The sequence below is a fragment of the Gobius niger genome, assembly GCF_951799975.1.
Source record: "Gobius niger genome assembly, chromosome: 4".
Taxonomy (NCBI): domain Eukaryota; kingdom Metazoa; phylum Chordata; class Actinopteri; order Gobiiformes; family Gobiidae; genus Gobius; species Gobius niger.
This window is the reverse complement of record NC_136855.1, coordinates 19,219,272-19,461,777: the sequence shown is the minus strand read 5'-3', so window position 1 is coordinate 19,461,777 and position 242,506 is coordinate 19,219,272. Positions and strand designations below refer to the sequence as shown.

At 40.9% G+C, this 242,506-nt stretch overlaps 8 protein-coding genes and 1 long non-coding RNA gene across 15 annotated transcripts; 4 read left to right on the top strand and 5 right to left on the bottom strand.

Annotated features, from left to right (window-relative positions):
- Positions 1-1,666: 1,666 nt before the first annotated feature.
- On the bottom strand, positions 1,667-15,023 carry ext2 (exostosin glycosyltransferase 2). Its single transcript, XM_079554582.1, has 15 exons — positions 14,910-15,023; positions 14,199-14,527; positions 13,605-13,828; positions 13,433-13,522; positions 12,610-12,726; positions 9,885-10,080; positions 9,636-9,775; positions 9,458-9,551; positions 6,282-6,413; positions 4,826-5,015; positions 3,711-3,877; positions 3,177-3,320; positions 2,928-3,056; positions 2,477-2,559; positions 1,667-2,396 (listed from the first exon to the last, which is right to left on the bottom strand). The coding sequence occupies exons 2-15, from the start codon at positions 14,511-14,513 to the stop codon at positions 2,258-2,260; spliced, it is 2,160 nt and encodes a 719-aa protein (XP_079410708.1). The 5' UTR covers positions 14,514-14,527; positions 14,910-15,023; the 3' UTR covers positions 1,667-2,257.
- Positions 15,024-15,191: 168 nt separating this feature from the next.
- dagla (diacylglycerol lipase, alpha) lies at positions 15,192-28,728 on the bottom strand. Of its 2 annotated transcripts, XM_079555397.1 has the most exons (20): positions 28,600-28,728; positions 28,304-28,515; positions 28,115-28,216; positions 27,899-28,037; positions 27,702-27,789; positions 27,245-27,379; positions 27,088-27,165; positions 26,849-26,973; positions 25,913-26,063; positions 25,330-25,413; positions 25,134-25,211; positions 24,507-24,587; positions 24,244-24,386; positions 23,107-23,175; positions 22,951-23,023; positions 22,496-22,704; positions 21,444-21,570; positions 19,128-19,294; positions 18,908-18,925; positions 15,192-18,468 (listed from the first exon to the last, which is right to left on the bottom strand). In XM_079555397.1, the coding sequence occupies exons 1-20, from the start codon at positions 28,692-28,694 to the stop codon at positions 17,379-17,381; spliced, it is 3,264 nt and encodes a 1,087-aa protein (XP_079411523.1). In that variant the 5' UTR covers positions 28,695-28,728; the 3' UTR covers positions 15,192-17,378. The 2 variants fall into 2 exon arrangements, with proteins under 2 accessions (XP_079411523.1, XP_079411524.1); XM_079555398.1 differs by lacking the exon at positions 18,908-18,925.
- A 13,041-nt stretch (positions 28,729-41,769) lies between these two features.
- Positions 41,770-43,911, top strand: LOC306962556. Its single transcript, XR_013792825.1, has 2 exons — positions 41,770-41,952; positions 42,595-43,911. It is a non-coding gene; the product is annotated as an uncharacterized lncRNA (long non-coding RNA).
- Positions 43,912-44,381: 470 nt separating this feature from the next.
- Positions 44,382-45,190, top strand: polr2l (RNA polymerase II, I and III subunit L). Its single transcript, XM_079555561.1, has 3 exons — positions 44,382-44,511; positions 44,681-44,786; positions 44,950-45,190. The coding sequence occupies exons 2-3, from the start codon at positions 44,692-44,694 to the stop codon at positions 45,056-45,058; spliced, it is 204 nt and encodes a 67-aa protein (XP_079411687.1). The 5' UTR covers positions 44,382-44,511; positions 44,681-44,691; the 3' UTR covers positions 45,059-45,190.
- Positions 45,191-47,217: 2,027 nt separating this feature from the next.
- LOC306962279 (cleavage and polyadenylation specificity factor subunit 7-like) lies at positions 47,218-57,660 on the bottom strand. The gene is made up of 8 exons (XM_079555387.1): positions 57,340-57,660; positions 57,038-57,226; positions 56,748-56,851; positions 56,521-56,666; positions 56,113-56,449; positions 55,815-55,903; positions 47,891-48,038; positions 47,218-47,808 (listed from the first exon to the last, which is right to left on the bottom strand). The coding sequence occupies exons 1-8, from the start codon at positions 57,391-57,393 to the stop codon at positions 47,538-47,540; spliced, it is 1,338 nt and encodes a 445-aa protein (XP_079411513.1). The 5' UTR covers positions 57,394-57,660; the 3' UTR covers positions 47,218-47,537.
- A 351-nt stretch (positions 57,661-58,011) lies between these two features.
- On the top strand, positions 58,012-59,681 carry sdhaf2 (succinate dehydrogenase complex assembly factor 2; the record flags this gene model as incomplete). Its single annotated transcript, XM_079555539.1, has 4 exons — positions 58,012-58,035; positions 58,476-58,699; positions 58,812-58,921; positions 59,538-59,681. The coding sequence occupies 4 exons, from the start codon at positions 58,012-58,014 to the stop codon at positions 59,666-59,668; spliced, it is 489 nt and encodes a 162-aa protein (XP_079411665.1). The 3' UTR covers positions 59,669-59,681.
- Positions 59,682-64,710: 5,029 nt separating this feature from the next.
- On the bottom strand, positions 64,711-160,239 carry syt7b (synaptotagmin VIIb). Of its 3 annotated transcripts, XM_079555683.1 has the most exons (13): positions 159,894-160,239; positions 114,455-114,558; positions 109,513-109,595; positions 107,743-107,877; positions 103,314-103,505; positions 99,049-99,396; positions 94,788-94,916; positions 73,133-73,259; positions 68,336-68,603; positions 67,824-67,993; positions 67,448-67,562; positions 66,797-66,996; positions 64,711-65,354 (listed from the first exon to the last, which is right to left on the bottom strand). In XM_079555683.1, the coding sequence occupies exons 1-13, from the start codon at positions 159,925-159,927 to the stop codon at positions 65,250-65,252; spliced, it is 2,010 nt and encodes a 669-aa protein (XP_079411809.1). In that variant the 5' UTR covers positions 159,928-160,239; the 3' UTR covers positions 64,711-65,249. The 3 variants fall into 3 exon arrangements, with proteins under 3 accessions (XP_079411809.1, XP_079411810.1, XP_079411811.1); XM_079555684.1 differs by lacking the exon at positions 94,788-94,916; XM_079555685.1 differs by lacking the exon at positions 103,314-103,505.
- A 5,202-nt stretch (positions 160,240-165,441) lies between these two features.
- On the top strand, positions 165,442-226,026 carry apba2b (amyloid beta (A4) precursor protein-binding, family A, member 2b). Of its 4 annotated transcripts, XM_079555671.1 has the most exons (16): positions 165,442-165,624; positions 179,223-179,273; positions 198,297-198,907; positions 200,331-201,442; positions 205,853-205,930; positions 207,583-207,622; positions 209,556-209,624; positions 210,107-210,252; positions 215,667-215,702; positions 217,171-217,257; positions 221,245-221,430; positions 222,632-222,811; positions 223,620-223,832; positions 224,111-224,230; positions 224,325-224,465; positions 224,819-226,026. In XM_079555671.1, exons 3-16 carry the CDS (start codon positions 198,316-198,318, stop codon positions 224,888-224,890), a joined length of 3,072 nt encoding a protein of 1,023 aa, XP_079411797.1. In that variant the 5' UTR covers positions 165,442-165,624; positions 179,223-179,273; positions 198,297-198,315; the 3' UTR covers positions 224,891-226,026. The 4 variants fall into 4 exon arrangements, with proteins under 4 accessions (XP_079411797.1, XP_079411798.1, XP_079411799.1 ...); XM_079555672.1 differs by lacking the exon at positions 215,667-215,702 and having other exon boundaries at positions 165,444-165,624; XM_079555673.1 differs by lacking the exon at positions 209,556-209,624 and having other exon boundaries at positions 165,445-165,624.
- A 638-nt stretch (positions 226,027-226,664) lies between these two features.
- Positions 226,665-229,697, bottom strand: sord (sorbitol dehydrogenase). The gene is made up of 9 exons (XM_079555900.1): positions 229,524-229,697; positions 229,413-229,446; positions 229,161-229,325; positions 228,566-228,725; positions 228,330-228,448; positions 227,897-227,962; positions 227,636-227,814; positions 227,420-227,541; positions 226,665-227,029 (listed from the first exon to the last, which is right to left on the bottom strand). Exons 1-9 carry the CDS (start codon positions 229,581-229,583, stop codon positions 226,864-226,866), a joined length of 1,071 nt encoding a protein of 356 aa, XP_079412026.1. The 5' UTR covers positions 229,584-229,697; the 3' UTR covers positions 226,665-226,863.
- Between the last annotated feature and the right edge of the window lie 12,809 nt (positions 229,698-242,506).

Sequence of the window (242,506 nt, the reverse complement as noted above, 5' to 3'; positions counted from 1 at the left end):
AAAGGGGGTCAGACCAGGGGCTGCGTCTGCTGTGTCCGCTGTTCTGGGAAAAGGACAGTGCACACAGCTGCGCTCGGGGGGTAAATGCAAAACAAACATGCCTCACATATACTTCCCCTCTCAGCTGTCACGGCTCTGCTTTCAAAGATCCAAAAGCCCCTCCTCGACAAATCCTCGTCCACCTTTAGGACACATAGAAACATAGACACATATCATCACGCCTCATCCCGTATCCGGACACTGGTCATTGGTCCATAAGGCAGCAGCAGCAGCAGCAACAGTGTCCCGATCTGGTGCTGGGGGCTTTGAAACAGGCCGAGCAGCGCTGCAGTCCCAGAAAGGCTTTTAATTAACTTTGAGCCGTGTGAGTATTGTGTGTCAGGGGCAGAGATGGTGATGAAGAAGTCCTCCCCAGTATAACTTTACTCTCAGGTTCATTCACTAGACGTGGTTTACTTTATACGTAGAATTTCTGATTTCATATAGCTTACCAATTTTAAACTCCCCATTTTAGATTTGTGTTCTCGATACTGCACTTGGGGGTGAGAGCTTTCCAGAGCACTGGTTCTCAAGGGACCCAATTCATTCGTCGTTATTATGTCACTATAACCCAGCCAGAGACGGTCAGAAAGTGGATTTCATTTGTTTACAAACTTACCTACTCACATTTGGGCCCTGACGCCCCATATGGGAATCATTGCTCTAAAGACACAAAATGCAAGGACTGGAAGGACATCAAAATGCTTGTGCTCCTGTGTGCTGAATAACTTGGAGTGGCATATTCAACTTTATGTTCTTGTACTACTGAAGCCATACAATCAGTTAATGAGCAATGTTATGTTAAGAATATATTGTGTGGCTGAGTATAATTTGTGCATGCGTAAACTGGATGTGTTAACATGTTTTCATTTTCTCAGTGTTTTTATTTGATGGGTTTTGAGTTGCCATTTGTGTTATTTCTCTGTATGTAATTCATCCAAGAGTTTTTGTGGCTTTAAGCTTCTGTTGACATATCCTCGTTTTGTGTGTAAATAAAGGACAATAAGTTATTGCACTTACAGTTGTATTTCTTGAGAGTGTGTGTATTCCCATCAAGATAAAAGGCTCTTTGCAGTGATTCTTCCAAAGCCTGCACACTGAGCCGCGTTAACAGGCCAGTAAAGAAAAACATTTGTATTAGCATTATGAGACCACTTCCCACTTTGAAGATGTGACTTTCATGAAGTGAAGACACTCCACTTGTGAACAACTATTTTACTGGTGCAAAAATTCTGTAATGCATGAAGTCGCAGTCATCTTTATTGGTTTATTTAAAAGATGTGGGTACAAAAACATGAATATGAACTGACTGATCTGCATTGACTGATCTGAGTAGCTGGACTTTGTGTCTCAAGTGGAATGTAGGCCTATTAAACACCACACAACTGTTTCATATTTTAAAATTTATTTATCATGTACACAATATAAAATAATAAATATGTACACTATTAATGCTCCCAAGTTCAGGAGACACACCGCGTTAAACATGTTAATGAAAGGGAAAAACAAAAACTCAAGCCAAACCTAAGAAGTAAATGTATCAACACAGATGTAGAAACAAATAAAAAAAAAACACACACACACAAAGAAAGGCAAATTAATTTACATATGAAATGACAAAAACAAACAAAACAAATGATTACGGTTGGATCAATGTAGTGTTTAACCAAAGCTGCCCCTCTACAGAAAAAAACATCCTTTACACATAAAAAAAAATCCTGTTGATTAGCAAAAGTAGTTCAAGCCTAATTTACAATTCATGGACCCAGGTTTGTATGTAGTGTGACCTAGTTTGTTGCAGATCAATATGGGTAGGGTAAGGTTGTAAAAAGAATTCACTTGAGAACCGTGACTTTTGCATTCGGTGTAGAACAGCTAAAAACCCAGAGTTTGTAAATAAATGCTTCACCAGTAAAGGAACAACATAATAAATTATCTTTTTACAGCAACTTTTTTAATACTCTATATTCTGTATATACACTATACACTGTCTTGATAGCAGAATTCCCCAGTGTTTTATCCATTTACTTTCAATACAATTCTGAAGATAGTGCTGTGAAAGTGATAGTGACCTTTTGAGCCGCTCTGTAGAAAACAACAGACTGCGAACTGAAATATTGCAATCTGTAAATAATGTAAAATGCATGGAACGTTTCTGTGTGAGGTAAAATAACTCGAATTTATGAACGAGGTGCAGAGGCGCTGCAGGCCGTTCTGTTCAGAGGCTGCCAATGTTGGGAAAGCTCTTGAGCTTCTCTGGGAAGTCGTCTTTGTAGAGGACTGGGTCAGCGCGATGCTCCACCACCTTCAGGGGCATCGTGCCAAAAACGGAGGCAAACTTGTTGATGCATTCAGATCTGTGACAAAAGGACAGCCCGAAACGTCACTTGGCGTGTTAGTCCCAACATTTGAGATACACTTCACTTCTAAACCTTACCTCTCGACCATGTGAGTTTGATCCAGTGACAACCCGTCAATGGCAGTGCATTCCGGACACTTGAATTTCTTTCTGGGGGTCACCTGCACGCAAAAACATTGTGTAAGTGGTCATATTTTTTTTTTTAGAGGATATCAACAGCAACCTTAAAGTCTCAAGGGGTACTCATGTCCTTCAACACAAGCGCCAATGAAACCAGAGGGAAGAGTGTGGCTTGTGATTTGATGGCAAGGTGTGAGTGCATGCGAGCTTAGAAAAACACTGTTGGAGGGGAGTGCCAGTGAGTGACATGCAGATAAGGAAGGTTAAGGCCAGGCCCGGGCCCCTGCACCTGGGTGAAGGGGCCGATGGGAGGGGGTCCAGTCAAGGCAAAGGGTGCGATCTGATCTGGGCCAGAGATTCTGCTCTGTCAGCCTGTGAACCTAAAACAGTCACAACACCAGACGAGTACCTTTATGGGGGCTTTCCCGGTGATGTTTGCCACCAAGAAATTCATGGCAATGTCTTCGCAGTTCATATGCGCATCCACCCAGTTCTTTATGTCTCCTGGCATCTTGTACGTGTACAAGTAATTGAAGTACTGAAACAAAAATGTGAAGTGTTATCAAACAGGCTGAATTTCAATTTAACAATGTATAACAAAAAATCAAAAAAAAAAAATCACGTAAAAGTTCAACAATCTCAGCAAACTTGAATTTACCTTGTGATAGAACGCTGCTCCTGTCAACACCATGGAAACTTCATTGGTCCACTCAGATTCATACTTCCACTTTCCCATTTCATGGTCCCAGAGGTGTAAGCGGCCTGGATAGCCCACCAGTCTGTCAGGGAACTCCCTCCAAACCTAGAGATGAAACGCTGCATTAAAACATGATAGTGAAACTGCACCTGCATGATTGGTTACTGTTCCGACACCACTGCAGAAGCCTGTCATCCGTACAGGCGGACAGCTCCTTTAAATTGGTGTAATTATCTTTAAACTGAACCCAATTTTATTAAATGGTTTCTAAACACATTCAGGTGAGCGGTCTTGGCCAAAGTGGAACATGGCAGGTATGCGGACATGGAAAACCTCAGGCCTTGTCATCAGTTATCACACATCAAACAGAAAATAAGAACAGGCTGTAATCCTTTGAATGGCTTTTAAATTCAGGATCAACTAACATTTGCTGCCACTGGATGTAGAATGGGAAGAAAACAGACACATTTTTATGTTTAGGAATGGTTGTTTCACCTCATATCCAAACTGCAGTTCATCAGATGTTAGCATGATGATGTCATCGTCGATGGCCAGCACCGCCTCGGTCTCAATCTCATCGTAGGGAAAGAAGCGGTTGCTTAGCTTGTTCTCTTTGGTGCGCACCACTTTCAGAGGAACACCAATCTTTGGCCACAGCGTCTCTAGAGCGATCAACACAAGGATTAGGAAGATTTTGGTATTGTGGCTTTACGTTTATGAACTCGGGTCAAAAGATAGGATTAGGATCACATTCAACTTGGACAGTTGTAGCAGCCCTGGCAGTAAACTACACTCCCGGAGTTCATATCGTTGAACAAACCTCAAGCACGTGCAAATTTAACCACACGACAATTCTTCACAAAGGGACATCAACACAGTGTTTTTCAGGGGAACATTTCAAAGATGTTGGGTAGTGTCCATGGCACGGACTACGGTACAGATAGATCATACACAAATGTGTCTCCTCATTAATAGTGTAAAAGCCCTTGGCACACCATGAGAGGAGCTCCTAGTCATCCAAACCATGTCTGAGGCCTGCTGTCAAAACCTATTGTCAGGAAAACTGCAATGTTAAACGCTCAGTCTCTCCTTTCACTCACTGCAGCTGTCAACTCTTTTATTATGTCGAATTTCCATAGCGACAAAAGAAAAGACGAATACCATTTTAGGAGAATAAAATATTTGTCATTATGCACAGGTACAAGTAAACTTGTTTAGCTCTCAGTCAGTGCTCAATAGCACTCTCACTCAATGGTAGATCTACATGTTAAATATGTCCAAGTATAACTTGTAGAAACACTAGCACTATGATCATTTTGGGTAAGTGGCAACTGACTGACCTGACAGTGGCCTCTTGTTAATTCTAATGGGTCACAAAGCTCCAGCCAGGCGCCGCTGATGCCTCTAATGAAAAGGCAAATCACAACCACAAGGGACCACTTCAAAGTTTTCTCACTACTTCATTACACAACTGACACCACAGTGAGACTCAGCTCCTGCTGATAGATAGTCTGAGGCCAAATACTGAAACTACGTACACGTCTTTGGACTAATTAAACAGTTTAGTTCTATGACATTAATGAAAACCCTGACCGTTCTACCTGACTCACCTTCAGGGGGGCTCTTGTTCTGGTTGTTCCACACCACGAGCAGTTTGGCCAAACTGGGCACTTTGGAGATTTCAGTGATGACCCGGAAGAGACTCTCCACGCGGTCATAGGTCAACACGACTGCAGTGAAGCCAGGAGCGCGGGGCGGGATGAGGGGCAGGAACAGAGGGCTGTTCACACTGGCCCACTTCTGCACAGCAGAAAACACTGGTTAGACTAAATTCAGTTAATTTTATACACATCACTATCTACTGCTATGTCTCTCACACAGACTGGGCCTGAGGATTTCTCAATGCACATTTAACAGTGTCTTGTTCTCTAGGTGGCCACAGACTCAGTGAAGTTTGTTTGTGGCCACCTGTCAACAGACAGAAGCACTGTGTTTAAAACATCAGTCACTGCTTTGCTCCAATAAAACATTTACTGTCAAGTGGAAACTTCCAGGAGATTGTGGTCACATGGTTATTAAAGAGGAAATGATTTGAGTAAAGCTACATCAAAACAACACTTTATAAATCAATCTGACTCACAAATACTATGAGAAAAATACACAATTGCAAATGTAATTTTTAATGAGGAAAAAATAATTTGTGTGATGAACATCAAGCAGCATAAGAAAGATTAATTCTTTTATTTTTACTTTTACATCTCCCCAAAATGTCATGTAAACCTGGAGCAGACACTAGAGCCAATATTGGATAATTTATCCATAATTTATTATTACTCATCTGCAACACTGGTCATTATTATAATTTTTATTTCAACAAAAGCCTGAGATGCCTCAAGCTCCACCACTAAAAAACAAAACAAAAAACAACATGCCAAAAAGAAAAAAAGGAGCTGTCCCTTTCTGAACCCCCTCCTAAAGCAACAATCCCCAAAAGTCTGTTTCCAATTACCAGCCAACAGACAACACACTACAGAGAGGGGGCTCTGCCTGATTTATTTGGTGCTCTTGTAAGTTCTTCTCACCATCCATTCATGCAGCCCATCCACCAAACACTTCATCCTCATTCAGGCACCAACAGCCAAAGGTCTAAGTCCTGACCCACTTAACCTCTGCCAGTGCTGGACAGACCTGAGACGGATTGCTCCAAGAGGTTTCTAATGTGATCAAAATCTAAGCCCTAAATGTTTTGTTCAAAAGTGACTTTGCCCAATCAAAAGTAAAGAAATGCTGCACATTTTCCCACAAACGGGTCTTTTTATAAACACAGTGACTCAGACATGAAGGAACCCATTTCACCACATGCAGGGATCCTCTGTTCACAAACGCTGACACAGACCACTGCCTCAGAACTCTCAGCATAAACCACAGTGAGGAGCTGTCAGTGTCAAGATTTAGGGCAAGAGCAATCTCCACTAAATGTGTTTTTAAAACAATTACAGAGGGCACAGGGCTAATAAATTAGACAAATGAGTGTTTTAAAGACGACACTTGTGTCAAGGTACATACCACAACAGGTGGGTTGTTCCATTGCTCATATGAGCGTGCAGCGTATGGATATATCCGGTCGTTGATGATCTGTAGAGTGGTCAAACCAATTGCCTTCATGGAGCTGAAGTAGGCCTCCCAGAACCATCGAGCCTGTGGTCAGACAAACAGGAAAGATGCTTTAAATACCACAGGAGTCATTAACAGACAACTTCAGCTGCAGACATAATGTCCCTAAAATAATTCATGACAACCAGTTTTTATTTATATTTAGGTAAACATACTGCAGTAATGCGTAATTGTCTCATTAATGGAAAACTGGAAGCATAACAATGACATGGATGAAGCTTTAACCTCTTTCCTACTCCATTGGACAGTCCAGAGGAGAGAGCCTATAACAGCTACTGAAGCATCAAACAACAGCGCCTGCTGTCAAAAGTCTTCCAGCCATACTGCAAAAACTCCTTAAATGCCAAACCGGCATCCTGGGAGATAGTTAAGTATTGTGCTACATTTTCATAACCAAACATTTGTCTGTTCAACTTCTCAAAAAGCCTTTTGTAATCCCAAACAAAAAGGCATTGTCTGCGGACAATACACAATACAATGTACCAGAGTTACAACAAAAAGCAAAATAGCATTTATTTTATTGGGGCGGATAACTCAAATCCTAAAAGATTTGGGTCTCAAGGGGATTCCCAGCGGCCCATAAATCAGGCAGTGATGAAAGTTCCTTATCCGCCCGAGAGTTCACTAAAGAAAAACTTTGCTGGCCTGAGGGGTTATTCTGCACCATCCGCAGTCTCCCAGTGCCTACAGGAATTTTTATGACCAGGGAAGTGGAGACACTTCCGTCAGCGAGGATGGACCTCATGTTTAAGTCATCCATCAGTCAGTAATAGAATTTTCACAATGTAAAATGGTGTTGTTACATGCATGCATGTGTTTGTAAGGATTGCAAAAAAACAATACTCTGTATAATCCATCTGCCCTGTCAGTTTAAATGTTGTTCTGTCAAACAGACGTTAGTAAGTGCTGAGCTATGGACAGAAGCTATTATGGATGGCTACACACAATAAAAAATTAAGAGCCAATACTATTTTTTGTTGTTGATGTCTTTCAAACAAACAAAAATATAATATGTATTTGAAATGTATTTAAAATAATAACAACAAATATCTTTGATGGGCAACACTGAAAAAAATGAGAACTTCTTTAATTCATTTGTAAAGGTGCTGAGCACAAGCAAAACTTTCTGTTTCTGCAGGGACACAATCAAGTTAAAGACTGTTGAGCCCTCTAGTGGTCACCCCAAAGTTTAAACTAACTAAATAAAAAAAAGAAAAAGATAAATAAATTCTTCTATGGTTGATAAAATGTTTTAAATGCGTCTGTGCTTTTAGGGCGTAATGGAATCCCTGAACTGACCCTCAGTGTAATTGGTAAATGGGTTCAGAGTTGACACAAGGCAACAAGGAGCAGCTGTACAGGGGCTCTTCCTTCCTGCTTGTACTATACACTGCGTTCCAAATTATTATGCAAATTGGATTTTTGTGTCAAAAAGGTAAAAAAAAAAAGCAATAATAATGAAACTCATGGATGGTATTGTGTCTCGGGGCTCTATGAATCACTGACATAAATCTCAGAGACCTGGGATTATTAGTTGTCAGGTTAAGCCCAGTTAAGGGAAAAACTGCTGAAAAGGGTGTTCCACTTTATTATGCAGATCATCATTTTCAAGCAATATGGGAAAGAAAAAGGGACTTTCTGCTGATGAAAAGTGTGAAATAGTTGAATGCCTTGGTCTAGGTATGAAAACCTTTGATATTTCATGAAAGATTAAGCTTAATCATCATACAGATAAGAGATCTGTGGATGATTCAGAGCACACTCCGTTTTGTGCCGATAAAGGCACAATATGGACGGTTTCTGCCAGACAAACACATCAGATTTTGAGAACAGATGCTACAAAGCAGCATACAGGTATTTGAAGCTGCTGGTGCCTCTGGAGTCCCCCAAACATCAAGGTGTAGGACCCTCCAGAGGCTGCAGTTGTGCATAAACCTTCTATCCGGGCCTCCCCTAAATGGTTAATTGAATGCTGATGAACAGAAACGGCTGCAGTGGCTCAGAAATACATGAAGACTCATTTTCAAACAGTCTTGTTCACTGATGAGCACCGTGTAGCCCTGGATGGTCAACTCAATGGAGTAGTGGATGGTTGGTGAATGACCACAATGTCCCAACAAGGCTGTGACGTCAGTAAAGAGGTGGCGGAGTCATGTTTTGGGCCAGAATCATGGTGAGAGAGCTGGTCGGCCCCATTAGGCCCTTTTAGGCTCTGTGAAGGTGTGAAAATGACCTTTGAAAAATATGTGGAGTTTCTGACTGACCACTGTCTTCTATGCTACAAAAAGAAGACAAACAAGATCCTCTTCATGCATGACAACGCACCATGTCATACTGCAAAGAAAACCTCTGCATCACTGGCTGCTATGAGCATAAAAGGAGAGAAACTCATGATGTGGACCCCCTCCTCCCCTGACCTCAACCCTATTGAGAACCTTTGGAGCCTCAACAAAAAACACTTCTATGAGGGTGGGAGGCAGTTTTCATCCAAACGGCAGCTCTGGGAGGCTATTCTAACATCCTGCAAAGAAATCCAAGCAGAAACTCTACAAAAACTCACAAGTTGAATGGATTTAAGAATGTTAAAGCTGCTATCACACAAGGGCTCCTATGTTAAAATATAACTTGACCTGTTAATATTTTTTTGATTGAAATAGCTTTTGATTTCAGTAAGTATGACCTCCTAATGCTACAAATACAACAAATGACCATTTTCAGTTAATTACGAGCTTTAAAATGTATTGAAACGATGAGTTGCATAATAACTTGGAACAGTGGATTTTGAGGTTTTTACTATATTTATTTTTGAAAAGAATACTGTTATCACTAGGAAATTTTTTCCACCACATTTAAATGATCCTCTACCAGTTAAAGACTTAAAAAATATGCTGACTCTCATTTGAGTTGACAATTTAGAAAATCTTAGAAAAATGTCATTTGCATAATAATTTGGAAAGCAGTGTAGAGGGCTTGTCCAGAGGAAAAGTGAGACAAGATTAACGACTAAATTAACTACAGACAATATATAAATAAATAAATGACATGCTCTAATGTTAAAAGTGTAGTACCTGTCTCTGCATCTCCTCCACCTGTCTGTGAGGTATACTTTTTAAGATGGTGTACATTTCTGAGAGCTTCTCCTCTGGAATAACCACGGACGCCCTAAAGCAAATATACACAAATAAGAAAGGATGGAGCAAGAATATTATGGATTTCTTAAAACTAACTAATTGACCAAAGTAGTACCTTTTCCAGTCGAGAACTTCAGAGAATGGCAAAATGTAGGAGTCTGCGAGGATGACAGGGACGCATCCTGCCTGGAGGACATCGCTCAGAGCGGCTTGTCCCAGCCGTGCGCCTCGCAGGACAACACAAAACGAAGACTCCTGTGGGGTAAACACAACCAGGACTTTCATACAAACGTCTGAATTCAACTGAAGTATACATTATTCTCAAGACATAAATCAGGGTTCTAAAAATGCGTCTTCTCCTCACCTGTAGGATTTGCGGGTAGTCGTACACTTGGCCTTTGCAACAACGTTTTCTGACAGAAGCTGCTCCTTGTGAGAGGTTGCTACATTTGTCCAGCAGAAGCAAAGCCTCTCCGTTTTCCTCTTTCAGACGTTCAAGTTCAGCACGATACTCTCTGTGAATGGCCGTCTGGGAGGACAGAATAAAGTAGCGCCGTGGTCTGAGAGAGAGAGAGACAGAGACAACTGTTTATAATGACATTGGAATATTGTGTACAGCCAGCTAACACAGTCAGACAGTCTGACAAAGATGTTCAACATCAGTTATAGGGACTGATAAAAGCGGCTCAGCTCTAATCCAACACCTGAACGCAATTTTTTGTGGTCATACCGCCTTTGTGATGCCCAATCCCGTCAGACCTTGGAAGCTAAGCAGGGAAGGGCCTGGTCGGTACTTGGATGGGAGACCGTTTAGTAACACCAGGAAGCCTAGCGAATGTAGTGTGTGAGTAAGTGGTTGGTGGTGGTCGGAGGGGCCGATGGCGCAGACTGGTTGCCTCGCTTCCGTCAGTCTACCCCAGGGCAGCTGTGGCTACAATAGAAGCTTACTACCACCAAGTATGGAGTGAATGAATAATGCAATGTAAGTGTCCAGAAAAGCGCTATATAAAACCGATGCATTATTATTATTATTAATTTTGTTGTACGGTTGTATAATGACAAATAAAAGCACTTACTTACTTGATTTCGCTCTATACGTAGACTAAACTCTATGCATTTTAAGATAAGATAAGATAAACCCTTATTGATCTCACAAAGGAGAAATTCACTTGTTACAGTCGGCGTTCAAGAAGAAGAGTTAATAAAGTGCAGCTGATACGGAGATTATTGCACATGTTACTTTACAGTCTTATTGTACAGTCTGACAGCAGTGGGGATGAAGGCTTTGCGGTAGCGCTCCGTCCTGCACTGAGGGTGTCTCAGTCTGCCACTGAGAGAGCTGCTCAGCTCTTCTACAGTCCCGTGCAGTGGGTGGGAGGTATTGTCTATGATGGAGGTGAGCTTGGCTAATACCCTCCTGTCCCTCACCTCCTCCACAGAGTCCAGGGGGCAGCCCAGGACGGAGCTGGCCCTCCTGACCAGCTTGTTCAGTCTGTTCTTGTCCCGCTCTGTGCTGCTCGGGGCCCAGCACACGGCAGTGTAGTGGAGAGCAGAGGCTACCACAGAGTCATAAAAAGTCCTCAGCAGAGGCCTGCTCACTCCGAAGGACCTCAGTCTCCTCAGAAGGTGCAGGCGACTTTGGCCCTTCTTGTACAGGGAGTTGGTGTTGTGGGACCAGTCCAGTTTATTGTTGAGGTGAACACCCAAGTACTTGAAACTGTCCACCTCCTCAATGTCCTCCCCCTGGATGTTCAGCGGTGTGTGCGGTAGTGGCTTCCTCGTGAAGTCGATCACCATCTCCTTCGTCTTACTGATGTTCAAGCACAGGTGGTTGCGCTCACACCAGTCCACAAAGTCTATGATGACTCTAGTGGTATATTGCTTTCACTTTGTTTTCACACATGTTGGAGCACCTTATGGGCCGACCCGAGACCGCTCGGGTGTCAGCTGATTTTATTTCTGTGTTAGTTCAGTTCGTGTTCACATGCTCTCGCTCCAAAAGCAACGTAACAACGATCAGCTGTTTAGTGAACGAACTCCAATGAGGGCATAAAGCATCAATGCACTTAAAACGCCAGACTAACCATATAAATGTTTGTGTCGATAGAATAGAATAATTTTTGGAATAAAACTGACCTTACGTCACATGAATGATCGCATTTTGAGGGACTATTTTCTAGCAGATCACTCCACCGCCGTGTAGCTTATACAACCATGAAGCTGATGCTGCTCAACTGCTTGAATTACAAAAAAAATATCTCCAGAAATCAGCAACACTCTGGATAACTAGGAAATGAGGCCCTATGTCAAAAATCCTGAAATATCCCTTTAAGACGACTGTCTGCAATATGAATCATATTATGAACAATTTTAACCCAGAAGTAGCAATGCTGCTGTGTTAGTAGCAGGCAATTTGCTGATGTTGTTAGTAGCAGGCAATTTGCTGATGTTGTTAGCATTGTTGTGGTGGTACGGCTCCCAAAATGTATTACCAGGAAGCGTGAGGATGTTAGGGATTAAGAACGTTTTGATCGCCACAAACCGTGTAATACAAGAGCTGAGCCCAGGTGTGCGGAAGCGTCCTGGTCTCACTTGCGTATGTGTTGATTTTTTTTGCTGGCATCACATTATTTCAAGATGATTTCATGTTTGTACAATAAACAGATCACGTTTTTTCATGATATGAAATTATCATGTATCACGTTAGCCAGAACTGGCTCAGACATGACTGCTACCTGGGTTGGTAATGATCTCATGAAATAACCAGATATTTTAAAATTATTAAAATACATGATAATTTCATATCATGAAAAAACGTGATCTGTATATTGTACGAACATATACAACAATATTGTATGAAATTATCTTGAAATAACGTGATACCAGGGAAAAAAAAACACATACGCAAGTGAGACCAGGACGCTTCCGTACAGGTGAGACTTAAAGAACAATAAAGTTTATTATATTCTAAATTGTATGAAGGTAATTTCAACTACTACCATATTTTCTGTGAGATTTATTTTATTTCAATGCTATAATCCTAGAACGTCTCCGTTCAACATCTGTATATCAGAGCATAAGGTTCTCACCCAGGTTGTCTCTCTGGTAGTTCCACATCAGCTGAAAGTGGGCTGTAGACTGGAATACTGACATCGTAGCCCTGTCTGTAGGTCCAAGTGGAGAAACCACCACCAGCAAGCAAAGCCCTGACAAGGGAAAAAGAAAGGTGTGGAATGCCAATAATTGAACATACTGAAAAGGTGTGACGTACAAGGCTCAACATACCACGCATTAACTACCCAGGACTTTTTACCTACAAAGTGAGGCCTGTGATGATCAACTTTACGCCCCGAACAGTTGAAGAGGCTACATACAAAACGAGTCTAATAAACTGTAAGTGATAAAATGAATATGGATTTCCCTGAGAGAGCCTGGCAGTGTTAACGCAAAAAGAAAACGCAAGCACCTGTTTTTGATAAGACCATAAAAAACCAAGGCCAGCTGGAGGAATTTCTTAAATCTAAAGATAAAGTATTCAGAATTCAGACTTCCAAGAGGTAACAGAAAACTGTCAGTTTGCAATGTCAATAGAGCCTCAGTCTGAGTCAGTGTTTAAGCTGCTCAAGACGTTAGCATGCTACTACACTTATCCGTGCATTGCTGTTTAATTGCACTCTGCGGCGTGCATTAAACCTGTGTAATCCACGGCTCCTTGTTGTTTAATCCTTACTAATGACTGCACCTTCAGGTTACAGATCATTTATAAATTCATTTTGTCATCTTGCTCAAAACTTTTGTTTTGGTGGTCTGGTTTGGTGGAGACCGCTGACACACGTAAATGCAATACAAACCTGATTAATGTTGCACATAACGAAACCACAACGTAAAAGGCTATATATAAAATGCATTTACCTATCTCTAGGCACATCCAAAGCCGTGTTATAATCTGGGGGCCCTCCAGGCAACATGTTAAAAAGCAGATGATTCATGCCTTTGTCCCATCTGTGCAAAAGAAAAAATTAATATAGAACAAGGTAGCATGGACGTGTAAGGTAATCTTTTGGCTAGTGGTAAAGTTCATCACCTGGGTAGCATTGCCAGAGCCTGTGCCGTCTCCCTGACTCGTAATGAATTCTGATTGAGAACGTCAGTGGAAGGAATAAACAGACAAGCTCTACTGACATCATCAGTGTAAAAGTCACTGTCTGAGATGGCACTCAACAGGTCATTATATTCTCGGGACAGTCCTGTGCTGCTGATGGGAACCCCGACTTCATCTACAAACCTCTGGAGTGGGTAGATGTATACCTAAAAAATATTGCAAGATTATTAGTTCAACAAATGAATCATCTTTTTATTTGATCAGTATGAACACAGGTGGTGCATTTTGAAAAACATATCACATAAGGTTGACCATTAGTGAAGCAGTTGCATCAATTCAATTTAACACCTTGAGACTAAGCGACACTGTGACAACATTTGGTTCAGTGCATGTTTGAGCTCATGGACCGTGCATATGAACCATATTATGATGATTTAATAAAAGGCAAGATACTCTTAATGATAGTTAGAACAACTTGCATTTTTCAACTAATGGATTGAGTCATCGTACTCAGTGTCATTACAGTACGCATATATCTAAATAATAAAAGTTTGTAAGGAGGAGGCCGGTGTTTACCTTTATTCTGTTTTTAGGATTGTAGCCACATCTGTACACATCAAAGCAGGTGTGCATGCGGCAGCTGAGGTCGCCCCTCTCAGGGATAGGGCTGGAGACAGGCAGCCTGACCAGCGGAGCATCATGAACACTGCGTTTATCCATTGTCCAATCCGCAGAGGACTCAATGGAGTGGGGCCAGAATTGAAACATCCCGGTGGCTATGAGTCCCAGCAGCACCACAGAGAAAAGGGTGATGTAGTATATACGATGCTTGATCTTCATCCGCGGGATGAGGGCAGGCCCCCGAGAGCTGTATTTGCTGGAGGGATACATGGCTCACACCCAGCCTGTGAAATACAAAACGGTATTAGGCAACACAAAAAAATAACGAAAGTAAAACTCTTCAAACCTGTAACAGAAATGGCACATTTAGCTAGGATTCAGTCAAAGCTATATGCTAATAAACTCTGGAATGAAAACAATTAATTATAATCGCTCACACTTGTATTGTAATTATCTCATCAAAATGACGGACATTTCTAGTTGGTCAAGTTATTCTTATTTTAGCCTCGATGCAAGGCGAAAGAAATATATATCTTTAGCATAAGGTAAATCAGCTGTGAAAACAACTGGACTCGGCTAGCTTGTCGGCAGCACACACAAATTACAATATAAACAAGACAACAGAAATGACCCAAGAGGTAGAGTCTGTCACTATATATAACTTACCGTGTTTTAAGACTGAGTTGGCGACAACAGCCAGGAAAATCAATTCATGTCAACAAATCAAACAAGGCAGCTACATTCCTCTGACGTTAGCTGCTACTTAGCTAGCGTTAGCAATCAGAACACTTCTTCTTTGTGTAAAGCTATGTTTGTGGTGTTTTCTCTCCCTCTAGTGGAATATCACAGTACTGACTCAAAGGCACACGAAAACATCCCCTCAAATTAAAAAAAAGAAAAATTGAAGCACAAAAGAAGAAAAGAAAAAGCGAACAGCAAACGTATACATTATTTTTTATTTTATTACAGGCAGGGTAATGGGGGGCAGGGATCAAATACGTTCTCTTTGTGGAGCAGGAAAGAAGGGAAGCAAACCAGGTAAACATGGACAAGACATACTTGAATTATTTTTTACCCCCCAAATATAGACCAATTAAATATATCTGCAGATAGTTGTATAAATAACTCTCAGATGATTTATCTAAAGATTGTTACCTTTATCTTTTATTATAGCAATCTTCTTACTGTTTACATAGTTGTTTTCTATACGTATCTATTCTTTAAACATTTGCATAAATAATTACACATAGAGGATGGTGCTGTACACATGGTGAAAATATTTTAGTGCTTTCTTATAGCAGTATTTCATATGCTTGCAAGAAAAACTTCTTAAAGTAAGAAACTAGTGGTCCTAGCCTTAATGAATATAGTGACTGAGACTACAGGTACAGGTAACTCTAGGCAATAAGCAGCTGGTGCCTAACCACAGCAAATCTCATTCAACATTAGGAGACTGTGTTGATTACTTATGGTTTCAGCTTGAAGGTGACACTGCACCACAGGTCGTTGTGAATTGGCTATGTACTGTAGTCTCATCAATATAGTATGACATATTATTGAATAGCCTAAAAGGTTTAGGTATTGTCACCATGCTATTGCAAAATGTTGAAGACTTTTGTTCAAAGTGGGAAATAAGTATTACTGCCCAAATGGTGTCCATCAGGTGAAATAATAATCACTGACATCAAATCAATCTGTTCCAAGCGCATTAATAATAATATTAATAAAACCACCAAATATAGCAACATATGTGAAAATATTATAAACAGTAATAAATAATTCAAAGTCAGCCATTTGAAATGTCCAGGGTGATGTGCAGGATTGTATGTCACATGCTTAAAACTGGCATGCCATCGATAAGGTTTAGGTCTGTAGTCCTTCCTGAATGTTAGACATGAACCAGATTAAAGGGAAGCAAATACTTTGTCATCCAGAGCACCATATGAACTAGAGAAATGATCTCCTATGATGATTTTGATGCCGTTCAAAGCTTACAATTTAACTGCTTGATTATTGTGGCTGAAGAAAAAGGCCAGCCATGCTACTGAAATGCATAACTCGTGTGGACCAGGCCCTGGGTACATCGTGTATAGCTACCTACTTTCAAAAGTCTGGTCAGGTATTTTCTATTTCTCTTCTTTTGGCCAAGCAGCAAAGATCCCACATCAAGGAAGTGTGGTTTGAAGTTTTCTGGTTGGATGCAAATAATCAGCAGTGTACAAAGGAACAAAGGAACAGACAGAATGATTATGGGAAAAGAAATATGAAAGTTTCATAATCAGTGCTGCAGCACTTAAATAAAGCAATATTCATATACATTTACAAAAATTACATCTTATAAATACATTTGGCAATACATGTATTATTTTTGGCAAAATAAAAAAAAGTTAGCAAGATGAAAAGTGCAAGAGCATTTAATGTCAATCTAAGTGTCTTAGTGACAACTTCTCTTGGAAATAAAAAATAAACTTTCATGCACCACCAAGAGTAACCAAAATATTCAAATAAACATCCACTGGTGTCAGTAAAACTGGTCACAATCACTAAATTTTTAAGACACATGAACTCTCACCAATAAAACACATTTACTCTCTTGTTTGTCAAAGTCAAGACCTGAGGATCCTTTTGCAAAGTCTTCTGTTTGTGACAAACATGTCTTTCATCACATTCCTGATATTGACAACAAAATAAAAGCTGGAGAAGTCCTGTAGCTGCTAAGGGCAGAGGAAGTTGATGTGCCAATGATGACCTCTTCTAAGAGTTTATTTCCTAAGTAGATAAATAACTATTATCCCTTTTATGATTTAGAAACATGATAATTAATTTTGACACTGTCCCTTTATGGGCGACATCTCATTCTTTTGGAATGGTGCTGAGAAGCTACAGTTATTTATATTCACCCAAAAGCAGCACAGCCCCCTGGCATGCAGAGAGAGGTATCATTTTCCAGTCATTGCAATAGTGACAAAATGCTATCAACAACGTCCATTGTATATACCTGAACAATGTGTCAAGTTCTTGAGTTGTAAAGTTCAGCATTGTATTTCCGACAGATGACTGCATTCCAAAGCATGCATGTGATATGTTGTCAATGTTTAAATGACTGCATTAGTCGGAAAAGTCTTAGGCATTCCACTACACCATAGACGACAGTGTGTTATCTTCAGGACAGTGGCAGGGTGAGGATATTTGCAGAGGATGTATGGCTGTTGGAGCGCCTTCTCCAGGAGACAAGTCATTTAGCTCCTCTGATGATGACAGAGGGAAGGAGGGAGACAGTGAGATGCCCGATGAGGGGTCGGCTGACCCTGCAAAAGTGCGTGGGGGTTTGGGGACCAGGTTGGGCTCAAGTGTGGCTCTGGCCAACAACTGTTTGTCATCCAATGACTGTCCATCTCCAATACATTCGCTCTGGCCATATGAGCCCCTGCCTGACTCTGATTCCCCATCAGACAGGTCTAAAGGAGGTGAACTGCTGCCATCCAGTCTGAACAGAGAGTCCAAGTACTGGGCAAACTCCAGCACTGCCTGACTTGTGTTTCCATTAGAGAGCTGAGGCGGAGGAGTAGAAGCTGCTGGATTGGTCTTATTTGTCCTTTCAAAGTCCCACCCTGCTTTTACTCCATCCACAGGTCGTGAATGACCTTGTGGACTCATGGGAGGAGGAGTACTCCCTGGACTGTAGACACCGGGGATCTGTTGATACTCTCCATCAGGAAGCATGTTGGAGTTGGTATGTGGCTCTGTCTTATGCGGCTGAGCGCGGGCACTCTGGTTTCGCAAAGTGGGAGAGTGATGCCCGCTGTAGCGAGGAGTAGCAGGGGATAGTCGCATGGGGTAATCTGGAGTCAATGAAGATTCACGACTAGGTGTAAAGAAGGGTCCAACCTCACCAAGGTGCTCAGGTGTAACCGGGCAAAGGGAGTCAGCAGCAAGTAGTTCAGTCCGCGAGCTCAGGGACGGGTTCTCTTCTGGGATAGGGGCGTCTAAAGGAAACGGCAAGCTGCCCAACATGGGTGACCCCCTAAATGCAGCTGAGGAGCGCCTCGAGTCCAGGCTGTACAGAGATTCCGCATCAGATAAACTCTCCATTACTGCCAGAGGTGCTTTACGATCCCTCAGCTCTACCGTGAGCCGCTCCCGAGCCCCTCGCAACACGACAGGCACCGGAGGGGGAGGGCACTCAGAGAAACCATCCAGCGAAATTTCTGACTGCGCACAGGAACTAGATGAGAGGAAAAGAAAGGAACAGCAATAGTGACCAGGAAAATGGGCTAATGGGTCTTAAGACACAATTAAAACAACAGAGTAAGAAAACTTACAAAGGTTTAAAGAGGAGAAATAATGAATAGTGTTAGTATGAATAATTACCTAAAACATAAAGAACCACCACAGGTAAACACAGTAGAAAACACAGACTACGACCCAGGGGTGAGATAGACGTGTAAATTGCTGAAATAGTGCTTAAACAGAGAGGGGTCTATTCTACGTCAATCATGACTTTGAGGAGTTTACACTGACTTTGGACAAAGGCTAAACCATTGAGGACGAAGAGGGAACTCAATAGTACCATATGTAGTAACCATTCTGTGGCCAGACAGCGTGCATGCGTGCATGAAAGAGGAGTACATTATGCAAAATTAGTAATGACATGCTTTGCTTACCGTAACATGATTTTTTGTCTTTTTTTTTGTAACCATAAGGAACAGACATAACAATGATTTTGAAAAAAACAATAGAGTAGTAATTAGTAGCAATTGGAGTTAAGCAGTTAGTGTAGTTTTAATAACTGAGACCTGCTGCGGTTAAATGTTTTTAATTTGAAGAAAAGCTGAACACATCCTTTAGACTTCAATGCAGAAACTCAGCGTCTGCTGTACTGACCGGACGCTGCTGTTCCTGCGGTGGTGCGGCACAGGTGTGGGCTGGTCTGAGGTGGCCATGGCGTCCATGAAGACAGTCTCTGGGTTCAGGTCCACCTCTGTGGGGCTCACCATGATCTTAGCCGCTGACAGCAGCGCAGTTTTCCCTTTGTTGTAGTTTTCCAGCACCTGTTTTAAAGAATAAAGAATATAGCAATGCATAAAGTGAATTGTAAAATGACTCTGCACAACTCAACTAAAAAATCAACTCACAACTTTGGCAACATTTTTCTCAGCCAAATAGATATATTTATTTTTTGCCCCTTTTGTTTGAAGACAGTGAGGGGAACATAGGTAGAGATTTACAGCACTATCCCAATAATTACACACAATAAAATTTACTTTAATACATAATTCAGACATAAAATGTTAGTCAAACAGAACAACACAAAATGCATGATAATGGTATGAAATGTAAACAAAAGGTTAGTATACAGTATACACACATGGTGTTGGAGTAGAATGAGGTTACAGGCAACAAATAATAATAACAAACAAAATGCACTTATGAGAAAATCTGCAAATGACGAATATTTGGCAAAAGCACAATCAGTTACACACAGGGAACACTTTGTACTTTAAAAGTGTCTCCGCACAGTCACAGATTCAAGCAGCAAAATGAAAACAAACATAAATGTACAACATGCAGAGAAGACATGACAGTGTAGTTTTCAATTCTGTGTTCAAATATACTTATGCTGGTGAAACCTTGTGCTATTAAACTTAAACTCCAAAGACAGGACACGGTAGATGAGTTTCATTAAATTCAATAGATACTTATAGATGTAGATGTAAGCATATTTTTTATAAATCATTAAAGAAATGATAGGGAAAAAAGAGAAAGGCAGTGAGCAGAGAGGACTGTGACCACAGCAAAGTTCTATAACGGCGCAGAATGAAGGAAAAGAGACGTTCGCTGGAACTTTGGAAGAAACAGGGTTACTATGGAAACATTGTGCATACAAAGAAAATGTGTGAGCACAAAGCGTGGGGTACATCCACATCTGAGAAAACCCAAAGCTGTAAAAGAAGAATGGAAAGAGTGCTTAAGGAGAGCCACGGGATAAATGTATGTGGAAAAACACTACTTGATTAACGCCTTATTCTTGCACACACCAATTATGTCATTTTATACACAATGTGGTTACTTGCACCAGCCTTTTACATAATTATTTCACACTCACAGACACCTCAACTGTTTTGCCTTCTCAACTCTTAATCATCTCACTTTAGTTTTCCTTCCAAGAAAGTAGTGTGTAATGTTTTCTTGAGAAGCATTATGTCCATTGCTGCACTAATCTTGTTTCAAAGGCCTCGGAGATGGCGCGATTTCATTACAGTGTTCATTGATCGATTCAACAGATACAGTTTCAGACAGATGAACTGTGGACAAACCACTGTCCGGGGCAGGAGTACTCTGTGGCTGCTCCGAATGGAGAGGATCAGTACAAGTATTATTTGACAGCTGTGGTAAAGACGTCAGGCCCTCAAGAGGATCTGAATCTGCTTCAGAATTCATTGTAACAGAGGAGAGGTCAACCTCTTTGAGAGAGGCATTACAACACTCGTTAGTTTTGGTGGGAGAGGCGGCATCACTGGAAAGAGAGTTTATCGCAGTTTGAGAGAGTACAAGCACAGCTGTACTGTAGGCTGGCTCTGTTTCTTCTGAGTCCTGGGTTTCCTGCTCTGACAAGGGACTATACGGTTCCAGTACCTGCAGAAACATCACATCAATCACACAACAGCTCAAAGTGTAAAGTACTATGTCATGTTTCATTATGCTTTACAATCGAGTTATTATAAACACAGATTGAGAAAGCACTTACTCCCGAGCCACATGAAAGTGCACTCCCCAAAGAAGCTCCATGACATGCAAACATACACATTGAAAGATCCGTTATGTGAACACAAATATCAAAAAATAGGAACAAAAATCACCAGGAATCAACCAAAAATCACATATCCATGCCTTCAACGAGAGCAATAAGAGAAGGTGTAGTTAAGTTTCGTGTTATCACTGGACCGCGTGCGTATAAAACCATTTGCAAGAAAAACTCCCAGAACACTTGTGGAAGATGTTACCCCAAGATTTGTGCAAATACATGATTGAACAGTATTTATACCACTGATAGTATCACGGACACAACATGTAAACACAAATGACACTTAGTAGCATGATGCAATTTGGTTAGGAATAAAGAAAAGAGAATGAGGTGACAGTGACCCAATATGGGCACAAATTGAGAGAGAAAAGCTCAACTTCATGCAGGACACAAACCTTATTGAGTCCCTCCATCACCATGTGGGGCATATGTTCATTGAGCATGGCAGGTGATATGATAACCTCATCGAACGCTTTGTTGTCCCCCCACAGTGCGGAGTACGTGGGGTCCTCCTGGCCACAGCTACAGGGAGAAGGGGAAACCAGACGTCAATAACAACGTTTTACAATTACGATCCAAAATTTACACCTTGAACTCTTAATCCCCACATTAACCAAGCACATTTTCTCCAGTTCAACTTGACCCAAATCTAAATGCTTCTTGAAAAGAGCGGCAAAATAGCAGCAAAAAACTAAATGTAAATGAGGATGAAAATACAGCCAAAATAGCATCAAAAGAGCGACAAAGATGCAACAAAGAAAGTGACAAAGGAGTGAGAAAAAAGCATCAAAACAGTTGACAAAAAAGAGAAACAAAAAAGTGATAAAAACACAGGCGGCAAAAGTGATGAAAGAGCAACAAAACAATTATAAAAGTGAGGATGAAAATGCAGCAAAAGCATCAAAAAAAGCAACAAAAACGCAGCAAAACAGGCATAAAAAAAGCTACAAAAAAGTGATGAAAAACCAACAAAACAGTTACACAAATCAACGGAAAACAGACGCAAGTGGGGATGAAAATGAAGCAAAAAGAGCCTAAGAAATGCACCAACGAAAAATCAATGAATTCAAATGAGGCGTTACACTGGCCTGTAGGTTGTAAGCTCCAGTCGAGAGGCTTCAAGATTTAGGTCAAGCCGAATTGGAGAAAACGTGCTCGGTCCATGCGGGAGTTAAGAGGTTAAACTTCGAGGCTACTTTGTGAAGGAATCCATGAACACAAGCATTCTAAATGTGTGTACTCTGTGTGCTTATTCTGCAAACTGAACACTTTTAAATTGTCACAGCTGAGACAATAAAAGGAATTGCTTTCGCTATCAGTTTCCCAGCAACTTCGCTATTTGCGAGCTCAAACACACAAGCTAATCCTATATCCAAACCAACTCTGGAAATGCATGATTGATTTCGCTTGTGGAATCCGGCATAAACAAATGTTTGGACCTGCTCACCACGTCTCTGGGGGATGGTTGTGCACAACATGGATGATCCTGCCGGGAGGGTAGAGGGGGGTGGAGGCTGAAAGGGCAATGCTGAGGTCACTGGGGTGGAGCCACAGGCGACTGCTCGGAGGCGCTGTGGGCTGGGTCTGGGGATCTTCGTCCTCCAGGGGAAGCTCTGATTTAGGGATGCATTTGGTGCCTCCTGCAATAATCCTCCACTGTAGGTGCAAAAAATATATATAATGAGGTATAATGTAGAAAACGGGTTGCACTTTACTTGACAGCACAGTAACATGGTATTGGAATAGAAATAGCATGGTAACTAAATGTTTCCCTCCTATTACAATGCCATTACTATGCTGTAAAGTATTTTTTAATACACACATGAAGGTACAACATTCATTGCTAAAAATTCCACCATCAATTTTTAAAGGATTTCTAATAAAATGCATCAATCCTTTTACCTTTGGCTTGTTACTCTTCTGTAGTACTTCCAGGAGATGGCGCCGAAAACCCTCCAGCTGAGAGAGTCCAAGCCTGCAGAAAAGTACAGCACATTTACATTTAGCACTAGTGAGCATCAAAAATCAACAGGATTATAAAACAGGATTAAAACATACCTTGGTACCAAGTCTTTTCCCAAAACCACAGAAGTGACAAACTGTTTCGAGTACTCCATGGCGTCCTCACTGAAAATAGAATATAAATGCATTGAAGCAATGAAATAACATCTTTCCAAACAATTTATGTTCAATCAAGGGAACATGAGATTGAAAATTCAACAAATTCCACCACTTTACTAGAGTTTATATATCATTGTCACTCTTATTGGTCCACTGGGCTACAACAAAATATTTTAGAAGGCTGTGACTTTTTGTCTTTTTTATTATGATTTCATATAAGGGACAAGAAATCATTTTGAATGACGATTTCAAGGTTTCTACGGACAGAAGCAAGTCAAATGTAATGCTTTTTAATGCCATTTTCAATGCCACAAACACAGAAAAAAACACCACATATTTAATTTCTTAGGATTTTCAAGCATTTCATCAAACAGAGGAAAGAATTGGACATAACGGGAAACTTTTGAGCAAAAATGCTGGTCAATTTGAGTAAAAACTGCAACTTAGAAGATGCAATAAGCAACTTTTGTAGTGAAAAAAAAAACTTAATATTTGTGTTTGACCTTTTAATGACTAAGTGGCGCTATGTGAGCAGCATGGCACCTTTGCGTTCCCTCAAAGTAGCGTCTATGATGCTCCAGAATCAATTGTTTTGGGGTTTCTGGCCAGTTTCTGGTAAAAACAACTGATCCTGGAGCATCATATTCATAAAGGCGACTGTGAGGGAAAGCATAGGTGCCATGCTGCACCTATAACGCCATTGAGTCACTAAAAGGTGAAATATACACAGATATAACTATTTTTTTTTTTACTGCAAAAGTTGCATCTTTAATATGTTTTAGACCATAATGTTGGTATTTTTGATGAATAATTTTCCAATAAATTTAGATTTAATGCCAGTTTGAATTCAATTCCATGCTTTTAAGGCCTATATTTTGGCATAATGCATAATGCTTGTTAATTCCCAGCTGGATTTGCTCACGAGTGGTGCAATATCTTCAAAAAGAATATTATTTTTCCATCACATTATGAAATGTAATCCTCTTGGAGAGTAAAGGTGTGTACTCTTGTAAACAAAGTATCTCCTATCCAACTCGTAACATTAACACTACTAATGAACTTCGTTAGACAGACCTCAGAAGACCACCGGGCGGGGAATAGGAGAAGCACTGAAGAGTAGGATACTTGGGTCTCAACAGGAAGGAGAGTATGGCGGCGGTCCCTGCGCCGAGAGAGTGGCCAACAATAACCAGCCCGTAGTGCATGGTGCCCTTACCCTGTAACAAAAAGAAAATGCAAAATGGCGCATAATATTTGTATGCCACCAACGATTAACAATAAAACACAAAAACATTGATCTGTCTGCCAATCTAAAAACAGCCTGTTGAGTCACGTACCAAGTCTCTTCCAAAAGCTTGTGACAGGATCATTTCCTGTTCCAGTTTCTTCTTAATGTACTCAGCTGAGTAAACCATCCCCTGTGAAAAGTGAAGAGGGAGATGAGAAATTACTGTAGACAGGAAGTCAAAACCATTCATCACGAGTTCAAATATCCACAGCTTGACAGCATCATTAAACTGTCACAAAGCTTGGTGTTCTGGTTAATATGACTTTTGACTATGAACCTCTCACCCCCGCCTTAACCGAGCGCATTATCTCCAGTTCAGCTTTACCCAAATCTAAAAGCTTCTCAACTGGAGAACAGTGTAATACCTCATTTGAAACCTAAGGCCTACAAATTGATCGTAACTTTTTGTTGTTTGTTTTTGTTGCTGCATTTTTGTCTGTTTTTTTTTTCTTTTCATGTTTTTGTCGCATTTTTTTGTTTTTAATTGGGGGTTTTTTCATTGCTTTTTCTGTCTTCATTTAACCACATTTTTGCAGCGCTTTTGTCGCTCTTTTGTGTCACATTTTTGTTACGCTTTCATCCTTGTTTTCGACCCTTTTCTCAAGAAACTTTGATTTGGGTAAAGCCAAACTAAAGAAAATGTGCTCGGTTCAGGCGGGATAAGAGTCTGTCTAACCTTGTGGCCGAGCCAATTCCCATGTTGCTCCTCTACGGGCAGGCGCTCCGAGTCCCCAGTCAGATCGGTCAAGGCATCCTTAACAGAGTAAAAACATAGTAAACAATACTTTTAATGAGATTGTATTAGTTTCTATGTCCTTACGAGAAATGGGAAGTTAAACAATGAACTTCTAAATGTAAAAATCCTAATATACCTTGGGTGAGAGGGTTCCTCGGATGCTGATGACTACCTTCTTTTTTGCATGATCCACTGCCACAAAGAACGGAGTCTCGTAAACCTGCAAACAGGGAACAGTGGAAAGAAAAGGTGGAGAGGAATTACAATACAAAGTGCTAAACTGTTGAGTCAGGAATCCGATTGTGTTAACATGTGGAAAATCTTGCTCTTCTATAGATGTTATCATGCAAACTTGTAAAGGATTTTTTACTTCCACATGCAAACGTGATTTACTGGTTGTATTTTCATTATGCATCTGTGCCAGTCATGCCAAGGCATGCACCGATATCATTACATCATCGACTTTACCTGCAGTACATTGACAAGAATGTCACTGAACTTACTTCTACTGTTAAATAAATCATATGCGGTACATCAGCAGCATCAGTTTTGCTTACGCTTGTTGTGCATTGTCAAATACTTACATTTTCATCTTCTCTTTTCAAGTATTAATAACTAAGTAATGACTCAACCTTCACACCAACTAATTGCCAGTTTTCCAGAGCGAGTTCAGCCCTAACACCTCTGGGTGCTCATTAACTGGCTGTCAGAACACTCACAGCATCGTGGCAGGAAGTGTAGACAATGTGGACCTGCTTGAGATCCCTGTCCAGGAAGTGTCTGCGGATGGCCAGGACATTACAGCCGCAACAATTATCTTCTTCCACGGTCACGGACTGAGACAAGCGAGAGCCAGAGACCGACGTGCAGCTGCGATCAGGACACAAACAAATAAAAAACTCACTAAAAATAATGTGAACGATTCTGCAGTAATAATTAAGCTGTGTTAATTATTTAATAAGGCCCTGTACAATGAAAGAGGAAGCAAGTTTGTGGTCCAAACTCCTTTCTAATTTAAGTTCTAAACGAAATTCTGACATCCCATTCGTCACTGAAATGAGTTTATAACGTAAAACACTTTTTTATTTCAACACTTTCAAGCAGCAAAGAGGAGCTTCACTGTCAAGGTAAAGCTAACAACAACTTGCCTTTTAGTTCATGTTCAATAAAAAATACTTTAAATTACGGTAGATGCACAAATCTCTGCTTTTACAATAGACTAAACCACTGTAATCTTCCATCTAAATAAATGTGTACATTTATGTGTACAATGTGTACCCGGACGCATACAGAAGATACAATGTTATTACAATCAGAAACAAAACAAAAACTAAAGGAATTATATGTGTTACTGTACTCATTACGTATTACTACTGTATGAGTTAAATTAAATATTCCAATGAACTATTTTCAAATAACCTTGAAAATACAGTTATGAAATTACACCACCCAGCAAGTGCAAGTGATTGCATAGCTATTGTAAACACGGAGATGCAGGATCTAAGTGGTGATTGATACCATCTCTGGGGATATTATATGTCTACTTGGCAAGTGGAAGTGCATGTGAAATGTGATCTGTATTGGAGAACCTACATAGATGGATCGAAAAGGGAAGCTAAACAACTACAAAGTGTGTGGGGTGTGTTGTTGCTTACGGGCAGGAGCTGGCGAGGCGGCACAGCCCACAGGCTGGCTTCCTCATCAGGTACATGGGCCAACCGTACGCAGCAAGTGCAAAAAGCATGTAATAGCACACCTCCTTGTACATGTTCATCTCACCCTACAGCAAAGAAATAGAAACATCAACAAACGCATCGAAACATTCACTGTTGCGCTGCTTTGATTGCGTGCCAAGTAAAAACAAACATTAACATTGTATGCGACGTAAACATACCGAGTGTTTAAGGTCTAGGTATCGCGTATTACGAGTCACAGGCATTCCAGATAAAAAGGCTATAATGTCATTGTTGGCCTGCAAAAGAAACAACAGAACATATACTACAATGCACTTTGTTTTAGAGGCAGTAAATCACACAACTGAAGTACCATACCTGATCCAGTATGGCAGACCTCTTGGATCTTTGTCTCTGGCGAAGCAGAACCAGGCCAGCAATAATATCACTAGGCACAATGTCTAGATCTCTGAAAAACTCTGCGAAAAGGCTGGCCACTTCCGAATAAGCATCCTGATGGGAACATAATCACATATCACTCACATACCAGCACTTGAAGTATTATATTGTATTTTTTTTTTTTAAACTTTGTAAACTAAACAGAATATACAGTTTGCCATGATTTAAACTCAAAACTGTATAACTTTTGTGGCACTTTAAGTCTGAACACCAAGTTCTCATCAAATTTACTGATTTTAGGGACAAGTGGTTTCACAATTCAGAACATTGTGTTGCACTCAAATTAGGAAGAATACATCATTTTTTATTCTTTTCATTGTAATAGCAGACTTTTCGGATAGCTCAAATAAGAAGCACGATTATCTTAAATACTCACTGATTGTGTGTCCTGGGCTCTTGTACAGCACATAAAAAACTTTAATCTCCTGCTCCAGCTGCTGGCTTGGCCTTCTTCTAGTCGGTGTCTTAAAAAAAGGACAGAAGATTAATGGTATTGCATCACAAGGGGGGCAAATACAATTTTATTGACTGTACAACGTAAGTCTGTGTCATCTCATTTTTGCAGAAAGGCACCTGAGCGTGTATGTTTTGAGGTTGCGCTGGCGTCTTCGTGTTGCTTTGAGTTTGACAAATGTCCGACCCGTGGGATCAAAGGTGCACATAAGAGTGATGCAGACACTGAGTATCACAAGCCAATTGCAAGCAACGATGCCTGTAAATGAAATATAGAGCAAAGTAATGTAAGCAAAAGCTGTCAGATTCCAACAAATTGTGTGACAACTTTCTCACCTAAAGCAAGGTTTTTGGCCGTGACATCTGAACATGGCTGGTAATACTGAACAAGCCAGGCAATTCCAACTACAGCATACACTAGCTCCACCAACAGAATGGCTGGAAGTAGAAAATAATTGAGAAATGATTTTGTTTTCCACACATATAAACTACAATAACAAGGCATAAATAATGCTTTAACCTTACCAAGACGTATATAGATGACATACTGCACAGCTTCCCTGGGCTGCGTGTACAGTATGCTGCCTCTCATACTAAGCCACATGATGGCGCTCTCACAGATAAGGCAGCTGACGAGGATGCCCAAGTATCCCCGGCCATGGTCCACCAGTGTCACAGAGCAGGACTGGTCTGAGCCATAGGGGAGGCCAAACAGAACCACCGACAGAACCACCAACCTACACACAAACGGAAAGGAAAGCACTTAACGGAGTGATAACATTAAATATGTAAAATCAATAATGTGTCAAAACATGACTCACCAGATGCAGTGTAGAAGAAACAGGAAGAGGGCGGGCAGCACCAGGTCATCACTGCCGACTGACCAGCGCCGCCGAAACATCACCATCCCAGGCATCACTGCCCTGTGGGAGCAAGCATAAGAGCAGACTGATTTAACAGCGCTGTTAAAGTATTTTCACTAAACTGCACAATAATCTGAGGATTATTATTAAGCAGAATACAACCTCCACAGTGAACAAGCAACAACAGGTCATAGTGTATGACGAAGCGGGTAACAGGGCGTGAAGAAATGCAGCTTTAAAATAGCCCCACAATTGCTATGAGGGATTAGAAAAAGGCTTCTTTATTTCATATGTTCATTCAGCCTGAGTTCATAAGGAGCCTCTGGGCTGAAGTGAAATTAACTGAACAGAGTAGCAGGACAGTGGGGCAGAGCCATGGCACATCTGTTTGGGCTGAGACAGCCTTTGTTGGACGCGGCTACTCCTTAGTGCCAGGACATTTTAGGGTTTGTAGTAAATCAAATCATTTTTCATCAGACTGTACAAAAGTTACAAATATCGCATGTGGTTGAACTCGACATAAACCAAACTTGTGAACCTGGTAAAATAAAGGTTGAACATTATAGCAGCTCACACTGTGCCCTCACTCAGATTAGTTTGGTTGAGTACAGCAAAGTAAAACAAAGAACAAAAGAAGTCCAAATGATTATTTTTCTTTTGGCATTGGCTTACACTACTCACACTTCTGTTTCCAAACACTTGACTTGTTAACATAGCACACTTAGCTGTTGAGAAATCAAGAGGTGTGATTGCTATAGTGGATACATTACTGCTATAGCCTGCATAATACCTTCTGAGGCCTGGGTAAAGGTACCAACGTCCACCAGCTGCACGTGGTAATGAACAGATGAAATGGGAACAGTCGCTCATTGTGGCTGTCAGACTTATTTTTAAAACATTTATTTTTAGCAGAATTTTCAGAGTACAGTAAATAATGAGAAGATGTGGGTTGCCTTACACCCAGCTACAAAAGATACAAGACAGAATTAAATGATGTCCTCTTTTGTGCTCAAGCAACAGCTTTACCTTGTTAGGTCACTGTCACCACAATCTGACAAACACATTGAGATGTTGCTGCAAACCATGTAGCACATACACATCATCGGAATTGCAGGTTAAACTGCATGTTTAAATTGTGCCTCTGACTAAAGTTTACATAACATGTGCAGATGTTAAGAATGTAACTCAGTGGTGAAACATTTGAGCGCCCAGTGCAACAGCCTGAAGGATGCCTCATCACAGAGACTTCACAAATCAGGCATGGCAACCACCAGCATATAGGCCTAGTGTAAATATTTGGGAAGAAGCTTGTAACACTTGAGAGCAAATTATGAAGTGACCTGCTGAGCTGGTTTAACACAGACTTTATATTTAAAAGTAGGTTATACAAAGTACTAGTGAAGTGAAGCAGGCGTCTTGTAGCCTTGGCTTCCATAATACTCTCCTCTGTATATCCTGAACTTTAAAAAACAAGTAAACAAGCAGCGACCTCCCTCTCTCTGGGTACAGCTGCTTTTTTTTGCCTTTTTCTGCAAGCTGCGTTTGGGGTTTCTGCTCCGCACTGTTTTGCTGGATGCTTTTGTACGTCTTTGCCGTGTTTTTGTGGGGATTGGTGGATTTTATTACTGCATAGAGTCCAGAATGGTCCTAAAGAAAGCAGCTTTTTAAAAGTCAACAAACAGCTAATTTATGAGCAAAACACATTTGAGAAATACATATTTGGCGCTACAGGAAACAAGGTAGGGACAAAGGAGGAGGTATCCGGGCAAGACTTAAAGCTAAGCCACACATGCCTTCTATCCCTACTATTGTTACAGCTAATAGACGTTCACTGGAGGATAAAACAGATTAACTGCTAAACTCTTCCCATAAGATGGTGAAAGACTGTTGTGGAGCGGAGGGAGCTGCGCAGGAGGAAGAGGAAGGAGTAGGTGGAGCTGACCAGTGCAGGACACCACGCTCTGAAACAGGGACAAACCCAGGAGGTGGTGCACCGTTTCAAAGGATCAGAGGAGAGTGAAGGCTGGTGGCTCAGTGGCAGCGCGGCTCAGTGGCAGCTGAACACTATTTCGTTGTACGGTTGTACAATGACAAATAAAGCACTTACTTACGTGTAATCAGACAGGACATTTGCCAGGATGGGCATCTTGGCAAAATATGTAAACGTAGATTATTGCACTTTTAAAGCAAATTCATCAGTTAAATGTCTTATTTTCTGAGAGCTAATAAATTCTCTGCATAGAAGGTGCTTTACCATTAAATGTGATGCCCCTCCTGATACATCCTGGAACAATTTATCTGGGCTTCTCTTGCTGCTAACTCATAATTCAGACATCTCACCTTCATAATAAAAATAAAAAAATCAGCGGAATGCAGCAAATAACTTTAAAATAGTACGGTTACTTGTGATGCATGCAAACCACTGTTCTGGCACTTTGCAAACTGCATTAATGGGGTTTAGAGCAGGCTAGACTTCTGCCTTTCATGGGAAACCAAATCTTTTACACTCAAAGCTTTGACAATTTCACTTAACACAGTATTATAACATACACTTTCTCAAACATCACACCTTGAATACTGTACTGCAGATATAACACTGCAATGTCAGACGGGGTCAGTTAATTTTCAATGCAGTGACAGTTTTCCTTCATCCACTGCAACAGTAGCAGGTGGTTTCCGTCGCTTTCACACCTTCAGCCGAAGCAGCACGAACAAAGCCATAAAAATGAGTCGCTGCACTGTTTATTTGGACGATGGACTGGTTTGCTTACACCCCTCCAACTGTGGTTTGTTTGACACCCCATAAAAGAGCGTGTTTATACATGAACACAAGTCTAAAAATGGGAGAAAAAAAATATCAAACAAATAAGACGAAAAGCCAAAGTGAAAATACTGTAATTTTGCTTTGTCTGAGAAATATTCAGCTCTGTTCAGAACACAGCAGCATCACATCACGTAAGTAACTGTGAAATGTTATATTGATTAAATTTATGGAAATATTTTACACTGCTCTTGTTGCTGAAAAACATCCAATAAAAATAGGCAACATAGTGTATGTTTGTGGTCAAAGTTCTTCAATGACAATGTTTGGTTTCCGTCTGTCTTTCTGACTAATTTTTGTGGTAATGTAACAAGGCAGAGACAAACAGGGACATGTGAAAGGCTGCATGTGACTCACAGCGACTTGTAAAACTCTTTCTGGGTAGAAGGAAAGAGGGCAGTGAAAAAGAGGGAGGAGATACAAACCACTACCCCGTAAAATCTCATTTGGGCTGCAGCAATCAGGCCACTCAAATCAACCATAATTCTACAATGAAAAGCGCAGCCGACTCCACCGCTGGGGACTCTATCAGCAGCACTCAGCTGCTCCAGGCCTGTTGGTACGATATGGCTCATCTCCCAAAAGAGATGGCAAGAGTGGAACAAAATATTAAGCTGCTAATATGCAACTGAATCTACTATCTACTCTGTTGATAACCTGCAAACTGTGGGTGTATTTAGCTCTACAATTTAAAAAGAAGCAAAGTGGTCCCAATTTTTTATCAAGATTTAATATCCAAGACTGTTTATTAGTGGGTTGCTAAAACATGTCGTACCACCTTTGCTGTGCTCAATCCCATCAGACCTCAAAAGCTCAGCAGGGAGAGACCTACTGTAGAGAACTACTGTCGTAGCTTACCACCACCAAGTATGGAGTGAATGAATAATAAAGCGTCTTTGAATTTCCAGAAAAGTGCTATATAAAACAAATGCATCATTATCATAATTATTATTAATGCAGCTTCTGTGCAAATTCAACGTGGAAGACCTACCAGCTGCATTCATTTATCGCCTCATCACCGGCAGCTCTTCACCAATCATCCAATCACAGTCCCAGCTCAAGCCGCACCTTCACAACAGCCAATCACTGCAGCTGTTCATCCAGCCACTCATCACTCAGGACCCACTTCTTAAGCTCCCCGGCCAATCACTCAGCCGTCCCCAGCCGTGCTACAACCCTCCTCCACCCCTTTCTCCGCCTGGCCTCTGCTTGGTGTCACCCACGGGTCTCCTCTTCTACCAGTGTCCAGGCTCCGGGGGAAGATTCTGGAAATCATTAATTGCCATGCATTTCATATCGTTTCAATCTTCCACCGGGGTCTGAGCCCCAAATCATGATACACAATAAAACTCTCTTAACGCCATTCTTGTAGAAGTTGAATTATTATTATTGTCATCCTTATGGTTATGTGAACATCAACATCAACATCAAGGTAAAGAAACATCCCTTATCTATAGTCTGACTAAAAGAAAGTAATTTCACATCTAAGTACTATGCATTGTTAACTCTAAAACATATAAAAAATATAACACGTGTGTTTGCTGTGAACAGCTCACCTCTCCTAATACCTGCTTGTAACTTTACTGGGAGCGGGACGTCTCCAGCTCGTCTCCATGGAGATGTCAACTAAAGGCAGCCACATATGAGATTTATCTATTTTTCAGACTATAAGTCACACTTTTTTTTATAGTTTAGCAGGGGATGCGTCTTATACTCCGGAGCGACTGTTATATGATTTTTTTAATTTTTTTTTATTCAAATATATCATTTCACATACCACTAGAAGGCAATGCAGGCTAATCGACCGGCAGAAAGAATGTTGAGCGAGCGAGAAAGTGGAGGTTGCTCGCGATGAAGGAAACAAAACAAAGCTAATCACGGGTTAGATGGCCACAGCTAGAGGAACAAGTTCGCAAATCAGAGGTTGAAAAACATGCTGTTGGGAGAGGCTTGTCAACGGTGCAGTGGTATGTTCTTTATGCTATAGTTATCTGAACTGTTTATGTGACGTTAACATACCACACACCTATTCAGCCTGTTGCCTTTTTCTTTATTAGGCATTTTATGGCTAGTGCGTCTTAAGCGCCAGAGCGATTTATGGTCCGGAAAATACTGTGACTGGGTAAGGGTCTCATCCCAAGCTGGTCATAAGGAGCATGTTTTGTATCGCTGGCAACAGTATAGTACAAAATGTAACGCAGTGTGCCTTAAAGTATAACAGGTCACCTCTTACACTTCATGGTAAAGTCCATTATCCACTAAAAGGTTACATGCTGTTGTAGTTATTTAATTTCTGTAAGTCTTGCAGCCATAACATAAGTCAAACACCATAATTAAGAAGTGGTGTGGCTGTGTAATATGCACTTGTGTGGTGAATTGCCTTGAATGTGATACTATCATTTACCAACAATCAATTTTATGTCACAATATGCCTCTATGCCAGTCCCAAGCTTAGATAAATGGATTGTAGCAGTGGCTCTTATAGTAACACCATAACTCTATGCATATATATACACAATATCACCATACATTACTATTTGACATGTGTAGCTTAAAGTTAAATAAGTACAATATAGCGTATTAGTATAACAGTGGCGTAGATGTGATAATACGAGAATACACAAGTGCTCAAACCAGAAGCTCTAATAGTCTCCAATAATTAGAATGAGACCAATTGTTTGAGATCACATTATGGAATTTATTATTGACAAAATCTTATATCAAAACAATAATATTAAATAAGTCACTAATAACGTGAATAGTCAAGAAGTTAATAGACCATAAACCATCCCACGACTGTGCAGCTAATTAGGCCTGACGCCATGGATTATTGTTTTATCCTTTTCAACAGAGCAGACTCTGGTCATCGTGACTAGTGTCGCCCTGCATCCTTGCTCGCTAATAGCAGTGTCCTCCTCGAGGGCTTTCCCATCCATCACTCCAGGGAGGTCACTTATTAGAGCCGCTGTGCTTGCTGCTGGCCTCTGCTTGACACACACTCACAAGATTCAAGATTCAGATTCAACTCAGAGTCTGCATGCAACAGTTTACTGAGTGTTTATGAGGAAAACCTGCGTGACCAAAGAGATATTTTTGTTTTTGATCAACAGGCAACTGTTATAAGCAGAAAAAAATGTCTCCTATTTTTCAATTTTTAACACGACACTCTGAAATCAGCTTTCCTTTCCATGACATTTGTGAAAAAAGTATCAGGAAAGTCTACAGTCACAAGAAAAAAATCTTTTGTGTCATTGTCACAACATATTTATACCAGAACTGGATGACAATAAGCCTACCTACAAACAGCTGTAAGTCGTTGCCAGAGAGAAAATGGTTCAAAAAATAACAACAATCGCATCTTCTGTGGCATCATAACCCTTGCAGATAACTGAGAATGGGCTGTCTGCTGAGTGACTGTGCGTTCTGACTAAAGACGGACTGTGTGCAGGATGACTCTGGTCCACAGTGACGGACAGAGTCACTTCTGAATTGCTGTGACATCGCACTGACACTGATGCGAGGGACGCTTTTGTGCTCCACACTGTGTACAACTTTGTACCAGGCCCAAGCCACGTGAGGCAATAACAATGACAGGGCTCCCTTCGACATTATGGCTTTGTCTTTGACTTGGGCTAAACAGCCGGAGAGCGAGCGCACTCTAAACTCACTTCATTTCATAATGGCTTTGGGCTCACGCAATTCCAGATAAGTGAACAAGTGATGGAATCAGGACTAGGTACACATGAATAGGTCTGTACCATTGACAGCTCCTTTATCAGGCAGAACTCCTGGGTAAATTATAACAACCGGTCTTAATCATTACGAAGAACGATGATATGTTTGCTGAAATTCTGTACTTGACAGAGTTGATAAAAGTTTAGTTGAAGCCCAAACCACAAGATTTCGCAAATGTTGATCACGGAAGAATCAAACAGGATCAGAAACTGATACTGTTCACTTTTATGGAGAAGCGGCAGAGTGTCACACAAATGAGTATCATGCCTGTTAAAGACCAGGCCCTGTGCACAATCTTCAATCTCAAAATCAATTTGACTGATTGGCGAAACACATTGCTAAAGGGTGCAAAAAAAAAAAAAAAAAAAACGACGGTTCATAATAGATATCATTCAACATAAAGTGACAGCTTTACAAGCCAACCCCTTATTGAAGAAACTATGTAATTGAAGAGTGACACAAGTGTAACACAAGTACAACTACTCGCTGTCCTTAACACTGGCTTAATAGCTCACACCTGTGGTAAACATTGCTATGTAAATACTAGAGTTTTGGAAAGTATGGTTGAGGCTTCCTTAAAGGAGCTATCCTTGATTTTTTTTATTTTCTGTTATTGGAATAACATTTGTTTTGTCCTTTAGTATATGGTAAAAGCAGACATTTATCCAAAAAACACTGGCTTTAAAACAGTCATACAATGTCAGGCTAGTAGGCATTTTTTACAGTGAAGTGACAGTTCCTCCCTGAAAGTTGTGAAACCTGGTTTAAACTCAGTCCCTGTGAAAAATGTTGATGTTGTAAATACATTAGGACAGTTTGAGATGAGTTTGGCCCAAAAAATAGCAATTTTAAATTTGAGTGACCCTGTTTCTTTGTACAATCAGGTATAGCTCCTTTAAGACTAGTTCAAGTTCTGGGACTAAATCCACTGCCGTTTGTACAACAAAGATCTCTGCGGCCCCAGCGCTCCTCAGTCATCGCTCCATCTGCTCCAGTCTCTCTCCATCTCTCCCTTTGCCTGGGTCGTTGGTACAGCTCTCAGATCAGGTCCTTGGCTGGTGCCACATGTTCAAGTCTCCACCAGCTCTTTGAGTTTCTGTCACACTACACCGGATACTGTCCATCCGAAATAAAGAAAGCCACTCTTCCTCTTTATCTTCACACCGTGTTCTTATTCTCCCACTACCCACACACTCATTCAGTATTCATGCTTTAGCAGACATTTAGGAGATTTATGAGCATGAAGCAGAGCATGTGCATCTATGTTTTTGGTGCAGAGGAAACCTACATTTTCTCCTCAAGGCTCCTCTTTTACCTCTCTGTCCCTCCTCTTTTCTTATCGAGCCAATCCAGATTCTGCTTTGGTTTCGTGTTGCCGTCTTTTTTTAGACTGAAAGCCATGTGCCACTCACTCCTACTCTCCCTCTGCCTCTTTCTCCATCTTTTTCTCCCACTGCCACCCACTCAATCCTTTCACCTCATCCCACTCCGCTTCTCTTCTTTTCCTTCATATGATAGTATGTGCGTGTGTACACATGGGTGCTCCCTGTGTTGGGGTGGTAACATATGCGCATCTGCCAACCTGTCTGAGGCTTACTGCCACAAACCATGTACAGATTTGTCAATTTATCAGCTCCGATACTGAAAATAACTGCTGGACTTTTGCCCACACACAGACACTGGTGCAGCATGTGTTCATGCATTGCAGCTACCACTCCCGTATGATGATTGGTTATCTATGAATTTACGTTCAACACAAAGTATTTTCAGACTTACAGATCTGTAACAAAACATGTAGGCTATTACTCTTGAACACATTCTAATGCGATAACAATATATCACTAAAGTCTTCATGTGACTGACATTGACACATTTTTGCAAACTAAGAGAACAAAAAAACAATGAACAGAACTTAAAAATGTGTAAAAGTTCAGTTTCATTTCCTAATTTAGACACAATTTGGTGGAAAAAACTAGTTGCTGTCAATTTGTGTTAGATTAGGAAAATATTATGTTGACATGGTTTAGTGAAATATCAGAAAAATATTATTGAGATATTGCACAGCGGAATCACATATATCGCAAGTTACTTCAGTCCGGCTACCAAATGCAACTTCGATGATAAAACATTTCATAACATATCTTTAATTATTTCTAAAACTTCTCTATAATTCCAGACTCTGGAACAACCACCTGCCACCTGACATGCCCACCATCACTGACTTTAAAAGGGACTAGACAGTGTTTAAAAATGTGAAAATTATGTATTTTCCACCCCCTTCTTGCTCCAGTCATGTCCTAATATGTAGAATAAGCACAGACCTGTTCACCACAACTGCCTCTAAAATCCTGCACTGTCACTCAGAAAGGTGTTACTTTGGCCCAAAGTGCCATCAGGCAAGAGCTTAATATAGAAGCTGCTGTTACACGTTAGACCTGAGGTGGCAGTAGTGAGTATAGAACTGACAACTTCCAGCTCGTCCCATTAATATTTAGTAATGCAGTGACATTTTATTTCATTTTATTTTAGTATTGATTAGAGCTGAAATGACTAATCGATTAATCGACGACTAATCGATTATTGAAATAGTCGACAACTATTTTAGTAATCGATTAATCGTTTTCTGGTTCACACAGACTCAAATAGAGCAAAAATGACATGAAAATGTAGTATTTTTGATGAAAACCTACTTTTTCATAGTAAGGGTCTGTAGTGTTTTGTACTTTGTAAATTTCATAAATATCCGTCTGTGTCTCATCCAATCAGAATCAGAATTAGGGCCAAGAGCCTCCAAAAAACATTTACTTTAAGTTTCCTCCATCAACCACTTTAGCTTTATGTGATTTTTTTTTTTTTTTTTTAATCCAATTTTCCTACACCATTCACAGCCAAGCGATTAATCGATTAATCGTAAAAATATTCGATAGATTAATCGATGACAAAATAATCGTTAGTTGCAGCCCTAGTATTGATGCACGATTTATTATTGCTCACTTAATTGTTTTTATTGTCATTTTGTTTTTCTGGTAAAGTACTTTTGTCACCTTGAGTGTTGTAGGGCGTGATCAATTGATTGATTGATATTTTTTGAGTTACAAGCTCATCTCTAAATGCCGATACTAACAGTATTATCAACATAATTGACAATAACCTGGTCCTTATTTAGAAAACGTTGAGTGCACAACCTGCTCTATTTTGCTCCTGTAAGTTGTGTAAATCCATATGTTATTCCTATGTTAACAGGTAAAGGGAGTGTTAAACAAGAAATGGGTAGCAGTTATTTCTAGTTTCTAGTTTTTCATTGAAAATCACAATTTTTACTACCTAATAGTAAATTAAGTGATCATCAACGAGGTATTGCCTCAATCATCACATTTTTGACATTCAATCAGCAAAGTCTTCGTCAAATGTTGCTAACACATTACCAAACAAGATAAAGGATCAACACATGCCAGGACTCCCAGGAGGCAGTGCTTTCCACCCCAGTGCTACTCTATAGGGATAACAATGAACCAAATGTAAACACTCCTGTTGACAAGGTATGCAGGCTGCCTGAGCATGGACGAGCAGTCACAACTCACTGTGAGAAATGTAACAATCCTATCTGCATATCTTTGTCCAGTTATGTAATGAAGTGGAAAAAAGAGGGCGCCAATTTTATGGACAGTTCTTTCTTTGTGACTTTCTGTGACTCAAGTGTCCAGAAAATGTACTCTTAAGCTACAAAAACAAACAGAATAAAGATGGATGTTTTTGTGTTTCAATGTGGATACGTATTTAATGTACAGTAATTTCACACATGGAAAAAGAAAAGAAACAGTGTTGTTTCTGGTAGGATCATCCACTATGCAGTATGCACCGACAAGGCTTGTAATACAAAAAAATATATGACACATTTTTTTCATTATCTCAAATATGTTACTGCATGTGCAATCGTTACAGCCACATCTCTTTGGCTATCTAGTGGTGACTAGGGATGGAACAATGCAAATATTATATTAAATCATTCAGTAAAGTTATGGTTAATGTGTACTTTATTATCTCTATTGGGAAATTTGTCCTCTGCATTTGACCCATCCTTCGATGCCGTTGGGGCACTCGTAAGGAGCAGCAGTCGCCCACTGCTGATGGTCAGTATCACCTATTGTACATGTTTTAGTGGAATGGGAAACCGTTGTACCTGGAGAAATCCTATGCAGACACGGGGAGAACATAGAAATTCCACCCAGTAAGGCTCCGTCCCGGGGATCGAAGCCAGGACCTTTTAGCTGAAGCACGAGTGCTAACCGCTGCGCGGCACAGTGGCACTAACAGATACTTCAACTCAATACGCAAAAATGTTCATTAAGAAGGGAATGATTATAGATGTGACGCTAATAGTATTATCAGATATTTCCCTTTTCAAAGGTCTCTGAGAATATTTTGCACTGTATTTTGATTGTCTGATTAAAAGTTTTAATTGAATCGAAATCATGACCTTCCTATTGGAATACAAATAGAATCGTGACTTAAGTGAATCACTGCATTCCTAGCGACCTGGCAAAATCTTGGTATAGATCTGGCTTATGGAGTCATTCCTTGTTGAGACCTCATTTAGTCCTGGTTTAGCCCTAGTTCAATCCTCACATTTACATGAGCTACAAATAAAGTTTGGTGGTGGCTTTTTGCAAATAAGAATTTTGTATGGTAGGGACTGTTGTATAGAATAAAAAGAAAAAGCATTAATATGTCATATTTGTCCTATAAAAAATAAAAATGTGAAGTCCATTAGGGGCTCGACCTGTCTGGACAAGTATTTACATTTTAAGTAAATGCTGAATCTTTTATCAGTGATATCAGTGTTGTATAGTTTGGTTTGACAATAAAATTACTATTTTTGAATGGGTGTAAATAGTCATTCATGGATTTGAGAGGTGTAAAAGTGATGTGTAGGCCTATATCAGCAACATTACAGTGCCTTTACTAGCCTATAGTCTACTTGAAGCAGTTGTTGACAGCAAGCGCCTGAATACAGGTTAAGTCATTGCCTACAGACTGACAGTCTCAAAATCAAGGGCTGTGATTAATTTGGGAATCCAGATTCACATGTCTGGAGCTCTGGCTCTTGGGTCTGTCTCAAAGAGGTGGCAACACTTCTTCGGGCAGCTCCTAACACGAGGTAAAAGCCGGGTCACCGCTACCTGTCCTGTAAATGGGTGATAGCAACCAGCGTCATTCACTCGCCGGCCACACTTACCTGTGTTTTGACTATGCCTTTCCAAGACCCACTGCATCGGTTCCGCTGGCTGTCCCATATCCCCCGGATACTGGCTGAGGGCAGGGTGGACGCGCAAACGCTTCGCGGACAGAATTATAATATCCGTGCCGTCGTCATTACAAGCGGATAGATGGCCCCGCAGACATCAAACAACTGATGCTCCCGACTGTCAGGCTGGCACGACACATCCCTCCAAACGCTGCTCGGTTTCGGGGTTGGTTCCTGTCCACCGGGGATCGGCACCTTGGGTTTTCTGTTGAATTTGCAACACGTCGTCGTCGGCTGTGGCACCTCACTCACTCTCACTCACTCCCGGGTCTTTTCCCCTGGTCTCTGTTTTCGTTCGAAGCAAAGCATGAGCAAAAATATCCACGGATACGGTTCAAAAATCAACACCGCCTGTTTGTTTCACGCATTCAGTCAGCCATCCACATTTCAGACCTCAAGCGCGGACAGTAGCTAAATGGCAACAGCGTTTTCCCGAGAAAGTAGCCCATCCCCTCAGACATTCCCCATCGAAATGTACGTACGCGCGTATTTGCTATTCCCTTCCGTATTCGGCTGCGCAAAAAAAAAATCTCCTGGTTCGCCGGGTTTACGCCATAGATCGCTTACGACATTCACCTGATTCGTTTTTTTTTGTCAAAGCCACACACTGTGGTTCCTGTGGCTAAAGAGCGCCACTGGTGGTTTGTAAAAATCAAGGAGTAGTGGAGTGATCCAGAGAGTGCTGCAGCCTGCCACACAGGGCAGCCTTCTCCAATGTTGGGCTATGTGTTTTTATTCATAATATTTAATAACTCCTAAGGACGTGCACGTTATTGTTGCCTTAACGATTTTTTTTTTTTTATGCTGGAGGAATATTTGCGCATGCGTACAACATGTTTGTAACGCGCTGTGATGCAAATTAGCAGAAAGATTGGAAATTTGAATATTTTTTGCTCTGATGAATTCTGAACGGTGGGCGAAAAATAGTCTAGTATTGTCTAGCAGAGTATTTTCAATATAGTGTATAGGCCTATTCCATGACGCAGCACTGTGCTTTTCATCCTTACGCATTATAGATCCATGAATTCTCTCAAATATCCAGCTGGTCATATGGGAGCTGCTTTTGACTTGAGTTGTTAACTTGCGTCTCAATCTTAATAGCCTACAAAAGATTAAAATGATTTTGTCTTGATTTCATTTCTGCATGGCCTATGTTTAGGCCTCCTGTTTGTCACTGTCATTTTTACCCACGCCAAAAAAATATATATTTATGAATTCATGCTATGCTTCATTTTTATTCGGGGAAATGTTACACTGGTCCCCCACCCGTCCCAACAGATGGTACGTCCCAGTCTCTCCTCCTCTTATTCTCCTCCCTTCTGCTCCCAGTGTCCTCCATCTCTAACGCCTTGTGTCATTTTCTTGAATTGAAGACGTTCTGATTTCCTGCGACTGCAGATATTTTCCCTGCATCTGTTGAGCTGCTGTAGCCCTCACAGTTGCTAGAGAGGTATGTAAAAACCTTTATTTTCCTTAATGGCATCCCTGCAACATTTAGCAAGAGCCATATTCTAATGGCATATTCACTCTTTTTCAGACTCTTGTCTGTCATGCTGCACTAATTCCAGTTAGTCATCTGCACATAATTCTTATGTGCTCTCAGAGGTTGTAATGTCCTGTCTGTTTTTAGTCAGTCATGGTGCAGTTCTTTCCTCCATCTTGTTATCTGTTTACATGACTCATACAATTTTGCTGTTATGCTGTAGAGCCAATAAGAGACATTTCTGACATTGCTCATTATTGGAAAATGATTGTCTATTGAAGCAAAAACAAACAATAAAATACCATCAATGAAGTGGGCTCCACACATCTTTCATACATATTAGTATGTAGAGGAAATGTCTACGCTGTTACATAATAACATCCTCTGTAAAATAAATAAATAAATAAAAAGCCACAGCTGCTGTGACTAAATAAATTCATATTCCTTTGGGGACTGGACAGTTCCCATTTCTCTCATCTTTGTTCCAAGGTCACACAAGGCCCAACCACTTGCTGTGAGTGAATACATGCACATCTGATGCTGCAGAGAAGATACGACGTACGTGCCTAATTTAGATACTACTTTTGTTTGTTTGATATTTCCTTTCAGTGAAGCAGCACAGAGCTGACCTTACAGAGTCCTACAGGCAGGGCCACACCTCTGTCTCCAAGTTCATGGAATCCAAGGCCAAGTCTGGGGCTCCAGTGCCCAAAGCAGCATCTAAAGCTGAGAAGAAAGAGGTCCCTAAGAAGGCAGAACCTGCCCCTGCCACCCCAGAGCCCGAGATCGCCCCTCCTCAGGATGGAGCAGAAGCTGAGACAGCTGCGGGAGAGGCCTCTGGCACAGACTCTTTTGAACAACTCAAACCTTATCTCATCGGAGGTGCAATCATCGCTGCAGGAGCAATCGTACTGGGAATGTTACTAATGGCAAGAAAAAAGTAAAGCAAATACCTAAAGATAAAATCCTTGCGGATTCATATCATGTATCACATTGTTCACAGACATTTATTGTACAGATGGGGAGCTGTTGTACATGTCCTGTAATCTTTCACATATGCAATATTGAATAATGGATCATAATTTCTCATATTGTTTGCATGAACCTACTCAGTATAATACTTAATCTCAACTCTTTCACAAGTTTTGAGGAAATATGTGACTCATAACATACTTGGTTCACTATACTAATATATCCTAAATTTATAAACGGCACTTTAAAAAAGAAAAAGAAAAATTCCCATCCAGTAAGAAAGCAGGGGGAGGCATGTGGTCTTGATTTTTTTTTTTTTTTTTTTTTTTTATTATTTAGTAGGCTGTAGATGTAAAACACTTTACTGTAAAATATAATACAACGATCAATAGCCTTCAAGACTGTACACAAAACTTATTTTTGCTTGTCTTAGTTCACTCTGTTTACAACTTTAAGTAGCAGGCTGGTCAGCCATTTGTGCTATCAGCTTATAAAATCCTCATTTGGATTTTTTCTTTTTTTTTAAAGGAAGAAAAAAACATTTGTGTGTATATGTTGTTTGAGAAAAAGACTAATTATATTCAAATTTCTGGTTTGTATGCAACTTAAGCAAAGCAAATTCATCTCTTGTTTACCAAGTATTGACAGATGTAAAGCCTGATGTAAAGGTTGTGAGAACACTGTTATGTAGGTAGTTCAAGCCACAGACATTACACAAGTTTTACTTACATTTGTGAAGGAAGCAAAATATATCCAAAATAGTTTTAGTATGTTTTATTGTAACACCCCTTAGGTACTTAAAAGACATTATGTCATCTCTATAAAAAAAAAAAAAAAAATGTTTGCATTGTATAATACAGTGTTCCAAAAATATTTATGTTCCTAATTTCAACAGCGTATGAATGCAATAATTCAGATAGGATCTCTCATTTTAGCACAAGAGCTGTAGCAAGTCCAAGACCTTGAAGATGATGTCATAGGTTGTGAGACTGTAGCAGTCAAGATGTAACTAACAAGTGGGTTTTAATGCTGTATATGTTGAGGTTTAGGGAAAGCAGTTTCAATTATTTAATATTAGTGTTTATTTAGTCATTAACAATAGCCTAATGTTTTCCCATAAATGTATAATACAATTATAATTCAGCATTTATTAAAAACAGTGAACCAACTAAATAATGTCTAGTGTATTTTTCAGACACTGAATCAACAGGCTGTTGGCACCATGTACAGTATTCATTTGACTCTCACCATTATCTCAGCGCGTGGTTTTCCTACTGGAATATATATACAAAAAAATCGAGTACACATACAATACAATCAAAGGCTGGATAATAGTAAGATAAATAAATGTCCCCTCCAGTTCGGCAGGTGGCGATAATCAACCACTGGTTGACACATATTTAAGCAACACCGGAAGTGTGTGTTGTTGATGCCGAACGACCGCACAGCGTGTTTCATTCTTTAAATGTATGAGTCTTAATTTGGACTAAAAGTGCAAAACTTACGAAGATACATAAACATAAAAGACCAAAGTCTTTAACGTCGAATTTGATCGTAAGTACAGACGTAACGTCATTTATCACTGAAAATTAGCAGCGAAGCTACCATTTGGCGCATTCTTTGTTGAATACTAACCATTGACAATAATCCACTGTCAATTGTACTAACTAGTCATCTGAGATCGAGTTACTGAAATATACAAGCAGTGTGCGTTTGTTTTTAGGAACCGCGGCTATGATTATCCCAATCCGCTGCTTCACATGTGGGAAGATCGTGGGAAACAAATGGGAGGGTTACCTCGGTCTTCTCCAAGCCGAGTACACCGAGGGGTAAGTTGAAAATATGACACTAAATTTTAAGAGGTACACATTACTTCTGTAATTGTTTATACCGTGTATACTAAAAAGTATGTTTCCGTCTTTACACTTGGTCTGAAATCATATTATTTTACTATACTTACGTCTGACAGTTGCCGTTTCGTTTGCTTTTCAGTGATGCCCTCGATGCCCTGGGCTTGAAGAGATACTGCTGTCGAAGAATGCTTCTTTCACACGTAGATCTTATCGAGAAGCTGCTGAATTATGCTCCACTGGAAAAATGATGATGGAGAAATACATGGCCTAATTTACAGATGGACACATTTTAGCGTCTTATAGCTGAAACTCATTGAAGATATTTCAGCAGGGTTACGTATGGCTGTTTTATAAATAAAGGACTTATAAATTCCATGGTGTGCTTGTCCATCTTTTGCATCGTATTTTACAGAATAATGAAAAGGTTCTGTACCCTTTCTAATACTTGCAATGAAATTACATGTATTTGGTCCTGCATCTTATCAATAGGTTGCATTCACGTGACATCACAACATACTAAAGAGCCCATAGTTTAAAATTGAGGTGGAGGTCAACTAAAGGTGGTAACTGCGATAATTGACAAAATGCATATTTTTATGTCTTTGTTTTTTGGCTCATATCTCAGTCATTACTGGAGGAATCCACATGAAACAAAAACAGTCACAAAGTTCATTGTCTCCTGCCAGCACAGAATGTCCAATTATTTTCTCAGAAAAACGTGAAAGTGGTGACAATATGTGAAAACATGAGCGTGATGTTGTCCAATAGAAAGGACATACATTTTTGTTTTGGAGATTTCTTAAAAATATTTCTCCTATAGAGTTGTATTGGCCCCTGGCCTCCACCTGACATTATGACATCACATTCTAATCAGGGGTAGGCAACGTCAGGCCCGGGGGCCAAATCCGGCCCTCCAGCATAGAAGCTCTGGCCCTCAAGACCATTTTGAGTAAAGGTATTTCTAAAAATGGTCTTGAGGGAGATCGAAGGCCTGTTAATCTCTTAACCCCACCAGAACCAAGCACATTTTCCCCAGTTTGTCTTTACCCAAATGTAACGGGTTGTCTCCCTTACTGCCACTTTAAGTTGGGTGTGATTTTCTTTTGTGTGTGTTTCTTTATTTGCAGTGGGCCAATGGCCATGTCTTAAGTTAAGTGGGCAGTTAGTAGGGGTGGGACCTTAATCATAAAAACATCTGTGCACCTTTTGTTCTCCCTCATTGTTTTGTTTGGTCTTGTCCACCAGGTCAGTAGCCTCACTCATGCTTGTTCATAAATTAAGATGTACTAGTTGAATGTTTTATTTCTTAACATAGCCCTCATTGTTTTGTTTGGTCTTGTCCACCAGGGGTCCAGGCCAGTCTGAGGGCAAGTCGGCTGCTCCGCTGGGACGGCGTGTGGTTGCTGGGGTCATAGCACCTTACCAGCACAGAGACCAGGAGCCATGTTGCGGAGTATGCCGACCGTTCAGCCTGGACCCCTGGAAAAGAGACCTTCACTAAGCCCATTCAAGTTCCTTCCAACCATGTCATTACCAAGCTCCTCCTACTCCTAAGGGCATCAGCTAAACCCCATCTGCCTAACCTGCTCCTCAATCAATTTTAGTAGTGATTTTACGAAATAAACGAACCTAAAACTTTCTCCTGGTCTTGGTCTCCTTGTACCCTGGTGATCGTTACACAAATCTAAACACTTGAGGGGGAAAAACGGTCAATATAGCAACGAAAACGAGGATGAAAACGCAAGAAATAGTATTAAAAGAAGTAGCGACGTTAACGTGACGAAACCAAGACAAAAAAGCAAGGAAAATAAACACGATAAAAATGTGGAAAATCGCCTATAGGCTGTGAACTCAAGTCCAGAAGTTCTAAGATTTGGGTAAATCCAAATTGGAGAAAATTCACTCAGTTAAGGCTCAAAATGTGAAACATAGTCAATTCCTTAACATAAGTCATATATGATGTACAAGTGGCAATTGTTAAAAGTGATGCTTTACTTCAGGCAACAATTAGGGGGGGGTTGGCCCTCTGTCTTTTGACAATGAAGAAAATGCAAACCATGCAAACTTGCCTACCCCTGTTCTAAATCGTGAACGCCACCTATTATACGGCGTTTGATTGTGCAAGCTAGTTTTTTTTACTATGCCAAATAATATTAAACCCTAATAGTTATGTGCCAACAAACTTATTTCTGTGATTAAGTTTGATGTTGCATTGGTTGTAGTCCAAACATATTCCCTAACAGTTAATTGAGACTGAGTGAATGCCACACAAAAAAAGTATATAGGGCCTTTAAAATAAAATATTCCTCCTAAATTGCCCAGTCTCATGCCTTTTTAAGAATATTAAAAAGAACTTACAATTCTGGCAAAACTGTTCCAGCTTAGAACTCAAAGAATGACATTTAACTTTTTTTTTTTTTTTTTTACATTTAATACAAATGTGCATCTTGCAGTATTTTTATGATAAATGTGTGTAACATGCAAGTACTGAAACCTGATGCATATGACTGATGGATAAAAGTGACTTGAGAACCGATGCTTAAACCAAAGTGTGCATCTTTTTCGTGGGCCGTCAATCATTCTCACCTTTTATGTAGATTAAGATGCGAGTTGAAGAAATGAAAGTCTCGTCTTCATGTTCATTCTGACCCACTGGATCAGTGTGTCATTGACAAAGGGGCAATGATGCCGTTTACGGTTTACTTACATCGCTGCCTTAATCTCATATCAGTATGAGTAATATCGGTCTCGATATCGGTCTCGATCTCTGTTTCGATCTCTGTCTCGATCTCTGTCTCGATCTCTGTCTCGATCTCTGTCTCGATCTCTGTCTCGATCTCTGTCTCTATCCCTTTGTCTGTCCCAGTCCCGCAATCGTTCTTTTGAGCATCCTCCACTTCTTTCTTTACTCCGGGTTCGGTCTCTATCCCCTCGAGATGAACGTCTTCTTTCACTACTTGAAGATTTTCTTCTATCACGCTCTCTGTCTTCACTGTACCTTTAAATATTAAACATTTAGATGTATTTCTTTAAAATGTGCAAATCCTTGAATGCACCTGTAGTATATAGTTAATACACACCTGTTGTATCCATAACTTCCTTGAATGGATATTAAGCAGTCTTTCAGAGAGGTGACTAAAGCCTGACATCGATCATCTTGATACACTTTGGACTGTTTAATGATTGAAATTGCTGTTAGAAGCGTTTCCATGGCCACCTCCAAGTCTCCTGAAAAAAAAAAAACAGAGTAGGGGGTGACATTCAGGAAATTGTAGGAGCCAGGGCTTGAACCTATAAAAATGGCAGCACTTGACCACCAGCTGCACCAACAACATTTAGATTGACATCAGATTATATTGATAATTATCATATTGTTATTTCCCTTGTAACATAATGTTCAAGCTCAAGTTAAGTTATGCTATAGATGGATTAGTTGGATTAACCCCTTCATGGGTTCACAGGTCGACAGTATACACGTGACTCTTGTACATTTCTATTTTCTTAAAGGAACGTGCCACCGTTTTCACATACTGAATTATGTTCTTACCTGAGCTTAAACGAGTTGATGCGTACCTGTCTGGTCTTTATGCGTGCGCTCAGTCACACAAAACGACCAAAGATGATGTTAGCATTTGGCCTCTCCCAATGTATTTATTCTGTCCCTCTGGTTTTTTGATATTCTATTAGTTTTTATTTCTGGTGCATTTCTGCGTTTGCCCACAAGGTGTCGGTATTATCCCTTAGTTTTCGGGGGTCTTCTTCGTTTATTGTGTGTGCGCTACACTGCCCCCGGTGGTCTTTTATCGTAAGCAGCAGGCATAAAGTAGTCTGAGAAAAATGTCCGAAGCTGTTGACATCCTACAGTCTCCTACATCTTTGGGAAGCTATACATGCCATAATCTGTAAGTAACAATGTGTAACTTCGTTTTTCTTATGTTGTGTTACGTTTTTGATTACTTATAAGGTTATTTCAACTAACAAGAAAACACGTTTTTGTATTAGACAAGCTTTGTTGCTAGCTTTCTTATGTTACACAATAATTGTAACTGTATTTTTGTCGCTGTATTTACAGTTTTACAAAGCCAAAATGAGAGGAAAACTGGTCTTCAGTAAAGAACCTCAGAAGAAACACTGTGTCCTGTTGTTCCTGGAGCCATCTTCTCCTAGGCTATGTTTAAGCTCGCTGCATAGGTTGAGTAACCTCACGCTCAACTGAGGGCAGAAGAGTAAAAAGATTATCTACCTATCAAGCAACCAAGATGTCTCAGCATGAAGCTACACCACCTATCTCCCAGGTGGTCCAGCCGGAGTGCCACTCACGTTCTTCACGCCATTCGTCGTGCTGCAGTCAAGCTGCGGCACGAGCCCGAGCAGACGCAGAAGCCGCCCGCACAAGAGCACAGTACGCCAAACGCCAGATCGACATGGAGATTGAGAAGGCACGCATCGAGGCAACACTAAACGCTCTGAAGAAGGAGGGTGAGGCTGAAGCAGCGCTTGCTGCAGCTAATGTCCTGGAAGCGGCAGCTGACGAGGAGCACCACGCCATCGACCTCACTAAGCATGGCATCTCCCCTAAGACGCCTCCTTCCGTCAGACGAGCTCAAGACTATGTGAATGCTCACTTCAACCACAGTTTGCGAGTTAACGAAGAAGAAAAGCCTGACGCAGAACAACTGGTCTGTCATTACGACTCTCACCATCAACAACAGAGCAAAACACCAGTTGCCTCCTTTGCGGGTGAGAATCCCACTGATTGTGTAGACAGGAAGCAGTCAAAGTCCCCTCCTACACACATAAAATTGGACATGTCACCCCAGCCCAGACGTTCAGTGACTCCACAGACTGAACTGTCAGACCTAGCAACCTACCTAGCACGCCGTGATCTGCTGACGGCAGGATTCAAGGTTTTCGACAACCGTCCTGAGTCTTACTTGTCCTGGAAGTCCATCTTCTGCAACGCCATAGAAGGCCTCAACCTCAGGCCCGACGAAGAGCTCGACCTCCTCACCAAGTGGCTCGGCGGGGAGTCACTTCAACACGCTCTGAGGATCAGGGCAGTCCATGTGAACAACCCACAAGCAGGCCTCCAACGTTTGTGGCAGCGTCTAGACAAGAGTTATGGCTCTCCAGAGGTAGTCGAAGCGTCACTTTTCCAACGTTTACAGACTTTTCCAAAGATATCCAATAAAGACACTCACCTACTACAGGAGCTTGCAGATCTTCTGCTAGAGTTACAGTATGCACAAAGCGAAAGTTATCTGCCAGGCCTTAGCTTTCTTGACACCCCAAGGGGGATAAACCCGATAGTTGAAAAGCTCCCTTACGGACTCCAGGAGTCATGGGTGAAACAAGGGACAAAATACAAAAGAGACAATGGTGCAGTTTACCCACCTTTCTCATATTTTGTTCAGTTTGTAAATGACTATGCTGAAATGAAAACAGATCCTAGCTTTATGTTACAAAGTTCAAACATAGTAGCTCCAAGAGTCGACAAGCCACTAGTAAAACCAACCAAATACAGAATTCCGGTTGAAGTGAACAAAACCGAAATCGGTCAAACAAACGGCACATCTCAATCATCTGTTCTCAATCCGGACAAGCAATGTCCTATTCACCACAAGCCCCATTCACTCGCTAAATGCAGGGGATTTAGGTCAAAAACACTGGACGAAAGAAAAGGTATTCTCAAAGAACACGCTATTTGTTATAAGTGTTGTTCTTCCACAAGTCACAGAGCCAAAGACTGTAAAGCCATTGTCCAATGCTCAGAATGTAATAGTGATGCGCACGTGTCTGCCATGCACGCTGGTCCACCTCCATGGACACCTAAAGATACTACCCCTCTGCCTCAGAGTCACGGCGGGGAGTCCGATTCCCCAAGCCCTGTAACCACAAGCAGTTGTACAAAAGTGTGTGGCCAAGGCCTAAAAGGTAAATCCTGCTCTAAGATTTGCTTAGTCAACGTGTATCCCCGCACATGCCCTGAAGAGAAAAGGAGGATGTACACCATGTTAGACGATCAAAGCAATTCATCCTTAGCCAGGTCTGCCTTCTTTGACATGTTTAATGTGAAAGGTACCGTATTCGCATACACCATGAAAACATGCGCTGGTTTATCAGAGACTGGAGGACGCAGAGCTAGCGACTTTGTTATTGAGGATGTGAATGGAAAAGTGTCCATGTTGCTGCCCATACTAACAGAATGTGATCAGATTCCAGATAACAGAGACGAGATTCCCACCCCTGAGGCTGCGTTGGCTCACCCTCATCTACAGGCAATTGCTTCGGAGATTCCTCCTCTGGACCCATCAGCAGACATTCTTCTCCTCTTGGGCAGAGACATCATCCAGGCTCACAAGGTCCGCAGTCAGGTGAATGGTCCAAACAGTGCGCCTTATGCTCAACACCTCGATTTGGGATGGGTAGTTATAGGGGATGTCTGCCTCTCAGGTGCTCACAAATCCACTGTGAACTCTTTTAAGACAAACATTCTTACCAATGGGCGCCCTACCTTCCTCACCCCCTGTGAAAACAACATCTATATCAAAGGCAAATACACAGAAAGCTGCCCTACACTTGGAAAGACACAAGCTGAATTGGGCAGACACATTTTCCAGCAAACAGCAGATGATGACAAAATGGCACTCTCAGCAGAAGATGCTTTGTTCTTGGACATTATGCACAAAGACTTTGCAAAAGATGATGAGAATAATTGGATAGCTCCGCTCCCATTCCGCACCCCCAGACAGCGTTTGCCCAACAACAGGGACCAGGCCCTCAGTCGTTTAATGTCGCTCCGCAAAACGCTAAAAAGGAAACCTGAAATGAGGGAGCATTATGTTGAGTTTTTGGATAAAATCTTCCATAAGGGCCATGCTGAACCAGCTCCTGCTCTCACTCCAGACCAAGAATGCTGGTATCTCCCTAGTTTTGGAGTTTACCACCCTCAAAAGCCAGGAAAAATTAGGGTCGTCTTTGATTCGAGTGCACAATGCAACAATGTTTCTCTCAATGATGTGCTACTAAAAGGGCCAGATCTCAATAACACTCTTGTGGGAGTTCTGATGCGTTTCAGGTCTGACCCATATGCAGCCATGGCAGACGTGGAGCAAATGTTTCACAACTTTCTGGTCAGAGAGGACCACCGCAATTATCTTCGCTTCTTGTGGTTCAAAAACCATGATCTGGACGGAGAAGTGCAGGAATTCAGGATGAGAGTACACGTATTTGGGAACTGCCCCTCCCCATCAGTGGCTATCTATGGACTGAAACGGTCTGCAATGGAGGGAGAAAGGGAATACGGCAGTGATGCAAGAGAGTTCATTGAACGTCACTTTTATGTAGATGATGGACTAAAATCATTCTCTTCCACAGATGAGGCCATTAATGTTCTCTGTAGGGCTCAGAAGATGCTGGCTCAGTGCAACATACGCTTGCATAAAATCTCATCCAACTGTCCTATCATCACAAGTGCCTTTCCAAGTGAGGACCTTGCAACGGACATGCAGGGCCTTGACCTCGGGCAGACTTCCCCACCCATGCAGCGCAGCTTAGGCCTGGGCTGGGACCTGTCCACAGACCTGTTCAAGTTTCAGGTAACAGTCAATGATAAGCCCTTCACTAAACGGGGAGTACTGTCAGTCATTAATAGTGTGTACGACCCGCTTGGCTTTGCTGTCCCAGTCATTGTAGAAGGCAGGGCCATACTGAGAGACATTTCCACTAACATTTGTGAATGGGACACCGAACTGCCTAAAGACAAATTACAACAGTGGCAACAATGGAAAGGCTCCCTCAAACATCTACAACAACTTGAAATCCCCAGAATGTACACATCAATACCACTGTCTGCAGCACCAATTAAGGGGATCCATGTCTTTTGTGATGCCTCCACTAAGGCAGTGGGCGCTGTTGCTTACCTCAAACTCACAGATGGGGATGGACACAGTGAAGTAGGATTCATTCTCGGCAAAGCACGGCTCGCCCCTAAACCAGACATCACCATACCCAGACTTGAACTCTGCGGAGCAGTCCTGGCTGTTGAGGTGGCCGAGTTAGTCCTGGAGGAGCTAGACATCTCAGTTGAACAGGTGAGCTTCTACACAGACTCTAAAGTAGTGCTCGGTTACATCTTTAACAAAAAGAGACGCTTTCATGTTTATGTGCACAACAGAGTGGAACGTATTAGGCGCTCTACACAAGCTCACCAGTGGCATTACGTGCCCACTCACTTAAATCCTGCCGATCATGCCACACGGGCATTACCTGCTGAGCAGCTCTCTAACTCCACATGGCTCAGTGGACCCACGTTCCTTACCAAATCAGAAAAAGGGCAAGCACAGGCAGAGTCGTTTGATCTTGTAGACCCAGACACTGACAATGAACTGCGACCTGAAGTCACTACTTGTGCCACCATTCTCTCAAAGGATAAACTCAATAGTGCCAGATTTGAAAAGTTTTCAAGTTGGAATGTACTACTTAAAGCTATGTCCAAACTCCAACACATTGCTCAGTCATTTAAGCAGAACACAGAGAGCTCCTGTCATGGCTGGCACAACTGTAATGAACATTTAACTGAAAAGCAACTCAATCAAGCTCAGACCACTATCATTCACACCGTACAAAGAGAAGTCTATGCAGAGGACATAAGACAAGTTGAAAAAGGTGCACCCCTAAAAAACTCATGCCCACTTAGCAAACTGAACCCATTTATCGACACAAATGGAATCCTCAGAGTGGGTGGGAGACTAAAACGAGCACAGTTGACATCAGATGAAACAAATCCCATACTCATCCCTGGAAAGCACCACATTGCCCAACTCATCATAAGGCACTTCCACATGAAAGTATGCCACCAGGGAAGACATTTTACGGAAGGGGCAGTCAGAGCTGCAGGTTTTTGGATTGTGGGAGGTAAAAGAACAATAAGCAGAGTGATATTCAACTGTGTCACATGCCGCAAACTAAGGGGCAGACAACAGGAGCAGATCATGGCTGAGCTACCAGAAGACAGGCTGTCCACAGACCCTCCTTTCACACATGTAGGCCTTGATGTGTTCGGTCCCTGGCCTGTCACAGTCAGAAAAACACGTGGTGGGCAATCAGATGCAAAACGATGGGCAGTCATATTTACGTGTATGAGCACACGCGCCATTCACATTGAAATTATAGAATCAATGGACACGTCGTCGTTCATCAACGCACTGCGTCGTTTCTTCGCCATTAGGGGTGCAGTCAAACTTCTTAGATCTGATTGTGGGACAAATTTTGTGAGTGCCTGCAAAGAACTGCAAATAGACAAACAAGGCTGTAACAACAGCAAACTACACAGCTTTCTCAAAGACTCTGGCTGCAAATGGCATTTTAACCCCCCACATGCGTCACATATGGCTGGCTCCTGGGAGCGCATGATTGGGGTCACACGCAAAATCCTTGACGCAATGCTTCTAGAACATAGAAATGCAAAACTTACTCATGAGATATTAGTGACATTAATGGCTGAAGTCACTGCAATAGTAAATGCTCGACCACTGACAGCAGTTTCTACAGATCCGGAAAATCCTGTCATTCTTACCCCTGCCATGTTGCTCACGCAAAAAGTTGCGACCCCGCCAGTCCCACCGGGCCAGTTTGAAAGCAGTGATCTTTTCAGAGCTCAATGGAAGCGTGTACAATACCTCTCCGAAGTCTTCTGGAGCCGATGGAAAAAAGAATACATCTCAGGACTTCAGAACCGACGCAAATGGAAAACAGTAAAACCAAATCTACAAACAGGAGATGTTGTTCTGCTAAAGGAGACACTTGAACATAGAAACAACTGGCCACTTGGACTAATCACCAAAACCTTCCCAAGTGCGGACGGACTTGTCAGGAAAATAGAGGTGAAGATTTTCCGCAAGGGTGAACTCAGAGTCTACACCAGACCTATTAGTGAGGTTGTGTTGTTGGTATCTAAGGACAGTACTTGAAATCCAGTACTTTGTTTCGTTGCCTTTATCTGTATTTACATGTTTGATATGGGTGACATTCTACCAATGTCAGGCGGGGAGTATTCTGTCCCTCTGGTTTTTTGATATTCTATTAGTTTTTATTTCTGGTGCATTTCTGCGTTTGCCCACAAGGTGTCGGTATTATCCCTTAGTTTTCGGGGGTCTTCTTCGTTTATTGTGTGTGCGCTACACTGCCCCCGGTGGTCTTTTATCGTAAGCAGCAGGCATAAAGTAGTCTGAGAAAAATGTCCGAAGCTGTTGACATCCTACAGTCTCCTACATCTTTGGGAAGCTATACATGCCATAATCTGTAAGTAACAATGTGTAACTTCGTTTTTCTTATGTTGTGTTACGTTTTTGATTACTTATAAGGTTATTTCAACTAACAAGAAAACACGTTTTTGTATTAGACAAGCTTTGTTGCTAGCTTTCTTATGTTACACAATAATTGTAACTGTATTTTTGTCGCTGTATTTACAGTTTTACAAAGCCAAAATGAGAGGAAAACTGGTCTTCAGTAAAGAACCTCAGAAGAAACACTGTGTCCTGTTGTTCCTGGAGCCATCTTCTCCTAGGCTATGTTTAAGCTCGCTGCATAGGTTGAGTAACCTCACGCTCAACTGAGGGCAGAAGAGTATTCCTATAGCTCCAAACGGGGGTGAAGTTGGAAGCTACCACGCTCTTCCACGGGCATGCACAAAGACCAGAGAGGTATGTATCAACTCGTCTAAGCTCAGATAAGAACATATGACAGTATGGAAGAACTGTGTGCCCTCAGTCAGGCAAAAAGACCAAAGATATTGTTAGCATTTGGCCTGTCTGAGTATATTCCTATAGCTCCAAACGGGGTAAAGTTAGAAGCGACCGAGCTCTTCCACAGGCATGCACGAAGACAGGTACGTATCGACTCATCTAAGCTCAGGTATGAACATATCTAAGTATGGGAAAAACAATGGCCTATTCCTTTAATTTCAATGCCACTTTACCTCCTTGATTTAACTACTGCATTTACCTGTTGTTGCCCCAGTCACAGCCTTGTTGATGGCAGCACTTGCAACTGCTCTATTCCTGTTTATAAGGTCCTCAAAGTCTTTATTTGTTCTAAAAAAATTAATTAAAAAAAGTTCAGTCAGTAACATTTATTTTGACAACACAATTTAGTATTAGTATTCGATCTTAATTGAGTTGTGATGCCCTTTTATCTGATGTGATGTTTCACATATACTCATCAGAATGGACATGTGCAGTAACAAACATTGTACCCTATACTATATTTGCATACAGTTAGGAGGCTAATAGTTGGTGCTTACTTTTCATCACCGTGTGATGTACTGCTGCTGCTTCTATGCCCCTCTTGCGATGTGCCAGCTATTGCAGAATCAGAGTGTTGATCTTGAGTTTGTAGGTGGGATGCAGACTTCATAAAGTTCCAAAAAATAGGGAGCAGAGGTGGGGGTGGCATGTGGGGTAAAGGAGGAGCTGGGTAGCTCAAAAATGAGTTTGGTATTGAAGGAAATGTATTGTGCAAATTGGCAAATTGGTTCAAAAATTGAGGCATAGTAGTATCGAAGGGGTTCTGTGATAAAAATGAAGAGTCTGACTCATTCGTATCAGAAGAAGCAGCACGTGGTGGGAAACCTGGGACACCTGTAGAGAAGGTACTGTTTTTACTAAACAAAATAACAGTTTATTATCATATTCCATTTTAGAGCTCTTACTTTGTTTAGTCATGTCCTCAAACAAAGAGCGGTTGACTTGAGTGGCATGACGACAAGCTATGTTTTCTCCACCAAGTTTACATTTTGGTATTTTATCCAATAGTAGCTTAATTGACCCCTCACAGCTCACCACAACTTTAACGTATCTGAAATAAAAGATAAAAATGAGAAGATGAGAGTGACATAAACAAACTGTCCACCAAAAGCAGTCCTTCGTCTTTGCTTACCCTTTTGACAGCCCATTGACTTTATTTTCAGCAAATTGTATTTCAGTAATATCTCGCACACCAATTTTATGGAGCAAGTGCGTTATGTCTTCTTGCGTTATCCACTGCAAGAATGTATTATTATTATCATGATGCAATAATCTATGCACCGTGGATGTAAATGAACACATAAAAGTATGTGAATGGTGGCTCTACTATAACAACATTGAAAGTGCCATAACATTTTTAAGCATCCTCACCAGCTTTTTGCAATATGCATAAACAATGTCTTCAATAAAAATGCTTCTCACCCAGGGGAATTTTCCAATATATACTCCTAGTGTTTTTGATGATGTGGAAATCTTTGATGTCTCTGTCTCTGGTGATGCATTGGACTTTCCATTATCCTCTGTTTTAACTTCTTCCGTTTTCGTTTGTTTGGATGGTAAGCTCTTTTCTTTATCGACCGACCCAGTCAGTACAGCGTCAAAAAGATCGTCCTACATATGAGAAAGTAAACTTACTTCCAATGTGAATTTACCAGCAAAGTATTCACAATAACATCACCAATTATAGCAACGTTAAAGTCATGGGATTTATTTGCGACACCAACCTCATCCTTTCGCGTTAAATCCAGTTCCTTGGCTGCAGATTGTGCAGCCGTCATTCCGTATGTAGGTCTTATACAGGTTTTTCAATAGTTTAATTTTGCGTTGCGTTTTTTGCTGTAATCTTACATTTACAACGCCTTTATTTTCTTTCAGTTAGCGTACGTTGGCAAGTGGTTCCCTATGCAAACTAGCATAAGTTACCCGTAACAGGGTGCAGACAATCCGGAAAATACAATAAAGTTTGCATTTAGAAATTGCAAGTTGTTTGGGATCTTTAGATGTTCGCATTGCAAGAGAAAATGCTAAGGATGCTATTTTTCCATATATTTTTCTCCCGTACGTAAACGTTTCGTCCGTCAATGATTTCTTACCGGAGTAGAATTACAGCAACAGTAGTTCCTAGGTAAAATATTTGGTTTCATATATTTCATTTTGTGGTTGATTTTAGTACTAAAATATATATATGAAATTCAAACAAAATACTTTTAGAAAATAAGACATAATCGTCAATTTTGTGTCGTTTTTTCTATGGGTTTACCGATGTTACAAGCTAAAAGTTCCGCCCATGGTTCCGCCCATTTTTATGGTTCCGCCCCCCGTGCGCTTACGCAAAAATTACTTAACCGTCTGACATTCAGCAGTATCGCCTGAATCACAAAGAGAAGGAGACTAAAATGCTTTCCCTCGCAGCAAAACGAGTAAGTTATTTTGTGTTTTATCTACGTTCATTTCTTGGCTTTTATATGGTATAACACGAAACTTTGCACGTGTACCGTGTCGCTAGCATAGCTTTATGTGTTATAGTCATAGCGTCAATTAGTCAATTTATAACAAATGACGTAATTGCCAGTCCAGATGTGTGTTTGTCTAGCGTTAGTTGTTATAACCGCTTCGTTCATAAACCAGGAACAACGATTTCCTACACCACTGAACGTCTTCTACTAGAGGGCACTTGCACAACCTCTTGGTATAAACAGTGCAGTTGTACAACAGGATGGTGTTTGTGATCTTCTTCTGAATTGATATACACATTACAAGCCCCTTCGAATACATAGGATATATTGTGATTAATGATTCTCGTCATTTACGTTATGTGTCGTCTTTTACTCAACTTTTGTTTTTGTTTTTTGCTCTTTAGCTATTGCCTGGGCTTCTCCACGCAGTACGGAGACCAGCACTGACAGGGGTTGTATCATCTCGTGGATACCGTGGGTCAGCACCTGAAGACAGCAAAGGGGACCTGATTGAGATCCCCTTGCCGCCATGGGAGGAAAAACCCCACGAACCCCTGGACATAAAGAGGCGGAGATTGCTTTATGAAAGTCGCAAGAGGGGTATGCTCGAGAATTGCATTTTGCTTAGGTATGTTGAGTAGAGGTGCTTTTTCCTTTTGAGTGCCTAATTACTACAGAACTTTACAACTTGAGCAAAGAAAAATAACATTTATCAACATTGTGCTGTATTCCCTTTGTAGCCTTTTTGCCAAGAGATACCTGAACACAATGAGCGCGACACAATTACAGCAGTATGACAGAATTATAAATGAACCAAGCAATGACTGGGACATCTACTACTGGGCCACAGGTGAGAACAGTGTGCTCACATCTGAGATCACGATTGTAAATGTAACATTATACTATACATCAGGGATAGGCAAGTTTGCGTTGTGGAGGGCCGACTTAAATCATTACAAAAACACCAAGGGCCGAACCTCACCATTTTATCCTAAAGTAAAGAACTTTTTTCTGCAGATTCCAATGTTTTACATCAGTGGTTCTCAAGTCATGGCTTTGGGACCCACCATTACCCATGGGTGACAAGCTCAACCCAAATAAAAATGTAAATTGTCACATATCGTCTTAAAAAAACAGCCCAATAACATTCATTTTAACTGATTCCATGCAGTTTACAATGGGAAATTTAGAAATTTTCCTATAGGCTCGCGACCCACATAAAATGGTTTCGCAATCCATTTTCTGGTCCCGACCCACAAGTTGAGAATCATGTTTTAAATTATATATGAGTAAGTGTGGTGCTCTGCCAGGAAAGTTTTCAATATACACTGACATTATTTCTCGCATTTTTAGAATTTGATCTCATATTTGCATGAAAATATATCTCAAAATCATCTTGATAATAATAATATAATAATAATAAGCTATCTGTCTATCTCTCTTTGTTTTGTTTTTTTCAAACTCAGAAACTTTGCCCACCCCAGACGTTTACCAAGGCGAGGTCATGGAAATGCTGAAGGAGTTCACAAAAAATCGTGATCAGGAACAGAGGCTGGATGCGCCAAATTTGGAGTATCTGGATAAGGAAAGCCACTAATCTTTCTTGGATCTCAAAGACTGATACTGAAAACAGTTGAGAGATGATTGTCTATAGTGCATTTTGTTGTAGTAACAAACAATATTGTTTGGTTTGTGCATTCATGCAAAAAACACAACAACATGCAACTGTACATATTGCTTATTTACGATTTCTTTAATTTGATGAAAGGCTTAATGTTTCTCTCCTGTTATTTAATAAATGTACATTGGCGCTATATTTGGATGTATTTATGTTTTTTATTTGTTATGTCTGTAGATGGACAGCAGGGGGAGATAGATCACCTTGAATCAAAAGCTGCTGCACCTGAATCCCTGGTGTATTTTGAATAAGTTACCCACGTTATACGTATATGTCAGTATCCCTCATTTAATACATGCAGAGGGTGCCTCAGATATGAACAAGATTATGGGTTTATGCAAAATTGGGGGGGAAAAATTGCTTTCGCAATGTGTCAAGAATATATTGAACATTTAGGACAACAAAATGTACAATATATCTACAATATATATATATTTTTTTTTTTACCTCGTTTGGTTTCTGTTATGGGCTGTCGGACATGTGGGTGTTAGTTCAGTAGATGGTTGTATGCGGAGATCAAAGGGTATGCCCTATGTCCAAGAGGTGTGCTCAGAATTCTATCAGTCTGCTTGTGCACTTTTGCTGAATTATAATAGCCTGTATTGATCCGCTGCTTATTGGCCTATGCAAACAATGACCAAGAAAGCTTGCTGTACTTGGGACATCTTCATAGAGACAGGTTACATAATGTCCCTGAGTCTGAATTTTTAATGCTGTCAGAAATAGACGAGTGATGTTGCATGGATTCTTGCCTTTTGTTTCAAGCACTTTCTGCACCCTGTCATGCCACATTCACTGATAACATGCAGCGTTTCTTATCGGAAACCGTAATGAGGATGAAAACGCCACCTGTGGATTTTGTCTTTATTTCCGTTTTCTATGCTTTTCCCGTTTGCCCACACACCCCCTACCGAGTCTCTTGGTACCGCTGTTGTCATCCTCCACCTCTGCCTGCCTTGATGTCTTGCCAACTCTCACACGTCCTGCCACTCTATTTCTCTATACAGCCACACTGGCTTCTCAACAGCCAGCAAGCATTAAGAGGAAGAGAGAGATGCTTCAAATTAAGGCTACCTACTCACTCAGGTGATTAGGGTTATTATGCTTAACTGACTTATTAATGTTTTAATCATGTTGATGAAAAATCTAATGTTTTAACAAAGGTGAACTCTCATGAATGACATGGATGGAATTGGGTTTTGTTGCATTCATGTTTGAGTTATCCTGCATCCATACTCCTACCCCAGCATTGCCCGAGGTTGTGTTAGCTTCAGCACCTGGATTGCCTCCACTACTAAAATAAATCATACCTTGTGTCAATAACTAGCGTCTTGTTTCAAAATTGTATCTTATACACAACTTTACTTCTCTCTGTGCCAGTAGATGATGGAATTACTGTTACATTACATTATTGTAGACCAGGGGTCCCCAACTAAATCAGCTCCGCAAACCTTTCTTTCGTAACTGTCGACATAAGTCCAGGGTCCGGACATATGCAGTCATTGCTCTTGAAAATGTTACAACGTGAGCACAGGTTGCCTATCTACATAGCAGAGCTGACTAATGAATTAACGTTTTTGAAATTATAATTCAGCCATAGAAATTAAGTATATTGAGCGGATGAAAAGGCTTTGTGGTCCGGAAAAAAGCCTCTGGTGGTCCAGACTTGGACCCAGGTCCGCTAGTTGGGGACCCCTGTTGTAGACCATAAAATGTTGCCAAATAATTTGTTGAATAAATAAAATGTTAAAATACTCATACTAAGGTGTAGTATTTCAAATAGCCTGAATAAATTAGGCCACAGCCCTCCTCACAATAAATACAAGTGCCATTGATTTTGCATGAACACAAGAAGCAAAGTATTGTCTGTCTTGTTCTTGTCACCGGTTTCCCTGTAAATTACATTGTTATCCTTTAAGCTGGTGAACCACTATTTCTTTTCATTTTGGTGAGTCGTTTAAGGCAAGTAAGTATCTTGAACTTCTGCCAAGACATCGTTAGGGTTGGGGAGATTTTGGCACAACTCATTGTACTCTCTTCAATTTTTGCAGCTTTATACTTACCTTGAACTTACCTTATTGTAGACTGATTCGATCAAAGAAAACAAAATGTACCAGAAATCGCTCTTTTTATATACACATTTATATTTTTATATACACTGTACAGGTTTCAAAAAATAAATGGTTGATTTAACATTGTGCACTCCACAAATGTGTAACTATAAAGGGAACTGAGAGTGGAAAAGGGGGCTGAATGATACCAAAGACACACAGATATCAACAAGCCCAGTCAATACTCACTTTTTTCATACAGTTCACACATATTTGTACATTATATCAAATACATGTTGCTGGTAAACCTCTCTTTGTCTCAAGTAGTGCCCCTAAGAAGAATGCCCGAGATCAGAAATACCACAAAAGATTTAGAGCATTTGGCTAGTGATTATTACAGTGACAATTACAGATTAGTTTCTTTAAATCCAATGCCACTAAACCCTGAATGGAAATGACTTATTAGGTCTTTGGAATGTATTACTTTTTAATGCACAAAGCACATTGACCCTGAAGACCAAGTTACACATCACTAAGGATAATATGAGAGTAAATTATAGGGCTGCTTAAGCAATGGGCCATGCGTAGACAGAAATAATGAAACAAATAATTAGAGTGAGCTGTGAACTTTGAACCAAACAAGAAGATTAAATAAGGCTTAAAAACAAACATCTTAAACTTGGAGTAACAGGTGGCCACTGATATCATGTTTTTCTTGCTATAAATGAGAGTATAAGATGCGTGTTCTGTGGTTGTTTGGACTTAGTTTTATTCCAATTTGTTGTTTTGCTCCGTGATTGTAATTGACCTTCAGGGCCGTTGTAACAAAGCCATCGGGACAGACAGACAACTGTGTTCCCGGGTTATTTTGGGAAGCTCTGACCTGAGATGTAGCTAAGTGATGCAACGAGGTGATGATTCTATTTCTCACCCACCTTTCCCCTCTGTCCCTAACACATGCGGAGGCGAGGGGCAAGGCGTGGCGCGTATAAGGCACACACAGGACATTTTGTGCCAGAAAGCATGTGTGCACTGTGGGGTGTTCAGCGGTAGTCATAATGTTGTTCATTTTTGGCATCAGCCTGTTTGATTGGTCCAGACAGTAACATAAAGAACAAAATACAATATTACAGTATTAGAAGCTGCTTTTGAAATTTGTGATAAGAAAACGGCATTGTAAAACTTACTCATTGCAGTGCTGCCCATTGAAATGATTAAGAGTGGAGACTATGGTGGCCCTCCAAACAATTTAAACAAAGATGGTTATTTAAAATTCCGCCATATGTTGTAATGTAAACATTTTAAAAGTAGCAAACTGTTTAAAGATTAATTGGAAGGAAATCAGTGTTTTATTTAAGTTATGCGACTCAAAGGAGGACAAATTGCCACCATAGTCTCTGGGATACACTACGGTTAATAATTGAAAATGCATTTTAATATAAAACACGCATAAGTAAAGTAACCCTGCAATGAAGAGAGGTTTGGTCCAGCATCAATATCAACAAGTGCAGTGACTCTTCAGATGTGACACTTAAAAAAACATTCTCTGTACATTTTCATACAAAATAAAACAAGGTAAACAAGGGTCAGTATTGAACTGGAAGTCAGTGCAGGTACACAAAGGAGAACCTAAAGCACAGTTAACCACAATCACGCTCGAACATCGACGCCCACGCACACATACGGTACACATATACATCAACAGTGGAATGTAGAAGCATTTCCCCCAGGTTATTATTACTCCAGGTAGCAGGAGTCACTCAGTACATTTCTACAGGACTTAAGGGAGGTCACACAGAACATGGTCACGACAAGAATATTGCCTTTTGATCCGTTTTAATGTGCAAGGTAAAGCTAAACGTGGCTTGATGAAGTAAAGAACATTTGGACATTTCCCCTGTATCACATTACTCATTACTCGCAGCGGCGCAGGACTAGTGTACGCAATTTCATTTTACAATCAAATAGGGACAAATTAAGAACTTACTCACTCAATCATTAATATTAACCTGATCCTAATAAGTATTGCACCTGTATAAAACTAAAACCAACTTTTTAAGAAATATGCGGGCATGTTGGCAGTAGGTTGGTCTCCATTTTTGCCTCTCACTTGAACCTCACAGTCCAGATATTGAAAGCCAATTAATTGTATTCATGAAAAATTAGGGCAGCTGTCATAGAAAACAAATAATATATTTTTTAAAATCTTTCTATGGGTGAAACAGTGACTCTGGCCATTATATAAGATTTGTCCCAGGTAAGGTTTGAGCTTCATTAATTTTAGTCTTTGGATGAAAATAAGTCCTGCTATGGATGATCCACTCAATCATACAGTGAATCTACCTCTAAAATACATTATAAATCATATTTTTCACATAAAGTCAGTACCTCTAAAAACTGTAAGTGGCTGCCATGATACGCATATACATTCAAAAGCCTTTTATTGTGATGGATGTATTGGAACAGGAAAAAATGGCGTTTTATAGTAATTCCTGCAGCATGTGTCATTTGAGATAGGCCACCCCCTAACAAGTATTCTATGACTCAGTTAGACTCACTTTTAAAAAACAAAAGTGACCTCCCCAAGCCCTCAACTACCTACAAAGTCACACAACAGCCTATTTTACCCTCAATACTGAAACCAATGTTATTTTAAACTTCACCACAAATTTTCTTGTGCAAGTCCAAAACAGCCGCACTTGCACTGTGCCTCTTTCCATTGTTGGAACCTTTTCGCTTAATTAAGTACCCTCATCACGTGGAAGAACAGGAAGATTCCCTAACACCTTTTGCAAACAACATAAAAGGACAACACAAGTTTCTTCCACATTTTGTTGATTTTTTTTTTTTTTTTTTTTAAACACTTCTTGTCAAGAATCAAAAAGTTCAAATCTGTTTGTTTTTTTGTTAGGGGGGTCACAGCACATCACCCACAGCACGCACAGACAACAAAGGTTTTCCAGCCAATGGAGAGTTATTACAATGGTGCCACAGAACGAGATCAACAAGTCAGGTCTCCATCTATCGTCGCATCTTTTTCTTTTCCGGGTTTTTCGAGAGGAGGCGGTGACAGGGAAGAACGAAACAGGACAAATGCTCTGAGTCTGACACATCCATGATTGGCGATTGATATTCACCGATGGCATTGGATGGTAATGGTGCGACTAAAGTGAGCAGTGGTGACAGCGAGTGAGAGGGAGAAAGGGCCAGGGGGGATTTGCGTTCTCCTGTAAAAACGGAGAGAGTGATCAGAGAACATTTCTAATTTGAGACTGAGGTGTTCAGGAGGGACTTCGGAGCTTGACAGGGGCGTAATGAGAGCATGAAATATCAAAGAGGCCAGAGAACAAAGAGATGACATGTGCAGACAGCTAAAGCAGAAGCGTGGGAGGGCAGGATGTTGGAATCTAGGTGGGAATGACTGTAAGCTGGTGGGTCAGTGATCCTCTTCAGGCTTTGAGGGCGTGCCACTGGGCCACGACTGTACGAGGGTGTCCCATCATGTCTTTCCAGTGTTTTACTTCTGCTGGGCCGCTTTTCCATGAGAGATAAATCTGCAGAATGGAGAGTAGACACACATCGTTACCTGCAAACACATTCTATCTGAATGATTAACGTCACAAAATCGTCTGTCTGAGTCATATATCCCCACTTCAAATCAGAAGCACCAACATTTCCAAAAATACTTGGTGCTTTCTTTGCACTTATCAAGGCTATGCAGATAGTCCAGCTTCGCAACAGCAAGGCAACAGAGGCAAATGAGTTTATTTGATTTGATTATATTACTTGAGTTCACCCTCGAAATGTTGAGAGTGCATCAGTGAATGTGACTGCTTAACCACTGTGCCAGCATTAAATGATATCAGTCTTATACGGTGTCAAAAATGAATCCACAGACTACATTAAAATCTGTCCTTAAACCAAGATGTCATTCTTAAATACAAATGAGAAATCTTCCAAACAATAAGTAGCCATAAACAAAAAGATTTGCAAAGACTGATACAAAAATATCACGCTGAGCTTTTTGATATGTGTCACATGGAGCACAATGCCACCTTTTAACATTCCTTAAAAGCATCCACTTATGTTTGGCTTAAATGGTGCCTGTAGGAGGATAATTTATCTGAGCTTCCTACAAGTCAATTACTGCATTCCTACATGTCAATTACTGTACATGTTTGTGAATAACAGCGGCTCTGCAGTTCATTCATGTCGCACACAGGGGGAGAGATGGATTGATAAAAGCACACTTTCTAAAGGATCTGCCAGCATCCTGTTAATAATGTGTGAATATAACTCACTAATGAGTAAAATTTATAAATGCAAAAAGATTCTCAAATTAATGAATAAATGTGAAAAGGGATTTGTATAAATTGTGATGTAACTGAATGGATTACAAGCAGCTTTTATTTGACTGTGAACAGCAAATCTTATTTGGTGTTAGCAGTCACACGACCACAGAAGGACTGTCACCTATCAGTCAACTGTCCCTTTACACTACTGACTTTAGTCTTCATAGTTTGTTTACAATTATCTATCTTATTTGTTTAATATTTACACACCTGATTAGTAAAATCACTTTCCGTTCATTCTCCTTAATGACCTTTAATTTGTTTTCATTTGTACTAATTATCTTTAATTGGTAGTAATTGGCTCCATAAGCCTATATGGTATTACCATACCATACAGGTATTACACCACCAGTTCATTTGACTGGAATTTAAAAATCTTCTTATTAACACCAGTGGAGCTAATGTTCCCCCATAAAACAGTAACGCCTGCGATCTGATAAGCCTCAGTGAATCCCACTGAGAGTAGCATAATGCAATGTCTAAATCTATTTTTATTCATTTGGCTCTTTTCCTGCCAGAGATTTGTTCCCAGCAGGGGTCAGCAGAGACTATATGAGTGTTTTGCCGCTCATGCTGTTGATGTTGTAGGAAGCCCCCAGAGGAGGAGGAGGAGGAGAAGAAGAAGGGGGATTGTTAGGAGATACCTTTCCTATGACATCATTGCGACTGAGCTTGTCCTTGTCCATGACGGTGATGATGATGGTAGTCTCCCGCAGCACGTGGGCAGGCACATCGAAGGGGAACGACTCGTTAAACACCGGGTTCAGACAGCGCTTCATTACCACTGTCTTCTTCTTCTCCACACGCTTGTCCTTGTTCATCAACCACACTTTCACATAGGGGTCTGCATGTGGAAACAGAATCAACTGGTAGAATTGTGACATTGATGCAATGTATGTAATAAAATATAATCCTATGAGAAGAGCTGGGCCACTTGTTTCACTAACAACAAAAACTTTATCAGGCTACATTTTTACACTGTTTTAAGCATCGTGATATCCTTTGTCTTGTGATCAAAGTTTACAATACTCTACTTTTTAAACAAATAAAATCCCTAACTTAATCATTTTTTTGCCTGCTGCCTCTGGCCACTTGGTGACTTGCATTGCCAAGACTTTATAGATTAAGCCCAAGTACACAATGACAGTATGTGTGTTTGGGCATAACTTGTAGCGCTGCTGAACAGAATGACTGACATATTTCACTCAGTATAACCTATATTGAAATGCATCTCACTTTTGAACTGCTGAAGTAGATTTGTCAAGTAAATATTTTCATTGTATATGTATGCTGACCTGAAGTGCCTCCAATGTCCATGGCTTTGAGGTTGCGGGCTTTGATGATGCTCACAGTGATGGTGTTGGCTGTGGGGTTGTAGCACAGAGACACCAGGAGGTCCCCTCGACTCCCCTGGAGACATCAAACCAGAAACAATCACCACTCCAGTGTCATATTGTGCCCTCATCTTTTGCATGCTGTGTATTTGTCTGTCATTTTTCTCCAATCCACCTGTCATCCGCCTCCATACTGCCTCTATCTCGACTCTCCCACCACCAGCACACACCACCCCGTCTCCCCAGGGACCGCGGCGACAGCCACTGATGACATCACCCATTACTTTCTGCCCTGTCTCTCCCCACCCTCCTTTTCCTCCTGTCCCCTCGCACTCACGCTGCCATCGCTGCAAGGCTTCAGCTCCTTCCAGAAGGTCTGCATGTTGGCCAGGTCTAGCTTGTTCAGCGGGATGGATACCTCTCCTATCGGGTCGTTCCTGCTGAACCGGTCATAATCGAGAACTTGGAGGTATAGCGTTCTCTGGACCACTTTTTCATAAGGAAAACCTTGAGACAGAAATCACAGAGATTGTACAACATGTAATGTGTTAATATGGACTCTTGTCTAATACAGTGTTCATCTGCGAAACACATTCAAAATCTTTTTAAAATGTCACCACTGCACCTTAACTACCTGCTTTGGGCTATTCTGAGCCAGTTGTCTTGCATCCCACTTTATCAAAGTGGCAAAGCATTTGAGAACCATAGAAAATGTATTAGCAAATATACCTCAGCGCCCCAATGAAGAAGCAATCAATACTAGAATACACGTCACCTGTCAGTGTTCATGTTTTGTCTTTTCAGCAGCTTCAGATATATTGTTTCAAGGCACCAAATATCTCCACAAACCTTCAAAGAGGAAGGTCTCATTCCAGTGAGGGTTGAGGTTCTTCCTCTTCACTTTTGTCTCCAACTTGTGCTTTTTATCCGGCAGCAGGTACAGTTTGACAAACGGATCGGAGGTGCCAGAAAAGTCCTTCGCGGGCAGTTCCTGGCCCTTGAGTATTTTGACAGTCAGCGTTGAGTCTTGGAAACTGTATCCAACGCTGAACTGAATCCGACCGAGTTTCTCGCAGACTGGGCCTTCGTGATCGTCTTCTTCTGAACCGGGAGACAACTGGAAGATAGCAAATCTTCAGAACTTGCAAATAACGAGAAAATTCAAGGTTAGAAAATAGCTGCTGCAAATCCTTTCAGCTTCACACTTTCCAGAGTTGCCAAGTTAAATATTATCCTCTAAAAAATGTAGGATTTAGCAATATAGCATTCATAGGCTTTTCTGTTAGTAATCCAATGTTAAGATTTTTACGGTCATAACTTAAAACCCACGGATAGCAAAAGAGTACACTAACTCCATGTGATGTTTGCTGGAAAATTATAAATCACAAGGAGTCCTTAGTGATGCAGCAGATGTTCATGTTTATACAATGTACACAAGTCATTTGGCACATCAATGACTTCTAATCAATATTGATGAATCACTGCTGGCAATATCATATGTGCACAGTGCAGTGTAAATGCCATAGACATGTTGAGACGATCTATATTGAGAAATTAGTCTCAATATAGATTTTCATAGCTTCAATTCATACCCAGGTTGGAATACATTTGCACTGGGATGACACAAAACACCAGGGGCACCACTTCCATGGCAACTGTGGAAATTAAGTTTGGACCTCGATGCTTTATGGATTAAAACTTCAGATAAAGCAACAGAGAAGACCCTGAGTCAATGTAATTACATTTCCAAGGTCATGAAAGCGATGGCAGCCTTGGCTCCAAAGACGTACCACGATACCTTTTTATTCTATCGGAATAAAACACCCAAGTAACAAAGCTACATCGCAATGACTACTTACTATGACTTTCCTATCTGCCATGCTTTCCTAGATTAGGGCTGGGTAATAAATCGGTATTTAAGATATATCAATATATTTTTTAATGAGATATGGAATTAGACCATATCGCATATATCGATATAGTTCAAATTTGCACTGTAATACTTGCTTCAGGCAAGCTGCTGATCGGAGCTAAATGCTGCTCTCAGAAAAAGACTGACCTATTTTATTTTGCAGGGTATCTTTATGAAGATATTTTTTATTTAAATGTGCACCTTACGGAGCTTTGTTATACAGTGTTTATGTTTGCATTTTATTGTGACTTTTCAATAAAACTACTCGTATTTGGCTTTGTCTTTGACTTAACATTTCATTTAACAGCTCTCACTTTGTGGAAAAAATATCAGGGTATATATTATATATCGATATTCAACCTAAATATATCGGGAAATGACTTTTGGTCCATATCGCCCAGCCCCACCCTAGATGTACAATTGTAATAATTGTCCATTAATCCCCAAGTTAGTCATGCTTCGTTTATTTCTACCTTGAGAATTATAATGCATGAGAACAATCCATCACCTCCAAATGTGTACCTGTTTCTTATATCTGTCCTCATGTCTCTGCACTGGCTTCTTGTAAGATATTGAATAGATTTAAACATTTTAAACTTTTAAAGCTATTAATGTTCTGGCAGCAGATTATTTACCCGACCTTCTCATCACTTACACATCCCTTCCAGAATCCATCACTCATGGAGGGAGTGTTGCTTTTTTTTGTAAAAGGAGGCCGCCCATCTCTCTGGAACCAATTACCAAATGATTGCAGGCTTTAAAGAATCACAAAAAAACCTTTCTGTTTTAGAAAGGTATTTGATGCCACATGATTTAATGTACCTATTTTCATGCAGGGTTTTTTGATTGTTTATTTGTTGGCTTAAACTTGAAAAGGAAATGAGGTGCATCATTATTATTGTTGCAAATTAGTAAATCACCAAAGTGTTACAGAAAGTCCAGATTGCCTGAAGTAGTTTGTAGCTGTGATTAATACAATGTTATGCTTCATGCTCACAAGTTCATCCTTCCAGCAGAGCAAAACCGCTGAATATTTCTTATTACCAGTGTGGCTCTTTATCTGAGTTCTTTGTGCGATATAGTATGAATCAGATAGCACCGCTCTTGAGAGACTGGAGTGCGCAGGGCATATTCACAGACAGATGAAACACTTGCGGAGCACCTGAATGGTGGCACCACAGTAAGAATTCAATCTGCTTGGAACATTACAGAAATAAGGCAGCTATGAAGTTGAGCACATGCATAATGCTACAGGTCACATGGGCAGCGTCTCTGGTGTGACCGGGGCATAATGTGTACATGCTGTGTGGAGATGAGAGCCTGATTATCTGCAGCAGGGGTTAGCCGCTGACTGATGGTGGCTTAGCCTTGTGGCAATGGGGAGAAATCTAGTTTCTGATGTGTTATCTGATGGTAAAGAGCTACTGTAGAGGCATTACTCAAAGAGCAGTTCCGCAAATGTAATATCCAATTTTACATTCTCACATTCAGAAGGTTTCCTCTCATTCTCCATGCTCAGAACTATCACATCTCATTATGCAGCCCAGACCAAATTACTTTCCATCCATATTCTGCATTTCTATTTTTCTTAAAGTCATCACGTCTCATCCATTACAAAATGCGTCTCTCTTGAAATCCAGGTAACCAAAGTCCATTAAACTCCTTGCAGTTTTGCACCAAGAGAACACATAAGCCACGGAGAATGTGAAATGTGAAGAGACACACGCACCCCGGCGGCATGAGAATCACACAAACATGACGGAGGTGACTGGCTGCATAAGACCAGGCACGACTTCCATCAACCTTCCTAACCTCTATCACCCTATGTAGTTCAGAGGTCAATACCTTAATTATAGGGCAACGGGGTCCAGGTTGTGTCAGGTCTTATGAAATATTGTCTTGCTGTTATAAAGTATGAATTTTAAATGTGTATAATCTATTCACATCTAGGAGACCTGTCTGACAGTCTCTAATAGCAGCGATACAGCTGTGCCTATGACTCATTGCAGATAAATGCATACAAAGACTATGAAATATAAAGTGGGACATTCTACACCATGGATCGTGAATTGATGTTGTGTTATTGTGGCTTATTGCTTATGTCAACTTGTTTGAAAGATTGTTTGACAGATTTAGTTTCAAAACAGAACCCTGTCTTATAATTGTTAAATCACTTACTTCTCATTCTCCTGTTTCTGCCTCATCCTGTCATTACTTTTTTATAAATGCTCAATAGTGCAAGATAAGTATTATTAGCTTCAGAGGGAAGATTGTGAAAGATATAGCCGGCCTTTTGGCAGTGCTGCCCAGAACGAGTATAGTCATTAAGCACCACCGCTGTGAGCTCCTCAGTCTCACCATGAGGCCCACATAATTACACAGCGCTCTTAGACATCTCTGCTCCTGTATTCCCGCGCAGCACCCACAGCACGGCATGTTCTCTTACCGCTAATTACCAAAGCATGTTGAATAACCTCTCCCACTGTCGTGTGCTGCTACAGGCTGGCTCTGCTGCTACTGGTGGTGTCTGTGGTAGTGGGGACTGACTAGCCCACAGGTGGGATGAGAGCCGTGGGATAAGGACACTCCTCTTGGGCACTGACAGTGTGGTGAGGACGTGAAACATCTTACCAGGGAACACTTGAGTACAGTGAAGTGTAGGCATGCTGCTGTCAAGATCCTTCATGGATTTGCTCTCTTTTAAAAAAAAAACAGTATTTGTATCTGGTGTCCCAAATAATGATTGCCAATGGGATATTTACACAAATTCAGTCTCATGGGGTCTCAATTATTGAATTCTATCTGCCACTCCGAAGCCAGGACAAATCAAGGAGATTGTCTCAGGAATGTCACCTGCTGCTAAGCCAAATAAAAATGCTTGAAATTAGATTTCTTCACAGTAGTGACCCTAAAGACTAAAGGCACAAACAAATCCAATCGTACAAGATCTCATTTCACTAATATAGAACAAAAGCAAGCTTATGGCACCATCACTCAGAGAACTACATCAAGCCTCTACTGATTTGCGCAAACCATAGACTGTGGATCAAAGGACAGAGGGAGGCTTGGCTTCCCCCATAGCGTTCAGCCTGAGCTAATGGAAGCTCATTCAAGCTAGCTACTTGGCTGGTTTTTGGAGACTGCTTCAATATTGACAATAGGGCGAAAAGAAAAATAGCATAAAGAAAAAATAGGACAATGTAACACGTGTTAAGCAACAGTGTGGGTAAAACTTAAAGCCTGTGGCCTATTTAAAGCTAGGGGAAAAATGTTTAAACGGAATGTACATTAGAGCAAGGAACGTCCGATGCCTGCGCCCCGTCCTCAGGTCTTCTGGAAGATGTAGGCTACAATTAGTCTGATTAGTCTTGATCTACAAACTGTGGCACAAGCACACACCTTCCATGAGCAGTCATTGTCGAGAGACAATTAAACCATAATCATCAACATACTAATTCATTTTACCTCCATAGGCGTTTTCTTTCACTCCCTCATCTTCCGCCTGGCGGAAAGTTGGTATCTTGCATACAAACAACGGTGCGCCAGTGCTTATGCCAGTAGTTAACATCGCGCACAGCCTCTTATTAAGCTCTCGGCTGGACAAACTACAAACTATTTCTCCCACTGTGAGTTAGACACTGTCCATGTCACGAGAGAGAGAATATATCGATGGTCACGCTCTAGCGCTAGTATTAAAGAGCGCCCCAAAACAGAAATGAAATGAAGTGACTTACCATGAGCATGTCACTAGTGACTGAATTGGCCAGATCAGTCCCAGATGAGTTTCCTTCTTGGCCGTGTCTGCGCCCGGCCTCGTCTGGTGTCTGACCTCTGGGGCTGCTGCCTGGTTTACCTGTTCTGCTGTAAGTGAGATAAACAAACAAACATTGATTTCAATCTTACAAACACACAAAATCAGGATGATCACGAGATTACTGAATTAGACACCAGCAGGTAGAGACAGATTTTCTTCTTGTGACACAGACACAGGAAGTGGTCTAGGTAATGTTATGGAAAGGCAGAGGAGCGAGATATGTTGTTGCTGTGGAGTATTGTGACATACCTGAAACAGCAAGAAAAAGGAAGGGCGAGGGAGTGCATTTATATGAATGGATTGTGAGGCAGAGGTTTTCTTTAAAACAAAAGCTTATTATGATAATCTACCCACCATATTAATGCAATTAAATGTAACTCAGGTGCAGCTGAATAAATTTGCATGTATTAATTATATGAAGGCTCATAGTGTCAAACGTCACAATTAATGAATATGCAAGAAATATTTGTAGTGAATATAAAGTACATGTTTTCTATTTTATCCAGTCTTAACTTCCCATGTAAAACCAATTATTCTATGACTTTATTGAATCATCATCATTACACAAAGCCACACAGATATATCGACACATTTTAACTTGCTATTATGTGAAACTCGCTTGGAAGAATACAAATCTGTGGGAGTCAGTTAGATGGAAATAGGGAGTTAAAGCTGTAAAATACAATAGTCACAGAAGATTATTTTGGAGAAGATGATCCGTAAAGAAAAAGATAAATTTAAGGTTTATCTGTTGTGCAAAAGTCAGGCAGAGGATTTGTCTTTGTTAGGGCTCAAAGGATTAGAATAAGGACCAAAATAAATCCAATATATTTAAGCACAAAGAGATAAACAAACTTGCATCTTAGTGAGAGATCAAGAGGAAAATAGAGGCAGAATAAGGGTCAGAAAGATTAAAGATAAGATTGGTAAATCTGGGATTCTCTGGAGCAGGCCAACTAAGCTGAGTGACGCGTTGCATGGGTCAGAAAATGGAGGCAAAACTGCAAACCAACACAAGCAGCAAGATGGGAAAAGGCACAATATTCACAACGAGGTGAAATTATAGCTTTTAATATTAACCTCTAACCCATAAGGGAACAATGTGTTACCTCAGAGTAATTACATAACACATGGCGGGTCACACACACAGCACCTGAAACAAGCGCTGTGCCACTGAATCAACTCCCACCAGCTCAAGTCCATCAAACCCGCTGCTGCCATTTTCATTATTTATGCAAGATAAACTTTCAACTCACTGTAGATAGAGTGCAATAGGCCATATGAGTTATGTATGAAGCACTGCAGTCCTCAAATGAACAGTACTGCCCCCAAAAAATGATATGTACAGTATTTTTTATTGGCAAATTTGCATATAAACTGTAAATTTCACAGTCAGCAAAAGGTCAGATAGGGAGAGAGGGAAGGGAATCTTGTGGTCAAATTGCTGTCAGTTTAAACACTAGGAAGACATTATAATGTGATTTGTAACATGTTTGTAAGTAAGTAACAGTAGGAGGAGGAGTAAGTCAAACAGCAGGAGTTTTCCATTTAAACAAAGGTTCTCATGTTTTAATGCTCACCTTAAGAGGCTGCAGCTACTCACATTGTTAGAAGCATGCTGTATTTCAATATACAATACATCTTCATTCTACAATAACGGCTATAACCTGGCATTCAAACAGATCGGCGGTCACAGTACAAGATGGCTTCTCGCGTGTTTGTGTATGAACTCACAAACACCATGACAATCCAGCCTTAAAGGGGCTAGATGCAAGTTGGCCATTTTATACTCACTACTGCCACCTCAGGCCATATGTGTAACTGCACCTTCTATATCAAGCTCGTGCATGACGGCTATTCGGGCCGAAGTGACACCTTTTTGAGTGACAGTGCAGGATTTTAGAGGCAGTTGTGGTGAACAGGTCTGGACTCATTCTACACATTAGGACATGGCTGGAACATGTAGGGGGAGGAAGATACTTAATTTTAACATTTTTAATCTCCCTATAGTCCCTTTAAGGCAAGGTTATAGCAGCAATTGAATAAGTCCAAAATAACTTTGTAGAATGAAGATGGGTGGAATTTCCCTACAAGATACAATATAAACCCAACCAGCTGCGAAAACGTCATTTATTAGTACGTTTACGGGACCTCATCAAGTGAGACGCAAAACATCCTCAATACTATGTACAGATGACGACTTGGGAGCCTTTGTTAACACTGAGAAAAAAAAACGTGCTGTACGTTTTGAGATATGTTTTAGCCTATAGTCCTCAAGCCGTCAATGCATAACTGTATCCTTATGACCCAAAAGGTGCCAAAGAGATAAACTATGTTATTTACTTCAGTAGTCGTAATGTCAAAACTGATTATATTTCCACGTGAAGCCTATTGAGGTGAGGAAAAGGTAGCTTATCTAAATGTATATTCGGATTACATCTCTGCTTTTGTGCCACTGTGGCTTTATGGATGAGGTCTCGCCACTGACTGTAGCAACCATAATAAAGCATATGCCTGTCAAATGGGTCTCCGGCGAAAGAGTCTATAAATGCTTACTTGTAGAAATGGCTGGCTCTGTGACAGCCCATCGAAGCCCACTAGATCAACTCCCAACACACAAGACTGACGCTGCCTGGATCTCTGACAGTCTGGGTACACAGAACTGTAACAGACTTGTTTTCCTACTTTTTCAGTATATGTTAAGAGAGTTCCCTCGCAAGTCTAGTGGCCGACTGATAATGGTTGCAGTTGAGAATCACAGCAATAACTCACCAGAAAACCTCAGCGCTGTTCACATAATAAGGTCTGTTAGGCTGAATATGATTGAACGCTTGACATATTAATATCACTGTAAAAGTCTGTTTGAGCGATTACCACCATAAACAGCTAGAATATCAGTTTCTGCATTATTAGAATCAACAAGAAGCGATCAGCTAATATAAAACAAGTATTATGTGAACACAAAGTCAGTCTATGTGATTCTTCTGTGCATCAGCTACTGTATGCACCACTACGCTTGTTTTCCCCATATTTGCGTGTCCTGTTCCAGAGGAGGCCAGTGAAAGCCCTGGCCACCCCCGAGACACGCCACTGCTTACCAACACACAACTGTTCCCAGTCTAGTTCACAACAGGGATTTGTATTTGTGCGTCAAGAAGAATACATACTTTACAATAAATCCAACTAGGGCTATTTAAAACATTCTTTCCTAACCCAATATTGACCATTACATTGAAAATGATCATGTCAAAGTCACATTTTTACACATCTGGGTCACAGTATGCAGGTGCACACCCGGCAGATGTTTGGCCTGTGTATGAATTGTTAAGCTGTCAATTAGGAATAACATGCCATAGTCTTATATAGCGCTATTCAACATGTTCAAGGTCGCTTTACAATTTCATGCATTATTCATGGACTCCTCATTCTCAGTGATGGTAATCTTGTCCTATTTTGTCCAGTGGCCCCTTTCTTTCCAGAATAATATTCAATCTCCTTGCCGTTTCTAGTCCGTTAGTTGCCCACCTGAATGACAAGCCACCAAAGTAATTCCGCATTCCCCCGTGATTCAGAGGGCATTATTGGGGCTGTCATGTGTGCGTCATAGTCGGCTCGGATTATCTCCCGCTGACATGAGGGGCAGATCTGAACCGGCCACCGCACTCTTCCCAAATCATCACTGCTTTTTGACAATGAGCCGGGCCGATGGGCATGGTATACCGAGGAGGACTCAACCAAGCAGACAGAGACGTATACCACAGGCTTGCACACCTGAATAACAAGCATGCACACAACCACACGGGACAAGGCCAGTCATAAACAAAACATGACTAACTCCAACTCTGACTAACTTTTTATTAGGTTGACCTTAAAAAATCTGTGCTACTTTATGTAAGAGTCTGAATATTTAGACAGTGGAAGAATTAAAGAAAACGATGAAAGAAAACATCTAAATTATGGTGGCAGAGTGGTTAGCGCTCCTTCTGCTCAGCAGTGAGGCAGGGCACGTACACATGAGCCTGGATTCTAAGTGTTTATTCAGTACTTTTTTCAGATGCCTTGTTTTTCTCTTTAAATCAGTGGTTTTAACTGGTGTGTTGGGACCCAAAATTGTGTTACAGCTTACATTACCGGTTGTTTGAGCCTTTTCCAAAAATGATGATTGTTTTTGAAAGTTAGCTTCTCTGTGCAGAAGGAGATGAAATATTGCATTTTTATATTATCTACTAAAACAGGGTAAAACTGCAATATTTATCTTTTTTTCCTGAAAATGATTGAAGCTACACTATTTGAGAACCAAAGCTTTGCATGACCACAAAACATCATTTTCCACTCTTTCTTTGTTGAGATCTGCATGTTAATGGCACGACTTTTGCCAGATGCACTTTTTTATGTAACTGCCTCCATTTATTCAGTTTTGAAATTGGCACACAGTGTGCACATTTTGCAACATGCACATTTTGCAACAGAAGCCTGTTATTTCCCATCTATGACAGATCAACTAAAGCTACAGTCAGGTCTGGGGAGAGGTGAGCCGCTCACAGCAAACATTCATTTGTAGTGATGGGCAAAAAATGTTCTGGAGCTTGTATTGCTCTTCTTGAAGCACTGCATTGTTTTACTACAGCTGGGGACGTGTCAAATGTCTCGAAGTGCAAGACTCTTGTTTCAGTAGGTCAAAGCGCCTCATTGGCTCAGAGCACTTTGGGTTAGTGATAAGTAAATGTGCTGCATTTCCCGTTTCCCATTTTGTATGGTGCTAGTTTTCTGTGCCTGGCCGTGGGAAGCATAAGGAGGGTGATCTACAGCAAATAGTGGGCTTACTGAAAAAAACAGTTTCGATCTGATGTCCTGCCTCGGGGCAGCAGAGCCGCCAGTGACTATAGGCCTCACCCACTGGAGCTCCATGGAGCACAGACAATCCATGTCACAAAAAATCGTATTTATTTGTTTGTATGTTGTTTGTTTGTGCAAATAATGAAAACGGCAGTCTGAAACTTCTATTGCACACATGGATTTGATCGTGCTGGTGCTTAAAGTTGCAGTTATAAAGTTTGTCCACAAGATGTCAGTGTTCAAACAGAATGAAGCAGCTCTGAGGCTTTGAATCTTTACAAGACTTTGTTTTGCCAGGAAAGCCTTCAAGTGTTACAAGGCTTCACTCGCCCATCACTATACGTTTGTTTAGTAATTTTTTTAGGTATTTTTCCACAGTAAAAAATATAACTTTGGAATCAAAAGCATTGATTTTATTAGAAAAATATCTAATAATATGAATGTATTCTGTTTTGCTTATCGGGTGAAATGTTGCGCAGTGTGGCTTAAACTAACTACTTCATCAAATGCTTTTTCCCACAGCCATATATACAAAAATCCACAAGTTATACTTTCCAACAGATACATCTGCACGTCGTCCTTTGGAGTATCTATAACTTAGTGGTTGTTACATAATTCATCCTCGAGGTGGTTGTAACCATAACAACACACTCAGGTTGTATTTTACACAGAACTGATGTATCCATGGTAACAGGAGCCTAAAAAAATATCATGAAGCTCTGCAAAGAGATGCACATTCAAAGTAGCAGTGAGCCCACGGGGCAAAGGAACTGAGCGTTTACAAAGGCTTTGAAACGAACCCCAGAACTTCCCTCGCCTGATCCAAGTCCTGAGTCTGCAAAAATCACCTCAGCACTTCATACTCACTACAGGGAGATGGAGGGGTTAAAAGGAGAAAGAAAATTACCTTAACATGACAAATGTTGAGGCTCTTAGTTGTCCAGGAATTATCCATCATAGTAGAGGTATTCAAGTATCGTCTACTGGACTGGGTTAGTTGAGTTGATTATTCTTATTTTTGTAGACAAAATTTCTAGCTTGTGTTTTTTCCACCATGTCTGAGGTGTTTGCAAACATTGTCTACAAAAATAATATTAACAATAATATTTAAAAAAGTGGAGAAAAGAGCAGTGGAACAATGTTTGATGGCGGGTCACCACTGGTGACACTCACTTCAGAGTCCAATTGCTTTTGTGTAAACTATAACTCCAGTATTTTACATTGTCAAATCTTCATTATAGTTTATAAAATGGAATGCGCCAAAAATCCCAGAAATTTTAGCAGTTTTGACAACACTATTCTACGTTAGAGGCGCTTTTTGGTCTCATCCTTGAACAGCACCTACAACTATTAGTGCATATTGTATATCGGACATATTGATGCGCTCCACGTATGCAATTCTTTATCTATTGTTGAAATATTGTAATTTAACCCTATGCTTTTGCCTAAACTATATCCTGATGCACCTCAATGCAATATAGCTGGGAGCCCTTCAGTGAGATTGGTCGTTGCTCCTCAGCTTCCAGCGGCTTTCAACAACAACTATTAGTGCTATGTTGTTAACCGAGCAGCAGCAGTGGATGGTAGTCTACTGAGTAAAATTGGTTTCAAGCATATAACAGGCAAACACAAATGAGCGTACGCATGCAGTCTTGAATAAGATTGAGGCTTATGTCCCAGGAGAGTGACATGATTGGATCACAGCAGGTGAAACTCAAAACCCTGACTCCTGACCCTGTGCCCTCAATCTACACTGAGTCACCTCGTAAGTGGACAGAGCAGGTTGTTCCTTCCCAAGGGGCCGTGTAGGGGGAGACCTTTTATCTTCTCCTGTATGTCGAGTGCTTTGTCTTCCAGGGAAGTCTATTTAAGGCTGATTAGGAAGCGGCTGAATGAGCAGTAAGAAATTAGCTCGTTTTGCCGGCTGATAAATTTAGATAGTGTGAGTAATTGCTGATGACGAGAGCGGATTGGAGTGAGTAAAAATTAAGACTTTGGTATAAAACACACCTAACACTCACAATGACCGCTTTACTTTTGATCATTATAAAAGTAATTTTCTGGTCCGAATGATGAAAGATTGAATTGTAATGGTTATGACTGACAATGAATGAACACGTTTTGCTCTTGCACAATATAAATGTGTTTTATTTGTGTGTGTACAGCAGAAAAGAAATGTTTTCTGTAAAGCTTCCTCTGGTGTATCATACCGTATAAGCTATATGCTCGCTGGATAATACATAAAGTGGTCCATTGGGAAATCTCATTGCTTTTCTTACTTTCAGCAGAGTTGACTGATCTATCTGTACGACTGACTTATTTGCACTGACGGAGGTGCTGAGGCAACGTTCCATCACCACGCCCCTCAACATCCCCCCAAGAGAAGCGAACTATAGGTGAATAAACATGGACCAGGGTTCACTACATGCAATTAAATTGACTGGGGAGGGTGAGATTAAGGCAGCAGGCAGAGGTGAGCCGCAGAACAGAATGATGAGCACGCTGATTCTTACTGAGAAGCAGAATAAGGGCTTCAGAGGCGTCGAGCCGCAAGAGGAAATTGATGAGAGAATGGAGAAAGGGATTGGGACACCAGAGGTTGAGGGGGGAAAGCAGATGGGTGCAAATATGAAGGATGCGAGTTAGCGGCAAGGCCACGCATGAGCCCCCCCCCCACATATAAACATACTGGCCCCAGTTACTATGGGGCGGTCTCATATGGGAGCGCAGACCACAATGTAGGTCCCATGTCTCGTGATGGATGAGGTTGAGGCTACAATGTCAGCCCACTCAGCGCGCACCATCAGCAGGGACAAATCACCAGTCCCCTCAACACGCACACAGGCTAATACAACTAATGGAGCTATCTACTGTTTCTGATGGAAGAAGCTCTTTGAATGGACTTCCTATGGCCGAGCTTGAGTTTCAACTGGTGCCGCCCCGACTGGCTTTTTCTAAATGAGTCTACAAGTAATTCCCTAAACTTGCAAACGCCCTGACATAGACGTTTTTCCAAGACAGAAGATTTTGTGTAAAAGAATATGTACCGGCCATTACCATCCTACTACCATGCTGCAAAGTAATGTGCTACAGATAAAACGTTAAACATAAGTTGGTGACAAACATAATGCACCCTTTCTTAACATTGCGTTGTGTTGGTGACTGGGTGCCCCTCAGAGCTCTAAACAGGAATTAAATGACACAAATTAAAAACATGACTTCGGAATAAGTTAGCCCAGAACTTATGTTATCACAACAATTTGAGCTGGATATTGGAGAGGTTTTGTCTTGATCTTTTTTATCTTTATTTATTACATTTTTCATGCTGCTCGCAGAACAGTTTGGCCTTCAGGTCAGGCGGCCTTGAGGACATAGTGGCTGCAAAGAGATAACGGGATATGACCTTACAATGAAGCGTCCTTATCTGTCCATTACGATTTAGGACACTTGATAAATGCAGAGGTTAGTTTAGGTAAAGTGACAGCAGAACACCTCACCAAATGACCAAATGACCAAATGACCAAATGACCAAATGACCAAATGACCAAATGACCAAATGACCAAATGACCAAATGACCAAATGACCAAATGAGAGTAAACAATCTGTATTGTTTGTGTCTATTATGTGCATACTTTCTTATGCCTTAATACACTTAAGTTAAAATATACACAAATATAAATGAAGTTAATGTCTCATATTGAGGATTAATGTCAGAGTGAATAGTTCGTAGGCAGTAGTGTCCACAGTAGAGGGAGGAGCAGGCGCTAAAGAAGGCTAAATGTATGTTGGGTCACCCTCTCCATGCTCTGTATTCATAGTTTCGCTTGTCTTTTTTACCTTCTCGGAAAACGAATCGGTTCTCCAACTCTTTTGTCCCCTCTCCCACTGAACTGTTTTTATCATTGTTATAGAACTATTGTTTATCTTGGGCCTTTACTCTTGTCTGAATGGACTCATGTCTTTGTGGAAGGTTTGCTTCATCCTTTATCCTTTGGGATCAATAAAGTTTTCTGGATTTGAATCTGAGAGCACTATTTAATGTCCAGAGTTTATTTTTATTTTTTTGTGGTTTATGGTTATATAGGACTATATGAAACAATATAGATTCTCAGTCATCCATGCGGTCAATTTAATCTTCAAACATTAAAAGGAACAGGACTTACATTACATCGTCTCGGTTTACTGTAAAAAGCCTCACATGAACCACTACTGCCATGTCTCCTCACACCACCCATTCATCCACAACTTAGATAGTTAGCACTCTCTTATACAGAGCAGATTCCATCAGAAGCGAGTGGCAGAATACTATCATGTGCATGAGGCGTTATAGAGGGGTGAATGCACGATTGGGCTTCGGGTGTCAAACAAAAGTCAGTGTAAGCAGCCCAAATGTACAATGCTGGAAAAGGTTCAAAGAAATAAGGCTCAGATCAGCCTTCAGTTTGTGGCCACAACTTAGGCCCTGATTTACTAATCGTCTGCACCACATACACTAGTGCAGTTGTGTGTCTTGTAATTCTTCTAAATCACAATATGAACTTTTTCAAATGTTTGTATGTGGCTCGTTTTCAAAGTCAAACTAATTGTGTTTTAAGAAGCGCCTATATCAACAATGCTGCAAAACATTGTCTGGCCTAAAACATGAACGAGACTCTCTTGATGACACAGACGGTTTCCCTGCTGGATAAAGAGCCTTGGTGGTTTGACAGAGGGGTGAAGGAGGCCGTGTTTAAAGGATCAGTTTGCCCGGCCCTCAATAGACATGGAGGACTGCGTTTCCTACTGTCACACACATGGTTTGGCGACTTCACCACAATGACACCACCCAAAGCTGTATCTGATGGGTGTGGCTGTCACAGAAATCAGCCATGAGGAAGCTACATAACTCTGGAGTGAAAAGTTAGTTTGTTCAAATGTAAGTCGGATTGGTGGTGGTGTTTTTCCTCCGATGATTCATTGAGCTGTGTTCCTTCTAATTGCTCCTCGGAGACAAATGAAGTATTATTGAATTAAATTATCTGTCTTTGCACAATGGCTTGGGAAGACAACTGCGAACACTACAAGACGCTGAATGAATGAGTCCCAGCATGTTGACTGTCCCCTCTGGCCTCATGTCCCTTGGTGGCTTTTTTTCCCGAATCACTTCCCCGTTTTATGTCTCCAAGCTGCGACCAGGGACATGTTGAACGGTCTCCTCTGGTGTATTTGATATCGCTTTTTTCTTTCTTTTTACCCTTTTTTTTTTTTTTTTTAAAGAGGCCCCATTTGTGCTGACCCTCATCACTTTTTCTTTCCAATCATCTCCTCCTCCTGGGCCACAGAGCTAGAGGCCAGGCTGCCATGGGGACCAGCAATGGCTGAGGCCCAGAGATTCATTAGGAGGCTTGACTCACTGTGATTGCTGGCTCAGACGCAGCAGTGAAAGCGCCGGATATGCCAACCGATAAAGAGTGGCAACAACTTCCTGCTTGATTAATACCATACGATTCTGGTACTGCACGACCAGGCGCGTAGAGCATTGGGGTGGCCCCGCTGAGATTATGGCTTTGAGTCCCGGCGAAATCCATCCATCCATCCATCCATCCATTTTCTTCCGCTTTATCCGGGGCCGGGTCGCGGGGGCAGCAGTCTCAGCAGAGATGCCCAAACTTCCCGATCCACACACACCTCCTCCAGCTGTTCTGGGGGGACCCCGAGGCGACACCAGGCCAGCTCGGAGACATAGTCCCACCACCGTGTCCTGGGCCTTCCACGAGGCCTTGTCCCACTAGGACATGCCTGGAACACCTCCCGCGGGAGGCGACCAGGAGGCATCCGAAACAGATGCCCGAGCCACCTCAGCTGGCTCCTTTCGACGTGAAGGAGCAGCGACTCTACTCCGAGCTCCTCCCGGGTAACTGAGCTCCTCACCCGATCTCGGAGGGTGCGCCCAGCCACCCTGCGAAGGAAACTCATTTCGGCCGCTTGTATTCGCGATCTTGTCCTTTCGGTCATGACCCAAATCTCATGACCATAGGTGAGGGTGGGAACGTAGATCGATCGGTAAATCGAGAGCTTTGCCCTCCGACTCAGCTCCCTCTTCACCACGACAGACCGATACAGCGACTGCATCACTGCTGACGCCGCACCGATCCGTCTGTCGATCTCACGCTCCATCCGTCCCCCACTCGTGAACAAGACCCCGAGATACTTGAACTCCTCCACTTGAGGCAAGGACTCCCCACCGACCCGAAGAGGGGAAGCCACCTTTTTCCGGTGGAGAACCATGGCCTCGGATTTGGAGGTGCTGATCCTCATCCCGGCCGCTACACACTCGGCTGCAAACCGCCCCAGTGCGTGCTGGAGGTCCTGGTTCGTTGAAGCCATCAGAACAACATCGTCCGCAAACAGCAGAGATGAGACTCTGAGGCTCCCAAACCGGACACCCTCCGGCCCCTGGCTGCGCCTAGAAATTCTGTCCATAAAAATAATGAACAGAACCGGTGACAAAGGGCAGCCCTGGCGGAGACCAACACGCACCGGGAACAGGTCTGACTTACTGCCGGCAATGCGAACCAAGCTCCTGCTGCGGTCATACAGGGAACGGACAGCCCTTAGCAGAGGGCCCCGGACCCCATACTCCCGGAGCACCCCCCACAGGGCACCACGAGGGACGCGGTCGAACGCTTTCTCCAGATCCACAAAACACATGTGGACTGGTTGGGCGAACTCCCACGAACCCTCGAGTACCCGATGAAGGGTATAGAGTTGGTCCAGTGTGCCACGACCAGGACGAAAACCGCATTGTTCCTCCTGGATCCGAGGTTCAACTATCGGCCGGATCCTCCTCTCCAGCACCCCGGAATAGACCTTACCGGGGAGGCTAAGGAGGGTGATTCCTCTGTAATTGGAACACACCCTCCGATCCCCCTTCTTAAAGAGAGGGACCACCACCCCAGTCTGCCAATCCAGGGGCACTGTCCCCGACCGCCACGCGATGTTGCAGAGACGTGTCAACCAAGACAGTCCTACAACATCCAGAGACTTAAGGTACTCAGGGCGAATCTCATCCACCCCCGGAGCCTTGCCACCAAGGAGCTTTCTCACCACCTTGGTGACTTCAGCCCCGGTGATGGGCGAGCCCACCTCCGAGTCCTCAGCCTCTGCTTCCTCATTGGAAGACGTGACGACGGGATTGAGGAGGTCCTCGAAGTACTCCTTCCACCGCCCGACGACATCCCCAGTCGAGGTCAGCAGCCCCCCACCCGCACTGTACACAGTGTTGGTGAAGCACTGCTTCCCCCTCCTGAGGCGCCGGATGGTTTGCCAGAATCTCTTCGAGGCCGACCGATAGTCTTCCTCCATGGCCTCCCCGAACTCCTCCCAGACCCGAGTTTTAGCCTCCGCGACCGCACGAGCTGCAGCACGCTTGGCCTGCCGGTACCTCTCAGCTGCCTCAGGAGTCCCACAAGCCAACAAGGCCAGGTAGGACTCCTTCTTCAGCTTGACGGCATCCCTTACTTCCGGGCGCCACCACCGGGTTCGGGGATTGCCGCCGCGACAGGCACCAGAGACCTTACGGCCACAACTACGAGCAGCCGCATCGACAATGGAGGAGGAGAACAGAGTCCACTCTGACTCCATGTCCCCCGCCTCCCCCGGAATCTGGGTGAAGCTCTTCCGGAGGTGGGAGTTGAAGACCCCACTGACAGAGGGATCCGCCAGTCGTTCCCAGCAGACCCTCACAACACGCTTGGGCCTGCCAGGTCTGACCGGCTTCCTCCCCTGCCAGCGGATCCAGCTCACCACCAGGTGGTGATCAGTTGACAGCTCCGCCCCTCTCTTCACCCGAGTGTCCGAGACACGCGGCCGGAGGTCAGACGACACAACTACAAAGTCGATCATCGACCTCCTGCCTAGGGTGTCCTGGTGCCACGTGCACTTATGGACACCCTTGTGCTCGAACATGGTGTTCGTTATGGACAAACTGTGACTAGCACAGAAGTCCAATAACAGAACACCACTCGGGTTCAGATCGGGGAGGCCGTTCTTCCCAATCACCCCCTCCCAGGTCTCACTGTCGTTACCCACGTGGGCGTTGAAGTCCCCCAGCAGAACAATGGAGTCCCCAGTCGGAGCACCATCTAGTACCCCTCCCAGGGACTCCAAGAAGGCCGGGTACTCTGCACCGATGTTGGGCCCGTAGGCCGAAACAACGGTGAGAGACCTGTCCCCGACCCGAAGGCGTAGGGACGCGACCCTCTCGTCCACCGGGGTGAACTCCAACACGTGGCGGCTGAGCTGGGGGGATATGAGCAAACCCACCCCAGCCCGCCGCCTCTCCCCGCGGGCAACTCCAGAAAAATGGAGAGTCCAGCCTCTCTCCAGGAGTTGGGATCCGGAACCCAAGCTGTGCGTGGAGGTGAGCCCGACTATATCTAGCCGGTATCTCTCAACCTCCCGCACAAGCTCAGGCTCCTTCCCCCCCAGTGAGGTGACGTTCCATGTCCCGAACGCCAGAAGCTGTGCATGCGGACCAGGTCGTCGAGGCACCTGCCTCTGACTGCCACCCAGTCCTCTCCGCACCCGACCCCTACGGATCCCTCTGCGGGTGGTGGGTCCACAGGAGGGCGGGCCCACGTCGTCCCTTCGGGCTGGGCCCGGCCGGGCCCCGTGGGCAGAGACCCGGCCACCAGACGCTCGCGTTCGGGCCCCAACCCCGGCGAAATCACCCTTCAATTTACTCCGAGTTGGCTGCTATAAGAAGCGGGGATGTTTGGAGAGGCATCTGTCTATCTCTTTCATAATAACTGAGCGGGGATTCGTATTGTTTCTACAAGATTTCTCTCTCCCCGCAGCAGCCTGAATCTTGTTAAGCATCCTTTTATTTTTGCTCTGTTGCCTGTTTCTAAAAATGTGAAAAATCAATGTCACTCAGACCCCATATTAAAGACTGTGTGCAGCGGTCTGAACAGTGTTACAGAGTCACCAATATCTGAAGGTTATACAGTGAATGTGGCAATGGAGATTCGGTGATCCATAAAATGTTTAGAGCAACTCTAAACCATTTTATCTTAACTCAACTAGACAATTCAACACTGAAACAAAAAAACAAACAGTATGTTGAGTGCTCTACTCAAGCAAAACCATCATTATATGTTTAAAAGGGGAGGAGGTGCTTTTCACATGACACAAGTCACTCAAAGCGCTCACAACCATTTATGATTCCACACTTGGTGGTGGTAAGCTATGCCCACTGCTGCCTTTGGAGAAGGCAGAAATAAGTACGGCAGATCTTCTATGCCAGCGAGCCCTGGCAAGATCAGTTCATCAATAACAAGACTGTGTAACCATGAAATACAACATCAATTTGCTTGACCACAGTTTGTTTAACAAATAAACACATTGCATAAACATATTAAATGCAAGTGTTTATTTTGATGTTTAAGAGGATGCTTTTTTTGTGTGCAATATGCTTTTTATTCTGCACACACCATTTGCAACCTTCAGGTCAGGCAGCCTTCAGGACAAAGTGAGGAGAGCAGGATATGACCTTACAATGGAAGCCCTTATCTGTTTGTTACAGGGCATTGGTCATGATAGATGAGATGGTGTTATATCTCTATTTATCTTTCCAATGAGCTTTTTGTGAATCCTTTCATTAAGCTATTTCTGTCTTCAGTGATATTTTCTGATTTTTCCACATTCCCTTCATCTATTGAGTGTAGATTAGTTCTCTATCAACACAAACTCTTTCAGACACATTACAGCCTTAATGCAGCCTACATTCAGATATCTGCAGCCTGGCTTATTTATGTTTATTTTGCATGATCTGAGTGTGCGTTTGTCGACTCTGAGCTTATTAAGATTCAGGTCGACGAGGCAGCAACAGCTTTCTGAGATGATAATAATAAACACAAAAGCCTGGGAGCCCTCGTGGTAGTTATCTGCAGGTGGGTGATTATGTCCGCTTCACCACAGGGCCTTGGCCAGTCCAGCACAGTGCCCCCAACACACTTACACAATGTCAACACTGGAGCACAGCTCGCTTAGTCAAAAACTATGTTCTGCAGAGAGCTAGACAGAAAATCAACTTGGTGACAGTCGTATAAAAATGATTAGCATAAAAGTTATTCTCAATATTGATGCGTTAACAAGAAAAGTGAAGTGTAAAAATTACAAAATGATCCGATTTTGTTTGCCAGATAATTGGACCCAAGACCTTGCTACCGGTGATACAAATAGGTAAATAGGGTACCAATATAGCGAACAGGTGCAGACTGGGTGCCTCAGCCGTCAGTCTACCCCAGGGCAGCTGTGGCTACAACAGTAGCATACCACCACCGAGTGGAGTGAACGAATAATGACAACAGTGAGGCTCTCTGAGAAAGTTAGTAATACGGGCTTGTAACTTTGATTACCAGATTACCATTCTAATGTTTAATACTGTCTTGAATATTGCAACAATATAGATAACGAAATCACACCAAACACAGAACGTTCCATAAAACAAAAAAATCATCAGCAATTTGTTTTTTCTTCAAATTGTGTCAAAAAGTAGCCTTAAAAAGCCCCCAAAAAACTATATCATGACCAAAGTAATACGGAACAGTGTTCTCCCCGTGTCTGCGTAGGTTTCCTCCGGGTACTGCGGTTTCCCCTACCGCTAAAAGCATGTACAATAGGTGAATCCTCCAACTAGGAGATACTTTTTCTTAATATTGCTTTTGTTTTACCTGCTCTCCTGTCTACGCCACTATCGCCCTGACTAAATGAACTTTTAAACATTTTTACTTATTCTGTTTTATTTATTGCGATAACAGTCAAGACAATATATTAAATCCCCTTCCCTTGCATGAAGCTCTTTGAGTTACTTGTGTCATGTGAAAAGTGCTATAAAAATCCTGTATAAAAATAACTGTAGCTCAGATAAGGTGTCAGAACACACAGAGCATCACTGTAATAATCTATAGATCTACAGTAATAATGTCATGCCTGGTGTCATTATCTGCAATAATAGATGGATTGTCAGAGAACACAATATGCAGGCACAAGACAACTTTGCCAGACAAGCACTCCAGTCGCGTGCCCTATTCACAGATTACACTAAACTTAGAGCAAATGGTGATAATGATCTGTTTACACTGGCAGAGAGTACTGTTGTGTTGACGATCTGCAGATGTGATTACAGCTGTCAGCAAACTGTATGAACTATAGGCACTGAGCTGCACAACTTCAATGATTGACAGACGGTAAAGTAGATCCCTATCACAGTCTGTTCTCAGCCTTCAACCCACTGTCGGTCTAACCCGATTATAGTTTGCCAGTGCAACATAGTATCATTACGACATTAGTGTTGTATGGCTACTGTATATCGCACATGATTCCCGCATATACTTTTACAAAATAAAAACAGCTACCCCTGCTTTAAAGACTATGGATTTGGCATGAGTACCCGTAAACATAAACGTGCAATGACCTGGCGAAAACTATGTAAATATTGGAATGTGTTTTAGAAATAAACTTTTCTTCAACAGCCAGGAGCATAAATCCACAACCCAGCAGCTTTGGGACAGTGGAGCTAAACCACTGTAACAAAGTGCCCAAAGCATGTTTTCTTTCTCGCAATGTTATAACTCTTTCTATTTCCCCTGACTTTAAAATTGATCTTGACAAATGATCAAAACACCCCATACAGAGCCATGAAACCGCTTCCAAAATTAAATTATGGATCTCACCACTCGCACAAAGCACATAAGGTTTTGGTTTAATCCTATTATTCCTTCACTATTGGAGGCATTGTTTTGAATACAAGCTCTTGATTTCATAATAAAAAACAGCAAACTCCCAAAGCTCTGTGTCTATATTTATGTGCTCCCATTTTATGTACTACTTTTTATTCCTGCTGCTACTAAGACTTTTGCTGTGGAAACAATATTACTATGACTATAACTAAAACGATATCTATCATTATCATACAAGCATCTAGAGCAGCACAAAATACGAAATTATAGTTATTGCAATAGTACGTGACTGACATTTAAAGCACGAAGCAAAACAAAAAGAGCAAAAGTACAGTTTAATTATTTTCCTAATTTAGTTCAACATGAGTTTTGATTGGACTAAAGAACGTACGGTCTTGAAATAGTATCATGAAATAATGTATTAATGCCGTTACTGCAGCATTCAAGACCAGGCCATATGTCCATTCTGGAAGAGCACAGAAGGGCCACTGTCTCTAGGGCCTTAACCTCTTACCCCCCGCCTTAACCAAGCTTTACCCAAATCTAAAAGCATCAAAATAGAGATGAAAACGAGGATGAAAACAGAACAAAAATGTGCCGGAAAAAGTGACAAAAAACAATAAAAAAAAAATGCAATGAAAAAGCAACAAAAAAGCCACAAACATGTGACAAAAACACAAAAAAATGCAATGAAAAAGTGACAAAACAATGTGACAAAAACACGACAACAAAGCAATGAGAAAAGCGAAAAAAGAAAAAAAAGCCGATGTGGAGAAAATGCACTCGGTTAAAGCGGGACGTAAAAGGTTAAAATTGTGGAAGTGTCGCATTTACGAGTCCAGGGCCATTTTTCATTCCCCGTCCACCCCTGTTCAAGACAGCTGTCGAATACCACATTTTTTGCTCATATTGTGCAGCCCTAAAATTCCATCCTGAAATGCAATGCAGGCTAAACGTCCAACCAGGTACTTCTAATCAAGTTTCTGGCAAATTAAAACAATTCCAAACGGGGGCAATAAACTCTCCCCTATTACTCAAAAGCAGGACATGCTCGGCAGTTTCACAATTACAAAGTCCAATCAATCAAAGCAACTGGATCTTCCAATCTTTAGTGGAGCTTCAGTCAAAAAAACACAGCCTCGAGGAAATGACATGGTTAGTCACAAAGACGGCTTCTTCTTAGTCAGGAAGATCCAGATTCAATTACTACTTGTTCTACAACTTCATCTCCACAACTCCTTCTACAGTGTAAACAAACCAATCCCTGAAGCTATGGCAGCATCTATTTTTATCTTTCCCCTATATTTCTCTCTGGAAAGCATGGTTTTCCCCTTGCATCTGCTTCTATCTGTTTTCCAGCGTCTTGTCTTGTCACACAATCCTGGCAGGATGATCCGGTCCTATGGTTTGCAGTTGACTGGGCAGCGTGAAAACAGCCGGCAGCGCGCGGGTCCAAGCGAGGATCGCCACAGGGCTAACTACGGCGATGAGACAGACACGGATGATGACAGAGGGCTGTTATTAGCGATGGAAGGACAGTAGACTACTTGGCCCATGCAGCGCCCCCGGAAAGGCAGTGGATGGACGGCCTCCCTTTGATTAGAGATAGGTGCTTGACACGGCTCCAGAGAGTGACAGGGAAAGGCATGATGTGGAGGAACGTGAGGTCAAGATTGGAAGAACCCCTGAAGACCCTCCAACAGGAAAAAGAAATCAAATCTATGATCGGTATTACATAATAGGGCACATGTTTTATATAGTTGGACAATATTACATAGATATTTCCAATATTGCAGTATAATACTATTGGACTCAAAACTCAAATAAAGTAAATTTAATCAACACATTTCCCACAGGGCGGCCCCCGCTTCACAGCTAGAAGGTCCCGGGTTCGATTCCCACCAGGATGGGGCCTTTCTGTGTGGAGTTTGCATGTTCTCCCCGTGTCTGCGTAGGTTTCCTCCGGGTACTCCGGTTTCCCCTACCACTAAAAACATGTGCAATAGGTGAATCCTCCAGCCAGGTGATTCTGACCATCAGTCTGGCTCCACATCATGGAGATGGGTCCCCGGGCGCGGCACTGCCGTCGACCACTGCTCCTTACGCGTTGCCCCAGCGGCATCGAAGGATGGGTTAAATGCAGAGGACAAATTTCAATAAAGTATACAAACAAACAAATACAAACAATACAAACAAACAAACAAACTATACTGAGCAGTGCCTCTGTTTCTCGCTGCACTCGAGCTAATCTGACAACTTTTTCAACATTCTGGTGTTTCACATCAGCCACAGATCCAGACATGACCCAGTTTGAACAACACACTCGGATGCACCGCAAAGAAGCTTTGAAAACTTAAAAAAGACATTTTTGTAACAAATATCTAAGTGGGGTTACGGAAGAAGGCACATCGTTTTTGCTCAGTCTTTTCATGTTCAGACAGCGGGTTAAGCTTTCATCACTTCAGGATCTGTGAGATTTATGGAAACACTGGTGCAGAGGCTGGGGATGTGTTTCATCTAATTCTGACTCTGAAACAATCTGTACTGTGTCCAAGCATCTCTGAGCAACAGCCGTTTTCATACTCAAAGTGGAAATAGTCCAAGTACCCTACAGCAGTACTTTGTAAGAATAGACTATTTTGTCTAGACAACTTCTCAAAAATTGTCTATATTTAAAAAATTACAGTTTTGACATCAATAAATAAAAATGAAATGGTAATGGTAAATGGTCTCAACTTATATAGCGCTTTTCCACCTACATTAGGCACTCAAAGCGCTTTAACAGCAAGAATCCACTCACCCATTCATACTCTTATTCATACACCAATGTACGCAGACACTGGGGGCAATGTGGGTGAAGTGTCTTGCCCAAGGACACAATGACTGTGTGCACTTTCAGTGCACTTACATATGCAATTTATGAGCTATTAGGCGGCTGCATGTATGAAAAAAAAAAACACCTAACCCCAAAAAAATTGCTACAAAAGGTTTTTCAATGGTTTTCTGTAGTATCAGGTGTGCTTATTAACATACTAAAAGTCTACCAACATCTGACCACTGGAAAGGTCTAATTTTCAAGATGGCGTCCAAGAGGGTGGCGAGATCCTTAAAATGCCCATTACTCCTTAATTATTCATCCTAGACAAGTCATTTTGGTGTCTAACCCCATGTTTTGGGTGTCTAGGAATCCAATGGGCTTGTTGTGTTGTAGTGACATGATCACATAATTATGATATAGAAATCGTGGACAAACACTCTATAACATTAGCGAGTTTGTCACGGCAACGGCACACATTTTCAACGCAACCTTACATTGCTTCCCAGAGGCTTAGAGGGGCATGGATGGGCTCGTTTTAAAGCCCCAACCCTCTTCTTCCCAACGCAATAAAAGGTACGTCTCTAGATAGGAGATATTCACTAAAGTCTGCGAGGCAAGCGACCACGTCGGCCCTGACATGGTAGACCTGGAAGGGTCTACCAGGGACCTTCCAGGTCTCTGTTATCTTAGCATTTTATCAATTAGCATATTTAAAGTATAGTGAAAGGATTACAATTACAAAGTGATTACAAATCTTAATTATTTTTGAAGAAATACCTTTCATTTGCACCGGATTTACATTAGTCATTGTCACACTGTTCCTCCTGTAAAGGTGGATTATGTGGATTGGCACGTTAAGTCAGTGCTTAGAGGGGTGTAGCCAAAATCAATAAAACAATACAATTGTGAGTATTTTTTTACAAGGTGGTGCCAATTACAGGTTCATACCCCCCTACAAAAGCTGAATAAATTATCCAGGCTGCTACTTGCAGTTTTGGTGTTGACAAAGCTCTCATGATGAAAGGTTCACCAAAAACTCTGGACCCCCCAGTGTAAAATGTGATTAGCATTTTATATGTTGTCAAATTAAAATGATATCTCTTTAATTACTTCAGATGCAAAAGATTTATAATCTGGTTTATTGATGTAGGTTTGGATACTAAACTATGCTGTTTTCAATCAAAAATACATCACACTTAAAGCAGAACGAAGTAACTTGTTTACCTTAATAAATCCTTTTCGTAGTCCCTCTGGGGGTAATACAAGTGTTAATGGGATGATTGGGGGGTCTTTCATCTCCCCTTGGTGTCTCCGGCCAGAAAACCACAAATGCAACTTTGCTGCCAACGGGTCGGAGCCACCAATACACACTAATGGAATCACGAAGAAGAAGCTAACAGGCTAACGGGCAAAGCTAATGGTGTCAGCCCATTAGTCCGACTACACTTTAGTCCGACGTCTCATTTTTCCGAAAATGTACCCTTGAGTAGGGGTTGAAAAATAAAATTAGGTTCAGGCAAGAGTCCACTGACCTTAAGGTTAGGGCCAATGTTTGTATATGTCTCTCTAATCCACAACACAACTGGGTTAGAGATGTTGGACTAATGGCACCTCTGCTCAATGGTATATGGCATGGCACCAAAGCTAACTGTGGGCTAGCGCCACTTAAATAGTATTTACAGCCAAGTTTGAGTAAAAAAAAAAGATCTTCATTGTGTATTTGGATGTACAATGCTACGACAACATACCATGATACCTGCAGTGGCTCTATAGGCTTAGAGTGGCCTCTTCGGGCATTAAATACTGTCTCAATACTGTCTTGAACAACCTTTCTCTACAGTTTCATTGCAGTTCCAATGCCTTATTTAAATATGAAAAAAATGTGGTGTGTATTTGCAGATACACTCCAGTTCAAAAGTAGCAGAAGTAGCAGGTTGTTGAGAAAATCAGTGAGATCAATACATAGCACATGCATGTCTAATGCAAAGGATCCTTACGCCTACTGAAGCTGCCAACTGCTAAAGATCAAACCTGTAGAGAAAACACCATGCACCATCAAAGGGGTGACAACGCCAACACATCAAAGCCCGAATAAAGACAAACTCCAAACCATGCAGAAAAGGGGGAAAAAATAAATAAATAAAAATTTAAGTTGATCATCCAAAATGGGTGGGGGGAAAAAATCTGTCTTTTCTACCTCTTTTCTGGCGTGGTTTCGATTTCGTTTTCTTTGTTGGCTGGTGCTTCTTGTAGATCTGGGAGGTTGGCAAAGTCGTCCTGCTCAGCCAGACCGATTGCTAGAGACAGGACAACCATCTTCCCCTCTCTGGACACACACACACACACACACACACGCACAAACACATACGCACGCATGGAGTCACATGACCACACAGGAAGCACAAAACATACACAAACACAGAGCTTTGTTAACCACAGAACAACAGGTTAGATGAGAATGACTGCATATTAATTCACAAATACTGAGTCATATATTTAGTATGGAGACAGTGTCATAAGATGGTTAATCGATTATTGATCATGATCACCAGAGCTGAAAAAGACAATAGCGTGGAGTTGTTATTGTAAAGGTTAGACACGGAGCAAAGCAATTCAATATATGACAAGTCAAGTGGCACAATTGTCACAGATGTCCAAACTTTTTTGACAGTTTTGAAATTATGATAGTGTTTTTTCAATGTAGCAATAATAAGGTTTCTAACAGTGGTCTTCAAAGGTTTCATACATGTGGCATTATCACTTCCTTTTGTGTATGAGTAAACTCATGTTATAAGCAAAAACAAAGATGAAGAAACTGTGTGATACAGAGGTGCTGCTTTAGCCTCATGCGGCAGAAAATCTTGCCAGGGACGTGATTGACACCTGACAGCGGGCACACTATTTGCCCCATGTGCTGTGGACATTTTGAATGCAGCAGGAAGTGAACACACACACACACACACACACACACAACTGCCACCAAAATGAGCTGTTATGCAAAACTGTAGCGCTTTTACATTCATTTATTTACATTGAAATGCTAGTGCCACTGCATATGTCAAATATTGAACGCTTTCCACGTACTGTATATGTGCAACTGTAGTTTCCACATGAGAAAAGAACATGCTCTTTCTCATGTGGTCTGGTAGCACATATTACTTCACACAAATCAGTTCAGTAGCCAACCTAGTAGATCAAAAGCGCACAGATCTTTTTATGATGGTCTTTTTACCCAATGCTCTTGAAACCCATTAAGACCAGGAGCAATCTAGTATTGCCTTTACGAAAAAAGGTAGTGCATTAAACAGAAATAATGATTCTTTAAGCTGTTTAAACCATAAAAGGAAGCAGTGCAAATTATATGCATTAAAACAACAATGGAGATGAAAGAGTAAAGATGAAAATATTGAATTAAGCAAAAAAAAAAAACTAAGCAATATTCATCGTTTCTTCTGCCTCCAGCCCAGCCCAGGGTTATGAATTATGTCTTAGTTGAGTGTGCAGCAGCGGCGTGAATTGGAAAAGGCCATGCAAACACTGACCTGAACAAATAAACAATTGTCCAGTGCAGACCTTGGTTATTTCACAGTTTTGACTTAACAACCCACAAGTTTCTGTTCATTTGTTCTGCTGTTTCTCTACTCAAAAGCCCCTTACATAACGCTCTCATCCAAGGACAACCTTTTCCTCTTTAGCATTTTTCATTTCTACAGTAATTTCTTAAAGGGCAATCTCAGTGTGATTGGTGTTTTTGCTACCTCTTCGAATATGAGCCGCCTGGATGTTTCTTTTTTTAAAGAAAAGCTAAAACTGTCCTAAAATGCTCGTGCGACTGTCTGTAGTTGTTGATCTGATTTAGAGGTAATTTAGTTGTGGTTTTAATGCTGGTTTAGGCTTGTTGTGTTCTGCTTTCTTTGTATTTAGATTTGTAACTAGTCTTATCATGTTTTAGATATGTTGTAAAGTCCTGGTCCAGTTTGTCTTAATTTTGTTCTAAAAAAAAAAAAAAAAAAGATAGAACTGGGGAAACAAACTATTTTCATTTTTAAAGTTGTAACATGTTCAGCTATAAGCGCTGGGGTGACTGTGGCTCTAAACCCAAATATCAATATCGGAAGCGTCTGATTTCAAACTTTATCTGTGTTCTTCTCCGTTTTCGTCTGGTCGTCTTCCTCTTATCTCTTCATCTCGCTCTATTTCAGGCTGTGTGTGCTTCCCTTTGCGCGCAGTCGCCCCAAAAACGAGTTGTTTGTTGAAGAAATATTGACGACGTGAGGCGCATATTAGCACTTGAGAGACAGCAGCCCACTGGGGATGTGTAAACAACACCAACACCAAGGCTAGTCGATAAGGTGAATGGATTTGTATAGATGACCAAAAAAAGACACGTGCACTTCCAAGTCCAAGAGGGTGCAGAAATCATTGCCACCCACACCGCTTCTATTGAGGAGTAATGGATGCGCCTCTTTGCAACACCGTGTGACAGGACCGTCCCCAACATGGAGAGATAAGGGACAAAAGGATCAGCAGATGAAGGAGTGAGTACTGGCCAAGATGATCTAAATTAAAATCCAACTCCACTTTATTTATATGGCACATTTATAGACTGTTTCTAAAGTACGGCACATGTAATTGATATAAAAAAAAAACACAAAAAAATTATCCTCTACTTGGATCCACCAGTCCTCATTTAAAATAATACAAATAAAGGAAATAAAAAGGAGTACACAATTAAAAATAAATGAACGGAAATAAGAGAAAAGCAAGAAAAAAACTTAATGAATACAAATAAACTTGACTTTAATATAAAAACGTAAGAGAAATAAATGATACTATAAATGATTAGTCAATAATACACACTAATAGAATCACGAAGGAGAAGCTAACAGGCTAACAGGCAAAGCTAACTGCGGGATAGCACCACTTAAACAGTATTTACAGCGAAGTTTGAGTGAAAAAAATGATCTCCATTGTGTGATTGGATGTACAATATCCCTCTCTCCCTTTGTCTTTTCTGTCAGCGTAGTATTCACTCTCACGGACAATTACTGAATAAAAAAAACGCAACAAGCTACGACATCTGCAGTGGCGCTTATGGCCTCTAGGGGCATGAGTTACTTAGTTCTGCTTCAAAGGACTTGGTTTCTTTACAAACTTTATTAGTTGTTCACAAAGCAAAACACTGCCTGTTAACGCATGGACCGTGACCCCTTTTAACTGTAAATAGTGAGACAAGCAGAAGAAATAATGATTTTAAACACCTTATTGCAGGAAAAAAAAACTCAAACAAATGTGTGATTCAGTATCTGATGTGCAACAACGGAACTCTCTGGAAAACGATCTAAAATGTTGCCAGTAAAGTATAAACAGAAAATACTTAATTTGTATAAAGAGGAATGTGAAAATTGTTTAAATAAAAAGTTGATTACCTTTGGCCTATTGTCGGCTATTTAGTTATATTTTGGCGTGGGTGAGGCCATCTAATGTAAACTTCTTCATATAAGAATGGGGGAGGAGTTTATCAGATTTTTTCTTCATCCTACTCCTGTTCTTATGGAATGTATTATTGCTACTGTTGTGTTTGCTGGATTGCTGTTGTGGCTTTTCGTGTTGCATTACAATGAAAAGTGAATAAATAAATGAAATGAAATGGAAAAAAAACTAAACATAGCAGCTACGGATAAACTGAATTATTCCAGTGCACAACATTTAGAGGAGTTTATGTTCCCCCTTTTAATTCAATGTCTTGCTTTCTGAATAAAAGATGATGTGGTTCGAACTCAACCAGTGTATTACAGAGTGTTCGATCTTCAGTTCTCTCCATCGTAAGGCATAAACTCACTCCAACCCATGAGTCACGCCTATAAACCAGCCTTGTACATTGTAATGGTGGGCCATGGCCCCTCTGTGTGCATGGTCTCACACATATTCCATCGACGATTCAAATGGACATGAAGGTGAGTGGCCTGGAGACAGTGATAACAGTCGACATGCACACCTTGACCTGCGTGCCGTAGAACATGTGTCTGTTCAGGGCCAAAGTGGAGGAGGTGCTCAGCGTAGGACATGATGTACAATCTGTTTAAATTCAGTTCTAGTGCAAGCTGTGGGCAAGTGTACAGCAATTCAACATAAGTAATGACTGCCCAACGCAAATGAATATGGATCATTTTTCCATGTGACTTCTGCTAATTTAGTTTTCTTGCTTCGTCATCATCTCTAAGATTAGCAGAGGATCAAATCAGTTGCATAAGCCTCGTCCAGGTGAGGTGGACAGTGATATCTGGCATTAGGGAGTGTCTGTAAATCTGGTGCGGATTACAAAAATGTGCAGTTTGCAAATATGAGGAAGTGACACTGCTGGAAAGACTAGGCAACACATCTAAGATATTTATACTGAAGCAAACATTAAGCAAACATTAAAAAATGCACAATGGCAACCGCCCTCTGATACTCACAGGAATGACCTGACATCCAGTCCTCTGTGGCGGATCTGCTCCATCATGTGATCCCAGCTGCCCGGGTTGGACCTGGATCGTCCCGTCCCTGTGCCTCTGCACCGGGACGCTCCGGCCGGACTCCCCCGGACCCCTCGAGGACCCCCTCGATGCCCCCCGCCACCTGGGCCCGTGTGCAGCTGACCCAGGCTCTGCGAAGTAACTGGGGGGTCGTTGGGGCCTGGAGGGGGCTGGTGGGTGAGCGGCTGCTGGAGGCTCTGCTGTCGGACCAGGGGGCGAGGGCGCGCCACGGCTGAGGACGGGATGTGCTCCAGAGTGGATGCAGATGAAAGAGAGGCGTCCCCAAAACTGTCCACATACACAAGAGCAAGGGAAATATCAGTTATGTTTGTGTAACAGGGAACGACATGAATAATACAAGTTTCAGGAAATGGTAACTTGTAGAAGGAGGAATGGTTAAAAATAGAAACGAGAATGCAGAGATCGTGCTAATACACTGTTGTGGGAATATGCAAGTGGGAGAGGATCAGGGGCATCTGAACATTGCACAGTACAAGGAGCTGGAAATCAAGAGGAATACTTACAAATTGTAGCAGCTTCTGTAAGAATAACTGTTTCATAATGTAAATCGAATCACAGTTTTCACATGGGTTTGTGTACAAGGCAAAACCCAGTGTTCCCAAACCAAGACATGCATATAATGAAGTTTAACTCCCGCTGAAGTCTCATTTCCGTGGAGTGAGCGCTGGTCCCTGTACGCTACTCTAAATTGTTTCTGAACATTACCTCTTCTTAATTAGGCCTGACCTACTTGTGCTCACGCCTCCCCTCCCCGGTCTTTTTAAGCCCCACTCCTTCATTGCCGTCTCCTCCGCTCTGTAAGTTCTTCATCTCCTGTCTCCAATCTCCCTTTTTCATGCATCCATCTACGTCCGCACACCTCCAATCACTCTCCCTCAAAGCACAGTCTCTTAATTACTGCTCACAACTCACACAAACATATAACAGTGCTGCACCTCTTACCTCCCCTCAATCACTGGCCTGCCTGATGACTGTAAGCTGCTACTAAACAGCTCTGTCTAATGGTGTGCCAGAGGATTTATTGCCTGGACTTTGTGCTGTGTTTGTGGACCTCTCTGTTTTTTTTTTTTTTACTTGGAGCAAACTCGGCCGGAGAGTCAAGAGACAAGCCCCCTGAGGAGAGCCGCGCTGCTGGATCAAGTCTGTGTACATGCACTCTGCTCCCACATACAGAACACTACCCCCATTAGGCATCGCCCAAGGACTCTGCAAGACCTGCGCATAATGTTTGAAATGAATAAATGTAACTCAATGACCTCTCCTTTGTGACTGACAATGCTGCTATGACAGAAAGAAAGATGTCTTAGTATAGCCTTTAGATTTTATAATATTCTGTCAGTGCATATACTTCTGTCTCTATCAGATCAAAAACGAATCCTGCTAACCCTGCACTGAAAATCTTTACAAACATGTTCTGAAATACATGATTCTTATAATACTTTGCAGTTGACATTTTCATCTTCTCTATTATTTCTCATGGACATGTTTAAACCTGTGCACAAAGGTAAAAAAAAGTGCCTATGACACATTAGACACATTTTTGGGAAAAACATAGTTAACACGATTATATTAAAGATTTTGCAAAAGATTGTACCCAGCTTTCCTTCGTGTGGCCATTTTTGAGTTAATAGTTTAATTTCCTTAATGGACACCGACAGGAAGTGACGTAGAAGAAGGTAAACAATTTTAAACTGTTGCCGTGCAATTAGGGGTATGACAATGCGATTTTACGATTATTTACGAAGAAAATATTGAGAATTTCTCAAATTCTTTACAGTAGTGTCTGAATCTTCACAAAAAAGAAACAAGCGTTATATGTACATTTTTATATTTCTTTAAGGGTTGTTATAATTGCAAACCTACTGAACTTTTTTAAGTTATCTTTTATCTTTATGCTCAGGCTCCACCTTAGTAAAAAAAAGTAAAATTACAATTTTTGAGTAATTAACAGGTAAAAGAATATTGATATTTGCCCTCTCTAAACATTTCTCAATTAAAATTGCTACTTCACTGAAATAAAATGGTAATTATGCTACTGACGAACTAGCAACTGATGTTATCCTTCTAAATAAGTCATATTTTTAAAAGCATTAAAAACTGTCATATGCACTTTAAAGCAGTTCTAAGTAACTTGTTTACCTTAATAAATCCTTTTCTGTAGTCCCTCTGGGGGTAATGCAAGTGTTAATGGGAGGATTAGGGGGTCTTTCATCTCCCCCTGGTGTCTCTGGCCAGAGAACCTCACTTGCAACTTTACTGCCACCGGACCGGAGCCACTAATACACACTAATGGAATTATGAAGAAGAAGCTAACAGGTTAACGGGCAAAGCTAGCTGTGGGCTAGCGCAACTTAAACAGTATTTACAGCCAAGTTTGAGTACCTGGATGTACAATATCCCTCTTTCCCTTAGTCTTTCCCATCAGCGTGGTATTTACTCTCACGGACAATTAATGAGTAGAAAAACGTAACATGCTACGACACCTGCAGTGGTGCTTATGGCCTCTAGGGGCATGAGTTACTTAGTACTGCTTTAACTTTTGTATAAGGTGGCCAAAACCATGTTAAATAGTATTCAAACCAAAAACAGCAACAATAAGCTTGTGGGCATAATCTTAAATAGACAGTGTGTTACATTAAATGAACTGGTATAATTTGATCTGCGGTACTGCATAGTGTTGGCTCCAGATGCCAATAATGAAGCATATACTGTGCACAACACAACACTTTATTCTCTTTTTCTGAATTCTATATATAACATATTTCTAAATATTTTAAATTATGTTTTTGTTTTAATTCTTTCTACTTTATGCAATTGAATTTCTTATTAAGCATTAATTAAGTATTTTTGTAAGCAAGTTGAATTCAAAATCGAGCCACACTTTAAGTTTGCTTGTGTACTTTCAGCCTCCCCAAGACAAGTTTGCGCCAGTGCCTGAGTTAACCTGTCATATTCGCATCCTAACGTCACAAATATTAGCTTGTCGTGCTCTCTCTTGTGGATCTCTTCTTCTGTGACATGCAGATATGAAAAATGAATACAAATATCCAGGGACACACTAGAATCCCGTCACTGTGAATGATACAACAAACATATTATCACAAGTGACATCATTATAAATCAATGCATTTGGCTGGGTCCACAGGGGCAATAGGCCAGAAAACTGGGAGCCGGTCCACGTGCTAATAAATTTGAGCAGTCTGTTTGGTGTCACACGCTTCGCTTTTGATTTATGATTTACAAAACTCATTTCTGTCCATATATTGTGTCGTTTTTTTTATCATTCTCATTAAGTGTACAGTACGCACGCAGCGGACCGGCGTGTTAGCCCTCGATCAGCTGTATCCTATTACTGACTCGCGGGGTTATTTTCACATTTTGTCTTCCTTGAAAGTCAATTAAGATGACTATGAACCTCGAATGATTTTGTAATTAAAGAAAATTGAGGAGAAAGAGAAAAAAACAGGGTGACAGAGACAGAGAGAGAGAGAGAGAGCGAGGGGAGAAAAAATAGCAGCAGTGAGCAGAGAGTCAGAGGGGAACACATTAAACCCTGAAATAGAAACCAATTCAGAATGAGAAATACAAACAGGTAGATCCAGGAGGCAGAGAAGAGGGTGCAGAAACACAAGCTTATACTCTAATGAATTACCTCCTACAATAATCTCAACAATAGGCTTGTGTTAATACACATTTAATTCTCATTTTAAAAGATCAGTGCGTTTTTTATTTCTCTGTATTAATAATACAGGCACCCTAGTGCAATACAACCTCCACAATCAGGGGATGGTCATTATTACTCTTAACTGTCCTTTTCTGATTCTTAGTGTATATTCACTATATTTTTATGTTTATAATCTGGGACAGAGAGTAATGTTAAACTGGTCTGTATGTGTTTCTGTTGAACTCATTCAATGGGATGTGTACAATATTATTGCAAACAAATAGTGCTGAAGTATTGGCATTGCTTTATGCAGTGTAGTTTAGTTTGTGAGACTGTGATGTTGTAGATGTGAGCTTTCGATCCCTCAGTTTTGTAGGAGTTCTGCTTCATTATGTGAGAGTCCATGCAGAAGAGTTTAAGACTGTGCATCAACAAACTTCATTATCCCTGTCATGGACACACCATGCTGGAGTCGTGCCTGGGGTGTTCCCTCATGCATCTTTCTCCATGCACCACTCACTTGGTCAAGCGCAGACCTCCGGCATGCAAGTGGCTCTGGACCGTCTGCCAGCGGCCCGCCCTGATGCCGCCCGTCACCATGCTGCGAACGCTGTCACTGCGACTTGGACCCGCCCCCGAACAAGCTCCACCCACTCCGTCACTGGCCCCTGGGGAGGGCCCAGCCGCACCCTGACCACCCTTTTCAGCCCCACTGGGGCAAACCGAGGCATCCACAAAATCCACAAAGAAACACGGACAGACCAGACAGCCAAGAGGGTACAGAGGAGAGAGGAGCACAGACGACAGACGCACAGGACCGAGAGAAGTAACAATCCAACAGTTAGTTAAACCAAGGAAAGAAACCAGCTACAAAAGTCTATTGCCAAAGCAAGCTGTTCACATTAGAACAATCCGTTCTTGTGGCACAGAAAATACAAAGCAGCATCTGTTTTCTCAAGGAGTTTCAGAGAAGTAATTTTTTAGCTCTTCCTCTGAATATACTAAAGGTAAAATTATCTTCACCCTGACCTGTGACCCATACGCAACGCAGAAGCCACTGACAAAGTGTTCAACTATTATCCAGTTTGAAAAAATGTTAAATAATTTGTGGTAACCATTAAATCCACAATCATCCAAAGGTCATAGACAGAGTGCAGTTACTGTTCCATTCTGCCACTGCAAATCAGTAAAATGTAATTCTGTACAACAATTGGTCCTTTATCACATTCAAAAGTGAATGTAGAAATCACCTTAAATTTTGACAGAATAGGCCTTTAGATCTAATAGAGGAAATTGTTATTTCCAATTCACACGGGAACATCTATGTTCCTTTGTGAGAGAATAATGTCTGAATAATGAAGCAAATGTGTCATGTTCTAATTTGACGAGAGCACGTGCCTCCTGTGATAACAGAGTGCTAATAATTGTACATCTCTGAGATGCATCTCTGTGGAAAAAGACAAACAGGCGCTGCAAATCATATTGTTTACAGTGTTTTTCACTCTGTCGCCACAGGGCTTTAAAATAGACTGTACATTATATTTCATGACGGTGCCCACCCGACTGACCTACTGTACCAAATACAGAAATACACACAGGCTTGAGTGCTTAGAACACACAAGAACAACTTCTAACAACACAGGGACATAGACATGTGTAAAAATAGTCTGGAGGCACAGAAGTCAGGCTTGGTGAAACAGGATCCATATGCTAAAAACAAAGCTGGGAATGAGAAAAGTAAATTACTTATAGCGTATTGATGTTAATGTCTAACTCCTTCTTGTGCTTGTTTGAGCCATATTTTGCCAGATTATATATATATGAATTTCACATAGCGTGTAATTAAAAAAAAAATCTACTTGTGTAATCTGCAGACAAAAATAATTCATGTTGCTCTTAAGTAGCATTGGGTCTTCTCAGTTTAAAAAGTCTAGAGCCGTTTCCACACCAAGTACCATCTGAACTTGTCGATCAAAACTAGGCCTAGACTTGGATTTAATCATGTTTTACACAAACGATCTATCAAGTCTAAATCCTAAACCATTCCCAAAGTTTGAACAAGGACCAACATAAAAACATGTACAATTTACCACAAGTAGTATCTGCACCACGGTTATAGAAACACTGGTCTAATATCTTTGTTTAAGCATTACATTCTAGATTGACAGCTTTATCTTTTCTCTTGTCATGCCAATTACCTGGTGGTATTAAACTAAACACCACCTTTATCAAAAATAATGAAGCCAATAATTGTATGCAATAAAGGCTCAATAACGGCTAATCACTCCTGCTGCCGCTCACTTATTTTACAGTAATTTCGACGTAGCCGCACTGATATAATGTTAAACCGTTCGGCTTGTGGTTTCCAAACGGTCAAGTGAGTTGCAATTAGAGAGGATCCTGATGGAAATGCCTGCGCGCTGTGAGGTGAATGCAGATGGATATTTAGCAGGACTTGGGAGAGCAGCTTTAACAAAAGGCTCAGGGCGCATGACTCAAATGAAATACAATGCAGCATCATGTGGAATGGGGCAAGGACGGACCGAACAAACATTAAACACAGCTAAATGAGTCACAATCGCTTCAATTAACATGATCAAATAGACAAACACCAACCAGGCAACCATCAGAGAGAGCCTTAAAATGACTTTTGTTTTATGGTCTTTCGAGAGAACCGTTGATGTGTAAACTAGGTCATCTAAATAACTACAGCTCACCCCTCTTATCTAAAAGCCATGTAGATATATACATACATTATGTTCCAATAGATCAACCTTCTACACACTGAAACAGTCAATATGAGTTTTGCAATTTGAGTTGAACAATTTCTTAAAGTCCCTGTGCCTGATTTCTCCCATTTTGAAACCATCACAGTTTAAACCAGTGATTCTTAACTGGTGGGTCGGGACCCAAAAGTGGGTCACGGCACCATTTTCAGTGGGTTTCCATCTGAAACTGCATGGAAACACTATCGGTGTTTGTTAAAATTTATGTTGTTCGGTTGTTTTGATCATGATTTCAGTCTTAAAGGGATATCTGCTGCTTGTTCAATAAAAATCTTTGTGGAAAATACAATATTTTATCCGATATATAACAAATTACATTTTTATCAGTGTCTGTGTACTGGTGTATGAATGAGAGAGTGAATGTGTGAGTGGTTTCTTGCTGTAAAGCGCTTTGGGCCTGATGAAGGTAGAAAAGCGCTGTATAAGTTGAGTCCATTTACCATTTATCATCCTATGGTAGGTCCCAAGGTCATACCACTTGAGAACCACTATTATTTGGGGAACGAAAACTTTGCTAATGCGGAGATGAGTTTACAAGCATGTTTCACAACATTCAAGGGGAAATAATTGAGGTTTACTGTTACGTAATGGCAACTTTCAAATTTTTCAAACTTTCATTTTTAATAGAGATGGCAAACAATACACTGCAAGGTCCCTTACTTTTTTATTTTTCCATTTTATCATATTTTTTTTAATATCACTGAAATCACACTCAATTCTATTATAGTGGGATGGATGAAGAATTGTATTTAAATTTTTTATTTTTTGCAAGACCAAGGCTGCTCTTTCACTTTGCTAAAGCACAAGAGCTCTCGCGTTCTCTCTCTAAAAAAATGTACTCTCTCTGACCTCAGCTTGAAGAGCAGCACATCGTGTGGGCCGGCCCATGTCAGCACTCTTTGACATTTGAATGCTGCGGAGTTGGACAAACGCTAAAAAAAAATAAAAAAACGCCGGGCTCTCGTACAAACTGAGGGCTGTCCGTTACCATGCCGACGCTCCACAGGCTGCAGGTGAGAGGTGAGGAGTGCAGCAGGGGCCGAGATATCCAGCCTTCACGCTCCACCGTGCAAAAATACTACAATGTTCTACTGTTTCAGAGTCAAATGCGTAGTGTGGATATTCAAAACACAATCCTCCATTAAATACTTTAGCTGTATTACCGTATGTGTTGGATTCACCTCCATATTTGTTCAAACTGGTTGTAATTTGTGACATTGCTTGGGGAAGACTGACAGCATTGTGTGTGCCCATTCGATTTGAACTGACTGATTTGTACATTTCTAGGATTGATGTGTTTGTAAGCTTGATTCTAAAAGTGCTACTTCAGGTAATAGCTGTTGGGCATCTTGGACAATCACAGACACAGTAAATTAAGGGATATATTCAGCATCTGTTTGCAGGAACATCAGAATTTCTCACTAAATAATTAATGAGTGAATCATGAGTGCTCATTAAGATATTGGTAGTAAACGGTGACAGTATTTTTGGGCAGAATGAGCCATCACAGTTGTAGTGAGGGATGGTGCCGCTCGTCTCTATCAGGTGCAGCATAACCAGCAGTGCATACTAATCACCTGCTCTCTCTGGATATGCCCAAATGCAAAAAACAACATGAGGATTACAAAGGATGAGAGACATTGGTTGAAACATACAGGCTGAATTCCAACATGAAGCTTTTGATCTATGTGAATTTTATGTTCAATACATTTATTCTAATTGGTTCAAATTACCCTTTGATTTATTTGCTGGGCTTAAAGGACTTAATAATTAGTATTCTCTGTAAGTAAACAATTAGCATGAATTACAACTGAATATAGAGCCATTCGCTAAGGAAGCAGCTAATGACATATGAACTGAAGGAATTGGCCTGAGCAACAGGATAGCGAAATGTAAAAAAAGATAATTGTTTTGGCAACACTGTCATGCACTCAAAGAAGTCTATTACCATTTAATTATTAGTTCATTGTATTAAAAAACAACAAAGCAGCCAATTAGTGCATATATGAATTTACTACTTTGTTGGGAAATGTTATTACATACTATTCTAGTCCCAACACCACTGGTGCAACTACAGAAGAATGTGAAAATCAGAAGTTCTGAATTCATTCTAGACATACAGTGAATGCACAGCTGGCCCTTCCATGTGTGTGTAAAACTCACTTGGGAGTGAGGCGTGGGTCTCCGTACGGGGCGTAGGGGGACATGTTGAGGAGGAACTCTTTGGGCGGGTATGAGCTCCACCTCTGCTGTACATTACTGCTGTCGTTGTTGTTCCAGAAGTCTCTGTCTAGGTCACTGTGGTCAGAGAGATAGACAGGTTTTAAGGGTGGTCAAGGCCAAAGACAATTTCACTTGAGTCCAATGACATGCATTTTGATATGGTTTATACCGTGGTCAGTGAGAATCCTAGTGCTGACTGCTGTGAATTATTGTCACATAACAACAGTTAAATCACGTTCTACGTCACTCCACTGCAGCTGTTGCCTGGCCTGCCAAACTACGTGCTTTTTCAAAGATATGTAGTCTGGCAGCGTGATGGCAGCGGTGATTGACAGACGGGATCAACCAACTAGAGAAACGCTGGATATGACACAGGAACAAGCGGTAATTTAAAAATGTTTAAGGTTAGGAATTAAGGTTAGGGTTAGGGTTACGGTTAGGGTTAGGAAAAATGGATTGGAAAACGGAAAGACGCATTTTTAAGTCCTGCCCCGGACTTAAAAAAAAGCAAACAGGCACAAATTAACAGTTTCAGTTTGTTGGTATATTAAACAACTCGGAGCCCTGCATTAAACAGTTTTAATGCACTTCGAGGAGGTACACCACAACGTGCAAAAAAGCAAGTGTGAGAGCCAATGCAGTTGAAATGCTAAAAAGCGTTTTAAGTTAAAGTTAAAAATATCAAATAGTTTTTTTCTGCGTTGATTAATCCTTGTGTTTGGTGACAATTTCAATTTCAAGCACATTTATTCTGTATCATTTTGTTGGATAGATAAAAACAAACCGATGTAAAACCGTTTGTTCAAAGTTCCCTTCTTGCTTTCTGGAACAGCCGTCACGTTATAAACCCCCCGCTGTCCTTTGAAGGACCCCCTCCTCTTATTCCCGATAATAAATAAAATTAAACTGAATAAACGGCTCTGTGGATGTAGTGTGCTGCCCATCAACACAACTATCAGAATGGGATGCGTTGTTGTTTTGTGCTAGTGAAGCTTCACTGGATGTTTTGGCCTCAAAGCTATGGATCGGAGCGCAGTCGGGAAGTGAGGACCGATCGCTTCCAGGTTACGCAGGGATGCAAGAGGGGCTAAAGATAAAAACCAAGGCATGCTTTGTCACAATAGTTTCAAAGAATACTCACATGCAAATCAAATAGTCAATTCCCCTTTAATCAGGGCTTGACACTGACGCAAAAGTAATTAATATGTGACGACTTAAGATAAGATTACATGTTCTTACATAACTAGAAGACAGAATGATATCTCACCTCTGATTGTAATACATGCCCAGAAAACTGGTTTACATATTTTACAGTAACACTGGTACAAAACAGTACGACTAAACTATATAAGCATAGTTTGGAATTTGTTTTTAGGAGGTACAAGAATACATGCACTTTTCATGCTCATTGTATACATGCTGGTTGACTGCTAATTACCTTTTCAAATATTCATTGGCACAGGTTTTGCGCCATACGGTCTTTCATATTAAGCCTTTTTACATAACAAGCGATTCAATAATGCACTGCATATATACAGTCCCGCCAACACTATATGGAACAAATGAGGGCATTATTTCAGGGCACTGTGTCTGACCTCGCGGGGTGCAGACTGCTAGATTAGCTTCCTGGTCTGAAATAGCTTGTTAAAATGTGATAGTATCGCCACAGTGTATCCCATTTCCATATGTCCACAACCCGCTGATACCTACTTGATGGCTTTATTTTCTCCTCGACCTCTCATCTCTGAATCAGGAGAACTGGCTGCCTCTACCCCAGGCAGATTCCTCTTCCCCTGCAACAGACACAACGACAAGGCAAGTGGGTGGATCTGAAAACCATGTTGTTGTATCAAAGATATTTTCCTGCCACTTTAGTGCTCATAGAGAACGGCTTCAGTTCGGACGTCAGTTTGGTGAGATGCCGGTGCAGTGCGAGCGAGGGGTTCAGAGACGTTTCAGGTCGCAGCCGCCAAAATATAGACGCTAGCATCTTGGAACACCTACAGTAAAATGCAATTTGTGCTTCAATTGATCTCACAACACCTCAGTGACGGGCCATTGCTTTGGGAACCCCAGCCTTTAAGGAAGAGAAGAGGATGCTATGTCAATCAAATGGATACCATAGGGTACTGTATCCATCTTTTACTTGAATAGAACATTTTGCAGTCACTAAGTCTCTCAAGTGCTGCACAAAAGCACAACTTGGAAACAAAACATGAACATGAAATGAACTTAAAGCACAAAAACAGTAACTGCACAAATAACTGATTGATTCACACATATTATAAACTTGATTAAGTCCTATGTTACGTCATAAAACTGATGCAGTGTTTAATGAATATGATTTTTATGAACTCTAAACTCCATAGAGATATATATAACATACTTGTGTTCTGAAGTTATTACAGCTATCTAATAAAGTATTAATGAACGTTTAAACTTTGTGATTGAGAAGCATATTCCATTTTTCATCCATACACTTGTGTAACATGACCTGTTTTTGTGTGCGTGTTTGTTTTTATACCAACTTTCTCAAGGCCGCAGCAGTATTTTTTTATTCAGATGACTGGGAGGAACAGCGTGACACTTGACCTCTTTGTCTATGTGCCCACAGTCTGGAGTGCATTGTGGTCTATATGTATCTCTCACTAATGCGTCAACAGCACACTCTATTATTTATCCCTTTACATCTTATACATCAGGAGAGGGACATGTCTTTTCAATCGGAGGCCATTGCTCGGGGTCTGACCTAATCTGGAGTTACGCCAAACTGCCACTGTTTCAGAAGTGCCAATACAGGGCTCACCAAGCTGAAAATCAGGCAGGGAGGGATGGATTTCTCCCAGTCAGGAATATGCTATCAAGAGCAGCTCATCTATGATTAACAGTATCATAAAATGTGCAGGAGGTAGGGGTCGAGCGGAGAGAGGGGAAGCAGGTACAATGTTGAAAGTCTGAGCTTGTTGTTTTTGGGGAGGTGCAAGGAAGGGAGCAGGGAAAAGCACGAGCGTCATATAACAGTGGAGCTCAGAAAAACAGGGCTATTGGAGGATGAAGACGCCTGTACTGGTCTGGGACATTTTAACTGTCGCACATTTATTTAAAAAAAACTAAGAAAAAACACTGTCTTGCTTGTTCAGCCAATTTGTTCATTGAGAAGTCAGATTAAAATGAGAGTGAAGTGAAAGTATAGTGCTATTTTTTGCATGGACTTAGAATTTCTGCCACACCCACCAGTCTAAAAAAAACGGAAAAAAAACTAAATGTAAACATATGAATTAATTTCCATATAAACATGCTATATCATGGTGAAATGCAATCACTTTGTTTCCGCCATTGCAGTGTTATTGTTATTCCATTATCTCAATTGCAGTTCCTCAAATAAACATGACCCCCCCTTCACATTTCTTGAACCATCTGGGTAAAATGCACTTGCTCTTTTCAGCCCTAATAGATTCAGTTCCTAATCAATAATTATTGCAAAAACAATCGCGTTTATTGTGGCAGAAAATAACCTCCAAAATGTCACTTCTTACACCCTGATGATTCTCACTCTCTCCAGGGTTGGAATATGAAGCCTTTTAGTGTTGTGAACATTTCAGCTGCTGCATTTTATAGGAAGATTATTCTGAATAAAACTAGATTTGCACTGATCAAGCTTTTTTGCTTTCGATACCGATACCGATACTGGGGTTTGAGTATCTGCCGATATCCGATATTAACCAATACCAAGACACTTTCTTAAAAGTGGCTTTCTCTGACTGGTCCTCTTATTCTTATTGTGAGACCAATAAAGTATCTTCTTGTCATAAACGAATGGAAAAACATTTAACATGGATCACTGGATCTTTTACACTATCCTTGGGACAGGCTATTTTACATGAACAGCTCACATGAAATCATCTGATCACTACAAATATCTTATATCAGTTATTCTTTAACAGCATTTAACAAACTATAATACAAACATTTGGCTGCTCCAGCAGTAACTGATTTTATTTGATCAGGCCACTTTAGATATTTCCATCATAGTTTCTGACCCTGCCTGGATTAGTTGCCGTTATCATTAGCATGCTCCCGCTAGCTTTAGCATTCTGTTGCTAGCCACGGCATTTTGCGTGGCGATCAAAAATATGTTTGCGGAGGTTAAAACTAACTCAGTGATTGAATTCCCCAGGTTCTTCCCTTTAAACTGACAAACAGCATATTCACTTGGGTTTAGTTGGTGAAAGTTGTGTTTTCAAGGTGTTAGAGCCAAACTGGTATCGGTTCAGTATCGGATATTTGTATCCAATTCCTATTCAATATCATATTTTTTCAAATATCTGATACCAGCATCCAATAGGTGCATCCCTAAATAAAACCCAGGGCAAATAAGGATATTAAATGAATGTTTTTTTAATACCAAAGATGCAATATATCGAACACTTCTCATTGTTTCTATATTCAACATATTTTTTTTTATTAGGCTACATACTCAAAAAAACCTAACTACTCGATATAACTACATGTGGTTTTGACACATATTTGCACTTCAGTATAGCTAACAAATTAATTAAACAATAGCGCCTGACCAAAACAAAATCTGATCAAGCCACACAGGTCATTTTGATAATCTAGTCTCTTCAAAATACTTAAATAAAGGACCTGCTAGATGTGCTTAAGAGAGTACATCCAGGTATCAGGAGAGGTGAGGCAGACAGTGGGCCGGTTCTGTGGGGTGACATTGTGACAAGGGCGCGGAGATAAAGTGACAAAGAGACAAATCCAGAGTGGAGCATTCAAGTAAAGACAGAGAAGAAGTGTGCCACGAAAAACAAAGACTCAGACATAGATAGTGTGAGGGCAAACGGCGATAAGACATGGGTTTGTTTGTGTGCTTCGGAGGGCTTTTGTAACTTAACAGCAATTGGATTTTATGGGGGATCTAACATAAGTAGAAGACAGGCGAGTCGGTAAATATTTGCGGTTTGTGCTTCAAGTGGAGTGAGGAAAACTATCAATTGTTGCTCGGGCTCTCGGCTCACTCAGAGATTAGAGAGAAAAGAAGTGAAACAGAGCATACGCACATAATAAATGCGAATGGATCAAGTAAACACAAAGCGCTATCCATTGTTCTATCAATTTACCTGCGAAGCCCCACAGCATAAGTTCTATAACACACATTTCTTTACTTGCGGATTTCCTTAGTCCACCACACCTAATACCCTCCCACTTACAATCAGGGCTTGGTTTTGGGTACATATGTTTTGTATTATATAAATTCCATTAAATCAACATTCACTGACAGGAGTAGGAGGGTAAACAGCATACACATAGTAAATGGCAGCGAATCAAGAATATAGATGGGATAGCAGTTGCTAGCACTGACACGCATTTGCATATGAATCATTAGCACGTTTAGCTGTTTGCTGTAGGCAGAGGCAGTGATGCGCCGAGCTGAGGATGTGTTTACAGAAAGCATCCAAGGTTTCATGTTTGTCACTGGAGCCGAGCGCCTCTACAACTCAAATACATGGAGCCATTCATCATCAAACTAAAGCTACGGGAGCGATATGAAGGACACAGAGGGAGACGGCAAACTGCCCACATAACAGTGCACATGTATGGAGCTATGAGCATGCTAAAAGAAATAAAACAGAAGGTAAGATATTTTGTGACTTATGGCAAGAGTCTCACATCAGGCTGTGCCATTTATCAAAATTCCATTTAGGGGTGGGCTATATTGCGATATAATTTTTTGATATCGTAATATTTACCTCGTTGTGGACAAGATATAATTTATGTTACACTGAGCTCCATCAGAGCAGCATAAACACTGACTGTAGAACACGGGGACAGGTGCTTAAAAAGTTAAATGAAATGAAGCATGTAAAGATCATATTTGCGAGGAAATGAGTATGCCGTTAAAAACAAAATGAATAAAATATCACTAAATTAATCTCCCAAATAGGCGTAAGTCTGGGATTTTGAAGTAATTTGTCCACTGTCAATTATATCGTCAAATATCCTTATCGTGATATTTCTTTGTTTTATTGTGATGTAGATTTTAGGCCACATCGCCCTGCCCTAATTCAATCTAGGAATTAGAACTTTGGAAAAGCTCAATTATTGACATGGAACTCTTTACCTAGCACTTGGTTTAGCGTTTGGAGGAGGAAAATGTTATGGCACTTAAGTGGAAAGATCTTTTGTTTGAGCTGAAGTCTATCTCTTCAACCTTTACTGTTCAGAATAACCAATAATACTGATTAGATAGATAGATTAGATAGATAGATAGATAGATAGATAGATAGATAGATAGATAGATAGATAGATAGATAGATAGATAGATAGATAGATAGATAGATAGATAGATACATAGATAGATAGATAGATAGATAGATAGATAGATAGATAGATAGATAGATAGATAGATAGACACAAAATAACATAAAACAGTGTTGTGACAATGTGTGACAGTGTCGACCTCTCCTTGCATGCTATTTTTAGACTGTATCCCACTGTAGACTGTATTACACCTTAATTGGCCTTTCCCCCTCATTAAAAGCAATATGCATATCCAACACAAACAGAATCGGAGCGCTATTGCCAGTAATTGCCTCTTCAGATCCTCCAGAAGAGTTGTGCTGAATTGCCAAGCGCCTCTTACCAGTTTGCGTTGACACCAGGTGCAGACTCCGCAGAGCGCCACCAGCCAAACGGCGCACAGCACAAACACGACTGACACCAGGAAGACACTCAGCGACACCGTGCCTGCAAAAAAAAAAAAGACAGACAGAGGGAGATATTATTAGCCATGTTAATTATGGATCTAACCTGCTGAGGTGCCTCATTCCTTGACTTCTTTTTCCTCACTAGCGCTGCAATAAGAGAAATTAAAGTGACAAAAGCCCTTTTAATGGAAACATTGAGGTATAATCTGCAGCTTTGGCCTGTGTGCCTCCATATCTTCCTGTCCTATTCATCACCGTCATCTGCCATCTGTCATCAGAAAGAGACAGAGACAAATGAAACGAGTGTGCGGCTGAAAAAAAAAGGCGAAACCAGAGGGAAGGAGGGGGGGGGGGGGGGGGGGGAGGCTATGCAATAGTGTATGAAGGCTCCAGTACTTTTTTATCCTTGGTAGAAGTAGCAGTGTGAAAAGCATATAGCATTATTGGTATTGCTGTGACGGAAAACTTCGCATCGCAGTCTAGAAGTTGTAAAGTGTGCCTATTAGTTCATGCACACAGAGAGATGGAGATGAGCAAAAAGTTTGAGAGCGCTATAACGAGTTCGAGACACAACAAAAAGTTTAGATTTAACTTTCTCCCCTTGTTTCAGAACAGGAGAAATCGGATAGAGCTGCACTTATACAAACGCACGACTTTGGAAACTCTTGTTTATAAAATGTGCTCTAGAAACAAAGTCGGGTTAGATTGGGGGGTAAAAAATGGGCTCAAAACATAAAGAACTTGTTATAACTCATATTATATTGCCTTTAGTTATGGCCAAATTAAGGTTTCACTCTCCAACAATACTCCTCAGCCAAACAGAAGGATTATTACCACCGAGAATGAAATCAACACATTTTTGTTATGGGCAAATATTTACAAATGTTTGATTTTTACACCAACAGAGACTGCAGTTTAAGGCTAACTTAATAGCAGAGGAACACGATTCAACAAACAAACATGTGCAAAAACCATAACGGTCATTTTAACATTTCCTGAATTGGCTCCATCCACATTCCCGTCATGTTATCACTACGAGATGTGCAGATGTCCAGACAAGATCATATCATGAGACCAGAGACGGCACAATTACTGCAGCGCCCGCCTCTCCTCATGCACACCATAAATCCTCAGTAACTTTGTTCCACTGTGAGCGATGAAAACTTCTCTCAGTGCTTTATAACATTTCTCATCTCAATTTCGTTTGAATTACCCAACTCCCAACTCTGTCATTCAGTTTGTTGCTCAGAATACAAAAGCACATTGACAAAACAATGATAGGCAAACAGCGAGCTCACACCAGCCTCTCATTTGACTACTGACTAATTTATCACACTGTATTTCTATTCTTGTGTGCACCTCAAACATTGACAAGGATTAGGAGAACAGAAAGTAGATTAGATTCCAAAACATCTCATCCTAGTTTCTTCCCTGCTGACTTTTGATTTAGTTTGCAACTGAATTTAGCAGTTTCCCTGAGCTTGAGATACTTCATAAGACTTGCAGGTTTACATGTTAAGGATGTGAAGAATTGTTGTAGCTGCAGAATATCAGAAAAATATGAAGACTTAAAGGCACACAGCAATAAAAAAAAAATGACTAGACACAGAAAAGGCTATTTTGGCAGTGGGTAATTAAAGAATGGACCGAACCTATATTTGGCTGCTTATACTCAACATCTCCATGGAGACGAGATTGCGACATCAACGCTCCCAGTAAAGTTAGTCAGGTTATTGGAGAGGGCAGCCACTCAATTTTTAACCATAAAAATATCTGCAATAAAATAAATGCTTGTATTTTATTCTATTTTGGCTTTAAATACTGTTATTGTGGTATTTTACAAAACAATAAGTCATTTCTGCATAGTGTGTAAAAGCAAAACATAATAAAGACCTAATATAGATATTGTGTTACCAACCCGTCTTGAGCTCCTATGCAGCTGATTATTCACAGTGCTTGATATAAATGCCTGCTTCTTATTGCATTCGCTAATTCATCTGCATTTTTTCTTACTGTAAATGAAAAAAGTAAAATGACCGTAATGTAGCACAGTACTATTGATGTGTTTTGGACGAGGAGAGGACACAATGACTTATTTTGTCACATATAATATTGCTAAAGGCTGAAAATGTCCATGTGCTTGGAATGTTCCCTTAAAATTCAGTCAGTGTTGAGATCCAGGCATGTTCAGGGAAAACAAAATGCCCTGCCGCTGTTTCCTCGATGCTCCAGTATTAACTGACAGCTAATACTGAAGAGATAGGGGTTTCTCTTCAGCCTCTGCAGAGAAACCCCTATCCAACAGTACAGGGACTGGACAACAAGTACTGAAACTCAAACAAGGACAGGACGTTCTTCCACATAGTCTTGACCCTGTCTGCTGAGGGACTCCCGTCAGCCCTGGGTCTATCTATAGCCTGTCCGTCCATGGGAGTGGATCTCTCTGGTTCTCCCTGAGGTTTCTCTTTTCTCCCACTGGGTTTTTGAGTTTTTCCTTGCCGGGTATGAGGGTCTATTGTTTTCCATTGTTTTCAACTTGATTGATTTGTTACTATGGTGAGATTGCCGCGGCAGAATTAGTATTCAGGAACAAATAAGTTTTTGTGCATTCTAATAACATTTTACACTATTGATGTATCATGGCTAAACAACTAATACTGTATCTCAATCGCACCATTGTTCACTGTTTTCCTTTCAATTTTCCCCAACACATTGTGCAAACGGAGAAAAGCTGAACAAATCACAGGGCATAAAATGGAGCGAGACAAAAAAAAGTGTCTAGGAGAAGAATGACTGCTTTCCAAAGTGCCAAAGCCTCAATGTGTGGGCACAAAAGTCTGCCAGTTTCCAGTTTGTAGGGTGTTATCAGCGGGAGAACTTACGCTAGCCTCCAATGAGAGTCAATCCCTTTAACAAGCAGATGCAAAATATAACAAATCGCACGTCAAAGGTGACTCATGACGCAAAATAACACATATAAATTAAGTCCATTCTCGCTGTGCTATGTGACTAGACAGATTAATTCTCAAGCATCACACAGGCCTAGTTAATGGATGCTTGTACAATCGGACTTTTTATTTATTTTATTCCAGCTCATTTCGAACCTATAACTACAAGCTCTGAGCAAACCGTCTGGCTGCTATTCATCAGGCCGAAATGTACCAAAACGACACTTTCTGCGCATTAAATGGAGCTCTGCGCTAGCCCTGTGAGAGGGCTTATTATAGCACTTGTCAATTCAAACCCCAAGGCTCAAATTTCATTATCCAGACTCAGCCAATATAATGGGCAAGATTTCTTTTCCCAATTTGCCGCTGATCCATTCTTGTTCGGGATTCTGCAGCTGATCATCAAGCATTGTGTATTGGCTCGACTACGATGGGTTCACAAAGTTTTCAAACCTCTTTTACTTGTTTCGATTTTAATATGGGGCAGTCTAATGTCATGTATAATGTATTTTCTATCGGTAAAACGACTTAAAGCAGTACTAAGTATCTTGTTTACCTTAATGAATCCCTTTCGTAGTCCCTCTGGAGGTAATACAAGTGGTAATGGGGTGATTGAGGGGTTTTTCGTCTCCCCCTGGTGTCTCTAGTCGGAGGCCCTAAAACACGCTAATAGAATCACGAAGAAGAAGCTAACGAGCAAAGCTAACTGCGGGCTAGCGCCACTTAAACAGTATTTACAGCCAAGTTTGAGTGAAAAAAAATATCTCCATTGTGCAATTGGATGTATAATATCCCTCTCTCCCTTTGCCTTTTCTGTCAGCGTAGAATTTAATCTCACGGACAATTAATGAGTAAAATAACGCAACATGCAACGACACCTGCAGTGGCGCTTATGGCCTTTAGGGAGTGAGTTACTTAGTACTGCTAACTGATTGTGCTTGTTTGACAGAAAATGTATTTACAATTAATACCAATTCAGTAAAAAGAGTTGAAAAAAACAACAACTTTTTTATAAATCTCAATATATGAAGCCACTGGTTGTTGTACAATTGGGCTCGGTATTTATTATTATTATTTTTTTTTACAAAAACACAACAGAAAAATAAACAATGAAAGCCAAGAAATAAGTACAACCAATTACTGTAGAGAACAAACAAGCAAAAAGAAACAAAAGAAACAAAATAAATAAATATATGGCTGTGACTAACGATTATTTGGTAATCAACCAATTCACCGACTACCATCACAATCAATCGATTAATCGTTTGGCTGTAAATGGCGCACGAAAATGCACCTTTTCAAAAATGTTATCACATAACGCTAAAGTGGCATTGCCCGAGGACATGTTGATGGAGCAAACTCACAGTCAAAGTCATGCCAACCTTGCCCCCGATCAGATGAGACACAGACGGATATCCACCAAGTCTCCAATGTACAAAACACCACAGACCAACTCCAAAAACAAAGTAGCACACAACTTTTATGTCATTTTCGCTCTTCTTGAGTCTGTGTTCACCAGAAAACGGTCAATCGATCACCAAACCAGCCGTCGATCGAATGTTGTATGGGCTCGGTATCGCTCATACAACATTCATATATTGCATTGCACCTTCCAGCCAATCTGCTCCGGGGTAAGACTTTTGCCAGGAAGTGCAGACCCTCCTCGACCCACCTGCTGCCCCCCTCTCCAACAAAGTGCACCGCCATCTGTTACAGGAGCTAGCCTCATTAGTACACAACTACTTTGTGTAAGTGTGGTGTAAGTGTGGTGTTTTTTTTTTTGATTAACACCATTAATCAAAAATTAAAAAAGACATTTCGCTTATGATCAGGAGTCCAAACTATTAATCAGACAGGGCTATGGTTACAGCTGGAGTTGGGTTTATTAACTAAAGATAAACTTAATTAGTACAGCATACTGTTCAGTGGGACTATTTGAAGCAGCGTTGTGGGGCAAGGAAGCAAGAAGAAAAGAAACATAATTGCACTTTTAAACTATTCTTCTTACTTTTGCAGACAGCAGCTCTAAACATAGCCCAATTTATTCAAAGCGACTGTAAATGTTGCATAATGTGTCTTTATTAGCCACAGCTCTATTTGTAGTTTTATTTGTATTGTGATTAATCGACCCCGGCCATCTTTGAACATCGATTTTCACAGATCCTGAGATGAACCTTAAGCTCATGCATAAAGAGGAGTGGGGTGGGGGGTGTGTGTGGGGCATCGCGGAGCAGTGAAGATGACAGAGGAGGAGTATGCAAGTCACATGCGCCGAGACCACTCTGCTGCCAAACGTGCCTCGACTCCTAATCTACCTCTTCCTAATCTGGCACAGCTTTGAAATATTTCCTTCATCAAGTAATGCATTTTAGTTGCATGGATTTGTTCGCTCGCAAGCTCTGTAATTGCTGTGTGATTTCAGACAGTAGCTGCGGCGGGGAGCAACCTGTGAAGACATAATTGTGTTATTCCTTTCCAATGAGAGTGTAAAAGGCTCAAGCTTGGTGAACTGCAAAAACATGGCCACTGGTTTTGCTGTGGTTTTCCATTGTTTCTGTGGGGAACAAATGCAGTGCAGCTTCTGTTTTATAGGCAGAGACTGACCCTAAAGAGACAATATGAGAGCGTGGACCATCATCATCATCATGCCCCTCTTTGGTGACATATTGATACAAGCCAGAAGTGATCAGTAAAAACTAAAATAGTGAGATATCCATTACTCTATGGTTTTGGTGCAGGCAGTATCTGTTGTGGTTGCAGTAGCAGTAATAGAAGTAATAGTAATGGTATCATATGACGTCATCGGTATAGTAACAGTTACACTTTGTTACATTTTGTGTTAATGCACTGTTCAATCTAAACACTTTAGTAAATGTCAAATGGCATTTGGTTTCTAAACTCTGGACACATGACTTTTTACACATTTTAAGGCAAACATAGCCCTATCATCCCCCTTCTGGAGCCGCCACCTTAATGTGGTGGAGGGTTTGAGCACCCGCATGATCCTGGGCGCTCTGTTGTCCGGGGCTTCGTGCCCCTGGTAGGGTCTCCCATGGCAAACAGGTCCTAGGTGACGGGTCAGACAAAGAGCGGTTCAGAAGCCCCTTATGAGAGACCAACAGGCCCGGTTAATCGTGAGGCCGTCCTCCCGTAGACCCACCACCTGCAGGAGGAGTCATAAGGGGCTGGTGCAATGTGATTTGGGCAGCTCCAACAGCTGCCCCCACGACCTGGCAACGGACAAGTGGAAGAAGATGGATGGATGGATGGATGGATGGATAGCCCTATCATAATTATTTACCGTATCGCAATACGTATCGGATCGGGCCCTGGATATCGTGATATGTATCGGATCGTGACAAAAGTGGATCGTTCCAGCCCTAGTAAATAGGACAATGATTAAATTGTTTTTTTTTGTTTCTTATGGACAGAGCTGGTGGGATTTGCCTTTATTTCTATTACAAACAATGAATAAAATATAAATAAAATACACTGATGCAACATACAAATACTGCAAGTGTCATGATAGGTTTTTAGTCCCTGTTTTTGTATGCTTTCTTGTCTTTTTGTCTCTGGTCTAGTCCTGTGTTTTGTCCTTGTGATTTTGCTTTGCGTCCCCTGTGTTGATTACCTGCCCCGCACTGAAGTGTTTCACCTGGTCCCTGTTCCTTGTGTATTTAGACCCCTCTGTTTTCCATTGTCTGTGTCAGCCCCAGTTTGTTCGAGTTTTCAATTCCTTCTGTTCATCGTCGTATCTCTGGATTTTGGACCTTTTTAGTTATTAAACATCACCAGTTTTTGTTTTCTTCGCTCCACCACCAACCATAACAGCAAGAAGGTTTATGTGGAGCATTTCTGTGCATCTGCAGGCTCTCACTGTGTCTGCATGTGGTTCCTCCAGCTACAAAAGTTTCCCAAAACTTATCCTCCAGCAAGGTAGTCCTGACCTCAGCAAAGCTCTAGATTTGGAGATGTTTGCCCAAGTGACACCTTAGGCTTACAACAATGCCGAATTCCTTGTACCTGCCCTGTGTTCAATGGTGTCACTGTGCGCCGGTGTGATGCAGGTCACGGCTGGTTCAATAAACATGGATTAGCTCCAGCTGCAGCGCCTCCTGTGTTTGGGCTCACACTGGGAGACCCCTGTGGCTCCAAGTGTAAACAACATGCTTTGTCATGACTCTACACGTCACGCACTCACCCTCCTCCTCCTTCTGTATTTAGACGCATGTATTTATTGCAGTTTTCACATAATTGGCTTTACAGTTTTAGTCGAAATAAATGATACTTTGGTCGTGGATGCACTCCGCTCTTCTTGGATTAATTGCTCTTGTCTGCCTCTGTCTGAACTCATTTTCACTCTGGTGGTGATTAAATAAATTATGAAGAATGGATTAGAGTTGTTCATTTGGAAAAATAGGCTGCGTGACAGAGTTTTTGTCTTTTTTTTTTTGCCTTTCCACTTATAGCTTCACAGAATACAACACGGAAAAAGACAAAAAGATTAAGCATATGTGTGTACAATACGGCTTTCATAAAACACATGGAGGAACTTTTTTTTTATTATATTAACCAGAGTGTGTCGTAGCACTGGCAATATGACAATTAAAAATGAATCATGTTCTGAACTCTGGGACAATCTACTATTTTGGTGCTATTGACATTTTGAGATTCAGTTTATTGTTCTGTTTTATGCTGCAGTATGCAAATATACAGACATCTTCCCCACCCACTTCTCCAATCGGCCAGACTTGTCATGCTGAGTGAGTGACAGGTGGATTTAACCAATCGCAGTGAAGTGATTAACTCACGGCTTGAATACGAGCGATCGCGATGTCGTCACAGTATGGTATGAAGCGGTATGAAGGTCGGTAGCAATGCCAACCAGTTGCTGTGCCATTAACTGTACTAACCAGCAATCTAATTATTGCAAAAAGAGCTTGTTTCGTCTGCCACAAAGAAGGAAGGCATGGTGTGCAAAACATGAACGACGACCCCAAATGTCCGTCAACGCTGGTGTGTGGAGCCTTGACAAATCTGCTGTCAAAGCTCGTCAAATGAAATGTAGCCGTGTATTTCTACTTCCACATGTTGCTGTTACCATTTTAAGAAGGAAGATTGTCGTCTGATTTTGAGTTGTTTACTTTTCACTACTTTTTTGAAGACTTGCCAAGGCAATTTTTAATTTCTTCAAGTTGATTTATGAACTAATGTGTCATATTTTGAAATTGAATATTTATTAGGTGGAATAATACAGCAAAACATTGGTTGTGTATAAACAAGTTTGGCTCTTAATTTTGGGAAAATAACTTAAATGCGGTACCTCGGAATAAGTAGTAACAAGTTACATTTACTACTGCAGAGTAAAGGTTAATCACGACAATGTACACTTAAAAGGATATTTCAGGATTTTTGGCATAGAGCCTCATTTCCTAGTTAATCAGAGTGTTGTTGTTGATTTCTGGAGATATTTTTTTTGTAATTCATGCAGTTCTTATATTTGAAGAGTTACCTGGCGCATTTCTACGGTAACAGCTAGCCTGCATTAAAAACAGTTTCACACACTCCACAGTGCACCTGAGACAAATCACTTATAACGCCAGACTAACCATATAAATGTCTGTGTCGATAGAGTAATTTTAACTATTACATTTTAATTTAATTTAATTTAAAATAACTCATATTTCAGATTGTGATGCAAAGTCAGTTATTCTATCGACACAGACATCGATATCGTTAGTCTGGTGTTAAAAGTGATTTACCTCAGGTGTACTGTGCTTGGGTCAGACTGTTTTTAATGCAGGCGAGCTGATGCCAAAGAAATGCGCTAGCCTAGCGCCACCAAACTCTACAAATATAAGAACCGCATGAATTACAAAAAATATATATATCTCCAGAAATCAACAACACTCGGATTAATTGGGAAATGTGGCACTATGTCAAAAATCCTGAAATATCCCTCTAACAATCTACTTTTGTTGCCTTGCTCTCACTATTCTGCCACAGACAGACACTCAGGAGTCACTGTCACTCTCTAAACATGAAACTGAACTGAAATGTGAACATAACCTTTTAACATGTACATGAACTACAAAACCATATGTTTTTTTCCCATATTGCATATCGTTGGGACTTCACTTCCCAGTTTATAGAGCCCTGGTGTGGTCTTCACGTTCATCCATGCCTGCCTGACTCCTCTTTAGCGGCGTTAACTGTTCATGTGATGGTGATGTGTGTTGAGGTCTAGGTGGAGGAGTTGCTAGTGTGGCTGTCACCTCTTTGTCAGATTGGAACGTCCACAAATTTCTATTGTCATTTTGTGAAGCACCGTGTGACTTGACTGTCTGTGAAAGGTGCTACATTTATAATTTTTTCTTACTTCCTTACAAATTCTAAGGTCTTTAATAAAATAAAGAGTGTGTCAATGTGCCCATCCACGAAAAACTCCAATCTGAACACACAATCTTTCCGCGTTTTTCCAAGAAGTCAAACCTGCTGTAAGTAAGTATATTGCATATGCATAGCCCGACAATAAACTGCAATTAGGTCTGAATACAATCATATCCAATGCAATTACTTCCTCTCCCCAGTGTCTAATTTGGTCGACATTTCTCCCTTATCCTCTTTTTGTCAAGCTTTCTCGGCTTCTCCACTCCTCCACCTGCTTATCTGCAGGCTCTCTACTCTGTCCTGGTATTCGCGCCCGGCACCGCTCAGAGAATAAGCACTATTAGTCACTCGAGACCTCCAGCAGAGTGCGTAGCCTCAGTGTGAAGAGGTCCACCGCCACAGGAGCTGACCCTTAACAGGCCCAGTCAAACTCGTGGGGACTGGTGGGAGGAACACTGTCGACCAATTATACGCAAAAATACCAACGGGATTTGAAAGAAGGGAGAGCAGGGTGCACTGTGCAACATTATGGCAGCATAAAAGCGCAGCGCTGCCTTGCACAGCTCTTTCATCGGCGCTTGTCATGTGAATTGCTAAGCTGTCAGGCCGTAAAAAGAGATACAAGCGGCGTTACGTTCAACTGTGCTGTGTTTTTCTCTCTCACTGGGTCTGAGCTAAATTATTTCTGAACAACAAAAGCAACATCAAAATTGTGATATAACCTAATTTGCAGTTGCGAAGGGTTAAAGCATTTTTTTCTTTTTATGTTTTTTTTTTGTAAATATAATGTCTGAGTCCCCAAAAATGAGGTAAACATATCAAATACTGTGCTGGTTTTACTAACAATTGTATTGTTGATATATTCACAAAATGGTAGAAGTGCCACCGCTTTAAGAGCAGACCAAATGACATGTTGGTTTGTACAAGTGAACAAGAAATGTCTGTTGCAAAATATATGTAGATATCCAGCTCAAAAATACATTAGAAAAATGAATTATTTTAATGTTATTACAGGAATAACATTGTATTTAATTATATGTCACAGGTAGATTGTTCCTCCTACATTTTTAACATCACAAGACGTCTTCTGATCTCGGACTCTCTTTCCTCAACTGTTAGTTTGCTTAATTCACAGCCCATGATTTGCCAAAATACTGAACCATAGATGACAATTCTACATGTCTATTTACAAGCAATAAGCCAGCTGATATGCAAGACAGGCGTTTAACTTTTCATCCTAGCCTATACAAAGTAAATCTGAAGGGCACGGCCTAGTTTATATCAGATCTTTTCGCTAAAGTCAATAGTGTCTTATTTATCTCCAAAGCGAAATAGAAAGAAAAATACATTGCGGTAATAGGATGAGATAGCCTGTGGTATACGTCCGAAGCCTTCTGCCAGTATTAAACTCAATTTACAATGACCGGGGCTAACAGGTTCTGCTGGTGCAACAATATCACCAAGAAAGATTTCACACCTAATTCAATCAACTGTAAGAACGCAGGTATATACTATTGACTGGACGTGAATGAGTCATCGTGCTGTGTATAGGCTTCTTTCTTTATATGAGTCATCTGATGGCGACATCCAAATTTTACATAATGGTGTCTAATGTGCTTGGTTTTTGCCCATTCCAAAATCTCATTTGAGGTAGGCTAACTAGCTAAAAAATATAAAAAGGTAAAATACCCGATTTTTTAGAAAAGTCTGGGAGGGCAGAGGTAAAAAAAAAAAAACTTCAAAAATGCACACAAGTTGAATGGGACAGTGTTACTCAAGTAAACAGAGCCCTTGCCAATTTGGTTCCCCATACAGGATTGGGCTCCACCAGCAGAGGCCAACATAGGCAAACAAGGCGGCCTGAGCGGCCGCCTTGTTTGCCTATGCCCAGGGCCAGCCCAGCAAGTGAAAATACAAAAAATACAATCCACTTTGCCAAGGGCAAAAGTATAAATTTACGTTACAAGCCCTTTTTTCACAAAAAAACAAAAAGCTCCTGCGCTGGAGTAAATCTGAAAGTCTTATCCCTATATTTCTTGTACTTGTTTTACGCTACCGGACGACTTTAAGGGACTAGTTGCAAGTTGTCATTTTTATACTCATACTCTTTATACTATAAGTGCAGTTTCTATGGTAAGCTCATGCATGAAGGTACTTCGCTCAGCTTCTCATCAGCCGGTACGTTTTTAAACAGGCTGTTCTACTTCTATTGTAAGATTTTCATTTTGTACAAGCCATTCCCTCTACAGCTCCACCTACACATTCTCCTCATCCCTCATTTGCCTTTTACCCCCTGCAGCGCAGGCTCCTGGGTGAAGGTCATCTCAGACCTTGCTCATCATGCCCTGCAGGGGTACAAGGTATAAAAGCTGTAGGTTCTAATATATTACATTTTCAAATGAATCCATTTGTCTTTATCTGACTATGTCCAGGTTGAAGTTATAGCGATTTGTTGACTATAAGTGCTTTACATGTATTTACATCTGGAGTGTGTCCGTAGCACTTTCCTTATCTGTGGAGGATGGATTCAGGCGTGGCATCCCACTCAGATTTGGCAAAGGAGTAGCCATAAAATTCTATCTTACATTATCGTCCAGCAGGAGGTGGACCTACTGCCTTAAATTAATTTGCCCAATACAGGCAAAAGGCTGTGGTTTTGAAGCATTTTGTCTGTTGAAGTTTATTTAGCCAATAAGCCAAATATATTGTTATTAAGGTATTTCTCTTATATACCATAATTTATATATAAAGGCCATATAGCCCTGCACCAGTATCTTGTTCTACTTATTTGGTGAAATGTTGTGCAGTGCAGCTTCAAGATCTATTAAAAAATTGTTGTCAAACCATCACTGCGACTCATTAAAGCGAGCAGACAGTCAGTTGTTTGGTGGAGGCTGATTCCACAGGAGCCCAGCCACTCTCCATTCTGCCAAACATTTTCAGATCTGCTTTTCTGCACCACGCTGGCTTATCCCGTGAGCTGTTCAAGCAATAGAAGAAACCACAAACCTCTTAGACAAACACTCATATGTTTCAGTGCCACAGTTGTTGAACCAAGGGGGCCTTGAGTTTTGTTTCCGCACAAAAGATGATATACAGAGGCTGTTGTGCCGCGTCTCCAAGGGCCTAAATAGCAGAGAACCATGACAGGCTCATGAGCCAACATACCTGACCACGAAGGTGTATTTATCCAGGCAAAACAAGCGCCAGTGTGCAACACAGGGGCTGTGAAGGTAGATTCAGAGAGAAGACTTGGCTAACTATAATGAGAGCAGAGAGTTAGAGAAAGACAAGGCAGAGCTCTGTGGACAATGGTCAAGAGGCATTATGAGGGTAGCCAGGCGCTCAAGAGAGACACACTAAAATGGTTTTCTGAGAGAGAGAGGTATTAGTCTCTCGAGAAGTGGAACAAGAGTGAAAGAATCTGTGCTGAGAAGAGATGAGAACAACTTTAGTAAACTCCCAAATTAACTGCAGTGTTTTTAGAAATGTACAATAGAGATTCTTTCTTTGGTAACAGAACAGGTGCAAATGACAAGAAGACTTGTCAAAAGAAAACGGCACAATCAGATACAGATGGAGCCGTTTATGGAGCACTGACCCATAGTTTCACTGCAGCGAAACGAAACACTGGCTTCTCAGAGTGAAACATCACAGAGCTGAAAACTGACAGACATGGAGGCAAATGCTACTAGTGTTAGCAGCTACATTCAGTGTTTTACACCTGAGCAGGTCTGAGACGAGCAGATCTACTTCTGACAGTAAAAACTAAACTGCGCTGCCCTTGGACAGTTTTCACTGTGTTATTTGCACAGAAACTTTCACCAAACTTGTAATTTTTGATGGATCTCTAATACAGCAGCAATACAAAATGTTCAAGCCAAACATTACCACCCTATAATTTTCATATTTGCCTTCAAAGATAAGACGCATTTTCAGCCCAGTATGTCTCTGCAGCTCAAGAGCTTTTAGGCAAAATTGTGTTTCGATTTGCTTTACGTTGTGAGTTCCTAAAAAAAGCTTGCCCTTTGTGTGTAGCATTTTGATGAAGACTTGTTTGTTAATTTCGCAGATGTGAGTAATTCTGTTCCTGCCGACAGCACAGAGCCCCTGCCGTCGGCTCCTCCTGGATTAAAATGCAGAATTGTAAGCTCCTTGCTAAAACACACAACATGTGCATGAATTTACAACGAGTCAGAGTCACCCCGTGAGGCTCACTGAACACACAGGTATTTAGAGGAAAAAGGCAGACTCTTGCTTTACTGGTTGATGAATAAAAGTAAGCGCCAACAATATTAGCAAAACACTGTATTTCCCAGTGAAGCTGAGTTCATGGGAGTTTTGCAGCAAACTGTGACGTGATAGAGAGAGTGAGGGCCTGGGGCTGTTTTAGAGAAGGTACAAACTTTTTGAGCTGAGGCTCTCAGGAATAATGCTGAGTGTTTTTGAAAACCTTTTCATAGTTTCTGGACAGTTCCATTGAGACATTGAAGGTTGTTGTTTGAAGAAGACCCGCAAGTCGATACACATCAAGCACTGTCTTTTATTAGAACCATTAGAACTTCTTTTTACAGTAGGCCGGTGCACAATGATAAACCCCTCACTTACAGAAGCTTCACTCCTGCATCCGGCGGCTCACCACTGACAACAGCTGACATGATATGCTCCAGTTTCAAATCAAATTCCCATTCTACTTAAAAGACAAAAAGCCAACAACTTGCCAACAATGCCCAATGTAAACTGGAGATACTACTCTTAAACTTGTTCTTATACAATACTCTTGATCTTTAAAGCAGAACTAAGTAACTCATGCCCTTAGAGGCCACTGCAGGTGTCATAGCATGTTGTGTTTTTTTACTTATTAATTGTCCGTGAGAGCAAACACTACGCTGACAGAAAAGACAAAGGGAGAGAGGGATATTGTACATCCAATTACACAATGGAGATAATATTTTTCACTCAAACTTGGCTGTAAATACTGCTTAAGTGGTGCTAGCCCGCAGTTTGCTTTGCCTGTTAGCTTCTTCTTCATGATTCCATTAGTGTGTACTGGGGCCTCCGACCCGTAGGTAGCGAAGTTGCAATTGTGGCGACACGAGGGGGAGATGAAAGACCCCCCAATCATCCCATTTGTATTACACCCAGAGGGACTGCGAAAAGGATTTCTTAAGGTAAACAAGTTGCTTAGTACTGCTTTAAATGTGATTTCCAAATTATACACAAGGCAACAGCAGTATTACATATGTATAACTTACCATTTAAATCTGTAATTATTCAATTCCAACTCCCTAAAAAAGTATAATGTTTCCCCAAAGTGGCGACAGTGAGCCAAGATAAAAAAAAGGATAGACATCACTTTTAAAAAACATGCCATGGCATATATAATATTTACACAAACCTTTTAGTTTCAAGTTAAGTTTCTACTTGAGTCACAAATGAGCTGGATAGATGCCAGTTCACACAGTAGTGGTTTCCTCTGTTGCATTAATATTGCCTGGCTCTGCCATACTATTCCCTGTCCATTCCAGGACAGGGAATAGTATGGTAATTGCTGGTCACGGAGCAATTGGAGCAGTTTGAAAGGGCGGGCCTAACCCGCACAGATTGTCAGTGAAATAAACCAATTAGCAATTAGCGGACGTGACGACAGCTGTAGTCCAATTCAAAAAATATGAAGTGAATATAAACTCACGCGGAGAACGCAAGGCAAAATCCTTGACTACTTCATCCATGATTAGTTTGGCTACTGTTAATGTTAATTGAACTAACAACATAGTGGTGCAGCGAGTGACGTAACCTTCTCATTTCTCTGTGACGGTCGTGATTGGTTCGGCTAGACCTTCGCTGCCAATCAGACACTTGTTTACTGTGTGTGGCCAGACCCATCTTCCTTCGCGCAGAAAGAGGTAGTTGTGGTTTATCAGGCTAGCATTAATAGGGTCTCGCTAGAGCCCACTTCAGACACAGTCGCATTTCAGATGAAGGTTCGGGTCAAACGTGGACGGCGGCATTTCAAAGCCTCTTTTGACCCAATCACGAACGTACGATACAAGCACCAATACTCATGGGTCCAAAGTGATGATATATGAGGACCATTGCGATAGTTGTGATTAAATATTCATCACTTGATTAGTGAAAAGCCCTTGGTGTTGCAGCCTCATGTGACCATCTGTAGGTTTGGCATGTTTGTGCAGTAGAGATGAGACATTTTACAGTGTGATCATCATAAAAATGTTCAGGTACTGAAAGTGTGCACAGGGCAACCTACTATTTCTACATATGAAAGCACTCGATGACGTGAGTGGGGAAATTGGCAGATTTGTGGTGGCCCTGGAGCAGAAAGCCATTACTGAGCTTTGAATAAAAACACCATTATGTGGCGACAGAAGCTTATTACAGAACTGCGGCATTGATACCCAACACAACTAAATTCCTGCTCAAGCAAACCACATGCCCAGAGACTTTATTTATTTATTTTTTTATAAATATTGCATGGACAGTGTACTGAAGTTTCTGCGTTGGAGGGAAACAGGGTACATAGAAGTTGTTCAAGGCCAAACAGTAAATTGAGGCACTGTACATGGAACTGTTCACTGAAAGGAGTCGTGACTTGCTTTGACTTTTTCGGTGAAAAAAAATTCTCGTCGACAAAAACATAAATTGGGTTTTTAAAGAGCTTCAGTCAGTCAGCCAAGGCTTGCTTAGCCAGCTGTACAAGCTAGATATTAAAAATAATACTTGTTGCAGGTCCTATATTACAGCTACTTCATTCACCGTATCCCTGCTATTTTTTCCTAGTAAAAAATCCATCGTAATAACATTGTACTTAAATGCATTTATCTTCCTCTTATGAGCCAGTGGCCAAAGTAGCAAAGCAGAAATAAAATGTACGTAACGGCTGGTTGTGAATCTGCAAAAAAAAGAGAATTTGACAAAGTTAGCTATATCCCATTATGACATAGTTCACAGTTTTTCCACAATGAGATATGTTCTTACCTGAACTTAGACGAGGTGACATGTACCTGTCTGGTCTTTGTGTGTGCCCATGGAAGAGCTTGGTAGCTTCTAACTACACCCCATTTGGAGCTATAGGAATACATTGGGAGAGGCCAAATGCTAACAACATCTTTGCTCTTTTTGCGTGACTGAGGGCACGCACAATGACCAGACAGGTACGCACCAACTCGTCTAAGATCAGGCAAGAACATATCTGAGTATGGAAAGTGTGGGAGAGTGACTTGACGTCACACAAGATGGCCACTTGAAGTTTTACTCCGCTCCGGACTATAAGCTTTTCTCTATATTTCTCCGTTTTGAGAGGCCTGGCGGGTGTGATGTTTTTCTGAAAATGCCCGGAAAGAATCGGGATAAAGAAAACCAGAGCCTCAACACCTCAGACCCTCCTGTTGTGAAGAAAAGCGCAAATCTAAGACAGACATGCTCGCTCGTCCAAGGAAGACATGCTGGATGCTAGCGAGCCGGAGGCAGCTAGCTCAGTCTCTAGCCTCCCTAGCCTCTAACCCGACGGCTACCAACATGGATATCCTTGCCAAAATCAGAGGGCTGGCCAAGAATGTGAACACTATGGATGAGACGATGGGCAATCGTTTGGACTCTATTGATGAAAGCCTGACTGATATTAAAACTTCAGTAACAACAGTTGAAAACTCCATCGTCTCTCTTTCCGAATGGGCTACAAACTTGGAAACACAGGTCGATGAGGCAGAAAACCGAATATCTACTGTGGAGGATCAAACCTATGAGCATGATTCAACGCTGAAATCACTTGTGAACTATTCCTTTAAAGCCTTTAGACTTACATGAGGTCCTTTACCACAATAGTTCAATTCTGGCAGATTTCTTCTACACATGCTGCTATGCTGGCCCTGCCAATCATGTTTAGAGAACTGAACAGCTTGAGCTTTCCATAAAATCACCACGCATAATAAAAATACAAGTACCTTTTCTTCTCCGGCCAATCTAGTTCCCTATACATCTTGCTGAACAATGTCTCGCACCATTAACCCTGACAAAGGCCTATTCAAGACATCTGACATCGAGTATTTCTCTTGGTCTTTATTCCTAAATGCAGTGTGTCTATTATTCTTGAGAAATACAGCAGCTTAATTTCAGCACAGTGTGTGGACTCAAGCCAAGATTCAAATAGTAATCTTCTCAGTGTAACATCGGAGCGGCGATAAAAATCAGTCTTCCATCTCGGCTCTTCCGCTGTCGGTCCACTTCCTATCTGATCTGTCTGTTTGGCTGGGTATCTCTCGCCTTCTCTCCTTTTTCTTTCAAAGACGGATCCGCGCATAAGCAGACACACAGATAGCCTATACATTTCATAATGCAGGGTAACAGATATGGTCTTGAGAGCGTCATTATGAAAGATAGAAAAAGTGTTGAGTCAATGAGATATCACTGTATTCATTCGAAATAATGGCCTTGTTATTGGGTTAGCAATACTTCGCAGCCTCGTCATTATCCAATACAGAGACTGATCAGTTTATGTTAGGGGTGTAACGGTTCAACTATGGCACGGTTCGGTTTGATTCATGGTGCAGGATTCATGCAGTGCATCACGGTGCAAGTGTGTGGTTTTGAAATAGCCTAAATATTCAACATTAGGCAGTATTTATAGTCTCAGAATAACATTTTCTAAATTTTCAAAGCTGCTTTATAATAAAATTAAAAGGAAAACAAAATCGTAGCGTTCTAAAGTTTGAAAAAATGTGGCGCACGTGTAGGCCATGTGCTTGAGTTATGTTTTTTGTTTTGCTTTCAGACGGCCGTCAAAACATCTACAGAGCAGTGCATTTGATTTGAGGCTCATATTTGGGCTGTTTCAGGAGGATGAATCCCATAGTAAGAAGCAAAACTAAGTAGCTCATGCCCCTAGAGGCCATAAGCGCCACTGCAGGTGTCGTAGCATGTTGTGTTTTTTTACTCGTTCATTGTCTGTGAGGGATATTGTACATCTGATTACACAATGGAGATAGTTTTTTTTTACGCAAACTTGACTGTAAATACTGTTTAAGTGGCGCTAGACCGCAGTTAGCTTTGCCCGTTAGCCTGCTAGCTTCTTCTTCATGATTATATTAGTGGATAGGCGCCTTTGACCCAGACGCAGAGAAGTTGCAATTGTGGTTTTCTGGCCAGAGACACCGGGGGGAGATGAGAGACCCCTCAATCATCCCATTAATACTTCCACCAGAGGGAATATGAAAAGCATTTATTAAGGTAAACAATTTACTTAGTTCTTCGTTAAAAGAGCCTTGGGGTTGCAAAGGATTGCGATTTTGCAAACAAAGACAGAAATTATTTTGGAAATGCAATGCCTTCTGCAACTGTCCTGTCTCCGCTCTATAAAACCTAGCCCTACAGAGATGTCCTAAAATGCATGTGATTCTTGAATAAATTTAGCTGCTTATACTGTAGTTCACTATATCAGTGGACTTTATTATGGAAAAATAAAAACCTTATATTTGAAAATACTGTGTGTCAAAAGTGTCATTGCAATCCCCCTCCATCTTTTGTACTAAGCAGCAGCATCAAAGCAACTACGGGCCTAAGGTGGATAACTGTGGCCAATGCGGGGATGAATCATTTATTTATCTATCTATCAGTGAGTCACTGAGAGGAATCAATAGTCATTGAACAACATGAAGATGGTGGATCCTCACAAAGCAATGCAGTTACACTCTGACATACTATAAACCCACTCGGCCACTTTTACCCTGTAAGTCGGATAATAATACAGAAAGCGAGGTTTCTGATTCCTCGACCATTCACCAACTGACAGACTTGTTTGAGCTATGATATGGTTCTAGTCTAGGGTTACACTTCTGGGGAAAAGGTGAAGAAAAAGAATATAAAAGAAATGCAGAGAAAGTTATAATAAAGTTTGTGCAAAGTGCTTTCACGAAGATTACATATTAGTGTTGGCACTGAGAGGCCGGATCGTAAAATGACTTCTAATTTCACCTGTTTCAGCTCTCACAGCAATGGCTCATAATAAGACTCTGTGGGGGTCCCAGGTAATAGCAACTGGTGGTTTCTGCCCGTGTGCTGTTACTTTTCAATAGCAGTGCACTGTGTTTTATGACCTCTCCAAGGGAATGACTAAGACAATCACACAGTCTTTTGCCCCAAGTGTCTGTCTGGCTCCCCGGGGGGTCGGTGTGGGCAGCCATCACATACCTAGCGCCAGCCTCAGCTCTGATGTTTGCTTTTTGCTGACCCGTTAGTTGGATAAAAGCATTAAGTCTGCGCCCCTGTGTCACTCATGCATGAAGACGGACAGATGCAGGACGCCCATGTCATCACACAAGGACATAGTGGGTGACAGCTGTGCATTAGGAAATGGACTCGGACACTCAACAGCCCGGGGAACCGTCAAGTCAGTGACAACAGGGGAGAGGGTTGTCCTACGAAGAGCCATCCTTTGCTCTGGGCTCCAGCTTGCATCCATTAAAAAGCACTCAGGGCGTCCTTATAACTCATCACAGCAGCATGTTAGAAGATACTGAGATGAAACGCGGTGTCAAGGTCAGAAAGCTAAGGCACAGCGTGACACTGTTGTTTTGTGCTGAGTATGTATAATTACTATGCATACGGCAGGAATACAAATGCGGACGAACTCGCCTCACAGCAAGATGATCCTCGTGGGTTCAGTTCCTGGAGTGACAGTGATTTTTCTGACAACTATTGTGGTTGCTATTTACCATTCATTTTAAAAAGATTAAGATTCAGTTCACGGTGCACATTATAAACTTGTCCAGGAGCATTAACATTTGAGAAAAGACTAAAATGTGAACTGCTAAACTCATCTCCAAGCCAATGATGAATTATTTTCTCCAAATTATGGACTGTGAAAATGCCATGGTCATCAATGATTATTAATTTAAGTATAACAGGCACCTCAGCCGGAAAAGGATTGTGATAAAAATCTGAAACACACCAAGAAAGATGACTTGGTCGGCACGATGGAGCACACAGGGAACACTGTGTAAAAGCAAACGACAGAAGGGCTTGTATCGGCAGCCCACAAAAGGTAAGTGTTAACTGTTAAGCAGAACAAGTGTCCAATATGTACTCCTAGTTGTAAGGAATCATGGCAATTATGCTGTAAAAATGTTCCAAAAGTATTTCATATCATTCTCAAAGTCTTATAATATCATTCATGCAAGATAGGAGTGGACCAATGTGCCTTAAGAAAACAATTTCACAGGCATCTTGAGACGTGAGCCTTTCCTTCAGCTGACTCACCTATTGGCATTTCATATTAGCTTTGTATGTTTACTGCAGTCTGGGCATGATACTGGTTAAAAGCCACTTGGGCAAGTGCCAGAAGGCTTTTAATAGCAGCTCCTGTTGGATAAGACTGGATAAAAGTACATTGAAATCTTTATCATTAGGGATACATTGGTATTGGAGCCAAAAAAATCATGTATCGATTCCAAATAAACCGCACTGAACCGATGCCTGTTTTGGCTCTCACTGTTTTAAAAACACAAACACAACTAGAAGTGAATATAGACATGCTGCACCTCCTCACTTTGACCTCTACAAATGTACTTTTGATCACCGCGCAAAATGCTAGCGGCAGCATGCTAATGCTAACAGCAAATAATCAAAGCTAGGACAGAAAGTGTGATTGGGTCTTCTAAAGTACTAAAGTAATATTGGCCACTGCTGGAGCGGCTACGTGTTTGTATTTGGGTTTATGAAATGCTGTTAAAAAATAACTGATGTAACATATAATTATCAGATCAGATCAGTTTATGTTGTGAGTTGTTTATATTAATGTAACAGCCTGAGTCATGTAGCCGAGGATAATTACAGTAGAAAAGTCCAGTGATCCTTATTTAAAGTTTATTTTACAGTTTAGTAATTGATTGATTGATTGATTGATTGATAAAAACAGAACTAAGTAACTCATGCCCCAAGAGGCCATGAGCGCCACTGCAGGTGTCATAGCATGTTACATTGTGCCACAACTCAATGAGACAATGGAGATTTTTTTTCTCACTCAAACTTGGCTGTAAATACTACGATAGTAGTGCTAGCCCACAGTTAGCTTTTCCCGTTAGCCTGTTAGCTTCTTCTTCGTTATTCAACTAGTGTGTATTGCGCCTCCGACCATCTCGTTTGCAAGAAAAGATAACACTTTACTGCTCTTACAATGCAGAAAAGAGGACCATTCACATTCAGCAGCCACTTTTAAGAAAGTCTCTTGATATCGGTAATTATGGGATATCGGCAGATTCTCAAACTCTCAGCATAAGAAGCAAAAAAGAACTGGATCGGTGCAACTCTATTTATCATGTCATTTAATTCACAATGGCCAGTCCAAAACACTACGGCTCCAGTGTAATCAAAATTACAATCCAAATAGCCGCAAAAGGAGCTATTATTTTGGCAACATAAACAAAAAAATCTGACTCTGGACTTTATGATTTAAAACAGAGCCTGTAGTTTAAACCTGTATAAACATGATTTAAAATACATGAGATTTTACTAATTTAGCAGTTTATACATTTCAGATGCATGAGGTTGAACAAATTTGGAGAAACATCTACACCACTGTACACTTTGCACCTCAGAGTGTTATAAATAACATCAGGCGCTTTCAAATAAGTGACTAAAGCCCTGTGGCCTCATGGGTAATTAGTCTTTGTGAACAACATATTGACAGTATTCAGCACTCACTGCAATATGAATATTTCAAATGTTCGGCACAGTTCATACAGAGGTCACACACGCTTGTCAATGATATCATTTTTAACAATAACAGCGGCTTATAACGCCATACATAAAAATGTCAGTCCAATAAAAGTCTCCGAGTCGTTTTTGTCAATCTGTTATGGTTTATGGCATTTTCAATTGAGTTAAGTGGAAACTGTATGACATTTGAGAAAATATAATATTTTCAGCAAATGATTGGCAATAGTGAGGGCTGCAGGACGGCTCAGCAAACCGTAGAAAATGGTGCTTGTTTGGAACTGGAAAATGGACAATGTGGATATTTATTTGCGCCTGTGTAAAACCGTTTGTATAAACTACAGCCTCAAAAGTGTAAACAGTATCATGCATGTTGTAGCTAAGTCATTAGAATATTCTGCATTCACGGTCTAGAATTTGTTAATGTGTCAATCTCAAATGGAGGGCGGGTTCCGATGCCATGGGACAGCAGTACTAAGTAACTCATGCCCCTAGAGGCCATAAGCGCCACTGCAGGTGTCGTAGCATGTTGCGTTTTTTTTACTTATTCGGGAGAGAGGGATATTGTACATCCAATTACACAATGGAGATATTTTTTTTCACTCAAACTTGGCTGTAAATACTGTTTAAGTGGCACTAGCCCTGCAGTTAGCTTTGCCTGTTAGCCTGTTAGCTTCTGCTTCGTGATTCCATTAGTGTGTATTGGTGGCTCCAACCCGATGCAGGGAAAGCTGCAATTGTGGTTTTCTGGCCAGAGACACTTGTATTACCCCCAGAGGATTTATTAAAGGGGCTAGATGCAAGTTAGTCATTTTATGCTCACTACTGCCACCTCAGGTCTTATGCGTAACTGCTTCTTCTATATTAATCTCGTGCATGACGGCACTTCGGACCCGAATTAACACCTTTTTGAGTGACAAAGCAGGATTTTAGAGGCAGTTGTGGTGAACAGGTCTGAGCTCATTCTACATATTAGGACATTGTTGGAACATGTAGGGGGAGGAAACTTAGTTTTATCATTTTTAAACTCTGTATAGTCCCTTTAAGGTAAACAAGCTTTAAAACTAGGGCCGGAACTTTTTTCGATTAATTAATTACATAATGTTTAGTGCGATTAAAAATATTAATCGAAATTAATCACACTTCACTTTAGCGGCACATACTTTTTCAGTTTCCGTGTTCAAGCACACAGTTTAAACTTATGTAAAAAGATCATTCTCCAATATAAATCGAACTGCTATTGTCTTTGAAGTGTTTGAAATGATCACACAGGTCTCACATCTCCATGAAAATAAGTTCAAATGGAGGAAAATACAAGAAAGCCTCTAAAATATAACTCGCGATTAATTAATTACAAAGGCCGCAATTAACTTGAAACTACCACTACTTAAAACCTTCATGTAATTTGTCCTAAAGACCCAAAACAGGCCACACATAATCTTTCTAGGTTGTGTACTGTGTGGATAGACAAATATTCTGCAAACAATAGAAAACAATTTACCAGAGCTCGGCTGATACGAGATAAGCCTCGCCGCCAACTGCACTGAACATATTTTTAGAAATCAGTAGGTGTTTCCAGTCCAGGATGGAGCAAGGCGAATGTTCTGAGTCTTGGAAACTTCACAGGCTGCACAACAAGACAGGATTGGCTTCATGTTTGCCAATCTCATTTCTGTGAGTATACCTTTTTCATGACCTCAGTCCACCCAACCTGCAACTTCCACTCCTGATTTCCATGTGAGCTTTGCGCCAGCTGGCTTTCCTCATTGCACTTAGAGTTATGCTGGTTTCTAAGACGTGCCCTCTGAGTTTGAGCCTTATTGAGTTATTTAATCGTTCCAAATCCCCAAAGAGGCTTGAAAAGTTTTAAGACGCAACGCCATTTGCATTTTTGAGAATAATTTGGAGTGATATTTACCAACGTATTTACGTGAAGCTGATTTAAAGGGTGACCTTAAAAGATGACAGCAAAACAGCTTGATGGCAAATGCACATTTGTAAAGTATATGCATCCTTTTTAATGATCTTTAAGAGACACCTTAGCATTTGTACTTTACGTAACACAATTTAAAACTTCTGTGACTTTGTTCTGTTCTATGTTCTGTGTCTGTATTTCTCTTCTGTCAATTAATGTTTCTTTACCTGCTGTAGGACAACGGATGTAATTTAGCTATTATGCTAATTCTGGTACATTTACATTGAAGCTTTCTGCTGACATGTTGATTAATGTGCACTGTCCTAATTCAAATCAATCAATCAAATAATGTATAGACTATAGAGTATTGAATAACAGAGTACACATTCTCCGAGCACATTCATTAAGAAGTTTGAAGAAGCAATGTAAGTACTGAAATTATCACAATAAAGTTGTGGACTTGGAAAAACAAACACAAATACCACCACCAAGCTTCAGCAAGAAGAGGGAGGGCAAGTGAAGGAGACGGATATGCATGATCAGTCAAACATGCACGGATCAAACTAACCACGGCTTAGTAAATTGTTTCTGGAAGGAATCAGCTGTGACCTGGGTACAGAAAGTGAAGGTGTACTAAAGGCTGCACAATGTAGCCTTCAGTATAATCAAGTTATTGTCATTCCAATATTAGTCGGCGCCATTATCTAAAAAGAGACTCTGTAGGTCTTACTCGCGTACCCCTCGAGTTGTTCATTTATACTCCCGTGCAGAGGTTACATTGAACGGAAATGCTCTGTCATTTATGGAAAATTTTGAAGGCCATCCGTCATTCTTAAACAAACGCAGCACTGCTCTATCTCTCAGCCCATGGGCTCTCCCGAAACCGACCATTTTTGTTTAAATGTATACTGCGTTGAATCGAACTGTCTCATTGAATATCCCTTTTTCTTCCCATATTGTGCAGCCCAAGCCTTTATTTACACATGGTTCATACTTGGCCTGTCCTGGTTTACCCCACATGCTTTAACAGTCAGGGACCTACTTATTGATGCCCCCCATTAAGGAAAACTCCGTCACTGGGCCAGATAGTTGTAATTAATCTGCTTGACAACATGTAATTTGGCTAAGCAACCATAAGTAATACTTCTGCCGCTGGATCTTCCATGACATTAACAAAATCATTTACACCACATCTACATTTGGATAATTTCTTCCTTGTCATGTTGATAAATATCAGTTTTAAGTCCTATTACCCAGCGCCAATGAGAAAAAACACTCACACAGCCCTCAAATGACCGTTCATCCGCAAAACTCAATGGGCTGCCCGTTATAGCAGCTTAAATCCTTCCATTCAAGGCATCCACGCTAAGTGCTATTCTTGTTTTAGAGTTACCATCAATCAATACAGTGTAATGAGCGCTCTGTCGATGTTCACATTCTCTGAATCATATCTGTCGTGCATGTGTTTGGTTTGCTTTAGTCTCCTTTGAGTGCTTTGCTAGTATCAGTTAGCGATGCATCATCTACTTCACCGCACATCCGTCAATTATCCACCTACCAGCTGCCACTATTATCTTATTGTGTTCCATTGCAAATCTCCGACACCTGCGCCAGTGCCCTCAGAGCTAAACAGTTAACGCCAACTCCATTTAATTGAAAGTGTGATTTAAAAATAAATAAAAATATGAGAACAGACACCTGCATCAATGTGTTTTGAGCCCCGCAATAGAGAGAAGGACCGATATTGCAAGAAGATTTTATTTGAGTGCTTTAAAATGCTTAAATTCAGCCAGGTTGGGTTGAATTAAAGCTAAATTGTCTCTGTAGTTTTCTATTGTACTGGAAAACAATAGAGAGAAAAAAAAAAAATGCAAAAACAACAACCAAAGCTGCCCAAGCTAATCTGGTGCAGCATCTTGAGTGAAATCCGGTGCGGCGATACAAAGATGTTGGCAGCAGCGGTGGAGTTGTGAAGTGTGACCTCCATCAGTCAGACTTGTTTGTCAGACTCGTGTCATGTGGTTGGTTTACTGCATTTCATTCCTCACTCCCTTTCGGATAGAGATGGTTTTGGAGGTGCTTTGACCCAGTTCAACCGTTTCCCTGTGCCGCTAAAACACAGCAGGCTGAGCACGTACATGCTGCTCTTAGGCTTAGATTGCCCGCTTAAAAGTCGATTTACTGTTGTGACTGAAATGAAATATGCAATGCTATATGCAATTCCTGACCATTTTATCAAGGACTGTATACATACACCTGCAATCCTTAGAGAGCCTCTGCCCCTTTTTTGTCGTTCTCTCGTGTGTAATATTTGTGTGTTTTATATGTTTTATATTTTATGCGCACTCCGGTTGGTGGTCCCTGGAGCCTGATACGCCTCGTCAGGATTGGCCGAAGCTGTCCCTCCTCGGATGGGCCAGGGCCTCTGCTCCTCCAATCTGGGACTGGAACACCTGTGCGGCGCGCCCAAAAACAGTGCCTGTTGGCTGGCTTATTGCATCTAGGCTGGAATCATTTGGAGTCTAGTGTGCCACCTGTTCTGTTTTATCACATCTGTTAGTTCCTTTATAGTTAGCTTTGGTATTTTGGTAAAGGAACTGTGTTAAAGGGGCTAGATGTAAGTGGGTCATTTTATACTCACTACTGCCACCTTATGCGTAACTGCAGCTTCTATATTTAGCTTGTGCCTTTAAAGGGACTACACAGAGTTTAAAATGTTAAAATTAAGTATTTTTCTCCCCCTACATGTTTCAACAATGTGTAGAATGAGCTCAGACCTGTTCACCACAACTGTCTCTAAAATCCTGCACTGTCACTCAAAAAGGTGTTACTTCGGGTCCGAAGGGCCGTCATGCACAAGCTTAATATAGAAGGTGCAGTTACATGTATGACCTGAGGTGGCAGTAGTTAGTATGAAATGGCCAACTTGCATCTAGCCCCTTTAACTGTTTTGAGTTTGTTTGTTTGTTTGTTTGTTTGTTTGTTTATTATTGGAAACCCCATTAGCTTCCACTATAGTGATCGCTAATCTTCCTGGGGTTCCACTAAAATACTGAAATAAGACAATACTTACAAAAAATAAGGATTAAAATTACAGAGAAAAAATGCAACACTGACTGCAATGTCATCACATCTTTATTTTATTTTATTGACCTTTATTTAACCAGGATAGTCCCACTGAGATTAAGAATCTCTTTTTCAGGGGAGTCCTGGCCCCAGAGGGGAACCTATTGTACATGTTTTTAGTGGTAGGGGAAACCGGAGTACCCGGAGGAAACCTACGCAGGCACGGGGAGAACATGCAAACTCCACACAGAAAGGCCTCGTCCAGGTGGGAATCGAACCCGGGACCTTCTAGCTGTGAGGCGCTGCGCCACCGTGCCGCCCAAATCTTGAAATGAGACATTATGTTGTTAAAAGAGTTAGATATTAGTTTATTATTCTACTGCCTCTCGCATCTTTTGGTATAATTGTTTTTCTCATTAATTAGTTGTTAATATTTATACACTGTTGGGACACCTTTCATTCATCATCAATCTATTTTGTTAAATCAAATGTACAATTTGTATTCCCATTTTACATCTTGGTGTCAGTGCTGCTTCCCTTCCCCTAGCAAATCCATCTGAGGTCATGTTTTTTAGGTATGTTTTTAATGAGAGAACAATATTGTGATAAAAATGTAAATTTTTGCAAAATGCTTTAATTGGGGATATTTTGTAAACTAATACAACAACTTACTGTTTTATTTAAAATTCTTTATTTAAGTAAGTCAATTGAGAACCAAGTCACATTTAGAAAGACGGCCTGACGCATTGCAAGGCAGTACAAAAACTAAACCAAGCACATTTTACAAAGAAACATTCAAACTGCTCATGCAGGACAACAACAATATGCTACACAATACACACATAAAATTAATATGGGATGAATTATTATTTGCATCCTCACGTAGCTTATCATTACATTTGAAAAATAATTATTTGAATCACTGCATGTAAGATGAAGAGTGTTATTATGTTTGAAACACAGTTATCTTTTCACTGCAGGTGAAGTGTTCCTGGACTGTATGGGACATGATTTGATTAGGCTACATGCTGTGCCTCCAATCCAAGTTATTAGCTCCGGTATAGACCACCAAGGCAGTTAACTCTGGTCTATTTCAGTGTCTACAATTATACTATAAGGTACAGAATGAAATGGGGCCACAGTGGAGAATTACTTCTTTCTCAGACAATGGACCGGTGATTGGGCCATTGCACCGGGGTCAGTCACAGGACAGTAGACTCTACCAGGGAGAAGCAGACAGACTTTCGCTACTCATCCCGCCACACTGACCTCATTTACTGCACAAGAGTAATTAGGAGGAGATACAAGTGTCAAACTCCCACTTTCCTCCTGGAGAAACAGAACCAGGCCATTCACACTTCGATAATAACTTTGTTCCAATAGGTATTATTACAGTGATAATGATACTAGCAATTGTTGAATGGTACGCGGCCGCACGCTTTTTGGTAAAATATCTTATTACTCATCCTACAACCTGGTTTTATGTGGCTATTTTGACAATTACCCTATTTGGTAACACTTTATTTTACACTACCCTTGATACATTGTACCTGCCACATTTAGTAGTACAATGTAATGTAATGTGTCATAACTTGTAATACAGGTTACATACACAATGGAATAATGTGTGTTGGTATTTTGGTGGTACATAATGTAATAAGACATAAGACCCAAAATCTAACCTTAAGCCCTATCCTTAAGGGTCTTATGTCCTATTACATTATGTACCTCCAAAATACAAATACACATTATTCCATTGTATATCTAACCCATAGGTACAAGTTATTACTGATTGTTACAGAGCACATTACATTGTACTAAATTTAGTTGATGCAATGTACCAAGGCATTGTAAAATACCACATATTTTAAATGTTTTGCCATTTTTTTCTGTGATGTAGATTAGACTCATCTTTAATATTTCAAAATGAAGCTTAGGTCCCAGAGCAAACCTTCTAAGAATAATATGGACATCTAAACCTAACACAAGTTTGTTGAGAATCTTCCCAGGTTTAATCCATATTTAGACCTGGTTTAGCATGTTTACTGTTATGAGAGTACTAAATGAGGATTTCTTTTAGATTACATTAGACCAAGAAGACTAAACCAACAACAAACTTAATAGGTAGATTCAGTGACTAGTCACTGCGCCACAGAAGCAGCTCTTAAGAGCCACATGTCGCTGTAAAATAGGGGTTCCTGGTGGCAGGTTAATTATGTTTTTCCATGACAAAAGACCAAGGGCCTCCTAATCGTGATCAAGTAAACGTCCACCACCAAATATTTGTGATGATCATATATGAACTAACTGAGGAGTGTAAGACGGCTAACCCACTAGGAATTGATGGAATTTTACGATTTTTTTTTAGTTCTTTAAGATGTATTTGACTCTCAAATGACTGATGACTCCTGCTCTAATTTACCTTACCTCTCATTACCTCCAACTTTACTAACAAGCACGCAGCCTCAATAAAATGTCAGAACAATGTTGACAATTTTCCCAAAGTATTCAAAAAAATCATGTTATGTGTTCTGTCTTTACTTATGTTCAAATATAGTGAGTAATTTGCAAATTGTAGAATGTAAGGTAATGATCATCTTACCTTTATAAATATAAATTTGCTAATTATTTTTTCTGGATTGACCTGTTCTACATGAATATATTGCCAAGTGGACCTGATTACAGAAAGGCGTATACTGTAGCTTTGCGTGGGTGATCTGTAGTTTCACTGTGGTCGTCCGCTGCACATAATTATAAAAGGTAGAGTGTTTTAATATCATAAATGAACCAGAACCCCACGTCATGATTAATTTAGCTATCTCTCTTTAATAGGTCATATCTAATTCATGGGAGAAGTCAAGCCTTTTCCACTAAGCTTAGTATAATGGTACTTTGAAATGGCCTGAGGCAATGACAAAAGTAACCTATGCACCTCACCTTTCAAGTTGGATATTAGCGGTGATTTCGGTGCGTGTGTGTGTGTGTGTGTGTGCATGTGTGTGTGTGTGTGTGTGTGTGTGTGTGTGTGTGTGTGTGTTTAAATGTTAATGGTAAACGATCTCAATTCATATAGCACTTTCCCACCCGCGTTAGGCACTGAATGCACGTTACAGCAAGGAACACTCACCCATTCACACTCTCATTCATACACCAATGTACGCAGCCACTGGAGGCAAGGTGGGTAAAGTGTCTTGCCCAAGGGTACAACGGCAGTGTGTGCCTGCAGGAGCCGGTATTCGAAACCCCGACTTTCCGATCATGAGACGACCCCGCTCTACTGTCGGCCCGATCTCACTTTAGAAGAGAGATTACCAGTAGCTCCAAAAGCTTTTGCACTGACCTTGTTCTCTTTGGAGGTTTTTTGCTATTTGCAATTCTAATAAAATGCCAGCTCAAACAAAACATTCTCAATCCATTTTTCCAAGTTGAATAAAACAGGAGAATAGATTTATATTGGCCATATAATAGAATAAACCATCCCTTTAAGATACAAAGGCACAGGGCCAAAGAAAAAGACACAACTGATGTTTGTATTCCTTTCAATGTGAATCTAAAAATCTCATATTTTGTCTCTACAAATGTCAATGTTCATTTACTTTCAATGCCTTTTTCAAACCAAAGTTATTTCAAAATGTACAAACATATGCTTGGAGTATAACTCATCAATCCACTTTGATAATTACAAAGATTATACATGTTTGGGGATTCATTTTGAGATTTGCATAATTACAATGTGGCTCTTTAAAAATAGTAATTCTCATAAACTTTAAGAAGCAAAACCAATGAAAGTGAGTAATGGCTGAAAATGGGACTTTGGTGCATAATGACTCATTGTTAAGACACATTCAAGAAATAGCTTTTAACAACGACACCTTTAAAAGGGGTGTTTTTGAACAAACAAACAAACAAAAGTTGTCATTTTTTTACACCAAGTCTGTTATCAAGTTTCAATAATGTGTGTTGCTTTAGTCCGATAATTCAACAGCCAACTGCAAAATTGTGACACTCACGGAGGCTGTTACACACACATTTGGATATTGCCAGGACTAGACCTACACTCTTCCAGTTACCACTCTTTGTATTACACCCATTTCCTCATATGTGGACTCTGGTTTGTGATACTATTAAGTCCAGGCCTCATAGCTTCATAGAGCGTGGTTGACTGAGGCTGGATGATGACACAGGTTGAAACTTGTTTGGGGGTTCAGGGAATTTGAGCATCAGCCTGAAATATCACACGCAATAATATTAATAATACATCTGTTCATTTCAAAACTATTTATTTACCCATTCTACATATTCTAGATGAATTAGTAATGTGACAACGGCAGCAGTCGGACAATGGTATTACAGTAATGTTTGAAATATTAATGTCTCCGCTTTGACACGTCACATCCAATAATATGAAGACTGGAAAGTGGAAACAGAAGTCACTTTTATCACCTCCATGAGAGAAAACTGAAATATACATGAACTTGACAGGTTAGCTAATTTCATAAATAATAAGACCCCATTGTAGACTGAATGATTTAGTTGTTTTCAGCCCTTTACAGTGATAAACTATGATCCAGCAGACCTCAATGCTACAGTCACCATTGGTACAGATGAATTGTATGCAGGCTTCATACAATACATAGGCCTTTAAAGCTCGTCTAGCCTTGAACACCGTGTACTGCTGCCAAGTGACATCTGTGAAAGTGGATGCAAAGCAAACAGACGCTCTTCCTTCCAGCCTTTTACCTTTTGTCTCTGTCTCTCCGCATTGTCCACTCTTTCATCCACATTAGCCCGCTAACGCTACACTCTTGTGGTTCGCCTGTCGCGCACACGGGCTCGCTGCTGCTCCTCATGCTATTTTTTGCCATCCATCTTCAGCTCGGAGATTTGTGCCCCTGTGATCCAGGCAGGGAGCTGTTGTTTTATGGATCTGAGACATACGCACACACACAATCCGGGATCTCAACCAGCGAAGACAATATGTAGGAAGACACAGAAAGGGGAACGTCCTTACTGATATTCTTCAATTCAGAATAAGTGCGGGATAAATATACTACATAATGATCGATATTTTTGGAACAGATGTGCTATAAAAAACCCTAAAACTGTAAGCACACTGAATATTTGATTGGATTGACCTTTACACTGTTACACCTCAGATCAGTTCATCATCTAACCAGCACTTAGTAATAAGGCTGCAACTAACGATTATTTTTCTATCGATTAATCTATCGATTATTTTTTCGATTAATCGATTAATCTATCGATTATTTTTTCGATTAATCTATCGATTATTTTTCATGTTACCGATTATTTTTTCATTTAAAATGAAGAAAAAAACATTGATGTGTCCAAATGGCATGGCTTTTATATATTTATTTACTACAAGTCTATTTTCCCCACTTTTTAAAATAGTAAATGGCAAATGGGCCCATTCTCTCACTTCTGGCCCTGACCCACAGTTTGGGAACCGCTGATTTAAAACTAACTGAAACCTGCACCTGACGGTTATTTCTGTCTGACCACTGAGAATTAGCCTGTGAGTCGCCCAACCCGTTATAGACTATGCACATTCAGAGAACCAGAGTTACTGTAAGTAACTGTGCTCGTGAGAACCATGTGGATTCAACTCCTCTTTGAGACAAAAAGGCCACGGACACGGCTTCACTCTCGTCTATCCATGAAACTACTGTCCTGATTCTCCGCCAGACACGACAACAAGAGAGTTTAAATGAGTGTGTGGCCGATGCCCCGAGTCCGCGCAGAGAAAACATGAGAACAGCGCCCGGGACACGGGGACGGGATGCAGCCGCGCATGAGGGCAGCATGAGGCGAAGCGAGAACCGGGAGACAGACAGCCGAGCGGGGCACGAGCGGAGAAGTAGCCTACTCGCGTGTTGGGAGAGACGGGGAAGGCGGTCGGTCTCTCCTGCTCATTCACTTCAGCAGACTGCTCCGTTTTGGTTTTATATGCGGCAAAGTAGGCGGAGAGTGCGTGCGCGCTGTCAGAGCCTGTCCCCGTAACAACGCGTTGATTAATCAGTGAAACAACACCGTAGTTTGACTGAGATGCGGGGCCCTTGCAGCCGCGGGTGTTTTCGTTTCACATGTTCGTTTATAGCCGTTGTGCTGTAGCCTGGCTAACGCCAGACTAAAATCACAAGTGATATTGCAGTTCGAAATGATTGGAGCGCACACAGCAGTCTGGCGTTAGCCAGGTTAGTTGTGCTGCTGTGATATGACATTTCCGCTCGACACAGTGTGCAAACAACAACATTATTAGGCCGTTTCTGGAAATACTCCCACACTTTTGACGACTTTTGCCATGCTTTTCCCCCCTCGGTCGCAGCGTTTGCATTACGCGCAGCCACGCTGGAAGTGAAATGTAAACAAGCGACGCATCGACGCACAAAAACGGCGTCGACGTATTTACGTAATCGACGACGTCGACGACGTCGACGCGTCGTTGCAGCCTTACTTAGTAACATGCCTTTTAACACTCTAATCATACAAACTCTAATCATACAAACCTCAAATTTAGGAATGAACCTTCCCTGAAAATACAAGCAGAAATCTCAGTTCATGTGTTCTCTACAAATCAAGCTTGAGACTACCCCATGTTCGTTTGATAATAGCTCTAAATAATTCACAGCAAACACTAGTCCTGTACCCTCTTCTATTTTCAGTAAGCCTCGCATAAATACTATAAATACAGAATAACCTTAAGACCCTTTACATTCTTCGCATCCATAGTGCACTCCACTTTATTCCAAGATGTCCTCTCTCCGGCGCCTCGTGTGCACGTCCAGGGAAGGGTATTACATAACAGACTCGCATGCTCTTTGTCTTCTGTCTCAGACAAAAGCAAACCTCCACAGACAACTAAAATATAAACTGTTTACAATTTTGAAAAATACAGCCCGGAAAAAGCACTGCGAAAGTAAAATGTCTCCACTAGTGTCTTACCCTTTAATATTTATGTGTACAATTCTTAGTATTATTTTAACCTGACATAAAACATTGTTGTACTTGAGTCAGTTCAGGATTGAATGTTGCAAACTGAACATTGTGGCCATTTCGGTAAAAGTCCAAAGCAATGCCCAGGCGATTACTTCAAGCTTGTAAAAGTGAAACGACTTGACGTTTACAATGATCGTTCCCCATCTAAGGAGCTTCCTCTAGAGAGTTTATGGTGAAAAAAATTCCTCATCAATTTCATATAAAGCCTGATTCTTGTTTATAAACCTGCTTTTGGGCAATCCAGCATTGATAGATTTTATATCTTTAAATAATTGCTGTGGAATGGAATGGATCACCGCAAACTGTGTTGGTTTCAGTCTCATTTGATTTTCGCGCCCTCTGCAGGCAGCAGTGTGAATCGCATGTATTAAATAGAAAAATCAAGCTTTTACTTTCAGCTAACGATATGGAAACAAAATTAGGCAGCATTACAGTTTGAGTTTGAGTGCAAATCTGCCCAGAACAGGTCCAGCGATGGTTTATGGATTACTTGTGTGTTTTAAGACGCTAAGTTTAGACGTAGAAAAAGTTAGCAGGATTACTCAAACCAGCGTGAATTTTAGCACAACACAGGTGCTCGTCATATAATTAGAATATCATGAAAAAGTGCGTTTACTTATGTTCAACTTAAGCTGTAAAACTAATATATGATTGACTCACTACATGCAAAGTGAGATACTGTATGTAGCCTTTATTTGTTATCATTTTGATTATGATGGCTCAGCTTGTAAAAACCCCAAATTAAAAATCTCTCAATTTGAATATTTTGAAAATGGACAGTAAGCCATAATCATCAAAACTATAACAAACAAAGACTTGACATATTTCACTTTGCATGTAATGAGTCTATATCATGTATTCGTCTCACAGCTTAAGTTGAATAACAGAAGTAAAAGTTTTTCACTTTTTCATGATATTCTAATTATATGAGAACGGCAAGAGACATTTAACATCAAGCATTAAAGTTATGACAACACAATCCAGGTCTCAATTGATTCATTTTTGGGGGGCTAATGGAAAACAATAATCTTTAATAGAAAACTGAATTGAGTCATCCCTTACCTGATAAACTACATAAAGCATGTAATTCAATTAGGGTCTATAATAGTTCTCAGGAAGAGGGCTTCTCGATAACTCATATTTGTATTACATTTCTAAAGCCTATGCAAGCAATGAAACAATATATATTTGCTCTGTGTCCATGCATACAAACAGTGTATGACGTTACTATGGAAACCTGCTCAGGGCTGATCTAATTTCAGGACAAAGGTTAACCGTAATCCTGTTAAGGTTGTCCTAAAACCAGCCTATGGGGCACACAGAAACTCGACTTTCACCACGCCAACAAACTATTACATTTACGCTCAAGGTTTTGGTTAATTTTAACATCTTTAGCTGATATAATTGTATTGATCCGAGAGACAACGCACAACTGAAGAGCTTGATTTTTATGCTGCTCCACTCCTGTGCGCTGTGGCACTGCCCAGCCTCCATCAGTATTCAGGCATCTTAAACATATGGCTCAAACACTTAGGGAAAGTAAAAACAATCTATTAAAATGTGAGAGAGACAGGGAGGGGAGGAGAGAGGAGCGGGGGGCTGGGAAAGGACAACATTAGCTTGACACTGATACAAAAAATGATGCAGCTGTTGTCACACATCAGTGCAAACAGGGCCAATTGGAAAGATTCTCATTTGTGCAATAGAGCGTCCATTACGCTAACAGGTCTGCTAACGGGAAACCAAACACACCGCATTGTTCACTGTACGGTCCTGAGCACAAGGGGCAAATTCAAACCTCGGAAAGAAACAGCAAATTAAGTCGGTTTTGTCCAGACGTAATACAGCTTCAATAGCCATTTATCGGCCTTGAGATAATAAATATACATTAAGTTAAAAATGTATGATGTACAAATAAACGCTCCTTTAAAACATCCTTTTAAGTATACAAACAAGTGTGTATATATGTATCTAAAGAGGACACACCACAACACTTTTCTGAGTAATCTTACCATAATTGAGCTGGAAATGAAACTTTTCTACTACGTTTCATTTCTAAGTGTTGGTCGTATATTCACCGCACTAATGTATTATTATACAAACACCATACGCTGTGTTTCGCTGGAGTACTTGGAGAGAGCCCAGTAACAAAGGCATGTATTCTTTATAGTATAAAGCAATTAAAATATAATCTTATTTCCTCAAACTGTTTACCTACAAGTGGGCTTCAGTTTTACGGCACCTGTAGATCTGACAACTGAGCAAACAACTGATAAGTGGCAAAACTATATTTGGAGTCAAAAGAGTCCACCGTAGAATCCCTACATAAAACATGTATTAAATGGATTGAGGAAGGTGCAAAGACAGTAGAAACTGAACCCTGAAGTTTGAAAAAAACCTGAAATCGCAAGTGAGCAACTGAGCCTCTAACATTTACACCAGTACTAAGCAACTTGTTTACCTTAATAAATCCTTGTCGTAGTCCCTCTGGGGGTAATACAAGTGTTAATGGGATGATTGGGGAGTCTTTCATCTCCCCCTGGTGTCTCTGACCAGAAAACCACAATTGCAACTTCCCTGCCACCGGGTCGGGTCAATACACACTAATGGAATCACGAAGAAGAAGCTAACAGGCTAACGGGCAAAGCTGACAGTGGGCTAGCACCACTTAAACAGTATTTACAGCCAAGTTTGAGTGAAAAAATGATGTCCATTGTGTGATTGGATGTATAATATCCCTCTCTCCCTTTGTCTTTTTTCCCTCAGTGTAGTATTTACTCTCATGGACAATTAATGAGTAAAAAACGCAACATGATACAACACCTGCAGTGGCGCTTATGGCCTCTAGGGGCATGAGTTACTTTGTTCTGCTTTAAAGACATTTCCACAAAACGCACAAACTGATGACCAGATGCTTTACCCGCAAATGGTGTGTGGAACAAGCTGTTGCTGGAAACTATAAGAGTTTGTTTTTCTGACAGTTCACTACTATATATAGTGCAATACTGCAATTTCTAAACCGGTCTATGAAAGAAAAGGCTGCTATAAAATGAGCAAATACAAAGTGAGACACAGGAGAATCTGGCCTCGCATTTGACGTATCCTTGATGGCACTGGGACAGAATCTGTGAGCGAATCATTGCGACCACAATCTGGCAGACTCTTCTCCAGATTTGAGCCAAGATCTCGATCATATAGATGGAGGATTAGTATAGCACACATTTATGAGAGAACTGTATGCAACACCCAAGACCTCCCTCCTGTGACATGAGAGTGCCATTGTGCTTCTCATTTTAACACTAGCCTCTGCTTTTACACAGTTTGAGCTCCAAACCCTTTGCCCTCCCAGTGAGAGACCCAACATTGACTTTTGATCTACAGAGAAAACTCATTAAGATCCGTGTGTGCTTATTTGACATCAGAGGCACTGAACAGGAGAAACCTTTAGTTCTACAGATGGAGAGTGGATTTGGGAGTGATCCAGCAGCGTGCTCTGTTTGTGCCTGTCAAGATGAAGTGTAGCAGGTTTAAACACAGCAAGGGTCCCGTAACGGCTGCCCCAGGAGGCCACGCATGTAACTTTGAGCACACATCTGATGCCTGTGCCCAAGGGCCAAAGAGAATGCTCAGCTTATGATGGGCATCAGAGTATAAACCTAATTAACTGAGGAATAAACATTGCCGTTGTATTTAATAGTCCCAGAGAGCGTCTTTACCATTAGCTTATTTAATTATGCTGCTTCTCCTCTACCTGTAATGAATAATTTACAAGCTGACAGAGACGATTTTGCTGGGAATCCAAAATTGAATCTTGAAGACAATAGGAAAAAGAAGCTCAATGGCTCTAGGACACTCAACAACGACAAAACAGCTGCCATGTACTTCACCAACGAACAAAACAGTCCACAATGTGAGAGCATACAAATATCAAGAACTCACGCTCGACTCCTTTCTTAACTTGGCTACTTTCAAATGCACAAGCAACTTACTAGCTAAAAGGTTTTCACACACTCTCTTAAAATCTTACACGAACAAAAGAAAACAATACCATCACTGTCACGTACTGAGCAAATATGAAATTCTTACCATTGATAACTTTGTTTGTCTTTCACGTGTCCAAATGCTTTTCAAGCTAGTCCATAACCTGGCTCCACCTCCGCTAAAAGCATTCAATCAGCAGGCAGCAGATACAGCTACAAGGGTAACCAGGGGGCAGTGTAGTATCCATAGATGCAAAACTCCTACACAGATGTCAAGAAAGGGAATGAGCTTCCTTCAAAAATGTTTAGCTACACAGATTTTTGAGCTTTCACTACAAGCTTTGACTTCATTTCTTTGTGAGAAAAGAAAATGAAGAACGTGCTTGTTCTTTTAGGATCAGGACACATAATGCAAATTCAGTTACTATGCAAGGATTGAGAATATTGCCTTGTATGGTGGCTTTATATGCAACAATTTGTGATTATATTTATGAAGAGACTGGAATGAGTTGTTTAAGTGTGATGTGTCGTGTTAAACCGGACTTGGTGAGACTAATTCATGCATTTGTCTCCAGCAGGTTAGACTACTGTAACGGCCTGTTCACTGGCCTCTCTAAACGAGCTGTTAGACAACTGCAGTATCTCCAAAATGCTGCTGCTCGAGTCCTGACCAGAATCAGGAAATACGACCATATTAGTCCATAGCCCTGCTTGTGTATAAGTCTCTTTACCAAAGTACATCTCTGACATGTTGCAGCTGTATGAACCAGCTTGGGCATTGAGATCCTCCGTGAGGACGTGAGACAGGCCTCAACCCTGACTATGTAATTGTATTGATTGTATTTTTTACTGTGTTTGTGTGTGTTTGGTGTTACTTTGAGGCACATTGATTGTCTTGTACTTGTACAAATACATTTGCCTTGCCTGCCTTATGTATGTGATGGATGGATGAATTAACTATGACCGTATGATTATCTGCGCTGTATGCATTGCACTTTGTCCGCCCTTTTCCCAAAGGATGACAAAAAGAAATTTGCATAATAAAGTTGCATTCACGTACAAAGCTCTCGAGCTTAATGTAATTGCACAGTAAACAAGTAAATAAATGAAATAGCAGCTCTGAGATTGATAGACGCCTGTCAGTAGTGTTCAATTTTGTAAAGAGGAAATGAGAAATGCACACAGTATATTGAAGCAAAGGGTATTTTTCACAATATGTCGTCTCGTTTCAGGCACATGTCACAACTGTTTTCCACCCATAGCAGCAGAACCATCAGCCGCCTCAGCCCAACCAGTGTCGTTGCTCCAGGGGATATATTTTGACTCCATTACTAAGCTCAGTACCGGAAATAATGCCTTATTCCTTTCACTGTTATCACATTACATCATGTAGTTGTTCTAAGTTTCATTGAGTCACCTAAAGCAGAGCTAGAATAAATATGTGCTAAATTGTTGCCCAAAAAAGGATGGCAAACTAATGATGCAGAGCAGACGCTGAGAAAGACGCTCGGGGTTGAGACACAGACAACAATGAAGCTTTTGGGGCCCCAGTCGCTCCTTCATCCAGATTTTTAACACTGAGCTCTCTGTGCACATGCGAGAGCGCCCCCTGCCTGCAGTTTCTTTCGGCCCAGCACTGGCAGGAAGAGTCTGCCTGCGCCTCACCATCTGTTCCCAGTGAGACTGCTGATTATCTGGTCTTATAATATCCTGTTCCCATCTCTCCCTCTGCGCAGGGGCTCACATCTTGAGACCCAAAGGCCTCGTATTCTCGGCAGCACCGAACTCCATCAATATGCAGACCGGTGATAAAAATTCTGGGTGTCCTGCTGTCAAATAAAAAAAAAGTCAAGTTGCATTCTGGCCGCAGCGCTGTCTCTCCCCGGACAGTGTTCAGGGCAAGGATAACCTACACCACAAATAGCACCGTGATGGTTTACTCATCCTGAGAGTCATACAAGTTTGCTAAAGGCACTAAAAGCATCGTTGACACACAGAGCATAGCAGAGTGGTTAGCTGTGCTCTTTTCTCTCTCTAAGCAAGAAGTTTTGATTCGCTGAAAGACTGATTCTCGCTTGTCTCCTTTCAAAAACTTGCATGTGTTTGGAAGCGCTGCACAATGTATTGCCAAATTATCATTATAGCTGGCCAAACATCCAAGGCAGAATCTGAAAATGACATCAATTTTTTTTGCACAAGGTCAGGTTTTTAAGCTCAGTGGATAAAAACGATTTTCCACTAAATTGGATGCATTTTTTGGAGGTTGCTTTATACTTTTAAAGTTTTCATTTGAAATGAAGTTTTGCGCACAAATGCAAATGATGTTACAACAAACCCCAGTCTCCCCCTAACTGTGGACAGACAGGCACAAGGAGGGAAGACATTAGAATGACAATACCTTTCGGCGAAATTTGACCGAGGGGTAATACATTTACCTGATTTAGCAAAACCAGTGTGATCAAAATGGTCCTAAATCAGCTCACAAAACTTCAACGCCAAAAAGTTTTATGCATTTTTGTGCTCACAGCCTAAAACAGTATTGTTTTGACACCATTATGAAATAAAAAAAACATTTGCTTTATACAGATTTAATAGAACATACTGGAAAATACTGCATTAAAATTGACATGGCAAAATGAAAACACTGATTATCAAGGATATACTGTATCTAAATAGCCGAATAGAAGAATAGATGAATGATATGGTTGCCAACGATCTTGATCATTAAGACAGTATCTGGGCAGTAGAGTGGTATTTACCAAAATAAAGCACTCCAAGTTTGAGATTTTATTTTTAGGGTGTTGGTCCAGTTATGTTTAAAAATAGCCCAATCCAAGAAGGCATCCGTATTGTTTATCTGTCAGAAAGAGAACGATGTCCACATGGCAAATAGGCCAGTAACAAGACCAGGGCATCTCAGAAAATATGGGTGGCAAAGGCTAATCTAATTTACAAAGTATAGATTTATGCCAAATAATGACAAGATCGAGCAATGTCAACAAAGCGCCGCTCAGGGAGAGAGCTGTGACGAATGGCAATCAGAAATTTTGTTGAATTATAATTTCAAGGAGACGCAGAAACGGCAAGGGCAAGCTGTGTTGTTGAGAGCTTTTGACTCATTGGCCGGATTTGGTCATTCACTTATTTTAGCCCGTCATCATTCGTCATTCTCCTTGACCCACATGAAGCAACTGTGAAATAATCATCAAGCTGAAAATGTATTTATTTGTGATTTCGATTGCCGTGTTCATTACTATGGCCTTTTGCTTTGGGTTTATCTTGTCAGAGGATATTAAAGTGAGCTGACGTTGATTTTTGTATCCAAGGACCATGACAGCGTAATTCAGTCAGCATTTTGAAGACCGCTTTGGGAGCATCTCTCCTTACAACACATCAAACTGTAGTGGAGAGCTCTACAATCATGTTCTGAAAGGCATGTAATACTTGTAGCTTAGCGGTTCATATGACAGTCTTTTCTCAAGTGTTAAAGATCTGAACTTGTTTCAAATAGAACTGAATCTTAACTTGCAATGCGGCGAATGGGGGTGACAGGAGCACAGATGGGAGAGATGGTTGTCTCATCACTAAAAGGTTGGCAGTACGAATCCTGGCAGGTGCAAACGGTCCGAGTGTCCAAATCTTGGGCAAGACACTTCACCCACCTTGTGAATGTAGTGTATGAGTGAATGAATGAATGGTGGTTGGATGGCACAGATTGGCAGCCTCTCTTCCGTCAGTCTGTGGCTTCAATAGTAGCTCACCACTGAGTATGGAATGAATGAATGATCACTTCAGAGAAAGTGCCTTGAGAAGCTTGTCAAGCTTGTAAACCGCAATACAAGTGTAGCCCTTATTATTACAAACAGAAAACTATGGTATCCACAAGTATTGCTCATTGCCTCTTATTTGGAAGTACTCGCTTACTGGAAAGAAATTCTCTCAAAAACATTGTCAGCCTCGTCTGTTCCTCTCCCTCCAGTCTCCAATTATCTATTTCTGTCTTCCTCCAACAAGCAGCCCCTATATCGAGACACAGCCCACACTGGTACGAGGGAAGACCACTGCGTTGATGCTCACTTGCTGAACCAATCTCGATGTTGTATTTCTCTTTCCCCCTGCTTATCAATAATTACAAGACCCTACAGCTAAACCCAGATGGGATGGCACATCGGGTCAAGTGTGAGGCGAGGCGGAAGCAAGGCGGATATAGGCAACAATTAGGACGCTGTCTTTAATTTGGAGTCGTGGGAGACTTATGTAAGCTCCAGGCGTGTCTGAGCACATTGTAAATCTAATATACACTCTTACACTGGGTTTCCCACTGCCAGAGCTATTTAAATCATCGTACGGTGGCTGAGTGGTGAACACTCTCGTCGCACAGCAAGAATGTCCCGGGTTCAAAACCCCATTTCTGTGTGGGGTTTGCACGTTTCTCTCCCCATGTCTGAATGGGTTCCCTCCGGGTGCTGACTATCGACCAAAAACATGCTCGATCCTCCAGCCAGGTGATTCTGACCATCAGGCGGGTTTGACATCTAGACATGAGTCTAGATGCACTGCGGCCGCCCACTGCTACTTACGGGTTACCCCAGCGGCATCAAAGGATGGGTCAAAAGCAGAGGACAGATTTCCCCACGGGAACCATAAAGTATCACCTGGACCTTAACCTTGTTCAAGATTTTATTGTCATTCCTTATGGTAATCTATTTATTGACAAATAAAATACTACAAATTCAGAATTGAGTAGCAAATTAAGCACTATCAAATTGAAATCTTAATTGTTGAAATCACCAAAGGCAGCACAATATCCTCACAATTCACAAACAATAGAATATTCAGTCTCCATGAAGTCTCATTACAGTATAACCCTAGTTCTCTACAGGGTTTAAAATCAGTCTGACCCTGTTGCATTTGTTTCATTACAACATTGTCTGTCTCTCCTTTTGTGTCACATTTTTGTCTCAATCCACTAATAAGATTTCCAGCCCATTAGCTTTTAACCACACTATTAGAGAGACGCTTTCTTCTCTTTGAGTCTGAACACCACTAACATTAAGCATAAGCAATTATCCCAACGCCTTGATGTCTTGCTTAAAAAGTATCCTTCGGACACATTATGCCAAGTTTCACATGACACCTGACATTTACACCTCGCCTGCGCTCGGAAGATTAAGTAAGGCTGAGAAAACATACACAGTTCTTTTGCTTTGCGTATATTGGATGTACACAACTAAAGACTTTTCCTTGTCATGTTAATGGATAATGGATTAATGCACGTAAATTGTGTTTTGGTAGAAAATTACATTGGCTGCAGTGCTGAAGGCAGGGTGATAAACATCGATGCCACTAATCTAATACATGTTACACAAGAAAAGCATCAGCCAACACAGAGGATCCTTAATCTGATGTATATATATTATAAATATCTCTATAGCATTGTTTTTAAAGAAAGGTGAAAACTTTTGTAAAATGCACAAATATGTATATTAAATTTGTCATATTTCAAAACACTTTCTAAGTTACAGGAAACTGCTGATCCATATGGCAACAATGATATGAAGGCAGTGGGAGATTTTTATTTTATTTTTTTGGGTGGGAAATAAATACTTTTCCCAAGTCTGAAGTCTCATTTCACTTTTCGGTGACTTTCAGAATACTACTTAAACAACTGCCATTAAACTATTCCAGCTGTAGTTTTCTGAGTTTTGATAAGACTGAAGTTTTCATAAGATTTACGTTACATTGTGCCTCAGTATGGTTGACTTCTGTTGCTTTTTTTCCACTTTTGGTGTAATGTCTGTCGACTTGCACACCTTTGCCTCACACTTAGCTCTCACTCTCACAGTCTCTATTCCTGCCTTCCACAGCTGCCTGTGCCACACACTGATGCCAGAGTCACACAGGCTTGTCATGTAATCATGAAATCACTTCTCGTCGCAGATGGTGACTCATCGTTTGTCCCTGGTGAAACCATATCTGACAATGAGGTCGCAAGACGTTTTGGATGAGTGGCTCGATGTGGAGTGTGCCAGTGTGTAGGGCCACATTGCACAGGAAACACACTACACAGCACAACACAGCGGCTGAGAACGGCAGCTTGAGCGGCACACAAACTTTGACAAATGCATTGACAGCTTCCCATTCCCATGATATCGAACCAGCAGGTCAGAGTGTAAAGGGTTCTCACTTGTATAGAGAGACAGCTGATACAGGCATGTAGTTTATATGCTTAGCACTGTTGGTTGAGATGCCGCTTCATTATTGCTACTAACATTAGATTTAATGAACAAGGCTTATATCTGAAATAAAAATAATAATAATTAGAAACTTAGTCGTGACTCGCTCATTTAATTGGAGGTAAGTTGCAACAAAATTGACAATATATGTCTCAAACAACATGTCTCCAACAACATATTTCAAGCATACGAGCATGTCAATAAAAATCTAAAGCCACAATTATTATATTCTCAGACCAAACACATCCACATAAAGCTGAAGGTTTTGGGATGCCCCCTTACATTCAATTGACAGTGTGTGGTGTTTATTCTGAGGCAGCTGGAGAGGGGGTGATGGTGAACCTGGTTGTGCACCGCTGATGTAGCCAGTCCATACATATTGCACATGAGTCATTAAAATTATATGGCACTAACTCCGTGTGGGCGTGGTAGACAAGTCAGGACTGTTGGTTATTTAACAGATAGGACAGGGCTGCGTCATGTCTCCAGACTCGAAAAGGCGATTCTCTTTGAGCATCAGGTGTTCGTCAGTGACCTCGACCTTAGTTCAAACATTACAAGAGAAAACGCCTCGTAAAGCGCGAGCACGGGCATCAAACGGCAGTCACTCCTACATTACTTTAACTGATGGAGGGGCTCGTGTCATTGCATAGGCTACTGTCTGCTCCGCTTCACCGTCCACAACAGAGGACACCAATCCAGCGCGACTCAATTAGGCATTACAAACGCGCGCGCGGTACACGGCTGGACGCACATTAATATGGCCGAAAATGCATGACCTTGTACATTTTGACTCAGGTCACCTTTTACCAAAACGACCGTGACGAGCGCATGAAACCCCCCATATCCAAATGGAGCACAACAAGTGCTCAAGGGGCTGTCTCCTACACTGTCCACGCTTCTGTGAACAAGCAGCAATCTCTGTCTTGGATGGCATTTGTGGAAGACACACACCAGGGCTACCATGTGCTTAGGGGAATGACCCCCAGCATCATTATCTGACATCAACATGCCACACTCAAGGGCATCTGGCAATCACCGCGAGAGCTTTGAACTACAGTCTGCGTAAAAGGGTTACCAACAAATGTTTGGCTCACCTTTACTGGGATCTTCTTCACTGTTCAGATGCATGTTTTTTCTTACAATGCACTCATTTAGCCCGTCCTGGTCTTCTCCTCGGAGTTGAGCAGAAACTCCAATGTGAGATGTGTGGTCCTTATTGTCTCGCTCGGCGGAGAGGCTTCCTGGGACGCGCCTGCACCCGTGCGTCTTCCTCCTGTTCCCGCGCCGCTGGAGCAGGTGTAGTCGAGGTGATGTTGAGAGTATGCATGTATTGTGACTCCGCTCCTGAGCAAGCAGGCGCTCAAAGGGACGATCTCAGCCAAGCTATTAGGGAGGAGACAGCAGGCAGACGGGCGGGGTGACGTGAAGTAAGTCTAGTAGGAGGTCGTCTACTTAGAGATGAAGCCCAGCTGACCGTGGCCGTTCCATCACAGGGTTCCCGTTTGAGACACCCCTGAAAAATGCACATTTATATTAAAGCAATGATGCCCAGTGAGGATGCGTGGAGACAGCACCGTGGGATTCATTATATAGCCTATAGCAAATAAAAACCTAAGATATCACATCAACACATCCTGTATTTATGAGAAACAATCGATGAAATCAATTGAAAGTGCCTAATCACTGACAGCTCAAACAGGCAAACCGAGCGATGATTCTGTGTCATTACAATGATATTTCCCAATGCAGTGATGTATAACAAACTAGCACCTGTTTAAGGCACACTTGGGATAGTCAGTCATTACATTTTCCACGCACCACTTGTTATGTGCGTCCAGAGATACCCTTGGCCCACTTTGTTCGGCTCATCTCTATTTACCCTGGACACAACAGTTGAAGGACTGGGCCTAATCAGTCCATGAAACACATTCACTCACAATTCACGTCCACGGCCAGCCTCGCGTCAACTGCGGCGCACTGGCGGCCTCTTGTGGCCAGGCTGAACAAGGCGCCACTGGAGGTGAGGGCTGCCATAAAAATACATTCTGTATTATTGTAGTCTCCGAATTATTGATGGAGAAACTGTTGTGTCCTGTAGCCAGTGTTAATTTTGACAAAAATGTCCTTTAATTTTAGTAGAGATTTCGGATTTCAAAAATGTCCTTTAATTTTAGTCTAGTTTTAGTCGACCAAAATTACATGTCAAGTCGACTAAATTTAAGACAAATTTAGTCGACTTTACATTTATAATATTTATTAGAATCATATAAAATCAAGGTCCTCTGCGTCATGGAGCTTCTCCCACATGAACAAAGCTCAGAGCTGTTCCTTTAGCAGAGAATCGAAATGACAAGAGGCTCTTTCAAAATGTCATTGGGAGTTTGAATGATTTTAGTCTCTTAAAAATGAAGAGACTAAAATTTAGTCATCGTTTTAGTCACATAAACAACTTTTAATTTAAAATGATTAATTCGATTTAAAATTATGACTATGTTTTAGTCGACGAAATGAATACCGCCTGTAGCTGAAAACAGCTTGAGATAATATCACTATACTTTACAATGAATCATCTCAAAAAGTCTCAGATACAGAAAGAAACACACAAGTCTCTTCGATCATATCAGATTTCTTATAATGCACAGTGCAACATTTTCCCATACAATATATATAATATATATATATTGTCAAATTATAGGTAAATATTTAATACCCCCAAAAAATAATAAACCACCATCTATAACAAGTAATTTCTACACAGCGAAATAAAAAAAGAGTCTTGGATATGGATTTAACATTCCAGATCCAGATGATGAAGACAGCAAAGCTTGACACTCTGGCCAATTAGCAAAACACTGACAGATTTCTATGATGGCCAGTAAATAATGTTATCCTCTCCCACAGAAAGTGTGCTCAGATCTTTTTTGTATACAAAACGAAAATTAAACGCGGTGCACCTCTTGCAATCATGGTCATGAGCTTTGGGTCCTGACCATTTGGACAGAGTTTCCCCTGTGGAGTGAGATAGGGTTGGAGCTCAGTGACTCATGAGGAGCTTGGAGTAGTTGCTCCTCAGCATGGAGTCAACAGAGGTGTCTCAGGCATCTGTTTGTAGAGACGCATTTTGTAAAAACACCACATTATGTAATACAAGTTCAAAACTGTAATTCAAACTTTTAACTGCATTGTATATTAAATACGCATTTCGTAATGATATGCCACAATTTGTAATTATTTAGCATATAATGGAATAAAATATATGGTAACACTTGATTGCCTACTATTAAAGTATATACTTATTCAATAATTTCTAAAGCATATGCAAAGCTTTGCATCATTTGTTACTCATTTATAAGCAGCTAAATCGTGGTCCTTTTTTTGTCAGTCAACCCCCCCTTAACCAAGCACATTTTCTCCACTTTGGCTTTACCCAAATCTAAAAGCTTCTTTAAAAAAAAAAGTTAAAATAGTGACAAAAATTAGGATGAAAATACAACAAAAAAGCAACAAAAGAGCGACAAAAAAAGTGAAAACAAAAATGCAACAAAAATGTGCCAGAAAAGTGACGAAAATGGAACAAAACAGTGACAAAAAGCGATGAAGATGTGGCAAAAATATGATGGAAAAAAAAAGTCAAAAAAGTGACGACAGCGAGAGGGAAAAGATCCATTGGGTCATATTTGTAGGGCTTCGCTTTCAAATGAGGCGTTATACTGGCCTGTAGGCTGTGACCTGGATTTGGGTAAAGCGGAACTGGAGAAAATGCACGGGAGAAAATGCATACGGTTAAGGCTGGGGTTAAGAGGTTAATAAGAGACTCAATTATACAACATGCCCGAAACCTGGCTGGCTGCCTTCAGTCTCCTCTGATCCTCTGAAACGGTGCCACGCCTCCTGGGTTTATCCCTGTTTCAGAGCGTGGTGTCCTGCACTGGTCAGCGCCTCTGCCTGACAATGTCACTATACTTTCTGTTCAGAGGCTTTTTAATGTAAACAAAGGTTAGCAAACTGTGTAAAGGTCTTATAAATAATATAGTATTTAAAGGAATAGTTCACCGTTTTTCCATACTGAGATATGTTCTTAACTGAATTTAGAGTTATGACATAATACCGTGTTATTAAATAATGAGGCTTAACAAGGCCCCGGTGAAGACCAAGGACACACTACTGGCCAGGGAATGCCTTCGGTTCCAAGCGGAGGAGCTCGAGGATAGATGGATGGACACATATTTTAGGCCTTAATATACCAGGTTTTTGTAGTACTTTATACTATAGATAAATGTCTTTCTATGTAGGCACAATAAACATACAGGGACCACAAAAGCTAATATCAAGCCATGAAAGTCAGGGCTAGCTAAACCCAGACTACAGCTCTGCCTCAGAAGACAATGAAGCTTTATACATCACTTCTCTTCAATCTTTGGCTACTGTAGCCAAAATCTTGCCATTGTTGCACGTTTCTATTGAGGTGTTAAGCACAAGGTTCCTGAAAATATTCTGTATGTCTGAGTGTGTATGTGAGTGACATAAGACAAAAGACCCAAAGAGCGTTTTCTCAGCCGAGGTTCTCATTGCATCAGCAGCTCCCCGACTCTCTGCACATGCTCACTTCGAGATGAATATTTATCAGCCTGTCACTTTGTCTTCTCTGAACTCAAAACAACACATTCATCTTCTCCACTCAGCTGCCGCCTAATGCTTCAGGCGTGCTTTCTGACATTTTGTGATTTCTTTACAAAGATTTCCTCCCAATGCCATGATGAGGTGCAAGAACAAGAACAACAGCCTTCACTTTATTCAGTTGATTTCAGACTCATTACAGCACCAGCATCGTCTGACGCTATTATTACAGTCAGGGGGCAAAGAGTATTTATAGCTCACTAGAAACCAAGTGCTTTATAGCTCACACTCTGCAAAATAATGAAAGCAAAAGACACAGAGATGCTAAAATAATCTGCACAACCACAAAAAAAACACACATAAAGAAGAATATGTTTATGTTCATATATTTGACTTGAGAAGATAAAATAGCCAAACTTAGATATGAAATTCACCAAAGTATATCCACTAGATAGAGCTATTTTTCAGGTCGGTGGGGAGTCCTTGCCTCAAGTGGAGGAGTTCAAGTGTCTCGGGGTCTTGTTCACGAGTGAGGGACGGATGGAGAGTGAGATCGACAGACGGATCGGTGCGGCGGCGTCAGCAGTGATGCGGTCGCTGTATCGGACTGTCGTGGTGAAGAGGGAGCTGAGTCGGGAGGCGAAGCTCTCGATTTACTGATCAATCTACGTTCCCCCCCTCACCTATGGTCATGAGATTTGGGTAATGACCGAAAGGACAAGATCGCGAATACAAGCGGCCGAAATGAGTTTCCTTCGCAGGGTGGCTGGGCGCACCCTCCGAGATCGGGTGAGGAGCTCAGTTACCCGGGAGGAGTTCGGAGTAGAGTCGCTGCTCCTTCATGTCGAAAGGAGCCAGCTGAGGTGGCTAGGGCATCTGTTCCGGATGCCTCCTGGCCACCTCCCTCTGGAGGTGTTCCAGTCATGTCCTATTGGGAAGACCCAGGACACGTTGGTGGGACTATGTCTCCGAGCTGGCCTGGTGTCGCCTCAGAACAGCTGGAGGAGGTGTGTGTGGATCGGGAAGTTTGGGCATCTCTGCTGAGACTGCTGCCCCCACGACCCGGCCCCGGATAAAGCGGAAGAAAATGGATGGATGAATGGAGAGCTATTTTTTCAATGGTTTGCAGAAGCTTTTCAATTCAATTTGTATATATTTTTCAAGCTATGGCTACATGTAAAAAAATGATCTGGTTCAAAGTGTCTTCTTTTTTCGGTCAAATTTTAGACCGCCCTCATTGTAATAACCACACGATTCTTTGGTCAGCCTCTCACAACCCCATTATCTAAAAACATATCACAAAACTCAGGTTTAATGTGACTTTCAAGTTCTCGCAGTAAATTCTCCTGAAAAGCAAAGTCAGAGCACCATCTGGTGGATAAGTCAGTTGTCATCATTATTACTTGTAGTATTTGATATTGTTAATATATACTCAGATTCAAATTATTTTTTGATTGAAATGTATTAAAATTAGATACATAATTATGTGCTTATATTATATAGCAATAAATGTAGTTTTGGCTGGGCAAGTGAGTGATGGCGCGGCTACACCTTTTCTATTCTAATTCCCATCTAAGTCTAAATGCATTTTTGTGTATGTGCCACTAGGTGGCAATGCAAGGTAGTTTCTGTCTCTGATGCGAAAAAAACAAACCAAGCACATGTTTTAGGCGCGGACTGATCGAAATTTGAGGAAATCCTTTTCAGATATGCAATTAATAAGTAGGATAGCCTAATGCACAGCCGGCCCCAGCCTTTAGGGACAACCATGTGAGTGGCCATGGCAGTTCAAGTCATGCTAGCCAATGCTTTGTTTTCTTTTCTTGTTTTCTCAGTGATGTGGTCAACTAGAAAAATGGGTCTTCGTGCAAATACTACATGTTACCTTGGCCACTTACCAGTACAAGTTCCTGTAGCTACATGCTAGATGCTTGAGTTATTGACATTGTTTGGACTTAGTAGTATTGTGGAGCTCTGGCACGGGGTGGCGGAGCTGGCTCTTGTGCTCGTGTGTGGAGGAGAGCGCGCACAGAGCACAGTCAGAGTCAGACAACTGCAGTGGGCTCGTCTTGTGTTACTGCTTATGCTCGATCCGGGGCTGCGCCAGCGCTGCTCCGTCCGCTCTCCGCTGCTGAGACAGTGATGCTCGACCTCCCAGCGCCACAACTCGCATTTTCCGAGAGAAGGTGACTCGATCAGCTCGACCAGGTGAGACACAGCACCACCGTATAATGTACAGCTTATTGCAAACCCCGGTGGGTAAAACCAGCCCGGCCTTTGCCATCGGAGCGCGCTGTCCTCTGACTGGGAGCGGAGGGATGCTGAGCTGTTCCGCTTGAAGCCGCTTCGAGCATCACCAACAACACCGATGGGATTTGCGTTTTCGGTGTCGACGACGATGATGCGTTTTTAGACCAATTTACATTTTCTATTTTGTGTCAGACTTGGTGATTCATCTATGCGCATGTTAGTCTGCTGGGAATAATTGATAATATTGTATTGTTAAGGTGCAAATGTATGAGTAGAAAATGATGCTCGTTGTAAAAGCTGTATTCCTTTATTTGTGTGGTTCTTATATATAATAGAATACATTTAGCGTAGGTATAGTATGTCCACAATGTGCCTTTAACTATGCTGAATAAGTGGATATCAGTGAAGCAGATTAAGGCCCATAATTGCTGTAAAGAAGTACAGGCCTATCGTCTCCCTCTGTGATACTGTGTTAGTTTGTAAACTGAGTCCATTTTGGTGTAGGGTTTGTCCTGTCCTGTCCTGCCTGTTGTGCACCACTGTGTACCAGTCTGTGTCATACAGGGAAGTACAGCTGCTGACATGGGCTGTGTCTGGCTGGTCATTGTTCAAGGAGCAGGGGACAGGCGCATAGGGTGTGCTTTATCATACACTTCTCCTCTGTGTGTATAGATCTATTGGTGCTACAGGGATAAAGTTGTGCTACAGAAGCCATTTTCTCTTTGATAAATTGATAATTTTTTTTTTGCCATTTTGCCAATATGAAGTATCTGTAGCGATTGAGGATATACAGTACTTTTGAATTTGTAGAGTAACACTAAGCAGGAGCGAGGAAACACTGTGCCGCATATGAAGAACACAGCGGTGCTAGACTCACAACAGCAGGACACGGGGAGGGACCCCGGAGAGCCATGCTGTAGGCCTTAGAGGATCTGCACAGTTGATTCTACATCGTGTTGTGTTGAGTGAAGAGCTTCCTTATGTTTCTCTGTCTTTTCTCCTTCAAAAGCTAGTTTGGTTTGAGACAAATAGTTGTGATAAAAACTGAAAGTGCAGCTCAAAATTCTGCGCACTTTACAAACTATCTCAGCCCTGAAACCCTTTTCTCCCCAGTATTAGGGCCCTGAATGAGTCTCATAAATGCCAAAATCATCTGCTGTTAGTCTTCATTTTTGTTAGATTTCTTGGTGGAGAGATGGGGTGGGTCATATAATATTGTAAATAAAAATATGAAAAAAAAAATACCAATATAAGAATAACTAACTTGCATCAGTGCGGTAGATGTTTTGCTAACAGACGTTTTAGTCCGAAGTTCTTACATAACTGCATTTTTCAACATTGTCAATTTCTACTAAAAGCTACACTAAATAAATCCAATTCTAAGAAGTGAGGCGGGATTGCCCAATCATCTGCTGCTCCAATTAGAACATATTATTATGATAAATAGCTATTTATACATTCACTGCTACGTGCGCTTAGCAGAAGTGAATCTCCAGCAGCAGCAGCTGGGACCAGCGCTGCGTTATCCAATCATTATCATTATATAACATTATGAGTAATATCTTCTTAAAAGCTTTCGTCCACATGCAATGGATTCTGTGTAGAAAACTGCCATGTCGTGCAAAGGTAGGAGGTTTAACTGCAGACTGCTATTTTATGGTACAGTGAAATATAAGGTGTTCTTATTTAAATTGAGTTGATGTGAAGCCGAAAGGCTGTTGAAGCAGAGACGTACAGTGGGAACCATATGTTTATACACTTTATAAAAAGCATTTTTTTCCCATCGATTAATTAGAATTTTGAAAAATATTTCGGTTCTACACAGCACTGTATATTACTTTTTACAAAACCAACATTTTTACATAAATTTCATTAATATTTGGAGCATTGCCTCTAAACTGTTTAACTTGGGTCAGCTTCTCAAAATAGTTGGCAGGAATTTTGGTCCATTCGTCCAAACAGAACTGGTGTAACTGAGCCAAATTTGTAGGCCACCTTGCGTGCCCATACATTTTCAACTGGATTGAGATCAAGACTTTTTGATGGCCACTTAAAAACATTGACTTTGTATGCGTAAAGGGGCTATATGGAGTTTAAAAATGTTAAAACTATGTATTTTCCTCCCCCTACATGTGCCAGCAATGTCCTGATGTGTAGAATGAGCCCAGACATATTCACCACAACTGCCTCTATAATCCTGCACTGTCACTCAAAAAGTTGTTCGTCGGTCTAAAGTGCCGTCATACATGAGCTTAATATAGAAGGTGCAGTTACATGTATGACCTGAGGTGGCAGTAGTGAGTATAGAATTGCGTCTAGCTACTTTAAGCCACTTTGTAACCAGTTTGGCAGTATGCTTTGGGTCATTGTCCATTTGGAAGACCCAAGCTTTAACTTCCTGGCTGATATCTTGAGATGTTGCGCAAATATTTCCACATTCTTTCTTCATGATGTCATCTAATGGACTCAACTTATAGCCCTTTTCTACCTTTATCAGGCCCAAAGCGCTTGACAGTAAGGAACCAGTCATCCATTCGCTCTCTCATTCATACACCAATGTAGGCAGACACTGGAGGTGGGTTAAGTGTCCTGCCCAAGGACACAATGACAGTGTATATTTGCGGGAGCAGGGATTTGAATCCATGACCTTCGAATCACAAGACGACCTTGCTCTACCCATGCGCCACTGTCGGTGTTCTCAGGCTTCCCCCTTTCCCTCCAAATGTGGCGATGGTCATTATGGCCACAAAAAAAAAAAATCATCTTCACCAGGTCTTTTGCATTTGTTCTTGGGTTGATATTCACATTTCAGACCACAACATGTTAATCTCTGGGACACAGAACCCGCCTTCTCTCTAATCTGTATGATGGATGGACATTTCCATCTTTTTTATACTTGTGTATAATTGTTTGAACCAATAAACCTGGCACCTTCAGGCGTCTTGAAATTGCACCCAAGGATGAACCAGACTTGTGCTTCCAAGGTGATGTTATCTGGGCTTTCCCAAATTGTTTAAAGGTATAGTAATGTTAGTAACTTCTGATTTTGTAAAAAGTAACAGAAACATTTCCAAAAAAATATATCTAAATAAAACTCAAATTGACCTTAAAAAAGTAAAAGTAATTCTGGTTTTATGTCAGATTGGGAGAAATGTGTGCAAATGTGTCTTTATAAAGTGTATGTATGTCTGGTTCCCACTGTATACCTTTGGCTTTGTTGCTTTTGTATGGTAAGATTTGCTGCAGTGCTCCCATTGTGTCGCACTTTGTGAGTAATAATAGCTATAAACATCACCATTCAGGACCACTGAACGAAAACACAGTGGCAAATAGTTTAGTGAATGCAAAATACAAATATAAATAAAATACAAATGTATTATTGCTGACATTGTCTTATTTAGATACTTTTACAATCCAACAAGTGCTCACAAGCCACATGTTGCGCCAAACCAGGGGTGGATTCATTATATGGTTGAAAAAAGCCCTTAGACAAGCCCTAGGTCTGAGTCCAGTGATGTGAGTGTTACTGCTCATTTGGAGGCACGTTAATGTGTTATATTGATCCTGGGAAAGTACAAATGAAAAGATGCACGTATAAGCACTAAGTGAAGAGGTGGGTGCAAGAAGAATAGAAAAATAGATACAGATGAGACAAAATTGATATTGAATTGAATTTTGATACTTTATGAGTCTGTTTTCTTTTTGAAAATGTTACTTTTCTCTGCATTTCACAGAGAGCATCAATTGGTGGTGGCCGCCCTGAATGTGGAATAGAAGTTATTTATTTGGTGAGACAAAAGGCTGTGCAATACAGTTGAATTAAGAGATATAGAGGGGCTTGCAGATGTTGCATATATGCCGCATTGATGAAGAATAGCAAACTGTGAGTCATGCAGTCTTTTCAGTTGTAGAAGGATTAATAAAAGCACTTAGTCAGAACCGTGCTGCAGTGAAACCAGGGTCAATAGAGAAAGGATACTGCTGATGGAAGCATTTCACTAAATTGATGTTTAATTCAAACAACTTCTCTCCCTCAGGTAGTTTGAAACCAATGGAGTAAATCTTTTACATTGTAGTGAGGTAGTTTTTGCGCACTCTGGACAATTTTCTTAATGTGCTACAGTCATTAAATTGTAAGACTTGAGAATAGGAAGATAATTTACTCCCCACAAAGGTTAACAGAAGAGGGCCTATTTTATGGGTGTGGGTCAGTCCCTGTTGTGTGTTGGACATTGTTCTAGTGTCACCAGGGGACATGACAAGCGTATTAGAGCTACGAACATTGTTTTGACAGTGCTGTCTCATTCGATTGGTGCCTTTCTTTGAAACTGTGATATTTGGGTCTGCCTCGGTTGTGACTCTTCTTTAAACCTGTCCGTTCATGACGTTTAATGGATACTTTTCTCTTCATGAGGAAATGGAACATTATGCATGTTGCAATCACTGTTAATAAGTAAACTCATTCAGCTCATTTTTGTGCCAAATGCAGAAGACTGATTTTCTTGGAGAGATAAATCCCAAAAAACAATTCTGATCCACAACATCTAAAGACTTGCAAACATTGCTGTGCTGGTTATGTTGTGAGATTTTCAATTTGTTTTTAATTAGAAAAGCATGTCGCATTTGCTTATGACACTTGTTTATTTGTTCAGTTCAGGCTACTCATTAGTCATTATAACCGATGCTGTTATTGCTACTGCTTTTTCTTAAAGTAAGTAAGTGCTTTATTTGTCATTGTACAATAGTACAATGAAAAGCATAGATCAGATGTAGGGTTATTCCTGAGCCGCTGCGACTCTGCACGCCGCCATTGTGGGCCAACCTGACCAGCATGTTTTAGGAGGTCGGGGAAACCGGAGCACCCGGAGGAAACCCGGCTGGGTGCCTTCAGTGCAGCAGTGCAATGCCGTCTGGGTTAGTGCTGTTTCAGAGAGTGGTCAGCTCCTCGACCTCCCCCATTCTCTTTTTTCCGCATAGCTCCCCCCGCGTTGCCTCCTCTCTCTCCTTCTAACCTTCTCGCCTCTTGTGATGCCTCCACTGTGCTGCAGGTGTGGTGGGCTTGTGTTTCAGAAGAAGAAATCTGTGGATTTGTAGCTCGCTTACCTAGCTAGCATTAGCTGTTTATTTACAAAAACACAGCAAAGACGGACAAAACTATCCTGCAAAACAATGTGGAACACAGAAATTGCAAAGGCAGTTCACAGCAAACGGGAAAAAACGCTGCTGTACCAAGGTAAAACCACCACTTGTTTACGCGCATGGAGGCAATATCATATTTTATTTTTTATTCCGACTTCGGTGATCCCTTATTTACTAACTTGTGTCAACGTCTTTGCACATTATGAACAACCAAGCTTAGGTGGCTCTGAAGGACAATTGCTAATGGTGTAATGAAATGTAAATGAGCAAAAGTGCCACCAACACACATGGCCACACATTTCCAAACTGAGTCATCTGTGTTTTGAGTGTGTCTGCTAGGATCATATAGGTGATTCGCGAAGACCGTTTCACCTCTCTGTGGTTTGGCATGTAAATGAGGTGTAATCGGTTTCACACTGCTCGACTAAATCAGGTCACGATGGGGGGAAAGTGAAATGGCTTACAGAAAAAAAGGGGGAAGAACTGCTTCGCTCACTGAGATGGCTAGAAAAGAAACCCTTTCATGGGCGCATTAATCATGGGTGGTACTACAGAGTGTGTCTCTGGGCAACACCCCCAGAGCCAGACAGTGGAGGAGCATAGAAACACTCTTTTTCCGCTAACTTCTTACACACGGTGAATGACATCCATCATCTAAGCATTCACACTCTCACTGCAATAACATCCCTTCACTATGACTAATGTTATTTTAATAGCAGCAATAGCATATATTTTGTGCGCTGAAGTTTAAGTGTCTTTCTGTATTTCCAAAATCTATAACCTGCCATTGATAATGCCAGAGCTTAAAAGCAATTTATCAAACCTGAAACAGCTATGGATCTCAAGCAGGTCTTTTTGCCATTTGTACAGTGAGACTATTAATGATCTGTGCTTGATTCTGCTGCTTTAGTTATTATTATCTGACACCCTAATGAAGATGATTTATAGAGTAGTTTTGGTCTATTTTGGATTGTTTGATGATACTTTCCTGGCTGCTCTTTGTCCTTCTGTTGTTGCTGTCAATGCAACAAATCGGCGTCTTTCATCCATGAACATCGGTGATCCATGAAGTCTACATTGATGAACAATTTCGCTGACATAGGTTTGTTTGACCCTAGATTTTCTTTCATGATGCAACCTTATCCCCTTCAGGCGTGGAACTAGCACTAATGAAAAATCTGAGAAGTATTGAATATTACAATGTCCATGAGCCCTGGTTCTAGCCCACTGAATATGGGTGGGCTGACCAAAAATTAAGGAACAATTATAAAGGTATGTGTAGAAAGCAGGAAATGTAAAAAGTAGCTAAACAAAGAATGCATTTTTTTTATGCTCCTTGTCCTGATAATCAAGTATTATAAAATTTCTCACACTTCAAAAAATTCTCTATAATTGTCAGTATTCATATTTGGGGATACTATATGACTTTCAAATATAGCGTCAGGTTCATTTTGATGATTGCAGCAAGTTTGGGCATTATGGTTACAGGCATTAGATGCAGCCTTAAAGCAGTACTAAGTAAGTTGTTTACCTTAATCAATCCTTTCTGTCGTCCCTCTGGGGGCAACACCAGTGTTAATGGAACAGGCCACCATTTTTACAGACTGAGATATGTTCTTGCTTGAGCTTAGACAAGTTGATATGTACCTGTACGGTCTTTGTGTGTGCCATCAATTACGCAAAACAACCAAAGATGTTGTTAGCATTTGGCCTCTCCCAGTGTATTCCTATAGCTCCAAACGGAGTGAAGTTAGAAGCGACCAAGCTCTTTCACAGGGATGCACAAAGACCAGACAGGTACGCATTAACTTGTCTAAGCTCAGGTAAAGAACATATCTCAGTATGGAAAAATGGTGACCTATTGTATTCCTTTTATGGGATGATTGGGGGTTTTTCATCTCCTCCTGGTGTCTCTGGCCAGAAAACCACATTTACAACTTTGCTGCCACCGGATAGGAGCCACCAAGACACACTAATGGAATCACAAAGAAGAAGCTAGCAGGCTAACAGGCAAAGCTAACTGTGGGCTAGCGCCACTTAAACAGTATTTACAGCCAAGTTTGATCGAAAAAAAAAAAAATATCTCCATTGTGTAATTGGATGTACAATATCCCTCTCTCTCTTTGTCTTTTCTGTCAGTGTAGTATTTGCTCTCACGGACAATTAATGAGTAACAAACACAACATGCTACGACACCTGCAGTGGCGCCTATGGCCTCTAGGGGCATGAGTTACTTAGTACTGCTTTAGAAGTAGAATGCTTGACTGGAAAAGAAACCAATTTTCCACAGCTATTTTCTTCTTCTTAATTGACACATAATAACATGCTGCCTTTGGAAATGCAATTGACATGGAAAGCCTCACGATTTGTTCCACATTGCGAATTTGTCATTGCACCATACTGTGTGTTAGGCATGCACGTGTTGTCCTGACCTCAGAGCGCCCATGCAACCCAGCGCCCCGCTGTGCTCAGTTATGTCATTACTTTCCAGCTGCATCACCTCCAGCTCATTAGCCATAGCCTGTGTGTAGCATTTGCATTTAGATGTGTAGCAACACCTCCTGCCTCAGCTGCCAATGTTGTAGTTTTAGACACATTCACATCTGGTAAATTTGCTCCATTATAGTGAGAGATTGCATCCCTTTAAACGAACGCTGTTGGCGCTGTAGAAAATTGATTTCCACTTCAGGTATCGCCTGTAACTATCTGGCATGACATACACCAATCATCACTTCGACTGGTATAACTGCACAGCCATTTAGGATTCCTATTTAGAAGATAGCCCAAATGGACTGCCGGCTCTTTTGAAGTTTTCACCTATTAGTCTCAGCTAGTCAGATATTTAAAGCTTTTCTTTATCCATGTCTCAATTTTGCCTTTCGCCTTTGTCTTTTCGAAGAAGGTCCAACAATATGGAATGTTTACAGAATCAGATGCTACATGGGTGAATGTAGGGCTGTGCAATTAATCGAAATTCTATTATAATTTCGATTATTACACTAAGTGATTAGAAAATTAGCATGATCGAAAAAAAAACCTTTTCTTATTTTTTTTTATTGAATACTTTTTTTTTTTTTTTGCCAAGCAGATTGCATTATTTCATGGCGCTGGGATTATTTTCCCTTCGCATTTCACGTGCCATGGCTCATGCTTTTGCCGGACATAAAAACAAACAGCCCTTTGTGGTGATGTCATCAGGCCGCGCTGCTCAGTTTACTTGCGCAGGTGTGAGGGCTGGCCAGCAGGGGGCAGGTGTTCCTTAATCGAGGCATACTTGGATTTCAATTATGACTAAAATCATCGTGATTATTATTTTTTCAATAATCGAGCCGCCCTAGGTGAATGTAAATGTTAATGTTGAATTATTAATAGAATTCATAATATATTAGCGTATTGCAGATGATTACATTATGGCAACAACCAGTATGTGCAGGCCAGCGACGCTTCAGAGACAATCATCAAATGTCTTCAATGTCATAAAGCTGCCAGCGAGCTTCCCACATGGTTGTTTAATATGCTCTGGATAATAGACTACTGAAAGAAGAAACGGAAAAAACAGTGTTGCAAATTAAAATTTAGTTATTCGTCGTCCTCAGGTAATTATCAGCAGATTGTTTTAGCAGAATTGTGTTTCGTAATCACACTAGAATGAAAATAAACTCAGGAGTCAATGAGCCTGCGTGGCTGTGGTGAGCTGAGAGGCGCTGGTAATGAGGGTCTTTACATGTATGTCAATAGACGGTCATTATCGAGCAGAGCTGAATTTGTTGTTATTGAATTTGAGTGTGTACAAACAGGCACCAGTCGCACTGTGTTTTCCCGATTCAACTGTGAAAGGAGGAAGATGATGGCGACACTTGGGATGTTATTAATGCATTTTGCTTACTCCAAAAAATATAAAACAGCATGGATGTTTTAAACAGTCTGGAAAGGTAGTGTTTTGCCCTGGCTGTTTTGAATTTAATAACCAGTTTTGCAGTTATTATGTGGTGTCATTCTGCAACACATAAGCTCTATTTTGCCGCTACTTCAATTGCTGTCCTTATTTTTAGTTTTATCTGCTTATTATTCCCACGCGTTAGCTTTGTTTAGTGTGTTGTTTCTATAACCATGAGAGCATTTCAAAAAACATTGCCTACACCTGTAATTCTGTGTCTGGTGCTGTCTAACAAAAATGAATGTTGAAATTGAACACATTAACACTTTTCATCTCACTAATCAATTGCCATCCAAACAGAAAAGTAGTTATTGTTAATTACTCACTTCTAACACATTTGTCACAACTACTAATCCACCTCATTTGCCGACTCTTGTCCAAAGGTTTCTGCAAAGGTCAGAGATAAGGTCCCGTGCCTCACAGTAAACTGAAAAAAAAAAAAAGCTTTCACTTCGCTGTACGCTCTAAAGCAGATTTGTGCTGCTGACCTCTACGTGAGCGCAGGCCTGAGCATGAATACTAATGAGAGAATTAATACAAGCTTCTCAACAGAATAGATAATGAATTTGACTGCACAGAACTGGATCTATTTAACAAGAAGATGGGTTCTGAAGGGCCGTGCACTGTGCAGTAAAACATTATTATACGATCGTCTCACATTTTCAATACAGATTTCAATTCCTTAATTCCATCCTAAATTAGATAAAGGTGTGGTGTCATTCAGCATAACATTATGACCACCTGCTGCTTACTGTGCCAATGTTGAGTTATGACTCAGTATTGTTTTTCCTGATATGGTAATCAGTTTTCTATTCAACTACATTTTTCATATTATAAACTAAATCTCATGGCTTTTATTACAGTAGTTATTAGAGAAATGAATGTTCCTTTAAAAAGTCCTGCTGTAGAGTTAGAAGTTTAGCATCAGCACGGGACCTGGAGGGAGACTGTACCTGGACACCTGCGGCTTATAGAAAAGTGTGGCATTGATGTACAAAAACACCGTTTTTTTTTTAGTTATTTTAGTTATTCAGGTACGCTCAATAGCAAGCTGTCTCAATAGTGAGACAGCTTGCATATCTATAAATAGTATGTAGCCCTTTGCTTTGTGAGGCTATGTTATAATGTTATGGATGTTATTATGCCGAGAGAAACTGAAGTATTTGTGCAGAGCAAATACTGTAGATAAGGAGAAGATAAGGAATGTCAACAATGGGTACAGCATGAGAGGTGCCCTTGGTAATGCTGCGCAGACACGGGCTTGAAAATTCTGTAACCCTAATGAGGATCATCAAAAAAACCTGAAGGCTTTCCACTGCACTCCTATTGAACACCAAAGCATTTCCATTCTCTCCCTCCAAAGTCCGAACTTAACCACCTGCTTTTACTGTCGCACGGTTGACTATAGCCCGGTCAGTTAAAAAGCCTCTGCAGCCAATAATACATTTGTTTCAATTAAAAGTTAATTAATTGCACTCTACAGTGCCAACATTATCTAGAATAGAACATAGCACTTCTTGAACCATACACCACTTCCATCGGCAAACTCCTCACAAGAGCTGTAGTTTTGGACACGCTTTAGCCCTGTCACCTATAACCATCGAAATCCAGTGCCTGTCAAACACCTGAAACCTCACATTTTCCTGCTTATAATTCACCACGGAGCACAAAATGTTGTCTTGCTGCTCAGAACGCCTTAAGATAATTATGTATATGTATTGTTACTCTTAATCAGGTACTAGTTTATGTTTTGCATTTCCCTACTGTTTTTCAAAAGCCAAAAGTCAGGACATCCTAACTGCACTGTTAATAGCTGGAGACTTGTTTATCCACGCCACTTGAAAGGCCTATCATCTTTTACTTCTTTTTTCGATGTTGAGTTGCCCTAGGTGTGTGATTCAGAATAGAGTTTAGTTATTGCTGTGGGACAAGAGGGCACGACTGCATGCCAGCGCGCAGCCTTGTAAAAAATGTTGACGGGGTGTAAAATGCAGGGGAACAGCTTATGTAAGGAGAAGTGCATAGAGCGAGTCTGGAGGAGCGCAGGGAGGTGAGATCAATGTGGATAGATTTTTCTGCGGTGATTGAGTCTGAGCAGAGAAGGGGCAGGTGTGGGAGACTGCAATGTGTTGTGAATCATTACAGTTCTATGCATATTTTATGATCAGCTGGATACCAGTTATTATCATGGCGGGTTTTAAGTCATTAGCACAAATGTATGAAAGAGAGGTCATGTTGTGGTTCTTGTCCAGGTTTGCAATTTTCCGATGTGATTCAGTTCACTGCACATTTTAAACATGTCCAGGAGCGTATATATAGCGTAATATAAGACTGAAATATGACCTGTATACAGAGGCAAACATCACCTGCATTTCATATTTGTAGTGGCCTAAACTACATCTCTATCAGATCTTTAAAGAACCTCTTTCTTTTATAGACACTATATTTTTATCTTTATCTTTGATTTCTATTTTATCTTGATCTCTCTTCAGTATTTTAGGCATAAATCAGTGTGATATACTCCCCTGAATCCTTGAGTGAAATCTCTGTGCAGCCTGTTTTGAGTGTAAGTGTTTCTTTATCTGCAGTGCTGCAGTGTGAGGAGACCTGTGGGACAGGGCTTCAGGCTCTGAGTGAGTAAAATGGCACTACTGAAAGCTCCAACCGCTCTCACACAGAAAACTGAAAGCTAGTGTTCTGTGCTTTAACCATGGCTCCAACTCTTTTTTTCACTGACTGAAGCAGCTCGAGTAAACAATGTCCAGACCTTCACTCGCCACATGCTTCACCTGCCAGACCTGACACCCAACAAAAGCTTTTCCATCTTCTCACTCATCAACACAAAGTTGACTTGCTGCCCAATGCAATATGTTGCTTTGGTGTTTTGGTATTTATTCACTTGCTCATTGTATCTCATGCATTAGAGATAGAAAAACATGATATTAGAAGAAATTCGACAATAATTATCCAGCATTTCACTGCGAGCTGAATAGAGTGTAAATAATCACTAAAACTGAAATGCTTTTTTTTGTCAGTCTTCGTTCAAATAACATCATTTTCAGTTGTTTGTCATTGCATGAAGCCTTTTTATATCATTTGATGCGACCTGCAGTATTCCTCCTCATTTATCTCAGACACAGAGCTCTCCTGTTGACAGTTTGTAGCTGTATTTTCTGGCTGATCGGGTTCAGCTGCTGAGTGGGACAACCTTGGGTCCGTCAGAGGACTCGGGCCGCGGCGGTGACATGTGACACTTGGCCTTGGTTTACGGCAGATGGTGAAGCCCTGCTGTCGGAGGGAGGAAGATACAGCTGAGGCTTATGATGACACTGTCCTGGACTCATGGCTGATAATAAATGCAAAAAAATCACACAAAACTGGAACCTAAGCAACCACTGTTTTCTACAGATATCACAACATCTGCAATTAACGTAGAACCCACAAACGCCACCTTTTACACTTTTAGATCTATTTTTTTTGCCTGATTTGTTGAGTATTTAACCTGAACATTTTGATTGAAAATTAGCGTATTCAAAGACAAACGACAATATCCAAAGAGCTTATTTGTCAATAACAAATGTATACATTTAAACCTGTTAACCAGTATCCAGAGTTCGTTCCTACAAAATTAGGTTTTATTTAGGTATTTTTTTATTTCCATGTGAAAATATTGAACGAAAGAAAACTTGCAGTACATTTTTCTCTTTTATTTCTGTCTGTAATCGATTGCAGAAGCCTCCGGATACCTCACGATTCGATATGATCAATACAGCCATGGATATGATATGCAATACATGGCTCACGATAACGATAATCTCACGATACGCCGATACTGCGATCATTGATATATTGCACAGAATTACAGTACATTACAATTTTAAAAGAGACATGCGATTTTAACAACTTTTTTTAACATGCAAGATATAATTCAGGATTTGTTTTCATGGGCATTGTACCTCACAACTGGCGCACACACTGGGAATGTGTCATTGATCGGTCAGTGGCATCACTTCATTCACATTAAAATAAAAAAGAAACCACCATCCTGTTTCAAAGGAATAAATGAACCACAAATTAATCTTATTAATTTGATTTGAGTACAAAAGTAATCAAAAGTAATATATCTGTGTGACAGTGTTTCGCCCAAAGTATTGGCATCGTATCGTTCTGCAAAATATCGCGATATATCCCAAAATCAGCTCTAGTGTCATTCATATTTTGTTCTATTCTCTCCCTTAAACACACGGTTGTTCTGTCTCTTTGGTTGGTCTGGTGCTTTGTGGAAACTGGTTTGTTTTTGGACCTTGAGCATCCTTTGTGCTTGTTTTGTTCTCTCTTGTGGCTCTCCATTGACCCATCTGTCCTTTTCCTCTTACCTTCTGCTCACTGTCACACGCCCAAAGACCAAAGCTCACGCTCCGTGCAGCACCACACTTCATCTTTTGTCAGTGTAATGCTCAGTTTTATTCTCTGTTTTTAGGTCGTCGCCTGGAGCTAACAGAAGAGCTGCGCCGCCAACCCACAGATATCAGTAAGTTGCTGTTGTGGTACTTTAGCACATTATTACAGCAGAGTATGCTTCAAACTTCATAGTAAGATTCAGGTACACTTACTTGTATTTAAACCTTTAATGTCCAGAGGGATGGGTGAAACCTGTCCAGAGCAGTGGGCAGGTTTGCATGGATGGAAACCCCTTCAGGTTAATGGTCTCGAGCATTGGCTGGTATCAGTACAAGGTATTAAGTCGTTATTTCCCCCCAAACAAAAGTGAAACTATGTGAGGCTGTTTTTATTGACAAATATAAAAATTGACTTTCAATCAGATGGTATTGTGGGAGTTGTTGTTCAGTGCTTACATGCTGATTCTGTACAGCCCCTGTTTTGTGCAACAATTGCATTGTATTCAACAGGTCAGTAAATACAGTTTATTGCACACTTATATGATGATGATATATTTGAATCTTCAAGCGGCTCTGCAATAAAACTGGTTCGAGTTTGTACTCACCCGTTTGGGTTTGAACACGTCCTTGGATCTTGCCAGTGTTTGCTTCCACAGTGACCCGATGCTTTGTTTATTGACGAAACAAAACAAATCAATTCTTGTCACTGCCAGGGCCAACTGTCCCTTCAGGCATACATTTTGAATTACAGTAGGAGAGGATACCAGCGTCTTCGGCCTTTCCACCTCGTGAGCTACATTTGCACAATAAAGCAGCAGAGATGCAAAGTAAACCCTGAACCGTTAGTCAACAAGATGGTACTTCAACACAAGCAACACAACCAAGTTAACACTATACACAGCTCCCTAACTCTTACAGTTTATTTTTTGTACGATTTTCCAAACACCTCTTTACCCTCTTTTCCTGTTTGATATGAGACTGAACCACAAAGTGCTGGTGAGTGAGAGTGAGCAGCTTGTGAGCTCCTGTAGGAGGAGAGAGCGGTGTATCCTGGGAACGGCAGACTGAAGGCGCTCTGTAGTGAGGAGGAGAGGGAGAGAACCTACAGCACTGAGCAATCCAAAGTGGTGTGAGTCTTTTAACGCTGGCACCACGCATCATTTATTAATCCCGTGCTAGAATATTAATCCACAGTGGTGCTACTGTAGTGTGGCACAAAAATAAAATCACATGAATGTCAGCAGTGGATTTTCAAGATTGATGCACTGACAGCTCACACCTTAACTGTGCTTTGTTGTCATCATCACTCATAGCACTTTTTTTTCTATCAGGTACAAAATACAACAACACAAAAACTCTAGGCCTGTCACAAAAATTACTATATCGATTTATCGTTCAATAAATGACAGACAAACATATATTTCCAGGCTCTATATAGATTAAAAGTACATTTTACTAATGTTTTTGAAGATATATTAATCCATACTTTTAAAGCAAGAGGCTATTGTGATTTATTTATTTTTCTTTCTATTGGCCAAGAAAACACAAAAGATTGAAAAAGAAATAGTTTGAGTGTTTGTGGCCACTTTACAGATTCTACTTAATTAAAGGGGCTAGATGCAAGTTAGCCATTTCATGCTCACCATCACCTGCCATCTCAGGTCATACGTGTAACTGCACCTTCTATATTAAGCTTGTGCATGACGGCAATTCGGACCCGAGGTAACACCTTTTTGAGTGACAGTGCAGGATTTCAGAGGCAGTTGTGGTGAACAGGTCTGAGCTCATTCTACACATTAGGACATTGTTGGAACATTTAGGGGGAGGAAATGAGATAATTTTACATTTTTTAAACTCCGTGTAGTCCCTTTAAAAACATATAAACATTTTAAGCGATAACATTTTCAAATAACTACAACTAAACCACTGCAGATATACGTAAACATTAAAATGGGGACTAGACTAGATCTAAGCGAGAACCAGAACTAAATGTCTCAAAATCCAGGCTTTGATCCTGGATCCAGGCCAACTTGTCAACTTGCATGGAGCTATTACAAAAAGGGCCAGGTAAGGAACCAGCCAAGGCAGAGCTATGCCCAAAACATTACTAAATCAGATTTCCCTTAGATACGCTCAATCATCATCAGTTAATTCATTTTCCTAATTTCTGTAGTGGCCGGGCGAGGCCTCTCCCTGCTTCAAAAAGGCTGGAGATGCTGCCGTGTGACTCAGCTGCAGATGACTGACCTCATCCCCTCACATGAGTAGTCTGTGATCATCCTCTAAAATAGATGTCCATATGTCGCCTTGTCTTTGTTCAGCCGTGGCTTCTTGTGCCGGGATAGGCGCAGCAGTGGCACTTCTGGGATGACTGCGTTTTGGGCTCGACGCAGTTTCAGCCAGCTGCCACGCTTCACTTATTCTGATTAAATCCTTTGAAGATGGAGAAGAAAGAGACAAAGCATACAGCCATCTCGTAACTTATTATGCATCATCAAAAGCTTCACCTGAGACATTCATTTCATATGTCTGCGCCATACCAAGCAGGGACATATTAAAAAAACAGGGTGTATGTTTATTAGCTGACAGTGGTATAGAAGTGGTGTATGCTCTCTTTCAAGATTCTAATGTTTCAAAGTGTGATATGTTTAATTTCTATTGCATTTGGTGAGGAAATGGTAATATGTTGTGCGGCTTGATTAAATAACCATTATGTCCTGAAGGGAACACAATGCTGAAGAGACACTGAACTGTACAGCTGCCACATCTGTTATTCCATATGGTGTAACAGTAACGTTATTCATCCATTATGCTATTTCTGTTGTTTTAAATAGTTTCAATTTTTGGAGCTTTGTTAACTTGGACTTAGTATTATAATGCTTGTGCTGGTCTAAATGGAGCCTGAGCCGATAGCTGGCTGATCCCCATGGCTCTTCGGTGGGAAGTGTTGTTGTGAAGGCTAGAGGTGCTTGACAAGCTCGTAAGTACCGGTACACTGGAAGCATGTTCTTGGCACTCAGAGAAATGGCAGAATGCTCAGGTGTCGAAACTGAGCATTCTGCCACTGAGTCCCGATGTGTCCGGCCCTCTTTAAACACTGATACAGATTATATGAATATGAATACCTGACATTTGAAGGCGAGTAAAGATACTTGGATACCACAGGAGAGATTGGGTTTAGCTCTAGTTGCAAAATGACTGCAGTGAGTGTTCATTAGTGCCAGATCACAGTGGTACCTCTTGATGATAATGTCACTACTTCATTAACTCCCGAAGGTCAATAAGAGACGCCCTGAGGCTTAGGTCACCGCACGACACCGGACCGATCATTTTACACTTACACAGACACACTCCCATACAGGAGGATATTGTTGTGTGTATAGTGCATGGAAAATGACACCTGAAAGGCATACACAAACCTTACAGTATACATGCCTTTCAGTCATGTGACTTTTGTTGTTATGGCGGCCATTTTCAATACCAAAGTAGAATTATACAGTACTACAAATATTTCTATGACTACAACATGTAACAATATCGCTACTCAGGATATAAATGAAAGACAACTGATTGACAGTGGCATTTTTATGTGCTTGTAATCATTGCTCAAGAAGATAACAGTAAAAACACACTGCACGTTTATATGAAGAAACCAGTGAGTCAGTGTTTAAGCTGCTCAAGACGTTAGCATGCTACCAGTTAGCATTTAGCTTCAAGGCTCTGACCTCAGGGAAAGCCCTGAACCACACTTCAAACATCTAGACTTGGCCACAACATGTGACAGAGGTCAGAGCTGAGCTGCTACTGTAGTATTTCCTCAGTGTTCATAGATGTGAGGCACACATGTGTTTATCGTGTTGAAGCCATTGACAGTTGGTTGACAGTTGCTAATCGGTAGCATGCTAACGTCTTGAGTAGCTTAAACACTGTTGAGACTCTGTTGACATGACAAACTTTGAAAACCACAAGGTTTCTGTTTCCTCTTTTTTCTCTCTCTCTCTTTGATGTGTTAATTTAGTCTGAGGAGTGAAGCAGATCCTTAGTAAATCCTGCTGTGGCTCGACGGACAGAGCTGTGACGTCACGGTCTGTGCCACATTTGCTGGTTATATCACATAAACGTGCGCTCTCTGGGGCCGTGTTTTACTGTTAATTTCCTGAGCAATGATTCCGAGTATATAAAGATGCCACTGTCATCCTGAGCAGAGATATTGTTCCATGTTGTAGTACTGCATAATTCTACTTCGGTATTCAAAATGGAGACCGGAGCTATGCGTGATGTCATTTGAAACTGATGTATAGATCAGTCTCAGTCATTTTGGTTGGCAAATCAGCTGTTTGGAAAGGCATCACCCGGCCCAGGAATCAGACCTGGGACATTCTTGCTGTGAGGTGAGAGTACTTACAACTCAACCACTGTGTTGTCAGTTTGTAGACTCACGAGAAGCAGATTCGATGTGATGTAACAGGATTTCAATGGTAGCAGTAATAATCCAGCTTTGTGAAGGCATGGGATCAGTGCTGTTGTTTTGTGTGGCTTGTTGATCCCTGTCAATCTCTGTTCTGCTCTTTATAGTGTCTCTTATGGGCTCTGGCTCCGTCACCCAGGAATCAGAAATCACTACTCAGCACCACACAATGAAACTTGTCAGCTTGTGTATCTGCACTGCTCCATCACTTGCATTGATTCAGGCGTCCTCACAGGTGCCCTTTGCTTCAAAGAGCTTTTTGTGCATACCAATGAGAGGGCCGTAAACTGCACTTGTAAATTATACATGGACTCGACATTTCTCTACATTGTGGATTAACTCTTATTTTTTCACCTCAGAGTCTTTATACATGTCAGGTTTATCCTCCACTACAACAAAGCAGCCTTAGCCTAATCACTAGTGCTATTCATTTGAGAGCCAAGGAAAACATGCTAACAAGCAATCTTCTGCTTGTTAGGTCTATTTGCAGAGCACAGCCTGTGCACAAAGTAATTCAAAGTGCTTTACAGAATGTATTCAACCACACATAAAACGTTATACAATCTACAAACATTAATAACTGCTATAAAGTTGAATATACAGGAAAGAGTGTAGTAGATAATCATTTGTACACAAGTAGAGCTCATTTAAAATCAGAGACATGAGCACTAATAGGGTTATATATCTCGGTTGTAGTCAGGACTCAAACAGAACTTTGTGTCTGTGGAGCAAAGACGATGATTTCAGTCTCAAGTTGAGTGAATCTACAGGCCCCTTTTCACCTGCTGCGAAATACTTAGATCAGAGCGTCATCTGCCTAGTTGTGGTAGGTTGTTAACAGCCCTTTCTCAGCAACGAAAAAAGAAATCAAAGTGCACAGTCATCGCTGCGATGCCATTTCAAAACCACAATGTTGGTGAATAGAGAAGATGACTTTACACATCAAATACTTTGGGCAGGTGCGTAGGAGACGAGGGAGCAACCCATGTTACATTGATCAGGAAAAATCCCACACACTGCCAAACTTATTGTAAAATATATTTTATTTTATAAGGACATTAAGACTTAAAGCCACACCACCATGTAGACCAAATTGACCAAATACATACAATTGAAATAGTGTACAAGCAATTATTTTCTGACAAATATTATCATAATTAAAAAATACCTCATAAATGAACAAACAAACATGTGTATTTGCTGTGAGTGTCTCAGCTCTCCTAAGACATGACTGTAACTTTACCAGGAGTGGGTACATCTCTAGCTCGTCTCCATGGAGATGTTGACTGAAAGTCAGTAGTCAGCTGTAAGAGCATTTTCTGTGTTGACCTGGTAATTAAGAGCGTGTTTTATACTGATGGCAACAGTATAGTCCAAAATGTTGAACAGTGTGCCTTTAATGTTCTTATTCACCTATTCACCTTATTCGCGTGGGCGCCGCCATGAATTGTGCCCGCCCCTCCACTCCCATCAGTTAACATAGGACTGGAGAAGTCCTACCGTTAGGCCGCGCAGTGTAGAGTTCTTGGTGCAAAGGAACATTGGCTATTTTCTATACTGGAAGTGTCAATACAATGGAAATGCTGATCCGTGGCAAAAAGAGGCAAAAGTGGGCAGGGCAGAATAAGGTGAATAAAATAAAATATATATTTTGGCAGTGTGCAGAAAACCACAATGTTAAAATTTGGACAGTGGCCTTGGTTACAACACTTCCACTTTCTTGCGCAGGGTTTGCATAAAATGTCTGTTTGGAATGAATGTGCAAGTGAATGGTGCTATTGATGAATATTTTTACTAAGGAAGATTTATTAAAATGCACCATAAACATGGACATCCTATACCACTTTGACAAGCTCTTGCATAACATACAGATGCATTAGACATAGCACAGGTCAAATTTGCCTTTACAAAACATGTTAGTACTGGGTGCTCAGCGTTTTATCCAGAGTAAACCAAACTAGCTTTGCTACAAGGATGCCAAGCCCTTTGCCTTGGTGCTGCAGCAGCGCTAAGACAGAGCCCGCCTCATTACCAAACCACTGCACCGTTCCTGCCTGGCACAGTTTCCACAATGAAATGTGTTAGAGAACGATTTCCCCGAAGAAATCTAGGTTTAGCAATCCACAATCTTAAAATAGCTTTGAATCATGCATTATTACACAGCACGCCTGGCTCCTCTGTCAAACTGCTCATGCTCTATTGTCTCCCCTCTGAATTACTCCCCAAACTCATTAACATAGATTTATATTTGACATAATGTTGCAGAAATGACTTTTGACTCAAATGAGACGATATACTTCGAAAGGCATTTGTTGTTGATGAAAGAATCTGCAGCGCAAACATTTATCTTTTTTGCAATGCCATATATTTGGATTAGAAATACAGAATGCATTATTGATGTGTCACTGTTAATTAACTTTTTTTTTCACTACTGTAGGGCTTCAACACAAAACTATAAGTCAGTTTCTCTACTTACTGTGTGATACTGAAAATAGTTGTCTACACCAAATATAAAATGTACCAAATAATTTCTCATAATTGCGTGACTGTTGTAAAAGGAGAGATGAACATAATGCAACTTCATCCTCCCAGGAGTCGGACACTGTCAAACAGATTTTAGACACATTCATTCACTGTTATGGAAGTGTCAGCGCAGCACAATGGCATGGACTGATAATCAGAACCGGGCTTTTGTTTTGGTCAAAGATGGTGCCGCGTTTCTGTGAAGCCTATAGTGTCCTCTGTTTGTGAGATTAATCCGCCCCTGTCGTCTGGCCAGCAGCGATACTGAACCCAAACAGCTCCACATGCCTGCTCACTGCCCTGTGCCCATTTCTATAGTCTGCTTTGCCATTCTATTGTGTGGGGTTTGGGCTTTGACTGGCGACTGGTTATCCAAGATATGTCTGGCTTCCTGAGGTTGACGTCTCCATCTGTTGCTGTCAAGGCATTTTATTGTGAAGTGAACTATAGTTTGCATAAAGCTTGTTTCCGAGGGGCTGCCAAACTATCTTTACTTCTGATTTACAAGGTGTCATTGCAAAATTCATGTACAATAGGCCAGAATGAATGAGAGTGTGTGTGAGTGTTGGTGGTCGGAAGGGCTGATGATTGACAGCCTTGCCTCAGTCAATGGGCGGCTGTGACTACAATAGTAACTTACCATCACTGAGTATGAATAATGACTGCAGTGGGGCTGAAAAGCACAATACATTACAATACAATACATATTATTATTATTATTATTATTGTTTTTATTGTTGTTGTTATTTTTATAAGATAACATAATCCTTTATTGATCTCACAACGGAGAAATTCACTTGTTACAATCGGCATTCAATAAGATCACTCAGAGTGTGCAAAAACAGACAGGAAATGTGCAAACAGTTAAATAGTAGAAAACGAGGTATCTTATGTACAATAAGTAAAGCAAAAATCTTAGGGGGCGGAGTTATAACAATAGAGCTGGTTTGTTCATTTGAGCTGGTTCGTTCAACCAGGCCCCTCAGGTTTGGCTCAGGGCTTCCACCAAGGACTCTTCAAAGTATGCGGGCAGTCCCTAACAGCACCGTCTTTTGTATTTCTTTGGCACTGACTCTGCAAGGGAGTTTATCCAGTTGCTCTTGGAGCCCTTTCTTGACAGTTCCTAAAGCACTATTGCCATAACTTTAGTTTTGGTGTTCCACATGCGCTTTATTTCAATCTCCAGATCTCAATACTTTGTGATTGTCTTCGCTTCTTATTTTTAAGATGTTTTTGTCATATGGGAAAGCCACATCGATAAAATTAAAATTGCATCCCACGTTGTCAGTTTTCTTCAGTGGAAGAAATAAAACCGTCATTTTCATTGAAGTTTACTGACTACTTTCTTACATTTCGCCAAACACCAGGGCAATTGTCCAGAAATGATTTGTTGCCATTGCCACCAAAGTGCCAATAGCGGTCTGCCTGTTACTGCTCAGTGAGTCTGTCCCACAGTGAGATAAGAGGATATTCTCCGGCCCAATATTGCCTCCTCTGTTCAGTGCGCTCCCCGAATACAATGACCGCTACTGCATCCAATGAATATTATTAGCATTTTTCTGTGGATTGTGTGGAGACAGCTTTGTGGGAGTATGAGAACAGGCTATTTTCAGAATCTGATACCTGAGCGGACTCTTAAAGAAGTCGATACTGCCGCATATAGTCCAGAACAAATGCATTTATAATACACCCCTTATGGCTTTTCATTAGCTTTATGTCTGTTATTGTAGATGTTTTTAAACCCAGTGGTTACTATCTAAGAAATGTGCCTTTCGGATGCTATTGGAAGCAGAAAAGTACTTCCAAAAGCCAGAAGAAAGCATAAGACTAAACTTATTTTTCTAAAGCTTTCCCCATATGAAAATAGAGTAGGAATAGCTGGCTTGCAAGGCTAAGGCAATTTTAAAGAACTAAGTAACTTGTTTACCATAATAAATCCTTTTCATAGTCCCTCTAATACAAGTGTTAATGGGATGATTGGGGGGTCTTTCATTTCCCCCGGTGTCTCTGGCCAGAAAACTACAATTGCAACTTTCCTGCCTCCAGGTCGGTGCCACCAATACACACTAATGGAATCACGAAGAAGAAGCTAACAGGCTAACGGGCAAAGCTAACTGAGGGCTAGCGCCACTTAAACTGAATTTACAGCCAGGTTTGAGTGAAACAAATATCTCCATTGTGTTATTGGATGTACAATATCCCTCTCTCCCTTTGTCTTTTCTTTCAGCGTAGTATTTACTCTCACGGACAATTAATGAGTAAAAAAACACAACATGCTGTGACACCTGCAGTGGCGCAAATGGCCTCTAGGGGCATGAGTTACTTAGTTCTGCTTTAAGTCTGAGTCATGAATAAGACTTTCCTTATCCTTGTCTATGTACTCCTTCCACAGATTGAGAACCGTTGATCTAGGTCACCAAGATGAGCAGTTTTCAGTATTTTTCTTCTTGTTTGAAAGGAAGCGGAAGGGAGGCGGACAGGCCAAAATGCTGGCTCTGATTAAAAGTTAATAAAGGCCGATGGTTGAATAGCCGGAGAAAGAATGATTTTTAGAGAAGTGGAAATGGGCTGATAGATGGATTTCAAAAGGTCTTTCAAAAGCGAGATCTTGCGGCTTTGTGTCAGAATAGCAATTCTTTCCTTCATCCCCAGACTCTCCAGGCGACAGCTCAGGGTAAATGACACAGCCAGGTGGGACAGTGTTCATTCTGCGCTGTCAGGTATTGCAGCAAGGGTTTAAGAGCTTACTCATATTTACAGCCGTGTGCAAATTTTTGAGTGAGCCGTAAAGTGGAAAAAGTTAAGGATTGGTGAGTTTATTTTATGTGATTATATTATGACATTATATTATTATATTGTGATTCACTCTACGTTTAATCTCAGTTATCATCAGTTGTTAATGGACAGGTTTACAGCCAATCTTGTTACACCTCATTGTTTGAAAAATGGAATATGAACAGTATATTAAGTGTTGAACTAAGTAACTTGTTTACCTTAATAAATCCTTTCCGTAGTCCCTCTGGGGGTAATACAAGTGTTATTGGAATGATTGGGGGGGGGTCTTTCATCATCCCCTGGTGTCTCTGTCCAGAAAACCACCCCTGCAACTTTCCCTGCGCTGGGTCGGAGGCGCAATACACACTAATAGAATCATGAAGAAGAAGCTAACAGGCTAACGGGAAAAGCTAACTCTGGGTTTGCGCCACTTAAAAAGTATTTACAGCCAAGTTTAAATGAAAAAAAATCATCTCCATTGTGTAATTGGGTTGTGGCACAATATCCCTTTCTCCCTTTGTCTTTTCTGTCAGCGTAGTATTTACTCTCACGGACAATTAATGAGTAAACTTAATGAACTGCATTGGGACAAAAGCTGTAGCGTATTGATCATGTTACTTCTCTTCCTGAAAAGTGTTTATCCCATGACACATCCCAAGCTTTTGTGCTGTCTCTGACTAATCTGCGTTCATAAATAAACATCAGTGATTTATGTGTTGCTACTATTTATCTGTGGACTAAACAAATTGCCACCATTTTAATTAGCACTTTTCCCCCTAATCTGTCTCATCTCCTCCGTCTCATTTGGGTTTTTGCAGTAACAGTCAACTTTGGGTGTGATTTCAGGCTGTTTATTGCCGGAAAAATGCAAAGTTTGTCGTTAAACCATAATGCTCTTTCCCATCTGAAATAGCTGTGGTGGGGTTGTTAAGTCCCTCTGGTCAGGTTTTGCATATTGAAATATCTTTGAGCTTTTCAACTTGCTTTTTTTTCCCGCTTGTGAGTATTGCACCAAACCCAGTTGACAGGCTCAATTAAACCCTGTGAAATCGACTGTCTCCCTGTGGGGCCTTTTAGTCGCGTTTAGCTCTTTGGGACTTGGGCCAGTCGCCAGGCAAACTTCACTGTTTCTTGTTCCCCTTTAAATCTAGGACAACGTCACGCTATGAGCCTCTGGTGATTAAACTAATAGAAGATGAAATACACAAACATCTCAGTGCATGCACGGTCAGAAAAGTATTATAAGATTTTGTACTAGAATGACTCAGGTGGATAAAGATATTGTGGCATAACAGGATTGCTGATCTGTTCATTTGTTTGTGTTCTTCTACTGTTGCACATTGTCTCAAAAACAGCACCTCTGATAGTACGTTTCGGCAGAGTGACAGAAACATGGCTGCCAGTCAGTGCCAAAGACCTTTCTGACAATTATCAACTTACCAATACCAATCATCTAGACCAGTGGTTCCCAACCTTTTAAGCCTTTTATACCTGCCTTAACCGAGCACATTTTCTCCAGTTCGGCTTTAGCCAAATCTAAAAACTTCTCAACTGATGAGCGACAGTGTTATGCGTCATTTGAAAGCTAAGGCCTCCAAAACTGATGGCAAGTTTTGTTGCGTTATTGTCACCTTTTTGATGTTTTTTTTGTCGTGTTTTCGTTGTGTTTTCACCGTTTTTTTGTCATGTTTTAGTCACTTATTTGCTCTATCATTGTTGCTTTTTGGGCATGTTTTTGACGTTTTTTGGGTCACTTATTTGTTCCTTTTTTGTCACTCTTTTGTCGCTTTTTTTATGGTCACTTATATGTTGTGTCTTTTTGTCGCTCTTTTCTCACTTTCTTTGTTGTATTTTCATCCTTGTTTTCGTCGCTATTTTGACCCTTTTTTCAAGAAGCTTTTAGATTTGGGTAAAGCCGAACTGGAGGACATGTGCTCGGTTCAGGTGGGGGTTAAGAGGTTACGCGCCTGCACACACCCCTGGTTAAGAGACAGTGTACTGGGCTAACGGCACTTAGACAGAGCCCTTATGTCTGTCTATCGCTTCACCCATTAGTCAGTATTCAAACTAAATAATCGCCAAAACCTTGAAAATTCTGAAACGTTCTCGCCACATCCAGTTAAAGATAATTAGCGCAGCAAACTTGTTTCTTTGTAAATACTCAATTCAATGACTGCATGCCGCCACTCTTTTCTTAGACTGACTAGGGCTGAAAAACAAACGGTGGCTATGGCAACAGTCCGGGGTGACGAAGGATGATCGCTACACCACCCCCCTCCCGCGCTGCCTCTCGTTTGGACACTGGCACATTGGAGAGCGGGGCTGGATCTCAACAGCCCCACTGGAGCTCCTCTGCCCGGGCTTCCTGTCCCCTGTGCAGCGCTCTTGTTGTGCTTGGAGACGAGTGCGGGGCTGACGCTGAATCTCAATGAGGCTCTGAGGAAACTCATTTTCTCTCTCGCTGATAGTGCCTTTATTCTTAATTTACAAGCGGAACAATGTGCCACGCTCAAGCGAATGCACAATTTGTTGACATAGTTGGAATGATGGAGCTCTGAAACCTTTAGGTGCTTGTCGTTGTAAAGATGACCTAAGAATTATTCGAATCCAGGAGTTGTTGGAGACTTAATTCAAATTTGAGGCACTTTCTTGTTTTAAGGGTTCATAATTAAATTTGAAACCAAAAGTAACACAAGAAACCCAAGTCTATCGGATTTTCGGATGAGCGGATAGTATTTTCTGCCAGCATAAATACATTTTAGCTTTGCTTCAGCAGAAAGAATAAACGCACAACAGCCTGCTGACAAGTGCCAACCTCTCTGCCTGCAACTGTGCATCTCTAGACATATATATATAGTCGACTCCATGGCATACAATTTCCCAGTGTTACTGCAAAACACCACTTGTACAGTACCCCTCTAACTGCCCTTAAGCTCTAAAGCCTTTGTTGTCTCTGTAGTGAAACGTGTCCTCTGCATTGGCTATTTATATTCACGTTACCATATTGTAGCTTTAATAAATCTTAACTGAATTTGCTGCACAGTTTGTTCTCAGATATCATGTCCGTGCTTCTCTGCGGTTTCGTGCTCCTCCTCCTCCTCCTCCTCCTCCTCCTCTGTCAAGCCTCGTATCCACCAGCGCTGGTTTTAAATTACCCCTTTTAACAGATCCAGCCACTTATTAAATCCAAACTGCCCTTTAATGTGCCCTGCAGCGCTGTAGTGGTGGTCATCATATTAAATCTATCACGTAATAGTTTTTGGGCTTGTAATACAAAAGCATCTGGGCCACACTGGGCGTTTTTCTGGATTTAGTGAATGCGAGGGGCTTGTTCGAGCATGTGGTCTGGTGCTGTCGTGAGTGACTGTTGTTATCAATTTGAATCAATAATCAAGAGTGTTGTAATGACTTAAAAGCTAATGTGAAAGTGTTCTTTTCAACCTTCATGACAAAAACACAAACAAAGCATGAATGACTCGTTGACTCGTGATGTTTCTGTGCTAAAAAATAGTCTATTTTTTTCCTTCTTTTGGAGACGGAGCATATTTTAGTTTAGTTTGGTTTGTAGTGAGATTTTTAGGGCCAAACATCTCTTCTCAGTGGTCTATAGGTAAGTTAGATGTGTTATTTGTGGTCTATAGGAAATATCCATGAACCAGGTCCTGGAATCACAAGGAGATTGTCCTGGACTTTAGGAGACACCACCCATCTCCTCTGTGACCATCAATGGTGAGGAGATTGAGGTCTCCTACAAATACTTTGGGCTGCAGGTGCATGAGACGCTGGACTGGTCGGTGAACACTGATGTTCTCTACAAGAAAATGCAGTGCAGACTCTTTTTCCTGGGGAGGCTTGCTTTCTTTCTGCAAGATCTGCAAGAAAGTTTTCCAATTGTTCTAGCAGGCAGTTGTGTGGCTCATGCTCTTGTCTATGGCGCTGTGTGCTGGGTGAGGTAACAGCAGGCAGAGGGATACACAGAGACTGGACAAACTGATCAGAAAGGCCTCCTCTGTGATTGGAGCCGATCAGGATTCTGTAGTGTCAGTCATGGAGAGGAGAACATTAGGAAAACTGCTCTCTGTGATTGACTGGTGATGAGGCAGAGGAGCTCTCACTCTCCTGCTCCACCGAAAGACTCAGGAAATCTTCCTTACCCGATTAGGATGTAAAATACATCCTTGTGTGGGAGGGGCTCAGTGGGAGGAATGATAGCTGTAGTACTTCTTACTATTCTCCGCACTGTCCTATTTGGTTGATTTTCTTTTAAAGGAACAGGCCGCCGTTTTTTACATACTGTGATATGTTCTTACCTGAGCTTAGACGAGTGGATACGTACCTGTCTGGTCTTTGTGCGTGTCCATGGAAGAGCGTGGTAGCTTCCAACCTCGCCCCCATTTAGAGCTATAGGAATGCATTGGGAGAGGCCAAATGCTAACAACATCTTTGGTCTTCTTGCATGACTGAGCGTATGCACAAAGACCAGACAGGTACTCATCAACTCACCTAAGCTCAGGTAAGAACATATCTCAGTATGTAAAAATGGTGGCCTGTTCCTTTAAGTTAAGGCTAATTCTTTTATTCTGTTGCTTTTATGTGTGACTGATTTAAGCAGCACATGAACTGAATTGGGATCTATAAAGCATAAATTATGGTATCATATCGTATTGTTTTTTCAGTCTTGGATATTTTCACATTTTTAAATCTTGCTCCCTTTTCGATCTCATTAAATAAAGAGTGTAACCCTCTTTTAAAGCCCATTCAAATGCTGTGCCTTTGCTGTGTGAATAATCAATTTTCACAGGTTATTTTGAGACTGAGCAGTTCACCTAATTCTTCTCGTTTAAATGTTTTCGCATGGATGATATTTTTGCGTTAGAGAGAAAATACAAAGTAGAAACTGCCCTTCAAGTGGAACAGTAATATCCTCTGCGCTGGGCTGTTGTACCGTCCCCATCTTCAGAAGAAATGAAATAGAGCTAATCATTTGCTTTTCTCCTTTGAGCCTGAAGCTTTTTTTTTCCCAAGCGTGCATTTGTGTGCAGCAAAGATGTGAACATGCAAGCTTCTATTGTAGTGTATCAGATTATTTAACATAAGATCATAACATCTCCTCTGCATAGGCGCCGATGCCGTGGGTGCTGCGGGGCTCGAGCACCCACTCAAATCTTTGGGCACCCAGTCCTCATTACAAAATTATTCAATAGGATATAAACTGTAAATCATGAAGGCTTTTTCTTTCACTTCTCACATTCAAGCGCAGGTCAGTCCCTTCCACTAAATATGCGCAGACAAGCAGACACACTTAAGTACTTTAATAGTACTTTTATAGACTTGAAGGGACGTGAAGGGATTTCTACTTTTATAGAAATCCCTTCACATCGTGCATCTTAATAAAGAACCAACATCGAGAGCAGATCTTAAATGTTCTTGCTGGGATTGTAATGCTGACCACTCTGCTCCTACTAGTCCTGCAGTATAGTATTCAAATCATGTTTTTGTCAAATTCTATTACATATAAACTAATTGCAGTATGTAGAAAGTAATAGTATATCGATCTGTAATCTTGACCAACTGTAAGATGGTCAGATAAGCCATAAGAGATCAGACAAAAAAAATAAGGCACATTTCCAGCCAAGTAGACTTACTAAATCCTATTTGTCACTTGCTGCTCCAAGGTCACAAGTCATAAATTCTAGTCAGGAAGTCCGTTATGTGTCCCAAACTTAGCCGGTCCATCTGCTTCCCCCATTCCTCTGCCCTCTGTCCGCTCCTCTGCCTCTTTGTGGTTAATCTTATACAACCTGAATGCACTCACTGCCAAACACGAGCACAAACAGAGCCTAATTTAAAGCTTTATTTTACTGTAGCCAAAGTGTTTTGTGGCAGACATGAATAGGGCCGCCTTCACAAGTGCTCCCCAGCTGCTCTTCAATGCAGTCAATTGGGAGACTTTCGGGGTGGGCACTGTAGTAGTTCCTCTGGGTGCGTCGGTTTTATGCTGGTAAAAAGTAACCGCTTGAATCGCTGTCTGGACTCCAACTCATTTGAATAGCAGACAAACAATCTCTGTGCTGGGGTTGTGTTGAAGCAGGTGTATACAGGATGGTGTTCTGCTGTGGCCAGATTGCCTTTTTTAAACAAACCACTGAAATATTCACTTTTGCCTCTTGTTTTCTGGTTTGGTCTTTAGTGCCATGAACCTTTCAGGGACTAGAAGGAAACGCAGGACAGATTTAGTGAAATATTACATGTCGCTGCCATCTAAGAATATGAGCTTGGTAAAATGCTATAATACTGTGTGTGTTAGAAATGAGGGTCAGCAAAGAAACTAGACAGATAGTATTGTTGCATTGTCTTGATGGATGTGATAGCTATATTTTTTTTTCTAGATGTTCAGTGTAAATACGACAAATCCGATCCATTTCTTCATTTATTGTTTATGTTTAAAGTGTGCTCACGACGTTTGAGACTTTGCTCTTCTGCCAACTTCAAGTCAAGCATGCTAAACACTTCAAAGATCAAATGCCCTGAAAATCCTCTACATAGAAAATGTTACTATCTTAAATAAGGTCTCCGGACATAAATATTGATGTTCATTTTGCAAGTTAGGGATACTCGTTAGCTAGCCAACGAGTATGGGAAGTATGGGAATCCCTTCTTAATATTATTATAAAGTAGTACTAAGTAACTTGTTTACCATAATAAATCCTTTTCATAGTCCCTCTGGGGATAACACAAAAACCGTGCTTGCAACTTTCCCTGCTCCGATCCCGAGGCACAATAAACACTAATGGAATTACGAAGAAGAAGCAAACAGGCTAACGGGCAACGCTGACTATGGGCTAGCGCCACTTTAGCAGTATTTACAGCCAAGTTTGAGTGACAAAAAATAATTCCATTGTGTAACTGGGTTGTGGCACAATGTACAATATCCCTCTATCCCTTTGTCAACATGCAACGACACCTGCAGTGGCGCTTATGGCCTCTAGGGGCACGAGTTACTTAGTTCTGCTTTAAATGACACACTCTCCGGAACCATTTGCATTCTAGGATGATATCTACTTATTCTCTTTTGAGTTAAGCACAGAAGTTATAGCATAAAATACATTAAAAAGATACAAAACCCAATTCATCAAATTAGAATTTATGAATCATCTTTTTTTCTAAAGCTAGTTCCTGTCTTATAACAGTGGTATTATTCTTGTTCTTAACTAATTAATCATATCCAAAGAAACTACACCATAAAAGCAAAGAAAGCTACACTATAACATTGTAGTAGCATGTGTTTTACTATCAGGTGCCAATCTCTGGACTCCACAAAGGGGAGCTCGGAGCTCGGAGGTTGTATGAGTCCCACAGGGGATGCTGTTGCCCATAGTTACCAGTGTCTACCTCCATCTCAGGGGGATTGTTTCGAGGTGGGGCTGAGGCGCGCCTGGAGGATGCTTCGTGTAATGAATAGGTTGGGAGGGGCCTGCTTCGTAGTGGCAACCAGTTGGGGGGAAGGGAGGAGCAAGAGAGAGGGATGGAACAGGGATAGGCCCGTTGTTAGTGGAGATTTGAGGGCTATTGTACAAAACTGGGATCAGCTTCAGGTAAGTGAGGGCATATATACGTATACATACTGCATGTAGATTAACAAAGTGTTACCAAAGTAGATAGTGTTTGAGATTCTGACATTTTGTGTGTGTTGTAGTGTAAAAGTGTAGTGCATTTGACACACTCCATGTTTATTGGTGAGTCACCAACGGTGTGCATTGTATGAAACAGCAACAATGGCTTGCTAGCATCATGTTCTTTGCTTGTTTTGTGGCTGTATCATATTTTTTGCATGGTTTAAAGTAGTGTTGGTACAGTATATGTGCCAAGTTGTGAGTGCTAATTAATCTCTGCATTCGAGGGTGATGGAAAATGCTATAGTCACTGGGGAAAGGTCTTTAGGTTCCCCCAAGGAAAGGTGTTCATAGCAACAGCAAGCTATGAAAAAAAATGACAGGGTAGAAACAGGCATTAGCACAAATATATACATGTATTTACTAGTATTTATTATATACACCAAGATGACACTAGTGGCTATATCTTCTGTTGTCTTCTTTTGTTGTGCATATGCCATGTTACAGCACACATAGGTTTGGGATTGTGCTGTCAAACGTATTTTAGGAAAAGAGGTGCATTCCATAATTATACAATTACATTGTAAAACACTGGCATTTGGACAATACAGAGGATTAGATGAATTGTGTGTGTTTTTTTTACATTGTTTTTAGCAAGTGTCTATATGAGCAACGTTTCCTTTCCCTAAAATGATGTATATCTGTGACAATTTTCAATGTTTAAAATTCAAACTCTATGTAAATGTCAACTATGTATGTAATTTGATTTAAATGCATCCTGCAATTGTATCCATTGGCAAGACACCTCGCCCCTGTGTGTGATTGCTGTCAGGATAGCTGCATGTGCTCATTATGTAGACATTTTGCTGTATGCTTTTTCACCACACACACACACACACAAAAAATAGAAGAAAAACTAGCAAAGATAAATTCACAAGCTTAAATTTCTTGAACTCTGATAGCGGATAATAGAAATCTAAATGATTGCTTTTGTGACTCTTGTCTTTGTCAGGCATCTCGAATTCTGCCTTGCCCATGTTGACCACTCTCACAAGCTTACTGCAGGATCAATACAAGTCCTAAATAAATGATCACCCAAATAATAACCTCTGCTCTCGCTCTCCACTCCACTCACACTGTACTCTGAAAAGATGACCTTGCTGTAACTATTGATTCTCAGTTTGTCACTGCTCCCATTTATTTTGGGTGGGACACTTCAAGCGCTGCTCTTTCTTTTCAGTTCGGTGAAGGTGAGACTTCCAAAGTATTTTGTCAGACAAGTAAAGGGAGCGAACGGCAAATCTGTGTCTTGTCAAATGCAGCAGTTTTCACACTGGTAAAAAAGATTATGAGAGATAAATGAGTTGTCAATTACACACAATGCATTAATTGTGTCTGTAACAAAGCAGTTATTTCTACCTTTCAGTGGGTAGTGAGTAGAGTCCAATGCAAAAGTTTCAAATTCCACTGACGAAAGAATTTGTATTAGAACTAAAGACACGATAGTTAACTCATTACAGCGAGAACGTTCTGTTTCGCTGTGGAGTTTTAGCTCGAGATCTGGAGATGGGTCCCCTGGCACTGCGATCCTTCACTGCTCCTGACAGTTTGCTCCAGCCCCATTGAAGGGTCAGATGTATCTATGAGGAGGACAATAAAGTATTCCTTAATCTAGCATGTACCTCTGGTTGACATGGGTTAAAATCTAAATACATGCTAAACTAAAAAAAAAGGAAAAAAAAGTCTAAATTCTTGTTTTTCTTTTTCTCTTTTAGGCTCAATCCGTAAAAATGCATGGCCAGTAATAAAGCCCCAGTCATGGCTCACAGGAAGAGGCCCGGGTCCAGTGGGGGGACCAACATGGCTGCCCCTGCACCTGCTCCTGCACCTGTGTCCTGTCCTGACACTCATCCACCCGAGGCACTGGATCTGAGAGCACCTGCCCCACGACAACGCTCCGTCCGCTACCCCAAAGAGTCCCGCCACCACCAGCCACCGCACCCCCATGACCCTAAACCCCTCCCTCGCTCCTGTAAGGCACAATACACCCCTCCCAAGGCACAAGAAGTCATTAGGCCCCCTCCCTCTCCTCCTGAAGGGGAGAGAGAGCACAGTGTTGAGGAGAGTAAATACAGTAATCCAGTAGATACAGAGGTAGAGGACCAAAGATCGATCACTCCCCCCACACCAGAGCCTGAACCAGAGGAGCACCACGTGGACCACCACGTGGACCACCAAGTGGACCACCAAGTGGACCACCACGTGGACCACCACGTGAACCACCAAGTGGACCAGGCTGAGTACAACAACGGAGCGGACAGTTTGGACGACGACTCCAGCTCTGAGTACATGAACAACACCTCGGAAGACGAAGACTATGACGATGGTATGTGATATTTCAGTGTAACGTCAAGGACTGCTAAAGATACACACTACCGCTCAAAAGTTTGGGGTCACTTAAAAAGGCCTTATTTTTTTCAATGAGGATAACATTAAATTATTTATAAATACAGTCTGGACGTTGTTATGTGATGAATGCCTATTCTTGCTGGAAACGGGTGATTCTTAATGGAATACCTACATGCATGTACAGGGGCGCATTTCAGCAACCATGACTCCAGAGTTATAATGGTGCATTGAGCTAATGGTGTTGAGGGCTAATTTATGATCGGAAAACCCTCGTGCAATTATGCTAGCACATCTGAGAACTGCTGATTAGAGAAACTATAGAACTGGCCTGGGTGACCCCAAACTTTGGAACGGTGTAGTTTTATTATCAATTCACAGAGAAAGTGAAATTGTAGCACGATCAATAACTTATTGCGAATTTAATGAACCAAAGACATGGAAGATGGATTTTTATTTCCAAATAGATGAAACTACCAAAATATATATATGGAAGTATTAAGTAAATGCATTATGCATTTGAAAGAACAGCAATTGATAATATGTGATTAGTGGAGAATTTTAGATGAGCATCCATTGCATTTTGTATTAATGTACCAGTAATTATGCAGCGCTGTGGCTCAGTGGTTAGAATGCTCACCTTACAGCAGGATGGTCCCAGGTTTGATTTGTAGGTGTGCTTTTGCGTGCTCCGGTTTACCCTGTCAACCCAAAACATGCACAATAGGCTAGTCGTTAGTCTAACATTAGTCTATAGTGCTCAGTTAACACAGTAAAATAACAGAAGTTCACTCAGAGGACAATATGAGCACTTTGCTGAATTGAAATGTAATGTGACCTTGACAAAGACACTTTGCTATGTGTCATTGAGAGGCAAAACAAAAACAAGGAGTGGTTCGATATTAATGAAATATATATGTATTTTTTTGTATTGTCACGAAGGTCACTAAGGAGTGAGAGCCAAGACATTTTATGTTGTACTGAGGAGAATTTATAACATCCTTTGACTGTAACAGTTCTACATTTTGAGGTCATCTATGCTTTTGCAGCTCTTATGAACAAGGTCAGGTCAGGACTGAATTTGCTTTGTGTGTGTGTTATTTTCCCCCACACAGCTGGGAGAGGGATAAAACAACGGGGGGAAACAGAATAGTACAATTAATGTAATAGTAATAATGGTGATAATAAAAAAAACTAAAAATAATGATAATGACAAATTATGTACTGTTAAGGTTTACTTTTAACAAACTATACAACCTTATCCTTGTTATATTATAGTACTGAATGAGGGAAGTTTACAATCAAAACAGAGCACCACCATAAAGCTTGAGGTGCATAACGCCCCCTGTCTTTAGACCCTCACCTCGTCCACTGAGTACTTCATTGTATGGTTCTCTTGCCAGGCCTTGCTGAGGAGGACGAGGGCGTGACCTACTACATCCGCTACTGCCCCGAAGATGACAGCTACCTGGAGGGAATGGACTGCAGCGGCCGTGGAGAGTGCAACCATTCGCAGTCACACAGTCACAACCACAACGACCACCACAGTGAACCGGTGGACTACAGCTCTGATATCCAGCAACCCCACACCGACGAATGCCAGGAGGCCGTGGAGGGCTGGGCGGAGGAGGGGGAAAATGGCCAGGGGGGCGAGGTGCGAGAGGAGGAGTGGGTGGAGGAGGATGATGGAGAAGCTCGGGAGGAGTGGAGGGAGGAAGAGGAGGAGGAGGCAGAGTCACATGGGGAGTGGCAAGAGGGCGACCCGGAGCACGACCAGTGGGAGCAGGGTGACGTGGAGGTCCAGGAGGAGTGGAGAGAGGGCGGGCAGGTCAGGCAAGAGCACTGGGAGAGGCACAGAGTACAGGAGGACTGGGGGGACGGGGATGGAGAAGTCCGCTGTGAGGTTGTGGAGCAAGATCCAGATGAACAGATTTATAACGGACGTCCTGAGCCCATTTTGGACCACCACACTCACCATCACCACATGCACCATCACAAGGAGAATCTCCATACGGGACGGCAGGCGGATGGGGCAGAAGAGGACGAGCCGGAGAGCGAGGAGTATTGTCCCAATGAGGAAGAAGAGGACGATGAGGAAGAAGGGCACAGGAGGTCCTACACCGGAGACTACTATGCCCCTGAGGACAATGGGAACTCAGTGCGGGGGTCTCCGTACCGTGGGCGAAAAGTGATGGTGGTAGAAGGGGAGACGGGCGAGGAGGCGGAGGAGGACATTGACCAAATAGTGGCCGAGATTAAAATGAGCATGAGTATGGGTAGTCTGAGCAGCAGTACTGACCAAAGCCCTGAGGAACTGACCCAGGACCCTCCACCAGGCAGCTACGCTCACACCAAACCAGAGACTGCTCCTTACCCCCCGCCCCACCACAGGCACGACAGCCGGCCCAAGTCCCTAAACCTGCCCTCCATACACCACAACACACCGGACCTGCAGAGGGGAGTCAAGGCACACCCGCGCTCACCTGAGGACCGGCAGAGGTGGGCTCAAGAACAGGTGAGATGGCTACTTAAAATGAATACGCTACCTCTGTCGCAGAATATAATGCAGCTTTTTACTCTGGGACATGCTGTGCAAATTCTATTCTTTTTTATGGGGACTGCTTACATGGAGTCAGGCCTTTTTCCCCTTTTCAGCTTTTCTCAAAATGTGTGGTTGTCACAATGAGCTACTACACACTTTTCTTCTTACTTGTGCACTAAGCAGGAAAAAAGTCTGCATGTTAGAAAATATGGGTCACCGTCATGAAAAATATAGATAAATATATGATATAATCTGTGTTGCATTGTTAGGCCATGTTTTCCCAATTCTCAATGCGGTAGTCTATCATTAATTGCAGTGAAACATATTCAGCATATTCTAATTTATTCATGGAGATCTACATATTGCAACGTACTGCAGTGACCTTTCACACTGAATTTGATTTAAAAGACATTTGTGGTGAGTTGGCATATTACTCAGTACCACACAGACAAAACCCTTGCACATTCCCTCCCTCTTGTTAGCTTCTCTTCCTTCTATCTAACAAGGGGGAGATAGACCACAGAACCTCTCTTATTGTGCGTCTCCCGTGGACTGTCCACAGAAAAACACCTGCCCCAGTCTGTGCTCAGATTTGCTCTGTGTTGTTGCTTCTGTGTGGCAGAAAAGCAGGTCAGATACAGTACAGTCACATTTCAGCATCTCATGAAGCCCAGAAGACTAGTGATCATTTTGTCCTCCTTTTGAACTGCAAAGTGATGGACCACTTTGCCATGACCCCTGGACAATAAGTATGAACAGCAAGCAACACAATGTACTGTATGTAGGTACAAAATGCACACATAAAAGAGCAGAGGTGAAAGGATTCAGAGTAAATACTACACTGACAGAAAAGACAATGGGAGAGAGGGATATTGTACATCCAATTACACAGTGAAGATAATTTTTCACTCAAACGGGCTTTGCCCTGTTAGCTTCTTCTTCGTGATTCCATTAGTGTGTATTGCGCCTCTGACCAGGTGGAAGGGAAAGTTGCAATTGTGGTTTTGTCACCAGAGACACCAGGGGGAAATGACCCCCATCATCCCTCAACTTCTTCAACACAGAAACAGAAAAAAAACAGAACCCCCCCTTAAAAAAACACCTTTATACTGACTTGATTAAGGAAATTCTGACTGTAGGTCCCTCCTGGGGACAAAATGTTGCTGTCTCTTTTTAAGTCCTCTCATTTTTAACTGCCTGGATGAGAGTCATGTGAAAGCCTCTCATTAGAGACATTCTTTGTATACAGTTTCAGTATCACTAATCATAATTAGGAAAATGTCCTTTTCTTTATTAAACTGAACTTCATTGTGGAATTATTGAGAGCAGAGTTAGTGCTAACTTCCCTGGATGCTGTATTATTCATTTTAATGCTTATCATCACAGCCTCGTCTCTTTCAACATAATGGGAAAGTTCAAATGGCCATAGATGAATGGTGAGGTGTTTTTGCATGTACACATTTAGTCAACAAGAATCTGTTGATTTTCCCACAAACAGATGAGTCATTGGAGACAAATAGATGGATCTAAATATAATAGACTTTGCACAACATACATGAGAGCAAGTCATGCTAACTCTTTGGTGGTTTTGATTTTGAAAAGACGTCAGGTTGTAAACAAGACGTTTTATAATGTAGTGTAATTCATTTTTGTTCTTTTGCTTTGTTTATTTGGTCAGAACTGTGAACCCATGTGAGGTTCATTCATGTAGCTGTTATATCGCTCACACTCACACACACTGCCTTGCCCATAGACACAACGACGGTATGTACCACCAACCTTTCGATTGGTGTGCGAACACTCAGCCAATGAACCACTGCTGTACTCATGACAGGACATTAGTGGCAGAGAAGAAGACAGCACAGATAATGCATTGCGGCTGATGATTTGGATAAGAATTATAGACTGAGATTACGTAAATGGATTTTGAGACTGGGCACACTCAATGAAGTGTATTTTAATATTCAATCCAAGCATCATGAAACTCAATAATCTTGTTTGTGCTGCTGAATATTGATCACATCTTTATGTTTCACTCGTACGTCGTAAAGAAGACTAATGTCACATTTCTGGTAACAAAATCCTTTCCCTCATGTGTAACAGCAAGGCATCTTCGAATTATTGCCTTGCCCCCAATTTCATTACAGCAACCAGGAGAGACATACTGCGAGGAAGACATAATTTCATCTAGTTATGAAATCGATCATGCAGTCAGTGAGTGGGAAGCAATAGGGCACCCTCCCATTGGTGCCATCACACCAGCGGCTGTGATATATGTTCATGTGCAGGATGTGGTGACAGTGATAAGCATGTGCCAGATGGCTGTCCTTCATGTGCATTAAACTGAATTATATGGCACACCATGACATCTGGACATTAATACTTAGATGTTCATCACTGTCTATCTTATTTTTTTTATTATCAAAAGTACTGGTTTGTCAGATTCATACTGTAAATTGTTGTGGTCCTCATTCCTAAGTTTTCTAATTCATTTCCAACACCACAATTCTTTACAGGAATGACTTTATAAGCACATTGCACAGGTTTCAGGGAGCAAAATTGCCACCGTAATGTAAACAAACACAACTCCTGCTAGTTCACACACACTGAAATACAAAACAACATTTATTGCACTACAAGACAAAATATGTTTTAACGCATCATGTATTTTGTTTAATAGTCAGTGTAAGTGTAGACTCGTCATCAGCGGGTTGTTGCTTTGATCTCTGCTCATGCCTTGATCTCTGCTTGGGCGACATGGTGGCGCAGTGGTTAGTGCTCGTGCTTCACAGCTCGAAGGTCCCAAGTTCTTGCATGTGTTCCCTGTGTCCGCGTAGGTTTCCTCTGTGTACTCCAGTTTCTCCTACCACTGGAAACATGTACAAAAGACCCGGATGAATGAGTGTGTTTGAGAGTGCGGCTGGGGGGGCAACGGATGCAAGTTAGCCCATGGCTACAATCCGGTGTGGCATGTTTACTGTACATGCATGTGTAATTCAGTTTATTGTGTCTAAAGAGAAGTCATCTTTCCTTCTTTAGTGTGTGTCTGTGTAAGTGAACAGGTGAGTGGTTGCTTGATGTATCAAAAGCACAGTAAAGACAAAAACAATGTACTATTGGTTCAATAGATTTGTAATTTGAAGCATTCTGTCTGGTTTGTAAAATTCAAATGCAATTTCTCTTAGATCCATTTATACAGTGGGACACTCAATATGACATTTTTATATTTTTTATTTTGGTAATGATAATATTGCAATATTTTACTAGTAAACCAACATTGCAGTTGCATTCCAGTTTGTGACCCCATGGCTGTGTGGGTGGTTATGGTGCGTTCCAGGCAACTTGTAACTGGTGTCTTTCCCACTTGAAAATGTCGACTTACGACCTCAGAGCGTTCCAGCTGAATAAACTCTTATGTTACAAAACGTCTAATGGTACAACTGTTGGCTCGTTATATGAACGTTACAAGTTACAAAGTACGTTTAAGTTGTAATTACCACTTCGAGCACCGTTCCAAGGCATTTTTCCAAGTGGGAGGCGGGAAATTGACCAGATACCAGTTGCCTGGAACGCATCATTAGCATGGCACCTTTACTTTCGATCACAGTGGCCTCTACAACGCTCAGTGCTCCAGGATCGAGAACAGAGAATAGAATAGAATGTCTGCCTAACCATGGAGAAGGTCAGTCAGCAGCGAAAAAACATGCCAGAAAACATAGAAATAATTTTTATTGCTATGCTAGAAACTCTAAAAACGATAGATCCTGGAGCAACATAGAGGCCACTGTGATGGAAAGTAAAAGCGCCGTGCTAACCACCGTTACAGCTGCTGAGTCACTGAAAGGTCAATAAGTAGTTGTTGTTTTTTTTACATTAAAGGAATAGGCCACAGTTTTTCCATACTGAGATATGTTCTTACCTGAGTTTAGACGAGTTGATGCGTACCTGTCTGGTCTGATGAAGATGTTGTTAGCATTTAGTCTCTCCTCCTCTCCTCTATGGGGCCAAACGAAGGTGAAGTTAGTTAGCTCTTCCACGTTTTCCCTATTTAAATATGGTTACGTGAGTAGTTACACAATCCAATTGTACTTACACAAAATTAAACATATCGATTTTCTAAGCGAATAAAAGGGGTACTATATTGTAAGGCATAATAACACCTTAGGAGCACTTCGACGTCTGCGCAGAGAATTCTTTAGGAGTGAAGATATTACTGCGCGAGAGGCTAAATGCTAGGACAGGTACGCATCAACTCGTCTAAGCTCAGGTAAGAACATATCTCAGTATGGAAAAATGGTGGCCTATTCCTTTAAAAGTTCCATAATGCACCTTTAAAATTTTCATATAATTTTATTGCTTAATTTCTTGTCGTTGATTGTCCAGGTGAGCAATGGAGCCGAGCCCCGAAAGCAGCAGCGTTCCGACCTCAACGTTCCCCTGGAGAACAACAACGTGCCGGAGGTGGGCCTGTGGCATTTGTATCTCCCACTCTCCCAATAATTTACATTTATACATGGGTCATACACGCTTGTTTATGAGTCTGCCTCAGCCCCTCTCTGCGTTCCTCTGTCTGTGTACATGAGTAATTGTGTAATTACCATCTCGCCTCATGTCCTCTGCTCACGGCGCGAAAGCATGGCAGTAATTGATCCGCCCTGTTTTACGAGGGGCATTTTTCAGCAACATTCTGCGCTTCAGATGTTTCCTCTCCCAGCTCCCATCTCGCTTTTTCAATCTTGAATCCTTTGAGGTTCAGTTTGAAAATTAGATAAAAGTTGTAATGAAAGAACTTGGGTGTCTTTGTATTTTCCTTATATATAATGTGACTGAGAATATTTTAATATGGATGAGTAGCGCTCTGAAATAAGGTGCTTTGTAAATCCAAAATCGTTATCTGCCAGCTGTTTGACTGCTCTCAGGCTCCTACGTGACTCTTTAAATGTCAAAGTCATTATGGATGAATCATATTTCTTGCCGGATTATGGTATTTATTCTGCACTCTCAGTCAAGAAGAGCCCCCTGGAGAAATTCCCCTAGACAAGTCTGAAAAACGTGGAAATAGAATTTGAGCACAAGCGCATGATTGTTTCCATTTGGATGTGCTTAATGTACTATTCTCAAAACGTTGAAATGTTGAAGGCAGAAGAGCTTAGGATGACGAATAGTAACAATGGAATTAGCTTTAGTTTTATTAGTTTGTTTGGTTTTGAGCCAGCTAATGTTAGATAGTTATTTTGGAAGGAATGTCTGTGGCTCTCGATACTAATGGAAACTTCGGATTAGTTGACTAGTGGCTTTATGATGGCCCCTCCCTATCCAACTAACTTGCAAACCAGGCCTAAGATGCTAGTCTATTTCCAATTGTCTGCGAGACTTTATTCCCGGGAGGAAGTTAAAGCAGTACTAAGAAGCTTGTTTACCTTTTTAAATCCTTTCCGTAGTCCCTCTGGGGGTAATATAAGTGTTAATGGGATGAATGGGGGATCTTTCATCTCCCCCTGGGGTCTCTGGCCAGAAAACCACAATTGCAACTTTGCTGCCTACCGGTCAGAGGCCCCAATACACACTAATGGAATCATGAAGAAGAAGCTAACAAGCTAACGGGCAAAGCTAACTGCAGGCTAGCTCCACTTAAACAGTATTTACAGCCAGTTTGAGTGAAAAAAAATATCTCCATTGTGTAATTGGATATACAATATCTCTCTCTCCCTTTGTCTTTTCTATCAGTGTAGTATTTACTCTCACGGACAATTAATGAGCTAAAAAATGCAACATGCTACGACACCTGCAGTGGCGCTTAAGGCCTCTAGGGGCATGAGTTACTTAGTACTGCTTTAAAATATTAGTTTTCATTCTTTAACATTGTCAAATCTCAGAGCATTCGCAATTGCTAGAGTGCGAATGGGGGTTTGTGCTTTCTAAATCTGTGGACTAATTATTTCATTTAGTGCATTTTTGCAATTCACTTTGTCTGTTTGCCTATGCTTGTCCATTGCGTCTTCCCCCTCATTCTCATTTGCATTTCTCTAATATGATAAAGATGCATTTGTCGTGCTTCCAAGTGCATATGCAAACATTTATCATTAACATCTTCTCTCGTTCCTATTTTCCAGCCAACCAAGAAAGTCGCCTCGTTCCCCAGCTTTGTCGATGGTAAGTCAATCTCCCTCCCTCGCACACAAAATCAAAACATTTTAATTACATGGACCACTTCCAAGAAACCCGTGCTTATTCCCCCCATTTGCATCGAGAGATAACTGTTGCCCAGGCCGTGTGTGCTGCTGCTCGGGCAGATGCAGTGTAATATAGCGTGAGGATTTAGCTGCCTGTCAGCCTCCTCAGATCACGGCAGCCTGTTGTGTCCCTTGGAGGGTGTCGGGGAGTGCACATCTCCATATCACACGCTCAGATTAATCTCAGGCCTGTCCCACCAGTCCTGCACCTCCATTAGCCCCAAGCCCCACAGTCCCACCCAGTGCCTTATCACTACTCCACTATCTGCACTGTTTGGCTCAGTTTCTCTGCACTGCCCCAGTCTATAGTGATTACAAGAACCTCTCCACCACAGTAACCTCGCTCACCAACCTCGGGAGCTGATTGATGGCATGTCCTCCCCGTGTGACTGTGAACACTTGCTGGTTCCCATCACCTCCATAGACAAGCATGTGTTTGGTGATTTTGAGTCTCTGTGTCACAGTGAATGAATGTTAGAATGCATTTTGTATGTCTGTGTCATTGATTAGGACCGGGGTCTCTAATCTTGTTATTCTCTTGAGGTAAATTTATGAAATAAAAACTACAGACTTATGCTTTGCTTCGAATACATGAGTAGCTATGGGACTTAGAGGGATATTTCACTTTTTGATGTAGGGCCTCATTTCCTAGTTTTCCAGAGTGTTGTTGATTTCTGAAGATTTTTTATTTTTTAATTCATGCAGTCCTTATATTTGAAGAGGTTAGTGGTGCTAGGCTAGTGCTAGGCCGGTGCATGTCTATGGTAACTAGTAGCTTGCATTGAAAACCTCTTCAAAATCATCGGGTAGTCCTCCAAACGTTGCCATATCTGATTTGTAAAAAGCTCCTTTGTGGATTCCACGTGTAGAAATGCCGGCCGCAGGTAAACAAACTACTGTAGATCCGGTAACCGAGCAGATCACTCCACCGCTGTGTAGCTTACAACCAGGAAGCTGATGCTGCTCAAATATGAGTTATGTTAAATGCAAAATGGTGGACATTTAATGGACATTTAAATCGGTAGTCTGGTGTAATAAGTGATTTGCCTCAGGTGCATTGTGCTTGGGTCAGACTGATTTTAATGCAGGTACTTACCATACCATGTAGTTACCATAGACATGCGCGAGCCTAGCACTAGCCTAGCACCTCTAAACTTTTCAAATATAAGGACTGCATTAATATATATATATATATATATATATATATATATATATATATATATATATATATATATATATCCAGAAATCAACAACACTCTAAATAACTAGGCCCTATCTCAAAGATCCTGAAATATCCCTTTAAGCAAATTACACTATACAGTTTGTGGCTAATATTTAATACCTCCCTTTTTATCAAAATGTTTACAGATTGTGTTTAGCTTGTTCATAAGTCAATCATTTGGTGTGCGGAGAGAATAAGCACTAACACAAACAAATCAAATTTATCTCATAGCGCTTATGGAAAATGCAGAACGCCTTTGGGGAATTGCTTGGAAAGGGGAGATCTACTGGTAGCCCTAAGCTACAGGTTGGAGACACTTGATCTAGGATCTAGTCGCTCACAACATCAAATGCTAATGCGTAAATTAATGAGTTATCCCAGTACTTCACTTGTCATTATTGTATGTGCGACTAACATTATAGAAGCATCAATCTTTACATTCAATTTGGAAAAAATATGAAACTATGAAGTAATGCTTTATCCTTTTGTTCTTTCCTGGCCAAGTGAGCAATGAAGCAGAGCGCTCCAGCTCGATATCACTACCCCATATCTTCAGTGCTCACTTCTTCTGACTATAGCAGATCTTCCCCATGTTTCCTCTGTTAATGGCCTCCCCTCTGTGTCTTTCTAGCTTTAGTCCCAAGACCGCGTGAGCCAGAAGACCTGATTCATGGCATTATCTTTGCTACTAAATACAATGGTTAGTCTATTTGAGAATGTGCTGGTGGTCTGCACTCAAGATCTTGAGCACTTACAAACACGATTTTGTATAATTTGTTCATAATTTGATAAACAATATTTTTTAGAAGAGGTGAAATAAGAAAAATAACATTGTTAATATTGTATGTTTTGTTACTGCAATTCACCATTTGACTTAATTATAAATGACTGTTTGCTGATTTTAGTTTTGCCGTCCTTGTGAGATCTGGAACGGTCCGACACACCAGTTTTCCATTCATTAAACATGTTGCATTTGATAACAGTCATTTGCTGCTACCACTTGTTTTTGTTGCAATGCAGCAAAGCTTGTTATCGCTACACCACAATCAGTATTTGGCTCCCTTTTCTCTGGACAGACTATATTGATTACAAGACCCTCTCCACCACAGCGGCCTCACGCTAACCCCTACTCCGTGTCTTCTCTGTTAATGGCCTCCCCTCTGTGTGTCTCTCTGGCTTTAGTCCCGGGACCGTGTGAGCCAGAAGACCTGATTGATGGCATTATCTTTGCTGCTAACTACCTTGGCTCCACTCAGCTGCTGTCCGAGAGAAACCCCTCCAAGAACATCCGGATGATGCAGGCCCAGGAGGCCGTCAGCCGGGTCAAGGTATGTCCAGAGAATAAAATAAAAACGCATCAAACTCAACTTAGACGCTGGCTGTATCTGTTCTGCCCTTAAAATAGATTTGAAGGAGGTACATTTGAGCCTTGAGTGATTCTGTGATGCTTAGGTTCTAAGATTGTGAGAGTTTTTCTCTCTCTCTGATCTGCGACTTTCATGCCATTGTGTGTCCATAATTGGAGTGCACTGCTTACATAAAGACGCTATGTTGTAGTTTGACACAGGCTCATATACCACTACTTGTTTGTCACATAGGAAATCAAAATCCACTTATGAATTAATGTGTTCTCAAGAGAAGGCAATGAGCAATGGTTTTCATTTGTTTGCAGCCATTTGTAGTTGTAGGCTATCAAGTGGACTACATTTTGTTTTCCTTTTTCCATAGTGTTTTCATGTCTGTGTTGCATTTACATGTCTCACTATTGTATTTAGCCTTTAGCAGTGCTGCTCAAACTGTGACGCCCCTGGATCTTTTGCCCTGAAGTTGGGCTCACGACTATGGAATGGAATGGAAGCTTATTTGTATAGCGCAAAATGGATTTTGATTTCCATATAAAATTAGAAACCATTTTGTGTTTGTATTAAGCATAGGATTTTAGTTCAAAACATCGTATACTAGTGAATTGGAGTCAAATAACTACCAGTAAAGAAACAGTTAAAAGTGCATATGACAGGTTTTAATGCTTTTGAAAATGAGACTTATTTCGAAGAAGTTCATCAGTTGCATAATTATCAGAAAAGTTATTTTTATTTAAATTTTTAAGCTGTTGACAGGAAGTAAAGGTAAAGATTCAAAGCAGTTTGACTCATGTCCCATACGTTTGTTAAGTGGTGACGTCACAGCTCTACTTCCCGGGTCGTAGATGTGTGAGAAACTCTTTAATAGCAGTTTCTGGTTGTTTGCATAGTTATTTTGTGAGTCACAATCTGAGCAGTTTAGGAACCCCTTAACATTCAGTCATAAAACCTGATGCTATTCACAAAACATGATTTCAATCTTGTCTCCTTATGGTAGTTCTATAGCTGAGAAAAGGATGTGACCATGAATTGGATTTGTAAAGCTTAATGCTCGTGCGACAGCATGAGTCACCGCTCGACTTGCACAAAAACATCAAGCAGTCAAGTTCACTTAACACAATGCATTATTCACATCTTCTGGGTGGCACTCTAGCATTGCTGAAACCTACACATGCATTTTTCATCTCATTTTGTGGTAGTAGTTGCCCCACTTTTTCTATTCTCCAAATTCAGTTTTCTTCTGGAATCATGTGCTTTTAAAAGCAATTATGCAGGAACCAAGATTGTATTGTGTATCACAGAGGCAGAACTATTCATGTTTCAAAGGCCCAATTTGCTTCTGGTGTAAAGGCTACAAGATGGAGATCCTTCATTTGCGTTCTACTGCTTGCGATATATATATTTATATGAGATGATGAAAGATGAGTACTGAGCATATGCCAGATGGTACTTCTTTATAGCTAGAATAAATTAAACGTTGCAAGTTGCATTTGGATTTCTCGACAAGTTGTTTCATCCAAATCTAAGGTATATAAAAGTTTACTTCAGTGTATGTACCTGAGTATGTCACAGAGTTACACATGCTCTGTCCCTCATCAAAACTGAAATATTTACTGTAAACTATATTACCATTGTAAATTTAATTAAAGTGAGGGATTCCTGCATTTCTATTTTTACTTCTGTTGTTCAACTTAAACTGTGAAACTATTATATGATAGACTCATTACATGCAAAGCGAGATGTGTATAGCCTTCATTTGTTATCATTTTTATTATTATGGCTCAGCTTGTAAAAATCCCAAATTAGAAATCTCAGAAAATTCGAATATTTTGAAAATGGACTGTAAGCCGTAAGCCGTAATCAAAATTATAACAAATAAAGGCTTGACATATCTCACTTTGCATGTAAATGAGTCTATAGCATATATTAGTTTCACATTTTAAGTTGAATAACAGAAGTAAAGGCATTTTTTCATGATATTATAATTATATGAAGCGCGGTAGATTCAAATACAAGGACAAAGGCTTTAAGTGTTTTGTTTCATAATTTGCATTGTAATGAACTAAAGATGGAAAGACTGTAATAGGTTGTGTTCCTGTCACCTCACAACAGTATAAAGTGCCCATATAATTGAGGTGGTGGGCAGCAAAAGAATGCTATGGTCACGGACATAATTTGAAGTGTGAAGAACATGTCTGCATGCCACAGAAATTAGATTTACCTCTCATATTTAAGACTAAAGCAAACAGATTCATCAAGGAAAGCAGGATTAAAAGCAGGAAAGTACAATCATTATTGGCTTTATTATCCCTATATTCTCTAGACCATGTCATCACCTTAAAATCACAAGCCGCGGCCCAAAACAGAACTGAATTTCTTATACATGATGTAAGATTGTGTCTTTTCCTTACAACCTATTGTTTAATAAGCCTTTAATAAGCCTAAAAATCTAAAATCATTATTAAAATGATGAAATAACACTCTCACTTTATGTGGTAATTTGTTTGCTGATTGTAGATGCAGGGTTCTAGAGTTTTAGATGACAAATTCTCTTTAGGTAAGAGGTGAAATGTCCTCAACAGTAAAACAAACATGTACAGATTTCTTTCTCGACTTTCAGAAAATGTTTAAGTTAAGATGATGGCTTATGAGCATTTGTCTTCAATAGAAAACTCCAGTACAACTGAGAGCTTAAACATAACTATTCTATGTGTTCTTGTAACATTGGGCCCATTTTGCTGTCCCGGTGTTTGCTGCACGTTGCATTTGGATATTTGCAAACACTATTTACCCAGTTCTCTGCATCTCCTGTCATCACCGCACCTCAGTCTCTTTGATCTTCACGCGCCTGTTTTTCAGTCTGTCACATCCAGTTGGAGAAAAAAAAAAAAAACAACTGACAGGATGAAACCATGGCAACAGTCAGCTCTCACCTTCCTCTGACACTTCCTGCATCAAAACAGCTCCACTGAACAAGAAGCCATGCATTATCCAGTTGATCTGTGCTCCATTGGATGAGTAAATGCATGTGAAGCAACTCATCTTTGACATTGGAAATACTGTAGCACTTGGCTCTGACAAGGCATTGGCAACAAAAAGCAGTGTTTCCCCAATGTGGCTATTTTAGGCAACATTTCCCGCAGGAACAACAAAACATGCTGTCTTCATGCTGACCCTGTGGTTTATGGTCGAGACCAATCACCCCCTTGTGACGACAAGCCTGGACCTATATACAAACAGTTATTTTCAACCCGTAAAGCATTGTATAGGTTGAAAATGTTGAATATAATAGTAATGTAAAATGCTGTATTTGTCCACAGATTATTCTTGAATTGAATAACCTCAAGCTAAACTCATTATGATCAGTCAGTAGTGTTTGTAGCAGATACATAAAGACATTTAAAGACATTTTCTGGTGCTGTTTATAGTTCAGTGTTGTTTCAAATGCCATTATCCCATTCATTATTCCCAAATGTGCTGTTGCTTTCGCAGTTGTACCACACACACCATAAAACGATACATTCTGCTCCTTTGATTTAATATTTTTGCATTCCTCTCCTCTCCTTTCCACCTTCTATGTGTCATCTCATGGCTTACCTCAACTCCTGTGGATCAGTCAAAACCTTCACATCATGTCTTGTGTGTGAGCGCTCACCGCACATCTTTAAAAACTTCCAAATGTTTTACCTTTAGGCTGTTTCTCTGCAGCAAGAGCGGCAACGGTTCAAATGGCAAATGTAGCACGTAAAATGCTATCAAGATAGAGTGCTGTGGTGCAGATGTGTTTGATAGCAGCAGATAAATAACTGTGATTGTTGCTGTTGTTGTTGCACTATAAAACAGTAAATCTTGCAAGATAAGGATCGCCCCCAAAGCAGTTTCTTCCAACAAGGATTTGACCTTGTAATTATTTTTAGTACACTGTTAAAGTCTTTACTATAGAGGGTGCATCTTCTCCCTTGCTAGTTTTTAGTGCTTTGTGAGAGCATACAGATTGGAGAGGAGAAGACAACAGCTCATAAACACCAACAATTTCCATTTTAGTGGTAGATAAGTGAGTGTCTTCTTAAAGCAGGCGCTGACATTGGGATGACCTTGTGATTGTTTGGTGCCTTGTTATTTCTGCATTTACCCAGAGAATTCACTTAATTTGACATAATTAGTTAGTGGTAAAGTGAGATTGTTGAGACAAATTACAAGACAGATATCAGTGAAGTTGCATATTTGATGGATGACTGTTTCTCTAGTTCCAAGCATCCCCAAAACTGTTCCATGTTGTGATGTTGAGGAATAAACAAATGCTACGAATGAATTGAAACATACTATGCCAGAGTTTCATTGTAGAATCTATGATGGAAAACTCCTGTGCGACAGAGCTTGCATAAAAATATATCAGAGTCAGTGTGCGAGCAAAGCTCTGTTGTCCTCAGGGGCGTTGCGATTGCTGGGTTACTGCCCCCTAGTGGCTAGGGGTGACTCCAGAAGGTTTACTATAACAGAGAAACCAATGGGGACTTCACACATGTCAAAAACAACTTAAAAGCATCGCTCCAAAGACTTTTATTGTTTCTAAAATTGATTTTTCTCCCATGACATCTCTGAGTAGGGTCAAATGATGTTTTTTGTTTGATTCATTTTTAAAGTTTTAGCTTTGGGCTTTGATTGACAGGCCCTGGAGCACGGTGGAGGCTTGTTGCTGCTCAGCCCTCCTCACTGGGGTGGAGCTACCCGCTTTTTTTGTCCTTTTTTGGAACATGCTCCGTGGGCGATTGAGCTGCCATCTTGGATTCCCTCTCGACTCGTGTAATTCATGTACACGGAGAGGAGTGAAAAATTACAGTCCACTAATATACGCCTGTGGTCAACCTAAACCACAGCACAATCAGACTGGTAGTGTGGTCATAACGTTTTGTCTGATCTGATACATGGTGAAAAGCACATTTTATTTGAACAGATGATGAAAAGAAATGACTCTGTATTCTGAGCCACTGTCAATCACACCAAGGCACGCACTGTTTAAAAAGATTCATCGGATCAGGAATGCCGTGTGTGTGTTTGCATGTTGTGGTTTGTTGTGTTGGAACAAGGAAAGCAATTATTCCTGTCTGTAATTGCTGTTTGGATTTGAATCTGATAACCAACGCGGCGCTGCTATCTCTCATACACACACACACACAGACACACATAGACATAATTCATCCGCACACACACTCTCCTTCTGCTCCTCTCTCCCTCTTTCTATTTTGAAGATAGCACAGCTGCTGTTTGGTTTGTGACTCGTCTACCTGCTTTGATTCACCCTATTTTATTCCCTCTTGTCTGTTGTGCTCCCGTATCCGCTGGTCCCGTCCCATCGCCTACTACCTCCTGCCCCCTGCCAGAGGGTTCAGAAGGCTGCTAAAATCAAGAAAAAAGCGGTGTGTTATCAACATAGTTAAATTGAAGCCCCCCCCCCAGTCTCATCCTCACATTTCATCATGTTATTTTTCCATGCTTGTCTCGTATTTGTGTTCTGCCTTATTAAGTGTGAATTGCTATGAAGTTCGGCAGCACACCACGAAAAGTCAAAACAACATGTTTTTGTCTACAACGATAGCCTCTGGTGGTAGTTCAAAACAACTGACTGCTATGTTTTAATAAATATAAAGTCTGGTTTGCATTTTTAATTTGCTTTTTCCTAATTGTGTAACGTGTATAAAGTATACATCTAATTGAAACATGTAATTCCTAATCAAATTGATGTAAAAAATACACTTTGCAATAATCCCTTTGTGGCTCATATTTATTTCTTTTTAATGTGTTTATGAAAGAAAATAAACACATAATGCTTCCTGTTTATACTTTTCAAAATGGAAAGAGAGAGAGAGCACCTAAAGGAGTGTTTTCTTTCACAACAACGTTCAACATCAAGCTGTTTTCAATGTTGTTTTGTTTTTAGGTGTTTGATATAAATGAGTTTCTTCTCTGTTGGCATTTTTGATGGTCAGATCAAATAGTGTTCAGTCTAGGAAAACCTGCGCAGCTTCTCTTCAGAGCAGGAGCGTCAGCGCTGTTGTGGTGCGAGAGCCAGCTGGTCGAGGTTTAGTGTAAAGCTGCTTGTTGTTCCTGTGCCAAACTCACCATCATCGCCATTTCATAACGGCCCACAGCACGGATACATGTTTTATTTATGTACCCTCCCCCTCACCTCCCTGCACATCGATGTCCATCTAATACTTTGCATGTGCTCACAGCCAGTATCACCGAAGTGTACAGTACTGCGCAAATGTCCGAAGAAAAAGCTGCAAAGTACAGCTATTTTTTTATTGTAAATTGTTGTTTTAGTGAAGGTAAAAGAAGGTATTGGCCAGAACATATCACAAATCCCTTAAAAGTCTCATTGAGCTAAGCCATGACTTTCTGATTTCACATAAGAAGCATACATAACACTGAACTGCTGCTAAATCTTTTGCACAGTACTGTAAAGTGGGTTCAGGAAGCATCCATACCCCTCTGTTTATTCCTGTCTTATTATGTCGAAGTCTGATTCTGAAAATGCTTAAATCATTAGTTTATTGTATTGTTTTTATTCCTACTAAATCTACACTCAGTCCTTTCTGTGTAATGGGCAATGAATGGAACTTACCACAGATCTAAACGTTTATGAATGTTAAAAAATGGCAAAACTTCATTGAGAGCAATGAGAGCATTTGTTGTATTGGTCTGAATACTTATGTCACAGTGAAAATTTTGTTCTTTCCCTCCCAAAAGTGTTCATCATTCGTATACGCTTATCATTTTTGGCATCAGACTGCTGCAAAATAAAACGTAGTAAAATGCCTTTCTGAACTATGTATTTTATAGGCTACATGAATCTTTCTAACTTTGTTCCAATTGTGTGTGCAGAACGCAGACGGAGACGCGCAGACGCTGACAGAGGTGGACCTGTTCATCTCCACTCAGAGGATCAAAGTGCTGAACGCGGACACACAGGTACGAGCCACAAACTACTACAACAATAGCAACAACAGTTTTAGTCTTATCTGGAGATGGTTCGGGCTGAGAGAGTATTAACCACCCGCCGAGCTGTACAGGGCCTCGACAACTGCAGAGCCAGAACTGCTGAAGCAAGCGAAACCTCACAAAAACAAGAAAAAGGCTTATTAGTTTTTCTGCTATCTGATGAAGTGAATAAATCCATGAGTATAACTTTACTATGGAGATAAATAGGCCTTGATAAATCTGGCTGAAAACACTGCCTGGAAGTCTAAGGTTGCACTTTTTTATAAATTAAAAGGTGGATTCCTGCAAAATGTATTATAGCAATTGCAGACAAATGCACAGTTCATGATCTCTCTGACTGTCAAGCAAAGATGATAGGGCGGGTTAAAGTGACAGCGATGGACAAGCAGGAAAGCACGTGAGTATGACAAGGTTATTCCACCAAATTACAATCATATTTTTGGGCCTGTCTGTTGAAAGACAGAATAATTTGACATAAAAGATGGTCAAGAGCAGTAGATTGACCATAAGTGTTGGGCAAGTTACTTTAAAATTGTAATATACAGTATTCTATATTGGTATGTTACAGCTTTAAAAATGTAATATGTTTGTATTACACATTACTGTTTCAAAAATGTTACTGAGTTACACTACTTTGAGTTACTTTTGAGTTACTTTTGGCAAAATATAAACTGCAAATAGTAATAAAGCCACTGAGCAAAAGTGCAGTCAGAGATGTCCTTTTCCTTCACTTTCCCCCATTCTCTCGTGTTTTGTTTTGACGACAGTAACTATAGACTGCAGATCTAATACACCAACCTCCAACTTGATTTGTTATGCTTTTATTTTGGCAGGTTTTCTTTTGTTTAGCATTTTTTCATTCATACATTTAAATGCACTTGTAACTCAAGAAATGTAATGACTAATATATTCCCATATTTTGTTTAAGTAATATTTCATAAAGTAATATATTTTTGTAATACGTTACCTCCAACACTGTAGACCATTGACAAAATACAGAGTTTAAATTCCGATATCTTTAGAGCAAAACAGTCTTTCTCTCAAAGTTTGTTCACTCACTCGGACGACATCACAAATGTCATTTTTTTTTAACAAATTCTGCATAATGTCTTGGGAGCATTCAGTATATATCACAAAAAGGGATTTTTGATGAATAAAAATCAGTTTGAGAAACTGATCCCTTTGCACTGATTTAATTTCATGTTTTTACAATAGATATGACCTCTATATGAGTAGGTGTCCAGTTAAAAACACACTGAGCTCTATTCACATCATAACTGACCTTCATCCAGTTTGTGCTGAACCTTTGTCAATCTGTCTTTTGACTTCTAACTCAAGCTTCTTTGAGAGATCATTTTCACAGAAGGTGGATTCTGTAACTGAAGCCACTGCGTTTCTTTCTTTCTTTCTTTCCCCAAATTATGAAAATAGCTGAGAGCCTCAGAGGCCTTTAAATGTGTACGTATGTGGCAGATGATTCATTTGCAATAGCTGAGAGAGTTGCTGTCAGTTTGTGTGTGTGGGCAGCAGCCTGGCAGGAACTGGTGCTTGGTGCAATGCAGTCTCTCTGTTCGTCCCTTTTTCCATCTGGTTTGTGTGTCCTGCCAGCGGTAGAGAAAGAGCAGCTGAATAAGAAGCCTTTATTCTGCTTTGTAACGCGCTCAAGGCAACGTGATTAGAGCCTCCGACAGTGATTCATAAAACAACAACTCCAAAGGTGGGCTGCCGCAAATGCATTAGTCTTAGTTTATAAAAGCAGTAAAAGATTTAATGTGATGTACAGCGCTGTGCAAAAGTCGTGGATGTGCTGTAAAGCGATAGGAAGGAAGAGGTGTTTAAGGTCCTGAAAACACATAACTTTTACAGAGAAGAGAGTGGAATTGGAGAGTGTGGGCTTCTGGGCACTTTTCCTAATTTTGCAAAAGGTAGAAATTATGCAAGCCATTTTGCTCCCTTGTAGTATAAGGTATACAAGTTAACATAATAATAAAAATAATTGTAGTAATAATAAGGAAATAGTCTTTCAGCTCCAGTTTCTTATGCCTGGGGCTGATCTGAGTTCACTTTTATTCAAGACACTTTTGCGCCTTAAAATAAATACCACAACTTTCTAATATTAGGTGGCTTATAATAACTTAGCCACACATCAAATCTGACATCTTGACATAAGACAATTATCAGGCTGAGTGAACAAACACGATTACAGTCTGGGCTGCTGTTGTATCGTCACAGACATCCCCCTGCACACCTGTTCATTATTGCAGACGAGCATGTCCACCAGATTTAATTTACCAGAGCATTGTGGGATGTAATCTGATTAAACACGAGATTTAAATCCAATCACAGCGCAGCAACGCTTGTACAAGGAATATTTATGTTACTTTCATTCATACAGTTCAAAGCTTGTGGGGAGAAACTAATTGCTTGAACAATGTTGTTTTTAACTCAGACAAGAAATCCTAAGAACCAATAGTTTATTTAGGTGCAGCGTTCTAGATGCAAATGTTTTGACTTGTTCAGCTTGCCTTTTCACATGAAACAAGTGTGCAATTTCAATGTCTTCTCTGTCAGCAAAACTTAATTTAGATGATTTTATTTTTACTGTAGATAAAAGTAGTTTTCACTGATTGTTTTTTATAGAAAGGACTTCAAGAATGACCCATATAGTTATAAAAAGACCCCTGCCTTCCATTTAAAATGTTCTAAACATAACTTGTAGAAGCCATTCCCAAACTTCGCGCCCTCATACCCCAAAAGACTTCACGGAGCCTCCATTTAAAAATAAATAAATACATTTGAAGATAAAATATTCAAGTTAACAGTGAGAGTAGGTTAAAGTGATTGTCTGGAAGTAAAAAAGTATTACACATGTTATAAAATGTGCAAAATCATCCACCTGGTCTTGCATTTTTATGTAACATAAGTAGTAATATATAGATATAATCTTTTGTAAAGTCCCTCCTTCCAGGATCTCGGCAAATAATCAGAGTCTAGTATCCTCCCGCATTGACCAATGAGACAAGCTTTTCTTCAGCCTGTCAGGTCAAATCAGGAGGGAGGGGTAGGGACAATGGCCGCTGGTTGCTCTGCTTTGTGATGCGATGCTAGGGGCCGACATTGCCCGCCATTGCTCTAGTACCTCCATATATGGGCGGCAAAAGAAGCTAGTTTTCCATTTGAAACCATTGCACTTTACACACGTTCAAAGCAACTGTAGAGCTTTGTTTCTAATTTTAAAAACTTGCAGCTAGCCATTGTTCCTGTGATAACGCTGGGCTAGTTACAATTAAAGAAACCAGGCTGTATTTCATAAGGAACATTAGAAATCTCATGTACTAATGAGGGCCGGACTCTGATTGACAGGCCATTATTTAGCATTAAAGCTAACGGTGCGGGAGTGGTTAGGACCAAACTACACACCCCACGAGGGCCGAGTCTACAGTGAAGATCCCGCCCTTATGTTCTTTTTAGGAACATGCTCCTTGAGAGCAGGGAAGGAGGAGTCTGTAAATCTGCCATGGATTCCCTTTTGAACGTGGTCATTATGGCAAACGGGGAGAAGTGAGAATATGGAGTCTATTATTTGTTCCTGCTCATCTCCTTTTGCAAACTAAGAGAAGGATTTTCTGGGGAGGAATTTGATTGTTTGCTTTAAAATTTTACTCTATCTCTCCTCACTTCGCAAACTTACAGACTATCACTTTAAATTCGATTATATAAAGTTAATTTCAAACTCAATTTATTTGTATGCGATTGATTTGTGGACAACCTTTAGTGCAATCGCCCATGCTTTCCAATCAACACACAACCTATTCCAGGACAGATGCTGGTTCTGAGCTACACACTGTGCCTGTTCCTTCTTATGGGACAAGGGGGTAATATTGTAACTGCTGCCTGGCATATATATAGCCTACATTTCGGATGTATAATCTAATCTTCACTTCAAACTGTCTCCAGGAAACTATGATGGACAATGCACTGCGGACCATCTCCTACATTGCTGATATTGGGAACATCGTGGTGCTGATGGCGCGGAGGAGGATGCCACGGACAGCATCACAGGACTGTATTGAGACCACACCAGGGGCACCCGAGGCTAAGAAACAGTACAAGATGATTTGCCATGTCTTTGAGTCTGAGGATGTAAGTGCTATTAAACAAGATTAAGGGGGAAAAATATCATAGACGTACTTGTAGGGCTGTGGAATCAATAGAATTTGAATCGAATCATGATTAAATCTATGGTCAACAAGTCTACAACCGAGCCTATGGCAGTAACATCATATTGTGTTGAGGGGAGTTTGGACTGGAGAGAAAAACAGTGGGAGAAGAAGCAGTCCTACCATGTTAAAAATGCAACATAGTGTTCTGCTTTAGGTTAAACTCAAGTCCTTTATGTTTAGGGGTAAGCTGCTTTTTGTATGTCCACTTATGCAGATGGGCCAGACGTTTTGAGGCCAGTTTGTCGTGTTGAGGCAGATTCAGCGGGAGTTGGCAGCATGTACAGAGTTTCACAGAGCGGACAGCAGCCCAGCGCGTCTGTGCCAGTCAGTCTAAAGGCTGGAGTCCTGTCTCTGCCTCTCTGCTCACTCCACTGCCAGCTTCAAAAGGCCAGCCAGAATTTTAATAGAAGCATTCAGCGCCTCTTCTCCTAAACTCTCGCTGCTATTACTGCCAGCTCCAGTGGCTGCATGTCGGTTTCTACCTTTTTATTGTTCAAATTCCAAGTATTGATTTGTAGATTTTGGGTTATTATGCTGTGGTATGAATGATTAAACCATACCAAATCTGAGCTTCATCTTTGAGCGGGTCAGTATTTAACATTTAGGCACTATTGTTCATCAAATGACTCTTATATTTTTGTGAATCGCCAATAATTAATGGGTAATTGCAATTGAAGAGGCCATGTTCCCCTAAGGTCAGGTCACGGCTTCCTGACTGGAGGTAGTGTATGTTTTGAGTTGGTGGGGGGACAGAACTCTACAGAGAAAAACCCTGCACGGTTCAGGATTCAGGACATCTGTGTGAGACAAGATGACCATAAGCCACTCAGTCACTTTTGAGTTAAGATCAACATTAAATGTCAGCACTTTTGTTCGCATACAGGCCATATTCTGTGAGAAAGTAGCCTGAAATGCTGATATGCTCATGGACATTGAGTTCCCCCTGTGTAGCTTGTGTCCTGCTCTCCTTTTTATCTTCCATTTACATTGACAGCAAAGCTTTCACAATCATGCAACGACCCAATACAATTCCTTTAAGCCACACTTTAACTGGACATTTTGCCCATATTAGTCAATAGCATATCTTCATTTTCCCTGTGTGTTTTTGTTCTCTTGTGCAGGCCCAGCTCATAGCTCAGTCCATTGGCCAGGCGTTCAGCGTGGCCTACCAAGAGTTCCTGCGAGCCAACGGCATTAACCCAGAGGACCTGAGCCAGAAGGAGTACAGCGACATTATCAACACTCAAGAAATGTACAACGATGACCTTATTCACTTCTCCAACTCTGAGAACTGCAAAGAGGTGGGGACTTTGCATGTAGCCTGTCATACTAAGTACCAGTTATTTTAATTACAGTATTAACTGGAGAAAAATACTTTGTAAAACAAGCATTCTTACTCTGATGGGACTCGAATCTCCTCAGACCTGACTTTGCTCAGAGTGGGACATCACCAGGTCGTCTCCATGGAGATTTTGCCGCTTTGCTTTGAGTACAAACATTAGGTTCACATTACATCCCCCTCCAAAAGACAAAACAGGATTGTCGGTGTCTATTTTAGCATTAAGATCTCATTTAGCTCACAGGTTTTTTACAGAAAGCAGCAAAAAAGAATTCAGAACTTGCTCCATGCATCATTGTAGTATTTTGTGAAAGTGCAATGATTTCAAAGTAAAGGGTGTATTTCTCTGGTCAGAAGTGTTACCAGTGGCTTTGAGTGAAGTCACAAACCTTGAATCTGCTGCTTGTACTTGATAGGCTTCAATGTACAGTTCTTGTCATAGTGTATGCTTTTGCCAGTTGGTACTAGGCTGTAGAAAAAAGAGAAACATGATGGATGTAAAGAAACTGCGTTGCCATGGCTGTCTGCCTATTGCAATGTCCGCGTAGGCTGTGAAATGGGATTGAGTAATTTCATTTAATCATTCATTGTTGTGCCCTTTGTGTGGTAACATACACATTTTGAAATACATGCATCTTTCAGCGTACAGTTTATTGCATCTTCAAGGAATATTGCACACCTTTAGACAGTTCTAATTTTTGCATTCATCTGTATTGAAATCATTTGAATTTTAGATAACTTATGCTTGTACCTGTTGTCTGTGTCTGTAGCTGACGTTGGAGAAGAGCAAAGGGGAGATCCTGGGAGTGGTCATCGTGGAGTCGGGCTGGGGGTCTATTCTACCAACTGTGATCTTGGCCAACATGATGAACGGAGGACCGGCTGCACGCTCCGGGAAACTCAAAATTGGGGATCAGATCATGTCCATCAATAACACCAGCCTTGTGGGACTGCCCCTTGCAACCTGTCAGGGGATTATTAAGGTACTGGAACTGGATTTCCTCTTTCTGCACAAAATCATTGAGTTGCACTTGAATGACCCGCAAATATTTAGGTGAACTATTATGAGGAAACTATGCATTTGTTTGTGTGTGTGTATGATATATATCTACTACTATAGCTTCTAACTCCCAGGGCGTATTTCACTTAAGTCCAATAATCATTCATATTCTCACAGAATATTTTTTGTTGACAAAAGTTGACACCTGTTTGAGACTTAAAAACAACAGCATTGTCAATTTGTCTGTTTTTGTGTTTCTAGGGCTTGAAGAACCAGGTCCAGGTAAAAATGAATATTGTGAGCTGTCCTCCTGTGACTACTGTCCTCATCAAGAGACCGGACCTGAAGTATCAGTTAGGATTTAGTGTCCAAAATGGCATTGTAAGTTTGATCATGTCTCTTTTGGCAAAAATAATGAAGCACCATTTAGTTACAGTTTAACCTGTATCGTCACATTTGTCTGTCTTCCTGTTAGATTTGCAGTTTGATGAGAGGAGGCATCGCTGAACGAGGCGGAGTCCGCGTGGGCCACAGGATCATTGAGATCAACGGACAGAGCGTGGTCGCTACAGCACACGAGAAGATCGTACAGGCTTTGTCAAACTCTGTTGGCGAGGTACAGCAAAGGCATTTCTTATCAGTCACACTGCATACATTCAAAACTCTTTAAATAGTTATACTATTTCTTCTGTATGTAATCGAGTAGTAAGCAAACAGGCAAAGCAAGTTACCTCTGCTCCTTTAATCTTCTTCATTCTATGCATTCCCCACGTACACAAGTCCCTGCAGTCATCTTCTTATGATTAGGGCCTAGGCTAACCACTTAAGTTATTAACTAATATGCCCTCCTTGTGTCATTTTTATTGTTATTTTAAAGACTCACCTGTGCAGAAAGGCTTGAAACACCTAGAGCTGTGTCACATTTAGGTCTTGAGCATATCAATTTACTGTGGGCTGTCTGGGTTTCAGATCCACATGAAGACAATGCCGGCTGCCATGTTCAGACTCCTAACGGGACAGGAGACACCTATGTACATATAAAGAAAGTCCATGCACCACTCTTTGGGACAGACATTTGCCTCTGAAGCGCCATCTCATCAAGCAAGTCCACTCTACCAGACCGGGGAGGACCTGCTGCCCTGCACATCACCTGCCTTTTAAGTTAAACATTTTTTTTTTTTTTTTTTACATTTCTGCTTAACATTGTAGCGGCTAGCAGTAATGACATGAGGCGCTTTTACCATTGGACCAGCCACTTGTGTGTACTGACTGTGAGAGTGTTGTCTGTGCTTTACGGTCACTGCTGTGCGGCTGTGTGTATGAACCTGTGAATGCCACAATTTTATTTTTTATATTAATTTAATGCAAAAGAATGCATCTATAATACATACTTTTGTATAGCCCCATTCCCCCTATGTTTATTTATTTGTTATGTAAATACATACTTTTTGCTAAATTGTGAGTGAAGGCACTGGGAGGGAGGCTACATTGTAAATATATATTGTATGTAATGTGTATGAGAATCCATGATGATAAAAGCCAGCTCAAATTGTCGTATGTCTAAAAAGGGGAATGACTTGTTGAAATTGCTGGTTTCAAAATGATCATGAAAAGGGAGATATTTTTCTTCATTTTATGGCAATACACAACTTCTAAGGCAAGGGATGTCTTTTCTAAACCATGCAACACACATTCAAAGTGACTATAACGAAGCATTAATTCAGCTTTGACTAAACAAGCTTTGGACAAGGAGGATGTTTTCTTTGTGTGCTCCTCTTCATCATTAATGTCTCTGACTGAAACTCATATGGACTTAATATGAGTGGATTGTGAATGTAACCGTGTAGTGTGTGAGCTGTCTCATTGCCATACGCAGTATTAGAATGTCTGTACATAAAAAAAGAACCTTGTCTCAGTATTGTGCTCATGTAAAAAAAAAAAAAGAAAAAGCAGCTGAACGCACAGGTTTAGTCGCCGCTAACTTCTCCACGCCTGTCTGTTGGCCACGTCTCGAGAGGGAGCTGTGCATCAGTCGCTGTGACAGACAAAGCCATACCACACAGCGGCGGTTTTACAAAGCATCGCAGTAAATTTGATCCATATGAGCATTATCTGTGTGCATGCCTCGTAAAGTTGAATCATGTCAATGTGGCAAGATGAATAAAATCAGAGCTAAACCTGTCTGGATTTTTGTGCTGCATCAGTGTATTTAATATGTATTTTATTTATGTATGAAACTAAATGGACAGATTCACTGTGTATAAATTAGGTTTAGGCTGCAATAAACCTAAAATATTATGCCACCAGTTTATAGCTCAGGAGTCAGTGAGCTTCTGTAGTGAAACTAAACCATCTTTCATGCGTAGCTGCTCGCCACTGCCAGTTACTATTATAGCAGAAATGTCACTTTATTTTGACTAAAACCAAGGAAAACTTATGTACTGATACAGAAAAAAATAGAGGGCTATTAAACACTTGTCACCCGTTTAATATGTATGTGTAATAAAAAAACAGAATAACATTTCCAATCTGATTCCCCCATACAGATGCCTCCACACTATATTGACCAAAGCAAACAGTGATCCTGACTATTTGTTCAGAAACTATTTGTTCAGAAACTTTCTGTAGGCAACACCGGTCGCTGGAGAACAAAACCCATAAGTTGTTTGTCAACACTTAAACCGCAATAAGCAGCAATCTTTAAATGTAAGATTGTGCTGCCCTCTATCATCCTAAAGAGGTAAAGCAGCTTGTGTAAGAAACATTGCAAAATCATAGGCAGTTTTAATTGTTTATAGTATTTTATTACTTACAAAATTACAGAATAAATTCAGTTAATTAATGCAATGTAAGCACAACTATAAAAAGTAATTTGACTTTAAATTATGAAAACGATATTTACCTTCAGAGTGTAAGCATTAATGTTTTTCATCTTGGCTCAAGTTCAATGTCCAACTTCTGGGGGCTTTGCTTTTTTTTTTTTTTTTTTTTTTTGTTAATCGCTAATGGTCAGGTCAAGGCTTCTGGTCGTTTTTGTCACATTTTAACATGACTTTTATCCCGAGGCCCTGTTTGGTGGTTTCGAAGGCCTGGAGCGCTTGCTCCAGGGGGAAACGGTGGGTCACAAGAGGCTTCACGTTGACTTTTCCTGATGCCAGCATAGCTATTGCCATGGGCCAACTGCAAGACAAAAACATTACTTTAAAGCAGGATTTATCCGGTTGAAACGTTGAGATTTTTTGTTGTGGCCCATTTTTAACCTCTCACAATCCCTCCTACACATCCAATTGTTAAAGAAAATGTTTCATAAATTTATGCATGTTTCAAGCCTGTGTACAGCTTTGAGTGACGGCACCACCGCCAAAATAAATTGCACTCATTAAGATTCTACTTCTATCTGCCATCGCTTAAGTCTAGGTGAAGACAATGAAACAAGGTCTGTCTTTGCAGTGTTAACCACATACTTGATGACAAAAATGCATTTACTCTACAACATCAAAAAAGTCAGGTATCCCAGCTTAAAGATAAAGCCTCAAAACTTTCCACCTTTTGAGACAGAGCTTTACTCACGTGTTGCAATAGCGGAACACTCCTCTGATGTCCACTTCTCTTACTGCAGCATTGACCAGGGGAATTGTGGCCATTTCTGCACCGAGGCCCACCAGCACCACCACGCCTCCAGATTGGGTAGCCTGACAAAGTAAGTTAAATATTAAAAAGTAAAGTATAAGTGTAGTAATTATAAATGTCCAAAACACAAGCTGGTAAACATCTAGAGGTACGCACATAGATGGCAGTTTGGATGCTGCTCTCAACTCCAGTGCATTCAATAGTAATTTGTGGCGGTGCTCCCAACATGTCTGCCACATTCTTAGCCAGTTCCTGAGGAGAATTGCCTTTGGTTATAGCGATCGCAAAATCAGCACCTAACTCCTTAGCCATTGACAAACGCTCCTGGGACAGATCTAAATAGAACAAATGACACAGAAAAGCAATATTATCAAACTTATACTTTTCACAAAATCATTGTAGTAATTAGTATTTTACCAGTAATGACAACTTTGGAGGCTCCCATTGCTTTGGCTACGAGGAGACTGACTAATCCAATGGGTCCTGAGGAGGCACAAATGTTTTATTATCACTGAAAAGGAACAATCCATAATAATTAGTCTCATTGTGGCAGCTCTTTTTCAAACGTTATCAGCCGATTGTTGTTTTACAAGGCACTTAAAAGAAATGTATTATGGCATACTCGGAGCAAATGATCAGAGCAAGGTAATCCAAAACTTGAACATGAACTTGTTAAACTTTAAATCTCTGTGTCAGGGGTCAGTGGTCTGTAATCAATTTGCTGAGTCAGAATGCATCTTACTTTTTCAAAACCGACCCTCTACAAAAGAAGGTTGTTTGTACACTTCCTTCTTGCATCATATTTTGTTGGTGAAAGATGTTTCAACGTGCCTCAAAATGACATTTGTACCTGCACCACAGATGAGCACAATGCTGCCCAGTGTTACCCCGGCTCTGCGACAGGCGTGGATACCGACTGAAAGAGGTTCAATAAGTGCTCCCTCTTCAAACGTTACATTGGCAGGCAGCCTGCACAAACGAAAAACACAGATGAAGATGCAATATTTGTGTAACGCCGGCGGTTAATTGTGTCATTTCTGTTACAAACTCATGCAACAATTCCTTATTCAAGAATGGCCAAATTACTTATAGCAGAAGTTGGCGCTGTGAATGTAATATCGGGACAAGTTGCCATCATCAGGAGGTGTCGCACAAAAGAAGATTGTGGGCGAGAGATTATAGCGGCCGTTTTTGAAGAACTCGTCCGTCTCTCGAGGCACACCAGGCTCAATGGCCACTCTGTCACCTAAAAGAAAAAGAAACCAGGAGATATAACACTTGGTCCTTCTGGTTGTACTGCACACTGAAATGTAGGTCTCTGTGCCCAAATCACACCTATATGGAAGATGATACGTAGATAACATAAATATGATATCAAATTTAAAAACACAAAAACTAAATTAGCCTAGCAGTAAAAAAAACTGTTATGAATCCACACAATCCACACAATCTCAGTAAAAGCAATAGCTAGTGTTTAATGTGCATGTGTTTCACAGCAACTACATGGTCAGCAGAACCAAAGGCAAATCCTACATCCATTTTGACTTTCACTTTCTCAAGTCTGTCCCTCCTTGTCCTACAACACTGACTAACTCAGGTCCCACTTAATTCCCTACTAAGAGAAGTCAATACTATACAAATTGCTATAATTAACATAGACAGGCACATGAACACTTCTTACCAATCTGCAGGTTTTTAACTGCAGATCCAACTTTCACCACTGTCCCAGATGCTTCATGTCCCAAAACCATTGGTTTTGTGACCACAAAGTCCCCAATCCTGCCATGCTGCCAATAGTGAACATCCGACCCACAAATCCCCACAGAGTGCATTCGCAGCAACACGTCTGCAAACATTGACGAAAGTACAACATTATTAAAGTGTAAAATACTGTTAATTGAATGTTAAAGTTGAATGCAGAAATGTCCCTTACCATTAGGGCCCGGCTCTGGAATAGGGCGCTGTTCCTAAAATCAAATCAAAACAATAGTGACATAAGATTCATTGTGAAAAGACAAACGCACGTGTCAACCCAAGCTCATACCAGTCTGAGATCCTTTAAGGAGTGCAAAACCACCGACAGATTATCCGGATCCATGACCATCGATTAAAGAAGTCAGAGATCCACCACGAGGAGCAAACAACTGTCAGAAAATGTGAATCCAAAAAATGCACTTGTTTGTTCAGTGCCAAAGTGCACCAGCGTCTTCCTGTGAAGCTGGGGCTGACACCAAAACAAAGCGCGCGATTGGTCGATCAGAAGCGGGACAGTCCATTATGCAGGGGACGAGGTACTGCGTGGTCCCAAATGGTAGCGTCCAATCAGCTCCAGCGGTTGCCAGGTTGGGTGGTTTTCCCGTGAATTATTTATATAGTAAATAAAGGATATAAAAATACATGGAACACTTTACTATATGAACTAGCCTACATGAGTATACTAATTTGACAGTGTAATTTCAATAATTTCACGCAAATATTGTGTATTGTGAGTTGAAATATGGATCAAGATTAGTACGATTCTGTTTTGTGTCTTGCAAAATCTAATTGTATTATTTATGAATGAGTAACGATAAAAACAAACGGATCATTGTTCTTCAATAATAGTTTTATATCATCAAAAACAGCAAATGATCATAAATTATTGTTAAACAGATATAAATATATTCAAAAGTATATTATCAGTTGCACATGAAACAGCACAAATGCAATCACTACAAACAGGGCTACTGTGTGAATTCACTATCTACATCTATTGACTATAAATAGCTCATCTGCCATGTTTCTGCCGGGTCTTTTAAATTTGTGCTTGCGTGTTTTTTTTATGTGTGAAGCAAACAGCACTGGGAACAGTGAGCACAGCATCTGAAACATCCTGGACAAAAATCCCTCAAAGCGCCTGTGTACTTTGGGATACTGTCCATGCTTACGTAACCTGCGGAAAAAATATAAAGCGTTAAGTAGATAAATAACTAAAACGTTGTACTGAAAACGATTATACCTGTGAGCATGTTGTTGGAGGGATACACTCCACAACGCAGTCCATTTACTGATGTGTCTAAAGAACTGAAAGAAAAAAAGTTTAATTTTCCTCCACCATTTAAAGTCAAATTTATCAAGAGAATGACGCATACTTTACAAGACTTGCTTCTCCAACGCTGAGCTTATCTGGTGACTCATCGCTGAAACTCTGCAAACAAATATCATTAAGAAAATTGCATGCGAATATTTAAAAAACCTTTGGCGGCGTCCATTTACATCAGGCCAGCATACGTCGTCACATTCCCAAATGAGCCTTCCAATGACACTTCTTACCTCTAGATATAAATACAAACAATAACCATGCAGCACAAGACAAGACAGCACAGTTTATTATTGGTCTCACTTACCCTCCTGAACCGATTCTGGAGGCAGCACATAGTGGCCAATACAGACTGACTGACAACTCTGTCTCTTCTCACAGGTGGACAGGAAGAAACTGTGGAAGACTGTCATCTTATTGAACAGGTAGTCTCTGCAACAATATATCCTGAAAGATAAATAAGTAATATAGCAATTTAGTAAAGAGAACATTCAACAACCAATGCCCTGTGGTTTGGCTCAGAGCTGATGACATACCGCTTCGTATCAGGACATGATGCATCCTGGCTGAAAAGATAATGTGCTGTTTTCCAACTGGTAATGGTCCCTCCTTCCAATACTTCCAATAATAACAAAGAAATAAATAAAATATCTTTGGAAGTAATTATATACAAATTTCAGATTACAGACACCAAAAGTCCACCAGAGATTATAATTAACAACGATGACAGATGCGTCCTACAGACATAATTAAATACAGCGTTTGTGCATCTACTTAATATAATATATTTAAAAATGGTGAAGATTTCTTTAACCTCTTACTAAACCAAGCACGTTTTCTCCAGTTCGGCTTCACCCAAATCTAAAAGCTTCTTGACTGGAGCGCAACATTGTAATGCCTCATTTTTTTTTATCATAGTCTGTTTACTTAATTATTTACAGTTAATACTTTTGTCCCCACAAAGTCCTGGGTAGTCATTGTACATAGGATACCACTATTTTACTACTTACTTGTTTTTTGTTAATTTTTCTCGCATTTCCTGCCTATTTGCACACCCTGAGTGTTTCTAAGAGCTGAATGTAACAAGAAAATGTCTCCACTGTGATCAATAAAGGCTATCTTATCTTATCTGAAAGCTAAGGCTTACAAAAGTTACTTCGTTGTTAAGTTTTTGTCTCTTTTTTGTCATGTTTTTGTTGCTTATTCATTGCTTTTTTCTTTGCTGCTTTTTTGTTGCATTTTTGTCACGTTTTTGTTGCGTCTATCTCTTTTTTTTGTCATGTATTTGTCGCTTTCACATTGTTTTTTTGTCGGTTTTTTTCACCACGTTTTTGATCTTCGTTTTCATCACTATTATGGTGCTTTATTTATTTATTTATTTTTTAAGCTTTTAAATTTGGGTGAAGCCAAACTGGAGAAAAAAATGTGCTCGGTTCAGGTGGAGGTTAAGAGGTTAAATATTAAAACGCTAACTTAGTTGTCTAGTTCAGTGGTTCCCAACCTTTATTGTCTTGCGTGCCCCTTGGGCTTTTCAGTGGTCGTCCATGTACCCCCTACTTTAAGGGTGTTGCAGTTTATATAGAAAGTAATTACTTAAAAGTGGTATTTGTAAGGAAAAAGGACAATGCTGTGGTAAAAATAAACCTAAAATTCTCCCAAAGCAACACATTTTGCTGCAAAATATAGCTTTTCCTGTGAAAATTATGTTCAATTTCCCACTTTTTGAAATCAGAAATAGTTCCAAGTACCCCCTGCTAGGTGGTGGAGTACCCCCAGGGGTCCCTGTACCCCTGGTTGGGAAACACTGGTTTAGCTAGCCAAATTAAGTCACTTACCCCAGAATGTCTTGCATCCTTGAGGCACACTGCTCGAAAACCAGGCTGTTTTGTTACGGAACATGACGACTATGTGGGTGGAAAAATAAGTCAATTTAGTAGCTGTGTGTAAAAGACCATTAGCATCCGGCCATCATAGGTTCGATACTTTGGCGCGTATTTCTTTTTTTTTTTTTTTTTTTCAAAATAAGACAGATACACAATTTACGTATTTTGCATTTACGTAGCATAAAATAAAATAAAATAGCGCTTGTTTGATTTTCTATGTAGTGAGTTTTTGTAATGCTTACCTTTTCCGGCAGATGGCAACATAAGCTAAAGCTGTGACGGGCGCTCGCGTCCATTGTTTTGATTGTTTTCTGTCGCACTTTTTCAACAGCTATTTTTCTCCAACTTTGACTTTAACACGATATTATAATGATGCAACAATTTAAACGGCTGTAAACTAGAAAATAGGAAGTAAAACAAGCAGATGGTAAGTATATAGCATGCTTCTACTACACGTGCTTCAGATACATTTCCAAGTTTTGTAAGCTCCATGCTGCTGTGTGGCTCGAATCATTTCTAACAACACAGCTGTTATCACTTGTGATTTTAGTCTGGCGTTAGCATTTTACACTGACACTTAATGCACTGAGTAATATTTATCACATGATGAGTTAAGAATGCCTGCAAGTCCTACATTTTTTGACAATTTAATGTTTGCAGAAGATGACCATGCCTGCCCATATCCTGCCACCATGTCCATGTAGGTGTCCTGCTTACTTCAAGGTAAATATAACAATACAATATCCAAATAAGATAAGAATTTATAGTGCATATGACACATTTTAACAAAAATAAATGTAAGATTTTGCTAAAAACTGTACCCAGTTGTCTTTAGTTTGGACATTTTTGTAATGAATATAGTTCCACTTCACCTTATTCCGCCCCGCCCACTTTACTTTGTCTCGGCACTTCCGTTGTCTTGACACTTCCGGTAGAGCGCGAAGCCTGGGCTCAATCCGAAACCATCAAATTGTAGCCTCTAAGCACTAACACTAGCAACTAACTCCTTAACCTTTCATGGGGTCAACTGTTAGACCTCTATGCAGTTAGGGAACTAGACCTTCAGCAGCATTTGAACAATCCGTCCGTCCTTAAACAGGGGAAGGGGAAGTGACATCACCAACAGCTGCTTTTCTTCTTCTTTAAAGTTATTGGTGGAGTGCAGGCCAAACAAAAGTGCATGTCGCCCCCTAGTGTACAGTGTCCAACAACAACATAGTGTCCAAACAAAGACATTTAAGGAAAAAAATAAATCCAAATGATCCAAGCATTTCCCTTTAGTGTTATTTTATTTCAACAGCTGTTTCATAAAGCTACATTATGCAAATGATCCATGTGGCTTAAGTTTCTACTAAATGAAAACAAAAGCATTTAATCTGTTTCCTGAGTTTACTCTTTAACACTGACATGTGACTGAGCTGTGGGGACGACAACATGGATTTATCACTTTTATAAAGTTTGGCTTGTGCAGAATCTTAATTTTTAATTATTATTATTTTTATTATTAAATGTGCTCCTGTCAATCAACAGTGGTTGCGCATGAATCACTCGAGGGTGGGGGCGAGGGGGGTGGGGTTTTTTGGCGCAGTGGCTTGTGGGATGGCACATAGCTCCTAATCACTGGTTAGTTAGCATCAGAGGTCCCTATGCTAAAGTGGCCATGATAGTTAGCATCAAGGCTCCTTTTCCTAACTACTTCCTAACTGACTTACCAATTCGGAGGCAACTTGCCATGGCGGACGCTGACGCACATCCGGTTTGGCGTAAGAGCTCTTAGCAATCTGCCCGTTTCGGAACCAGCCCAGTTCATTTAAACGGGGAACGAGGGAAAATGTTCGCTGCTCAAATCTGATGTTTCGTTGATTGATTTGTGTAAAATTTCCAATGTTCATTTGCACCAGCAAGTCAACACAGCAACGTTTCTCTGCGCAGCCTAAAAACGGCTTTGTTTTCGTGTAGTAGCTGATTTTATCTGGACTTCTCCAGTTACTGATAGGAGAAAAGGGGCGGGCACAATTCATGGCGGCGCCCACGTGAACTTCCGGACTAAGGTGGACACTGACAGGAAGTGGCATAGACGAAGGACAATCAAACTGCTTGGCGCTTTACCTCTAGCTATGTCACTTCCTGTCAGCAACTAAAAAAATAAAATACAAATACCTTTTCAACAAAACACTTCTCCATTAAAATTGCTGCGTCACTGTAATAAAATTATAATTATTCAACTTGAATGAATTTGCAACTGATGTTACCCTTGTAAATATGTCATATTTTCACTAGCATTAAAACCTCATCAATCATATGCACTTTAAATACATGTAACAAATTAATTAACATTTCATATCACAACATTACATTCATTTAAGCAATCAAACATTCAGTCTATTTGGAGGCAGATCTGTATAGGGGTTGCCTGCAGGTCATGCTTTACACAGGCGTGAACACTGGACCCCTTTGGCTCTGCTTTATGAAACCCAATAATGTCATGTAACCTTGTGTTTTATAACGCTGGCATCCTATTAAAGGAAGATACTGCCGGGCAGCGGCATTGCGGTGATGCTGGAGCTGTAACTGATGGGCTATGCTGTTTGAACTCTGTGAAGGAGGAAGCCTATCCCTCATAGATTCATTTGACTCCTGTCCTGTTAAAACCCACTGTAGTGAGAAATGAATACCAAAAGGGCACTGTTATTGGCTCGTTCATTCTTCTATCATAGCACATTACATCCAGTGTTAATGAAGATACTTCTCCTGATATATAACACACCCACACATTTGGCTCAGAATTCACAGCAATATTTAGATCGTGTTTTAGTTGTACGTTTTTTTCATGCCCCAATCCACATCCTTGTATCCTTCATTGTGTTTGCATAAAAATGGTTAAACATAAAACACATTGCAATTGACAATTTCTTACAAATGGCATCTATAACAAGGATAATGTCACGCGACTGTAAACCAAGGGCAGCACTTAACTTCACGGCACAGTAATAGCATGGTAATAGAGTAGAAATAGCATACCTAAAAGTGTAATAACATGAAAATGATGGTAGCTAAATGGAAACAGGACACACACACCTGATATATAGGTGCAATATATCCTAACCCTAATGTTAAGACCACAAGAAATAGGGAAACGGGGCTGCAAATACATTACACAAGGTTACTTCCACTCTTTACCATGTTATTAAATTATTGTTATATTATTAAAGTATAACCAATTCTTGGCTATAGAAATAAATTATACCGCTGATTTTGTAACTACCTGAAAAAAACGAAGCTGCGCTGACATACATGTGGATGTGTGTCAGCCGGCTCGCAGACATTGGCGGCCCTGAGTTTCCACACAGTCCGTACGCTGAGGCTGGTTGGTTGAGGAGGTTCAAAGCAAATGATAACTTGTTGCCATGACAACACTTGAAGACACACCCTCCTCCTTTCCCCCAACCCCCCCGTGAGCGCCGTTACTGTACTGAACAAAGCACAGATGCGGCTCGTGTGGGCTTGGACGGCCGCTGCCTGTTAAAATTGTTATGAGCGGCACATACAGTAGGAGATGAAAACAGTGCAGAGGTCTGAATATGGTGCCGTCCTGCCGGGTGGGTAGTTGATTGGTGTTACACTTGTTTCAGAGTAAATGGCCAATGATGAAATGGCAAAAACATCATTCATCATCATTCACTGTTACATCAGATAATGGACCAAACTGCTAAACACATACACTGTGGCGTAATGTTTGTTTAAAAATGTAAATAAGCCTACTTTTTTTGGGTCGTCGCTACTTGTAAAAGTGTGTCCCGCTGCTACATAAATTTAGAACCATTGCCCTAAATTATCATGTTTTAGAATCAATTTACTACAGTGTACACATTTATATTCATTTTATTGCCACAGGGAATTGTTTAACAGATTCATGTGTGTAATTGCAAATGAAGTGAGTGAAGCGGAAGTTATAAATATCAAGCAATTCAATTAGCACAGTTACAGCTGGGGCCGGTGTTGGTTTCTTGCAGATTGTTTGTAGTTGTTTTGATCTCAATGTGAAATATGATTTGGAGTAGGGATGCACAGATCCGAGACTGGTATCGGAATAGCGGCGCCGATACTGGAAAAAATACAATGTCGGGTATCGGCTACAAATATCCGATACTGAACCGATACCAGTTTTAGCTCTCACTGCTTTAACCTCTTACCGCCCACCGGACACGAACACATTAGCCAAATAACCAAAAGCTTGAAAAAAAGCTGCAAAATAGCGACGAAAGCGAGGATAAAAAAACAACAAAAATTTGACAAATAAAGCAATGAAAATGCAACAAAAAGTGACAAAAGAGCCACAAAAAACATGCTGGAGAAGAAACAGAAATGTGACAAAAACGGGGTGACAAAGTGACAAGAAAGTTCTGATCAGTTTACTAGGTCTTAGCTTTCAAATGAGGCATTACACTGTTGCTCTCCAGTCGAGAAGCGTTTAGATTTGAGTAAAGCTGAACTGGAGCAAATGCGCTCGGTTCAGGTGGGGGTTAAAAGATCAAAGCACACTTTTCACCAACTAACTAATTTTATTACTCTGTGCAAAATGCCGCGGCCAGCATCAGCATGCTAAAGCTAGCGGGAGCATGCTACTGCTAGCTGCAGCTAATCAAGACTGGGTCAGAAACTATAGTAGAAGTACCTTCAAGGGGATAGATGCAAGTTGGCCATTTTATACTCACTACTGCCACCTCAGGTCATACATGTAACTGCACCTTTTATACGGGCCCGAATTAACACCTTTTTGAGTGACAGTGCAGGATTTTAGAGGCAGTTGTGGTGAATAGGTCTGGGCTCATTCTACACATTAGGACATTGCTGGAACATGTAGGGGGAGGAAAATACATAATTTAAACATTTTTAAACTCTGTGTAGTCCCTTTAAGTGGCCGAATAAAATAGAATCACCCATTTCTGGGGAGGCAAAGTGTTTGTATTTTAGTTTATGAAATGCTGTCCAAGAATAACTGATCTATAGATGAAGATATTTGTAATGCACAAGTTGTAATGATCATGATTTCTGAAAATGGGCGGACATGAATAGATGGTTAATAGATTTATTGTTCTTCAGAATTTAACCGCTGCTGTTGAAGACAATGCTTTCATAGTGTCCAAAATTCCCTGTTATGGACGACTGAAGGCAATATATTTGCTGTGCTTCTTCCCAAGTCCAGTTGTGTGCTAAATGAGCACGCTATTATCCCTCTATTCCAAGTATCTTTCTCTCCTCTGGACAAACAGCATCAAAGGCGTGTGTTTCAAATCGCAGGTGTCCAAGGATTAAGGCCACCGCTGGATGGGCTGCCATTCAGATCTGTGTCTTTGATGTTGCGTTTCTGCCACTTACTGGTGTATCATAACATGCTGCCTATTATTAAGGACAGGGAGCCTACTTCCATGTCCGTGCAGCCAAAGTGCACAACACGGACAGTCTGCATTAAGTGCTCACGTCAATGAGGGAGATGTGCTGGAGTGAATAATGACTTATTTAACAGGCATAATTGTTCAGCATTAGACATCCTTGAGTTGAGCTGAGTTGCATGCAGAAGATTATGTATTACTATAAGGCTATGATTAGTCATTTCATCGCTTATTGGGAAAATGGTGATGCTGAGTTTCTTCTTGAAACAGAGATTGGAATTTACTCATCAAAATTAGCTACCAACTCTATAATTTATGTGTGTGTTTTTTTCATGCTGCTCTTGACCTATTTACAGTGAGCATACATGAAGGAAGAAGGCTCCCTGATAGAAGCTGAGAAAATGTGACAATTTGACAAATTACAAAACATGAAAATATAGTCAAGAAAAAACGAAATAAATAATCACAGTTGAAACATAACATGATTATTATTATGTAATATCCAGATGATATATAATGCTTTTTTGAATAAACAATTTTTAAGGTATGCATGACAATAATACAAGCAATTTGAGTTGTATGCACTGGATACTTTCTTCCTCAACAGTTCTGAACTGATGGCTCGTGTTTAGTGAAAGCTGCTCTGGGGAGAGATTTTTTTTTTTTACGTGGCCCAACATAATAGAAACAGTTCCCTCAAAAGACTCATAGCAACTGCACGAGACAGGATCCTCCATCTCCCGTTAGTGCTGAGGTTTATTAACCTGTTTCACCCATTTGACTGAAAGCCAGAGTCTATTTCCAGTGGTTCAATATAAGTCAGCTCTTAAAATTGATGCACATTACAAATGCAACGAGGAAGCTTTTCAAGATCTACTAAGTGCATTTCTTCATACAGAGCTTCAAGTGGGTAACATGACGGGAGGAGGACTGTACAATATTACCAAATTGTTGTATTTATTGCTATGTTAGGTGACACAGTAGAAGCCACTTTCTTGAGTCTTGTTTTGACAGTTTGTTGGAAAAACGCGTTGCTTTCGATTATTTTTATTTCTTTGTATATACTGTAAATGTATTGTGTTTAAATATCTTTGTAAAATCATCACAAATTACCGCAATATGTCTTTGCAATATTGGAAACATTTTTCTCATATTGTGCAGTCCTATTTGGTAGATTAGACTTTAAAATTGTACTTATTGGGAAAAGGTATATTTTATTTTTCATAATGGTGTATCACAAAGCTCTGCAGACCAACTTAACTTTGAGAAAGCAGCACAGTCAGACCACCAGTCGACAGCTCAATCGCTCTGAGTGGCAGTTGTCAGCAGCCATTTGACCCATTCTGACCTTTTCTACCCTTTATGTGGGATGATCGAGGTATGATGGATTTTTTCCCCTATCACTGCAATAACAATTACGCTCATTCGTTGTGAGGAGTTGTGTCGAGCAGCAGGAGGATGAGCTGGAGACACCTGGCAGACAGACGCTGTGAAAGTCGTGAATCATTCAGTGTAGTCTCGCAGGACAGTCGGGCTGTCCACGCGTGAGTCTGATGAGCCGACGTACACTGACTCCACTCAGCGTAACAGTGACAGGTTTAGAGGGTACTGTAGTTCCACAATCAACCATCCTGAAGTACCAATTTCTTTTGTTATTATTATTATTTATTTTTTTGCAGTTTCCTCTCATCGGTGTCCAACCAAACTTTATCTGTATTGTGTTAGGGCTGTACAATTCAAGTCTAAACAACATTGGATTTTGACTATTACTCCTAAAGGTTACTGAAATGAAGCACCCCTCTCAAAGCCTGCACTTTTTCTTCAGCAGTGTCCACAGCAGTTTTCAGCACTGGCCTGTTGGCGCTGTGAATGGAATATTTTATTAGTAGTACTGGACATGTAAAAGTCGCATATCCTCTTGAATTTAATGTCCCAACCCTGCCACTCTAACCCTACTATGGGATCTGGTCCCTTTTAACAGAGTTTTCTTTGGTGGGAAAACGTCAATTTGTGCGGCACAAAGAACATTATTGTGGTCTGGCTTCTCTCTTTAGCGGCAGACCCTGTTCTTTGTTTTAGCTGCACAGGATGCTGCTGTCTAAACAGAGCCCTCACCTCAGCTTATAAATAACAGTACAACACAATCTGCTGCTTCTGCTGTGTATAACCTGCTGTCACTCTCATGATGCCGTACTATTCATAGGCACAATGCTTACACTAAGTTGGCCCTGATTTCTCTGTTGCTTATATCACCTTTATTCTGCTGTAGTCTCAGAAAGACTTTCTTTTAAATAATTATTTCCATTTGATCTATTAAGGCTCTCAATATTCGTTTGGTTCTTGGACGTGCACTAAAAGGTGAGGATTTGTTGTTAAAGGAATAGGCCACAGTTTTCACATACTGAGATATGATCTTACCTAACCTTAGCCGAGTTAATATATCCCCGTCTGGTCTTTGTCCGTGCGCTCTGTCACGCAAACGGAGCACATACGCAGCCTCTCCCACATGTCATATAGCGCAGTAACTCCTAAAGGTTATTGACGGAAGTGAGCGGGGGAAGTCTTTAGGAGTTACTGCGCGGACGCTGTGCTCCTCGTATCATTACGCCTCACAATATAGTACCCCTTTTTATCTGCTTATAAAATCGACATGTTACATTTCTGTGTAAATATACTTTGCATGAAAACACTTCACGTAACTTTATTTAAATAGGGAACACGTGGAAGAGCTTGGTAGCTTCTATCGTGAGCTTTTTTGGAGCTATATGACATGTGGGAGAGGCTGCGTATGTGCTCCGTTTGCCTGGCAGAGCGCACGGACAAAGACCAGACGGGTATATATTAACTCGACTAAGGTTAGGTAAGAACATATCTCAGTATGTGAAAACGGTGGCCTATTCCTTTAATTTCTTTCTCTATTAGTTTCCAAATTGAATAAGGTTTATGTGGTGATCTTTTCCAATTTATAACTGCTAAATATTGTTTATCAGTCAATACCATGCCTTTCTCTGTTTCTCTTTCAGACCACACACACATACTGTATGTCCACATATAATCTTTATATCCAATCTACCTACGGAATCTACCAATCATCTGTCACATGTACGCTGTATTATCAATCAATCATCTGCTGTTAACAATTAAATGTTGAAGAAGCAAGCTGCAAGATCCAGTGTCCTGATTCCCTAACCAGAATCAACTGTCCATATTGGCCACTCCAGCCAAACGTGTTATTTATATATTTCAGTTGGTCACAGCACCTGAGTGGTGTTGCAAGAAAGAAAAAACAATGATTGTACAAGAAATATTATTTTTTTTCTTATAAAACTATCCAGGAGCGGATCTAGAGGGGTGGCACAGGGTGGCAGTTTTACCCTAGTAAAGGTCTTGCCACTCCATCCTTCTCTAGAAGCTACTTGGGTGCTCACAGAGGCTCACTCTCAGTTAGTACTTTTTTGACAGGACAAAGAATTATTATTAATTATTATTATTAACTTTTGAGCTAAATAAGGAGCTTGGTGCCAACTCCCGTGGCTTTCATTTTAGTTTTTTATTACAAAAGTTTAAATATTACTTGAGTTAGAAACCCCCTACTTATATCCTGGACAATGCCACTATTTGTGTTTAATTTTGGGAGGCTTAGCTTGCATCTAAACGGAAAAATTGCCTTGAGATCAAGCAAAACTTGTGTACCACCGCTATAAACATTCGACATTGTAAAATGTCTTGCCACCCCAGAAATTATCCCTGACTGTGCTTGCCACCCTGTGATTTTTTTTCTAGATCCGCCCCTGAAACTATCACAATTTCATTTAGCAAATCACTGGTCCAGTAACATCAATGAATTCTAATTTTCATTTTCATTTGACTTTAACAGTCAACACATAAATAAACAGAGGGGCAAGAATACCTCGAGAACCCAGAGTGTATGAAGGTCATGTGTGTTTTTATTAGCACATTTTAAACTGTCCAAACTAATGTGCCAGTTTGCGTTACTGTTTCAGATCTACCCGGGGGGGAAACCAGAGGAGGACGAGATGAGTGTCCACAAAACAGCAGCGCTTGGTGAGAGCGCTTCTGACTCTTGCACTGCCAGGATCTTTAGGGCAAGAACATACAGCGTGAGTCATTCAGCATTCACTGTCTCTGAGTGAAACGAGCACTAATCCACCTTGGGTCATTCATGATTTCATCACTCACAATCATGACCTTATACTAGTCCTGGAGAGGCTTGTGAACTTAACGTGACTGGAGACATTTTGCTTTGAGTTTACGGGAAATCTCCTCGTGTTGTTTGATAGGCAGCTAATAATATTTTGGTTTTGAGATAATATCAACCATCATCATTTTAGTGTGGAAACTTGTATAAGTTATGTTTATGTTTATGTATTTGCGAAACCGTTACGGATATCCTGAACTGACTTTTTTATAGGATTGGAGCTGTGTCAGTATCGGTTTATTGTAGCAAAAGAAGATCCCGTCCCTTCATTATCACTATTACTATTCACAGGTCAGAACAGACCTTTACCAAGGCACGAGCAATCCCAGGAGTCATCTGGATAGCAATATTAATTGTCAGGTGTCATTTTATATTCTTTAAGACAACTCTAGTATATTACCCAGAATGTGGGACATGTACAAAGACTTCACTTTCTTTTCACAGTCGTCTAGG

What these genes read in the sequence shown, in the direction of transcription:
- ext2 (XM_079554582.1), bottom strand. Translation starts at nt 14,513, where the DNA reads ATGTATCCCTCCAGCAAATACAGCTCTCGGGGGCCTGCCCTCATCCCG. An exon ending in GAAGTTCTCGACTGGAAAAG is followed by an intron (nt 9,552 to 9,635) that starts GTACTACTTTGG and finishes TATTTGCTTTAG; the next exon opens with GGCGTCCGTGGTTATTCCAG. An exon ending in GAGCAGCGTTCTATCACAAG is followed by an intron (nt 3,057 to 3,176) that starts GTAAATTCAAGT and finishes TTTTTGTTTCAG; the next exon opens with TACTTCAATTACTTGTACAC.
- dagla (XM_079555397.1), bottom strand. Translation starts at nt 28,694, where the DNA reads ATGCCTGGGATGGTGATGTTTCGGCGGCGCTGGTCAGTCGGCAGTGAT. An exon ending in ACCTAGACCTTAAACACTCG is followed by an intron (nt 26,974 to 27,087) that starts GTATGTTTACGT and finishes TCTTTGCTGTAG; the next exon opens with GGTGAGATGAACATGTACAA. An exon ending in AACCATCCCCCAGAGACGTG is followed by an intron (nt 21,571 to 22,495) that starts GTGAGCAGGTCC and finishes TTCTCCCTGTAG; the next exon opens with CTGTGGCCAGGAGGACCCCA.
- polr2l (XM_079555561.1), top strand. Translation starts at nt 44,692, where the DNA reads ATGATTATCCCAATCCGCTGCTTCACATGTGGGAAGATCGTGGGAAAC. An exon ending in CAAGCCGAGTACACCGAGGG is followed by an intron (nt 44,787 to 44,949) that starts GTAAGTTGAAAA and finishes TTTGCTTTTCAG; the next exon opens with TGATGCCCTCGATGCCCTGG.
- LOC306962279 (XM_079555387.1), bottom strand. Translation starts at nt 57,393, where the DNA reads ATGACGGCTGCACAATCTGCAGCCAAGGAACTGGATTTAACGCGAAAG. An exon ending in ACATCACACGGTGATGAAAA is followed by an intron (nt 55,904 to 56,112) that starts GTAAGCACCAAC and finishes TAATTTTTTTAG; the next exon opens with AACAAATAAAGACTTTGAGG. An exon ending in TGTGACTGGGGCAACAACAG is followed by an intron (nt 48,039 to 55,814) that starts GTAAATGCAGTA and finishes TTTTTTTTTCAG; the next exon opens with GAGACTTGGAGGTGGCCATG.
- syt7b (XM_079555683.1), bottom strand. Translation starts at nt 159,927, where the DNA reads ATGCATCTGAACAGTGAAGAAGATCCCAGTAAAG. An exon ending in AGCCTTGCAGCGATGGCAGC is followed by an intron (nt 67,563 to 67,823) that starts GTGAGTGCGAGG and finishes TGATGTCTCCAG; the next exon opens with GGGAGTCGAGGGGACCTCCT. An exon ending in GCAATGATGTCATAGGAAAG is followed by an intron (nt 65,355 to 66,796) that starts GTATCTCCTAAC and finishes TCCATTCTGCAG; the next exon opens with ATTTATCTCTCATGGAAAAG.
- apba2b (XM_079555671.1), top strand. Translation starts at nt 198,316, where the DNA reads ATGGCCAGTAATAAAGCCCCAGTCATGGCTCACAGGAAGAGGCCCGGG. An exon ending in ATGTCTTTGAGTCTGAGGAT is followed by an intron (nt 221,431 to 222,631) that starts GTAAGTGCTATT and finishes TCTCTTGTGCAG; the next exon opens with GCCCAGCTCATAGCTCAGTC. An exon ending in TTAGTGTCCAAAATGGCATT is followed by an intron (nt 224,231 to 224,324) that starts GTAAGTTTGATC and finishes TCTTCCTGTTAG; the next exon opens with ATTTGCAGTTTGATGAGAGG.
- sord (XM_079555900.1), bottom strand. Translation starts at nt 229,583, where the DNA reads ATGGTCATGGATCCGGATAATCTGTCGGTGGTTTTGCACTCCTTAAAG. An exon ending in TCCAGAGCCGGGCCCTAATG is followed by an intron (nt 229,326 to 229,412) that starts GTAAGGGACATT and finishes CAATGTTTGCAG; the next exon opens with ACGTGTTGCTGCGAATGCAC. An exon ending in GTGTTCCGCTATTGCAACAC is followed by an intron (nt 227,030 to 227,419) that starts GTGAGTAAAGCT and finishes TTTGTCTTGCAG; the next exon opens with TTGGCCCATGGCAATAGCTA.